The 205,541-nt window shown below is 38.4% G+C and overlaps 5 protein-coding genes and 1 long non-coding RNA gene across 10 annotated transcripts; 2 read left to right on the top strand and 4 right to left on the bottom strand.

The window, feature by feature from the left end:
* Positions 1-24,408: 24,408 nt before the first annotated feature.
* On the top strand, positions 24,409-54,159 carry LOC134796917 (protein argonaute-2-like). The gene is made up of 23 exons (XM_063769117.1): positions 24,409-24,528; positions 26,146-26,174; positions 26,812-27,448; positions 27,589-28,063; positions 28,672-28,848; positions 29,499-29,587; positions 30,028-30,127; positions 30,840-30,960; positions 31,701-31,840; positions 34,888-35,057; positions 35,620-35,713; positions 36,428-36,532; positions 37,451-37,578; positions 38,360-38,477; positions 39,444-39,611; positions 42,314-42,421; positions 43,106-43,225; positions 45,262-45,351; positions 45,436-45,564; positions 45,738-45,847; positions 52,431-52,524; positions 52,836-53,038; positions 53,451-54,159. Exons 2-23 carry the CDS (start codon positions 26,165-26,167, stop codon positions 53,545-53,547), a joined length of 3,483 nt encoding a protein of 1,160 aa, XP_063625187.1. The 5' UTR covers positions 24,409-24,528; positions 26,146-26,164; the 3' UTR covers positions 53,548-54,159.
* A 17,519-nt stretch (positions 54,160-71,678) lies between these two features.
* LOC134797884 (uncharacterized) lies at positions 71,679-122,979 on the top strand. Of its 2 annotated transcripts, XM_063770243.1 has the most exons (5): positions 71,679-71,795; positions 71,987-72,120; positions 96,376-96,532; positions 104,853-104,954; positions 122,752-122,975. In XM_063770243.1, the coding sequence occupies exons 2-5, from the start codon at positions 72,100-72,102 to the stop codon at positions 122,799-122,801; spliced, it is 330 nt and encodes a 109-aa protein (XP_063626313.1). In that variant the 5' UTR covers positions 71,679-71,795; positions 71,987-72,099; the 3' UTR covers positions 122,802-122,975. The 2 variants fall into 2 exon arrangements, with proteins under 2 accessions (XP_063626313.1, XP_063626306.1); XM_063770236.1 differs by lacking the exon at positions 71,679-71,795 and having other exon boundaries at positions 71,810-72,120; positions 122,752-122,979.
* Positions 122,980-135,286: 12,307 nt separating this feature from the next.
* On the bottom strand, positions 135,287-185,501 carry LOC134790076 (uncharacterized transmembrane protein DDB_G0289901-like). The gene is made up of 5 exons (XM_063760877.1): positions 185,457-185,501; positions 185,097-185,388; positions 177,201-177,584; positions 136,423-137,976; positions 135,287-135,306 (listed from the first exon to the last, which is right to left on the bottom strand). The coding sequence occupies exons 1-5, from the start codon at positions 185,499-185,501 to the stop codon at positions 135,287-135,289; spliced, it is 2,295 nt and encodes a 764-aa protein (XP_063616947.1).
* On the bottom strand, positions 162,636-163,298 carry LOC134798231 (death-associated inhibitor of apoptosis 1-like). The gene has a single exon (XM_063770607.1). The coding sequence runs from the start codon at positions 163,296-163,298 to the stop codon at positions 162,921-162,923; it is 378 nt and encodes a 125-aa protein (XP_063626677.1). The 3' UTR covers positions 162,636-162,920.
* Positions 185,502-185,534: 33 nt separating the features above from the next.
* LOC134798018 (uncharacterized) lies at positions 185,535-185,916 on the bottom strand. The gene is made up of 3 exons (XR_010145146.1): positions 185,877-185,916; positions 185,712-185,831; positions 185,535-185,666 (listed from the first exon to the last, which is right to left on the bottom strand). It is a non-coding gene; the product is annotated as an uncharacterized LOC134798018 (long non-coding RNA).
* Positions 185,917-190,185: 4,269 nt separating this feature from the next.
* Positions 190,186-192,784, bottom strand: LOC134800899 (putative odorant receptor 85d). Of its 4 annotated transcripts, none has more exons than XM_063773508.1 (5): positions 191,977-192,784; positions 191,634-191,730; positions 191,459-191,551; positions 190,727-190,882; positions 190,186-190,379 (listed from the first exon to the last, which is right to left on the bottom strand). In XM_063773508.1, the coding sequence occupies exons 1-5, from the start codon at positions 192,768-192,770 to the stop codon at positions 190,314-190,316; spliced, it is 1,206 nt and encodes a 401-aa protein (XP_063629578.1). In that variant the 5' UTR covers positions 192,771-192,784; the 3' UTR covers positions 190,186-190,313. The 4 variants fall into 4 exon arrangements, with proteins under 4 accessions (XP_063629578.1, XP_063629660.1, XP_063629732.1 ...); XM_063773590.1 differs by having other exon boundaries at positions 191,498-191,551; XM_063773465.1 differs by having other exon boundaries at positions 190,189-190,379; positions 191,447-191,551.
* Between the last annotated feature and the right edge of the window lie 12,757 nt (positions 192,785-205,541).

Raw genomic sequence — 205,541 nt, 5'->3', positions numbered from 1 at the left:
ATTTGCATCCGCCTTTTTCTGCTGACAAGATCTGCTTGACCAACTTTATATTGAAAGTGGAGGGCGCTGTCACTTTTTTGCCATTCTAAATTGAACCTTATTACCGAGCCAAAAAGGTGCTACCGTATCAGACTAGAGAAAACGGTCCACTTGCGATAACAAAAGTGGAGCCCTGTGTCTCACTCGCACATGTTGCCAATGCTAATAAAAAGATACCACTGTCGTAGTATTTTTATCAATATACACTGAAATTAAATACCTTTTTAATTTTATACTATTTTAGTGCTATATTCCGATTACAATTCTGATATCTTTCAAGTCATTTGTAAATATACTTGGTCAAGCAAATCTTGTCAGTAGAACAAGGCGCGAAATTAAAATTTTCTATGGGACGATAACCCTTCGCGCCTACATTTTTCAAATTTGTCGCCTTTTTCTACTGACAAGATTTGCTTGACCATCTATAATTCATGAAGTTATAACATGGAGTGAACTGTCACTTTTTTGCCATACTAAATTTAACCTTATCACCGAGCCAGAAAGACGTTCTTACCAGACTAGAGAAAACGGTCCACTTGAGATAGCAAAGGTGGGTCGCGGTGTCTCACTCGCACATGTTGCCAATGTTAAAAATATACCATTGTGGTAGTATTTATATCAATATACTACTAAAGTTAAATACCTTCTTATATAATTTAAGTGCTTTATTTAGAGTAAGGTTCTGATATATTTTAAGAAATTTGTAAATAATTATGATGTCAATATTATTAACTGATTTAACCAAGCATGTGCACAACAAAAAAAACATTAATTTTGATATGGTAGACATTGTAGTAACTTTGAATATTAATTGGTATCCCTAACGTGTGATGACATGTTATCAAAACACGTGAATGAAAAATTTCTTAAAAATGGTGAATAAATGTTGCGTTAAAGGTTGTAGGAGTGAAAGAATTTGTAATAGTGGAATATTGTTTCACAAAGCCACAATTATTACATTTTGCGATAAAAATACAAGTCAACATTGTCAAACTCATTAGGGTGACCATGATGTCGGCACGATGAGAATCAGTGTTACACAATTTTTATTACGTACTTAAAAGTAAGTTTAAATGAATAGGTATGTATTTATTTCGGCATGTTTAAATTGGTGAAATGAGAGCCAATACAAATAAATAATTGCCAAAATTGAAATCCATAGTCCTTAAACACTACAGACACATTTATACATTGTTATAATAATAAAAAAAACACATTGATAATAAAAGAAAAATAGAACTTTATGGTAATTTACTGACTTTTGGGACGATACCAGAAACGTTACTGGGAATTTACCGTCTTTGGAAAATTTACTGGGAAATGCACATCACTCGTTTCTTTACATTTCACGACTCTTCTCTTTTCGCACAGATGGCCTACCACCGTGAACACCGAGGTTCGCAAATTGCGGGCATCTTTCTCTTTTACTCCTATAAAGGAATAATTACAGAGACAGAGAAAGATGCTCGTCAAACGATGCAAACTTCGGTGTCTATGCTCCAGTGACAAGCGTCCTAGTTAAGAACTATAGCAATCGGGCGTAGCGGTCCCACGCGACCCTGTGGCAGTGGCGGATTTGCCCTAAGGCCGAGTAGACCCGGGCCTAGGGCGGCCAGATATTTTAAGCGGCAGTCTATATGATGGGTGCGGAGAAAGGGGCGGCTAGTGCTTGCTATGAAGGGCCTGGGACCTAACGCGGCAAAGACTGTAAAAAGCTCTCAGGACAGTAGGGTTGTCCTGAGAGCCTACCCCGAGCCGCTTTCGACGTGTTGCCTCTTTGTAGCACTTTCGTACGTAAGTGTGACAGAGGGGCGACACGTCGAACGCGGTTCGCGGTAGACCCTCTGGTTCTGTCAGCATATCTGTCTCTCTATCTCTCTCACTCATACCTGTATTCTTGACAGACGTTACGGCGGACCACCTTCCTGAGGATCGACCATGTTCGTGGTCCAGCATCTACGCCTATTAATAACTGTTTTTAGAACAACTAAATTAAAAGTACCTAAGGTTGTGTGAAGCGTTATACAGAAGAGAAAAAAAAACGATATCCATCCCTTTTTAGGCCATAATACTAGTACAGCGAAAATACAGTATGATTCTTTATAACTGATATAACTATGCATGAATAAGAAAAGATCCTGGCCAAACTATATATTAAATGTTATCCTAATATCCCACATACATATGACTTATGGTCACCCTAATTAGAAAGAGATGCAACGGCCCACCTTGACTTCTCATGTGGACACACTTTTTGGCTAATGTACACTATCCGGTTTACTCTCTAGGTCCGTGCTATAATTATGATGTCAATATTACTTTTTCTACTCATCGCTCTTAAAACGTAGTGATTATATTCTCTTTGGCTTCGTTGCCAAAACACGGTACTCGACTGAAAAACTCTCTATTATATCACGATTGTATAAAATCTCTTTCTCGCTCTTACTTATCGGTGCGTCGCACAATGACCTTGGTGCGGTGCGATAGTGTGTTACGGCCTTAATAGTCACCCTAATGAGTTTGACAGTGTTATCGTAATAATTTATTGTCTGTGAAAACTTGTCAAAAAACAGTTTAAGGCAGAGTATGTATAAAGTTAGTCTATGAATTTACTGGAGTCGGTAGTACTGCACTCTGGCGGCAGAACATTGCAGTAATATTCCCTATTACCATGGTATAATAATATACTCCGCCTGGTACTCCATTCCGAGATTCGCGTATGACCTAACTGACACGCGCCTACGTCATCATGCTGTTTACAGGTTCTCAAACTTTGAAATGTGGGAGAATTTTAACCAACGGTGAAAATTATTTTAACGGCATTAATTTTAAGTTATTCATGTAGAAACATAGTAAAATAAAACAAATCGAATGTATTAAATTAAACTTTATTTATCTATACAAGACAAACGTTTGAAAAACTAATTCACAGTTAATCAATAAACGGTGTTCGACACTTTAAGCAATTTTCGTTTTAATTTCTTAGGGGGGCTGCTTGCGTTAACAAGCAAACATAGAACATAAAATTTTATCATTAATAGTAATTATTGTCGATAATTACGTATACATACCATTTTTACATATTGTTTTCAGTCCACAATAGCGAAGCCATTCATTGGCTACGGATTCATTATTCGGAAACGTATAAAATCTGATTATACTGCCCTTTTTACTCCTACTCTTACAGTTCCGAATAGAACAGCCAACCATTTTCGTAACAAAACATTAATTACCAAGCTTACGACGTGAAAAGTTTGGAAAACTCTGCGACTGCTGACACTGAGCGAGAAGGAAATAACAATTAACACGCGTTCGACAAGGATGACGGTCAGGGCATGAAGTTATCTAGATCCGAATTGTCAAATGTCCTCAGCGCTATCCTGTGTTGCCAGTAGTATAAACAGAATTACCCGAAAGTCTGAAATTTCTTTCGTGAATCGGAAGATATTGCTAACGAGTAATTAAAAATGACGTGTTATTGTAAAATTTAAGCTAAAATACATATAAATGAAAATTATAAAATTATAAAGAAATATTTTAACTTATTAACCATAGGTATAATGTACCCATGTAACATGTTATGTTGAAATAAAGTAGCAATGTTATTGTGACGTAATCGCGTGTCACTCTGGGAATGGAAGACCATGTTTTATTAGACCATGCCTATTACTAGATTCCAAAAATATATAATATAAAGCCCCCTCCAGACTATGCGCGTGAATCGCGGGCGAAGCCGCGAACGCGAGTGTGGAGTCGAAATCTGTCAGCGAAATCGACTCGGGCTTAACCTGTAAAATTGTAACACAGTACTTTTATAAAACGCAAATTGTAAAAAACGGAGCAAGTGTTGCCAGTAAACGCCTGTAAACTTGTAACTTGTAACTTTATAAAACTGGGCCCTGCATCTCGTCCGATCATCTAGCCCATTAATAAAATTCATCTCTATATTATTGTACGTCTATGGCAAATGCCATGCAGAGTTAGCTTGGTCCGACTCTAGTTTGATCATTTACGTTCATTTCATTTATAGACGGTCAAGCTAATCTTGGCAGTAAAAAAAGGCGCGAAATTCAAATTTTCTATGAGACGATATCCCTTCGCGGCCTTTTTCTACTTGCCGCCTTTTTCTACTGACAAGATCTGCTTGACCAAGTATACTTCCATTTTTTTCAAATAGTTTAGCCAGTAATTACCTAAAAGCGCAGCAATGTCTGCAACCTTCAAAAGCAACGTTTCCAGCATGTCAGCTTCGATCCGTTGTCTCATTAATCTCATTATAACTATCTCACTCAGTTTCAGTTGGGTCGATATATCGCATACATTTTTGGTGAGGCCATGGTGAGGCCATTAGGGTGGTATAGTATAAATTATCTCAGATGAATTTTTCGGGTTCGGGTGCCAATCCGTTAAACAAAAGCCTTTGTTTCTTTTAAGAGCGCTCTACAGCACGTGCTAAAGCAACCATTTCGTTTAAAAAGCAACTATCGTGATAGTATTAAGGTTCAAATTCATGGGACAGTTCGTTCAGAGAACAATCAGGGTGGTCTTGTTTTTGGAGATAACAAAACGTGTTATCTCCGTAATGGGCTGTTTTATGAATTTGAACCATATAAATACAATGGTAAGTTTGCTTTTTAAACGGGCTTGTTCCCATTACTTATGTCGGGGCTATTAGCAGTAAGTAGTGTAACCACTCCATAAAGGAAACAATACCTTTTGTTTAACAAATTAGGGTCCAAGCCCGAAAAAATCACCTGAGATAATTCATACTATAGACAATTTCTTTGTCCAATATGCATTGCATCTCTCTCCCATTAAGCAAAATGTGAGATGCAAATACACATTAGACATAGACATTAGACAGACGGAAGTGTCAATAGGGTAATATACTGTATTTAAAATAAATTATTTTACACCATGCATGAAATAAAGCACTAGATAGAAGTTATTTTTAAACACAAGTTCTATTTAATAAATAGGATTGAAATATAAAACGTAAGTGAGTTGACCGTGACGTCACGATGTAATGTTTCATATAAATTCCATAATAGCAAATCGTTTTGACAGTTCTAAAAAAAAACCGGGCAAGTGCGAGTCGGACTCGCGCACGAAGGGTTCCGTACCATAATGCAAAAAAAAAAACGAAAAAAAAGCAAAAAAAAACGGTCACCCATCCAAGTACTGACCACTCCCGACGTTGCTTAACTTTGGTCAAAAATCACGTTTGTTGTATGGGAGCCCCATTTAAATCTTTATTTTATTCTGTTTTTAGTATTTGTTGTTATAGCGGCAACAGAAATACATCATCTGTGAAAATTTCAACTGTCTAGCTATCACAGTTCGTGAGATACAGCCTGGTGACAGACGGACGGACGGACGGACGGACGGACGGACGGACGGACGGACGGACGGACAGCGAAGTCTTAGTAATAGGGTCCCGTTTTACCCTTTGGGTACGGAACCCTAAAAAGTAACTGATTTGACTCGTAGGAAAATACCCTATTCAATTGAATTGAACTCAATTCATGGTATAATAATATACTCCGCCTGGTACTCTATTCCGAGATTCACGTATGACCTAACTGACACGGGCCTACGTCATCATGCTGTTTACAGGTTCTCAAACTTTAAAATGTGGGAGAATTTTAACCAACGGTGAAAATTACTTTAACGGCATTCATTTTAAGTTATTCATGTAGAAACATAGTAAAATAAAACAAATCTAATGTATTAAATTAAACTTTATTTATCTATACAAGACAAACGTTTGAAAAACTAATTCATAGTTACACATTAATTACCAAGCTTACGACGTGAAAAGTTTGGAAAACACTGCGACTGCTGACACTGAGCGAGAAGGAAATAACAATTAACACGCGTTCGACAAGGATGACGGTCAGGGCATGAAGTTATCTAGATCCGAATTGTCAAATGTGACAGCGCTATCCTGTGTTGCCAGTAATGTAAACAGAATTACCCGAACGTCTGAAATTTCTTTTGTGAATCGGAAGATATTGCTAACGAATAATTAAAAATGACGTGTTATTGTAAAATTTAAGATAAAATACATATAAATGAAAATTATAAAATTATAAAGAAATATTTTAACTTATTAACCATAGGTGTAATGTACCCATGTAACATGTTATGTTGAAATAAAGTGGCAATGTTATTGTGACGTAGGCCCGTGTCACTCTGGGAATAGAAGACCATGTTTTATTAGACCATGAACTCAACTATACATATATTATTATTAGTGTCCGACCGAAGGTTCGGTTTCGGTTTCGGTTTCGGCCAGTTTCGGCCAAAAAATCATGTTTCGGCTGTAGTTTCGGTTTCGGCCAAAAAACGGCCGAACCTTTCGGCCGGGCCGAAACTTACGAAATGGTACTTCGGACAAAGACCAAAAGTTGGGGAATAAGTAGGACAACAATATTAATACATATCTACATATACTGATTCATGTATAGGTACAGAAATTAATTGGTTTATTATAAAACACAATTCCACTAATGAGAGCGCCACTGGACGGTCGACGCAGTCTTAAGAGGCTGTCAATACTTATAACGCGCACACTGTCTAATTGTATCGGAGTGAATGAGATAGCACTGTCGCACGTAGCCGTTGGCCGAGTATCAGCTCGGCCCGAGTCGAACGATGTCTTTTTCGCTCTTATTCACTCACTTATTCAGTCATTTTCCTATCTACCTCTAATGGCAAATTTTAAGCGAGGCTAAAGGCTACGCTCAACTAGGGCCGCAAAGTTGATTTTCTCAATAGTTAATATTTTGCGAAGCTGAACAGCTGACTATTGATTAAAACGAAGAAAAAACCCTTAAAGTACAGTTTTTCATACGAATGCTCGACCTTAGCCTCACTTTTTACCTCAATTTACCATTGGTTTGTGTTCCACATGTCCTCTACTTCAGCTTAGCATTTGGCCTCGCTGCGCCATGCTCGGCCTGCGGTCTCGCTTTTTAATACAATGGACATTGGTTGGAGTCTGTGTTTAACTACTTATCCTGAAGCCTGAAGCACGGCTTTGACTTCGCATGAAAGTTCGCCTCACTGGGGCACTTCGGACTTTTAGGCCCAGGTGTAGATCGGTACCCGGCCTTGCGATATTGTTAACAAAAAATTTCGCGCTCGCTGCGCTCGCGTTTTTGGTTGCTTTTTTGGTTGACCCTCTATCTACATGTTAACTTGACTGGTGAATGAATAGAGTTAGACCAAGAAGATTCTGCAATGATTTTGATAGCATACGCAGTGCTACTAGTGCAAATGTTATTTATACGTCATCATTTCATAGAAGTTTTGACGTTTAAAGTAACACTTGCACTGCATGTCTTATCAAAATCGTTGCAGAATTATCTTGGTCTAACTCTAGTAATTTTCTTAAAAAACTGCTTAACCCTTCAAGTGGCAACGTCACTTTTCACTCGTTGGAAATTAAACTTTATATTAATTAGTCAAATTTTAAATTTAATTAAAGTAATCGACCACGAGCCGGCGTCCTGCCACTTGAAGGGTTAAGTAACATCAATTTCAAGGACATTGGGTGTTGACAGCCCCATAATATGTGTGTAAAAGCGGTTTTTAGATTTTTTCAACGATTTTAACAAGTCTACAAAAGTTTCGGTTTCGGTTTCGGTTTCGGCCGAAACTAGAGCCAAAGCCGAACATTCGGTTTCGGTTTCGGTTTCGGCAAAAAAACATGTTTCGGTCGGACACTAATTATTATACTCTTTGATTGTGGTTGTGGATTGGACAGAAGAAGTAGATTGGTGTGGTATTACCCATGGTCTAATAAAACATGGTCTTCCATTCCCAGAGTGACACGGGCCTACGTCACAATAACATTGCCACTTTATTTCAACATAACATGTTACATGGGTACATTATACCTATGGTTAATAAGTTAAAATATTTCTTTATAATTTTATAATTTTCATCTTTATATATAAAACCGAGCGGCTCTGACGGTAAAACAAAATGAAATTATACTTAAACGAAAGAGCGTAAAAAAACAACAGTTTTGAATCGACAACATATATCCGCAAAATTCGTATTGTCGCGTATTTTGCATTTAAAAGTGAAAAAATTTCGACAAACAATCACGGACGTAGAGAGTAAACTGGATAGTGTACACTGGCCAAAAAGTGTGTCCACATGAGAGGTCAAACCTGAGCCCTCCATCTCTTTCTAATTAGGGTGACCATAAGTCATATGAATGTGGGATATTAGCATAAGATGGAATGTATAGTTTGGCCAGGATCTTTACTCATTCGTGCATAATCAGAGAGAATCATACTGTATTTACCCTATGCTAGTATAATTGCCCCAGAAAAGAGATGGATATAGTTTTTTTCTCTTCTGTAAAACGCTTCACACAACCTTACCTAATTTAGTCGTTATAAAAGCTGTTACAGATGGGATGGGCGTATTGGATCGCGATCAATGCGATCATGGTTTATTGTGAGGAAGGTGGTCCGCCGTACGTCCATCGTACGTATTGGGTGAAAACCAGCGTAGTGTCTTACAGACACTGCTTATGCTGAGCGGCATCCTATTTGGTGTATGTTTACTGTATTGTTAACTTTATGGTGTACTTACCGTAATGTAGGTATGTTTTTGTACGCCAAATAAATATTTTCTATTTCTATCAAAGACAGCTATAAGAGAGAGCGAGACAAATATCCAGGGTCGGGTAAAACGTTGTAGTTGTACTTGGTAATTCGCAAATCGTATCGATTAAAAACGCTGCCTTCGGTCGTGTTTTAATTTATCACCACTCGTTGCGAATTTAATTCCTACTTTCAACACTTGCAACGCAAATAAATTTATATTATTACTATGCCCACTGGTTATCGATACTAGTCATTTTGTGAAGCCCTAGCGTAGCGTAACAATTTATGTATTTTCACGAAAATATCTTGATTATTGACTAAAATGATAAAATATTAGCACACGACGAAATAAAAACATACATTTAACTGTGTAAACCGGCATCCTACTCTATTTATGCTCTTCATAATTCATAATTTAACAAAATACCTATCACTATCAATATCATACTCATGGTGTGTTCATATACGTGATGACTTCCCTTTTGCATACTTTAGCTATTCTTTAAGCGTAAGCGTCATCGTAGATCTGTAATTGAAACAACATTTTCAAATTTGCCGCTTTTGTATACTGACGGAAATGTCGGCCCAACCTATATAGAATCGATTACATATATATAAATAGTTAGAATTAACGTTCCAGTAATTAAATACTATGTATAAAAATATGAGTCTGTAATGTCCAATTTAAGGACTTCGGATTTAATTTTTGGCAATTATGTAGCTCTCATTACGTGAACCGAATAATTAAACATGCCGAAATAAGTATATCTTTATTTATTTATTAGTATACTATTTAGGTAAAGTTATTTTTACATTAAGTAGGAAATAACAATTTTGTAAGACCGATCCAAATCGTACCGACATCATGGTGACCCTAATCGTCATCAAGTTGGGGATACCAATTAATATTCAAAGTTACTACAATTTCTACCATATTCAATTTACTGTTTTTTTTGTTGCGCACATGCTTGGCTTAATCAGTTAATAATATTAACATCATAATAATTAACAAATTACTTAAAAGATATCAGAACTGTAATTAGAATATAGCACTAAAATAGTATAAGAAGGTAATGAATTTCAGTAGTATATTGATATAATTTCTATCACAATGGTATCTTTTTAACATTGGCAACATGTGCGAGTGAGACACAGGGCCCAGGTTTTTCTATCTCATGTGGACCGTTTTCTCTAGTCTGGTACGAACAACATTCTGTCTCGGTGATAAGGTTCAAATTAGTATGGCAAAAAAACTGACAACTCGCTCCAGTTTAAACAATATAACTTCATGCAAACAATACTAAGCCCCCATTCACACGACAGCTTTTTCAACGCGCGTTAAAAAAGCGTTTGAATGACACAAATGGATACGTGTGTATTTATTCACACGACAGCGGTGGCGCTTTTTATCAAGCGTTGTTGGATTTTCGACTTTAAGCCTTGGACGTTAAGTCGAAATTAGAGTGCGGACAGATTCAAGCGCTTTTTTAACGCGCGTTGAAAAAGCTGTCGTGCGAATGGGGGCTAAAGGCTCAATTTGTTGGTTGACATTTGACAGCTATGCGTTGCGTTTAGAAACTGCAAACATGCTTACAAGTTAGGTTGGTCGTTTTTTTTTTAATAAAAAGCAAGACGAATATTACTGTTTATTTGATGACTTTCCGGTATGTATAATGGTTATTATTTGCATTAAGTTTCGTTTCATATGGATATGTATACCGGTATAATTATTACATAAATTTGTTTTTAAGCCAGAACGTGCGATAGTCTGTTACGGCTTTTAAGACGATAGCAACACTGCCTAGACGTCAACGACGGCTGTTATTCGAAAATACTTTATCCGGTACTCTAGACGTGATAAAAACCTGTTAAATAGTGTATTGTGTGTGTTAACAATAAAAAATAGTCACCGAACATAGTGCAAAGTGCAAACGCCATCGTAACGTAACGAGATTTGAACTTCAAAGCGTTCCATGGGTGTATTGTGTTTAGTATAAACATCGGTCTCTCAGTTGTATTTTAATATTTCAGAATGATTCCAAATATTCTTACATGTCAAGGCACTACTAGCTACCGAAATGCAAGTGACAGCAACCTTGAAGCAGCTGTGATAAACTAATAAGTGAGCGAGATGAAAATGACGTTGTTCAAAGAAACTTTGAGTTAAGTGCCAGCTGACTGTAACTCACTCTAATTAACTACATTGCCAGTATGAAACAGTGCAAAAAGCTACAGTGTATTGTGGACATATTTAAGAGCGCTCTTACAAGAAAAGTCGAAATAACGCAAAATTGATGATACTAGTCGACGAAATTCAGGACTTTGTGCTCATTATTAGAAACAATGAGTACTTGTTCCAGTAAAAGCGTCTTCTTATCTTTTTAAATATCGTTGTAAATATTAGAAAAAGGACTTATTAAATTAGTAATGATTTTTTTTCTGATGGTCGTTTCCGAAAAACCCCGTGAAGCACTGAATGGCAAGCTCTTATTTGGAAATGTTGAGAAGTTTACTCTGCTAAACCTGGCTATTTTGTATTACTAATACCCTGTACTTTAGGCATATCAAACGATATTTTTCCTACACACCTTTGAGAAAGAGAAAATCAAAGTAAAACGAACTCAATTTTCTCTCCGAAACAAGTGTCAATTCCTACGAAAATCTACTTAATATCGAAGTCATTTTCATACTCAAGCAATCTGCAACGTTTGCTTATACTGTTGGTATACAATAGTGTTTATGAAATTCTACTATAATTTTTTGGCAATTTTTTGAAAACTACTCTATATTACCGATGACGCGCGCTGCGCCAGCTCAGCAGTGTTGCCAGATGGTCATAAAAGTCACATTTTTCGTGACTTTTCGCCTTCTCGTGTGACATGTGTGTGACTTTCGATCATGAGGCAATTTTTGTGACTTATTAAGCTAGTCGAATTTTGTACAAGTTTAGTTCTGCAATTCGTATTATTTAGGAACGCAGTGAACGCACCCAAGTTGACACTTGCACTGTTACTTTGACGTTACATCCACCATCATGTTTATTATAATAGTCGTGGCAAAATGAGACTTGTTACCTTGACATGAAAGTGTTATTTAGTTTGATAGTATACCTAGTAGTTGTTTTTTTAGTGTAATGATTCATTTCTTTTAGTCTGTACCTATGTATACTAATCATTGCACTACATCAGTTATTTTGAGATTTATTATGAGTGCTCAAAAACCATTACTGTGTTATTTTTATCCGGGGGTAAATTATTTACGCATATACTTTTTTATTTTCTTTTGATTACGTTTAATGAATAATAAATGCCGCAAGTTGAGTACAGACGCCATTAAATGAACCGTTGCTTGCACTAGTTGCACTTGCACGGTCTTGCAGTCGCGCGAGCGGTGAACAATGTAAACAGTGTAAACATTCAAAACTTTTCTTTCGCACTGACTGACTGTGACTCATGTGACTAGGTCCGGCGATTTCACGCTTCGCGCTTTTATTAATATGCCTGTGAAGATAACAGTGTTTTTCCCGAATTTGTTTACGATTCGATATATAGGTTAACTTTGATTAATAATTGTTTTTATTAAGATTTCGTATCAACGTAAATGTCTGGAATATATCGTCAACCAAAGGTTCAATTCAATATTTCTTTGTCTGTGACTGCAAAAACAATCTGCGTTTGGCTATTTCATTTTTACTACACCAGTTGGTAAAGGCGTATCCAGACTAGTACATTTTTCGCCAATCTGATTAAATTGTCCGATCGAATCAGGACGTGCGGATGTAAACGCCAATTTGACTCGCCGAATTCAACTGCCGATAATGACCGATAAAATGAGGTGCGGAGTTGCGGACGCAAGAATACCAATTTGTGACGACAGTATTTTCGTTCTGGGGCATTTGTTCAATTTAGAGGGCTCTAATATCACAAATCTAAAATTGGTGATTTAAGTGGTATCCTTTCTTCTTCTTTGTCGGTTCCTCAAGGCTGAGGGTCGTGACCATCAGGAGTGCAGTTCTTCACCACCGCTCTCCAAACCCCCCTGTCTTGGGCCAGCTGTATTGCCCCCTGGATGTTGACGCCCGTAGCGTCGCGTATGGCATCAGACCACCGGGTTGGAGCCCTGTCTCTACTTCTTCTCCGTGGTGGTATCCAGGTCTGATCAAATCGGTCGAATTGATCAGGAAAATAATTGGCGCCAATCTCATCTAGCGTTCACACGTACACAATTTAATCACCAATTTTAGTACCATAAACAAACGCACGTACAGATCCTAGCATTCCATAGATACTAGCTTCGAAGATTAGTATTTTTGTGTCCACACCTCCTGATTCGATCGGGCAATTTAATCAGATTGGCGAAAAATTGACTAATCTGGATACGCCTTAAATTGGAGATTGACGCCAATTTCATTTCTGATCAAATCAGTCGATTTGGTCATCCCGTCTAGATACTGCTTAAAGGCTCTCGTGATTGTTCGATAACTGATAAGAAAGCTGCATTTTATCCACATGTGAGGCAAAGTAATAAAATGCTAATTTTGCTGGAAGAATTGATTATTTTCAGGGAGAAAAAAAAAACAAGAAATAATAAAAGGAACTTACAGGAGTGTATAGACAGAGGTGATCAAATCGACCGATTTGATCAGAAATGAAATTGGTGGCAATTTCCAATTTTATCACCAATTTTAGATTTATGGTGATATTAGAGCCCCCTAAATTGGAAATTTGCTTCAATACTAAAATACTGGCGTCACAAATTGAAATTCTTGCGTCCACACTCCATTTTATCGGTAATATCGGTCATAATCGGCGTTTAATTCGGCGAGCCAAATTGGCGTTTGCGTCCGCACGTCCTGATTCGATCGGGCAATTTGATCAGATTGGCGAAAAATTAGAATTTCGCGCCTTTTTTACTGACAAGATTTGCTTGACCAGCTATACCTACCCATACAATACAATAATATTAAAATGTGACTTAAGCAGCAAAAACGTGACTATTAGGGAAACGAACCGTAACTTAGGACTCCAGAGCCCTGGCAACACTGCAGCTCAGTGCCGCGGCAGAGCTTGTAGAGGCAGGACGTGTGTCGGTCGGCTCCGCACATTTTCAATGGCGACAACGAGATTTTTTATCATTGTGTGCGGCGGGCGTCGTGTAAAACGCTATACTGTGTGCGTGTAAACCGCAACGAGAGACATTGATCCTAGCACTGTTTTTATAGTATTATAATTTATAATGGTACAGTTTAATAAACTACCGGACAGGATTAAAAATATTTGAAACGACCTGACATTCTATATGTATTAATTTTGACTCAATATAGTACTCAGGGTCTGATGATGGAGCCGGAAGGTGGTCACCGGTACCAATCAACCATGCAACTAAACCACTTCGTGTTTGGGCTCGTTTGATTCGGCTCAACGAGATCTTTGACTTAAGATAGTACTCAGGGTCTGATGATGGAGCCGGAAGGTGGTCACCAGTACCAATCAACCATGCAACTAAACCACTTCGTGTTTAGGCTCGTTTTATTCGTCTCAACAAGATCTTTGACACAAGATAGTACTCATGGTCTGATGATGGAGCCGGAAGGTGGTCACCGGTACCAATCAACCATGCAACTAAACCACTTCGTGTTTGGACTCGTTTGATTCGTCTCAACAAGATCTTTGACACAAGATAGTACTCAGGGTCTGAAGATGGAGCCGGAAGGTGGTCACCGGTACCAATCAACCATGCAACTAAACCACTTCGTGTTTAGGCTCGTTTTATTCGTCTCAACAAGATCTTTGACACAAGATAGTACTCAGGGTCTGATGATGGAGCCGGAAGGTGGTCACCGGTACCAATCAACCATGCAACTAAACCACTTCGTGTTTGGGCTCGTTTGATTCGTCTCAACAAGATCTTTGACACAAGATAGTACTTAAGGTCTGATGATGGAGCCGGAATGTGGTCACCGGTACCAATCAACCATGCAACTAAACCACTTCGTGTTTGGGCTCGTTTTATTCGTCTCAACAAGATCTTTGACACAAGATAGTACTCAGGGTCTGATGACGGAGCCGGAAGGTGGTCACCAGTACCAATCAACCATGCAACTAAACCACTTCGTGTTTGGGCTCGTTTGATTCGTCTCAACAAGATCTTTGACACTGAAGATACACAGGGTCTGATGATGGAGCTGGAAGGTGGCCACGGGTACCAGTCTATCGTGTAACTAAACAACTTCGTGTTTGGGCTCGTTTGATTCGTCTCAACAAGATCTTTGACACAAGACAGTACTCAGGGTCTGATGATGGAGCTGGAAGGTGGTCACCATTACCAATCAACCATGCAACTAAACCACTTCGTGTTTAGGCTCGTTTGATTCGTCTCAACAAGATCTTTGACACTAGGTGATACTCAGAGTCTGATGATGGAGCTGGAAGGTGGTCACCGGTACCAATCAACCATGCAACTAAACCACTTCGTGCTTGGGCTCGTTCGATTCGTCACAAGAAGATCTTTGACAAAAGTTAGTACTCAGGGTCTGATGATGGAGCTCGAAGGTGGCGACGGGTACCAGTCGATCACGTAACTGAACCACTTCGTGTTTGGGCTACGTGTTTCGGCTTCGTGTTTGGGCATCGTGTTTGGGCTTCGTGTTTGGTGTATCACCTAGTGTCAAAGATCTTGTTGAGACGAATCAAACGAGCCTAAAAACGAAGTGGTTTAGTTGCATGGTTGATTGGTACCGGTGACCACCTTCCAGCTACATCATCAGACTCTGAGTATCACCTAGTGTCAAAGATCTTGTTGAGACGAATCAAACGAGCCTAAACACGAAGTGGTTTAGTTGCATGGTTGATTGGTAATGGTGACCACCTTCCAGCTCCATCATCAGACCCTGAGTACTGTCTTGTGTCAAAGATCTTGTTGAGACGAATCAAACGAGCCCAAACACGAAGTTGTTTAGTTACACGATAGACTGGTACCCGTGGCCACCTTCCAGCTCCATCATCAGACCCTGTGTATCTTCAGTGTCAAAGATCTTGTTGAGACGAATCAAAAGAGCCCAAACACGAAGTGGTTTAGTTACATGATAGACTGGTACCCGTGGCCACCTTCCAGCTCCATCATCAGACCCTGTGTATCTTCAGTGTCAAAGATCTTGTTGAGACGAATCAAACGAGCCTAATCATGTTACTACATGGTTGATTGGTATCCGTGACCACCTTAATCATTATCATTATCATCAGATCCTCAATACTAGTTCGTTTTTAAACCCTCGTTGATACAAACTTTACAACCTATAGGTACCAAATGCTATGACGAAACATGTAAATAAGCGAGTACCTATAATTTCTTTCGAGTAATACTTATACCTTCATAAGTACGAGTATGGGGCTATTCATAAATTACGTCGTTTCAAATGGAAGGAGGGGGGGGGGTCTGGACATCGGATGATGGTAGTATGACGTAGGAGGAAACAGAGTCATCCGAAGCATGATTTTTGGATGATTTGAGGGGTGGGGTGGTCAAAAATCGTCAAAAATAGATGACGTAATTTATGAACAGCCCCTATGTACATTTGCACTGCATTTAGTATTTTAGTACTTACTAAATAACAGTTTTAGGACTTTAAAAGTTAAGCACAGTTAGTGTTGTTATGGTTGATTTCAATATGCTTCGCGAAGGATCAAGAATGTTTAATCCATCATTGTAGTGCGAGTGTGGTAGAAGGGATCGGCATACTGAGCTCGCACGGCCTGCCGCAGCGCGTAAAATACCTAAACTCGCTCAACGCCGAAATGTAATAGCGCTCTTAATAACTGTGCTTTAGACTATGAATCAAATTTGAGGTGTATCGGTGAATTGGAAAGTCAACTGCATAAAGCTAATAAGTTATCTCCGGAGTCAATGTAAGTTGAATATAAGATTAAATATAATAAGATATATAGATAGTATATATGTCGCAGTCAAAAGTGTGAACTGGTCAAAAGAACTTTTAACCGACAAAAACAGGCAAAACTGCTTTTGACTGAGCATGTTGGTCAAAAGTAGTTTTACCTGAAAATCATTGGTTAATAGTAATTGTGTTGTGACTGTTACTATCAGTCAAAAGTACTCGCAGAGATAGGTAGGTTAGGGTAATTTTTTTGCTACGCCCAAAAAACGAAACTGTTCCCAGAGATAGGTAGGTTAGGGTTATTTTTTTTTTTGCTACGCCCTAAAAACGAAACTGCTGCCAGAAATAGGTATGATTTTCAGGTAAAACTACTTTTGACCAACATGCTCAGTCAAAAGCAGTTTTGCCTGTTTTTGTCGGTTAAAAGTTCTTTGGCCAGTTCACACTTTTGACTGCAACAGGTTGGGCTGGACATATGGCAAGGGAAGGTAAAGATAAGTGGGATAGAGAGGAAGCGGAATGGTATCCTAGAGATGGAAAAAGGAGAGAAGGGAGACCAATAATGAGGTGGTCGGATGACATAAAGAAGCATGCGGGACCTAATTGGATAGGGACGGCAAGGGATAGAGAGCTGTGGAGAGAGCTGGGGGAGGCCTATGCCAAGAAGGCAGACTGAAATAATTATTAAAAAGCAATGACATAAAAATTATTTAATAAAGTTACTAAGGAAAAAATATTAAAACTAATTGATATAAATGAAATGTGAATTTATTTAAATGTAATATGTGCTGAAATTTAATTTTTTGGTCAATAAAGGCTATTCTATTCTATTCTATTCTAATTTGACAGGTGACAACAAAAAAAATATTAATTCCTGCTAAAATTTCAGAGTTATAGTGAAGCGTAGTACATAGTACCAAAACAAGGTTGATTTTTAGGGTTCTGTAGCCAAAGGGTAAAAACGGGACCCCTATTACGAGGACTCCAATATGTTATTAGATCAAAACAAATTATTTTCAGAAAATATTTAATTTAGGCTTAGGGATGGCGAGGCTCCATAAGCCTTCAGTAAGTAGTGCATAAGTATACTTGGAAAAATTCGACCTATGCCGCCGTGGGTGGCCCGGTGGCAGAATGGCACAGGCACCTGCTGCAATAGCAGAGGACGCTGCTTTGATTCCAGCCTAGGGCACTGGAGGCCTTGGTCACTTTTTAGGGTTGCGTACTGAAACGTGCTATTTTGAAAGGTAAATAAGATTGCAAAGCTCCGGCTTGTTCAATAAAGCATAGCACGTTAGCACAGAAAATAAAATTAACTTAATTAGTAAAAATGTGGTGTCAAAAATTGCTTGCTGGAGGAACCTATTTTGGGAGATAAGAAGCGAACAAATTTATATTTAAGGAACTTTATTTATTACTAAAATCTTGCCTATGCAATGTTAGTGGCTTAACCTAAACTTATGACCTCTGTGTGAACCTCTAACTTGATTTGACGACACCTAATGGTAGAACTTAGCTCAGTGGACGGCGGGGCCGCTTAATAGGTCCAGAATAAAGCTTCACACAGAATTCTACTTATTTAAGAACTAAATTATCGTAACTCTAAATTCGATGTACCAGGATTTTCAAAAGTCTTTATGCTACTTTAATGGATGCTCATAGTTTTAAATTCACTCTACACTTTACAGCTGGTGCTGATGCCCTACAAAATTAAAACATGGAAAGGACCGACCTCAGGATGAAAACCTTCCTCAGACGCTGCGGGGTGTCAGGCTGGTTTCCCCGAGAAGGCTAGAAGCTGAGCGGAGATGTAGAGCTCAGGGGCCGCGCACGTGGTACCAAGACGACGTGGCACCAAGACGACGTGGCAGTGGCAGATGGGATGCTTAATTCCTCGATCCAGGAGGTCTCCCAAACAATATTCATAAATTGACTTCCAAGCTTTTGAAATGATGAAATAAATTTAATTTAAATTTAATTTAAATTCCCGGCTCCTGTAAACCGAGAAAAGGTTATATTAGCCGATGCCCTTTATGGCCGCTAGAGAAGAAACGAAACAATTGAAAATTTAGCTCACCGCACTGAAAGCTGCTAAGACTTCTGGCGGAGCGCTCCCTTCCCTCGAGCAGGAGTCACTCTGCAAAGAACCAAAACCCGGTTAAGAACAAACCCACAACGTTTCGCGCCATTGTGGAGTTGATCACCACGAAATTTAATTAGTACTCACTCAGTGGAGCTTCCGAAGGACTCAAGCCGTTTCCATCTTTCAGACCACCATGTCGAAAGTGTGGTCTTCCCATGAATTGTGCTCTTGCGAGCGAGTGTCCCCAGAGGGGTTCCCAAATCAAATGTGCAAATCATTCTCGAATGAACTCCTCCAATATGGAGGTCCCTGAGGGCCTAACAAAAGTAGGGTGGCAGTCCCTTGAAGACACAAATCCTTCGAAAATTCTATCTCAATTGTTTAGACAATTTCACTCCTGAGCCTAAGAAATATATTTTTATCATTAAATCTGATATTGTTTCATTCCAGAGCCACTCTGTAAGTCTGTAATTTCTATGTTTTGTTTTATATCAAAATTATTTTTTACCTGAAAAGCATACCTAAATCATACAAAGTTTTCCTGGAGTGACAATATAAATATCTCAAGTTTTAATTACTTTTACTCGTATGACAACCCCGGCAACAGATAAGCATCTAGAGATGCATCTGAATGCAACAGATTATGCAAATAAGTGCAATTAATATAGTTTGTTTCGGACACTGTTAAAAACGTTGAAATAAGAAAAAGTATTTTTCTTTTGATTATGAATCATCTCAATAATACTTAATATAAATTTAGAAAAATGTACTACGTTACAGTACCCATAGGGTAAAAACGGGACCCTATTAAATATTAAGACTGCTGTCCGTCTGTCTGTCACCAGGCTGTATCTCAAGATCTCATGAACCGTGATAACTAGATTAACTAGACAGTTTCAATTTTCACAAATGATGTATTTCTGTTGCCGCTATAACAACAAATACTAAAAACAAATTAAAGAAATATTTAAGCGGGGCCAATGCAATGCTAGGCTGGATATGGCTGATGAAATGAGTAAATTTTTATTAATATGTTTTAATATGACATGTTGGTGGCAAACAAGCATACAAGGCTGTTAATGCCGATGGTAAGTGGGAGTTTAGACTAGACCTCTGCTTCTCCAAGGGACTCACATTGCTGACCGAGTAAATTTTTATTAATATGTTTTAATATGACATGTTGGTGGCAAACAAGCATACAAGGCTGTTAATGCCGATGGTAAGTGGGAGTTTAGACTAGACCTGTGCTTCTCCAAGGGACTCACATTGCTGACCGAGTAAATTTTTATTAATATGTTTTAACATGGCATGTTGGTGGCAAACAAGCATACAACTCATACAAGGCTGTTAATGCCGATGGTAAGTGGGAGTTTAGACTAGACCTCTGATTTTCCAAGGGACTCACATTGTTGACCGAGTAAATTTTTATTAATATGTTTTAATATGACATGTTGGTGGCAAACAAGAATACAAGGCTGTTAATGCCGATTGTAAGTGGGAGTTTAGATTAGACCTCTGCTTCTCCAAGGGACTCACATTGTTGACCGAGTAAATTTTTATTAATATGTTTTAATATGACATGTTGGTGGCAAACAAGAATACAAGGCTGTTAATGCCGATGGTAAGTGGGGGTTTAGACTAGACCTCTGCTTCTCCAAGGGACTCACATTGCTGACCGGTTACAAATCTATTACACTCATACTAGGGTTCCGTACCTGAAGGGTAACTAAAAAACGGGAACCTATTAGCGATTCCGACTCGCACTTGGCCGGTTTTTCTTAGTAGGTATATGACATTTATTTCAGTTTTACTTCATTGTCCGTCTGTCTGTCTGTCTGTCTGTCTGTCTGTCTGTCTGTCTGTCACCAGGCTGTATCTCATGAACCGTGATAGGCCTAGGCAGTTGAAATTTTCACAGATGATGTATTTCTGTTACCGCTATAACAACAAATACTAAAAAGTATGGAACCCTTCGTGCGCGAGCACTTGCCCGGTTTGACATTTCAGGCTCCGTCACACAGGCGCGTTTCGCGTGCGGCGCGTGAGCGGGGCGCGCCGCTTTTTCATATAAAACGCTCAGGCCCGGCTCTGAAATCGCGCCGGTGTGACGGAACCTTTATTTCAGTTTACTCCACTGTCCCTCTGTCACCAGGCTGTATCTCATGAACCGTGATAGCTAGACAGTTGAAATTTTCACACATGATGTATTTCTGTTGCCGCTATAACAACAAATATTAAAAAGTGTTCCGTTCTTGATGGGTGAGTCCGACTCGCACTTATTCAGTTTTTTTTTTGTAAACGAATTTAATATTAACGGATAGGCATTAATATTAAAGAATGAAATAGTAGTGATAATTTCCATGCTTTCACTTTAGTGCCATGAAGGGTAGGTACAAAAGGGTTCCCTCTTTTGAGATTGGAAAGTGGACTAGGTTATAAATGCGGCCTTCACAGAACCGATCTGCGACCAGAAAAGTGGGTCAGGTTAGAACTGTGATCCTTATAGAACCAAACTGCAACCAGAAGTAAGTTAGGTTAGAACTGCGACCCTTACAGAACCGAACTGCTACCAGAAAAGCGGATTAGGTTTTTTTAATTACATATTTGTTTTTAGATATATCGGAATAGTAAATTTTTCGAGTTATGATTGTATGTTACGGATTTAAAGTTTTCTGAGATGAGATAGCAGGTTTGTAACCGCCTTGATGAAGGTATGAAGTCTAAAAGTAAATAATTACTTAATTCAAAATGAGTATTACCTATTACTATTATTTATTTTACCCGAGCGAAGCCGGGTTTTCATCTAGTTTATATGTATTTTAGCTTAAATTTTACAATAACACGTCATTTTTAATTACTCGTTAGCAATATCTTCCGATTCACGAAAGAAATTTCAGACTTTTGGGTAATTCTGTTTATACTACTGGCAACACAGGATAGCACTGGGCACATTTGCAAATTCGGATCTAGATAACTTCATGCCCTGACCGTCATCCTTGTCGAACGCGTGTTAATTGTTATTTCCTTCTCGCTCAGTGTCAGCAGTCGCAGTGTTTTCCAAACTTTTCACGTCGTAAGCTTGGTAATTAATGTGTAACTGTGAATTAGTTTTTTAAACGTTTGTCTTGTATAGATAAATAAAGTTTAATTTAATACATTAGATTTGTTTTATTTTACTATGTTTCTACATGAATAACTTAAAATTAATGCCGTTAAAATAATTTTCACCGTTGGTTAAAATTCTCCCACATTTCAAAGTTTGAGAACCTGTAAACAGCATGATGACGTAGGCGCGGGTCAGTTAGGTCATACGCGAATCTCGGAATGGAGTACCAGGCGGAGTATATTAATATACCATGGTATTACCACTGAAATATGGTATTACCATGGAGTTATAAGAAGGAGTGAACTGTCACTTTTTTTGCCATACTAAATTGAACCTTATCACAGAGCCAGAAAGACGTTCGTACCAGTACAGAGAAAACGGTCCACTTGAGATAGCAAAGGTGGGCCGCGCTGTCTCACTCGCACATGTTGCCAATGTTAAAAATATACCATTGTGGTAGTATTTATATCAATATACTACTAAAATTAAATACCTTCTTATATTATTTAAGTGCTATATTCAGAGTACGGTTCTGATATCTTTTAGGAAATTTGTAAATAATTATGATGTCAATATTATTAACTGATTTAACCAAGCATGTGCACAACAATAAAAAACACTAATTTTGATATGGTAGACATTGTAGTAGTAAGTTTGAATATTAATTGGTATCCCTAACCTGATGACATATTTACAAAACACGTGAATGCAAAATTTCTTAAAAATGGTGAAGAAATGTTGCGTTAAAGGTTGTGGGAGTGAAATAATTTCTAATTGTGTAATATCGTTTCACAAGGAAGCCACAATTATTACATTTTACGATAAAAATACAAGTTAAACATTGTCAAACTCATTAGGGTGACCATGATGTCGGCACGATGTGAACCAGTTTTACCATTTCCTTTATGGTTTTACACAATTCTTATTACGTACTTAAACGTAAGTTGTCATAAATAGGTATGTATTTATTTCGGCATGTTTAAATTGGTGAAATGAGAGCCAATACAGAATAAATAATTGCAAAAATTGAAATCCAAAGTCCTTAAACATTACAGACACATTTATAAATTGTTATAATAATAAAAAAACACATAGATAATAAAAGAAAAATAGAAGTTTATCGTAATTTACTGACTTTTGGGACGATACCAGAAACGTTACTGGGAATTTAGCCCTCAGAAGCACGAGCGCTTTTTCAACGCGCGTTAAAAAAGCGCGTTAGAATGAAACAAATGGAAACATGTGTATTTGTTCACACGATGGTGGTGGCGCTTTTTATCAAGCCTTGTTTTTTTTTTCGACTTTAAGCGTTGGTCGTTAAATCGAATTTAGCGTGTGAACGGATTCAACCCGTTTTGTAACGCGCGTTGAAAAAGCGCTCGTGCTTATGAGGGCTAAATTCCCAGTAACGTTTCTGGTATCGTCCCAAAAGTCAGTAAATTACGATAAACTTCTATTTTTCTTTTATTATCTATGTGTTTTTTTTATTATTATAACAATTTATAAATGTGTCTGTAATGTTTAAGGACTTTGGATTTCAATTGCGAATGAGGGCTTACCCTCTTTGGAAAATTTACTGGGAACGGCACATCACTAGTTTCTTTACATTTCACGACTCTTCTCTTTTCGCACAGATGGCCTACCACCGTGAACACCGAAGTTCGCAAATTACGGGCATCTTTCTCTTTTACTCCTATAAGGAGTAATTACAGTGACAGAGAAAGATGATCGCAATTTGCGAACTTCGGTGTTTATGGTTTTCGGTGACGCCGAAATAATTTTTAGCTTGTAAGATTTTTACTATTGTACGTATGTTAGTTTGTAAGGTATGTATCTATGGGCCTTAGTCGCCTGATAATAAATGATATTTATTTTTTTAATTTAATTTATGCTCCAGTGATAAGCGTCCTAGTTAAAAATTATAACAAAAGGGCGTAGCGGATCCACGCGACCCTGAGGCAGTGGCGGATTTGCTCTAAGGCCGAGTAGGCCCGGGCCTAGGGTGGCAGTCTATATGATGGGTGCTGAGAAAGGGGCGTCTAGTGCTTGCTACAGGGCCTGGGGCCTAGGACGGCAGATACTGTAAATCCCCCACTGCCCTGAGGGCCTACCCCAAACCACTTTCGACATTTTGTCTCTCTGTCGCACTTGTAAATTCGTACGTAAGTGTGACAGAGAGGCAACACGTCGAACTTGGTTCGCGGTAGACCCTCTGATTCTGTCACCATATCTGTCTCTCTATCTCTCTCACTCATACCCGTGTTCTTGACAGACGTTACGGCGGACCACATTCCTGACGATCCACCATGTTCGTGGTCCAGTGCGCCTATTAGCAACAGCTTTTAGAACAACTAAATTAAGTGCCTAAGGTTGTGTGAAGCGTTTTACAGAAGAGAAAAAAACTATATCCATCCCTTTTCAGGCCATAATACTAGTACAGCGAAACTACAGTATGATTCTCTATAACTATGCACGAATAAGAAAAGATCCTGGCCAAACCATATATTCAATGTTATCCTAATATCCCACATACATATGACTTATGGTCACCCTAATTAGAAAGAGATGCAACGGCCCACCTTGACTTCTCATGTGGACACACTTTTTGGCTAATGTACTCTGTCCGGTTTACTCTCTAGGTCCGTGGGTATTACTGGTATTGGTCATTGTTGAAACGATAATATTGTAATCGTCGCATAACTCATTAAAATCGTCATATTTTGATATTGTTTTGAAATTTGTCTCTTGCATATCTGTACACAGTGTAATAAATAACACCAAGGTATGTATGTATGAACAACTGAGGATAAAACGCAGAAATAATAGAAATTACAAAACTATTGCGTCAGTATCAAGTCAGTATTTAACAAGTATCGGCCAGAGAAAACTTTCGTTCTGTTATATTATGGTAAAGTTATGGCATACATTTATTTCTTATTTGTAGGTACGGCCATGTACGGCTTAAATAATCCACATGAGCTTGAGCTATAATTATTAGCTCTATCTCACTTTTTACTTTCATTTCATTTGATTTCAAGAGTATGTGAATTGTCAAGTTATTTTTTACAAAATGTCTGCTGCAAATTATCTCCGTGGTATTTTATTCTACTATGATGCTATTTATTATGTAAATAATCCACACAATGGCTGGTCATCAAATATTTCTCATTGTTTGTAAACATTGCATCATTTGCATCTAATTTGGCAATATAGAACTCCTTAGCTCAATTATAAAAATATACAAAGCAAGTAAGAATGGATATTTTTATCATTAGCTACAAGTCTTATTACATCTATCACCAAAAATATTTAATATTTTACACGTTTTAATTATATATTGATAATGGTACCCTGATATTATTTGGAATAGAAAACTGCTGTTAGGGTAGCATCCGTTTCCAGACTTTTCTACAAAAAGTGTCCGAAGACCAAATAGATTTAATGAGCCCTTAGTAAGGACATGATATTCACCAAGGTGCTAGCTTATACTATTCTTATCCCGTTTATTGGAATAATTGCTGTTCTATTGAAAATACTGTAATATTTTCCAGCAAGGTTTATTAATTTCTCGTAAGTGCATCTTGTAGTGATGCAATCCTATGTTTATACAGTTGCATGTTATGAGTATGACCATAAAAACAGGCATTTCATTGGAACCAATTCTGTTATCAATGTTGCAGTTTATTGTGTGCAGTGAAAATTTTTTAATCTTTAACTGTTTCTATGCCACTCTTTTTAAGGTAAATTCAATTAATCAGTATTTTTTGGTAAAATTATTATTCATTTATTTTACTTGGCCAAAGTTAAGCCCGCGCGGCGAAATTAGGGGTCCTTACAGTAGATATTTTTTTGATATACATTTTCCAACACTTATCAATGATTTGCAATATTGATAATGCGGTTTGATTGGAACTCTATGTAGTACCAGGGGTGCGAAACTCCTGACTTCGGTCAAACTCGGCTCCGTTCGGCTCAGCATTGCTCCAAGCAATTATTAGGGTTGGCACCACTTGACTTCCTTTTGCGTGCACGACCACAGATAAGATAATCACTTGATTTTTGACAACTCTAAATAGCAGAAAGGGATAGTGCCATATATTAGAATAGAATAGAATTGATTTATTCGTAAGCACAAACAATCGGTACAATACATTACATTATATAAAAGAAAACATAAAATAAGATTAAAGTGCCACGAAATGGTCCCATCTCAGCATGTTGCTGGTTATTAGAAAGGGACAGCATGATTCGACCCTGAACCGCTGTCAAACTTCGTTTTTGTGGGAAGTTTCCTTTCTGTACGGTAGTACATACTATTAATTATTCTGTGGTAGTACTTAATGCTTGGAATAGTTTTATGTAAGAATATAATCATACTATTACCTCTTCTCATTTTCAGAAATAAGGCCTAAGAAAAAATGGGTAAAGGTAAGTACAAACAATCAATTTAAGTTATTTCAGCTTAAAATAAAAGTGCTTGTCAGTCTTGGTGGTTATAATGAAGATTCCAGCGAAATCATATAGCTTTATTTATTTTTAAGATTTCGTACCTCAAAAGGAAAAAAACGGTACTCTTATAGGATCACTTTGTTGTCTGTGCGTTCACCCGTCCATCCATCTGTGTCTCTGTCAAGACCCTTTGTCTCGGGAACGCATGGAGGTATTGAGATGAAATTAAAACCATATACTCAGATCTTACAGTCCCTTGAAGCTGTAAAAAATGAAACTTCCAAGTTAACGTAAAAAATATACGGTTGTTTGTGCTGCAAAAATGGTGCACTTATCACACTACACTTATACACTTTCAACTTTCAAGGGAATCAAAATTTATAGGGTACTTCCCGTTGACCTAGAACTATGAAATTTGATAAGTAAGTAATATATTGTCTTATACTACAAGTATGGGAAAAAATCTGAAAACTACCTGTAAAGTAATAAAATTAAAAATAAGTTAAGGTATGGATCCTTGGTGGGCGAATCCTCCTATTGTTACAACGAAAATGTATACGGATATTAATATTTGAGTCTTTTTTCTATGTTTTTTGTGAGTTTTTTATTTTTATAGGGAAGAAGAAGGGAGGCAAAGGGAAGGATGAAGAGCCAGAGGTGCCCTCTATGAGTTCTTTGTCTCTTAGTGATGCACCTTCTACATCACAGTCTGGGGCTCAGGCAGAAGAGGAGGCTTCTGGTTTGACGTCTGCTGCTGCCAAGAGAAAGGCAAAGAAGGCTGCTAAAGCAGCACCCCTGGAGGGGTCAAAACCTCGCTCTGTGCCTGTGACATCTATATCAGAGCCAGAGCCCGAGGCGCCTAAGCCAGCACCAGAGCCAGTCAAACCAGTTGAGGAAGACAAGGCGAAGAGTGAGGAGAAGGAAGAGGAAGGTGGACTGGGATTGGGCATGGAAGGCAAGACCAAGAAAAAACCTAGAAAGAAGAAGCCGTCATTAGCCTCACAGGAGGCTGCTGTACCAGCAGGTGAAATTGCTGCTGGTACACCGGCGCCAGCTGGGCAAGTTGCAGCTGTAGCACCTGCATTGCCAAAACAAGCTGCTGCGTTTGGTCCTGCAGCAGTAGGGCAAGCTCCTGCATTCAGGGCTGCACCACAAGGGCAAGCTGTTGCATTTGGACCTGCACCACCTGCTGCTGGTGCACTTAGTCAGCCATGGCCCCCAGCACAGGCACAGGCTCAAGCGCCATGGGCTGGGTGAGAATTTAATTTTTGACAATATTACTCTATTTCAAATTCTCTTTGGTTTTGCTTAGGTTGTTTGGAGATTGTTTAGAAGTCCCCATACCTGGTTGCTGTTTGTAGTGATTGTAGTGAAGTATGTTAAATGTTTATAGGCGCGGTGGAGGCCGCGGGATGCCCTCTGGTCCACCAGGAGGCTTACCACAAGCAGGCCCGCCGGCTGGCAGGCCTGGCGCGCCGGGCGCCCCACCGGGCTACGCTCGCCAACCAGGGCCTCCGGGGCCTCCAGGGCTGGCGCAGCCTGGGCCACCGGGATATGTGCAACAACCGGTCCCACCAGGATATGTACAACAACCACCAGGCCTACCAGGCTTTAAACAGCCTTTGCCACCAGGTTTTGGTCAGGCCAGACCGCCACCGCAGCAGCAGGTACCGCCTCAGCAACCGCAGTCGGCGCGCCAGACCACGCCCCCTGCGGCGCCTGGCCCACAAGGAGATAGGCCCGGATCGGCCTCTAAAACCGTGTGCCGATACAAAATACCTTTGAAGATCGAAGGAAACTCCGTTCCCTGTAGGCCTATTAAGGTTTTGACTAATTACTTGGAAATGAAGATAGCGCCGCTTAAAATAGTAAGTTTCGGTAATATGTTAAGAACAAGCTTTTTTGTAAAACACTGATTTAAACTTTCACGATTATTAAACATTATCAAACTGCACTCAAAAATTTTAAAACTTGAATACGCGATTAAGTCCCGAGTGCAGTTTGATAAAGCTTTTTTGTATTTTCTCACGTGTATAATAAGGGTGGTATCACACCTGTCCAATGTGTATTTGCATCTCACTTTTTGCTTAGTGATAGAGTGAGACGCGATGCACATTAGACCAAAAGAGTGGATAGGTGGAATACCAATACTATCCTAATGAAAACTTAAGGTAATTTTGCATAAACTAATTTTCCTACTAGTTAAATTTCTTTTTTCGAATTGTCATATTGAGTTAACCACTATGGAATTTATATGAAAACTGCAAAGTGAGGTTGTGGTCAAGTCACCTACTTTTTAGTTTTATCTAATTTACTACTTAGAAATTGTGTAAATAAAAAAATAACTGCTGTCCACGTTTTTCTAATAATTATCTGGTGCTTTATTTCGTGATTTTCGTGCATGGTGTGAAACAATTTATATTACATACAGGCAATATCCCTATTGTTTTTGTTGACATTTTATTTTATATTTCAGCATCGCTACGACGTTACGTACAAACCGGACAAGCCCAAGAAAATGATTTCTCCCGTATTTGTAGCGATAAAGAAAAAACATTTCCCCAGGGAACTGATTGCATTTGATCAGATGAAAAATTGCTACTGTCTGAAGCCCCTGCCGAAGGTGTCCGACACAGACCGTTATGCGATAAACGTGAGTGAAACTAAACATTATGAGTTATTTTAAAAACAAGTGCTTCATTGATTAATACAAACAACAATTCCGTTCAACATTCAACAATATCATCATCATCTTCCTCGCGTTGTCCCGGCTTTTGCCTCGGCTCAAGCGAGCCTGGGGTCCGCTAGGCAACTAATCCTCAGAGTTGGCGTAGGCACTAGTTTTTACGAAAGCGACTGCCATGTGACCTTCCAACCCAGAGGGTAAACTACCTTACCTTATTGGGATTAGTCCGGTTTCCTCACCATGTTTTCCTTCACCGAAAAGCGGCTCGTAAATATCAAATGATATTTCGTACAATAAGTTCCGAAAAACTCATTGGTACGAGCCGGGGTTTCTAACCCGCGACCTCCGAAATGAAAGTCGCCCGCTCCTACCGCTAAGCCACCAGCGCATTCCGCAACGTTCAACAATATATTGTAGGTATTATTTTCAAGTCAACTCTATCTATTGAAAAAATGTGGCCTGTAACCCATTTGTTTTAAGGTACCAAGATGCAAAAAGATGTGTAAGTATTTGAACTTGTTAGACTTGGTGTATATTGAATATGATGAAACTAATCATTTAAGCTAAGCTTAGCTGGATCCAATTTTAGTCAATGTAACACGACATGATGCTTTCAGGAAGAATATATCGATGGAAACGGAAAGAAGATTCCTGTTGAAGTTTCTTTCAAATTTACTGGAATTGTGGATCTCAGTACTATAATTACGTAAGTCTTCGTCAAATAAGTATCCACTTCAAATTCTTAATCATTTCACTGTTTTTGGCTTCCAACAAGACTTACGTGTCCAGTTTTTAAAAATTCTTTTGACTTTAACAACCATTAGATTATTGCAATAGCTTGATTTGATCTTAAATAGGTGCGTCGACAGATTATCTTAATGCCTAATTAGTTAACCTCCTAAGGCCCTAGGTCCTACCTATAGTACCTACTTAATCATTTCGATGAAATTTAAACCATATTAAAATAGGAATAGAGTTGCAATCGTTTTGTTTCGTTCAATTTTCAAACAAAACAAAATCAACTTTATTCCCTGCGTTATACGTTCAAATTTCAGAGGCAAATTTTGGATTTTTGTTTGTATGGATATATATTTGTATTTAAAATGTGTTGTGAATATGTAAAAACAGTTATACTTTTTCTATCAGGTACATGAAGAGCGGGGGCAGCTCACTGAACCCGCCCACTGAAGCCATTCAGTGCATCGACGTAATCTTACGACAGGGCACATTGGAGTCTTACATAAAGGTAATTGTGAAATTAACATTGTAATTTTCAATTGTGGTTGTAATGTAAAGTAGTCGCTTCTTGCCCAAAATTGGCAGCACTGAAGAGTGAGTACTGACCTTTGTCTGTTTGTTCATTTGTTCATCTGTCTGTGTAAGTTGAGGATCCTGACCACAATTTTTGTCACACTGCATTTTTTTCAGAACTATTTATTTTCTCTATACTATACTTCGTTATTTTTAGCATTAGAAAAATAGTAAATAATCTACGTGTCTTTTTATTGAAAAACGCTTTAAAAAAATTAGTAACTATTACTTATGAAAGCAAAATAATGTCGTATACATAATTTATAATTGTTACATATTGCATTGCTGTCACTTCTTTTTCAAAAATGAGTTTCAATAAAAAGACATGTCTAGATCGCTTACCTTCATTCTAATGCTAAAAAAAAACGAAGTACAACATACGAGTATAGAACGGGCCGAGGTTTAACCTACGAATTTATTAGTCCATGCATATACGAAAGGTTAAAATGAATGTATTCTACACAAATGAGAAATACTTTGTTTTACTTAGAGGATCTGGTAGGCCCAGACGGAGATGGCGGGACGACCTGCCGGAGATTGCTCAAAACCGAGACGAATGGAAATCGAGGGGGGGGGGGGACTTTGCCCAGCAGTGGGACACCATATAGGCTTATATAATAATAATAATTACTTAGTGTTATGTTTAGGCGGGCCGGCAGTTTTTCAAGCGACCGGCGCGTCCGATCGACCTCGGGGACGGCCTGGAGATGTGGACGGGAATGTTCCAGTCTGCGATCTTCACAACGCGCCCCTTCATCAATGTCGATGGTGTGTTGTATTATAACATTTATAACCCATTTCTTCTACCATTTGTTACACTTCTGATTATACCTGAACATTTTTAAGATTGGACTACTCTGTTAAATAAGGGGCACTGTCACAAATCAAGTTCTTATGGATTTAACAGTATTGCTTTCTTCGCCGCTTATGGTGCTTTCACCAGAGACTAGTAAATAACCAGGACGGACCAACTCCATGCAACACCGCCTTCCTCGCGTGCCTTTTTACTATTATTTCATTTTAGCTTATTTATTTATGTACCTATTACATGTAAACTTCAAATTCGACTTTCCTGGCCGCTGTTATATGCACAATTAAATATTATAGTTCAGTTGAGAGCCCGTACATGAAAAGTACCCAATTACAGTTTACATTTTATTAAACATTTTTTGATTAACATATTTTCGGAAATAATCGGTCTGAAAGAAGAAAAAACGTTTTCCGCTAACTCCTTAACCATGGGTCTAAAAAATATGAAAAAAATATCGTGAAAGTAAAGCTTAGTAAAATGTTGCAATGAAATATATAGCGAACATGATCGGTTAAGCGTTACTTGCACCATTTCACTAACCCGGGTTAACTGGTTTAACCTGGAGCTACCATGGTTACCAGTACAATTTGACACTGGGTTAACAGTTTAACGGCTTAACCCCGTGTTAGTGGGATGGTGCAAGTGGCCCTAAGCCGTTTTTGAGTTATCGGAGTTAAATCCCTATTTTTGTTGACAGTGGCTCACAAAGGCTTCCCTCGAGCGCAGCCCCTCGTGCAGGCTCTGACCAACGACTTCAAGCTGAGCACTAACGAAAAAGTGGAAAACCAGCGAAGCAGAGGCGTGGACTCCTTCCAGGCCTTTGTTAAAGGACTCAAGGTTAAAATTCAAGGATTTTAAAGCTACTCCATCTTGTATATGCATATACATAGTAATAGGTATTAGTTTATCTTGTAGTAGTTTGTATTTTATTATTATGTTTACGTATTTTGACATCACGATTAAATTTGTCCTTGTAAGTTATGAATTTTTCCTGCATCAATGATAACTGGCAAAAAACTATCAGCAAGCGTAATGCGGGTCGAATTTTTCTATAATATAATTGGATGGCTTTCACCAAAACCATGCAACCCTTTGAACGCCACGGCTATTTTATATAGCACACCTTAGTGCACCTTATTGGAATGCATGAAGATCGATATTAATCGGTAACCGTGCGCGACTGTGGTCTTTGACGGTCAAAGTATTAATAGTATAAAATTTCTTCTCCATACACAAGAAAGCAGCTAAAGATCTGCATGCCTTGATCCAGTATTGTTACCCGTACTCTGTAGGTATGTATCATCATCATCATCATTCTAGCCTTCAGTCGCCCACTGCTGAGCATAGGCCTCTCTTCGTGTACGCCACTTATCCCGGTCCTGGGCTAGTCTTATCCAAAAGTGCCCCGCGATTTTCCGAATGTCATCCACCCAACGAGCTAGCGGACGCCAGGCGCTTCTTTCATCCGAAAGCGGCCACCAATCCGTCAACATTTTGGTCCACCTGCCATCACTCTGCCTAGCAACATGTCCCGCCCAACTCCATTTAAGCTTGGAGATGACGTCACCCACGTCTCGTACCTTGGTGCGGCGTCGGATTTCGACATTCCTCACTCGGTCTTGCAGTTTAATGCCGAGCATGGTGCGCTCCATGGCTCTTTGTGCTACTCGTATTTTATGCACAGCCCCCTTAGTGAGCGTCCATGTCTCGGCACCGTATGTCATGGTGGGCAGGACACATTGATTAAAGAGGCGAGTTTTCAGGCATTGTGGAAAGTTATCAGATTTGAGGATGTCCGCAAGTTTGTTGAATGCCGCCCAACCCAACTGGATTCTTCTGGAGATCTCCTTTTCCTGTTGTTTTTTGTCGAAAGATAGAATATGTCCAAGATACACGTATTGCTCGACCACCTCCAGCTCTTCGGCTCCCACCGTTATGGTGAGATTCGAAAAGCCAGTGATGTTCGTCATAACTTTGGTCTTGGACATATTCATCTTAAGACCTACCTTTATAGAAGCATGGTATAGTCCTTGAATCATGCTTTGGAGATCATCCAGGGACTCGGCAAACAAAACAATATCGTCGGCGAATCTCAAGTGCGACAAAAAGACACCATGGATATTAATACCGGTCTTGTGCCATGCAAGCGTTTTTATGACGTCTTCTAGTACCGCCGTAAAAAGCTTGGGTGAAATGGTGTCTCCTTGTCGCACGCCCCTTTTAATGGAAATCGGGTCACTTGTCTTATGAAGACGAACTTGCATGGTTGCCGAGCCGTACAGCTCCCGAAGCAAATCAACATAGCGCGCATCTATTGAACAGCGATGAAGAGCGTCAAACACGGCCCAATGCTCGACACTGTCAAAGGCCTTCTCATAATCGACGAAGGCCATGCACAAGGGCCGGTTGTATTCGTGACATTTCTCCATCAGCTGTTTTACCGCGTGAAGGTGATCAACCGTAGAAAATCCGCTTCGGAAGCCGGCCTGCTCGGGAGGCTGGCATTCGTCAAGGTTACGAGTGATGCGGTTGCAAAGGACTTTGGAAAAAAGCTTGTAAGTATGTGAAAGGAGGCTTATAGGGCGATAGTTAGCGAGTTTTGAAATGTCTCCTTTTTTGTGTATGACTGTGACGATGGCAGTTTTCCAAGACTCTGGAGTTCGAGTATCCTGTATGACCTGGTTAAAGAGTTTTGCGAGAATATTAAGGGCAGGCTCGCCACCAGCACGTAGTAGATCGGCTGTTATGCCATCTTCACCAGGAGATTTGTCAGCTTTCATATGGTATAAAGCATTTCTAACTTCGCTAACTATTATTGGTGGTATGTTATTGTCTTCTATGTACGGTACGGGTGGTGCTCTTACATCGGTTGTGGTTGACGTTGGCTTTCCGGCATGCGAGGAATATAGGTTTCTGTAGAAATTTTCAACTATGTTAACAATTTTGTCCCGATCTGTGACTAAATTGTTATCATCGTCTTTAAGTTTCACTATTTCCTTTGTACCTGTTTTTAACTTTCTTCTAAAAACTTTTGGACCTCTGTATTGTTCTATTGTATTTACTATGATTTTAGTGTTGTATTTCCTTAAGTCTTTTCTAATTGATTTACTTATTATTCTATTTAATCTTTCTATTTCTCTCTGATCTGCTATTGTGATATGTTTCAGTCGCTTTCTTTCTTCCAGTAGTGCCAGCGTCTCGGGTGATAACTTATCTTCCTTCTTTTTTCGTTTGCCGAGGTGCTTTTTCGCCGTATCTGTCATGGTCTTAATCAGCAAATTATTAATGTGGTCAACATCGAGGTTCTCCTCTTCCAGACCGTCGAATTGATTTTGGAGGTCTACGCGGAATTCTTCCTGAAGTAGAGCAATGTCTTCCTTATAATATCTGATGGAAGTGGAAATCATTCTTGCTCGCTCTTTTTTCAGGTTAAACCTCAATGTTGCCCGCACTAGTCTGTGGTCACTGCCGGTCCTGAAGTTTTTAAGAACGGTTACATCCGTGACTAGATCTTTGCGGGAACTTATAATGTAGTCAACTTCGTTCTTTATCTTGCCGCCAGGGCTAGCCCAGGTCCACTTTCTTGATGCACGCTTTTGAAAGAATGTGTTCATTGCGTATAGATGTTTTTGTTCAAGAAAGTTGACCAGAGTTTGTCCCCGGTTGTTGCGAGTCCCCAGTCCAAACTTGCCGTAGGTATGTATAGTTTATCAAAAGACTGTCTCATTTCAATCATAGACAGAGAGAATCATACTATCTTTGTCTTACACTAGTACTACCCAAAAGAAAAGGATGCGTACAGTTTTCCTGGTTCTTACTGACTGACAAATTGGTTTGACCAGTTGGTCAAACCAAGATATAGTTATATCATGCAATTGATGTAGGTGGTCGCGTACATCGGTGGGGACACGTCGGCCGGCGGGCAGAAGCGCGAGTTCATCGCCAACGGGCTGACGGACTCGCCCAGCAGGCTGTCCTTCCCCATGGACATCGGCGGCGGCAAGACCAAGAACGTCACCGTCGCCGAGTACTTCGCCAAGGAGAAGGGATACAGGTCACTCGGTCAATGCATAAAGCCTGACCAGGAATATATGATCACGCGCCATGTTGCCGAATTTCACTGGAACTAATTTTTTCATACTATACTGAATTGTCACCTTGTACACGAGAATAACAGCGCCCTCTTGACAATGATCATATATTACTGGTCAGGCTTTACCTTCTTTGGGAGGCAGCATATACTTACACAACGAACATAACATTTTATAGGAAATAAATTAAAAGTATTTGTTATTATTTATTTTAAACGTTATTGCACAATATAACAAATAAAATACAATCAATTTGTAGTTTTATATTAAAAAAAAACTACTTGTTTTTAGACGAAATGGCGGAAAATTTGGAAGAAGCCAAATAATTAAATTGATGGTTGTAGTATGTTTTTTATAGGTGCTAATGTTGCTATGCACCGTACACATCGTACGTAAGTACCGCGCGTATTATGGTATTTGTGCTTAAAGTACGGTTTAGACGGATTGGAGTAATTGTACAATGTTAAATGTGTGCTATAGAACCCGTTTGATATTTAAGATTAACCTTTATGCTTATCCCTTCAGGTTGCGCTATCCCAATTTAAACTGCGTGTGGGTTGGCCCAAGGGATAAAAACATAAACTACCCCATGGAGCTCTTGGAAGTTGCGTATGGACAGGTAAGAAATCAGTTTATTTTTAGGAATAAAATTTTGGGTGACATGCGAAATAGCATCAGATATCCTAGAGATGATCCCGTAGATGTCAACTATAGGCATGAGTAAAACACTTACGTTCCTAAATGTTTGAACGCTACACTCTCGAAGCGCTTCTGATGTTTATTACTTGTCATTCCAGTGCAATCTCCTACCAGAGGTCAGCTATCGTGAGCTTGTACAGTCAGCAGCAGAAGTTGCTAAGCGGGCGAGGTGTTCATAATGATCTTGACCCGACGTTATTGTTAAGAGAATAAGAGCGTGTCAAGGTCATTTTGAACACCTCGCCCGCTTAGCAACTTCTGCTGCTGACTGTACTGTGTTTATGTATATCGTTCATTCAGCCTACAATTATGTTTTTCTGCCATGGATCTGGCCTGTGTTTGGCTTAATTTGAAATATATAAAATAGTGAGAGTTATCAAAATTAGATATTTTAATTACCTTACTGTTTTTACATGTGTAGAATAATCCGTTCAATTTCAAGACCATTGTGACCAGATCATTGCAAAGTTGACATAAAAATATACCCCCTTATTCATACAACTTTACGGGCCTGATTTAGTTAAATTATGTTTTATCCCTTTCTTACAAGTACATAAGTCAAAATGAAAGATAAAGACAAACGATTATAAGTAAGTTGTCAGACAGGTGTGTGATATTAAACGTGTTGGTACAGGCCCGCAACAGGCAGCTGAACGAGATTCAGCTGTCGACGATGGTGCGGCAGGCCGCCACGCCCCCTGACGAGCGCAAGCGCAAGATCGAGGAGGTCATCAAAGATGTGAGTATTTCATTTTTATATGGACAAGAAGGACCGTTGATACTAGTGTAACCAATGTAATACTACTAAAAAAATACTATTAGGCTTAGCATAAGAGCGGCGCGATAGTATTTCGTGCGAGAGATAGACTACCCGACCCTTTCTCATTAATACAGTTAGTAAAAGAGGAGTAGTCTATACGGGCGTGATATTGTGGCGGCGCTCTCGTGCTATGTCTAAGGTTATGTTATAATATAATCCTACTATAGGCCGACCGCTTAACTCAGGACTAGGACCGAGGACTGAGTTAAACGGTCGGCCTATAATGATAGTATTGATGTGAAACTTGGGGTGTTTAATTCTCTCTGTTGGGTGATTGGATTTTTTTTGCTCAATCACGATTTTTTTTCTTAAACTGCTTAAGGGATTGGAATGAATACGACCTGACAAGAGACAATTACTATTGCTGATTTCTTATAAATTATTGCAGTTGTTGGGCATTGTCGCGGAAAAATACTGTCTATGACGAGTGACTTCGTTTTCACTGAACTCGTACATTACTACTTTGTTGCGCCATCTGCGTTAAGTCTTGCGCGTTTATCCTTATTAAAATAATATCGAATAAAAAAACCAGCCAAGTGCGAGTCGGACTCACGCACGAACGGCTCCGTACCGTTTACGCAAAAAACGAAATCAAAATCACCTTTATTGTATGGGAGCCCCACTTAAATATTAAATATTCTGTTTTTAGTATTTGTCGTTATAGCAGCAACAGAAATACATCTGCTGTGAAAATTTCAACTGCCTAGCTATCACGGTTTGTGAGATACAGCCTGGTGACAGACGGACATATGGACTCGGACAGACGGACAGCGGAGGCTTAGTAATAGGGTCCCGTTTTTACCCTATGTACCTATATGTAAAGTTTTTATTTTCCAGATGGACTATTCGCGCAACAGGGATTTCAAACAGTTTGGTTTGGAGATTTCCGATAAGTTTTTCCCCGTTGACGCGAAAGTCCTGGCTCCGCCGAGGCTGGAGACCGGCAGTGGCAGCGTCGAGCCTAGGTGCTTATGCTTATTTATTACTACAACTTTAGTAAAGTGTAGGCCTTCGTTGGTTTGTTAAGGCAAAAGGCTGGATTTTAATTTTAATTTAATTAAAAAACAGATTATTTGCGAAATCATTGCAAAATATGTTGTTTAACACATTCAGGGCCGAAAACCCGACTATCGGGTATTTTATGATTTCGTTCCCAGGCCGGACGACCCGATCGGGATCGTGGTACTACAGCTTTATATGACGAAATTGTTGTGGCCTGGCGCGGATGTCTTGTTTGCCTGGTTGGCAATGAATGTGTTAATTAACAATACAACAAATCCAGAAAAAAAAAACAACTGGTCTTACGACGGAATGGGTCACGACGACAATATAACGTTAATTGACATATGGGGATTTCAATCCGACTAAAATAATTAAATAAATATACGTCTTTTAAAAAACTGATTTTACTCAATATACATGGTGTGTCTGACCATGGGGCTTTAAATCCAGGGCTTGATTTTACTCGCTAAACTAAGCTACTTTTACTATGGGACCAACCCTCAAATCGGGGAAATTTTTTTGGCTTTTCCATAGAAAACGTCGACATCTGATCAGCCAAAATGTATGAAAAAGTAAAAAAAAAATCGGGATTTCGGGGTTGGTGCCATAGTAAAAGTAGCTCAGTTTAGCGAGTAGAATCGAGCCCTGGATTTAAAGCCCCATGGTCAGACACACACAGTATATTGTGTTGTATTTATATATGCGTCGTTTGAATACCAATTTTCACTGAATGTTGTTTTCTAGGAATGGTTCGTGGCAAGCAAACAGGCTGCTGAAGCCTGAGGCTCTGCAAAACTGGGGCTTCATAATGATCGAGCCTGACCAAAGGTCCCAGTTAGACCCCGCCAATATCATCTCCTTGGTATGTAATTATAAGTTCTTATATTCTTTGGTTGAAAGTTTTTGAGTAGTCAATTTGAACCGGAAGGTTATTAATAATAATAGAGGTAAAACTAAGAAAAAATCGTAGAGTCAGACCAAGCCGACCAAGCTAAGTTGGCAGCGATTTTAATAGCTCAGACGGTGTAAGTGTTATTTTAAACGTCTAACTTCTATGAAATTATGACGTTTACTTAACACTTGCACGACCTTTTCTTAAACCTCTTTTACAAATCTATAACATAAATGCGATAAAAATCACATGATTTTCTATATTCACCGGGACATTGATTGTAGTTGAGTAACGATTTACCCCTCAATTAGTTCATTCATATGTTATCCCTTTCTTACAAAAAAATACATAAGTCAAAATGACAGCTTAACGATTGATCGTTGTGGCGTAGCGCGTTTAAGATTTAGCGACAAATTCCTATAAGAATAAAGACCGGTTGCACCAACCACAGTTAACGGACTGACTAACGTCAGACGTTAAAAACGGTCAAAATTCATGAAAAACCTTAATTTGGCAATAACTCGAAAACCGTGCCACTTTTACTGGTGTCATGTTAAGTTGGTTTGGGTCTTCTTGGCCTGGTCTACCTCCAGTGTCACTGTGACGTGTCACTTATGGGACACCCTGAATAGAACTTGCTAACTATGTAAACACACCGCCATATTGAAACTGTCACTGAATGATGATATCAGTATGGCGGTTTGTTTACATAGTTAGCAAGTTCCATAGAATGACACTTTAGCTTTTCGGTGAAGGAAAACATCGTGAGGAAACCTGCATACATCCGCGAAGAAATTAAAAGGTGTATGTGTAGTCCAAAACCCGTATTGTGCCAGCGTGGGGACTATAGCCCAATCCCTCTCGCGCATGAGAGGAGGCCTGTGCCCAGCAGTGGGACGTATATGGTTGTTATTATTATATTACGTTATATTTCAGATGATGAATTGCGGGCGTCAGATGGGCATGACCGTGTCGGAACCGTCGGTCAAGTGCTTCAATCTGAGAATGCAAGAGCTACGCAATACGTTATTGAAGTGCTTGGAAGAGCAAGTCAAGTTCCTGTTCATAATTGTGCCCACCAGGGGACGCGACTACTACCATAGGGTATGAGGATTATGCTAAATACTTGACTCCTTGACTATCATAAAACATAATCTTTGGTATTAACCTTTTGAACGCCAAACGGCGCATCCATTTGCTGTGCCACTGACGCCACTGGGGTAAAATTTAGTTTTGTGCATAAATAATGCCAACCTAAAAGTGGGGTGTTTTTCAGTAGATTTTCATCAAAAAACGATCGGTCGGTCTTTGGCGTCGTTGTCACGATTTTGCGTTGACGTCAATTGCCGTCTGTGGCGTTCAAAAGGTTTAATAAACAGAATTTAACCTAATTAATTGGAAGATTCCACAGGTTTGTAAAGGATATTCATTATAATTTGTGGTAGTAAAGGGGTGCTTTATTTTTTGTTTTGTAGTAACTTTTATTTCTGCCCCAATGTTGAAAAAAATTAGTTTCTCCGTGTCTAGTCTCTGTTAGGCGTTTGCCTGTAATTAATTATTGTAAAAAAATCTTTTCTGGCGTATGATTGAAATGAAAATTTAAATAAAAAAGTTTGATGTTAATGCTATGTGGAAACAAAAAATGTGTAACACAGACCAACCCCTATAGACCGAGCTTATAGGACGACTCGCGGTCACCGCCCGTATGGTGTATAGGTCAAATATAAGATTGTTCGCGCGCCGCTCCGATCAGTTGCGCCCAAGGTTACGACCTGTTAGCAGTGTGCACGAGTCTAAGAAAATAAATCGTAAACTATTGAATTCATTGGGAAATCATGGGATATTGCAGCGTAAAATGGTGTGGCAAGTCATCTAAGACATCTACTTACTAAACAGATGGAATAACATCCCACAGGAAAATCAAATTCATTATTTCATTGAATAATGTTTCTTGTCCGCGGGGTTCATTTTATACTGGTCAGTAAGCAGAGGCGAAGTATGTCCGTCCCTTTTCGTCAACTTGAAAATGCAATGCGCTATCCCTTTCCCTTTCGACTAGTGATGTGACGATGATGCTTTTTCCATTGTACCATTATGTACCATATGTATTATTGTACCATTTTAGACATAATATGTAGGTAATATGTTGTGTAAGTTTTTTAGAATCCTCTAGGCCAGCGGAGCAGTTAGGCCGCATGTCACGAGATGGACCTGATGATGAACTTCAAAGAAGTGCGAGGGAACTCGGTGTTGGTTTATGATAGACATATGTTGTATGGGTTTTTTAGAATCCTCTAGGTGAGCAGTTAGGTCTCATGTCACGAGATGGACCTGATGATGAACTCCAAAGGAGTGCGAGGGAACTCGGTGTTGGTTTGTGATAGACATATGTTGTATGGGTTTTTTAGAATCCTCTAGGTGAGCAGTTAGGTCTCATGTCACGAGATGGACCTGATGATGAACTCCAAAGAAGTGCGAGGGAACTCGGTGTTGGTTTGTGATAGACATATGTTGTATGGGTTTTTTAGAATCCTCTAGGTGAGCAGTTAGGTCTCATGTCACGAGATGGACCTGATGATGAACTCCAAAGAAGTGCGAGGGAACTCGGTGTTGGTTTGTGATAGACATATGTTGTATGGGTTTTTTAGAATCCTCTAGGTGAGCAGTTAGGTCTCATGTCACGAGATGGACCTGATGATGAACTTCAAAGAAGTACGAGGGAACTCGGTGTTGGTTTGTGATAGACATATGTTGTATGGGTTTTTTAGAATCCTCTAGGTGAGCAGTTAGGTGACACCATGCATGCATGAGATGGACCTGATGATGAACTTCAAAGAAGTGCGAGAGAACTCGGAGTTGATTTGTAATAGGCATATGTTATGGGTCCATTTGAATATGTTTTCAATACAACCTTCTATGACCTTAATAAAACGGACAAAAGAAAATAATTGTATGAGATTTTGGCGACACTTTTTTCTCGTATCGAAAGAGATTGCGATTCTGAGTGGAAATAATATAAAAATTCTAAACTTTAAAATTCATGTTCTGGGTACTTTAAACAGAAATGCCCTAATATGTTAAGTAAAAATTTCAGGTACATTATTAAATTACTTAATGAAATATTAAATTAATCAATATAATTATTAAGTAAGTTTACTCTAAGTATACTAAATTGGTAACAATTTTACCACAATAAATTTCGGTATCACTGGTAGCAGTACCCACTGCCTGTAATGAACATGTCCCATCCCTACGCTTACACGTGTCAGCGCGCCATGTTTGAAACGACCAATCGCAACGCCGTGAGCACCCCTCCCGCACCTCACAGTTTGGTGATTTGCGTCGGGAACAAAATGGCCAATATTAGGTTTCTAGAGGCGGTGTTCTGTGATGTGTAATAATAATAACGTTTTTGCTGTGGCATCAGCGGCTCAAACACATTGATATTCGTAAAGTTAATAAAATAAAAACCATTGATAGTACAAATGCATAAAGGCAACCTACAGTTTGTAGCTCCTCACGCTATTCGGATACACCTGCTATTGGGGCCCAAAAGGTTATTTACAGTACATATGGTCCTATTTTCCCGCACTAGTGCGTAAAATAGCACTTTTCGTGCGTATGTCAAAAGTTTAAAGGGCCATATGTACTGTAAAACGTTGTACGATACACGTGCGAATAGGTAATTCGCAACACGTGTCGATTTAAAACTCCCTTCGGCCGTGTTTTAATTTATCGCCACTCGTTTCGAATTTCCACTTTCCCGCACTTGTATCGTAAATAACTATTTGCTATGTACTCCATAGGTGAAGCAAATGGCGGAGCGCGACGTTGGGATCCTGACCCAGTGCATAAAGGAACAGACGGCATCCAAACGCATGAATCCGCAGACCGCGCGCAATATCCTGCTAAAGGTAAGCTTTCTACTGAAAGCTTAAACTCGAAACTTGGCTATGTGTACGAATGTTACGCCCGTTCGGCGGCTAGATGCCTCATTAGTTGACATTATGCCAGTTAAGTGCGTCAGTCACAGTTACATTCACCAAATAAAAATGATTCCTAAAGTTTATGTCAAGGTCACGCTGTCATCGCTTATTGTTCCCCTGTTTCCCACAATATAATAATATCCGGAGGGTTTCCGCGATGGAGATTTTCACTAGATGGCAGCACCGCGACGAGAGGTCTTTTTGACACCTGTTGTCAAAATCCACCAATACAAAAAAACCTGGTTAAACATGATTGGTGGATTATGACAGCTAGACCTCTCGCCACGGTGCTGTCATCTAGTGGAAAACTCGATCGCGGAAACCCTCAATGAGACAGAAACGTTATTTGTGTATTTTGCAGCTGTTATAAACTGATCGGATTGCTTATCCTGAATTAAACTAGAATGAACCTATCCATGCTATGTAATATTTTTTTCCGGTTCATACTTCAGATAATAATACCTATATACAAAAATATTTTGTTGAATGAGATAACATTCGGTTATTTACGGAGGTTATTGTTGAAATCAAGGTTTTTACACAGATCACTTTGCCACATATTTTGTTAATAAGTTATACAAGTTGATTAATAATATATGCCTGTACGTTTAGGTTAATTCCAAGTTGATGGGTATAAACCAAGCCCTGGACAACAGAAGCCTGCCCAACTGCCTCAAAGACGGCAGGGTGATGGTGGTGGGCGCTGACGTTACACATCCATCTCCGGATCAGGTTTGTAGACTTCATTACTAGGGCGTCAACTTAGGTAACCCGGTAAAATAAGCTCTATATCCATGTCATAAGAGCGATAAAAAATATTTACGATACATATGTGACGTCCCACGGTCAAAGGTACCTTATGGCGGGTATGGAGTTATGCATACCCCAGTAATCTACAATAAATAACCTATCGATAACACAAAAGATCAACCTTCTAGGTTGCGTAGTTACAGAGATATGATTTTTTGAAAATAATGTTGTGAAATGAGCAACTTTACGATAGAGAAGTTTTAAGTTTAGCCGCCTAAAAAACTATGTTCCTGAAGTAAGTTACATAGTTGACTACAAATAATAATGCCTTATATATCTGAGATTAAAAAAATATTGCGACTTGTTCTGTAATGCAAATAGAAACTTTTGATATCGACTGATTTATGTGTATACTAACCAATCTCTTGAAAATAAAGTTTTATTTCATTTTCACGATTGATTGCAATGAGCTCTCAAGATTTAAATTTTATCTATTAGAAAACGACACTGACAGACAGTTTAAGCAAAAAACAATACCGATTTAGAGGTGAAAATGTATTTTCTGACTTTTTCATATAAAATCACAAAATTGAATATTTTTACTTTTAATGTGACACACAATCAATTTTTCTGAGCACATATGAAAGAGATTCTGTCATTCAAATGAAATAAATCCTAAAACCCCAACTAAATACTATATTTAACCCCTTATGCCACTTTAAACTTACATAACAATAACAGTATTTACTCCATACATTTACGAAAAGGTACCTTATGGAAATAAATCTAATAATACATCACTACAAAATATCAATCATATTATAGTTTATCTTTTATGAATACAAAATATTAATTTACATTAAACTGCCCCCAATTTAATTAGTTCTTTGTCATAATAATCTTAAAAAAGACCAATAATTTGTATGTAATGAAAAGGTACCTTGTGGTCAAGTTACATGATGAGGCATGATGATGATGGAACAGTTAGGATAAACTAATAATATTTTGGGGTTAAGATGGTATAAGTCGTCTATTTCTTATCAATAATATATTTCGGTTGCTATTGAAGATAAGCGGCATTGAGGTTCAATGACCTCAGATATTCCATAAGGTAATGCGTCGGGTATTGGCATTTTTCAGCAAACCAATGGCTGATTTACTGCATGCGACCAAACCAAATGAAGATTATTCTAGTTAAGAAAGACTTGACGAGAGTAACTTTGGTATAATAGCAGTCTACTTGGATTTGTGATGTCGGTCTATGTACGGTTATAATATTTGCGAGGCGCCCCAACCAGAACTGAAATTATCAAATTAGTTTTGCAGAATGCTAATACAGTTCTCTACCAAACTTCTTTTCCCGTATTGACTAGTTTTTTTGGGAATTTTCAATCTTTTTTCCATAAGGTACCTTTTCTACTAAACTCTGAGACGACATTACTAGGCTTATAACTAACTTATAACAAAAATAAAAACAGGTAAACAAACGTTACGCATTAAGGTTTCAGATCACACAATAAAAAAAAATTGAGCATTTTTTCACCTCTTTACAAAACATTTAATATCTCCGAAACTAGAAACCCTCATAAGGTACCTTTTCCCGTGGAACGTCACATATGGTGCTACTTTACCGCCCTAGGGCGGGATTAAGGACATAACGTGCCTAAGTCAAAATTAATTAAAGGGCCATAGTACTTTAAAACGTACAATACACGTGCGAAAAGGTAATTCGCAACTCGCGTCGACTTCCTTCGGCCGTGTTTCAATTTATCGCCACTCGTTGCGAATTTCCTACTTTTCGTACTTGTATCGTAATGTACTATTGTCAGGGGCCCAGTAACGCAAAAAGTGCGTGAACTGTAAAACGTACCACTTTGGCGTTTGTCAATAATTACGGTACGGGGGTGTCACCAGACTGGGTTACTAGCCATAATTAGAACAAGGCACTACCCACCACCTCAACTCAAAATTTCGTCTTAGCTTATGAAAAGTACTTATAATGTTTTCTTAATTCTCAGACTTCGGTGCCAAGCATTGCTGCGGTTACAGCGTCCATCGATCCAAAGTGTTTCATGTATAATATCGGATTGAGTATTCAAACTCCTAAGGTAATTTCATTATATTTTATAACTTTTAAAGTATAGTTAATAATTTGAATGTTTTACCATACCCCACATATTTTTCTTTTATAGAAAGAAATGATCATCGAGTTCGAGGATATGATGGTCGAACATCTGACTATTTACAAGCAACGCAACGGATTCTTGCCGACAAAAATATATGTATTCCGTGACGGCGTGTCCGAGGGACAATTCGCTCAGGTAAACTTAGAAACTTAAAACACTTGCAAAACTTTCTAGTTGGGACATACATATAATCCAATACTTTCCTCAGACTGTGGAACAGGCCCTTAAACTAATTAAAAATAGCAATAAAACATACTTGAATTGTTTGTTGTCGCAGAATGTTGAAACATGACTTTGTTGTGGTTCAGGTGATGAACAGCGAGCTGCTAGCTGTACACAAGGCGTACCAGCGAATGGCCGGCCCCACGGCCAAGCCCGAGGTGTTGTTCCTGCTGGTGCAGAAGCGGCATCACACCAGGTCAGAAATGGAAGTTTCGTTATCTAGCTGCCTAGCTATATTAGAGCGAGAGAGCGTTTAATTTTTAATTGAGCATAACACGAATCAATAGACACTATACATACCATGGTCAACCATAAAATATCTTACCAACCGCGCACCGCGCACCAAGTTACGCGATGGCGTATTGTTGAAACAAACAATGTTTGATATTGGCCTCGAATCGACATTTGAAACTGACGGTAATGGCCTAATGGCAGACTGTTTGGTTTTGGCATTAGGCTGTCTCTAATTCACAAACATATGCTTTTGTTTTATCATATGAATCACACATACCTATTATAATCCAGTGAAATTGTAGAATTTTGTAACGTGGCTCTTCTGCGTCAAATCCGGTAGTTCTGATTTTTTGCAGACTTATGATGTTGGCCCAATTAATAATCCAAGTTTGTGACCTTGAGTGCCGAACGCAACTTTGTCAAAAATCGAAAAACCTGCGAAAATTTCGGTTTTTATTTAGTTTTGGGCGATTCTAACCCTAAAGGACTAGTTTTTAGGGTTCCGTACCCAAAGGGTAAAACGGGACCCTATTACTAAGACTTCGCTGTCCGTCCGTCCGTCCGTCCGTCCGTCTGTCACCAGGCTGTATCTCACGAACCGTGATAGCTAGACAGTTGAAATTTTCACAGATGATGTATTTCTGTTGCCGCTATAACAACAAATACTAAAAACAGAATAAAATAAAGATTTAAATGGTGCTCCCATACAACAAACGTGATTTTTGACCAAAGTTAAGCAATGTCGGGAGTGGTCAGTACTTGGATGGGTGACCGTTTTTTTTGCTTTTTTTTTTGTTTTTTTTTTTTATATGGTACGGAACCCTTCGTGCGCGAGTCCGACTCGCACTTGCCCGATTTTTGATAATACCTTTGAAATTGAGCTCGTAAGCTGAGCTAAGTGAGTGCAGTGAGTATGCACTTTTGACTCAGGCGATGCCGCTTGGCACGATTGTTCCTAAGGTCAAACAAAGCTGATTTGGCCCAGTAGCTACGAGATCGTACCGTGCATACCCCCTAAAAAGGGAGGGGAAAGGTCGGATCCCCAGGTCCAATCTTTGCTATATTTCTTCCTACTCTTAGGAGCTAGGGCCCGTTATATATCATTTTCTTATAACCTACCGCGCCAAATCAGCTTTGTTTGACCTTAGGAACAATCGTGCCAAGCGGCATCGCCTGAGTCAAAAGTGCATACTCACTGCACTCACTTATCTTACGAGCTCAATAAAAAAAAAAAAATAGAATCGCCCAAAACTAAACAAAAACCGAAAATTTCGCAGGTTTTTCGATTTTTGACAAAGTTGCGTTCGGCGCTCGAGGTCACCAACTTGGATTATTCATTGGACCAACATCATAAATAAGTCTGCAAAAAAGCAGAACTACCGGATTTGACGCAAACGCTAAATGTATAATTTTACTGTTATTAGGTAGGAGCATTCAACGGGCTGTCCCGTACAAACTCATTTTTAACCGACTTCAATTTCATAGAAGGAGGAGGTTCTGTATTCGGTTGTGGCTGTTTTTTTTTTTTATGTACACCGATTACTCCGAGACCCGTGGGTCGATTTGAGTAAATATTTTTTTGTTCGAAAGAAGGTACTTCCAAGGTGGTCCCACGTTGATCTGGTGCTGTTCTGATGATGGGATCCATGAGGAATTGAGGGAACTCCTCAATTTTTCAAAGCACATGCATGGTGATTTGGGTGTTTTCTTAAGCAACTCGAGCATTTTCTCTCGAAAAGCACCAATTTGATGAAGTGGACCTGATGATGATGATGATCTTGACGATTTCTTAAAATGTAGGACGTTCAGCGATTACTCCGAGACCCGTGGTCCGATTTGAGCAATTCTTTTTTTGTTCGAAAGAAGGTACTTCCAAGGTGGTCCCACATCAATCTGGTGCTGTTCTGATGATGGGATCCATGAAGAATTGTGGGAACTCCTCAATTGTTAAAGGCACATGTATGGTAATTTGGGTATTGTCTTAAGCAAATCAAGCATTTCCTCTTGAAAATCACTAATTTGATAGAGTGGACCTGATGATGATGATTGTTGATGTCAATAATGATGATTTTATAAATGTAGATTACTCCGAAACCCGTGGTCCGATTTGAGTAATTCTTTTTAGGGTTCCGTACCCAAAGGGTAAAACGGGACCCTATTACTAAGACTTCGCTGTCCGTCCGTCCGTCCGTCCGTCCGTCCGTCCGTCCGTCCGTCCGTCCGTCTTTGTATTTTGTATTTGTATTTTATTTATTTGCGTTAAGTACATGTACATGCAAATACAGTTTTATAGGTACAAAGTAGGTATATACAATTATTTACAATATTTACATTAATTATTATCCATTACAATTTCAATTATGTTTATAATTTAATTGGCACAAAATTAGAAAAACATTGAAAATACATTAAAATTAAAATCGATATAAAATAAATTTAAAGTTACACATACACACATAAAACTTACAAATTACAGTCCAAACTATATAATAATTACAACTATTACAGTCATAATATCTTAAATCTAGCTAAAAATATAAATGTATAAAATAATGTCGGATGTTGTATAAATGTCAAGTTATGATGTAAAAATAAATAAAAAAGTCTAGGAAGTTACAAATACAGTTCCTAAAATAATTTTAATCAAGTGCGTTGGCAAAATATTCGTCAATTGTGTAGAATGGTCTATTTATGAAATAATCTCTTACATTTATGTCAAATGTTCTTAGGTCACTACATTGTTTTATGTCGGTACTTAATTTATTAAAAATTTTAATTCCGATATTGTTAAGGCTGTTATTAAAATGCATAAAGTTAGATTTAATTTGAACAATTTTTGATTTGTTTCTGAGATTAAAATGATGGGTTTCTTCAGCCTTTCTATAATTATTTTGATTGACATACATATAAACGCATATTCGATATAAATACAATGCCGTAATTGTAAATATTTTGTGGTCTATAAACATATTGCGATGAGTGACTGGTATGTGTTTAGATCCCACAATAATTCGTAGTGCCTTTTTTTGCAAGAGTAGTATAGAGTTTATGTTCGTTCCGTTACCCCATACTTCTATACAATATCTGATAATACTCTCGAAGTAGGAAAAGTATACAGTTTTAAGTATAGTTACATCAGCTACTTTCGAAAGTGATTTTAAGGAGTAACATGCACTAGCCAGCCTTTTGCATATGGAGTCTATCTGGTTGTTCCATCTCAGATAAGGACCGAGTTCTACCCCTAAAAATTTAATACATTCGGCCTTCTGTATTGGTACATCACAGTCGAAGTCGGTACTTTTAGGGCTACGTCGAAATATAGTGTAATAACTTTTCTCATGATTGATTCTAAGGCCATTGACAGTAAACCAATTTTCGATTTCTTCCCAGCATTTTTTGATCATTACTTTGAACTCATGGGTAGTGGTCGCATTCAAAATGACACTGGTATCATCAGCGTATAGATAAGGTGTTCCATAGGTAAGAGATTGGGGTAAATCGTTTATGAAAATTAGAAATAATAATGGACCTAGTACAGAGCCCTGAGGCACCCCGTATTTTACTACAGCTTCTTCAGAACGAGCTACGCTATCAGAATCTACATACGATATTTCCACATATTGAGTGCGGTTAGTTAAATATGACTCAAAGAGATTCAGAGCAGAGCCACGAACTCCGTAATATTCTAGTTTGTCGAGAAGTATCCTGTGATCGACACAGTCGAATGCTTTTGTCAGATCACAGAATACTCCGCCACACTTATAGCCTTTATTTAGATTAAACATTACTTCCGTTACTAAATTGATTACAGCATTTGAAGTATTTTTTCCTTTCCTAAAACCATATTGCTGTGTAGTTAACATGTTGTGTTTTGTCAAGTGTCTTTCTAATCTCTCAGCTAAGCATTTCTCTAGTATTTTTGAGACGACACATAACAGGGATATTGGTCTATAATTATTTAGTTCAGAGCGACTTCCTTTTTTGTGTATGGTTATTACTTTAGCTTTTTTTAACAGGTCAGGAAAAATACCTTTTTCTATACAACTATTAAATATTATGGATAATGGGGAACACAATAAGTGAATATTATCTTTTAAGAATCTAGTATTTAAATTATCTGGTCCAGTAGAGTTACTATTTTTAAGATTTTTTACTGTTCGGATGATTTCCGACTCTGTTATCGGGCTCAAAAATATTGAACTACTGTTAGTTACTTTTAGCTTGTGCATAGCTTTTATATGTTCCTTATTTTTTGTCTTGCACGATGACATCCCTACATTTAAAAAGTAATTGTTAAACGCATTTGCTATTGCTCTTTTATCGCTAGTAATGCCGTTATCTAGTCTTAGAGTTATTTTAGATTGAGCCTTTACACATTTGCCTGTAGTTTCCTTAACTAGATTCCATACAGTTTTGGCCTTATTTTTTGCGTTACTGATTGTACGATACATGTTCATTTTCTTGGCATGGGTAAGGACGGTTTTGAATGTATTTTTATATTGTTTATAGTACTTCAGGAAGGATTCATCAGCATTGTGGCGCGCTATACTATGCAGCTTACGTTTTGTTTGACTAGATTTTCTTATGCCTTTGGTTATCCACTTATTAGGTTTTTTTCGCGATTGTACCTTTTTTAAAGGAAAATATTTTTCGATCAGTGGGAATAGTATGTCACCAGGCTGTATCTCACGAACCGTGATAGCTAGACGGTTGAAATTTTCACAGATGATGTATTTCTGTTGCCGCTATAACAACAAATATTAAAAACAGAATAAAATAAAGATTTAAATGGGGCTCCCATACAACAAACGTGATTTTTGACCAAAGTTAAGCAACGTCGGGAGTGGTCAGTATTTGGATGGGTGACCGTTTTTTTTTTTTGCTTTTTTTTTGGTTTTTTTTTTGCATTATGGTACGGAACCCTTCGTGCGCGAGTCCGACTCGCACTTGCCCGGTTTTTTATTTCGTTTGAACGAAGTTACCTCTAAGGTGTTCCCATAACATTGTTGGTTCTAATCTGATGACGGAATTCATAAGGAAATGAGGGAGCTCCTCAATTATTAAAGTCACGAGTATGGCGACATCGTTGTTTTCTATAGTAACTTAAGCATTTCCCCCCGAAAATCACCAATTTGATGAAGTACAACTGTAGCCCTACCAAGAGTTTGACACTACTACATATTCGCTAACGTCTTCGTAACTTACTTTCTATACATCTCGTTCGCACTAATAGGATGCCAGCACGACGCATAGAAAGTAAGTTACGCACACGCTAGCGAATATGTCAGTGTAAGACTTATGGTAAGGCTACTGAGGAGTCGGGAAATGGCGGTTGAAAGGTTGGTGGTTCAGGGTCGAGGGGTTCCGTGATCAGGGGTTGATGTGCTGTGAGGTTGAGTGATCGGGGGGTTGAGGGATTGGGGGGTTGAGGGATTGGGTCAGTGGCGGGGCGGAGGATGGATTTTGTGTTTGTGTAGTGACAGGAATAATTTCGAATTTAGTGATACGCATTATTATGCTTTTCATTCATGCGTCACACGTCACTCATAAGCTTTTAACAATGCCTTAAAACCAAAAATTGAAAAATAAAAACTTTTACAAAAAAAAGAAAACCGACTTCAAAAAGGATGAAATAAAATATTATCCGTTTTTAAGTATATGCGTTACCAACTGATATGTTTGAAGTCGGTGCCAAGACAAATAGTAACAATACCGGTCAAAAATAATCAGGTTTATGTCTATAATTCACATTACAACTTTACTTATATTATAATGGTGAAAGTAATTCTGTCTGTCTCTTTGTCACCTTTCCGGCTAAACAACTGCCATGTAAACTGGTGAAATTTGCCATGCAGGTAAAAAGTTAAAGCCCTGTAGATGGTCCTTGGATTGTTTTATATTTTGAAATCAAGTTTTCTGGATAAGAGGCGGGAAATAACTCAGTCCCAATCCCACACCAGAGTACTATGGACAGTTCGAAAATTTGTAAAAATTGCTCTTTAAAAAACATATCGGCAATCGCATTGGTTTTATACTAGTACCGACAGACATGGTACGGACTGCGCCAAGGTGGCTTGACGGTGTGTTCTTAGATATCTACAGAAAGTATGATCATTGCTGTCGTGTGGTGTAAGGTAGGTAATCCAACGTACATATAGCCACATTCTTATCGAGTCACCCTAAAATCATGGTATGCTTCAAATTTAGCTTGGCACCGACTTCAAACATATCAGTTGGTAACGCATGTACTTAAAAACGGATAATATTTTATGTCATCCTTTTTGAAGTCTGTTTTCTTTTTTTTGTAAAAGTTTTTGTTTCCTGTGTTGCGACTTTTTTTTCGGAATTTAAAGCAGGCAATTATTTTTCTGTGCATATTTTTGTCTATTTGTCATAGAAAAGGATACTATACCTGCAAATCTTCAGAAAATCGCGTTCGTAAGGGACAAACGGTAGACAATTTCATGGAATGCTCCATTAGTAATCATACATATTTACGCAGCTACTTAAATTGTTCCTGGGTTTCATAAAGATATATTTTTCAGATTGTTTACTGGTGAAAATAATCCGAAAAATGTGGAGCCTGGAACCGTGGTGGACAAACACATTGTCCACGCCACTGAACTGGACTTTTACTTGGTAAGTTATTTATTACTTCAAGGACATACTAATACTGTTTCAATATTTTGCACTACCAAACGGTATCGCGATATTTTTTTATCTATATATACAGTAGGCACATACAAAAATTTTTAATATCCGCGCTTTTATATATTATTTACTAACTCGGATACGAGAGTGATCGTAAATTGAATTGTATTTAAGACAGAACAATTTTTTAAATTTCTAACCTAAAATTTCTTATTAATCTCTTGAATCAATGTCAACTTTTTCCATTTAAAAGAAGATCAATGCCAATCAATGCCATAACTATTCGTGTCTTGCTTGAGGTATCGCACCAAGCCATCAAGGGCACCGCACGTCCCACGCGCTACCACGCCGTGTGCAACGACGGCAACTTGAAGCACGACGAGGTGGAGCAGCTCACGTACTACCTGTGCCATCTCTACTCGCGCTGCATGCGCTCCGTGTCCTACCCCACGCCCACGTACTACGCGCACCTCGCCTGCCTGCGAGCTCGCTCGCTCACCTAGTGAGTACTCACAACTCTCACACCCTATCAGTATTTTTGACTTCGGAAAACGCGTAATTAAAGGATCTGCGTTTGTTTTGTTCCCTTCCTACACAGTAAGTAAATACCGCGAATACTCGGAAACGCGCTTGCGACACTTCTAATCATTGCAACTAGTACGCTTGTTGCATTCACACGTCTATTGTAAAGGCTGATTACTACCACCAAATAGTGGTTGTAAAGAAAAGGGTATACAGCTCACAGAGGCACTAGTATATCACTAGTCGCTCTGTGAGCTGTATACCTCACGAGCATATGCGAGCATATACGAGCGATCAAACTCTAGGAAAAAATAGTGCCCCTTGTTTGATACCGATGCCAGAGCGCATGAATGTGGTAAACACGTTATTAATTGGTTTGTATTTAATTACAGCGACGAGAGGTTCGACAACGCCCGCCTGGAGCGCGAGCCGCGCCGGCTCCGGGTCCTCGACAAAATGCTCTCATACAGTCGCATGTTCTTTGTTTAGAGTCTAAACAAAGAACATGCGACTGTAGGACTTAAGTTCGACCTTATTCGGTCTAAACTTTAGACCGAATATTAAGGTCGAACTTGTCAACACTGCGGCGCATGGTACGCACCAATTTGAGTCACGTTAGAATTCACCAACATTTATCATATGTGGATTGGAGAGGAGAGAAGAAGAACGTGTGCTATGTAGCCGTGCGCCGCAGTGGATATCCGCCTTTACAGGGAAAACTGAATATATAATAAAATTAAACTGGTTTGCCGAAATGTAATCAATATTTTTAAGTGTCTTTTAAACAGCCTAAAATGCATACAATATACAGTAATATTTTCATATTATACTACAGAGTAATTAACCCTTGCGTTTTGGCATCTAATATAGAAATCTCGTCATTTTACGATTATTTTATGACAATGAATATATTTTATCAAGTAAATTTTGTTTATTATAATTGAGTGGAACACATTCTGGCATTACTTTACTCGTATCATTTTTAACTGTTTCTAAAAGTAAAAGAAAAAAATTGTGAAATTATAATGTCATTGAATTAATTAGGTCGAAAAACAATTGTGTTTTAAGCTAAAATTGCATATTAAATTATATTATGAAATATGACAGTTTTTTTATTTATTATTTTATTGTCTATTATACTATATCAAGGATCGTAGTGGAAGCGACAATCATTGATCGAAATTTAAATGAATAAAAATTAGAATGGTTTACTGAGTGGGACCCACTTCAGGCCGAGGGGCAGGCAAACCGAAAAGAAAATGATCAGTTGAACCACGTCACTTGGTACTTTTGGTTCACATCCGTTATTCCTATTCATTTTCCAAGTTTTTTTTTAGTTTCATCTGTCCCGTTGTCTGTGTGTTTGACTAATCAAAGATCCACTTCCCGGTTTCCGATAAAGCTGAAAATTTGACAATACAATATTATGGTACCATCGAGCTGATGTTTTTAGAATTGTCTCGATCGATAAGTATTAGTTGCCTATATTAAGAAAAGTACAGTCGGCGATAAGAGCGTGTACTAATAATTTAATTTATACCAAAAACTTATTTTAATATCGATTAGCATTAGCGATTATCGATTGTTACCTTTACTATGCTTCCTTCTCTAACGCCATTTATGCTTAGGTAGGCACTTATTTACCTACATACGAACTTTGATAGCTGCCCGGATCTCATTCATTAAAGGCTTGTAAATCTGGAAAACCGAAAACCTCCACACAATTATGTAGGTAAGTACTGCTTGTCCAACTTGCCTAGCGCCATTGAAATTATATTGAAATGATGACCATTTAGGATTCCAAAATGGCGGCCATGCAGTATGTCATAAAAGTCGTCATGGATGTCGTTTTATAGGTTTTAGGGGGCGCAGATTTGGAAAATGATAACCATTTTGGAATCCAAAATGGCGGCCATGCACTATTTTTATTTTTATTTATTTTATTTAGAAATTTAATTCAGGCAACAAGGCCCATATTACAAATACCTTACAGACTAACATACATATGTATTTTATAAACTTAAAACTAAACACTATTTAGTCGACAAAACGGCGTGGCTCCGTTGCATCGGCTGCTCTTGTGTCGGATTCTGCAGTTTGCCCCGGAACCTCCGAAACACGACACCTTTCGGCCAGAAGTCGACGCACTCGATGGTTCCCTGCAGCGGTCGCGGCACGCGCACCACAAAAGAGTTGAAGTGCACGTAGTGGCGCGATCGAAGCTGGAATACCCTCAGCGTGTAGCCGGTCTTCTGGTGTACATACTCCACCACTTCAGCAGCCGTGGCGGTGTAATGCAGGCGCGATACGTACAGCGCCTTACTCGGTGTAGCAATCCGCAAGCCAGAATTAGCTGGTTCGGCGGTACCACACTGAGTCTTACGAGGCGCCGTGCGCGCCTTCTTCTTTCTTGATCCTTCTTCCTTCTTCCTCGCGTTATCCCGGCATTTTGCCACGGCTCATGGGAGCCTGGGGTCCGCTTAACAACTAATCCCAAGAATTGACGAAGGCACTAGTTTTTACGAAAGCGACTGCCATCTGACCTTTCAACCCAGAGGGGAAACTAAGCCTTATTGGGATTAGTCCGGTTTCCTCACGATGTTTTCCTTCACCGAAAAGCAACTGGTAAATATCAATGATATTTCGTACATAAGTTCCGAAAAACTCATTGGTACGAGCCGGGGTTTGAACCCGCGACCTCCGGATTGAAAGTCGCACGCTTTTACCGCTAGGCCACCAGCGCTTCTTCTTTCTTGATACCACTGTGAAATCCTCCTCATCCACACTGGTAACAGGGAGCTTCTCCTTGGGAGCCGCTCGATCTTCAGTACCCTTTACAGGTACACTAACCCGGTTCGGTGCGACTTTCGGACCGGCGACGACATCCGCGTAAACACGATGACGTGATTTGGAGGAGGCGGGGGGAGGGCGCGCGCGCGGGAGGATCGCGGGCGGCAACACAGCTGATGCGACACATTTTACAGTGTCAGCAACTCGCAAACTGACCGACTCGGCGCTCGTGGCTTGCCGGTCATCGCACTTGAAATTCGACGCCGTCGACCGAGTAAGGGCACTGTTTCGCAAACTGATGACTTCGTTGCGTAACTCGGTTATAGTGACCTGGGCTGCATCAAACTTCGAAATGACATCTGCTAGACTTGTTTTTAGGGCCACGATTTCCTTCAACAAGCACCTAACGTCGACATGATCCGGAATATAGGACGGCAGGCTGGAGGCACCCGTCGTCGTAAACTCTGGAATCCGATCTTCATTCTCCCTTAGAACGTTTATGATGTTCTCGAGGGTCTTCTTCCCGGTTTCATCTCCTCTCCGGTGAGGTACATACGTGCCGGCGATCCCGAGGGACTCGTGCAGCACCTTCTTTGCTGCACAGATATCTTCGACGGAAAAACTCGACGAACAGATTTGGACAGCAGACACCGTGTCCATCACTCCTTCCAGCAGCAGCTTCTGTTGCAGAAAGGCGAGGAGCTCGTTCACGATCGGTGCACTCTGTCCGGAGGCACTCATCGCGTCACTTCGCTAGCTGCGGCCGAGCCGCGCTAATTTCGCAATTAATTAAATTAATTGATCATCAATGCGTCTATGTCGCTGCGCGCATTGGACACGACTGACATCTATGTCATAAAAGTCATCATGGATGTCGTTTTATAGGTTTTAGGGGGCGCAGATTTCGAAAATGATAACCATTTTGGAATCCAAAATGGCGGCCATGCAGTATGTCATAAAAGTCGTCATGGATGTCGTTTTATAGGTTTTAGGGGGCGCAGATTTCGAAAATAATGACCATTTTGGAATCCAAAATGGCGGCCATGTACTATGTCATAAAAGTCGTCATGGATGTCGTTTTATAGGTTTTGGGGGGCGCAGATTTAGAAAATGATGACCATTTTGGAATCCAAAATGGCGGCCATGCACTATGTCATAAAAGTCGTCATGGATGTCGTTTTATAGGTTTTAGGGGGGCGCAGATTTCGAAAATGATGACTATTTTGGAATCCAAGCTGGCGGCCAAGCACTATGTCATAAAAGTCGTCATGGATGTCGTTTTATAGGTTTTAGGGGGCGCAGATTTCGAAAATGATGACCATTTAGGATTCCAAGATGGCGGCCATGCAGTATGTCATAAAAGTCAACATGGATGTCGTTTTATAGGGTCATCATTTTTGAAATCTGCGCACCTGTTTTAAATAAGATATAGATGCATCCTAGTAAGTCAACAACATCTATATCTACTATCGAAATACTACTTTTGATAGTAGTAGTACGAAATGTAATCTGAAAGGAATCAAGTAATGCATTCCTGTAATGAGGAATCGACATTGATTCCAATTACTAGTAATTGACCGAAGCGAAGCGAAGGTCTACGTTTTGACTCGGGCATTTTGCTTTCGTATGTCCGGATGTTCTCCTCTACAGGTCGCAATTCTTAACCGATTCTCGTGAAATTTTGTGACCGAATTTTATGACTAAATAAAAATTTTTTGTCAATCCGGTTTTTGGAAATTTTTAAAAATGGCGGAGTCGTGATACCTGGCGCCTAAACAAATAGTCGTATCGATATCATAAGACTTTTTTCTTTTTGAAACATGTTTACAGAGTTAATAGCAAAAAATGCAGAAAAAAATTATCGCTGGTTTAGGCGGTATTTAGATATTTAATTTTAACTAATTTTAATTTGAGAAGGAGTAGCTAAATTTCGTCAACCCATCTAAGAACTATTTGGCTCAGTTTGTAAACGTTCGCTTTTTCTGTTTGCACAGAGGGTCTGGGTTCGATCCCCAGTAATTGTATGCTGGGATATTATAACTTTTTGTATTTTTTTACACATAAATTTCGTATTGTTTTTCTTTAATTTACTATACACCGTGTTTTTATTGAATTCCGTTAACTTCGGGGTATAGTTAAGTACGTTTATAAGAACTGAATGGCATAGTTAATTTTCAAAAAAAAAAAAATTTTTTGTTTTCTTTTTTGTTTTTTTTTTTGTTTAAAAAGTAATTAAATGTAGCATATAGCGTTGTTGTAACACGGGCATTACATTTAACTCAACCAAACAATTGAAATCTGTGACATATCAATGTCATTTCGTACATCAATCGACCGAGATTGTACTTAAGTTTAGTAGCAAATGTATGAACTCATTCTAAACACTAATCAATATGTAAGCCGGCCCTAAGGCAAGTGTACACGCTTGTAGAGGCCTTATAGTAAAAAAATAAATTATGGATTATCTCCGAAATGGACTTAATTAGAACATCGGTGTCTTTGAGAAAGTTACTTGATTTAAGCTCAGGAATGCACCCTTGAAATTAACGGAAATCAAAAAAAAACACGGTGTATTTAAAGCTCTTAGCACCATGTTATTTCAAGCTCTGCTCGCGAGGTCTACAGCTCACAGAGCCACTAGTTCTAATATTCGAGAAATTGATTCCTGATTCCTCAAATGGAATTGTACTTAGTAATTCGGTATTGTTAGATTACAAAGTAATCTGGGAATCGGTAATCAGATTAAAAAGTAATTTCAAGTAATCGTGGAATCAGGAATCAATTACGAAATGCCCATCTCGGATTAAGTAGCACTGCATTCAATAGGGGATATTACTGCAATGTTCTGCCGCCAGAGTGCAGCACTACCGACTCAGTAAATTCATAGACTAACTTATACATACTGTGCCTTAAACTGTTTTTTGACAAGTTTTCACAGACAATAAAATACGACATTGATGCTTCAAGGCGGTTTGTTAACAAGGGCCTACCGGTAAACGCGAAAATCGACATTTAGTTATGCACTCTTTATCGCTCGAATACGCAAGAGTGATAGAGAGATTAGATAACGAAATTTCAGTTTTCTTGTTTCGCGGTAGGCCATGTGATTGACGTGTGTCAATGTGGTTTGTTTACTGTATGTGCCACAAAGGTGCCACCTACACAGAGCTTTGCCTAATATTCCCTATTGATCTTTTTGGCGAACCGCGAGTTCTCAGTTCGGGGCGAACTACGTACTAGTATTATGTAAATCTAGAGGAAGAGCCTGAGAAAAATCGTAAGATGGTACTTAGTCATATTGCCTCCAGTAAAAACCTGCAATTTTAACGCACGATCGAGCTAGAAAATTATAAGCTTCCTAACACATTTAAGATTCCCCTTGACCGTACACTAAGCAGACTAATTAGGTGCTAATTTTCTCCAACAATATCTTGGATCACGAATAGCTTTGCATGTGTCGTGCCGGCAATCAGACGTCGCTTGCATGCAAACCGAGCAACCAAACCACCCATTGATTGAGTATTTATGAACAATTAGCCATTATTACCTTATATTACGTCCGTTTGACCTGGTTAGTTCGTAAGGTCTTACAGTGCATCGATGGAGATCTGATTTATTAATTATTATATGAATAGAAGAATGTCGGCCATTGTCAGCAACAGGGAATGGAATTTTGAAAACTAGTGACACTAGTACGGCATAAACCGAATAATATCCATCATTATTATATTTATAGTATGTATTGTATAAATATGTAGTAGTTTATATATATTTTATTTATTTATGTAGTTTATATGTATAGTTTGCTTTTTTTATATTCACTGAATAGGTATATTTCTCTCTCTGCACCAATTGTAGATGTCTGTTTGGCCCTATGGTTGACTGGTAGAGAATGCCATTTGGCATTAAGTCCGCCATTTGTACATTTTTGTATATACTTTGAGCAATAAAGTTTAAATAAATAAATAAATAAACAGGTAGGTATGTAGGACAATACCCCGCGAAGTAATTTCTTATTTTCTGATATTAGGGCTTACTTACTTATTGTTATTTTCTAAATCTGTCACCATGTTACCTTTTAAAATATGATAAAAAGTTGTTAAGATTCAAGATAATGTACCTAATAAAAAAATATAACCATAGGTAAGTCCCTCTTGGCTATTTCGTGGTAAAAATAAATGATTCATATTCATATCACATAAACCGAAATGATTTCGTTATAATATAAGGTTCTTTAAAATTTCTGGGTACGAAACACTGAAAATAAGCAATATGATACTTTATCACCCTTTTTTAATTTATTTGAAATCTCCTGCTGCAACTACGAAGCTTGTCCTGCGAAAACAACTTTCTGAGATGCCATTGAACGTGTTCGCGGTCACGTAAGCATTTTGCTCGAATACGATTATCACAATTAAATAGTTACCTATTTTAAAAAGGAATTAACAATAAATCCATAAAGTTATGGCATATCATCTTATTGATGTTACAGGCCAATGATGATGGCATATTATAGGCACTACAAGCGTATTTCAAAATTAGCCCGGTTCCATTCGGTCGCGGTTAATTGCGCGACTGCCTTTGCAACTGCGAACAAGAGCTAGGCAATTTTGGGATTACAATAGGTATTTACAATTTGTCAAAATGATTAGGCTCAAGTGACTTTCAACCAGAAACGTCACTTTTGACACTAACATCTAATCCATAACTATTTAATCAAGATCTAAAATCAGAATAGGTACGTCTGTAGGTACCTATGTGAAGTTTTTAACTTGACCCATCCGAAGGCATGGCGTTGTTGGCTCGGCTCAAACTAATGTTGTAGGTAGGCCGATTATCTTCCGTTACATTTCCATAAAATTTGATGGGTTTGAAGGGCTATCTTTCTGGAAGGCAGGCAGTACGAAATCATAACTTCGTTCCAAAAAATGAATGTTAATTTCCGCTTACGAAAATTACATAGACGTTTTCGTAACTCAGAGGAAGAATTTTTGGGATATAAGGTGAAAATTGCGATTATATTGTACATAATACGAAATTCGACGAAACAAATAAAAAAATAAAGCGTTTCTTTTATTTTTTGCCATTTTTATATATTATGACATTTTTGCCACTTTTGTGTTATTTCTACTTAGAATCACGAGCTCTTTCGATCCTGATGGGATAAAAAAATGTCCCAAAGTTTTTTTCCTATTGTGTTACCCATCCATTTCCCCATATACTTTGTATGGCGCTAACAAAAAGGAAAGTTTGAAAAATGTATGGAAATTTAAATGAAATGAAATTAAAATCTTATAAGGATGAAAAGGGCTCGCGATCCTGACTAGAAATAACACAAAAGTGGCAAAAAAGGTCACAATAATAAAAATGGCAAAAAATAAAAGAATCGCTCAATATTGAAAAATATACCTACACGTGGAATCTATAAAATGACTACTCAACGCAAAAAAAAAATCAGGAATAATAAATGAAATAGCTTGACGTACATGTAAGAGTAGGTATTATAGGTAGGTGTCTTGTTGGAAAATTATCTTTAAAGAAGTGAGTGATTACGCGGAACAGTAGTTCAGTATCAATTAACTAAATCCTTACAGAGTTCCGCCGTTAGTCACGACGCGTAGAAACATACAGTTTAATATCTAAGCTGCACCCATTGAAAATGCAAGCAAAACGCAATCTTAAAACAATTAGTATATAGTTTAATTTGGAGATTTAAAACCTTTCGAACTTAAAGTGCGAAACGTTCATATGTATGTACCTACATCAATCAATAATTAAAACGATTACCATATGCATTAGCTTATCACATGACTGCGATCTATCTTTTTATAAGTAGGTATATCATGTGTGGATGTATAATTCGTTGACCTTTATGGGTTGCTGCCTATATTATTGAATCACTCAGATTTTGGTGTCAGGCTAATCGTCTAATAATTCGTGAGTGCCATACATTGATCTCTAATAGAGAAAATAGGTACCAACTTAGTAGTTTCGACACTAGAGATTCTCTAGTATCGAAACTACTAAGTTGGTACGTATTTTTAGGGTTCCGAACCTCAAAAGAAAAAAACTGGAACCCTTATAGGATCGCTCCTGCGTCTGTCTGTCTGTCCGACCATACCCCCTTTATTTCCGAAACTACTGGGCCTAAAATTTTGAAAAAAAATTCACAAAATAGTTCTTTACCTATATGGCGGCCGTACAAATTTGAAATGTGCGCTGACTCCGTCCGTTCAGTGGGAATCTTAGATATCATGACATTTGAGTGATTGATCATTTATTTACCTACTCGTAATACAAAACTTCTACTCGCTCTATTTTCTTTGCTAAAACTATGTACCGTAAACACGGGTTACTTGGACCCAATGGAGGGTAACTGTGACCCACATGAAAACCTCATTTAAAAGGGTCTCTAATAAAAAACATAAAAACGCCAAAGGTTAGCTAAAACCAACCTCTTCGCATATTTCCATAATTATAGTGCAATAATATGACCTGGACCGAGTAAATCCCCCCAGAGCTAAAGTAACCCGACTTTACGGTTTGTTGTAAATGTGGTTGAAAAGAAGAAAGAATTATGTTCATATAAAAGTTAAGATACTTGTATGTTAGGTGCCTTGTTATATTTGTTTATTATTCGTTTAATTTTTTAATTACAATCTTCTTCGCACCTAGCAAAATCGATACGTTGAGCTCATTAACCGCAGAAGGAGGTCAACGGGTCCCAACGCTGACCGCCACGGAAGTGACAGCAAGGTTCCTTCCTTCCTTCCGGTGCCACAATTGTCTCAAAATGTACGCCACTTTACTTTTACTTATCATAATTAACTTTTGGGCAATTAGGTTCGTGACAAGGTGCTCTATATTCGTTTACGCCGAGGTCGGTTGATAACCCGACTTGACTTAATCGATAAAAATTAATGTGGGAATGTAATTATTCACGGATTTTTCTACCATAATATTTTAAGAAGTACCTAAGTACCACATTCAATTCAATTAAATACAATACTTGATTTACTAATTATATATTTTTTAAAATTTATTATGCAAATTAGTACAAATAGGTAACTCGCTCCCTAATCACGGCAAAAATATAGCACAGATTGGACCTGGGGAGCCGACCCTTTCCCTCCCTCTTTTTGGGGGTTAGTCACGACACGATATCGCGGCTATCGGGCTAAATTAGTTTTGTTTGACCTAAGAAACAATCGTGCCAACTGCCCCTGCACTTATTTATCCCAGTATGGTTTTATTTATAGTTGTAGCTATATGTCGATAACGTGAATACTAACTCATTAGGTAGGTATTTTAATTAAATGTCAATAGTATGAATAATTATGAAGGTAAGGCGATTTAATTAATCTTAAAAGGAGGTGTAGTGCTCTCAAAACCTGTTTTCGTTATTTTCTTAAAAAGCAAATAAAAACGTAACTTATTCACTGTATAATCCTAACTTCCTAGACTAGATGATAGCATTTTATCAGCAAAAGCCTTGCTTACTATCTGCTTCCGTAATTAGGATACGTTAGCAGAGTAATACGTGTGCGTGAATGAATGTTTTATTTATGTACTTACCTATGTTTATCTTTCCGGCTTCCGATCAAACATTATTGCCATTATACAATTAGATGACGTACCTATAAAGCGCGATACCCAGTACTTTTTAATTTAGCTAGACTTAGACCGTGAAAAGTCTGCAGCGATTTTGATAGCCCACGCAGTGCAAGTGTCATTTTAAACGTCAAAGTTCTATGAAATGATGACGTATAAATAACACTTACACTGCGCGGGCTATCAAATCCGCTGCAGACTTTTCTTGGTGCGACTATACCAAGTATACCAACCTATTCATTTCATTCGTACAAGAAGAGAGGGAAGCCTGGGAAGAGGAATGCGCCGCAATGTCTCGATGACATCACCAAGATAACAATCAAATTACATATTAGGCATTACCCAGGCATTACCTATGACATACCTACTCGTACATAAATAACCTGCCAATACAGTCTGAAAAACAATGTACATAACTCTTAAATGATGCTCGTGAGTGATTACCAGATATCGCAAATTTTATAGCATTTTCGGTCCAGCGGAGTGGTGTTAACAGATTTGGTATAAACAATTTCAACCCTAATGATTAATTAGCATTAATTACGTTAATATTAACCTTAATTTACCATTTCAGCTGGAATTATCTCTACCAATTCCGTTAACACCACTCCGTTGCACCAAAAATGCTATAAAATTTACGATGTCTGGTGATTACCTATCAAATGTTTCGGAGCCGCAAAATAACAGGTAAGTGTTTGCGATTAAACACTTGTAAAGGCAAAACCCATAGTTTAATTGTCATTGTCTCTTTAAACAATGAAACCCACGAACGAAGTTCATGCCTCATCGATGAACTCATTGAACTTGGCCCAAATACTCAAATTATGAAGTGATTTAGTAAATATCTTGAGTTTTTGTGCGTCTCGGTTGAGCGCGAGGCAAGGTGAAGGCTGCGTGGGTTAGTTTACCGTCTGACATAACTGGCGACAGATTATTTTTAACTGCTCTTTCTAGGAGTTACCTACTTGTTAAGTAGAATGTTTGGTACGTATTTAAGTAATTGTGTATTTAAACAACAAGTAATTGTTTTATTTTTTCTTGCAACTTAGATCACGTGTTGTCCATGCAACAACAAGGAACAAAGGCCGTGCCAGGATAAGCTAAGTGACTTTGCCCCCACCAAGTTTGGGCTTATAATTTTTATTTGTGGTGTGGCTCTACATTAGTAATTAAAATACAAAATGTTTGCCCCCTAAACTACTAGTAACTAGTTTTTAGTAAAAAAATACGAAATATGATTTTCGTCTATATATATTTTTCTAGCCAATCGATTTCAGCGTGCGACACATATATTGTACATGTACTTACTAAATATGATTATTTGACATAAATTACCTACATATTCAGTATGTCATTGAAAAAAATGCTGACTAAACTTTTAAATTTTTTTTGTAGTACTTCCACGTTAAAGACGGGTCCAATTGCATTTTGTTTTTTTTTTGTAATGTTAATTCTAGTTTGTGTAGTAGCAATATGTTTGTATGTTAAAGACGCAGTTCTAGTTAGCGTGGGTGTTCTACACAACTATCGAGAAGGTCGGCATTTTCTTAGTGGTTTTCCGATGCGTCACCTCAGTAGAAACGGCGCGAAGGAACTGTACAAAGCGAAGAGAAGACTTGATAACAGCCCGGTTCATTGATTGATATAATTCAAAATTCAGGTCAATGTTGCATTGTCTCAAGTTCAAGATCAGCAACAAATTCAAACTTTTCTGGGATTTTTTGTTATTGATACTACTGTCCTTGTCTGACTCTGCGAGCTTCCGGTAAAATGTTCTTTACAGCGGTTATAAGGAATCATTTTCAGTATCTTTGTCTATTTTTCTATTTTTTTAAGTAGGATTTTTTTACCTAACTAGAGCAAATGTGTGTTATGGTACTTCTAAGAAAAGGTGTCTAAAACTGTAATTTAAATAGGTACAAATAGAAGAAGAATATCTAGTGTGCAAATTCAGCAACAATATCCACACAATAAGTCTCGCGTTCGCCTGTACATTTATACATTCATTAAACCAATCCAAAACACATACACCTTATTCATAAAACTATACAATTAGTGATTTATGTATTATCCCTTTCTTATAAATAAGTACATACCCAAGTCAAAATGGCAAATTAAGACGAAATATAAATAGCTACTTGTGGCGTATCTATGAATGACGCTATTAGTCTTTATGCATAAAACAACCTTAACATTGAAGTTGTTTGTAATAAAATCCCAATAACAAATATTTAAATTGTTAATATATCTATCGAACCACTAAATGGTAATAAAAAATGTATAAATATTCGGAAGCGATCTCGCTGTTAATGGGAAAAGCGATGTCTAATCAGATGTAGGTATAATTGTAGGTTACATCACAGTTAATTAATCTATATTCGTGGTCACTAATATATTTTGGTTGTTTTATGTTATTTCTGAGATTACTTAAGTACATTAATGTTAAGAGTTACGATTCTGTCCACCACGCAAAACATCAGGCATACCAGGCGTTACATAATCAATCACTTTGAATTTGGAATTAATTGCGCGAGAATACGGTAAACTATTGATACGTTTCAATAGTTACAGTGTGACTGTGTGTAGATAAAAAGAGTATGTAACTGTACATAATTAGGCATTAAATACTCGTATGATCCTGTTATGACTTATGAATCATATGAGCAGTCACATAAACTACTATTACTATTAAGTGGATGTATCGTGTAACAATAATATTAAATAGAACATGATTAATTTAGAATACCGTGTAAGTATTCAATAATCCGGTAAAGCTCGGTTTTCCTAGGATAGCGGTGCCGTCATATAGCGGCCGTCTCCATACTAAATAATACGGCTAAATATGGATGTCGTAGTATTTGTATGGAGACGGCCGCTATATGACGGCACCGCTATCCTAGGAAACTAGAGCATAAGTTCGTTACAAAATATGACAGGTTGAACGCGCCGGTCGCGTGATCCTATTACGTTCCAAAACGTACTATTAAATAACTATAATTACCTACTATATGATCAGAGCGTGTTAAGGATTTTCTTAAATTATTAGTTAAGGAGAAAACTGCGGCCAAGGTCGGTCAGGTAAACTTAATACATATCGTGTAATATATGAAAGACTCTTCGGCCGCTAAGTATCGGTAGTTCGACCGATGGTAGTTCAGAATCAATAGCATCAATTCTGTTCTTAAAATCTTTGACATACCTACAACCTACTGTGTGTGTGTGTCGTAATGATTGCTGACAACAGTAATAGACACAAGAGCAATCAGTTAATTTTACAAGTACCTAAGTATGTATCGAACATTTAGAATTTATTATTTCCTCCACATTCAAAGGTCTACCGTTTCGGTCTACATGCAACCACGTTTTGACCACGTGTATATGACACCTGCTGCAGTCACGACATTGTGCTATCCCAGCCGGGGGCAATGACCTTCACCACCCACGTCTGTTGCTGCGACTGACCAACCTGATTGCGGAAGTACCTATAGGTACATAACGGTTGCAGTTTTATATCACAGAACAGCTTAAGCTCTGGTTTCCTAGGATAGCGGTGCCGTCATATAGCGGCCGTCTCCATATACAAACTATTATGGGTGGATTTCATCGCAAAAAATTTCACCATACAAAAAAATATTTTTTTGTAATGTTTAATTTAACACGATTCTAGCTGGGTAAAGTAATAGGGGGCTGTATATTGAGGATATTTATGGAATTTATACAATCATTTGTGGCTTATATTTGAAGTTATCGCTTTCGGAAAATAAAAACGCAAGATGATACAGATACAGATTTTTTATTGGTAAAAAGGTACATTTTACAAGTCATTCGGTTCTTATAATTAAAAATATTATTAACAATAATAAATTAATCATGCAAATGTTATTAACAATAATAAATACAAATCAATGATCGTTACGCATAGACTCTATGAATTCGTCAATTGAGTAGTAAGCTCTTTCAATGAGTAACAATTTTAGCTTTTTGTTAAATATGGTGATGACAATCATGGTATGGTAATGACTCTTTTATAGACAGTAATGACACTGCATGTACGGTAATGACGATTTGGGAACTAATTTATATATGTATTAAAAACGTATTAAAAAAACAAAAACTTTTTTTAATTGTAAGGCTTTAGAACTTTAATAAACAATACAAGTAACATGTTTTTGAACATAAGACTAGCTACATAAATTATTTTTAGAAAATTATAAAAAATACAATTTATTCATATAAATAAATATATAATAAGTATTTTTATTGTATAATTTTAAATAATTTATTTTCCGAAATAGGCAGTTTATGTATTCATTTATTTTTTTGGGTTTTTTCAATGTTAAATCATATTAACAATATTGTACTCTTATATCAGTTTAAACCCGCATCTTCTTTTATCTACTGCATAACTTGGTATTTATATCATATTATAAAATTGCTGGCTTACCAGTGAGCTTAATTTTTATGATATATTACTTTTTTTGATAATTTGATTCATTGCATAAGTTTGTATTTTTGTTGTTTTATAAATTAACTTTAAAAATAGCTATAATGATTTAAATCCATATATATGTTGTTTAATAGCTAAACATTAATATATAATCAGTGTTTTATAAGTTGCAAGACCCCTACTTGTAATGCATGTCATAAATTACAAAATGTTAGGTATTGGGCCCGGTGACTACCCAATGGTATAATTATTAATTGCTGTAATTATATACATCAATTAATATAATATTATCAAAAAACATAAGGCCATCACGATAGTGAGCCAGTACCGTAGCCTATGGTCGCTTAAAACTTAATATATGTTGCTTGTTTAAATACTTTGTTTTAACACGACTAACATGCAATTACAGACTCTAAGTTGCACGATTTACATTATTAGATAATAAAAAATAAACATTTGTATGTTCTAGGTTCTAAGTGACCTAAATTTTGCCTACTTCAGTCAAAATGTTATTTAAAAACTAACCATCCTCTAGTGTGAAAGAAATAGTCATATCTTCTTCTACATTTATTCTACATTTATAAGGTAGACATTATATAGTGTTAGAAGACATAGAGAACGTTTTTCAAACATACAGCTTAATTTCATAATGAATTATAGCAAAATAACTAGAAAAGTTTCTGAGAATCGTCATCACCATACACATGAAATCATCACCGGTCGTCATTTTTTCCCGGTGATGATGGGTATGGTGTTGACGATTTGAGAGTTTCTTGTTTTTATTTCTAGAATACGAATAATAGTAGTTAATGTCTATGCTACACAATAAACTTCATGTAGTTTGCCATTCATTTCAATAATTATTTCTAATATATCATTTGTAACTTTTTTAAACCAAAGCATAACGGTGATGATGCTCTGTTGTGACAAACTACGTTTTACAAATTTGTTCGTAATATTTCTCACGATTCAATGATGTGACTTTATAGTGAAATCATTTTTGGCATTCTATATTAAAGTGAAAAATAGGGCAAGGACCTTTAGCGGTATTTCGTTGTTCATACACGGAGATAAGCTCACATTGACATTACTATGACGGTGTTGACGAATAGTCGTGACAAAACTTTAAATATTTTTAAATGTACTTTCTCGGTGAAGGAATTATTGCATATTTTTTCATGTGTTAAACAACAACATGGAAAAGATGGTAAAAGAAAAATCGCAATCGTACGATAGGTATGCTATAATTTTCACTGCAAACAAAAAGGTTCAGATTTTTCCGGTAGACGGTGATGACATTAGACACATAAAACATTTTATATAAAAAAAACTATTAAGTTATTGGAGATGGTAATTGAAGGAACATGAAGATAATAGTTCTTAAAAATATATAAAAAAGTTGCAACTCGCACAACCTACTAGTTTTTTTTATAAAGACCGAACCATAAGTTTTCGCAGGATTTTGAAATCCACCCTTATGACATCCATATTTTGAAGTATTATTTTGTATGGAGTTTTATTTGGTAGCTTTAAGGTCAGCTGGGGTAAGAGGAACACTGAGAAAAGATAATACTTACTTAAAAAACATTTTCATATACATAATGTTTCTCCTATAACCTAATCGTTTCACCGTATCTCTATAACCTGATCTTGTAACCTTATTTTAATGTCAAATCGCCTGAAAGGAAAGCCACCTAAGTTAGCTGAAAAATATCCATTGGTGATAGTATTGCCTTCAATAACAACTGGATTACTCAATCTCACTTTTTTGAAAAGGTGACTAATATAACTTGAACTTTTAGAATTATAATGGATAATACTACGAACAATGTCATTCCGCTTTCTTTTAATGCCATAAGTTTTTGAAACTGTATGAATTCAAAATGCAAAATGTATTGCATAAGTACATGCACTAAAAGTTTATATGATGTTGTACATAAATAAGTACAACATGTTGTATGTTTTTTTTCTACTTTTATGTATAGATAATATCATGAATTTGCGGTCTAAGGGGCTTTGAAAGAACTTGGTTACCAGATAGATCTTACTTCTTGGAAATGGGATATGCTATGTCGCGCGACTTGCTTACTTGACAACTTAAAGTACCTACTTACAAGGAAGGCACAGGCTAAAAAAAAATCCGTGTCCGTTATTTTAGACTACTCTATAACATATATCAAAATAAATCAAATCGGAGTTGGACAGTTGGGTACCCTCCCTTGTTAGTCATGCCAAGCCGCACAAAAGCTCGCAACATATAGAAGACTTTTTTTACCAAGATAAGACACGATAGGAAAAATATGATCAATCTTACCGTTTGCACAATAAACGGTAAGATAGACATCGACTGTAATATTCTAAAATAGAGTCCAGGGGGCCGATCTTTGAATTTCGAGCACTCGATTTCGTCAGACGGAAAACGGCGAAATGCTAATTTTTGAAATACGAGCGATAGAAATTGGGAATCGAGTGGTATTGACCACTCGTATTCAATTCTATTAGTAGAATTTAAATACCTAGTAGTGGAGATATTATTGAACAAAATACACGAAATCGAGCGATCGAAATTCAAAAATCGGCCCCCTGAGCGTATAGTAAGGGATTCAAGTGTTAACGCCCAAGGTGGAAATATGTAATTTTGCTACCAAGTGACACATACTGCTTTTCACATCACCTATATAAGAGGAAATTATTTCTAAAAATATTATTTATAATCTTTATACACTGTATAAAATGTGACATGTAATTTATATTATCAATATATATTATGATTATGATTATTATTTAACCTAAAAATATTGTAGACCAAAAAGTAAAAAAATAGTGTCCTAGAACAGAAAAGTGCCACTTAGTATGAATAAATAAAATAAAATAAGTTTTCTCAAAAAAGCCAAATGGATTACTGCAGTGCAGTTTAAAATTGAATTTAAACACTGAAAGGTCACGTAAGACTTAACTTCTCCAGTAGTGAGCCCTGGGCTATAACCGCGAAAATCGAAGTTCGCAAATTGCGGGCATCTTTCTCTGTCACTCTTATTACGCTTTCATTGGAGTAAAAGAGAAGAGATCCCCGCAATTTGAGAATTTTGGTTTTCGCGGTAGCCCCTCAGCTTCCCACGGTGTAATTACTTTAATGTACATCGATTTCGCGGCAGTCCCATTAATATGGGCCGGCCTAGGTATTAAATCGTGTAACTGTAACGTTTACTTTACACAGCTGGATGGATGTGACTGTATAGGTTTATGGGAAAATTTATTTGTTTATTATTATTTAAACTTTACTGCACAGTAAAAATATACAGTGACAAAAGGCGGACTTAACGCCAGTCAACCTTTAGGCCCCACAGAGAAGCATACCTAGTTGGTGAGGGGTTTGTAAACACTAAAACTTGATTTACAGATTCAAGAAGATGATACAATGGTTGGAGGCTGCTGGAAAGTGATATAATACTTAATCTCAATGTTTTAGGGTCAAATAATAAACGAAAAGACTTAGAAACGGTTTCACTTCGCAATATATGATTTATTTCTTTCACAAAAAATATTAAATAATAGCTAGAATTAAGTCACCAGTTACATAACAGATGTAAATGCGCACACAAATGGTATTAGTTAATGTAAAATGTAATTCTTATACTTACGCCATGTCAGAATAAACTTGACTAATAAGCGTTTGAAATTTTCTATCCATACTTCGTAAGGGGTTTGTAAGGGTGCTTAGAATGTCCTCAATCGTGGGCGGGCGGACGCCGCCAGGCTGGGCGGGCGCGGTCCTAGCGGGCGCGCGGCACTTCCCGTACGACGAGGCCGCGCTTAACCTATATAACGAGTTGTCGCCGCTGAAGCGCTTACTGCCGACCAGCGCCCTCCGCCAACCGTACGCAAAACAGTACGTACTTAAAATAAACTTTTGTAACGTTAATTAAAATTCTGACCCAGCACTGCCAAGGTCGCGTGCGTGCACTGAAAAGTTACGACACCGCGTGATTCGCTTCTGTGCGCATAGATACGTGATCTATTAAGAAAATTGTTGTATGTTTGTGCGGCATTGGTACCTTCTACCACCACCGACCGTTGCAGGCCGCCGCGTACGTCAGTCGCCGACGGTCCAGCTCAGTGCGCCCGCGTTGCCGCCACCGCCTCCCCACGCCTGCTCACGCGCTGATCTTTGTGACAGTGTCCCCATCGACAACATGACCAATTACATCAGAATCGTAAGTTTACATCATTATTTAAATTGACTAATTTGAATCATAAAAACACAAATCACATTTAGAACATGTGAAATGTTTTGCAAATTGTGCAGAATGACCGAAATTTCCTAAAAATAGTAGGTATTTAGATTACTTACAACGCGATCCTCATAAACAACGTTTTCGACAGCATTTGTGCAATATGTCGCATTACATATTCAGGCGGTTGCAGATGCTATATTCCGTTTAATATTACGAGACTCCAGTAAATTGATCCAATAAAAATAATAGTTTATAATTTCGGTTAATGCAGTGTAATTACATTGTAATAGCGTACGTGTGAAATCCCTCATATTATGTTGAACGAGTGTGGGAATAGCAGTGATGAATTTTAAATTCTCAAGGATCTGGATTGCCCGATGATACTGCGATATCATTTTAATACGCGTATGGAAATCTCGAAAGTAGGTACCTTGCGAAATACGCGAGCTTACGTTACGCAAAGTTAAGATTAATATTTTGTCTTGTACTGAGCAACAAAAGTAATTGATTGTCAACGCGTCAAAATAAAACATTAACCAGATTGCGATAAGGATAGTAAGAGTAAGCGATCTTTATTGCTCACCCACAGTAGCTACCAGTTTACAGGGCAAGTTACGATATCTTCTCTGGGCTGTCGGCGTGCATTATCGATAAATCTCACTAGATAACATCTTCTCTACTAATATAAAAAGACAATCATATGGAATTTAAGCTATAATAATATAGCTAATAGATACCTGGAGTGGATGCATAAAGGATGGCTCACGTTAGACCGGGCCGTGGCCGGACCGGAGCTTCCGGTGCTTCGTTTTCTATGGAAATCACGAGATCACCGATCAGCCGTCATAGAAAATGACATGTCGGACCTCGGCCCGGGCACGGCCCGGTCTAGAGTGAGTCATCCTTTCCTTACAATGCTCCTTTGTAGATACAGTTTTTGCAAAGAAAATTCCGTATAAGTACCTAATTAAGTAGCGCATATCGGACGATCTAACTACAATGCATCGCTTACAAAATAGGACCTAAACTGGTTATATGGAACAAATTTCTTAATTCGCTTGTCGTGTAAAATGCCACCTTATCGCTGCATTAAATTCCCCATAAACGTACTGTTGAAGCAATTACATGACCCAAGTCAATTGTTTAGCAAATCTTAATGCGGACGTGACTAGCGAAGTCAGAGATACTCATGCGCTTAACATATACCTTAATAGATCTATTTTTAAATTGGAACTTATATAATTATATGCCACAATAACAAAATAAACAGATAACTTTGTATGTTATTATAAGTTCAAATGTGTATATATGCCTACCTATATCAATGAGTAATTCGATTTGTCTTCGGACCCTTAGAATAACTGGGATAAAGTCTTTACCACTCAATAATCAAGTGCATCCAAAAAAACTTTATTTTCATTCGGCCAATAAGCGTGTAACTACACGCTTAACTATCTAAAATCATCTGATAAAATTTTATCACATTTAACCGGTATTTGCAAGTATTTCACTTTATCAGGTAAACAGACATTAACTTTCATCTTCAACTTGGTTGTAAGCTGCAATCTGTTGAAATCACAAACTTAATGTCTGCAATTTTATTGATTCGGTTGTGTAGATTAGGACGCGGCTACATTCAAGGATTAAGCAAGAACGTCTACTATTTATAAATAGGTAGTTAATGTTTCTAGTTCTATTCATCATTTTATATTCAGGCATTTTGTTTAACCAATTAAGACCGCGTTATCACCATCCACAAACATAATAAATTTAATCGGGGCTTAGATCAAGATCATACGTACCTATATCAAAATAAGTACATAAGTTATGTTGCTATACCAATAGTAGTTCAATAGTTTACTGGAAAAAATATGGCATTAGTATTTATAAACGCGATGATGTTATGAATTGAAACCGTTAAACGACCTATTTGCGGATAATTTGTAACATGATTAATAGCCTCAGTAACAGAATTTAATGGTTCAAAATAACAGTTCGCGATTTCCAATAACCAATGTGTTAGAGTTTGTTACAGCGTCACTGGATGTTATATGACTAACACATGCTTCCTTGTTGAGCAAGCTACGTTCATCTCACAATTAATTAAACTTGACTCGATTAGTACCTCGACCGTGTAACGAGACGTGTGAATTACTATTTTTAGTGAGGTTGCAATTGCATTTCATTGTTTGTTATTTCTTTTATGTCCATATTAGCAGTATTTGCTTTTGTTTTTTTATAGTACCTAATAATGGAGAATTTTCTTCCACATAACTAGAATATTTTTTTACATTGCAATAAACTATATGTATTTTGATATAATATATGTACCTACTTAGTTAATTCAAGGCCAAAATGTTTATTGCTCTTATTATAATTATTACAATTAATAGGTAATATGGATTTATTTATTTTAGGGCATTGCAAAGCCATGTCAGTAAAATTAATTTAATAAAAATCGATACAATGAACTTTGAAACAAAAACGTCATTAAACTTATAAATAAAAAATATTATTCTAAACCGGTATAAGTGAGTGAGATAGGTAACAAATAAATAAAAATCAACCAAAGTGAGAACCTTCATTCTTTTCAATTGTGGAGTTATTCAAATAGGAGAAGATGCGTTGTATTGTATTGAATTGACATACGAGTAAGATGGGCGGGTATGACCTCTAAGGGTATGACTGCTATGAGTGACAGCCGTATTCGAACAATGCGATACGTCAAATACTAGATATTGAAACGATATGGATTGGATATGTCAGTGTCAAACAAGTGTCAAAAGTGACGTTTTTGTTTGAAGAAACGTCAATTTTGACACTTGTTTGACACTGACATATCCAATCCATATCGTTTCAATATCTAGTATTTGACGTATCTCATTGTTCGAATACGGCTGTAGGCTTTAACAAAATATTTGATTTATTACGGCCAAGGGCGTAACGTTATCAAACAATCACGAAGGCATTTCTCACGTTAATTGCAAACAGTTTTGTGTTGTTTCGCACATTACCGAGATGATCAGCCGTCGGGCTCGTGACCGCGATACGCAAAAAGCGACCTTCGGGACCGCACGCTGTACGGTGAATGACCCATTTTGTAATGATAATCTTTGCTAATTTTTTCCCGAATTTTTTACTTAGTTCCGGGCTTTTAATGAGCGAGCAGTTAGTTTATTAACAATATGTGGCAAAAAGCAATAAGTTTTTTAAAGATTTAGTTAATTGGATTTAAAAGTTTCCACAGAATACTTCACCTTATTGCAAGATTTTATATGTACATATTATTAATAGTTGTCGTGATTTTAGTTTAACTTTTTTCTGACCAATCACCAAAGATACCAAAGTAAGTAAGCAAAGTACCTATTTAAAGAGTTTACTATTGTGTTGTAGAACTTTGTCCTTAGTAGCTAACACTATTATAGCCTAGACTGTAGCGCATGTTCTCTATATAGGTTTCGTAGAGTCTGAAAATGCCAATCAAAAATTAGTGTAATTGGAATTTAATTTAAAAACGTAGTATTTACCATGTATATTAAATTAAAAAATTGTGTTATCCAGTGAGCCGCAATTTCATGAATAGAAAAGAGCGTATTTCGGTAAAAAATGTCCGAAGTGATACTGTGAGTGTTGTGTCGCATAAACGTGATCGAGTTCCAAGTGAGAACGCGGACGGTGACACAGCGGCATCACAAGGAAACCCAAAAGAGGATGGGTCGACCACAATTAAAGTCTCGGCACGTCAGTTAGGTACTCCGTTCGTGAAGATGACATGTGCAACTGTACCGAAATGGATATTTCGGTACAGTTGCACATGTCAGCTCCTGATGGAGCTCACATAAACATATGTATAAACATGTACATGGTAAATTACCTCGTATTCCATAGTAAGTATTTATAATTTAAAGTGTTCTTAGAGCCGATATAGTTTCGCCATTACCGGTTGTCTCTCTGTCTGTCGGCTTTTAGGACGGTCGCAATTTCTTCTCGGTTCAGCTAATTAATACCTCTTTCTTTACGTAGGTATGAATTTCCGAATTTAGTTTAAAAATTCACAGATTTCGTGCCTCACACGACTATCGAGCACATTGGAAATGAATCTACGGAATTCGAAAAAATATTGTCGCTGAGCGACGAGAAAGTCTGGATAAGGAAAACGTTATAAAACAAAACTACAACGTTGAATGATAATTATTTTATTCTTAGACTAACACAAGTATCCTGGACATAACGCATGTGAACAAACAAATTGCAAAATTTCCACACGCGTATCCAAGTTTGAATAATTGTCGCCGTGGCGCATAAGTATAGGTACATATTTCATTTTTCGATTAATAAGCAGGATATATTAATGTTCAAAGTACAAGAAATTATTACACGGCAAATCCGTAGTCAACTCGAGAAGTGGTGATCGGCAGCGGCGCCAGCGGCCCATTTGCTGTAAGATATGAAATTTTCTTGACAGCAGTTTGACGCGACGAGAGATGACCATAACAGCGTTTGTCTATGTTGCACCAAACCTGAGTTCCAATAGGTAGGTACTACCAGGGTTCAGCATCAGCTATCTTGGGTAATGCTCATCATGACGAATCGGGTGTCCAAAACAGCGTGTGCCTATGTTGCACCAAACCTGAGTTCCGCTAGGTACAGTCACCAGCAATAATATGTTACACAACGAAGGCCGCAAAAATATCTGACACGATCTTATTCGCAGTACAATAAGAGCGCGTCACATATTTTTGCGGCGTTCATTGTGTAACATATTATTGCTGGTGACTGTACAACCAGGGTTCAGCAGTTTCTTTTTTATGTTTCTCTGTATACTCTCCCTCTCCCTCTCCCTCTCCCTCTCCCTCTCCCTCTCCCTCTCCCTCTCCCTCTCCCTCTCCCTCTCCCTCTCCCTCTCCCTCTCCCTCTCCCTCTCCCTCTCCCTCTCCCTCTCCCTCTCCCTCTCCCTCTCCCTCTCCCTCTCCCTCTCCCTCTCCCTCTCCCTCTCCCTCTCCCTCTCCCTCTCCCTCTCCCTCTCCCTCTCCCTCTCCCTCTCCCTCTCCCTCTCCCTCTCCCTCTCCCTCTCCCTCTCCCTCTCCCTCTCCCTCTCCCTCTCCCTCTCCCTCTCCCTCTCCCTCTCCCTCTCCCTCTCCCTCTCCCTCTCCCTCTCCCTCTCCCTCTCCCTCTCCCTCTCCCTCTCCCTCTCCCTCTCCCTCTCCCTCTCCCTCTCCCTCTCCCTCTCCCTCTCCCTCTCCCTCTCCCTCTCCCTCTCCCTCTCCCTCTCCCTCTCCCTCTCCCTCTCCCTCTCCCTCTCCCTCTCCCTCTCCCTCTCCCTCTCCCTCTCCCTCTCCCTCTCCCTCTCCCTCTCCCTCTCCCTCTCCCTCTCCCTCTCCCTCTCCCTCTCCCTCTCCCTCTCCCTCTCCCTCTCCCTCTCCCTCTCCCTCTCCCTCTCCCTCTCCCTCTCCCTCTCCCTCTCCCTCTCCCTCTCCCTCTCCCTCTCCCTCTCCCTCTCCCTCTCCCTCTCCCTCTCCCTCTCCCTCTCCCTCTCCCTCTCCCTCTCCCTCTCCCTCTCCCTCTCCCTCTCCCTCTCCCTCTCCCTCTCCCTCTCCCTCTCCCTCTATCTCTATTTCTATTTCCACCACCACAAGAATGCATAGATTGTCGAATAGTGCGTTATCTACGCCCGTCTCAAACAGGATAGATAGAGTTAGACTAAGAAAAATCTGCAGCGATTTTGAAAGCCCACGCAGTGCAAGTGTTATTCTGCCGTCATAATCCCGATAATTCACAACAAACACCGATAACGAACTCTGCGAAACATGAAGTCATATTTGTCCTGTGAAAAATGTCTTTCTGACTTTTTGACTATTTTTAAGGTTAGGCTACAGGGCAAACCCTTAACCCGATCGTCTTTGTTTTAGGCTCAAATTGTAGCTGACTAAATTATCCAGAGCCGTTTTTCTCAAATTTTTGATATCATTCTTCGTTTCCAAATTATCGAGCACCAAAATCAAAAATTCGGAAAAAATTGAATTTTATTTTCACTATTTCGACTATAACTTTTTTTGTTTTTGACTTTCTCGAATAATTATTTTTGCACCTTACAGCTCTCGTGATTATGCGTCTTTTGAGCCTATTTTTTAATATCATATCTTCACAACTTTCCGAGATATAAGGGGATCGCACTTTTTCGTGAAATCGGACCGTATACTGGAGCGAACGAAAAGACATTTCCAATGTCAAAAGTGTATTTATTTGTGTTTGCGACTAGGTATTAACATAGGTGAGCATTGTCCAACGTGCATAAAGAATATACTTTTAAATAATATGGTTTTAGCGAAAGCCCTATAGTTTAAGTATGCTAGGTTTGTACTTAAATATTTCAAATTTACAACGTCTAGTTAAAACAATAGGCCGTTTTCTTAATAGTAACCAACTAGCAAGAGTTTAACACTGAAATATCGTCATGTAGCAATTTCGTACCTACCTTAAACGTCTTAGAACCAAAATGTTCTATGTGCTGTCCAAAGTTACCTACGTCCTTACAATCTATATTATTTTGAGCTAAATAATAGGACCCTACGAGTATAATGGTGCGGCTGTAGACAGACAGTTGCGTAAGCCAGTCTAAGTGCTCAAATATTTCGCATTACGCGGCGAAAAGCGACCATCAAAAAGCTTACTATACATAACACCGACACAATACGTGATGATGTATGTATGTAAAATATATATATGTTAAATATGTAATTTTTTTTTGCAACAATAAAAAAGGCTTAGACCAAAGGGCGAGGAGCACTGTTGAGTCGTTCATAAGTCGAAAATTTAAAGGGCCTTATGTACTGTAAAACGTTGTACCTACGATACACGTGCGAATAGGTAATCCGCAACTCGTGTCGATTTAAAATTTCGGTCGTATTTTAATTTATCACCACTCGTTGCGAATTTCCTACTTTCCGCACAATGTATTGCAATAGTTATTTACGATACAAGTGCGGATAAATTAAAACGCGACCGGGGAGTGTTTTAAATCGACACGAGTTGCGAATTACCTATTCGCACGTGTATTGTATAACGTTTTACAGTACATATGGCCCTTTAAACTTTTGACATACGCACGAAAACTAACTTTAAACTTTTACGCACTAGTGCGGGAAAATAGGACCATATGTACAGTAAATAACTATTACGTCACCCTAGGCCCGTAAGTGGGATTTTCTTCCCACGGGACGGGAAGAAATCTTACTTCCTGGCCAAGGCAAGACGTAAAACTTTATACAAACCACGGGCGGTAATTCGTAAAGCCCCAGATCGCATATTTATGGCCCTCACCTTCGGTTCAGGCCACAAACACCTGCGATCTGTAGCATTTACGAATTTACCTCCCTAGGTATGTAATGTACTATTGTGTGACGTCGTGTAACAGATGTAGGAGTCAGACTTGTAAACCTAATCTTAGTTTTCTATGTGTGTTTTCTGTCGGCCAAGGATTATTTGAGCTGCAATGTGTGAAGAACTCTTTAAAGATTAGTAAATAGTAACCAGGTTCACAGAACTTTGCCGGCGACATCAATGGCGACCTCACAGCTACGCCGACATAATTGTGAATAGAAGCATTGTGACATATCCTCACTTCCTCTTTTTAACAAGCAGTATACGAGTCAAGGCGAATCTAAATGTGCACTTGTTATATCGCTTTAATGTCGATTCAGACCTTGTCATTGTGCATTTACATAATTGCTGGCCTTGTGTCTGATATCACATTTTCTATATAAAATCACGTAATATCGAGATTACGATGAAGCGCACGAAATAATTGTAGAGTCATTGCTACTGTGGCCGGCTCTTTTACATTACCGACACTCAATAGTAATGAAAAAGGGGCACTTAAGTATTATAGAAATTCATAAAGTGATCTATTGGTGTTAAGATAAAAATCACTTGAATTTTTTCCAAAAGGTCTAAAAGAAAATTGACGTACACACTTTAAGTAATAGCATTTCATTAATTATAATTTCCGTTCACTACAGTATCTTAGTAACACAGAGGACAGATGACTTTGTACTTGAGATTACTTTGTGACAGAGTTTCGTAAAATGGATAGGTAAATAATATAATGCAGTTATACCTTTCTGTCGTTGCTTACAGCCTTGTATAAACGCTTAAATTTACGCGCAAACTTTAATTATTATTTAAGTATTCAATTAAGAAACCAATGTTAAAATAAATTATATAATAATAGTTTATTAGTAGTTACTCATTTAAGGGCCTATAAATTGTACGGCCAAGTGCACTGTGTTTTTATTAGTAAATACGTGTACTCTTCGATTTACGATCGATTAGATAACTCCGGTCTACCAATAAATTAAATATATCCAGTAGGGTGCGAACTTTTAATCATTTGTACTTTTGAATAGCTTTACCTGGGGGACTATACATACTATTGTTTATTTCTGGATCTTTATTTGTTATCTGGGTTTGGATCTGTTAATTTATTTGATAAAATGAGTGACAGAATGAACGTGGCAGTATTGCGGCGATGAACGTCACTCATTTTATCAAGGTAATTGACAGATATAGCGGCGGCAACGACGACGCCGCCACAGTAATGCAGCTGCAGTTGACATCAGAGAGCCTACCGTGAACCACGTTCGACGTGTAGCCTCCCTACTGATATGCCTAAGGAAACTTTCCAAAATTGCGAAATGTTTCGGAAATTTAACGTAGGAAAAATTCGGGATGTATGAGAATTGTATGAGAATTGAAACTTTCTAATTTTAAATTTAAATTTCCCATATTTCCTAGTAAAAGTTTCATGAAATTTTATGGAAACTTTCCGCAACTTGCACATCTGTAAGCCTCCTTGTCACACTTACGTACGAATTTACAAGTGCGACAGAGAGGCAACACGTCGAACGTGGTTCGCGGTAGGCCCTCAGAAGGTCACCTTTACTTTTCGATTGGCGTTGTCGATAAACAATTGTCATTTTGGCTACTACGACGAGTAGCTAGATCAGTGCCCCAAACGCGTTAGTTCCGCGTAGCATTATTCCCGATCGCATTTTTCCCCACTCGCGTTAGTTCCGCGTAGCATTATTCCCGATCGCATTTTTCCCCACTCGCGTTAGTTCCGCGTAGCATTATTTCCGGTCGCATTTTTCCCCACTAGAGTTTGTTTTTCAAAAAACATTTAGTTCATAACTTAGCTAGACGGAGCCCTGCTTCGCGGGGCTCCTATTTCTGAGAGGTTTGCCCTTCAGGCATCTGAAGCTACCTAACGAACCTAACCTACCTAACCTATTAATTTAGTGTGACGTCCATGAAAACATTACACTTTGGGGAAAAAGTGTAGCTAGGTTAGGTTCGTTAGGTAGCTTCAGATGCCCATGCCCGAAGGGCAAACCGCCCAGAAATAGGAGTCCCGCGAAGCGGAGCTCCGTCTAGCTAAGTTGTGAACTAAATGTTTTTTGAAAAACAAACTCTAGTGGGGAAAAATGCGACCGGAAATAATGCTACGCGGAACTAACGCGAGTGGGGAAAAATGCGATCGGGAATAATGCTACGCGGAACTAACGCGAGTGGGAAAAAATGCGATCGGGAATAATGCTACGCCGAACTAACGCGTTTGGGGCACTGATCTAGCTACTCCGTACGACCCCTGACAAAAAATACTTGAAATTCATAATTTTCGTTTAAAGCTTGAATAGATTATACCTATTACATAACAGATAACCGGGCGGACGGGTGACATAAAAAGGCATTGCGTCTGCACCTCCACCATGAATGGGCGCTGTCTAGGACGACGCTTACGCATATTCGCAGGGTTACCAAACAAGTCTTGATATAAGCAAAGACATATGTAACTTCGTATAAGACGAATAAAGTCTAAGGAAAAAACGTGCCTCAGAATTCAAGTAAAAGTCATTCTCGAATAGATGGCGCACACACCTTTAGCCTATCCTCGGCTAGATGGCGTGACGACACCGTTTCATATTTAACAATTTTAACACATAGATATCAGTGAATGAACATGGATCCAAATGATATAAAAATAACAAAATCATTTTATCCATATATATACATTTTTTGATAAGTTTGTACGTTTTCATTTTGAGTTTTAGTCGTGTGTCGATAGATGGCAGTAAATTTACAGTGACTACAAAATTTACAATGACAGGACCCCTCTATACTATCTATTCTTTTTGATATAAGGGAACTTTTTGGTGCTTCAATAATTTATATATAAGTAAAGTGATTGTTATTTGAATTATAAATATGTTTTAAATTAATAAGTACAATTTTTGTTAGCCTCAATCATGCCTCAATAGGCGCACTTAACTTATCTATTTATTTTCGAGGAACTGGAATCCTTCAAATGTGAATATCGAAGTCTATGTCAACATTAATTAACAGTATTGTTCATTGAAATAAATTTATAGAAGAGTATCGTATAGCCCTATACTAGCTGCCAGTCGGAGGCGAGGCTGCGCACACTCACACTCACACATCACTTGCGCCGGCGACGCGTGCCGCGTGCCGGACCGGTCCGCTTCCGCCTTCCGACTGCTGTTACGAGACAATTTATCGTCTCATGTGTGCCTTACGGGCTTAACGGCGGCATGTGGAGGCTGTGACGCTCTGTTCCTTATGTCGTCGACATATCAAAATAATCATGTGATATGTGAGGTCACGTCCGTCATTCTATTAACAGTAGGTAGGTATTAACCTATAGCTTGTATAAGTATATACGTATGAAGTAGGATGGATTGATTATAATTGAATAATTCCTTTTCCACCTACGTACGTACCACATACGTTTATTGGTTTCGAAATTTACTTAATTATTATTAATTATAAAGATTAGACTAAAGCTTTTTAATATTTTACCAAAATAAATAGTGAGTAAGGTATATAGTTATAAACAAAACATTCAGACCTATTTATGTGAAATGTAACGAGGTCTGTGCGATTCAACCTCGTTTTAAACGTTGGAATTTTCAATCACACGATAGTAGTCCAAACAAAATTTATAATTACCGTGCCTTGTTGTGTGCATGCTGCCAATCCAATATGACATGTTATGACAATATAATGAATTAATGACATATTCAATATGACATTAATTCATTATGCTATTATTTTAGTTAGGTTAGCTTTAGTTGTCATAATTACAAGGATCTTTTCGACTCTATCTACTAAAATTCTTTCCTGTTTCAGTTGCAATTCTTGTATAAAGCTAGACCAAGAAAAGGCTGCAACGATTTTGATCGCCCGCGCAGTGCAAGTGTTATTTTACATCAAACGTCTATGAAATTATGACGTATAAATAATAAATAACACCTGCACTGCGTGGGCTATCAAAACCGCTGCAGATTTTTCTTGGTCTAACTTTAGGTACGTTTCTGTCTAGAATTTAATATTAAAGATGCTTAATTATTTCAATTTTACTTCAAAGTTTTAGATTTAATGGTCCAGCAAATGTATTTATTAGTAGAGAAGCTTTTAAATTGCCTATTTAAAGCGCGTAATTAAATTATACAGCCGTGAAGGTTAATCAAGCCAATTATGGGACTTCGGTTAAAATAATATTAAACATAAATTCGAATCCGGGTACACGAAATCCGCTACCTACAAGTTATAAGTATTGCCCGGAGCTGGCAGAATGCGGAACACTTCATGACGAAATGGCTTTTCCATTTACAAAATAACAACAAACCACAATATGTCTCGGGTTACGATTTATTTATATTATAAGTGGGCGCTTAACTGCATAATTATAACCAGTTTCGATTTTAAGTTGATGTATTTTATTGAAGACTACTATAAATACTAAAACAATATTGTTCACATGTCTTGGTAAATTGTAGGGGATATAATAGGGAACTCTACCTCTTCACCAAATTTTATCGAAATCTGACAAAAAAAAGAACGACAACAAGATAAAAATCGGCCCGTTTATATTGTTTTGCGAAGCAATAATATAAATATTTAGGATCATTAATTTCAATAAAACGTCAGCTCTCTACTTATTACGATACACAAATCTATCATTTTGTCATTGAGCACAATTATAACATAACAATGGTTGCATTGGCGTATGTTCGACCTTCTATCACTTTCTGCACCTACTTTAGAGCAATTTTATAATGGTCTATACTATAACGAGATCGAAACTAGGTACTTCATAATCGTATAACAGTTCAAATGATTCTAAATATGTAGGAGTGGCCTAATGCAGACGTTAGTTGCATGGCAAAGGAACTGGGCGCAACCTACCACGAAAGCTGCTTTGTCTCCAAGGGAGAATGGAAGTGTTTCAAATAACAGTTCCTACAATATCGTTAACCTTTATTTATATGCAAATAAAACATTTAGCGCCTGATGTAAGAGATTATAATTCTGTACTTATTTGTGAGAATTTATATCGCGGAGACCGTGTGACATTTGGTTTTATACTGAGTTACTCGTAGTAGAAAATTGATATTACTGTTTAGTTTTATTATAACTAACTAGGTCAGAATAAACATACCTATAAGTCGCGTTTTAAACGTTTCGCAAATATTTTCATGTAAAATATGTTAAAGATAAAACTTGTAAAATTTGGTGATTTTTTTACAAATTGAAAACGCGTAGGTAATTAATTTTAATACCTAATTGTTTTCGAAGTTCTTGTCATGTCATATGTCGCTGTCACCGCCTTGTTGATTGAATAAACGAAGGCATTATCCTATTTTTTGGTATTCACTTACCCAATATCATACTCACCATCAGCTTACCGAACTTCACTTTTGAGCCTAGATCCCGCCTTAAAGCTACGTGGTCTTGTCACTTGATTAGGGCGTCTTATTCTGTTCCGAGCGATCCATCTTTACATTTGCCAACACACTGTTTTTACCTTTTTAACACTCAATATAGAAATAAAGAAGATCGTCGGGCTTCATTGCCCGTGGGAGCGGGACAATGTACTTACTAGCCTTAGCCTTCAGTATGTAGGTGACAATCCCACTTAGCGTATTTAGTTGGTAGGTATGTCACTTCTTACCGCATACTACTATTTTACATAGCTATTATGCAATAATGTCAATGGTGTTTACCTATTTAAAACGCTAAACATAAAATAAATATTTTTTTGATTTTGCATTTGAATGACGGTTAAGTTTTTCAATCATTCTGTAACTATTTTGATCTCATTACCAATAAGAATCTTTTATGAATGGAAAATGTGCGTGTGTAATCAGCAAAGTAGACTGATTTAGAAACCTATCAAATTTAAACAGGTATATTTTGAGAAATACCTATATAGTAATTCTTCAGTTAACAACCTTTGCAAAGCTAATGTATGTTGTACCTAGTCGAATACCAGGTCAGTAAACACATTCCGTCAATGCTGAGGTGCTCAATTATTTACATAATATCTGACATTAGCGCGGAAGGTCTTTAACAACTCTACCTTGGTAATAGTTAAACAAGATGTCTGTGTAATTTAAATTCGTAAGAAGTTACGTTCTTTTAGTCCGACAAGGCACTGCATTCGCGTGTCGATCACTTGACCTACAGCATCATGTAATTTTGTCATTGATACACATTGACACGGAGGTTAATCCATTTTCAATATATTACTTATTAAATGTTCATAATCACGGAATGCATGTTTGTAAAGTATAATTTCTGATCATTTTTACTCTTTCGTGTGCAAGGGAAACTTAAATACAATATTTTAACAGAAGTAGGTATATATGTTATAATGATTTTAATAACAGCACATTTTAGTGGAAGTTGTCTATCATTTACATTGCACTGGTATAATACCAATGCAATGAAGTATCTAAGTCTTATTTTTTTTAACTTTATTATTAGGTGTACTTATTTACTACGTGAGTTCGATTAATAAATAAATATCCTGCAATACCTGCAATATCTGCATGCATGTCTGATGAATATGTACGAATAATTAATAAACACGCCGCGTTTCTCCTTCATATATGTATTACTTAATAATTACCTACCGACTCTTATTATACTTTAAGTAGGTCACATACTTCAAATAGTTTATGTAGAGGTAGAGCATTTTCACATTGAAATCTTGATAATGTAGCTAAAACTCTCATCAATCAATCACGCGATTTGGTAAGCCATGACACTGCGTCATTATGGTAACGCCCAGCTTAGCAACTTGAGGAAATCGATCATGAATCATTAAAAAAGATTCGTTACACAATTTGATGATACCTATCGCTCATTGTTTTATAAAGAGTATTCACATTGTTAGTCTTTGAACTGAACTTACGAATCTGCAGAATAATTAATTGTTTTATAGTTAATTACGAGTATTAAAGTAAAACATAAGTGATTTCTAATTTCGAGTTCCCGCTTGCCTGATGCTAAAATTGCCTTAATAATCTTTTTTTATTTCAGCATATACTTGACTTTAGTTCCCCTATTACATTCCTACTGGTTGAAGTAACGATAATTATGTATCTAAAGTTATACTTATACTTCGCCTCTAATAGGTTTTTTTTATATATTTAGAGTTAGACCAAGACAAGTCTGCAACGATTTGATACCACATGCAGTGCAAGTGTAATTTTAAATGTCAAAATTCTATGAAATTATGTCGTTTACCTAAATAACACTTGCACCGCGTGAGCTATCAAAATCGTTGCAGACTTATCTTGGTCAAATTCTACCTATTATTTGGTGCACGGCAACATAAAATCAGAGTTACCTACTCGTATTATTAAGGTCGGAATTGTGTTATGCTCATTTAAAGCATTTTTTTCAAAACTAAATTAGGGATTGTCATCAACACAGTCACCATCATCAGTAAGTAATTTAGGTACTCATGCAGTGTCTAAAAATGTCTGAACTTTCAGTCTACCACCTTATTAAGAGAGTCATATTTATTATCTTGTCCACTCCGATATATCTGCTGTGCGAATATAGACAGTGTTCTTATTTATTCTATAGGATACATAAATTTGTTAAATGTATTCAGGCCTTCTGATGTCTCGGCTGCCAATAGTAATATTTTATGTCGCAATCCAGGACAAGCATTGGGCGCTTACACGTGATACGTAGAGATCCTTTCATTGGTGGCTGTCGTAACGTCTGAGGCATTTGTTAGGTAAATGTCGTAATTATTCGACTGTCTTGTTAACGTAAGATGCTGTGGAATCGTTTCCGTAACGAACAATCTACAAAGTAACTTTCCGTTAGTTTACCTCAGTATACATACATTTTATATGTATATTTAAAATCATATCTAGGTATGGCGAGGACTGCCTACATTTTATAATTGGCTTAACTTATAGGTATATGGTATTGGATCGATGGGTCTTCAGGGATGTTACTATAAACGACCGCAGCTGAGAATTTGGAACAACATCAGCATGCTGGCTGGTGTTATGTTGAATCGCCTGTTTTAATTGCGAATTTCAACGTCTGCCACCCTCGAATACGATATATCCCTACAGTTTGCGTTCAAAAGTATCTGCCATAGTCTAATCGTCCTATCTACATATAGAGATTATATCTCTCCTCGTCAAGCAATTGTAGATTTATGAATACATACATATTATGCATTTATTTTTAGTACATGGTACGAAATGGTACACAAATCAAATTCTTTCACTGTACCTACATAAATAATGAGTATTGATTGACTAAGATAAATTTGATAAATGCTAGGGGTGTAATTATAATATACCTGGTCTAAACATTTGAAAGAAAGAAAGAAAGAAAATACATTTATTTATGACAAACAAACACAGATGACAAATATACAATGTATAACATTTAGAGCAAAATGCCATAAAAGGGTCACAACTCAGCATGTAGCTGGCAAAGCCAGTGCTGTTCTTCCGTTGTGACCCAGGCGTACGCCGTTCGACGACGAGGCGGCTATGCTTTAATTAACTAAACTAATTAAAAACTAGAACTATAACTATACCTAAAACATAAAATTGAAACTAAACTATTTATACACTGCAACATTGCGGCAATTGCCGTATCTAGAACAGCCCTGACAGCCAAGTGACAGCCATTTCTAAGAGCCTCATGCTCAATTCACTATACACAGTTAGAGATGGGTAGGGGTGAGTAAATACTGAGTATTTACTCGGTATTTACTCAAAGCACCCGATAAATACCCGTATTTACTCATTTAGGTGGGTAAAAACGATTGCTTATAAAATATTCAAAAAGTGAGATTTAAGAACAAAATTATCTTTTATTGAAGAGTGCTAACGTGTATTAACAATATCTATAAAATAAAAAGCATATAGGACGCTTAATTTAGGAAAAAACAGTAATTATTAGTGAGAGGCAAATTGTTATAATGCATAGGTAACAATTTTGTTTTAAATAAGAAGGTATTTACTTTAAAAATATGGTACTTCAATTCTATCGATGTTCTAGATAACTGCATGTCGCGCAAAAGTGCGTATTTACGCGGCACTTACGACCTTTTATTAAGGGTTTTTTAAAGAAAACTCAAAAATGGCTCAACCGATGATGTTCAAAATATTGTTTTTTTGTACTCTATTATAGGGCTAATCTCCCGATATGTTTTCATATTTTTTCTGAACTTTGGTTCTAAAGTTATAGAGAGATAATCATTATTTTGGCCTTTCGAAACGGGTTTTTTCCAAAAATATTCAATTTATCCAAAACTGTTCTTAGAAACATTCCAGTTATTTTTAAAGACCAATTTAATGATATGCAACACGTTGGTGGCTTCTGAATTTTTTTTTCGTGACAATTAGTTACATGTATGGAGTGCCCCTCTTAAAAATACATTTCTTACAATTTTGAGTACTTAATCCAGTAGCGGCTTCCATAATACACCTATATTTCAAATTTATATGCCCCTTCCAGCACTCTAAATAGTTTATACCCACCAATTTGGATATAAACGAGTAAATACGGGTATATTGAGTAAATACTGAGTATTTACTCGGTATTTACCCGTGAGTATTTACTCACTACCCATCTCTATACACAGTTCACTACAGCCGGTAGAGTTAACTGCCCTTGACTTTGGTTATAGCCACAACCTCCAAACAATATAGGTAGGTAAGTACTTAATAAAGGTATATTATTATTTCTTTTTGCTAATTTAATGTCTTTATATCAGCCCCATATGTATATGGTCCAAATTAATTTGAAGGTTGCGGTATGACGTTTGTTAAATCTCTGCTCTAGTTAGTTGGAGTGCTGATGAATTGGTCAAACTAATTTGCGAATTTAATTACATGTGATTATACAGAAACATGTCGAGAGTGATGCAATAATGTATGAGGCTTATTGTTTAGTTAATGTACTACATATAATATTATTATCTTGATAGTGGACCTACTTAAAAACTGTTATGTAAATTTATATGTAAGAAATATTATATTGTTATTTGTTAATCATATATTTAGACCGTTGGTTAGAGAGAAGTACCTATGATACAGCTGCATCTGAGAATTATACTGATTTAGGTACAACAAATTATGAACAAAAAACTTCATGAATATATGGGAGTTGTTTGCAATCAAGTTTTCTTTGTGTAGGTACCATCCGAAAAAAGCAGCATACTTATTACTAATATTAGGCGTCTCTAATGGCACACTCAGATCGAATCTCAAATCCTTTTTGTTTTATGTCATTAGCGCTATTCAAATGACTATAATGTAGGCCCAAGATGTTAACTAATACAATGTCCAGCGAGTTGTGTCACTCTGTCGCAACGTTAGTTCACACTTGATTTGGTTTCAGTGCACGCGCGCGCGTGATTCGCAGCTTGTTGTTTCCATGTACTTTGCATTCTGAGACGCGATACCAATCTTATCTTTGTCCCCGTATCGCACTATAGTAAAATATATTCAAATTTGGATGGCATACCCATATCCCAAAAGGCATCTGAATTAACTAGGTTCTGTTTTAAGATCTCGAGTTGGGGAGGGCGGTTGTAGCACTACATAATATAAGTAGGTACAAGATAAAGTTCGAAGATGTATATATTAATTCGAAACAATTATTTTCGATCTATTATAACAATCAGATCATTACGTATATGCCAGCTATCAGATTATCAAAATTTCGGTTTATACGTTTTCAGAGTCAATAAGTCCTGTAGGACTTTTCAGAGTTAAGTACTAGATTAGGTACAAGGTTGTACAACTTTTGTTATTCTCTTCATACGCATTGGGTTTGTGCTAATGTTACTGAGTTATTTAACATCGATACAATCTAAATGTGATTACGATCGAGCTTTGATCGATGCAAGAATATAGTTTATATTGTTTTAAATATGTATGAGATGTGTTGCGTTAGCGGAAAGCGGTAGCCAGGAGTAATGTCTAAGAAGTTCTTAGTAAGAACTCTAAGAGATGTAGCGCTCTGGCTAGAACCAAATGGAATTTCACAACTAGTTTTAACATTCCTTGCTTAATGTCTTTTGTGCTTCGAGATGTAGGCATCAAACGATACTGGACACGTAATGTAAATTGAATGCAAGTTTGCTTTTAAGTCCGACCTATCGTAACGGGTATGCAGTCCAGTCTGCGTAACTACTATTGATGGCACAGTGGTATTACTGATAGCAGTGGTGCGATCACTTTAATTAACGTCAGTTAGCCAATTACGGACCCGTAATAAAATTATATAAATGACGTCCAAACAATTATGCAATCAGTGAAAAGGAAACTATCGGATATACCTATACAATACCATGTACAGGGAGCTGCGAAATTGCATGGAAAAATTATGAATGAATTCATTGATAAGGTCGCCATGCACTTTTACGGCTGATGGTACCTAACTTGCTTACTGTTTATTTAAGAAAATATCTTAGGTACCGATAAGTAAATAACTAATAAATAATAGGGTACCATTTTACACCGATCGACCTAGCCCCACACAGTAAGCTCAATAAGGCTTGTGTTGTGTTTTTAGGGTTCCGTAACTCAAAAGGAAAAAAACGGAACCCTTATAGGATCACTCGTGCGTCTGTCTGTCCGTCTGTCACAGCCTATTTTCTCCAAAACTACTGGACCAATTAAATTGAAATTTGGTACACATATGGAAGTCTGTGACCCAAAGACGGACATGTAATAAAAACAAATAAATTTTAAGCATAGGGGGCTATTTTAGGGGGAATATGAGAAAATTAAAAAACAAAGTTTTGCAAACCATATCGTGTTACATATTAAATGAAAGGGCTTATTTTGAGAATCTCAAATATATTTTTTTATAGTTTTATATGAAATAGTTTAGAAGTTATTTAAGAAAATAGGCAAAAAATGACCCCCCCCCCCCTCCTTGACTCCGATACTACGGGGTCTAAAATTTTGAAAAAAATACACATAATAGTTCTTTACCTCTAGATGACAGGAAAACCTATTAGAAATCTAGAGTCAAGCGTGAGTCGGACTTAAGAAAAAAAAGGTTGGGCTGTTTTAGGGACACAGCCGTAATGGTTTACGTGAAACTCGGTGTGGACAAGCTTCTGCGAAGGCCGAAGGCAATTATAGTTCAGTTGTCTGAATGCGAAGGTCGTAGGCCCTGAAGGCCCGGAGCCTCCGACATGTGCATGCTTCCTTGAAAGGAGATTTTCGATTTTGTTCTATCTTTTGTTAAGCGATTGGGCCCGATACCTATAGATTACTGGAAAAACGTATAAGAAGTCTGCCACTAAGCGTGAGCCGGACTTGAGAATAAGAATTGTGGATATGCTCTATCAGGGCCACAAGTGCCACAACCGCAATTGTTTATGTGAAACGTGGCGCGGACAGCTAGTGCGAAGGTCGATGGCCAAGCTCTGCGTTGGGCCGAAGGCCTGAAGCATCCGAGAGAGGTGCGCCTCCACGCAAGGTCGAAGGATGAGCTTTAGGAGGTTAGTGCTCAAACAGAACAAATAATTGGTTTAAGTACGAGTAGCTAAATGAGAAGGCTGAAGTGCCGTATATCAGAGGGTCTACCGCTAACAACGAAGTTGGCAAATTGCGGGGATTTCTCTTTTACTCCAATGAAACCGTAATTAGAGTGACAGAGAGAAATGCCAGCAATTTGCGAACTTCGATTTCCGCGGTTATAGCCCTGTTATCTTGAAATAACAGAGATACGCCCATACGCCTAACAAATAAAAAAAAAATTAGGCACTATGCATAATAATTAAACTGAATAAAAAAAAAATTGGGTAACTAACTATCCTAAGATAGCCAGCCGTGTGTGGAAAAATTGAATGAACAATTGAACAGTTGAATGTACTTAAGAACTTCGCTTTGCTCGCTCGTTCGAAAAAGTACGGAACCCTTAGGACGCGAGTTCGACTCGCACTTGACCGGTTTTTTATCTATATGTATAATAAACGTGTATTCTTAATAACATATGTATAATAAACGTGTATTCTTAATAACATGACGTTTTTCTGTTAATGTACTTTTGACCTTACAACGCATTCAATATACAGAATAGGAATACACCTTGTAGAAACCTAAAGCATCCTACTGGTCTCAAATGTCCACTGTGCATGTAGTTGTTGTTACAGTTCGGTTTTATCGCCCCCGCAGTTTCATCAATACCTTGCTAAACTTCCTAGACGGTTTAAACTAGAGATGCCCCGAATAGTGGCTTTGGCCGAATACCGAATATTCGGCCCCTCTCTCGGCCGAAGCGCCGAATATTCGGCATAGGATGCGAACATTTTGAGTCACGTTAATTATGAAAATTGTTCGCCAACAAATCACAACGTTTGCTAAGATTTAACTTTTATTGCTCAGAACTAGGGAATGTAGTTAGAGTCAATCTAATCAGACCAATGATAAAAATAAAACTATTTGTAATCAACAAATGCTCAAAAACAGGGCCTTCATATTGAACAACTTTCCAAGAAAACATGTTAAAAATAAATATAGTGGTTTGCGGTTTTATAATTGTGTAATTTTTATTTTTAGGTAGGTGCAACAGATATTCGGTATTCAGCCGAATAGTAGGCAACATTCGGCCGAAATCCGAATATTGGGCAAAGTGGCCGAATATTTGTGGCATCTCTAGTTTAAACTTGACGCTGCACTTACCTTACTAGCCGTTTGTCGTGTTGCATATTTAAAGGGTTTCTTAATGTTTCTGGCGCAAATTAAACACGAACCATAAATACAGAGAAACAGTAATTATGAAATCATTTTCCAACACTATCAGATCACAGGCGTTGGCTAATAACCCCTACCCTGTTATAAATATAGTGTATTAAAGTTAATAGAATTTACGAAGTTATAAATTAACGTATTCATTTTTGGGTACGGCTGGTCACAAGTAATAATAATGTCACGGCACATTTTTTTGGTCTTGTAAATTAATTTCATATTTTTTACAGTAGGTAAATTAAATATGAGCCTTTTTATCACACTTGCTCACGCAGGTTTAGTGAGAGCATATAAAATCCTGAATGTGGTAATTTTTTAAAATTATGTCACTAAGTTAGATGAACCTAGAATATACATTTTATATGTAGGTACCTATAATTCTAGACATTTCGTCTGGGTATTGTAAAATTATCTACAAGTACAAGAGAACTATTCTTAATGGGTCAAAGAGTAAACAACCATTTTTCTTGATTTTAAGTAATTTACAATTCCACGCATTGCTCATAACTTTATTATTTATCAGTTGGCAGGATATTTATAAGTGTGAAAATGAAAACTGCAATCAGATTTGCATAACTAAATCAATTGCGTATGCACAGACGGGCGGGTCGGTCCTTGTACTTATACTTACCTGCCGAGCCTTTATGTAGGGCTTATTACGAAACTTCTAGGACAAATTGCTAGTCACGTGAACTTACCATTATCGTTTTGTAAACGCTTTAATTGAAAGCTAGTCTATTACACAAAAATTTAAAAATATTTGTTAGTTGTTACAAGTTATTTTGTGTTTATCTCAATATAAATAGTATGTATTTTTTTAAATAATACCGTCGTAGATTAAGTTACGAATTTACATAGATATTTACTGATACCTACGGTTAGAAATTATTCAACCTTTTTAATTAAATAATTTACCTCATCTCAATTGTGAGTGCCAGTTGCAATTTATCAATATTAAATTATCAGTAAAATCAATAAGTATGGTTCTATTTCTGAACTGTCGGATGACGAGCAAGGGTCACCGAACAAAGGCAACGATTTCAAATAATTTACAATACCTATGTATACAGAGAGTTCCATTCATTGTTCCTTATAAAGTTAATCGCCCGTGTGCAATGTGCATTCATTGCACACACGTGCTCGTATCAGTCGAACTAGGGTTCATACATATGCCGTGCAGACCTCAGCCGAGGTCAGCTCAAGTTCAGACACTTGTTTTGGTTCAAACCAGTCCGACATGTGAACAGGTTTGTTACGTAACGTTTCCGCGGTTTCACTCGTGTGTGAAACTTATTGGCGGGATGTGTGGCTACCGTGACTGCTGAAAAAGTGAAAGGATATGGGAACAACTGCGTTCCCTTCAGAGTTTCAATAGGGAAAAAGATGGACAAGAGGCAACATAGCATTGTTAACAAAAAGTATACACGTTGGTAATATTTTTTGTCCACAAACCCGATTCGCTAAAACAATTGCACGAGTTGTCCCAAAAAAATTAAGTAACTATAATATGTATGAAAAAACCGAAGATAACGAGCGATGAAGATAATTTTTATAACTTTAATTAATTACGCAAATAGGTATGTTGTAAGACCTCCCTGTGCGCTGAGAGATAATTAATCAGCTGCATGTTCATTATTCTAAGACGACTTTGTTTATTTTAGTTGCCTAACAAGAGATTTATATTGGTCAAGAAAAGGCATGCCCACATCCATACTGGATTCCTCGCCCGAATCAACAGATCAGCAAACACTGGATCGCAACTGGATCAGTGTCTCGACTACTGCTTTAAGATAAGCATTGTACAATAAATGTATCCATTGTAAAATATTGTTATTAAAGCAAAATTAAGTACTCGTAGGCCGCTGACCGAAAATGGAAAATCTCACTCTCAACAATTCTATTACAAAACGAATCGCGTTCGCTATTGCTTGTATGAATATTAATATACTAAAGGTTTTGTTGCCTTATCGGCCATTACCGCTGTATTTGAAAGTATGTAGGTATGTGGAGTAAGGCCGCGGAAGACCACCAGCCGTAATTACTATACCAATCGATTCAGACATTACAATTGAAATAAACGATTGTCGAATAATCGTAACGTTACGCTATAAAGCAATGACAGGCATTAGTCCTATGCATGGGTACACGAGTAAGTTATTAAGGTCGTTCATCGGTGCCGTAATAACTTAGAATTCAGATGCACCCATAGATAATTTGGCGGATTTGATACGCATGTAATTATAACGAGGCGTTCAGTTAACTCCTAGTTAACTGCACGCTTCATTTGTTAACGGCCTGAACTTTTAATTTGATTACGCTCTTTTACCACCTCAACCTTCATAACCAGGTTATCTAAAATCGTCCTCGTGTTAACCAGATTTAGTTATTACTAGCTGGGTAGTAAAATATAACATATCCTTTATTAACGGTAGTGACTTTGTGAGTCGGTATACATAGTAGATACCTAAATCGAGCGCTTTATTTAGTTATGAGAAATTATTAAATTAAGTAAGTAGGTACCTAAGGTGAATAAGGTGATTTACGAGTAGGTATTGTAGGTGGCAACTATTTGAATAGAGACAAGAATAGGAAAATTTACGTTTAAGACCATGCTCATGCATATACGAATAATGTATGTTGCCGAATCGAGAGCAGGAGGCTAATTCACAATTCAGTTTGCATTTATTTAATGATTTGATTTGATTTAAGTATAGTGTGTCGCGCACTCAAATACGAGTCAGTGTACATATATGAACTAACGCTAATTAAGGTCAAATTGTTATACATCTCTCGCTCTCTCTCTTCCGAGCTATATATCCCACATGGTGATGGGGTCAACTTTTCGTGTCTTTGCTTCCACTTCGCCCTATCCTCGACGTCGTTCTCGGACACTTTGCACTCAATCATATCTTTTAGCACTACGTCCTTCCATCTTGTTTTCGGTTTGCCTCTGCCTCTTTTACCGGGGATGGAAATTTCCCGGTGCTAAATTTCCGACGTAGTCTGGTGGTCTCCTTCTTACGTGGCCATACCATAATATTTTATACATAATATTGTTATACATAATATTTTAAATTCAACATTTAGCATAACTAATGTTAATATGTGGTTTTCCCAGGCGTTAGTGGTGTGCGCGTGCGTCGCACTCACGGCGGCCCAGTACAACCTGGACTACGGCCTGGACTACAGCGATAGCTTCGCTCCCACCAACTTCGGCGGACCCCTCCTGAACACGTTGTCGGCCGCCGGGGCCAGAGACCCTAGAGCTAACACCGGTAAGTTAGGATACGTTGCAAAACATAGCAATGTATTCTAGGGCCAAGAAAATTGATACTGAGATTATCCATTTTATTAGATTAAATTATACATGAGCCGAAAGGTGAGCTTTGTTATCAAGCCTATTTAAAATTGCATTTTATTAACTAATTTTATTTGTGTAGTACTTAAATTAGGATTGGAAACCAAATAGAAGCAAAATCAAGGGCTAGTAGTAAAGTATAGTATAAAACGGAGTGATTATTTAGTATTGTAGTTTTAGTGTGATATTTCAAAGTTAAATCTCATTTATGTAGGTGATTCATACTTGTTTGAGCTATTTAAAATGACTTACAAATTCAAATTCATGAGTTTTATTGATATGTTTGTTAAAAACTTACAACTGGAATACAATAAAAAAAAAATACCAATAAAAATACCAATGTATTTTCGCGCCGAGGCAATATTGGCCGCGCCCAAATCTAGTCACCGATCAGTTACAAATGTCAAAATGTATCTATGGAAATCCATATCTAACGAATGTCAACTAGTGACAAGTTTGACCAAGTAGTTACAATCAGAATTTAATATAATCAACACACAATTTTATGTATATACATTATTTATTTTGCACTAAGGCTTTAGAGCAAAATAAATAATAAAATATAAGTAAATATGATACAGAATCGGATTGCAGTGGGCTTAGGTGGTTTCAATGCAAACCAACCAAGTACTTACCTACTTTAATCGTAATCGCGATGACTACAATTACATTAGAGTCAGTCGAAGCTAACTGCTTCGTTTTGGCAAGCGACAGCATTTGGAAGTAATAAACATCAAATTACAATGAAATTATGACGTTTACAGTGGTATTAATACACTTGATTACAAAATCGGTGCGGAGTTAGGTTAGAACTAGTAAAGTTTCTACACAATTTTATTTAGCTTCACTACGTGTATTTGTATAAATCTATATGGGCTTCAATATTGTATTAAATATTAACCACTTGTATCTGATTTAGTTGAGTACTACAATAATTTCCATGATAATGCAATAATTATGCTAATATGGCGCTAATCTAATGATGCAGTCGGAAGGAAGGCACTTCTTGGTGGGAAAACACAAACAAATCGAGGATAGATTTATTAAAAAGTATAAAAAGGTATTGAACAGTACTTGATATACTTACATGCAAATGAGAAGCAATATGTACAATCAGAAAAAGAGTGTCACAAAAAATACAGTAACCTGTTAACTTCGCATATCCGTAGGTAAGTGGTTACACTCGTGACTTTACTTCCTTAATGACGTTTCTTAATAGGAATAAAACCAAAATGTGAGCCACTTCGATGGCCGCTTGACCTGTACGTAGATAACAATTTTACTACTACTTTTATTACTGTGGTTGACGCAATTTTACTATTTACCAGTTACTAATTTAATCGTTAGGTATTATATAATATGATTAACTAGTGATAAAACATATCATTTTCTAACTAACCAGTTCCAAAGCTATATTGTACTAAGAGCTGCCCGAAATTAATACAATTGAGAAGCTAAGATGGTAGTTAAGCTAAAATAAACATTTAAGCTTAGACAAAGTTACTTGGTCAAGTTGCACAATGTTAAAGGGCTTAGTACTGAGGAGAGTTACTGTGGCTTAGTGGTGACATTTCCATATCATCACGGGTTGTCTTAAGCGGCTGTTGACTTGAAGCAATCATTCAAGCACGAGACGCAATGATGCAAGTGCCCTCGCGTCATAAATATGTTAATAATCGGAACATTATTGTAATTGTTGAATATACAAATTTAAGAAGATTCCCATGTATTAATGTAATGTACACATGGGATTTGCACCTATATAGATGACTAAACTTATATTGTGACGAGTCTAGTCTGGAAACTGTTCCGATTCCCTGTCGTCTGTGAGGTTAATGATCCATTTCAATATAGTACTAAACTTTTATAGAACTACTCTGTTAGTAGTATGTAAGTACTCTATCTGGATTCCAGATAAAGTACTTACATACTATTACTACCATTCCAGATTCTGGGATGGTAGTAATAGTTAAGTAATTTGATAAAAATACTTAAGTCTTTCATCAACTAGGTTATTTACAGCTAACGACGAAATCGGTGGTAATTAATAGTAAGCTAGCTAAGTAATCCTTTTCTCTTACTTTAACGGTTCAGCCACATAAAACTAGACACAGCACACCATATTAGTTTGCCAATATTTAATTAGATAATAGCTTAATTTTATACGACAGTTGCGTTGGTGTTGTAAGTAGAGTGTTTTAATCAAGACATAGAGCACTGCATCGCCCCTGGCTGTTATGAAAACAATTGCACTTCGATGGTTATCATACTGGAGGTTACTAAATATAATTTACCTTAGTCCAAGTTGATTGCCATTTTACACTGGCCAAATTACTATATTTAAACTCCGATTAAGGCAATTCCATAGCTGAGTAACTGAAGTTTAATCGTCAACTTATAATTATATTGTCAAGTGTGAGACTGAGAAAATAATCATTATTTCTTGCAACTAATATAAAAGTAGTCGGTACTTTATTGACAAACTTCTTAGATAATTGCAACAAAATCTAGCTAGTATTGCTGTTCGACATTATAGTGTTAGCATTCTCATAGCAAATGTTTTATTATTATTATTTGACGAAGAAGACCGGGAAGACCTCCTGAAAAAAGAGGGAGATGAAGCGCAGTATCTGATCCCTATGACATTGACAACCCAGGAGTGAGCGTACTGGCCTGGCGATGGCGCCGCCGTACAAGGAGGCCCGACCAGATAGAAATCGGACTAAGGGAAGGAGGAAGAAGATTTTACTGAGCAATCCGATGCGTTCCATGCAAAACTTGAAACAGTTAACAGCAAAGACTTCGGCTCAAAATACATAAAGTGTGTTAAAATTCATATTATATAGGTACCTATATAGTTACATTATACTTTATCCTCGTAAGTCCCCGCGTAAATTCGAGTTATGAACTCTTATAGAAATAAAAGAAAGTTCCAAATTCAAAAGCGCAAAAATTGGCTTGGGTCTTACAAGGCTAGGAGGTATAGTTGTAAACTCGTGCGTAATATAACGAAAGTATAATACGAGTAGTTAAAGTTTCAATGTCAATGTCTATCCGTTATCCATGGAGCATTAATAGCACTATTGACAGTCACGAACATTACACGAGGTTCTCTTTTTACCAAATTACTTTGTCAGGTAAACTCACTCATGTTTCGCAATTCAAATGTATTAAAGAATTTAATAAATGAAATGTTACACAATTAGCATACCCATAGTAAAGTGGTTCTTCGAATACACACCTGATAGGGTCCCTCCTATCGTATTGTCGCATATATCGCAATTAGGCTATAAGTATAAGATAATAAAAGTATCTTATGACCAGCTATTAGGAGTAAGCCTGATTGCAACCTATTTTTTTTGTATTTACTATCTCTCCATGTAATAAATATTTATTACAAAAAGTCGTGATCGTGTCCAAATTTCGCTTGTTAAGTATCAAACACACAATGACTATCGGCGCTTGAAAGTAGCCTTTAATCGCAGCTCGGCTAATGCAAGTGAACAATTACGAATATAGTGTAACGATGTTGGTCTAATTTATAAGAACAGTCACAACTCGTCAGCAACTATAGTTGGGTGTCATTACGTATTTTACGCCGTGACGGTCTGATTTGCAGGCGTCGATGTGAACTAGAATTATTGTTAGAAAAACATACATGACGTAGCAATAGTTATTTATTTAACTGTTCGTGCCAATATTGATACCCGAGCAAGCGAAAGATTCGGAAACTGAACCATGAGCATAGCAAGTGTTTCGAAAAGTAAAATCTCAAGCGAAATGCAATCTAAAAAAAACTCAAAATTTGAATTTCATTTAGTTTGCCACTCTTGTGGATAAAATGCAAATTTCTCACCAGTTTTTGAAGAATAAAGACTGCCTTGGTGAAAAAGTACCTACTTACAAGCTGGTCACAAAAGACAACTAGGTTTTTGTAAGAGCGGGATTATTTCTGCATCCATTAATATGTGGTCAATATAATGGCCTAATGTTACACTTGCCATTAATCCTTGGATCAAGTTTCGTAAGTATAATTTGGATACCTATGTATTTATGTCGGTGCGACAAAGCAGTGGGAGGAAGTCATGCGCATTATACTTGGAGTTAATGACAGTTAACTAGCAGGCCCGTGTGTACAATAACCCATAAAACATTATTGGGAAATATTTTTATTGCCCGCCCAAGGGACTGAAGGGCAGACCCTTTTACTATAAAAAATAATAGCTTTAGTAGGTAGGTAATTGTTAAAGATCAAGGCCAGACTTTTATGTTGTATGTTTTACAAGAAGGCAAAGTCGAGCAAGCGTTCGATTCTAAAATTGAACCACGAGCGTAGCGAGTGGTTTGAAAAATTTAATCTTGTTGAGTGATGCGAGTTTCTAGGCACGAGGGTTAAACGAATTTTGCTACTGAGTAAAACACAAAATTTTTCACCACACCAGCGCAAGGAAAATACTACTAGTAAAACGTTTGGTTTAACCAAATCAAATCCATATTTATTCATTAATAAATATTTATCATGCACATTCATAATTTAAAAGGAAACAACTCAAAATTTGCGTAAAATTACTTTGCCACACATGTGGATAAAATGCAACTTTGTCATCAGTTTTTGAACAATCAAGCCTTTACGAGCTGGGGCCCGTTTCTCAAAAGGTTGTAACTTGTAGGTAATACAAGCGGATGTCACTTTTTGACAGCTTTTGTTAGAAAGGGATTTCCACTTGTATTACAAGTTACAAACTTTTGAGAAACGGGCCCCTGGTGTGGTGAAAAAGCTATTAATTAGATCAGCCATTCTCTAAGTGTGTTCCGCGGAACCCTAGGGTTCCGCGACACCCCTGCAGGGGTTCCGCAAGAATTTAGAACACTATGCTTTAGTCGCCTCGAAAAATTTTACTATGCAAAAAACACACTTCTAAAAACTATTGTTTTATTGTAGGGTTCCATCAAGTATTTCGCTTTCCAAAAGGGTTCCGTCAAAAAAAAAGATTGAGAACCGCTGAATTAGATAAACCAATACACGGTTATAACAAGATGTAATATAACCTTAACTAGATCGTCTATTGAGTAATATTAGAAATCTTCTAACAGGAGATACCTACTTACTTAGGTACTTCATTAAATTAACGATAAGCGTGATCAATATTCAATGAGTAAGTATTGAATGAAGCTGTGGTGCAGATATGTTTACATAGGGAAGGTTGGCTTGCGTAACAATGTAAATTGGTTTTGTGTCATCATTTACCTTTAGACCGATCCTGATTATTCATGAATAAATTAAATTGAACTAAGTGTCTTAAAATATGTTATATTTAGTTATAGATTCACTAGATATGAAATAGTAAAGATATGTGACGTTCCACGGCAAAAGGTACCTTATGGCGGCTGGCGCTTACGCTGTTATTAACGCCGCTGCAGTATTCCGCCGGGGCAATGGTACCTTTTGACGTGGAACGTCACATATCTTTACTATTTCATATCTAGTGAATCTCTTCTTTTCCCGAATCGCGCCGTATAACATGTAATAGTGACTAAATAGTCCAACCCTTTTTAAATTTCAATATATTTCCTTGATATTACCACCCAAATAGCAATCTTCCAAAGCACATGTGTCACATTTTCTGCTCAAGTAGCTGTGTAGCTGCAACAGCATGTCACTCGCCACACTCGCCCGGTTAGAAGGGTCCGATTGACGGGCCGCGCTCGGCGAAGCGCAAAACGCGCACAAGTGTGCAGTGCTCCCTAAGTAAATTCAATCTCAATTCATTACGAATACTGAATGTAAATATTAAATATTATATTTTAATTTTGTAGTCGCCGCTGCTTGCTGAGACTTTGTTTTTGTTATGTTTGAGGCAAGTTTGCAATAGATAGAGTGTGCTCCTATTTTGCCTAATTGCAAAATATCATAGCTGCACATGTCCCAATTCAATCTAATCTAATTGTCCAATTCTGATTTTTTATGTAGTATGATATTCTGTTCAAGTAACGTTAAACTCAATGAATCATTTTACCTCCCATAGGGGTATATATTTGACTGGATATCAAAAGTGTGCAACTAATTCTAGGACAGATAGAATAGAACTATTTTTTTTGTTACTAAATGAATAATATAGTCAATAACATAATAACTTTACAAATACTTTTAATGCAATTTAAAAACTGCAGCTTATGACCGCGTAATACTAGCACAATAGACAGGATTTGATTAGCCTCAGATATATGATAAGGACTAATTTCTGAAGACGGTATCAGACCACGACTCGTAGTTGATTTAATTGTTCTTGTGGAAGTGGTAATGCGTGTGCGTTCCAGCCGCGCTCTGTTTACGACCGGCCAATGTCAGGTTTGGCAATAGTCATTCAAGGATGGTGCTTCCTTAAACATGTTTATTGACTATTTTACGTCATGATTAGCTTCTATGCTTGATTTTTGTCATACAATTAATACAAAACAGGTATATTACACCCATTTGTGCAGTTGGTGGAGGAGAATTTTAATTTCGAGTTGAATTTGTTATCACTTACTGCATCACCTGCTTAGCGTGAGGCCGTATATCCTTAGACTGAGTGAGGAATGCCACACTGCAACCGTTCCGCTTGACAACTAATTCCAAGAATTGGCGTATGCACTAGTCTTTACGAAAACGACTGCTATTTGACCTTCCAACGCCGAGGGGAAATCAAACCTTATTGGGATTAAGTATTCCGGTATCAAATGATATTTTGTAACATAAGTTCCGAAAAACTCATAGGTACGAGCCGGGGTTTGAACCGCCGACCTCTAAGTACCCACAGTTATAAGTATTAACCCCATGAAGCGTTAGAAGCACAACGCTTGTTGCGATGTCGCTCAACTATTGGCCCAATTCGAACAATGCTTCTAAAAAGGTCCCTGTACACAATGGGCCAGCGCCGGCCACTCCAAGGGACGCATTTATGCGTTAGAGGGAGCAAGTGATATTGCAATCTCATTCTACCGCATGGCTGCGTCCCTTGGAGTGGCCGGCGCTGGCCCATTGTGTACAGGGGACTTTAGAGATCACTGCGGTACGATACTGGCAGTGTCGGTCTGGCGGTGTCAGTGTCAAAGGTGACGTTTTTGATCTCTTAGAAGCATATTGCTCCAATACGGCCGTAAGTTTTCATATCGGTATTAAGGCTGGATTCCACCAGTGTGCGGCACTGTGCGGCACAAGCATTTTTGTACTTAATATGCTTGTGCCGCACAGTGCCACACACTGGTGGAATCCCGCCTTTAGATTGAAATCGCACAAAGAGGTAGGTACGTTATACAGACTTTAGAATTATAAATACCTAGCAGAAATTCGTAATTTCAAGCTTCTTACCGAATTTACCGATCCATTATAATGTAACTGTAATTATTCTCTTAAGATAATTAAAACCTAGTTTCAAGTACTTACGACATACCTAATCATTCATTGGGGATTTAAAACTTATAAAACATTCAGTTTCAATCCAATGCCAATTATCGTTCGGACTCCTTATATTTTTCAGTTAATACGTAATTAAGGTGTAACATTTATGACAAATTCCATTCTATTAATCAATATAATGTTTTGTTATTCCACTGATTAACATAAATTAAGACATAGAGTATTTATGGACGTCACGACTTAAAATGCAAAGTCTTTTTTGCATTGGCAATATTCAATATTTAACTTCGTAATCGTAAATATTTTTGACGATTCAACCCAAATTTTGTTTATGTAATAAAGAAAGTGTTCTCTGCATTTTACATCAGTTCTGTGTAATTAAGTCATAAAAGAGGATATTTACTTGATATGAGAATTGCTCAATATATTTTGCTAACATATTATGTAAATATCTGAACCGTGATCAAACTTACACGTCTCGATGTCATTCGTTTACGAAAATAAATTAAAAATGCGGGTTCTTCGCATGGCAATTGTTTAACGTTTCAAGTACTGTTGATATTGTTGTTGTTAATAATTTTATCAATAGGTATATAAATCCAACATAATGCATCTGAGAAATTGATATTGATATAGCATGTAATAGCCGGAATAGGTAGTCTTAGAAACAAAATTTTACAAGATAAACCAGTCTGCAACAAAGTTTTGTTATCCAGTGTAAATTACAAAACGAGACCATAATTTAACCAACTCAGTGTCTGATTCTTGATACGAGTCTATAATTTCCTTCCTTCTTTATCATGATTTATATATTTATTTTTTGTTTAATCAATTTCAGGACCAGTAGTGTTCCCCCCCTCGCCGCCCGGTGACCCGTCCCAGACCAGCGGCGTGGTGGTCGGCGCCTCTGGCTACGGCTTTGTGCCCCCGGGCTCGCAAGGTAAAATCTACCCCTCCGGCCGATGATTCACTAGTCAACGTAGTTAGTACTAATAAACATGGGAACAGTAATTAATACTACTTTACAACAATACTACTACTCCTGGCTATTTAAACCAATGCCAGCATATTTACTTTCTGAAGACTTTAGACCGAACGTTCTCCAAACAGACCGTCGGCAATTTGCACAAATATCACAGCATAGCGTAGTCTCCCAATCATTATTTATTGTTCTCATGTAATGCCACATCGCACTCGGATTTCCCTGAACTTACCTCAGAATTGAGCAGCTTTAAAATGGTGGTATAAATAAGTTTTTATTCTTGCGCAGTCGCTGATATTAAGTGATATGTGAGAGACCTTTTATACAGTTCCATCTCTTTTATTACAAATTCTAGATTTATAAGCTCAATTGACTGTTTGAACTACTGTATAATACTAATAATTGTTAGGTATGCTTTTAATGTTTGTCTTTTCTAGTTACCATAAAAACTAAATTGGCTGTAGAACTCCCTTAAGTTGAATTTTCACCATTTTAAAGATTGCTTGGATTTTATTGTGATAGTGTGCGGGGTTAGTTTAGCAAATAGTAAATTATTTTATAATTGTAGACGTAGTTGTATAAATGCATGGGTATTTTGTGCATGTATCCCAGACATCCCAGTATCCTAGTTTGGCGGTTTACCTTATATCTTGTTCCTTATTTTTTGTTTGCATTATGTACATAACTGTCTGAAATGTGTACCTAATAATAATTTTGTATTGGAAATGTTTTGTTTTTTGTTATTGAGTTTTCGTTATGAGTGGACATGTAAAATACCTTTAGAGAATGTGTACCTTGTATTTATTAAGTATTGGAATAATAAACAATAATTATTGCTAACTGTTTTATTATGGATTCCTTTAGAATTAAGTTGCACTTATAAATATGCATGATTGCACTGCACGAAGGGTTGGTATTCGTAGAGATTATCAATAGTAAATAACAGGTGAATAAACGGTAAAATATAAATCACCTATTAAATAACAGTCTAAACTTTTTTTAAATGATTATTTTATTTTGTTAGTATTTGTGTTTTGGCAGAGATAAAATAATTCCCTTGGTACTGTACCTACTGAGCAAGTGATTTAAAATAAAATAGTCCATTGTAGCTAGAAAATCTAAATAAAAAATAAATACAAATTGACCTGGTCATACATAATCGAATAAAGTTGTACTTAAATATGTTTTAAATGACCAATATAGAACTAAGGCCGCTTGTATACGTCCGGTTTTTCCGGACAATTGTCCAGGTTAGGCGACGATGATGTCTGTGGCTTCTTCCGGTAGCCACACACAAAACTGAACGTAAGGTACATGACCCATGTAAGGCCCAGTGCCTAACAATGACCACTTTTTTAAATATTAAGTAGATCTTTATTCACAAAAACGGTTACAGTTAATATGAAACTTTGTTTTCTATGCGAAAGCTACTAATAAAACTTCAATGATTTAATGATGTTTTTCTTAAAATTCGTAGTTATATTTTTGTACTTAAAAATAAATAAGGTGGAACATGGGTCAGCTACCTTAGTCGCTAAACACGATCTGTTGTCCGGCGAAAACACCGGACGTCTACTACAAGCGGCCTAAGAGTTGGGTAAATTCAACGAAATTGGTTTAAAATATAGGTACAGTAGGTACTAGAGATGCAAAGGATAGTTAGTTGGCCGGATACCGGATGTTCGGCCTGACTATCAGCCGAATATTCGCTAAAAAAATAAAAATTAATCCGGCGAAGAGCATGTCGGGCCATGGCCAATGCTCAGTGTAGGGTTCCGTAGTTAGCCGTCTGTCACAAAAAACCCGATTTCAATAAAATAATTCATATATAACGTAATTTATCTTTAGTTAAATTTTCATTGATTAATGCCCAATCTTTCCACTATTTACCTGTATGTCTGCTCTTGCATTGTTATAAAATATAAAAATATAGTGGCAGATATAACTACCTACATTTGATTAAAACATTTATAACACATAAATATTATCAAACTGCACAACGGGACTTAATCGCGTATTTAAGTTTTAAGATTTACCTCCGACGAGGACGGCGTTGTCCCCGTGGTCTCGGAGAAGACTGGCTCAAGTTGACATCAACATCTTCTAGCCGCGCGAGTTTTTCGAACTACCCGCACTTGGTCTTGTTTATCAGTTTGAACGTTTTGCGCACTAGGGATGTCACTCTGTCGACACACAACACTAACGATATTCGATTTATCGACTGTCGATATAATAATGATGATTTGATAATGTTTAATAATCGTGAAAGTTTAAATCAGTGTTTTAACACATAAATATTTTATTAAGATGATTATTTGTCCAATAAACAATAGTGGTAAGAACGTAACTTAAGCCACAAACCATAGTTGGGCAGCGGGGCAGCAAAGGTAATGCCGAACTCGTTCCGGCTACACGCTTAACCTTCACCGTGCCGGATCATTACTTTTCCTCTTTAACTTTATTTATATTTATCAGTATCTTTTGTCAGCGGCTCGGTTAATCACGACTTTAGTTAGTAAGCGAGTGTTGCTCAAGCGGAAGCGAGGTAAAGAATTCAATTGATAAAATCAAGTCAGCTGTTAGGCGGAGGTTCAAGGGTAAACGATGTAGTTTAAATATTTAATCTTAGGACGTGCACGACCGCAATAGTGGTAACATACAATTTTATTTAGGTACTTACAGTACCGTATTTAAGTTAGCCCTATCACTCGCATATTTGAGACAGTATATATAATCATTAAATATATGGATTTTTAGAAATTGGTGGGGGTTGGTAAGCAGTAAAAAAAATCTTAAAGTAGATTGTGGATTTGGTCATTTAGGTCCAAGTTAGAGCCACTCCACACTAACATCTCCCGAGCGTCAGCGTCTAGTCAATTCTACGGCTGCTGTTCGACGCGACGTCCATAACGCAAATTTTCCATAACGCTGACTAGATGCGACGCTCAAAGACGCTAGTGTGGGGTGGCCCTTAATGCTATTATGATTGTGCTATTAAGTACTTCTCTGACAATGATTTGTACGCATTTTCTTAATCTGACAGTTCGAAACCAGATTTTCACATTGTAACCGTCAGATTAACAAAAATCGTACAAATAATTGTTAGATTAAGTAATAACACAGATACTTATAGCATTAACCTGGATCAAAATGACTATTATCCATTATCTACTTAACGATGTTTTTAACCCCTCACCAACCAACCCACCAACATAGACAGCTAAAAAGGGAATAGATCTCCACGAGTAGCAAGATATCACTCATAAAACTTAATCTGACACGCTCTTCAAGTAACTTGAGAAACTAGAGGAAACAGACTACCTTACAGACAGTTTTTAACCATTTTTACCCGAGGCAATTTTTTGGTCTGAGCGAAGCGAAGACCAAAATAGTAGACGAGGGTAAAAATTGACATTTATGCCGTTGTTGTACACTCTGCTTTTCACTTCAATTGCGAGGAAAATAATTATATTTTTCACGGCAATTTAAACCACGAAATTGTCGTAAAGCGAAAGAACATAATACATAACCAATTCCCGCCAACTAACTTTTTAATTTTTTTTTAAATTTTCAACATGTGATCAGAGTTTCAGACGCTTGGTTTTCTGCCAAGTCAATTTCGGAGCATTTTTGAACGATAATCGACTCCTATTTTATATGATTTACTAAATTTAATGACAGAAAATACGGATTTCTAATAAATTGTAGCAAAAATAAAATAATATAACAAGTTTTGTCATCTACACAATTTTATTGCTCAGTAAAATTGTGCAATATGTTTTACTGTTTGGCTGTTGAGACCGATTATCTTAGTCTTAGAAGAAAATTTTACTTTTAGGCTCTAGAGCATAAAATGCGATTTTATGTCGTCTACGCACGACATAAAGGTGCACTTTTTGAGCATGAGAAGTGAAAAACTCATTAATTACCACCACAAGTGAACCATATTAGTAATAAAAGAAGGTCGATTTTTCTTTAATATTTTTTTAGTAATTAGTGACTTTTGCTTGTCACCTGACGATATTAGAAAAGTAGTATCTCAAACATAACTTTTAAACTTTGTTTAACCTCGAAAGTCCCCGCGTACTTGTACAAGAACAAATTAAATTCGAGTTTTGAACTCATATAGAAATAAAAGAAAGTTCCAAATTCAAAAACATAAATATTGACTTGGGTCTTACTAGGTTGAATGGTCAGTGAATTCATAATAGGTTTAAATAGATCCCTAATATCACTTAGAGTTAGGTCAAGAAAAGTCTGCAACGATTTTGATAGCATACGCAGTTAACGCAGTGCAAGTGTTATTTATACGTCCTAATTTCATAAAAGTTTGACGTTTATAATAAGATAATAACACTTGCACTACGTGTGCTATCAAAATCGTTGCAGACTTTTCTTGGTCTAACTCTAGACATTTGAGCGAGTTGTTACAAAACGTTTTAATATAGAACAGTCAATTTAATAGCAATTACCAGTGGAGACACGTATCAAATAAGATTTAAATCAGTTCGCTTTTTGTGAACTAACCTTGGTAAATACAAGTTTGCTGAAAGTTGTTACTGATATGAATTAAAAAAAACTACCTACAGACAGTGACCTTTTTTTTATACGGACTATCAAGTTTTACGTGTAAATAAAACCTGTTCAATTGTAATGAAAATAATAAATAACGAAATTATATGTACGTATTTATAGTCTTCCTGCTTGATTTTTTAATAAAGGGTCATTCCGGTCGGGCTACCGGGTGATATGTGACGTTCCACGGGTAAAGGTACCTTACGGTGGTTGGCTCTTACGTAGCGAAGTACCGCATTAGTATTGGAGCCCTGCCGCCATAAGGTACCTTTACCCGTGGAACGTCACATATATTGTGCGTCTTAACATAGAACAAATAAAACTAGTAGGAGGGTTGTCTGTGAGCTCTAATAATGATATTTATTCGGTTTTCAGGTAGAATCGGACGTAATCGTTAATAGAAAATGACAGAGTTGTTTTGATTTAGTTGCGAGTCCAACACAGTAAAGAGATAAGTCGTCTTTAAGATAAGAATTATATAGAGCAGATAATATCACATATTATTAATTTTATATTTTTCGGTAGGGTAGTTTATTTTCATGGGGACGACGTTTTAAAAATAATATTTATATAAATTCTCAATCATGGTAAAATAGGTAAACATGTACCTAAATAAATATTACAAACGATTACTATAAATTAATTATTATAAATGACTCTAATGTTGAATAAGCTCAAACTATAGTGTATAGAATTGACAAAAATACGTCAACAATTTTATTTACCACCGCATATGTTTAATTAAATGATTGTAGATTTAATTTGAATGACATTTTGTAAAAGACTGAAAGTAAAAAAAATATTCCTAAAATCTTTGGCAACGTATTATTATTTTTTGGCCAGCCTGTAGTACACTATTAACACTTTACTAATTACACTATCAACTTTTCTAATTTTATGGTATTGTAATATAAATTTAAATATGCGACGGGTAATATCAGTGCTTTTCTGACAGAAGCATAAAGCACTAAGGCTTAAAGATGTGACATTCTCTGTTTAAATTATCTCTAGGGATTTAATTATGACTTTACAAATCATCAATCAAATATTAAACTTTTACGTTAGCGTTAATTTTACATTGTTGGTTATTTTTTAATTGACTTTGTACGATAAGTTAAAGAGTTGTGTGAGTTATAATATGTTATTAAGTAAGCAGAATAGTAGTATTTACTGCGATATTTGATTGATCCGGACGCCCTATTAAGAAAAGTTCTTAAAACTCGGAAATAATCAACGCAGTCTGGTTTCGTCAGGTTGGCTATGGTTACGCATAAACAATGCACAAAGCGCTCGCTGTCGATAGCGACATACTTACATGCTTTAATGTGTGTAATTTTATAATTTACTATACGATATTGCACCGTAAGTGGACCCAAATTGAAGTTCATCACTGTACATTTTCTGATTTCCAATCCAAACTGGTGTTTTAGAATACCTTAATTGCCTTACAGAAGTTATGTTACGTCTTACTTTGTTATGTAAATTTTCCCCGGCAGTTCTGACTGACTGACCTATGAGGTATAATAACATACAAGTATTAAAAAAACCGGGCAAGTGCGAGTCGGACTCGCGCACGAAGGGTTCCGTACCATAATGAAACAAAAACGGGAAAAAATGCAAAAATAAAAACAGTCACCCATCCAAGTACTGACCACGCCCGACGTTGCTTAACTTTGGTCAAAAATCACGTTTGTTGTATGGGAGCCCCATTTAAATCTTTATTTTATTCTGTTTTTAGTATTTGTTGTTATAGCGGCAACAGAAATACATCATCTGTGAAAATTTCAACTGTCTAGCTATCACGGTTCGTGAGATACAGCCTGGTGACAGACAGACGGACGGACGGACGGACGGACAGCGAAGTCTTAGTAATAGGGTCCCGTTTTACCTTTTGGGTACGGAACCCTAAAAACCGGGCAAGTGCGAGTCGGACTCGCGCACGAAGGGTTCCGTACCATAATGCAAAACACGGCAAAAAAAAAAACGGTCACCCATCCAAGTACTGACCCCGCCCGACGTTGCTTAACTTCGGTCAAAAATCACGTTTGTTGTATGGGAGCCCCACTTAAATCTTTATTTTATTCTGTTTTTAGTATTTGTTGTTATAGCGGCAACAGAAATACATCATCTGTGAAAATTTCAACTGTCTAGCTATCACGGTCCGTGAGATACAGCCTGGTGACAGACGGACGGACGGACGGACAGACGGACGGACGGACAGCGGAGTCTTAGTAATAAGGTCCCGTTTTACTTTTTGGGTACGGAACCCTAAAAACCTAAGGTTGTAGGAATGTAGGCATTTTCAGTTAGGTTAGGTTTTATTTCAACATATTTTTGAAATTTAATATTTGTGTGCATATCTAAGCAATTACTGCATGAACCCAAAATATGCAGGGTGAACCGTTACCCCTATTATAAGGGCACGGGTAAAACAAAGAATAAGTTTAGCGATGAATTAATATAACAAATACACACACGTCTCGACGCCCTACGTTTAAAAATGAGCAAACACATAAATATGCATTAGTTAAATATCATAACAGCAGCGGTCCAGCTAGGAAAGGTCGGGATGCTTCAATTAATTTAATAAGTACGAACTCTTTTATTAAATCAAAATGGCGGCCCCGAGCTTGGCGTGATATGTCAATTTCATAATTAAAGTGCGTTTGACCGTGAGCTAGGGCCAGCGGGATTAGAAAAGCGCAATTTGAATGTGTGGGTGGACCAAAAATACAAATAAAGTCATCGAGAGTTTTCAACAAACCCAATTACAAAGGGTTGAAATTTTGGTTGAAATACATTCGCGCAAAAGGTTAGTGATTTTAGGTATATCGGGTTCGTATCGTTAAGCATATATTCGTAAATGAGAGGAATAATAAAAAAACCGGACAAGTGCGAGTCGGACTCGCCCACTGAGGGTTCCGTACTTTTTAGTATTTGTTGTTATAGCGGCAACAGAAATACATCATCTGTGAAAATTTCAACTGCCTAGCTATCACGGTTCATGAGATACAGCCTGGTGACAGACGGACGGACGGACGGACAGCGGACTCTTAGTAATAGGGTCCCGTTTTTACCCTTTGGGTACGGAACCCTAAAAAATTAACTCAAGAAACTGTTAACTTCTATTCTAAAAGTTGTCACATTTGAGAAGCAAGGAGGATTTAAATCTGTGAACTCTGTACTTACAAGTCACCTTGTAGTAAAATTAATCAGTATTTTTTTTTAAATTCTACTATAACTATTTATAGTTCTACTATACTTCAACACTAATACCTATGACACTAATGTACGAAGTAAGTGGCGTGACGCATTCATGTCATTCATATATCATATGGTAGAAAAGTAAACAAACAATTCAACCAAGACGCAGAAAAACAAATATGTTCCGGAAACTTGAGAAGTTTCTAACTCTGCTAGTTTCAGAAGCTTTTTGCCCAGACAGCAAGTTTGAGTATGTACTTTTTTATCAGATCGATACCAACACTTTGTTTATCTGTATTGGCAATATAAGAAACAATATGAATAAAAGAGTAATTGAATTATCTAATACAGTATGTATATCTGCGAAAACCATTTATTAAAACTGGTCGATGGGAAATTGGAGTACTGCTGCTTTTTAGTAGCTTCCGATTGTTTTGTGGGATTTACTTATTTAAGTAACGTCTTTTGTAACTGTTATTTGCACTGTTAATATGTATGTAATTAGGGGCAACTGATCAACATTTACTGTGGTATTGTAACGCGTTTGCGTTTTGTGTATTGTTTATTTGTAACGAGACAATTCAAACCTCAACATGAAGTTTAACGTCTTGGTTGACGACGTTTGTCTTCCAAGTGCGATTTAGATGCTGTCATTCATATTATTATTATTTAAAATAATATAAAACATGTTATACTATTTATTTTAGATCTGCCGTAAAAAGTGTCCGAATTTAAATAAAACAGGTATCATTCTCATTTTTCTGACCTAATCTGTTGGAGTTGGAGGCTGGCCCAGAAAAAAGAAGAGTGGCGATTACTCCACCGACAAGAGCATAGCTCTTAAATTCTGATGATGAATCTGTTGGAGTAAGAACGCAACCTCAAAGATAGGTTTTATTTTTTTGTTCTTACTGACATGTGTTGTCACGTCACCTTCTTGATTTCCTTCAATATATAAAATACGTTTGTGTTATTTGTTCCCGTTTTATTTAACTCTTAGTTATCTTACAAATAACCATCATGGTAGCAGAGCGTGGTTTGTAAGCAGTAAAAGAGTCCGTGAATAAAACGCCGTAGTTAATGCTTCATATTTCTCGAACGCCGACGGGCGAGTTTGAACGGCGAATTATATTGTTACGTCAGATGTTCATCGAACTATTGTTACCACGTAAATATGTCGAATTCAGGCAATAATAATACACATATTGATAAACTTGTCGGGAGAGAAAATTACGCAAGTTGGAAATTTGCTGTGCAAGCTTACTTCGAGCTTGAAGAATTGTGGACATGTGTTACTGGTACCAATACCGACAGTAAAAAGGAGATAAAGGCGAAGTCGAAGCTTATCTTGCTGTTAGACCCGATCAACTATGTACATGTGCAGAATGCCACTACATGTAAAGAAGCCTGGGAGAATTTAGGCAAGGCGTTTGATGATAGCGGGTTATACAGAAGAGTAGCCTTGTTGAGAGACCTTATTACTACCACGCTGGACTCGTGCAGAAATGTCGATGACTACGTAAACAAAATAATGTCAACCGCCCACAAACTAAGAAATATTAAGTTCAGTGTTGATGACGAATGGCTCAGAACGCTGATGTTGGCAGGCTTACCTGAAACTTATAAGCCAATGATTATGGGATTGAAGAGTTCGGGTATCAAGATCAGCGCAGATTCCATCAAGTCTAAACTCCTGCAGGAAGTTCAATGCCCTGAGAGCTCAGCGTTCTTCACGAGGAGTAAGGCCGCTCATGGAAGTCAAGCAAGTCCAGCGAAGGCAAATAGTGGCCCACGATGTTTTAACTGCAACAAGCACGGGCATTTCGCGAAGAATTGTCGTGTTCCGAAAAAGAAGCAGTTTGAAAAACCGGAAGAAAGTAAAAGTTTTTTTGCAGCATTTTCAGCATCTTCTCAGACCAAATTCCCCGATTTTTGGTATGTGGATTCCGGTGCCTCCATGCACATGACCAACAAACTCGATTGGATGTATGACGTCACAAATCCACCGACACCTAACGTGATAGAAGCCAGTAAGACACCGCTTCCAGTTGAAAGTATGGGAAAGGTAAACTTAATGTTGAATGGTAATGAAGATAGCAAAATTCAGGTAAGAAAAGTTCTTTATATTCCTAAAATTGGTTCAAACCTCTTATCTGTCAGTGCTATGGTGAAAAATGGCTGCACAGTAAACTTCACTAATGACGGCTGTTATATTTACGACAGCGACGGCAACCTTTTGTGTACAGGAACACATGAAAACAATTTGTTCATTTTGAATACACACCGAGAAGTTGTCTCCAACCTAGCTTGTTCTGCTAACTTAAATGATGTTGTCCTGTGGCACAGACGCATGGGACATCTGAACTTTACAGATGTTAGCAAGCTGCCGGAGTGCGCTGAGGGAGTTGAACCGATTCTTGAGAAAAGTAAGAGTCCTGTTACCTGTACTACCTGTCTCACGGGAAAGCAGGCCCGACTGCCCTTCAATAGTGTAGGCACGAGAGCTACAGACGCACTCCAGCTTATCCACACCGACTTATGTGGACCGATGGAGCAAGAATCTCTTGGAGGTATGAAATACTTTATTACCTTTGTAGACGATTTTACTAGAAAAGTAGTGTATCTCTTGAAAAACAAGTTGAATGTGCTTGAAGTTTTTAAAGATTATAAGAGCAGAGTAGAAAATGAACTAGAGGGGAAAATAAAGGCAATTCGTTCAGACAATGGTAAATAGTACTGCTACAAAGACTTTGAAGGCTTCATGCGCAAACATGGAATTGAACATCAAACGAGCACTCCGTATTCACCTCAGTCGAATGGTCTCGCGGAGCGAATGAACAGGACCCTGGTAGAACGAGCTAAGTGCATGTTATTTGATGCTAACCTGCCAAAGCCCTTCTGGGGTGAAGCGCTGGCCACAGCGGCTTATGTCATCAACAGGTCGCCCACAAAGGCAATTGATGGAATAACACCGATGGAGAAGTAGTCTGGTAAGAAGCCCGATCTGTCGAATTTGAGAATTTTTGGCTCCGAAGTAATGGTACAGATACCTAAAGACAAACGCCAAAAATGGGACGCAAAGTCCAGAAAACAGATATTTGTCGGCTACTGTGAGTCTACCAAGGCATACCGAATACTCGATCCTGAAACGAATTAGATCACGAAGAGTAGGGAATTTTTAGAAAATGTAAGAAAATGTGATAACAACATTTACATACCTTGTACAACCGACAGTAGCGCGGCAGCAGAACAGCCACCTGAAGAACCCTGCAAAGATGAAGCAGAAAGCAACGTGGAACCGTCTTCAGGTGACGACTATTTTTCAGGCGACAATGATGACTCATCCTACATACCAGAGGACTCGATTGAGCTTGATACACCAACACGTAATTATGACTTACGTCCGCGAAAAGCAGTCCAGTATGCAGAGAAGGATGAAGTTGATACAAGTTACTTTTGTCCAATACCTGATTTGAATGACCCTCTGACTGTTGACCAAGCTCTCTCATCTCTTCAGGCAGACCAATGGAAGAAGGCCATGCAAAAAGAATACGATTCTCTGATTAAGAATCAAACGTGGTCTCTGGTGGATTTGCCTCCGGGTAAAAAGGTTTTGCCCTGTACGTGGGTGTTTAAAACGAAAACAAATGAGAAAGGAGAGGTGACTCGATATAAAGCGAGATTGGTTATCAAGGGATATACTCAGAAAAAGGGCACTGACTATGACGAAGTATATGCTCCAGTGGTAAGGTACACATCAGTCCGTTACTTGATTGCACTAGCTGCGAAGTATGACTTAGATATTTCACAAATGGATGCAATCAGTGCATTTCTTCAGGGTGATATTGATACTGAGATCTATATGTCACAACCCGAACACTACAAAGAAACCGGCAAAGTGTGTCGCTTGCATAAATCGATATATGGACTGAAGCAGGCTAGCAGGCAATGGAATCTGAAACTGAACGATGCCTTACTGAAAATTGGACTGACAAGATCGAAGATCGATCCGTGCGTTTACTACTTAGTAAAGGGAACAACTATGATATTTATGGCAGTGTGGGTCGATGATTTCTTAATCTTCACTAACGATAAGAAGACTACTGCTGAAATCAAAGACAAATTGAACAAGGAGCTCTGCATGAAAGACCTTGGTGAAGTGCGGCAATGCATTGGCATAAATATAACCAGAAATCGTGAGACAGGTGTGATCATGCTGGACCAAGAAAAATACATCAAGCTCATGTTGGAACGTTTCGGGTTGTCCGATTGCAAACCGGTGCGCACTCCGATAGAAGTGAATGCTAAGTTTGAAAACATGCCTGAAAACAGTAAGGATACCTTTCCATACAGAGAAGCGATTGGATGTCTGCTTTACTTGGCATATGTCACACGACCTGATATTACTCACGCAGTGAATAAGTTGAGTCAGTACTGTAATAGTCCGGGATATCAACACTGGCTTGTAGTTAAAAGGATTATGAGATACCTTCAAGGAACGAAAAGTTTTAAGCTGTGTTATGTGAAAGATGACTCAAAGGGAATAATCGGATATTGTGATGCCGACTGGGCCAATGATCCACTGGATAGGAGATCGTGCACGGGTTATGTATTTCTGTTCCAGAACGGTTGCATTTCTTGGAATTCTTGTAAGCAACAGACCGTAGCACTCTCAACGGCAGAGTCCGAATACATGGCGATGGCTGCAGCGACTCAGGAAGCTCTGTGGCTGCAGCAACTGCAGGCTGAACTAGGCCAAGCTGAAAATAGTGCGCTACCTATCCATTGTGACAATCAAAGTGCTATAAAATTGGCCACCACAGATTGTTATAAGGCGAAAACCAAACATATGCATTTTCTGAGAGAAAACGTTGTGAAGGCTAAAGTGAAGTTCTTGTTTGTGAACAGTGGTAATATGGTGGCCGATAATTTAACATAAGGGACTACTTTTGAGAAACATGCTTATTGTGTTTGTAAAATGGGTATGCGTTCTGTAGGGAGTGTTGGAGACTAAGAACGCAACCTCAAAGATAGGTTTTATTTTTCTGTTCTTACTGACATGTGTTGTCACGTCACCTTCTTGATTTCCTTTAATATATAAAATACGTTTGTGTTATTTGTTCCCGTTTTATTTAACTCTCAGTTATCTTAAAAATAACCATCATAATCATTAACGGGATACTTACTTATATGGTTTTAGTTATTAATGTTATTATTCATACTGTATACTTGAAAAAGCAAATAATAATTCTAATTGTATTCCCGTATAATATCCAGTACCTATCCAGCCTTTAGATGAAGTTTAAAATATCTTGTTTAAGAAATATTTTTAGGCCTATTTTAGGATGCATCGTCAGAGACTACATATGAAATATCTTTTCTTGTTTTCTAATATTGCCGTTTTCTAAGAAGTTTTAAGTCTATCACAAAAAAAAACTATTCTTACCCGATACAACCCCTATACTTTACAAAGCTAATAGGCAAGTGATTAGTGCTATCTACAATCAAAACGGACTTTATGAGCTTATCATTTAATTGCCTCTGCTAAAAATAGGTAGGTACTTATTTTAGTTTAATTAGTATCCACATTGTTTGTGATGGATACACCTTCGTATGTTATCGAGGCTGGTGTCGTGACGTCGTGGGGCGGAAGCGGCGTCGCGTCGCGTCGGCGCCGCGCCGGAACCCGCTGAAGGGTTGCCCCGTCACAAATCAAGTTATGAGCAACGCCACAAAAGGAAACTTTGTGCATTTCCGAACCGGCGGGCGTGAAATCCGTACAAGTGCCATTATCGACCGTAACCTCCATTGTATAAGGGTGGCAACAGTGTGTGTGTAATTTTTGAGTGCCCTCTTCAACTGATGTAACCATACTATAGCAATTAACTAGAAATTTTTATTGTTGGTGTGCTAACCGAATAGTGCAACTATATTAAATAAACGTAAAAATAAAATAAAATAAAATAAAAATCATTTATTTCAGACCTTGGTCCATACACTTACATCGAAAAACTAACTACAAACTAATTAAATTTAACTTATATTGGGTGAAGACTTTTTATTAATTAAGAGCCTTTTATTAATAATAATTATTGTAAAAAACGATTTTTTAAATATATTTATTTACTTACTGCCCGCGACTTCATGTGCGTAGATATACTACTTCCATATCTCACTTCCATAGTAAATTCTACCCCCATTCTAAATGTGTTTATCGTTTTAACCATGAAAAGGTAACAAACAGAGTTACATTCGCATTTGTCATATTACATAGTTAAGGATTTAGTACAAGATAACTGCAGCGGCGAAGTGCTGTAAGCCAACCGTCGCTCAAAGCAGTTACATTATAAGTAACCAGTATTTTTGACGTTGCATTATAAATAAAAAGAAAAACAACTCCAAGTATTAATACCGTCTCACATATGCATAATTTTAACTTGTATATTTTCGATTACCGGTACGGCTACCACCAGTTTTGACATTGACATAACGCTCACGTTTAAGTAACTTACTTTCTATGCATCTCGCTCGTACTCGCATATGCGAGCAATAGTGGAAGCGAGATGTACAGAAAGTAAATTACGTAGACGTGAGCGTTATGTCAATGTTAAAACTGATGGTAGAGGCTCGGGAGTCGTTTTTTGAACAGCCCGGAGAGATAAGTTAGAGTTTTATAAAAGTTATGATATTGTAGGTACTAAAATCTAATTATCAAACTACACAACGGGACTTAATCGCGTATTTAAGTTTTAAGATTTACCTCCGACGTTTCGAGAACGGCGTTGTCCCCGTGGTCTCGGAGACGACTGGCTCAAGTTGACATCATGGTATAATAATATACTCCGCCTGGTACTCTATTCCGAGATTCGCGTATGACCTAACTGACACGGGCCTACGTCATCATGCTGTTTACAGGTTCTCAAACTTTAAAATGTGGGAGAATTTTAACCAACGGTGAAAATTATTTTAACGGCATTAATTTTAAGTTATTCATGTAGAAACATAGTAAAATACAACAAATCTAATGTATTAAATTAAACTTTATTTATCTATACAAGACAAACGTTTGAAAAACTAATTCACAGTTACACATTAATTACCAAGCTCACGACGTGAAAAGTTTGGAAAACACTGCAACTGCTGACACTGAGCGAGAAGGGAATAACAATTAACACGCGTTCGACAAGGATGACGGTCAGGGCATGAAGTTATCTAGATCCGAATTGTCAAATGTGACAGCGCTATCCTGTGTTGCCAGTAATGTAAACAGAATTACCCGAACGTCTGAAATTTCTTCCGTGAATCGGAAGATATTGCTAACGAATAATTAAAAATGACGTGTTATTGTAAAATTTAAGATAAAATACATATAAATGAAAATTATAAAATTATAAAGAAATATTTTAACTTATTAACCATAGGTATAATGTACCCATGTAACATGTTATGTTGAAATAAAGTGGCAATGTTATTGTGCCGTAGGCCCGTTTCACTCTGGGAATAGAAGACCATGTTTTATTAGACTATGGTTGACATCAACATCTTCTAGCCGCGCGAGTTTTTCGAACTACCCGCACTTGGTCTTGTTTATCAGTTTGAACGTTTTGCGCACTAGGGATGTTACTCTGTCGACACACAACACTAACGATATTCGATTTATCGACTGTCGATATTCGTTTCCGCTTACATTTACTAATGACTGGATTCCATGTGGATGAGATCTCCCCCCCGTCCCGTCCCGTTGTGTAGTTTGATAATGTTCAATAATCGTGAAAGTTTAAATCAGTGTAAAATCTAATTGTCAAAGCTTGGTTCACAATCAACGCCAATCCACTCTAGAGCAATGAAAGCGGTTCACTTTATATGCTCTATCTTATTCTTACACTTTGTCCTAAGGCTTGCCTATACTTTTTCACTATTTAAAAAAAATATCTTATGCATGTATAAGTAAATTCGTTTCTTATATGACATATTAAAAATAATCTTGCTTAACACACAAGGTCTTCTATTCAACAATATTTTATGTCTTATTATTAATATGATTCCTATATTACATTGAACTATATGCTTTTTAGTTACGTAGGTACCTACCTAATTAAATTAGTTAGATATAATCATACAATTATACAGTGTAAGTCTAATACGGGCGAATCTCTTAACGGTGGTTAGTATATGACAAAGTAAAGGTAATTAGATAACATTTACTTAAAGTTGCAACAATAATTTTGTCCATACAAAATAATTCAGCCCGCAATGTAATGCAAACACACTCACGTTAAGCGCTCGTTGACAGTTACATTCAAAAACTCCTATTGCGTATGTAATGTCATTAACTGTCATGAGTGGGTAAATAATAAATAAGTATGATGTTTTTCATCTGACGAAATGACTACCTAGTTTAAAATCAAATTACATCAAAAAATCTTATTAAAGCAATCATTTATTTTAATAACGACCCATTGAAATTACAACTGAAATGTACTGAAGTTGCTGAAATACTTCTAAAGAAAACTAACTAAAAAAGAAAACTAAAAAACACAATTTACAACAATACAAATTCTGAGAAACCTGAGTTTAGTTTTGCCGGTTTCGCCGCAAATACCTATTCTCGATGTGCCTTGCTTGTATTTCAGAACAGGTTTCGCAACGACGTTTGATTGACTCCATAAAATAACAACTCGTATTAAATAGTCTTCCTGCATCCCTTTCAGGATTAAGTGCAAAATGGCGAAGGATTCGGTCTTGCAATGGAACTGGAAGCTCATCGTGGATAGCTGCTCCCTCCACCCTTCCAGTTACGGGCAATCCTTCGCGAGCTCGCTGTATCGCGTTTACAATTACTCGAGCGTTTCTTGGTACAACCCGATGAGGGAATCGCTCTCTGTACACAGCTAGCGCTCGATGACCATTTTGTAGTGTTTCACCGTAAATTAAAAATGTCCATTAATTCAGGAGCAGTAAAAGTTGTTAAACGAGGCATTTTTATAACATACGATTACTTTTGAATCGAAAGACTGACATTGTCAAATCAGAGTTGAAATAAAATAAGAAACTTGCAATTCCACCAAAGAGTTTGCCACGTTTTCACACAATGTACCAAGTTTTGTGGTGTTTAGACGGTTTAGTTAATTCTCGAAATAATTTTGGTAATAACTGTACAACTATTAGGCGAGCCGTATGCTTATTTTCCGCCATCCTGGTATAAAAAATCAGGCAAATTAAATACGAAATGAATACACAATAATCACTTATGAGATACTGATATTAAATTAATTTTCAAAAAAGGTGTGCTATCAAAGGTGCTTGTCTATTGCTCAGATTAGAAATAATCACGTCAAGTGCTGTTATCGTGACTGATTAAAATGAAGTCAGTTTCTTGTTGATAAACATGATAAATAAATAAGATTTAATATCTTTTAACACGCCTAGTAGAACTTTAATCTACCAAAATAACTACAAAACATTAAACGCAGTGTAATGCTAAACATGTATTGTGAATGTTCCTCCAGATAGGTAAGTTTGTAAATGCTATTGTTGTATTGCTAATGAACATTTGACATTTCGGTACCGCAACCATGTTTACAGTACATTGCTGCTGAGAAATTTTTAAAAAATTAATTATGGGCTCGTAATGAACTGCAACTTAAAAAAACCTTTTACTTCATGATTACACTAATTAATACTATGTCCGATTTAATTTATCGCCCGTATTAGACTTACACACTGTATTTCCGTATTTATCCTATTGACGATTTGTTTAACACTATCACCGTTATGCCGACTTTACACATGCTCATGCGTGTAGTACCTACAGAAGACATGATAAAAATAATTCTCTCAAATTTGAAAGAAGTCTGAAAAATCATAATATTACACAACTTTAAGTTGAATTTTCCCAGAAACGAATACGCTATTGGCGTATGGAATGAGAAGTACAGAATTCACAATATTTACATTTATACGTTATTTTTTGCAGGTCCCGCAAATCCGAGATATTTCTACCCAGGATTTTTCCTAAGAAGATAGGAAAATCGCCTAGCAAAAAAAGACCATATAATACGAATTTGTACAAATGTTATTTAAGAAATGAAATTATACATTTGTAATATATATATGCCTCATTCCACATTTATATGTTTATGTGTAATGTATAGGTATAACTTAGAACTACGCATTGTAATTTAAACAATTATGTACCTATGAAACTGTGATAAGAAATAGCAATCTAAATTCATCATTTTAATTATAGTAGGAGATCCCACATATATGGTCGACCTTCACCAATCTGTCTGACGGATGAAACTATGAAAATATGAAAGAAAATATGTTCCAGAACATAAATAAATAGGGTTGCCTAAATAAATATGGTCAAGGCTATTTTTAATAAATTTATGAAAAAAAATTTTTATTCGGCAAATTTCACCGATTTGTCTGACGAACGAAATAAGTTTCAATGGAAAGTATACAACTTGTACAACATAAATCAACTAGGTTGCCTATCTTTTTCCGGTCACTATTATGTGGTTGCCGTGTTTAAAGAGGTTGTAGAAGGTAGAGAGGCAATAGAGAGTACTCTCTCCAGGCGGGTGTTAAGCCTGGGGACCGAAGTCCATTGAGAGTTGGTCGGAAGTTATATATATAGAAACTGACATTATAACTCCGTAAGCGCGATGTAGGTCTCACATACTAATTGCGTTCTAGACGTAGTATCTTCTTAGCAGTTTGTGCGTTCTAGCTCCCTAACGCCATCTGTTAGATTATTATGGCACGGCGTTGACAGTGACAGCTAGAGGAGACGCTACATCAGCCCCCCTTTGAGCGGAGGGGTCAGCGACGACGTATGCAATGTGTTTAAAGACTCCTATTTATTTTGAAAGGCCTATCTAACGACACCCCACACTATAAGGTTGAAACGATAAAAAAATTGACACACACATTTTGTTTCTTTCAAAGCGATTCTTTCCGAAAATATACACTTTTTCGTGACAATCCTATGGTGTGGGATGTTGTTGGAAAGGCCTTTCAAAATAAATAGGAGTCTTTAAACAACATTTCTTGATAAAGTGAATCATTTCGAAAATAATCGTTTACAAAGAAAAAAAAAAAAGGTTTTTCCTTCTAACTTTTGAACCATCTGTCAAAAAAATATGAAAAAAATCATAAAAATTGTGCTTAAAAAACTCAATCAAATAAAATTAAAATAAACTTGATCAGTTAAGCCGTTTATGAGTTATCGCTAAAAGTCTTCCCTTCTTTAATTTAATTTTAATTAAAAGCCTGGCAACCCTTATTTGTGACCGGATTTTCGCAGGCAACCCTATACCATTGTATTTGCAATAAAATTACCATCATTTTGATGTATAATTCAAGCGTCAGACAGATGAGTGCAATTATCGATATAAAATCACCTCTTTAAACACGGCAACCACATAATAGTGACCGGAAAAAGATAGGCAACCTAGTTGATTTATATTGTACAAGTTGTATACTTTCCATTGAAACTTATTTCGTTCGTCAGACAAATCGGTGAAATTTGCCGAAAAAAATTTTTTTTCATAAATTTATTAAAAATAGCCTTGATCATATTTATTTAGGCAACCCTATTTATTTATGTTCTGGAACATATTTTCTTTCATATTTTCATAGTTTCATCCATCAGACAGATTGGTGAAGGTCGACCATATGTGGGATCTCCTACTATTAATTTTAATGGAGAGTTATTACTTTAGCTAATTAAGAATATTTGATGAATCTAAGGCAATAATTTATATAATGATTAAATGTCAGGAAAACTTTATACAGTGTGTAAATAAATATAGGGGTAATGAATACAAATTTGTTTTTAATTTTCCACGCTTCTTAATATTGCAAGTTGCTAGGTAAAGTGGCAAATTGTTTATTCGATCAAAAAACTAAGGCCAATAAAATATAAATACTTAACCTGGTCGGAAAATTGTTATTTGAGTAACAAGAAACCAGTGTTCGATATTTCGTCGAGTGCTTATTTGGACTCCAAAGTACAAGCGAAATAGGCTATAATTTAGAATCCTGAGCGTAGCAAAGGAATCATAGGCTTTAAAAAAAATTGATCTTGTTTTGCACTTACATAATATGTAATTTTTCACCGCAACACTGAATACATCCTATGGGATTACCACCACCTGAAAGATATTAAATCCTTCTTCATCACTCATGTTCTTTAAGTTATTCTAACAATTAAGTTTAGTTAGCACAATAAACACACAAATATTAGAAAACTAAAGAGATTTCAACGAAATAATATGGAAATTACAATTTTAGCTACGAACTACTACCTTTAATTTACGTTACGTAATATAATTTTTTAACTTAAAACCTGTAGTTAAGTACGTTACTTAAGCTAAATAGGGTTCCGTACCTCAAAAGGAAAAAACGGAACCCTTATAGGATCACTCGTGCGTCTGTCTGTCTGTCCGACCATTCCCCCCCTTTATCTCTGAAACTACTGAGTCTAAAATTTTGAAAAAAATACACAAAATAGTACTTTACCTGTAGATGACAGGAAAACCTATTAGAAATATGCAGTCAAGCGTGAGTCGGACTTATGTACGGAACCCTTGGAACGCGAGTCCGACTCGCACTTGACTGGTTTTTTTTTTAGTTTGTCTCGAGAAAAAGTAACAAGGTCACATATGAAACAAAATTAGATTTGCGTTCACAGATGCGACGGTAGCCTCTTTCATCGTGTCACATGATCCATTTCACCTTCTGAACGAAATCCTTGAAGATAAGTTACTTTTTACGTCAAAATATATGGACGTGTCGTGTCTTTGATTTGCAGATTACCTTCGTGGCGAAAAAAATCAGATTTTTTAGTTCTCGTCATGTGACGTAATTTAATTTTTATTTGGTTAGTATTTACAGAAGTAAGAACTGTGTTTATAAGTAGAACTGTGTTTAGAAGTAAGTATGTATATAAGTATATTTATTCTAAGGCAATCACAGTGTGAATGCGTACTCCAAGGATTTAGTGGCCGAGGAAGCGGGGAATATACCCCATGCCCATGTGATGGTCGCAGATTTTTTTCCATACCGTACCTACCTCAGATCTCGTGTGCGTAATGTTACGTACATACAAGTAGGTACAATTAGTACACAATACTATGTACCTGCATTTTACATAATGTACCTACACCTAGTTGACGAAATATATTTACACCGATTCGACATAATATGTACAAGTTGTTCGTCTAGTAAAGTAAAATTATTAAACTATATTTTATCAACCATACAAATATAGTAAATATGTACATCGAAGTGAGAAATTGAGTAGGTACCTATACTTAAAAATATCATAATAAAAACTTTCAGTCCATATTATGCTCACCCTTGTTATAATATATTTTCAAATTAGATTTGTTTTCGGGTGCAGCCCATCTCCATCTCTTTGTATCTGTGTAGAGTGTGTTGTGTGTTTATATGGAGCACGCCATCGCCATCTGCTTTGTATTCGCAATACGCTTATCTTCCCAAATTTGTCACCGGCTCTATCCTCTCGGCTTGGATGCACAATTTTCACGGTACCTTTTGATATTCAAATCACGGTCTGTATTTGGCCAAAATTGGTGTTTTATCTATAATTTCATAGGTATGCACTTTCGTGAGCTTCAAACAAAGAACCTTGTGTGGCATTATGACCAGAACTCAAAAAAAAAAGTATTAACTAGTTAAGATTTTTTTAAACACTTAATACTTATTTTATAAGCAGAATCATAGACAAGATTTTTTTTTAATGTTTGTTGCTCGATATCTCCGGCCTTTCTGGACCGATTTTGAAAATTACTTTTTTAATTATAAGTATATACATACAGACTGGTCCCGTTTTTGTCAAAACGCAGTTCTGATGGTGGGATCCATGAGGAATCGAGGGAATTCCTCAAATGTTAAAGGCATAGGTACATATAGTGATTTTAATATTTTCATCAACAAATCAAGCATTTAGATTTTAAAAAGTAACATTCGATGAAGCGGAACTGCTGATGATGATCAGAATGGAACTCTTCAACGACGCATAGTTCACGTTTAGCGATTTGTCCTCTACGTTACGTTTGTTAAGTAAGTTAAGTTTTTAAGACATATTTTTGTCAAGCTCGAGTTCTGATGATAGGATCCATGAGGAATCGACGGAACTCCTCAAATCTTAAAGGCATGTGTATAGAGATTTATGTATTTTCATCAGAAAATGAAACATTTACTTTAAAAACTGTCGCTTTTGATGAAGTGGAACTGCTGATGATGATCAGAACGGAATTCTTCAACGACTTTCGACTTGGACTGGGACACGGACACGGACCCGGACCCGGTTAGTTAGAACAGCGACCCTTCCAGAAACGAATGCTATCAGAGAAGTGGGTTAGGTTAGAACTGCGACCCTTACAGAAACAAAATGCTACTAGAGAAGTGAGTTAGGTTAGGTTAGAACTGCGACCCTTACAGAAACGAAATGCTACTAGAAAACGGTGACAAAATGGATTAATTATACTATATCTGGTGATCAATTAAATACCAGCCAATAATTTGTATGGCATTTCAAACTGTATTAAGAAGTCAGTTTTTTTCTATTAAACATTTTATTTATTTATATGTCGGAGTGAACCATGATTTATCGATTTGTAACCTAAGAAACGTCAGGTAGTTGCCTGGGTGTAATCAGAGATGGCGTAAACAGGAGATCGTGAGTAGAAAAATAGGATATGAAAAACCGTTGTTAGATCGGCAGGATGGGACACCTTCTAAACTCAACAGCTGCCACAGCTGGACTGTAGAAGTTGTCTCATTACCGAGTGAGTAATGATGGTTGATTATATGTTGTGAGTGCCTACACTCTAGCTGTGGCAACTGTTGAGTTTAGAAGGTATCTCATTACCGTGTGAGTAATGATGGTTGGTTATATGTTGAGAGTGTATGTATTGTAGAAGGAGTCCCTACGAATGTTATGCAGGTTGTAGATGATGACTAAAGGAGGTGTGTTAAGTGTGTTATATTGGTGTTTAAATACAATTTGCTTTATTGTAATGGTGAACCTTGCTAATTTTTATTTCCTATTTGTGGTCAGAATGGGCCGAGCGTGTAAGAGGTACTTTGTTTTTGATTGCTATTGCAGAGCAGTCACCCGAGGACGTGTGACAAGCAGGATGGCCGTGTCGGAGTGAACCATGATTTATCGATTTGTAACCTAAAAAATGTCAGGTAGTTGCCTGGGTGAAATCAGAGATGGCGTTGCGGAGCTGTCACCTGGCCAGTGACAGGTGGTTGGTTGTTATACAGGATGATTCATGAGACGTGAGTAGGACTAATCCTGCACACTCAGTAACTGATAATTGATCGATCACCGTCGTATTTCGGAGAAACAACAACACTTTTTCCTATTTTTTTACTTTTTGGTGAGGGAAAATTTAATTCTCAACAATCATGGTCGCCCTACAGGACCTAATTAATAAACATAAAACCTCTTTAACCGTAATGACATTTTGAGTACGAAGAAAATAAACTGTCAAACTTGAGTGAGATACGAGTTTTCAAAAGTAACCAGACCGAGATGACAGTAATGACATTCAATTTGACACAGAATATCGGTAGTTTAGTATTCTAATTTTACGGTGACCATGCATGTCGTAAAAAAATTAATAACTTTTTTTTTCAACACGACTAGAAAATTAACGTTAACCTCACTAATACCAAAAAGAATAGATAGTATAGAGGGGTACTGTCATTGTAAATTTTGTAGTCACTGTAAATTTACTGCCATCTATCAACACACGACTAAAACTCAAAATGAAAACGTATAAAGTTATCAAAAAATGTATATATATGGATAAATGATTTTATTATTTTTATATCATTTCGATCCATGTTCATTCACTGATATATATGTGTTAAAATTGATAAATATGAAACGGTGTCGTCACGCCATCTAGCCGAGGATAGGCTAAAGGTGTGTGCGGCATCTATTCGAGAATGACTTTTACTTGAATTCCGAGGCACGTTTTTTCCTTAGACTTTATTCGTCTTATACGAAGTTACATATGTCTTTGCTAATACTGATACAAAACAGTTGCTTATAATTAACGATATGCGCAGTGTTAGTCCTGCTCACGTCTCCTGAATCACCCTGTATAAAGAGGGCGGAATGACCGGCCTAGTGGTCATCATGGTATAATAATATACTCCGCCTGGTACTCTATTCCGAGATTCGCGTAAGGTAAGTACCCCTATTAACGAGGGGGTTAAGCAACTTTTACAAAGAGAGCCAAAAATGAAGCATAAGCTGGCTCTGTATGAACAAAGACATATTTTTTTATGATAGTTTGTATATCGAAATTTATATTTCATTCGTTTTTGGACTTGTTTTGGCCAATTATATAGAAAAAAATAATTATTAAAACCAAAACGTCGAAATCGCCTATTACCGTGGTAATTGATAATTGTTACCCAAATACCGCGGATAAGAGTTCCTTTTTACGAGGGTAAATAAACCCATCGCATTTTGAGTTCCTTATTTATATACCTAAGTACTTATATTTATTTGACAATAGTAGTTAAATAAATAGTAGGCATTGGTATTATATTTAATCTGATTTCCGATCAAAAGATTCAATTTATTTATTTTTTTGTCTTTCTTTAACGAAACAAGAGTATTTTTAGTAAAACATAATTATGAATATTAATTCCTTTGAGCCTACACCTACTAACTACAGTTAGATAATAGATATGTGGTCGTATCAAAAATACATGCTGTATACGAGTATCTACATAAAATAAATAAATATAGACCGACAAGAAATTGTAGAAATTAAAAAGTCGGTCTATATAAGAGGACATCTAACACAGATCAATATAGCCTCAAACTATGCAAAGCTTGTACTATGGATAGATTGGATAGTATGGATACTAGGTGACGATATACATACTTATATAGATAAATACGTACTAATATACATAGAAAACACCCATGACTTAGGAACAAATATCTGTGTTCATCACACAAATAAATGGCCATACAAAATATATGTGAACTCAAATATGAAAATAAATTAATATTGTATGTTGGTGTATTATATGTTCTAATAATTAAAATAATACAATAGGTTTTATAATAATTATATTAAGTATTAACCTATTTATTTCCTACCAAAGTTGTAGGTGGATCGGTATTAGGTTCCCATACATCTTATTACCGAGTGACGTGTTTTGTAACCATCGCTAAACGGTTTATTTCACATTATTGTAAAACTCATTTACGAGTAATAAAAATAAATAGAGATCGTGTATATTTTGAACACAATAAAAATGGAAGATTCTAAATATTACAAAACATAGTATAAAACAGACTTGACAGCCATGCTTTTGTTTTTATATCAATATTTAAACAAGATTCTCATATAATGGTTTCTAAGAAAACCTCCAGTTAAGTGCTTAAAACTGTAGCCAAAATTAAGAGTTCTTGAATAGATTTCATACCACGTTAATAGCTCTTTAGCTTTATAGATGGTTAAATATTTCAATAACATCAAGAGTTAAGGAAATGTGTATTTACATATGAATATACAACCCTTCGAACTTAAAATACCGTTTCCGCTATTACCGAGGTATACCTCGAAATTAGGAACCTCACCAAAAAATGGAACCCAACACCGAGGTTTAGAAATTCCTATTTTTTACTATTGGCAAGCAAATATTGACAAATTGAGTATGTGGGAACCATAAATATCATAATTAAGAATTGTTATAAAGTCTTAGTCTTTCTATAATATTCACCATTACTATGAAAATCACTACATAAAATACGCGTTTGCTTACTTGAGGTGTTGCGCGTTAGTATGGAGCATTCAAATCCTGCGCCCCCGATGAGTTAGTTTACGATTTTCGAATGGTTCACTTTGTGTTTCTTTACTAGTGCTATACTTATTCGACAGTCAATAGAGAAGGCTTTATTTGTGTGTACTTCAATTTAAAAAAAGTCAATAGGCTTTCTTATAAAACGCCTTTTTGTACTTACCGCGGTAATCAGTGCCGATTTTAATGGGCTCGTTAATAGGGGTACTTACCTTATGACCTAACTGACACGGGCCTACGTCATCATGCTGTTTACAGGTTCTCAAACTTTAAAATGTGGGAGAATTTTAACCAACGGTGAAAATTATTTTAACGGCATTCATTTTAAGTTATTCATGTAGAAACATAGTAAAATACAACAAATCTAATGTATTAAATTAAACTTTATTTATCTATACAAGACAAACGTTTGAAAAACTAATTCACAGTTACACATTAATTACCAAGCTTACGACGTGAAAAGTTTGGAAAACACTGCGACTGCTGACACTGAGCGAGAAGGAAATAACAATTAACACGCGTTCGACAAGGATGACCACCATGGTCTAATAAAACATGGTCTTCTATTCCCAGAGTGACACGGGCCTACGTCATAATAACATTGCCACTTTATTTCAACATAACATGTTACATGGGTACATTATACCTATGGTTAATAAGTTAAAATATTTCTTTATAATATTATAATTTTCATTAATATGTATTTTATCTTAAATTTTACAATAAAACGTCATTTTTAATTATTCGTTAGCAATATCTTCCGATTCACGACAGAAATTTCAGACGTTCGGGTAATTCTGTTTACACTACTGACAACACAGGATAGCGCTGTCACATTTGACAATTCGGATCTAGATAACTTCATGCCCTGACCGTCATCCTTGTCGAACGCGTGTTAATTGTTATTTCCTTCTCGCTCAGTGTCAGCAGTCGCAGTGTTTTCCAAACTTTTCACGCCGTAAGCTTGGTAATTAATGTGTAACTGTGAATTAGTTTTTCAAACGTTTGTCTTGTATAGATAAATAAAGTTTAATTTAATACATTAGATTTGTTGTATTTTACTATGTTTCTACATGAATAACTTAAAATTAATGCCGTTAAAATAATTTTCACCGTTGGTTAAAATTCTCCCACATTTTAAAGTTTGAGAACCTGTAAACAGCATGATGACGTAGGCCCGTGTCAGTTAGGTCATACGCGAATCTCGGAATAGAGTACCAGGCGGAGTATATTATTATACCATGATGGTGGTCATTATGATTGAGGCGATCGAGCAGAGCGGTGGTGACGTGACGTCATCTCTGGGATCGCCACGTTTCTTTATAACTGATTTTAGTAATCCATTTAAATCGAAGTGATCTTAAGTTATTTTGATGTGTAATCGATACTGTTAATTAAAACCAACTATCGGCTATCTCGACGTGTTATTATTTTATCGCCCACTTGTGAATCTACCCTCAAATAGGGATTTTCATGAAAATACAAGTGCAACGGTAGAAGATGATCCTGCCGATCTAACAAAGGTTTTTCGTATCCCATTCTACACTCGTCGTTATATATTAAGATTTTATTAAAACAAAATAACGAAACTGTTTAGGTACTATTCTACACATGCAAGTGAATTTAATTATATTAGTTAAAAGGAAAAAATATACATAAATGTCACATATAAAGAAAAAACACATATTAAAATATAAAAAATAATTATAAAATTGTTTGATAAAAGACAGGAAAAATTATTCTAAACATCAGAAATATTTTTTTTACATGTTTTCGTTTTGCTCAATAAAGTTATTATTTTAATCACTTTTGGATGAATCGTGTCCATCACTTTTTGTTGTACTGGCGTTGATACGTTGTTGTGCTTCATCTTCAGTTGAAGTATTTTGGTGACTGAAAGTGAAAGAAAACACTTATTTAGTATAAATCTAATAGATGTACAAAAGTTATTTAGTAGGTGGCCATACCTAACTACTGTTTGTCAGTACCTATAAAGATTAATTAATTACTTAAATTCCGACGGTTTATCATTTTGGCGAGCACTGAAGACCGATTCGCTGTTGCAAATTGTTGTCGATTTGATATCATTCTTACAACGTCTTTTTCTAACTTTACTATGTTAATAAATAAGGGACGGGTAGTCTATGTCGCCGCGAGATACTGTCGCGCCAATCATGTGCTAGGCCTACTGGTGCGGTGAGTTAGCTTAGACGGACTCTATTTAATTAATATTAATATTTTTAATAATATTATATATATTATAGGACATTTTTTACACAGATCGACCTAGTCCCACAGTAAGCTCATTAGGGTAAATAGAACAACATTATCGACAAAGCAGTAAAGAGGAAGTCAAAATCATGCTGCCTTAGGGTAATTTAGCGCACTAGATACTAGTAATATAGGAAAAGTTAATTGCTGAGTACACAATCGACTGAACCATTACTCCTTGGCATAATTTTCTATGAAATAATATGCTGGTACTTATATATAACTATATAAGTACCTATGTAACTATATAAGTAACTATGTAAGTAAGTGGTTGGTATTTCAAGTAGGTACCTAAGTATCTAAGGCTGAATTTGTAGTTGTTATACCTTTGGCTTCTGAAGTGAAACACATAATTGACATTTTGACATCTATCCTATTTATTATGTAACAGTATGCATACCTATGTCCGCAATATAGGATCTGTAGCTTTATTTTCCGAATTGATAAATAAATTAGTAACATTTGTTATATAAGTACTCTCGAGTTCAGCCTGGAAGAATCTTATTAAATTTTCTTATATTATTCAATGCAAGTTGGCTTTTAGCGAGATAAATGCTACAAATTGTTGAGAACAGTTTTCTATGCGGAACATTGTAAAAATGGAAATTATAAACAGTATTCTTTTAGGAAAAACTTACTTAGATTTTTTGTTGGTGCATAATCCTAATGACTATTACTACTCCAAATGTTTGGTGTGGTTTTGTGTTGCGTGGTTCTAGCAAAAATTACCTCAGGACTGGCGAACGAATATTCAACGATACTTTACGGGAAAAAAATACTAATCCTTTACCAGGCTGACAATTCAAAAATTACAATCTAATGTCAGTCTTGGCTTGTGTTGTGGGTACTAGACGACGATATATAAAATACACATATATATTAATACTTATATACATAGAAAACATCCATAACTCAGGAACAAATATTTGTGCTGTACACACAAATAAATGCCCTTACCAGGATTCGAACCCGGGACCTCCTGCTTCGTAGGCAGGGTCACTACCGACTAGGCTAGGAGGCCGTTATAACCTAGTATTAGGTAGGTACATTTTAATCCTTGCACACTTGTATCACAATGTATGTACTATTAAGGTGCATGCAGGAAATACTTACCCCCTTATTCATAAAACTTTACGTGCCTGATTTAGTTAAATTATGTTTTATCCCTTTCTTACAAATACATAAGTCAAAATGACAGATAAGGACAAACGATTATTAGCTAATGGAGGTTTGTAGCGCGTTTATAAATAAGGGTTATATCATAAGTTAATTTATAAAGTCTCGAATGTTCTTGGCATATTTACCATTTTACGTATGCAATTGCAGCCCTTTCTAGCAGTGACTGGTGTGACATAGTGCTTATAAACTGGATAGCCTGTAAATTAAAAAAAAAATACTTTCGACGCGTCTGGGTAAAGAGTTTGTTACATCTTTCTGAATTTAGTAACTGACAAGTGACACGCTGCAGTACGTGTGACACGACAAGAGATTATATCCTATCGTTTCTTACGTATTGCGGCGTCTCTCTTGTCAGTTACCAAATTTAGGAAGGTGTAACAAGCTTTTCATAACTACCTCAAATTTCAAATCGATGTTGTACCTAAGTAGTTCTTGAGATATTTAGCAATGTGACAAAAAGACGGACGCCACACTATAAGCTCCCAGTGGCACGACAGCTTTTTCAACGCGCGTTAAAAAAGCGCTTGAATCTGTCCGCACTCTAAATTCGATTTAACGACCAAGGCTTAAAGTCGAAAATCCAACAACGCTTGATAAAAAACGCCACCGCTGTCGTGTGAATAGATACATGGTTATCCATTTGTGTCATTCAAACGCTTTTTTAACGCGCGTTGAAAAAGCTGCCGTGCGAATGGGGCCTAAGGGTTCCTTTTTACTTTTTTTGATGCAGACCTCTAAAAAGATGAATATTGGCCATCAAATACATGTTTTAGTTTTAGTTATTTTACGGTTAGAGTCAGGATTCTTATTATTATTCTTATCTTATTCTCCAAGAAAAATAAATATACTTATAAATTTATTTTTAAATACTCATGTAAATACCTAAAGTGAACTAAACAATAGGTTAATTTCTAAACACAATAATAATAAATAATCATTATAATTTATTATTATTGTGTTCTAGCTAGAGATATTACAATTTTATGACGGAAAATACATAAATTAATTTTATTAGAAAGTTACAGAAAACCAACATCGCTTCATTAAACCACTATAATGTAATTCGTATTATTATTACCATTGTAAGCCACGACAGGATAAGCAGCATTATAATTCACCGGCATACCTATAAAAATACGTTGGTAAAGTAACCAATTAGGGGAGACCAAGGAGAGTTGACACGAATTTTACTTTTTCGGACATAACTCTGTTAATACAACATTACATTAGAACATTACAACATTAGAAGGTAGATGTACGAAGTCTGTATCATCTATATAGCAAATATAGCAAATATGAAATTTGCTATATTTGCTACCCATTTACCACCCAAAACACAAACACCATAATGTACTTGAGGACTACAATATACTTATGTTTAAGTACATTATTTGTATGGTAAAACGCCTCAAGGGCCTATTTTAGATTTAAGCTAGTTATTAATTTAGTTAAGTAGTAGCACTGTATAATATATCTTTTATGTAATTAAATGCCTTATTTTACATACATAATGTATTAATGTAGACCGATCGCAGCGCCGGGCCGTGCTCGCCGACGTCACCATCCCCCATGATGAGAATCTCGTGAAGGCCGAGAAGGACAAGTCCAGCAAGTACCTAGACTTAGCTCATGAGATTACCGCCATGTGGGATGTTGACTCGACTATCATTGTTCCGATAGTCGTGTCAGCGAACGGTCTCATAGCAAAGAGTCTCGACCAACACCTAGAGAGACTCTCGCTGGGTGGTTGGATCAAGGGTGAGATGCAGAAGGCGGTAATTTTGGACACGGCGCGTATAGTACGTCGGTTCCTCACTCTGCGGCCCTGACCACCGGCAGCTTGGGCCAAGCCCCGCTGCCGGCGGCACCCTAGGTTAGGTTTTTTATAATGTGTTTATATGTATTTTTTATTGTTTTGTAAGTGTTTTTATATTTTACTTTTATATTCATATTATAACAAACCTAACTTAAGACGAAAAATAAATAAAGAGAATAAATAAACATTATAGTAAAATGAACTTTCGTTAAATATTTGGTTATAGGTATGTCAAATCCTGACAGTCTGTCATATTTGGTAATCTGTCTCTAATTTCTCTTATTCCAAATTCAATGTACAGGCGCCATCATATATATCGGAGTAGCCAAGGCGCTCACAAATATCAGAACACGCCTCTATAGTCAAGGCGTGTGCATATATTTTTGAGCACCTCGACCGCTCCGATATATCTGATGGCGACTGTATGTGTTTAAAATAAACACAAGATAAAAAAAATGCAATAACCAAAGATAAGCTAATATGTATGACAAGCTGAACGAAACGTACCAAATGATGCACCAGATCTTTTTCCGATTGCGGTAGAGCTTGAACTGGCAGCGGCTGCACTGCCTCCCGATCCTTCTCCTTTGCCACCTCCATTTGAACTAGCGGCCGCACTGGCAGTGGCTACACTGTCATCTGATCCTTTTCCATTATCGTCTCCGCTTGCACTAGAGGTCACAGTGGTAACGGTGGTAACGGCTGCGCTGCCCTCTGACCCTTTTCCCTTATCGTCTCCGCCTGAACTAGAGGCCGCACTGCCAGCGGCTGCACTTCCACCTGAGCCCTTGTCGTCTCCACCTGAACTAGAGGCCGCACTAGCTACAGCAACAGCACTATCATCGGATCCTTTACCCTTATCATCTCCGCTAGAAGTACTCGTCGAGGCCACAGTGGTAACGGTGGTAGCGGCTGCGCTGCCACCTGACCCTATTCCCTTATCGTCTCCGCCTGAACTAGAGGCCGCACTGGCAGCGGCTGCACTTCCACCTGAGCCCTTGTCGTCTCCACCTGAACTAGAGGCCGCACTAGCTACAGCAACAGCACTATCATCGGATCCTTTACCCTTATCGTCTCCGCTAGAAGTACTAGTCGAGGCCACAGTGGTAACGGTGGTAACGGCTGCGCTGCCATCTGACCCTTTTCCCTTATCGTCTCCGCCTGAACTAGAGGCCGCACTGGCAGCGGCTGCACTTCCACCTGAGCCCTTGTCGTCTCCACCTGAACTAGAGGCCGCACTAGCTACAGCAACAGCACTATCATCGGATCCTTTACTCTTATCGTCTTCGCTAGAAGTACTAGTCGAGGCTACAGTGGTAACGGTGGTAACGGCTGCGCTGCCATCTGACCCTTTTCCCTTATCATCTCCGCCTGAACTAGAGGCGGCACTGGCAGCGGCTGCACTTCCACCTGAGCCCTTGTCGTCTCCACCTGAACTAGAGGTCGCACTAGCTACAGCAACAGCACTATCATCGGATCCTGTACCCTTATCGTCTCCGCTAGAAGTACTAGTCGAGGCCACAGTGGTAACGGTGGTAACGGCTGCGCTGCCATCTGATTCTTTTCCCTTATCGTCTCCGCCTGAACTAGAGGCCGCACTCGCAGCGGCTGCACTTCCACCTGAACCCTTGTCGTCTCCACCTGAACTAGAGGCCGCACTAGCTACAGCAACAGCACTATCATCGGATCCTTTACCCTTATCGTCTCCGCTAGAAGTACTAGTCGAGGCTACAGTGGTAACGGTGGTAACGGCTGCGCTGCCATCTGACCCTTTTCCCTTATCGTCTCCGCTTGAACTAGAGGCCGCACTGGCAGCGGCTGCACTTCCACCTGAACCCTTGTCGTCTCCACCTGAACTAGAGGCCGCACTAGCTACAGCAACAGCACTATCCACGGATCCTGTACCCTTATCGTCTCCGCTAGAACTACTAGTCGAGGCCACAGTGGTAACGGTGGTAACGGGTGCGCTGCCACCTGACCCTTTTCCCTTATCGTCTCCGCCTGAACTAGAGGCCGCACTGGCAGCGGCGGCACTTCCACCTGAGCCCTTGTCGTCTCCACCTGAACTAGAGGCCGCACTAGCTACAGCAACAGCACTATCATCGGATCCTTTACCCTTATCATCTCCGCTAGAAGTACTCGTCGAGGCCATAGTGGTAACGGTGGTAGCGGCTGCGCTGCCACCTGACCCTATTCCCTTATCGTCTCCGCCTGAACTAGAGGCCGCACTGGCAGCGGCTGCACTTCCACCTGAGCCCTTGTCGTCTCCACCTGAACTAGAGGCCGCACTAGCTACAGCAACAGCACTATCATCGGATCCTTTACCCTTATCGTCTCCGCTAGAAGTACTAGTCGAGGCCACAGTGGTAACGGTGGTAACGGCTGCGCTGCCATCTGACCCTTTTCCCTTATCGTCTCCGCCTGAACTAGAGGCCGCACTGGCAGCGGCTGCACTTCCACCTGAGCCCTTGTCGTCTCCACCTGAACTAGAGGCCGCACTAGCTACAGCAACAGCACTATCATCGGATCCTGTACCCTTATCGTCTCCGCTAGAACTACTAGTAGAGGTCACAGTGGTAACGGTGGTAACGGCTGCGCTGCCATCTGACCCTTTTCCCTTATCGTCTCCACCTGAGCTCGATGCGGCACTAGCAGCGGCAACACTATCTCCTGATCCCTTCCCCTTATCGTCACCACTAGAACTTGAAGAGGCCGCAGCGGCACTCTCAGACGAGCCTGACTCTGAGCTCGACGAGCTGCTCGCTGCGGATGTGGTAGTCACCCCTTTTGAACTTCCAGGTGACATCATTTGTTCAATGTCTTTTTTTAATAGATCTAGATTTGATTCCAGTTTATCTATATTGGATAGTGTCGGCTCGACTGAAAAAAAAGTGAAATAATTGGTATTAAAACGGTCACTTTTTATGTAGAATTGACAAATAATAATCACCTTATAATAATATATACCTAATATATATAATAATAGCAGCAGTATAAAAAAAAACTGTGAGTCAGACGAAGCTCACCCCTTTGCATCCGTACCGACAAACAACAGATTGTGTAAGTGCCAACATTAACGTCACATTTTCTTATTTGCAAAGTGTGATCAGAGTTAACTCTAAGTTATTTTTTACCACGCCAGCTGGTAAAGGCTCTCTTGATTGTTCAAAACTAATAAGAAAATTGCATTTTATCCACATGTGGGGCAAAGTAATCAAATGCAAATTTCGAGTTGTTTTCTTATGTTGGCTGGTAGAATTGACTTTTAGATGCTGATTTAGAATGATAAATATTTACTAACATTAATTTTAAATTGATTTGCTTTGATTTTGTTTCATATTTTACAGTTAGTATTTTCCTTGTGTTGGTATGGTGAAGAAATTTTTGTTTCACTCGTAGGCCAAGCAATAAGAAGGTATAGAGGGAAATGATGGACACAATTTTTGACTCCGTAACTTTGTTTGGACTTAATAGTTAGGAAGTGAACATATCAAAAGTCCCCGGCAGTAGCCCCTATGCCGGTGAGTGGGGGGTTAGAAGGTCAAATTTTTCGGTTTATTACTTATATCTTGGAAACTTTGAGTCTGAGCGACATGATTACTTAAACAAACCGAAAGCTGATAAAATTTGCTACAAGTTTAATTGTAACAAGTTTTTCGATATCTTGAAAAGTTTTCGGGATACCCTCTCTTGAAAGTTTATTTAGGGCCCTCAATTTTATCTTGATATCTACATCAGTGAAGCTGCTAGGCCGTGTTTGGCATCGTTTTCGTATTAATCAGGAGTGCTGAATTCATTTATGGTATCACATTGATCTCTAAGTCCCTTACCCGTGATCTGCGCCAATTCAATACAAGTCGTATTGAAGAGGCCATCGAGCGGAATAAGGGCTCTAAAGTTTTCGCACGAGATCTGTCTATTGGGCAAAGCCAGCTCGCCAAATTAAAAACTGGGGATGGTAGAATCGTTTCATCCAGACCCGAGCTCCTGGGTGAGATCTCTATCTCTCACTAGGCCGTACTACAGCTAGAGAGCTTTTATGGACAGCTATACACATCTACTAAAAGTCCCGAAGTTGGTCTGGCGGAAGACCCTAGAGCTAGATTGACCCGACATTATACCGAAGACATCCTGGACATCAGCCTGTACGAGATTAGAATGGCTCTCAAACAGCTCAAAAACAATAAGGCACCCGGTGAAGACGGAATCACAGCCGAACTTCTGAAGGCGGGTGGTAAACCCGTCCTTATGGCCCTTCAGAAGTTGTTCGACTCCATCTTACTCGAAGGGAGAACGCCTAAGGCATGGAACAGAGGTGTGGTGGTGTTGTTCTTCAAAATGGGTGACAATGCCCTACTCAAGAACTACCGACCCATCTCACTTCTGAGCCATGTCTATAAGCTGTTTTCAAGAGTCATTACGAACCGTCTCGCACGCAGGCTAGATGACTTCCAGCCTCCTGAACAAGCCGGTTTCCGAAGAGGCTTTAGTACCGTAGACCACATCCATACGCTCCGTCAGGTAATACAGAAGACTGAGGAGTATAACCTGCCTCTCTGCTTAGCGTTTGTGGACTAAGAGAAAGCCTTCGATTCGATCGAAACCTGGGCCGTACTACAATCTCTCCAGAGGTGCCAAGTGGATTACCGCTATATCGAAGTGCTGAAGTGTTTGTACGAGAACGGCACTATGCCAGTCCGACTTCAGGACCAGAACTCGAAACCTATTCCGTTGCAGCGAGGAGTCAGGCAAGGCGATGTTATTTCTCCTAAACTGTTTACCGCTGCATTGGAGGATGTTTTCAAGACTCTGGACTGGAGAAGGCTTGGCATCAACATAAACGGCGAGTACATCACTCGCCTTCGGTTTACGGACGATATAGTAATCTTGGCTGAGACTACGGAGGATTTGAGTATGATGCTCGATGACCTCAGTAAAGCTTCCGAGCGAGTTGGTCTGAGGATGAACATGGACAAGACAAAGATCATGTCAAATGCCCGTGTAGAACCAACTCCTGTTACAATCGGAGACTTTACACTTGAAGTTGTAGACGATTATATACATCGGACAGACTGTCCAGTTAGGTAAGTCCAACTTCGAGAAAGAGGTTAATCGATGAATACGACTCGGTTGGGCAGCGTTTGGGAAGCTACGGCACATCTTTTTGTCCAATATTCCGCAGTGTCTCAAGACGAAAGTCTTCGACCAGTGTGTGTTGCCAGTGATGACATATATGGAACTGAAACGTGGCCGCTTACTGTGTGCCTCACCCAAAGGGCAATGGAGAGGGCTATGCTTGGAGTCTCTCTGCGTGATCGCATCAGAAATGAGGCCATCCGAAGCAGGACGAAAGTAGCCGATGTAGCCCTCCGAATCGCTAAACTTAAGTGCCAGTGGGCGGGGCACATTGCCCGTAGAACCGATGGCCGTTGGAACGGAAAGGTTCTCAAGTGGCGACCACGTACCTACCGGAAGGCGCAGCGTGGGTAGACCCCCCACAAGGTGGACTGACGACCTGGTTAAGGTCGCACCCAACTAGCAAAATCACGCTAACAACAGTCTCTAGACTACAATTTTGTCGCTCTTATATTGATTTTATATCATCGTATAAGCCAGGATTTGGGCACAAAGCATAAGCGTATTTATTTTAATATCGTTCTAATATCAGTCTAATTGAATGCTGTTTGCATTCACAGTAATCTTTTTCAAAACTATATTAAGCTGCTTTAGGCTAATATCGCTTTTACGTAAGTATCTTATAAGCCTACATAGGCTTATATTGGTCGAACGTAAGTATCTTGTAAGCCTACACAGGCTTATATTGGTCGAACGTTAGAATCTTGTAAGCCTAAATAAGCTTATTTTGATTTTAAACATTCTATTTGTGAAGTATAAATATACGGGTGAAATTAACTGCAACAAGACAAAAACATATTAGTGTAAGTGTTTATCAAACTTTTTATGAATTATGTTTAAATATAATAACGTGCTGTTTATCATCGTGTGTTTAAGTTTCACGGTAAGTATTCACATGGGAAAATATTATTTACTGAAAAGTAGACCCTGTTTTACACTTCAAACTTCATGCGCCTACTCAAATATGGTATTAGAATATTTTTATAATTATTTTATTTCTTTATTTTGTATTGATAGTCAGCCATTGATGTAGGTGTATTTTTCAAGCGCACTATTAGAGTATTTTAAGCATTCTGAATACAAATGATGTGGCCATGTTGAATAAATTAGGCCAAGCGCGCACCACGACTTTTTGTCGCGCGATAATGTGTTTATATGGCAGTGCGCGCATATGCGACAAAAAAATCGCAGCGATTTTAAAATTGTGATTTGTCACATTTTTCCGCGACTGCTCGCGACGCGATTGTCTCAAAGTGAATTGCGGCATACGGAGTTGTATGGCCCCGCGCGCACTGCGATAATAAAATCGCACCCGGACCTCAGTCGGCACATGGTATAATAATATACTCCGCCTGGTACTCCATTCCGAGATTCGCGTATGACCTAACTGACACGCGCCTACGTCATCATGCTGTTTACAGGTTCTCAAACTTTGAAATGTGGGAGAATTTTAACCAACGGTGAAAATTATTTTAACGGCATTAATTTTAAGTTATTCATGTAGATTGTAGAAACATAGTAAAATAAAACAAATCTAATGTATTAAATTAAACTTTATTTATCTATACAAGACAATCTATAAAAAACTAATTCACAGTTACACATTAATTACCAAGCTTACGACGTGAAAAGTTTGGAAAACACTGCGACTGCTGACACTGAGCGAGAAGGAAATAACAATTAACACGCGTTCGACAAGGATGACGGTCAGGGCATGAAGTTATCTAGATCCGAATTGTCAAATGTGCACAGCGCTATCCTGTGTTACCAGTAGTATAAACAGAATTACCCGAAAGTCTGAAATTTCTTTCGTGAATCGGAAGATATTGCTAACGAGTAATTAAAAATGACGTGTTATTGTAAAATTTAAGCTAAAATACATATAAATGAAAATTATAAAATTATAAAGAAATATTTTAACTTATTAACCATAGGTATAATGTACCCATGTAACATGTTATGTTGAAATAAAGTGGCAATGTTATTGTGACGTAGGCCCGTGTCACTCTGGGAATGGAAGACCATGTTTTATTAGACCATGAGTCGGCATATCGCTCTCCAAGCGTCAACATGTCGGAACCTGCTGCTGAAGACGCTAGATGTTGACCATTTAATTATGGAAATAGAAGGAGATCACCTTTGTGGTATAAATACTCAAAGTCATACAGCGATCACATATTAAAGACAACGTTTCATGACAAACGACTGGTACGAAATCCATGTTGAGAATGAACAACCCGCGACTTTTTCATCGCAGTGCGCGCAGTGAATTTTCTGCGATATATTACAGCGCGATTCTAAAATCGTGTCGCAAAAACTAAAATCGTGGTGCGCGCTTAGGCTTACGGTTCCTTGCTTTACTTTTACTAACAATAGTGTTCCCAAAAACGATTTAAGATCAAACCATCTTATATTGATCTTCTCTTTTGTGATATAAGTGTCTTGATCTTATATCACTCCAATATCTTACTAAAGTGTTGCTGTTGATCTTATTATAGCTTTAAATAAGATCAGAAAAGTACGTACTTACAGTGTTCTTATGCTATGTTGATATTAGTCTTACATTCTTACAGTAGCATTTAGAAATCTAATATAAAATCAAATTAACTAAGAGAATGGGGATATAAGACCAGGTACTCTCAAGTTCAATGAGACTTCGTAAATGTTGTTGTAAGAGCAAGAGGCTTATAATAGTATTATGCTATGTTGATATTAGTCTTACATTCTTATAATAGCATTTAGAAAGTCTAATATAACATCAAATGAACTTAGAGAATGTGGATATAAGACCAGGTACTCTCAAGTTCAATGAGACTTAGTAAATGTTATTGTAAGAGCGAGAGGCTCATAATACTATTATGCCATGTTGATACTAGTCTTACATTCTTATAATAGCATTTAGAAAGTATAATATAAGATCAAATGAACTTAGAGCATGTGGATATAAGCCAGGTACTCTCAAGTTCAATGAGACTAGTAAATGTTATTGTAAGAGCGAGAGACTCATAATAGTATTATGCCATGTTGATTAGGGTGTCCCGAATATTTTTTTTTTAGTTTTCAGTAACGCAAGACTTCTCAAAAGTTGCGTAATTAAATGTAGATTACAAAAATATATTTAAAAATAGTATACAAGTACGGCATTAGGGTTCTACAGACGTTCGAAGTTTTGCAAAACATGATTTTTTAATTCTATACGAAATGTTTAATCTTTAGCTAATTATTCAAAAACAATTAACCTTTTTTTTATTTAGTTGTATAACAAACGTGATATTATGATTTGCGTGAAACGAAACTTTACCATTGCATTCACATTTGTTACATTTCAACTTAAAACTACCCTCAAATTTTAACTTTTGCCTAGAACGTTTATGACCTGACTCGCGAGTATTTTCTTTGTGTCTAAGTTATTATTTATGTTATAAAAGTACAGTTCATTAGTCCAGTGTTCATTAGTTATGATTTATAAGTATGAGTTCGAAACGTAGTGACACTACTTGTGCTATATTGGGATCGTTCAAAGAACTTGATGCGCGACAGCTACCAACCATAAAGGACGTCATTAGATTTATTTTGTTTGTCAAAAATAAACTGAAATCGAAATGTAATGGAAAAGATCCATCAAATTCAGATGTGTATGCGATTGTTTCTGAAGAGATCCACTATATTTGGACCAAAGCTTCCATTCCAATTGTCACGAAGGAACGAGTTATTCAATTACTGAAACACTATTTCGTAAAATACCAAAATTTGAAAAGATATCCCAAAATGAAACAAAATGATAGTTTTAAAAGCAAGATAAAGTTTTTTTTGGACTCATCTGAGAAGCTTTTCGATGTTGCTGCTTGTAAATGCACTTCATTTGAATCTTGTTCGTGTTCGAAACCTAAGAAGGTTCCAATCAACGAAAGAAACTTTTTATTAGATCAAAGAATTAATAGGAAGATGGTAATAGGCGCTATTGATGTAAAATATACGGCTATACTAAAAAAACGACAACGGAGACAAATGGAACAATCAATAAGAGTCGCAAAGAAGTCGTGTTCTATTAAAGAAACGGCTTCTGTCTTAGCAAATTGTGATGAAGATTCGGAGCGTGAAACTTCTCCTGAACCTTTGATAACGGAGGCCCCGTCGACAAACACTCCGGCAAAGACTCCATCAACTTCAGTTTACCGGAAAAATGCAATGCCGCTACCAACAGTTGCTAAGGTCTGTGATAGATACGGATTATCGACTCGATCTGCTGCTGCAGTTGCTTCTGCAGTTTTAGCTGACTTTGGCTTGATTGATTCTGAGGATTCAACTTTGGTTATTGATAAGAACAAGATTCACAGAGCTGTATCAAAGGCCCGTGCAGATGCTTCAAAAAATATTGGACGTATTTCTATAAAAAGCATTTACTTTGATGGACGAAAAGACAAAACTTTGATAAATGAGAAAACAGGGAATCGTTACCATCGCAAAGAAGTTTTAGAAGAACATATCTCAATTTTAGCGGAACCTGGATCGATATATTTGGGACACACAACGCCATCTCGTAGCACAGCAAAGGGAATTCTTACTTCGATCACAACTTTATTAGAGGATCAAGGTTATAATTTAGATGACGTGATTTGCGTTGGATGTGACGGAACTGCAACTAATACTGGTTGGAAGGGTGGTGTGATTCAATATTTAGAGGAATATTTGAAGAGACCATTGCAATGGTGTGTTTGTTTGCTTCATGCCAATGAGTTGCCTCTGCGACATTTATTCTTGATGTTAGATGGTCGCACTTCGGGGCCTAGAGAATATTCCGGACCAATTGGAAAACAATTAGCTGATTGCGAAAACAAAACCGTAGTGCCTTTTTCTGCGGTGGCTGGTAATTTGTCCGATTTGCCAATAAGTGTGGTCGATGAATTAAGTACCGATCAAAAATATCTTTATGAGATTTGTCAAGCTGTATCAACTGGTTCTTGTACTTCTGAACTGGCAAACCGCAAACCGGGGAAAATGGCGCACTCGAGATGGCTAACTTTGGCTAATCGAATACTCAGACTTTATATAAGTACTCTTGATCCATCAGAAGAACTGAAATTACTTGTCAACTTCTTGGTTAAAGTATACGCTCCTATTTGGTTTCTGATAAAGAAAAATCCGTCTTTTAAAGATGGATCCAAACATATCTTTCAAATGATTATTTATTCTCGATTTTTACCCGAAAATCTGAGATCTGTTGTGGATTCTGTTATCGAGAGGAATTCATTTTTCGCCCATCCAGAAAACTTACTACTTACTATGTTGTTTGATGATAGAGATCACATTCGGGACCTTGCATTGCAAAGAATAATAAATGCCAGAGAAGCTGAAAATGTCACAAAACGCAGGGTATTTAGACCACCTAAAATAAACTTTTCTGCTACTGATTACACCGATATTGTCATATGGCGAGAGTGTAATGTTTCAGCACCACCAGTTCTTCGACATGTCTCTAACGAGGATCTTAAGATCATGACAAAAGATAAGAGTTTTGGAATAGTTGACTTTCCTTGTCACACACAATCTGTAGAAAGATGTATTAAAGTGGTAACAGAGGCCTCACAAAGTGTAACAGACCCTACTTCTAGGGATGGCTTAATAAGAAACAAGTTGCTGTCTCGAGCAGAAATGCCACATTTTGGACACAAAAATAAGTTTAAATTCTAAGGGTTTGTCATTGATTATAATAGCAATTTTGTTTATTTAACTTTTTTTTGTTACTTTTGACAATTAAATGATCTTTGAGCATTCTTTTATATTATTTTTGGCTTACGGTATATTTCTGTGGAATCGCAAAATTTACAAAGTTTCAAAGGCTGGTAGAGCCCTCAAGATAACACGAAATTCTAGTTTTTTTTAATTTTTCGTGATGTGTGTAAATTTACGCAACTTTTGACACCTCTTGCATTAATATACGACAAAAAAATTTTTTTTTCATACATTGACGGGACACCCTAATGTTGATATTAGTCTTACATTCTTATAATAGCATTTAGAAAGTCTAATATAAGATCAAGTGAACTTAGAGAATGTGGATATAAGACCACTACTCTCAAGTTCAATGAGACTTAGTAAATGTTATTGTAAGAGCGAGAGGCTTATAATGGGATTAAAAAATGCTCTTATATACATATATAAGACTAGGTAATAAGACGAAACTTACTAAAGTGCGTATTAGCTTGTCTAAGACTAATATAAGAGCGATGATAAGTTCAAAACAAAAATAAGAGCGCTATAAGCTCACTACTCTTATAAAGTGCGCAATCTGAGACTTTTTTGCTAGTTGGGCAGGAGTCCGCTGGATGCGGGTGACGCAAGACCGGTCATTGTGTCACTCTTTGGGGGAGGCCTATGTCCAGCAGTGGACGTCCTCTGGCTGATATGATGATGATGATGATGATGATCACATTGACACCATTCCGAAGAAAAATCATGTAAACTTTAAACAAATACCTTTTTTTTTAAACTCCTTTTCACGCTTAAACAGCTGAACCGATTTAATTGAAATTTGGTATATCTACAGATATTTTGTGACCAGAGACAGGACATAAGATAGTTTTTATCTCAATAATCATCCTTTAAAGTTGTGAGATGGGGTGCGGGGGGAATTCAACTTCTTCGCCGAAACTGAATTCTTGAGGTTAATACTGCTTAAGGTAAGGTTTGAAGTCATGTTTGGTATCGTTGTCAACTAAATCAAAGATGTACACCATACTAAATTTTATCTAAATCGGTTCAGCGGTTATTGATTCCCCATACAAACTCAAAAGATGATTTTGGTTATAAAAAGTCCTGTCCTGGGACTGAAACTATATGTATAGTCTATACAAATTTTTAACGAAATCGGTTCAGCGGTTTAAGCGTAAAAAAAAAATTGTTTTTACTTCGGAATTGTGTCAATGTGATACCATATATGAATTCAGCACCTGATTTATACGAAAACGATACCAAACACAGCCTAGCAGCTTCACTGATCTAAAGATAAAATTGAGAGCCCCAAATAAACTTTCAAGAGAGGATATCCCGAAAACTATTTAATATATCAAAAACTTGTCAAAATTAAACTTGTAGCAAATTTAATCATAGGCCAGTAATTTTAAGCCATATAGGGGGTCAACCTCGGAATGACAGATAATAAGCTGGAAACTCGTATACACCTTCGTTATGACGTATTAAAGGTTCTCTTAATAGTCAAAGATTTCTATAGCTCCAATGCTGTTTACATATATATAAGTAAGAGTTGTAGATCATAAAATTTGAGACCAGTTAGGTATCAAACATTTTTTCATGGGATCAGCCGTTTTCAAGATAACGTCCTTAAGACTGCCTCAACCTTCAAGTGGCGCCTTCATTGGAGGAATTGTGTTTTCTAATAAACCAATTAGTTATGTAGGTATAAATCAGTATATTACTATTGTTGTATAATTTATTCCCCAATTTTTGGTCTTTGTCACATAGTTTTATTTTGCATATTTTTCGCTTTATCAACTAAACGGCAAATGATGGCTACATTTTTTCGATTAGGTTTATTCATGTATGTAATAGTAATAAAATAAACAAATAAACAAAATAAAATAGCCAGTGACATAACAGATTAATATCACTAGCAAACAATGTCAAATAAAAATATATAAGAGAAAAATAAATATATATCAGGTCAGAGTAATTGAGGTAAAACTTATTTAGCGGTGATACCATGGGTACATTTTTTCCGCGCGCGCGTAATACTTATCCCTATCTTCATAGCGCAATATCCCTCGCGACATAACTTTTGTTACAGTTTAATTCTGATTGGACTGTGAAAGGAAATACTGAGCATTAAAGTGACATTAGGATCCAGACTGCACTAGAATTACAGTAGCAATGCTGCACAACAACGCTAGACCAGTAACGCTGGTGCAGCCTGAATCCGAATGTGTCTTTATCTAACATTTTATACTTAATTAGTTATAGTCATGTAACAGAAGGGTAAAACTTAAATCATTGTTGCAGACTTATCTTGGTCTCACTGTAACACTTAACAGCGACATCAACCCCAAATTGTAAATTTTCTTTCAAAAAATGACAGCTATATCGCCTCTCTCTTGTTTCTGGTATGCTACAGCGTATAGGTACAATAAAAATCGCTGCATCAGCGTGTGAATAGAAAATAACGCAAAAAAAAAGTGTAAAAAAGTGTTAAATACTTACAACGTGCTGATTTAGCTAGTAAAGGCGCCACCAGGAAGGTCAGTATAACCAACATTTTCACTTGGAGCGCCATCTTCCGTTATTATTAGCCTCCTCAATGGGCGAATGAGGAATATTGGTGGATGTGACTTATTTAAGGAAGCAAAATCCATAACATTTTATTATAACATTAAATGAATCGTGAGATATTCTATAGGTAGCTGTATATAATTTTGCTCGTGCACCAATAAATTCGTTATCAACACGATTTGAAGAAATTATTATTTGACGACGCGAGCACGAAGTGTCTCCGTTTCACCTGTGGAAAAAGGGCTTTTGTATATCCTCCTTTTCCTAAGATAATCGCCTTTAAGACCTGTGCACACCGTGTGCGTGTGCGTGACTGCGTGCGTAGACGTGCAGGTGCATGTGCGCGATGTGATATACAGATCCTTATGAGAGATGACACACCGGTTGCGTGACGTGTGCGTACGCGGCTAAAACATTTTAACGCACGCGCACGTGGGTGCACGTGCACTCTGGCCTTTATCATTTTGAACGCCAAACGGCGCATCCATTTGCCGTGCCGGTAAAAGGAGATCGTCGATTTTCTTAGGGTGTTTGGGCCCACTCGCAAATTGAACGTATACATGTAATATATATAGGACATAAATCGTTATAATTGCTAGATCATGATGATAAAAACCTTCGAGCAACACCGGCTTCCGACACATCGGAAGGGAGGGGCCCAAGCGATATCTCACCGTACAAATCTTTCTGCCATTTTTCGCGGGGGGAAAGGTGCACACAGTCGCACTTCTCACACACTTACATACAAAATCCAATCTGTAATGACGACACAAATACATAGAAAATGACACACGTCAAAGACAAATCTTGCAAACCTCGATCTCTTTTTGTGTGCGGACGAGTGACAAGTGTCACAACACGCACACTAACACATTTTCGTTGAAGTATGTTATTGTATTCTGAGAGATGAGAAGTCGGATTTGTCGCTCGACCGATCCGCAATTTGTACTGAGCGAGCAAAATCGATAAATCCAACAATTACATGAGACTAAAATATAATAATTGTGTTTGAATGTAATTAAACGTATGATATGTAAAAAAAATATTACATGTGAAATGTAACACTTTCTTTTTGTAAATTTGATGTCCCCGACCTCTTTTTATAACAAAAAACCGAGCAAACAGGCATTTTTGTGCAGCAGTGTTCACGCGCGCGTCTGGACTCGGTCTAGTGAAAAATCCAAGTGCAACTAGTTTTATTACCCGCGCTAGATTAGATTGACGCGCTAATCTTGTACCTCGGCAGAGGGGAAATAGTGCGAATGCCGCCTCCCTTCCGTGTTGCTCGAAGATAAAAACAGAATCACGAAATATAACGGGAATTTTGAGAAAGTCTGCAATAAAAACTTGAACATGACAAGAATTACTTTTATATACAAAAGCGTATACTACTCACACTATTCTGTAAAAGTGTTATGACTTTTTAAAAGAAAATAGACAAAGTCTGACATGTAAATGAAACTGAAATCGTATCCGCGTTCAATAAAAAGTTATATTTTGATCTTATTCGGAAGTTCATTGTTACTTCTACGGAGAGTGAACAGATTCATTTTAAATCTTCTTTCAATGAAGTAAGGTTTATTTAAGGTTGGCGTTACTTGAAAATATTTGACAGATTAATAAAAATGGTTGCGTTTAGTTTAATAAAACTAGAATGATATAGTCGTATTCTGAACTCGTTTAAATCTTTAAACTATGGAACTAAATAAAAAGACACATTACTATATTTCTTAACTACTTATTTTAGGCATTTTTACAGTCGATTTAGAATTTAATAGTATGTATATATTAAATAAATAATGAATGACACTACTGATATTTTGAATAGTATCGAAACGCACTTATGTCAACTATGACTTATGGCTAACCACCTTATAGTTTAAAATGAGATTTTATAACTCCTTAGTGAAAAAACCTCACGGTTTGTGTGAATTTGAGCGTTATGTCAATGCTAATAAAGATGTTACCGACGGCAAGGCTTTTGTTGTTAATATATAATACATTGATTTACGGAAATGTATAATATAATGTCATTTAATTATATATTTCTAATTCCCGTTTCATTTTTACCCAATACTATATCTTTTTCAGTAATAAAATGCGTATATAATTACTGTAATAGTCTGAACCATATACGTGATGGTTTACTCTGGGCCCAAAATCGACGATCTCCTTTAGTTTTGCGAATAAATAATGCCAACCTAAAAGTGGGGTGTTTTTCAATAGATTTTCATCAAAAAACGATTAAACCAGTGTTGGCCGAAAGTTAATGCGAATTGAAAATGTTGGCCATTAACCATTATAAATTGAACCTTACACCGTAACGGACTATTACAGTTTACGATTCAATTTATAATGGTTAATGGCCAGCATTTTCAATTTGAATTAACTTTCGGCCCACACTGGATTAAACTCAAATGCCGTGTTTGGCGTCGTTGTCACGATTTTGCGTTGACGTCAATTGCCGTCTGTGGCGTTCAAAAGGTTAAAGGTCGCATTTCTCCGTCGATTCTCGTAAAAATTTGTTAGCAGTTTTGAATTTTGATAATTTGATGATTTTTTTGTAGATTCACCTGTAATGTGGGGCGTTCGAGTAGTAATGAATACTATGAATATCTGCTGAATACTGAACATCTTTATTGAGTAAATTGGTGCTTATATACTAGTGGCCTACGTGAGTGGCATTTAGGTGACCTTTATTAAAATGTAATTAGAATTATTGTTTATTTTATTAAATATATTTTCTATTTATTAAATGTCACCTTAAATGTCACATGACGTGTTGACCTTAATACTCAATACGTCATGTGCCTACTCACCGTACACCTTCCCCGTTTTTTTTTTGAGACAAAAATAGGTTACAATATATTTTTGTCGTAATTACAATATAAACAATAACTTAATCTTAGACATTAATTTCTAACTATTCCAATATATGTTAATCTTATAATCTAAAACAAAACGTATATGTATATAATAGCTATTTAAAAAAAATACAAACAAAAACACTAAAACTACCTTAAAAAAAAAACATGCAAGGATATCTTAAATATTAAATTGGATATAATTTTAATTAGGTATGTTAAATAAAATAATTTAATGGATTATTTTAAAAAGTTGATTAAAGATAAATTATGGTTTAAACAATTAAAGGTTTACAATGTTGAAAATATTTCAAAAAAAAAAAAAAACTGTGGTTAACATGTTACACATTAATAGGTACTTAAAATTATCTATTCTATATTCTAAATGTTATTACAATACTTGGTTTTCACTTCCTGTTACGTATTTCTACTTTGTTATTAAATTACAATAAACACCTTGGTGTCATTTGTTATTTTGCTTACTCTGCTATTAACTATCCTAAAGGTTACATGACTATATTTATCTTATAGCTAAAAGTGCGGTATTGACATTTAGTATGTGCCTTACTTAATTATTCCTATGTAACATTAGATACAATGCTGTAAACAATGCGTCGGTTGCTTTCTTATAGTCTAATAAGGAAGATGGGAATCCTTTTTTGGATTCTGTTGGCTTGGTATGTTTAAAGGTGATCGGTTTTAAATTGCATTTGTAAAATAAGAAATGTGGATTGCTAGATTATCAGATCAGTTCTGTCGCTTGCTTCGCGGATTTGTGTCGGTCGATCAGGGAACTTGCAATTACGTTTGAATTTGACTTGTGTGTTTGTGTGTGTGTGTTTCTCGTGTCTGGTGTGCCGAAGAGGTGAGTTTTAATAGTAATAGTGCTTTGTTCTGTTTTGGTGTACAATGTTTTCTTTTCCTGATACTAATATTTTTAAATTTTGACCTTGGTCTTGAAATACTGTGTAGGATTCCGTGTATACTGGGTCCATGTTATCTCTATCTTCCTTTTTTTTTATTAATATTAAGTCTCCTACGTTATAGTTACATGAATTATTATTTATTTTTTTACTTTATATATTTTTTTAATATTTTTGTTTTTCAAGTTGTTTTGTCTTAATTAAATTATGTCTAGCGTCCTCCTGGGACTTTTGCAATATATACTTAAGTTCTAGAGAATAAGAGTTAAAATTATAATTTTGGTCTAATTGTTATATATAATTACGGTTTAGTGTAAACTGATATTTTTAGATGCCGAAAAGTATGATTATTTGAAAATTTGTTATATAATTTTGATACTATGTCATTGGCAATGTAATGGTTGCATTAATATGTGTGTGTTGTTTTATTTTTGTGCTGTATGACTGGGTTTTTCTTTTTACAATATGTTCTTACTTAATGCTAATATTTGTAACCTGATTTTGAATAACAGTATATGGCTCTTTTATACATTGGGTAATAATAACTATGTGGTTAAAAGGATTTTTCTACATAGATGACGAAAAACTCGTATAGTAGTATAATATACCTGATACTTTAAATTAAGTGGTATTCTTTAGAGTGAAATAAGTTTTGTATTATTTTATTTATTTTATATATGTTTTTTATTATCTTTATTCAATTAGGGTCTTAGGTTAGGATTTTACAATGTGAGTATAAAAGTAAAATATAAAAACACTTACAAAACATAACACAAATATATAAACACATTATAAAAAACCTAACCTAGGGTGCCGCCGGCAGCGGGGCTTGGCCCAAGCTGCCGGTGGTCAGGGCCGCAGAGTGAGGAACCGACGTACTATACGCGCCGTGTCCAAAATTACCGCCTTCTGCATCTGACCCTTGATCCAACCACCCAGCGAGAGTCTCTCTAGGTGTTGGTCGAGACTCTTCGCTATGAGACCGTTCGCTGACACAACTATCGGAACAATGATCGTCGAGTCAACATCCCACATGGCGGTAATCTCGTGAGCTAAGTCTAGGTACTTGCTGGACTTGTCCTTCTCGGCCTTCACGAGATTCTCATCATGGGGGATGGTGACGTCGGCGAGCACGGCCCGGCGCTGCGATCGGTCTATCAGCACGATGTCAGGCTTATTGGCGACAATAGTCCTGTCAGTGATGATAGATCGATCCCAATAGAGCGTGGCACGACCATTCTCGAGAACAGGCGCAGGTAAGTACTTGTAGTACGGTACTTCGCGGTCCACAAGGCCGTATAGAAGAGCAAGTTGTTGGTGAATAATCCTGGCTACGAGATTATGTCTGTGCAAGTACTCACCGTTAGCAAGATGAGAACAACCGGAAATTATATGCCTGAGTGACTCTCCGGGACGGCGGCATGCCCGACAGATGTCGACCGTACCGTCCTTCAGGATATATTTCCGATAGTTGTTCGTCATCATCACTTCGTCCGCAATTGCACAGGCAAAACCCTCGGTTTCTCCGAAGAGGTCCCCGAATCGTAACCAATTCACCGACGCGAGCAGGTCCACATTGGGTCCCGTGAGGGCCTTGTAGAACCGCCCGTGTAGCACCTTACTCTCCCATGCCGCCTTGCGATCCGCAGTACTTAGTACCACAGGTTTGCGCCAGTTCACGTTTGCCAAGGAGAGCGGCGTGAGGTTCCTGTCTACTGCCACCACATCACGATGCATCCCACACTCGTTGTTAAGGAAATAATTCCTGAGATTGTACACCTCGCGGTTGTGGAAATCCTTGGCGTTTAGAAAGCCTCGACCTCCACACTTCCGTGGGATGTACAATCTCATAACTGACGAGCGTGGGTGTAGCATGCGATGTGTGGTGAGCAGTGATCGGACCCTCCGATCCAGGGCGTCCAGCTCGGTCTGAGTCCACCTTAGTATGCCAAAGGAGTATGTGAGGAGGGGCATTACCCAGGCGTTGAAGGCGCGCACTTTGTTGCCTCCTGACAAAAGACTGTTAAGGACTTTTGTGAGCCGACTGAAAAAGCGCTCCTTCACTGACCGTCTAATACCCTCGTCCTCAATACCCAACGACTGTGACATACCAAGGTATTTATAGGTTTCTGATTCAGAGATAGATCTGAAAGACATTGTCTCAGAAAGTTGTAAATTTGTTGAATTTACAACCCTCCCCCGCTGTACATGCATAACCGCACATTTATCGACACCAAACTCCATGTTGATGGCACTACTGAAGTCTTCGGTGGTTTTCAGTAGCTCCAACAAGCCTTGGGTATTTGGTGCAAATAATTTGAGGTCATCCATGTACAGAAGGTGAGAAATAACTTCACCCTCTCTCCGAAGCCGGCAACCTAGTCCCAAATCCTTCAGCAGGGTGCTGAGGGGATTCAGAGCTAGGCAGAACCATAGCGGACTCAGACTGTCGCCCTGAAAGATTTTTTATTTATTATTATTACATTGACCTATTTGTAGGTAAGGCAAGTAGGTTGTTAGGTATCTTTGCTAATTCTCTTCGACATGTACATTAACTCACTAATTTATTATTACATTTTGGACACAATACAACGTGTATTGTATTTACATTTTATATATAAAGTATTTTATGTGATTTAACTGTGTTTTTTTTTATTTAACTTATTTTTAATTAAGTATGTATTTTTATTTAATTGATTTGTTTATTGTTATCACTGTAATTGTAGGTATTTATTTAATGTTGGTATTACGTTTTTTTTTTTTTTAATATAATTAATGTTCTTTGTTTTAATTCAGTTTTATTCATAAATATATTTAGTACATAATTTATTATATTATTTATTTATTTTCTACTCTGTTTTGATTGATAGTTGTTTTTTATTTATTTTTTAGTGTAATGCTATATTTGATTTTTATATGTATATATTTTTTTTACAGGCTGTTTTTTTTAACACATGTTTATATTAATAAACATATTATGTGTCCAAGGACCTTCATGCAAGCTAACTCGACCGTATCATGATGTCTCAAGGATTTAGTGCTTGTAAAAAAAAATGCTATTCTAATGTGTTATAGTGTCTATTATTTTCTCTGGGGTTTTCATTTGTTTTTATTTATTTATTTTCAGAATTCTTGCTCGTGATTTGTGGAAAATTTGTTTATTATTGTAAGAATTGATCGCCAATGAGCCATTTTGTAAAGTCTGCATTGTGACCTAATAATGTAAGATGACTTTGTGATACCAGTCACCTGTCTTTTAAAAAGTACACAGCGCCTTTTAATAGCGCTCTCGGTCGGCCGACCTTTTTTTTACATACAACATATTTATTAAGGATACAAAAATTTATTATTTATTATAGCGCGCTAATACATATTACGCGTAATATGTATTGCCAGACAGTTGTTTTAACACATCGGAACAACAAAAAACCTTTCCGTGTGCCCAAGAACCGCTGCAATTGAGAGCTCGCTCGAATTGTTTAGGTTTCAAGGGTTATTGCCTGGTTGTATCCTGGTGTACCTTGCTTACATTATTTATTTTCACGAGCTACCCCGTTTTGAAAGGAAATCATCATTTTGAAAACTTAAAGCATATAAGAGTCACAATAACTTTTAGTTGATCAGGCTAATTGTTGGTTGCAACACTTATCTGTTTTAGCTCTTTCAATGTGATGTTTATATTTTTCCTTTCCTTTTATTTTGTTTATTTGTCTTTCATTATATTTATTTGATACCTACTTGATTTTCATATTATATGTTGTAAATAATTTTTAGTTTAAAACTCTAATAATGCGTCAAATGTATGAACTGTTAATGTTTTTTTTTTTTTCTTCAATTTATGTACTTGAAAATTTGAGATGACATGGCATGTGTTGCATGTACATCCGTATTTGGTGACGTGTGACGAGAACGCGTGACGCGGCCTTCACAAGTCTGGTGCATTCCATTAATCGTATGTTTAAGTAGATTAGCAGTTAGTGTTGATATGTATTACTTTGTATGTTTTGTTGGCAATTTCTTGGATGTGAGTATTGATGTTCTAATTTAATTTTTGTATTATTCATTATATTTGGATATTATAAGGATATGAGAGTGGTGAGCTGATGGCATTTTCTTATTTTTATGCAATAATTAATTAGTATAGTAGTAGATTCGTGGCTTGAATATTATTGATATATAAATGTAAGTTAATGTAAGTTTGTTATTTATTTACTTTAGATTAAAAAAAAACAAAATATTTACTCAGATTGGCTATACATTTTGATTGACGATTGCCATGACATGTCATAATAATAAGTTATACTGTAAATTAAAAAAAAAAAAATTTCAAATTTTTAAATTGAATAGATAATAATAATAATTAAAAAGAAATAGTCAGAATAGATAGAAATAGATGGAATAGAATTTGCATTAAAGGTACTAAAGTATGTATGTATGTAAGTTGAAATAATTTGACCTAAAATAATAATGATATTCTGTGTAAAAATAATCTGTTGACTTGTAAAATACTTCTATTTTACCAATAAAAGTTTGATAGAATGATTGTAATAGTAAAATGATTAGATTGTTTTTTTTTTTGAAAAACACGAAATTAGTTTGTAACTGGATATGAAGGCATTTGCGAACATATATTAAATATGTTACCTATTGAAAACGAAATGGTGTAAAAGCTAAATTTTTGAACGTTAAATTGGATAATAATTTGAAAAGACCATAAGCGATGTTGTTTAATGTGTGGAATAGGTAGTAGATTCTAGTGTTTGTCAGTTACTCAAAGTTAATGTTAGGTTAGTTTGTTAGTGGTTTTGTCTTTATGTTGGGAAATGGGTTTTGTTTGGAAATGTTAGGTTAGTTTGTTAGTATTAGTGTTAGCGGTGGGTAGTAGTGGGTTAGTGGGTTTTTGAAATGTTAGGTTAGTTTGTTATAGTCCGGTGGCCGGCTGCATGAAACAAACCTCATCAAAAAATAGAATATACCTACCCTGTAGAGGTACCTGACATTTAGTAGCTTCCAACGCACTTGGTCGGCCTAGGCTTAACCTGGCAGATTTTGTACAAATGGCAAAAACGTTGGACAAAAATTCATCAAAAAAAACCTCATCGAAAAATAGAATGAAACCTGTATGGTACGATACCTGACCTTGAGGACAGTAAAAAAAAATTGGTCGGCCTCACCTTAGCCTGGCAGTTTTTGCAGTCCGACCAGATTTATTGGGTCACGTGAGAGCTACAATTTACCTCATCGAAAAATAGAATGAAACAAACGGATTATAATAGCTAAAATAAGCCTGTTGACGTATGTCTTGGTCGGCCTCACCTTAACCTGGCAGTTTTTGCAGTCCGACCAAATTTATAAAAAAATCATCAAAAAATTTTTATCGAAAAATCGTATGAAACTGGTATGGTACGATGGCTGCCTTTGAGGACAGTAAAAAAAAAGTGGTCGGCCAAATCCTGTGTTGGCAGGTTCCTGTGTCCGACCAATTTTGTGGTACCACGTGAGAGCTACAATTTTACCTCATCGAAAAATAGAATGAAACAAACGGATTATAATAGCTAAAATAAGCCTGTTGACGTATGTCTTGGTCGGCCTCACCTTAACCTGGCAGTTTTTGCAGTCCGACCAAATTTATAAAAAAATCATCAAAAATTTTTTATAGAAAAATCGTATGAAACTTGTATGGTACGATAGCTGCCTTTGAGGACAGTAAAAAAAAGTGGTCGGCCAAATCCTGTGTTGGCAGGTTCCTGTGTCCGTCCAATTTTGTGGTACCACGTGAGAGCTACAATTTACCTCATCGAAAAATAGAATGAAACAAACGGATTATAATACCTAAAATAAACCTGTTGACGTATGGCTTGGTCGGCCTCACCGTAGCCTGGCAGTTTTTGCAGTCCGACCAAATTTGTGGTACCACGTGACAGCTACAATATACCTCATCGAAAATAGGATGAAAAAAAAACGGATTATAATAGCTAAAATAAACCTGTTGACGTATGGCTTGTTACGGACGGCTTTCATAAATTCAATGTGGCAGTGTGCGGCAGAATCCACTTGCATCAAATTTGATGCAACACATTGTGGCTGGACATTAAGAGATGAAATGTATAAGATCAAATGGTTTGAAGGACACATAACGCCTTTGCGAGTCCAAGAAATAACAATAGATAAGTCGGAGTCTGGGGAAAGTTCGTCAGACTTCGACTCCGAAGATGATTATGATTAACAGTAATTATTAACAATAAAAGGGTTATTCCCACTAGTTACCACCAAGTTCTTATCAGTGGTAACTACTGGGAATTATTTTCCAACCTTTTACCACTGGTAACTACTGGGGAAAAAAATTCCTAGTAGTTACCACCAACTCGGTTTGGTGGTACCTACTGGGAATTTTTATTCCCAGTAAAAGGTGGGAATTTATTTTCTACAAATCGAGCTTCGAAGGAGAAATGCTACAGTTGATGGAAAAAAGGCTGATTTGATGCAAAGATAATCACTTAATATATGTGAGGTTATCTTGTGTATTTTACCGTTTATTAAAATTTTGGAAGGCTCACGTGCAGTTTTTCCTCTTATATTACAAGTGTTCGATTGAAAACTAAGCTTTGGTGTATACCTGGATCACCTGCATGTACAAGAAGGTGTTTCATATACGCCCGCCCATCAGATAGGTACACAAAGTCATGATGCGTATGGAATACAGCATGTGTGGCCAAGCCATTATGCCCTAAATTATGTACTACTTCGTTAAAACTTAGCTTACCTGTGTATTTACTCTTTCCAAAATATTTATCTTCCTTAAAATGCAGCCTACACAAACGGTCTTTGTCATTTGCCTAAGTTTTTGGTACTCAAAGCTTTTTCTCACCGATTTATGCATATCGGGTCCTTGGGATAAAAGGGAGATCCTATAGGTATATTTCCACAATTTGTCGCACACTATTGCAGTATTGTGGAGAAAAAAAAACATACAACCGAATTGATAACCTCCTTCTTTGGGATTTGGAAGTCGGTTAAAAAAGGAGAATGTTTACAATTTATTGGAAACAATGTATGTGATTTGACAGTGACAGCAACTCCACTATGGAGGCGCCACCTGGCGTGATAAAATGTCAGTTATGCCTCCTCATTCTATCTGTAGTGGAAAAGTAGGATATACGATTCAAAACTTGTCAAAAATCGATGAAAACCTTTTTATTTTTGACATCTGTGAGACATCATCTCAACGTAAGTGTTACTCTGAAACCACGTCAGTAGTTAGAAAACGTTATTTAGATATTAGATAGATTTATGAATAAAATTTGAACTGAATGTTTTCTTTTTTTTAAAGCCCTCTAAGACCTCCATGGACTCATTTACTTATGACTTTTTTCAGTTAGCATTATTAAGTTAAGTTCAAGCTGCGAAGAAACCATATTTTCAATATAGAAATTATTATTCTTTACAAATGTGGTCGGACTGCAAAAACTGCCTGGCTAAGGTGAGGCCGACCAAGACATACGTCAACAGGCTTATTTTAGCTATTATAATCCGTTTGTTTCATTCAATTTTTCGATGAGGTAAATTGTAACTCTCACGTGGTACCACAAAATTGGTCGGACACAGGAACCTGCCAACACAGGATTTGGCCGACCACTTTTTTTTTACTGTCCTCAAAGGCAGCTATTGTACCATACAAGTTTCATACGATTTTGCGATAAAAAATTTTTGATGATTTTTGTATAAATTTGGTCGGACTGCAAAAACTGCCAGGTTAAGGTGAGGCCGACCAAGACATACGTCAACAGGCTTATTTTAGCTATTAGAATCCGTTTGTTTCATTCTATTTTTCGATGAGGTAAATTGTAGCTCTCACGTGGTACCACAAAATTGGTCGGACACAGGAACCTGCCAACACAGGATTTGGCCAACCACTTTTTTTTACTGTCCTCAAAGGCAGCTATCGTACCATACAAGTTTCATACGATTTTACGATAAAAAAATGTTGATGTTTTTTTTATAAATTTGGTCGGACTGCAAAAACTGTCAGGTTAAGGTGAGGCCGACCAAGACATACGTCAACAGGCTTATTTTAGCTATTATAATCCGTTAGTTTCATTCTATTTTTCGATGAGGTAAAATTGTAGCTCTCACGTGGTACCACAAAATTGGCCGGACACAGGAACCTGCCAACACAGGATTTGGCCGACCACTTTTTTTTTACTGTCCTCAAAGGCAGCCATCGTACCATACCAGTTTCATACGATTTTTCGATAAAAAAATTTTGATGATTTTTTTATAAATTTGGTCGGACTGCAAAAACTGCCAGGTTAAGGTGAGGCCGACCAAGACATACGTCAACAGGCTTATTTTAGCTATTATAATCCGTTTGTTTCATTCTATTTTTCGATGAGGTAAATTGTAGCTCTCACGTGACCCAATAAATCTGGTCGGACTGCAAAAACTGCCAGGCTAAGGTGAGGCCGACCACTTTTTTTTTACTGTCCTCAAGGTCAGGTATACTACCATACAAGTTTCATTCTATTTTTCGATGAGGTTTTTTTTGATGAATTTTTGTCCAACGTTTTTGCCATTTGTACAAAATCTGCCAGGTTAAGCCTAGGCCGACCAAGTGCATTGGAACCTACTAAATGTCAGGTACCTCTACAGGGTAGGTATATTCTATTTTTTGATGAGGTTTGTTTCATGCAGCCGGCCACCGGACTATTAGTGTTAGTGTTAGCGGTGGGTAGTAGTGGGTTAGTGGGTTTTTGAAATGTTAGGTTAGTTTGTTAGTTTTAGTGTTAGCGGTGGGTAGTAGTGGGTTAGTGGGTTTTTGAAATGTTAGGTTAGTTTGTTAGTATTAGTGTTAGCGGTGGGTAGTAGTGGATTAGTGGGTTTTTGAAATGTTAGGTTAGTTTGTTAGTGTTAGTGTTGGGTAGTAGTGAGTTGTTTTGTTTTAAACGAAGCTAAATAATGATATTATGATGTTAATGTTAGTGTTATTGTTAGTTATGGGTGGTGGTGGTTTAGTGGTTAGTGGTTTGTTTTGTTTTAAACGAAGCTAAATAATGTTATTATGTCGTCAATGTTAGTGTTAGTGTTGAAGTGCTTTTTTTTCTTCTTTTTTTTTTCTTTTATATTGTGGTCTTAAAGATATATAATATAAGTTAATTGCAAAAATGGAACTAATGGAATGCACCCCCGTGTTAGTTATTTAATGTTGCTGATTGTATAATTTTTTTTTTGAGTTAACTTTTTGAGGTAAATTGTTTGTTTAAATTTTGTTTATTTGTTTTAATTAACGAATGATGCACTGGTTGAAATTATTGATGGATATTAGAAAATGTTTTTTGTTTTATTACTTGTTTCATTTTAATTAGTTGTTGATATTTAATTTTATCTATATGTACGTTTTATTACTTGTTTTATTTTAATAAGTTGTTGATATTTAATTGGAGGTTATATATGTACGTATAGATGTACATATATAACCTTTTTTTTTTGTACTGAAAATTTTTATTTTTATGTTTGCTTTAAAATTAATTACTTGTGGTTAACTGGTGAATATATATTTTTTTAACATATATTCATGTTTTGTTTTTCGTCATCAAGTAGTAATCGTAAATTAATTATAATTAATAGATTAATAGATAGTAGAATTTGGAATATCGCTCGCAGACGTGTCTGCATGTTTATAGAATTGATTATACATTATTAAGATTATAAATTTGATTAATAGATTATACTTAATGATAATTTTAACTGTATCTTTAATAGGGAGAGAGAAAAAAAAATCTTAACTAGTTGGTGTGGTTGCTTACTTGTTCGTCTTCATATCGGGTACCGTTTTGGGGACGACGCACGCCTTCGATTTGACCTTCTGGACGTAATCTCGGCCCTTGACGAGCTGGACGTACGCGCACTGGTCGAACCAACGCGCGTGTTCCTCCCACGGGACGTCGTCCTCCTCCCAGTCCTTGAGTCCACCGTCGCAGTAGAAGCACTTGGTCTTGTCGCTCTGGCCCGTATAGTAGAAGCCGGCCTCGGCGAGCTCCTCGGGCTTCTGCTTCATGCTCTTGGGCCAGTCTTTGAAGGTGCGGAGGCGGGCGGCCTTGGTGTTGTAGTGCGGGTGCGGGAGCACGCTGGCGCCGGCGGGCGGCGCGCGCATGCCGCACTCGTCCTGGCCTGTAGTCATCTGGTGGTTGCTGATGGGCACAGGCGGTGTTGGTATAGTAGCGGCGGGACTGGTGCTAGGCTAGCTGGCTGGCTGGCTGGGCGGCGCAACTTAGACGATTCCGAAGGTGGTGATACCAGAACTGCTGAGCAGTTCCACTGGCAGGGTCGCCATGTAATGTGGGGCGTTCGAGTAGTAATGAATACTATGAATATCTGCTGAATACTGAACATCTTTATTGAGTAAATTGGTGCTTATATACTAGTGGCCTACGTGAGTGGCATTTAGGTGACCTTTATTAAAATGTAATTAGAATTATTGTTTATTTTATTAAATATTTTTTCTATTTATTAAATGTCACCTTAAATGTCACATGACGTGTTGACCTTAATACTCAATACGTCATGTGCCTACTCACCGTACACACCTTTTTCAGAATGGGCCGAGCCTTTAAGGTTCGAGAGGACTACATCTCACAGAGCCTATAGTATGTAGTTAAGTATTAGTATGTATTATAAATGCGTACCTAACTCTCTTTCTTTCTGTCTGTTACCTCCACACGCTTAGACAACTAATCCGATTTCGATGAAATTTGGTATGGTTTAGTCCCGGCAAAGGACATAGGATAGTTATTATCACGAAAATCATCATTCTACGCAGACGAGATCACTAGCAGAAGCTAAATAGTTTTCAATTAAGATTATAACTCCCTCGTCGAATGATGGCCCTTACGACGGTTCATTTTGTTATGGAGTAGCTGTCACTTAAAATGTTCGCAGTAATTTTTGGAAGTTTAGCACGTTTATTTATTTATGAAATGTGGCATTTAAGTAATAAGAAAATAATATTCAAGAAAAAAATACACAGATTTCGTGCCTCACAAGACTATCGAGCACATTGGAAATGAATCTACGGAATTCGAAAAAATATTGTCGCTGAGCGACGAGAAAGTCTGGATAAGGGAAAAGTTACAAAATAAAACTACAACGTTGAATGATAATTATTTTATTCTTAGATTAACGTAAGTATCCTGGACATAACGCATGTGAACAAACAAATTGCAAAATTTGCACACGCGTATCGAAGTTTGAATAATTGTCGCCGTGGCGCATAAGTATAGGTACATATTTCATTTTTCGATTAATAAGCAGGATATATTAATGTTCAAAGTACAAGAAAATTATTACACGGCAAATCCGTAGTCAACTCGAGAAGTGGTAGCCACATCGCTGTTATTGTCACTCGAGTCTTGATCGGCAGCGGCCCATTTGCTGCAAGATATGAAATTTTCTTGACAGCAGTTTGACGCGACGAGAGATGACCATAACAGCGTTTGTCTATGTTGCACCAAACCTGAGTTCCAATAGGTACTACCAGGGTTCAGCATCAGCTATCTTGGGTAATGCTCTACCATGTGATCATCATGACGAATCGGATGTCCAAAACAGCGCGTGCCTATGTTGCACCAAACCTGAGTTCCGCTAGGTACAACCAGGGTTCAGCATCAGCTCTATCTAGGGTACTACTCTCCTAAGTGCTCATCAAGACGAGTCGGATGACCAAAACAGCGTGTGCCTATGTTGCAACAAACCTGAGTTCCTTTAGGTACAGCCAGGGTTCAGCATCAGCTCTATCTTGGGTACTACTCTCCTAAGTGCTCATCGAGACGAGTCCGATGACCAAAACAGCGTGTGCTTATGTTGCATTAAACCCGAGCTCCACTAGGTACTGCCAGGGTTCAGCATCAGCTATCTGCTAGCAGCCGCCAGCAACATGCTGAGGTGAGACCATTTCGTGGCACTTTCTCCTTTTTATGTTTCTCTGTATAAGTTTTTATTTTGTATTTGTGCTCACGAATAAAATTATTTCTATTTCTACTTCTACCTCTACCTCTACCTCTACCTCTACCTCTACCTCTAGTTCTACCTCTACCTCTACCTCTACCTCTACCTCTACCTCTACCTCTACCTCTACCTCTACCTCTACCTCTACCTCTACCTCTACCTCTACCTCTACCTCTACCTCTACTACCTCTACCTCTACCTCTACCTCTACCTCTACCTCTACCTCTACCTCTACCTCTACCTCTACCTCTACCTCTACCTCTACCTCTACCTCTACCTCTACCTCTACCTCTACCTCTACCTCTACCTCTACCTCTACCTCTACCTCTACCTCTACCTCTACCTCTACCTCTACCTCTACCTCTACCTCTACCTCTACCTCTACCTCTACCTCTACCTCTACCTCTACCTCTACCTCTACCTCTACCTCTACCTCTACCTCTACCTCTACCTCTACCTCTACCTCTACCTCTACCTCTACCTCTACCTCTACCTCTACCTCTACCTCTACCTCTACCTCTACCTCTACCTCTACCTCTACCTCTACCTCTACCTCTACCTCTACCTCTACCTCTACCTCTACCTCTACCTCTACCTCTACCTCTACCTCTACCTCTACCTCTACCTCTACCTCTACCTCTACCTCTACCTCTACCTCTACCTCTACCTCTACCTCTACCTCTACCTCTACCTCTACCTCTACCTCTACCTCTACCTCTACCTCTACCTCTACCTCTACCTCTACCTCTACCTCTACCTCTACCTCTACCTCTACCTCTACCTCTACCTCTACCTCTACCTCTACCTCTACCTCTACCTCTACCTCTACCTCTACCTCTACCTCTACCTCTACCTCTACCTCTACCTCTACCTCTACCTCTACCTCTACCTCTACCTCTACCTCTACCTCTACCTCTACCTCTACCTCTACCTCTACCTCTACCTCTACCTCTACCTCTACCTCTACCTCTACCTCTACCTCTACCTCTACCTCTACCTCTACCTCTACCTCTACCTCTACCTCTACCTCTACCTCTACCTCTACCTCTACCTCTACCTCTACCTCTACCTCTACCTCTACCTCTACCTCTACCTCTACCTCTACCTCTACCTCTACCTCTACCTCTACCTCTACCTCTACCTCTACCTCTACCTCTACCTCTACCTCTACCTCTACCTCTACCTCTACCTCTACCTCTACCTCTACCTCTACCTCTACCTCTACCTCTACCTCTACCTCTACCTCTACCTCTACCTCTACCTCTACCTCTACCTCTACCTCTACCTCTACCTCTACCTCTACCTCTACCTCTACCTCTACCTCTACCTCTACCTCTACCTCTACCTCTACCTCTACCTCTACCTCTACCTCTACCTCTACCTCTACCTCTACCTCTACCTCTACCTCTACCTCTACCTCTACCTCTACCTCTACCTCTACCTCTACCTCTACCTCTACCTCTACCTCTACCTCTACCTCTACCTCTACCTCTACCTCTACCTCTACCTCTACCTCTACCTCTACCTCTACCTCTACCTCTACTATACACATTCCTATTAACTGAACGCGCTGCGAATATATAACTAATGAATTATCTACTTCTCTAACAGATGGCGTTACTAGTAAAAAAATAAATAAATATTGGACATACAAATTGACTAAGCCCCAAAGTAATCTCAAGGAGGCTTGTGTTGTGGGTACTCAGACAACGATACCTAAGTATGTGGTGTTTTCAATTTCAATAATGTCGATGGCGCTTACACCATTAACAACGATGAATACAAAAGTGGGTTAAAATTTTGGATTCAGACCCACCTCGCTTCGTTTGGTTTGACTCCCAATTTAGCAATTAAGTTTCTGTGAATACCTACTAGAACAATCAATCTTGCTGTATACCTATTCACTGCGGAGGTCAATTTTGGTTTTGTGACGCTGATGAACTGATCAATCATGTTGTGTTAGCAAACTTAAATCAGGGTATTTTCAGTTCGAGAAACAGTTTTGGCGCCATTAATTTATTACGTAAGACGATTTTGGGGTGGAGGGGGGTCGAACATATCTTATTTTTTCTTACATGGGGAGGGAGGGGGTTTTCATAGTTCTTACGTAAGATCACAAAGATGCGACTTTTTATTTAATTTCTATGAAATTATGACGTTTAAAATACATAATAATAATACTTCCACACTATGCTATCAAACACGGTGCAGAGTTAGCTTAAACGAGCTCAAGTACCTTTGTACAGGTACATATATCACATTCAAAAAAATTTTTTTTGAAAAATAAGTACTAATACAAACCAAACGTGTAGGTACTCAATTTTTCCTTTAGATTCTTACGTAATATATGGTAATATAGGGGAATGGGAGAAGGAATTTCTTACATAGTGGAGGGAGGGGGTCAAAAACTGGCAAAAATTGTCTTACGTAATTAATGAATGGCGCCTTTAGTGTTACTATTGCTTGGAACTGCTAAAATTATAAATAGAGATAAGCATATTAATACAAACTTCAGTGACTTAGGGCCGACACACGACTGCAACTTGTATGGGAACTACACGCCGACTGCACGCCAATTGCAACGACGGCGTGCAGTTCAACAAAATGACCCAGAACCCTGGCAGTTCCTAGTGGAACTCAGGTTTGGTGCAACTAAGGCACATTATGTTTTGGTCATCCGACTCATCTTGATGAGCACTTAGGAGAGTTAGTTCCCAAGATAGAGGTGATGCTGAACCCTGGCAGCAACATAGACACACGCTGTTGGTCATCCGACTTGTTTTGATGAGCAATTGGGAGAGCAGTACCCAGGATAAAGCGGATGCTGAACCCTGGCAGTACATAGTGGAACTCAGGTGGTGTGTAGCATAGGCTCACGCTGTTTTGGTCATCCGACTCGTCTTGATGAGCACTTAGGTGTAGTACCCAAGATAAAGCTGATGCTGAACCCTGGCAGTACCTAGTGGAACTCAGGTTTGGTGCAACTAGGGCATGCAGTACCGGTTCCGGTACCAAGAATTTCATTTCCCGGTTCTGGGCATGGCTGGAACCGGGATTCCCGGTTCTTCCCGGTTCTCAAGGCATATTAAGATTATACTTAAGAAATTGTTTGTGTTAGTGTACAATCTTTATGAATGACTTATTTTCATATAAATTATTACATGCGTATTGATAAATTACTTATTTTATCAAAAAATCTAGCGTTCCAACCTATTTTACGAAACCAACCTGCACACGGCCCTCTACAGTTTGAGACTTTGCCTATGCTCGCTCACATTTTTGTAAATCTTCCGCTACGCCCCTTTGGAAATTCCCAACACCTAATCACTACTACAAGTCAATATTATTGCACGCGCTTTCATCGCAAAACCTTGGCTATAGGCTAGAGCCACCAGCCCTGCGAATCGCTGGTTTACCTCCGCCTGATGGGCATGGCATTACGAGTTACACGGGAGGCCCCGTAGTCGATGCACTCAGCACTATGACCCGACCACGGATATTTTTCATATAAAACCAACTTCCTAGAAAGAAAGATGAATATTCGAATATAAGTACCTAATATCCTACTTACTCGAGCCAAAACGTAATATCGATTGGAATACCTACTTTACCAGGTTAATTTGTCGGGTTATTTGGGTCCCCCGTTTCATAGCAACATTATTAAATGTGATTTAATGTCCCGAGCTAAAGTACTAGTATTAAAATGGGAATAAATACGCATATTGATGAGAACCGGGAAGTACCGGTACCGGGTCTTCAGTACCGGTTCTTTCGACACAATGAAATTCCCGGGAATTCCCGGGAATTTGAGAACCGGGAATTCCCGGGAGCATGCCCTAGGTGCAACATAGGCACACGCTGTTTTGGTCGTCTGACACGTCTTAACGAGCACTTAGAAGAGCAGGACCCAAGATAGAGCTAATGCTGAACCTTGGCTGTACCTAGTGGAACTGTGTGTGTGTGTTTATGTGCGGAGCAGTGTGATTACCGCCAGTAGGTGTCCAGACGGGATAGATTTTCGCTGAATTGTGTGGTGTGGACGCAAAAATAAATTCAAGGACATTGGCTCGCTGACCCAACATTATGTAGGAAAGCCAGTTGGCATCCTTACAAAAAGTACTGGGCGACCGTGTAGGATCTAATAAGCGCTTATGAAATTGTATATTACGTGTGGATGATATTGGCAATTTGATTTTGTCGTCTGGAGACGTTTTTAATGGACAAAGTAAAAGCTGTAACAAACAGGCGTACTTGACAGCAACCGGGGTCCGGTTAGTATTTGTCTTTCTTGCTCTCACTTATAATTGCGTTCTTAAAGGCCGTAACACACTATCGCACCGTACCGCGACCTTGGTGCGGTGCGATAGTGTGTTACGGCCTTAACTGACTTATTACATACCCACCCACTCGATCGAACATGAAATAAACCTCGGATTGGATCAAAGTCGCGGTCCGGTACATACGTTTAGGTACAAAAACTCCGCGAGCCCTTACAAAGCTCTGCTTTTTGCTAGTTATACTTACAACATACCTACTCCCACACTATGAAAAGACTTAATGTAATTATGCCTCCGAATGAAATAAATACACTGTAATGTTCATCTAACAAGCACCCTACCCGCGTAGGTAGCCTTCCCCGCGTACGCCGTTCATGCAAAGTTTTATTTTGTCAAATAGTAAAAAACCGTTGTTGAAAATGACCCAAATTATGAATGTTGGCTCGATGTGGCATTATAATAATGTAGACGTAAACTTAATAACATGATTTTTTTTTGTGGCAGATACAAATGATGTTTATAAGAAAAAAAAATATTAAAAATAAAAGCGGTGGATGAATTTGACACACATTTGTTTGAATAACATATAATAACTAGACGGGCCCGCAGCTCCGCTCGCGTAAATGAAATAAAGAGTTTGTCAACCCTGCCAGGGTTCATAACGGTGATAGGGATTTCTTATTTGTACCCGTTATTTGGATAACTTAATACGCAAAATATCTGAAAAAAATTATGTGATTTGATAAAAGGCAAAATTATACTTTTTCATCTACGTAGTTATTTATTTAAAACTCGTTTCAACATAAAATTATTATTTATTTTTATAAGCCTAATTGCAAAAACGTTCATTAGATTAATTTCCGCCTTAAGACGAATATGGACGACCACCGCCCATAAATCGCCTTTTGGTACAAACGTACGTACTCCCCATTTCCCTTTCTGAATACTAACATTACTTACTACGGTTATGTGAATCCTGGCCTCCGAGAAAAGACAAAACAAAACACACCATGTTTCTCGGTCTTGCGATAGCTCTCGCCAGTCCCCATGGCCGAGGATAAGCAGATCTCGAGCAACTACGTCGTTCCAGCGGTAGGTACCTATGACGTCCAATTGGGCGTCTCCCATTTCGTTGTCCCAAGTACGCTCTCGTCAGGGCACGATCCTCTCCCATTCTCTCTAAATGTCCGAGCCAATGTAAGCTTAGCCACTTTTGTCTCTCAGTATTCCGCCAGTATATCGGAACACATCCTTATTTCTATAGCAACAGAGTTATATTACGATATTTGGCCGACTGCTGACTGTACGTTTGCTTATTTTCACCGGGTCGTTTCGCTCAAAAATATCTGAACATGCACTTAAATTTTATCTACCTACATTATAACTTGCTATCAACTTTAGTATTTTTGGCCCATCTCGGCAGCCCGGTCCCCGGACGAATTTATTTGCCGAAGCTGTGAAAGTAAATCTGAATAACATAACTCAAAAAGAAATTTAAAACAACAAAATACAAATTACTATTGATATTGATAAGTCATTATCAGTCATTATATGGCATGTCACTCGTATGGGCATAAACTAAGGTAAAAGGTTGAGGTTGACAGCACTTTTAATTTACTTCGAGTAAAAAAGGCCGAAATCACTGCATACCAACATAACAAACATAATTTTGGTTATTTGAAGTTCGAAACGAAACCAACCGAGAGTTTCCGAAAATAGCCGATAGTCGTAAAATTAAGAATGTTATGAAAATTTCTTTTGCTTATTGTAAATTAAATACGCATCGAAAGCGATAGTTTTTATGCTCTAGTTATATTCTCATACTTAGATAATAGATTAGAACAGTTTTTTCTTATCATACGTGCGTCGTATTTGAGAAACGTGTCAAAATTTGTAAGGCGCCATCTCGCTTCTCCCCTCGTTTTTTATCCCGTTCTGGTTTTTCAATTTTATATATATGATATTCTGTAAAGTACAACACTTCACTTACCGACTATAATTTTATTTTAGGCATTTTAGGTTCACTATTAGGTATTTATTAAATGTCATTATACCCGTGGATGAAAATAACACAGAATGCGTGTGTACGTCGGAAACCACTTTACTTTTACAGAGAAACAAAGAATTTCATCTAGAATATTTTTTTTACTGAATGCTGTTTAAAAAAAGGAATACCTACCTAAATTTCTACCTAGGATGACACAAATTATTATTTTTAGGTGTAGTAAATTGTCTGGAAACTATATGTAAAAAATTAGCAACTTTAATATTCTTATGACTTCAAAAGTTATTGCTGAGCAGCAGGTGCCACATACTGATACATTGCTACCAACTTGACAAACGATTGAATGCTTACGGTTTTTATGTAAAAAAAATAAATTTGTACTAAGTTTATAAACATAATAAAAAATACTTGTTTTGGTACACTGAGAGAAAAATCACCACCAGGAATTAATAAACAGTTCTGTACTGGGGGAAAAAATGAAGTTTTAGTAGTAATCATGGAAGTTTCACTATTTCTGTAAAATTTATTTATTTCTACAAACAGCTCAGTAATACTAAATCTAATTTCAGCAAACAGACTTTAGTAAATGGAGCATTAAACAAAGTTCAGTATTTGTTACAATCCATTTTTATTACTACTAAAATTCTCCGATTTTTACTAGTAAAGTTTGTGATTTTTGGAAAAAAGCATCTGTGATTTCAAGTTATGATTTTAGTAAATGTCTCACTTACATAGTTTTGTAATATCTAAAAAACGAGTTCGCGGGAATAACATTACCCCATTTAAAATAACAATTCAGTTGTTACTATAGCGACATTACAAAGTTGTTGTACCAATCACTAAACGAGTTTTGTAATACCAACACAGCGAAACGAATGTTAGTGATTTTAGTAAAATTTACTACTTGCTACGTTCATTTGGTTAGAGTTAGTATTGTGTCGGATGTCGGGCGGGCGTGTCTCGTGTCTTCTTTGTTTAAAACATACTTAAGTTAAATAATAAATTTAGGATATATTGTGGGCCATGGACATATTAACCCGCGACCTACTGTGTAATTGGGGTCTACAGGAATATATTGTTCTGCAACTTCGAGCTAGCTGTTGTTATTCTAGTGATAATTACATCAAAGGTAAATCTAAACTGTTTGCAATTCCAACCTCCCTAGCACAGGTGCGCCGCGAGAGCATGTTCCGCGCGTAATAACTACTAGTCTCTTTCTGACTGTATGAATAAGAAAGGAATGGGTAGAATATCTCGACAGGCTTTTATAGTGCCTCTTTAGTACAGAGATATACTACCAAATGCTTTTTTATTCATACAGACAGAAATAGAGACGGGTAGCTACCACGCGCGCGACATGCTCTCGCGGCGCCCGTTTGCTAGGGGCGGAGGAATTGCAAACAGTTTACTTTTGCCTGTGACGTCATTATCTCTAGAATAACAACAGCTAGCTTGGAATCGCAGTACAGTTTAGTAAAACCTATGACGTCATCGTCTCCGATATTGCTTAAGCACGCTTAGAATTACAAAACGGTTAGTTTTCACCCATGACGTCATCACCTCCGATATTGCTAAAGCACCTCTCGGAATAACAAAACCAAATTTCTGAAATTACTCTAGCATACTTCAAATTACAAATATAGAAGTTGTATTTCCTACTAAATGGAAATTGCAAAAGTCAATTTGTTCCTATTAGTTGACTCTCCTTGTCCCCGGATTAAGTTTTATTTTTGTAATTCTAAGTGTGTTTTTGTTAGTTTTTTCTCTCAGTGTATCATCACTATTATTGGAAGGTGGACTTTTAAGGCCCGTAACACACTACCGCAGAGCACCGCGACCTTGGTGCGTCGCACCCATAAGTGAGAGCGAGAAACAGATATATCTTTCTCGCTCTCACTTATGGGTGCGGCGCACCGTGACCCTGGTGCGGTGCGGTAGTGTGTAATGGCTTTAAAAAAACATAACCATACATTACTCGCTTGTTTTTACGTTTCCCGCCTTTGCCAGTAATCGTACATTATTGTCGAGGCTCGGAAGTAGCTACTTGCAGGCTGAGGATTCGTTTTAAACGGACGACCTTGGGAGTCCGTTTAACTTCCGAAGCCAGCAAGTAGACTTCCAGCCGAGTCATATATAGTGCTTTTCTCAAAAATGGTGCAAGAAATATAAATATAATAGGAATATTTTATAGAAGCAACGTTCTTACGTATATATTTACACAGAAAAAAGTAGAAACAATTGAAAAAGTTAGCTTTTCCGCCTTTTTAATTTTTAAATTTTAAAATAGAAGTGTATTTTTCTGCCGAAAATACACCAAGCTATTTGAGGCAGCTAAATAGTCGCGGTACCAACATTATAATAATTATTACAATTCATCTGTTTGGCTGTTTGATGGGCCTGTGCCGTCATTTGATATGGCCATTTAAACTTTAAAAAAGTTTGGAACTCGACAAATAATGGAATTTGTATGCAACATTGCAGTCCCAAAATCGAGACTGCAATGTTTTTAACTTTTTAATATTTGACTGACCATAAACTCCGCACTTCGCGACCTATTTTTTATACGGCAAAGTCGACTTTGCCGTCCATTTATAAGAAAAATACTATTGTGTGTTCAGGTTAAAATAAAAACAACAATTTCTTCAATTATAAAATATACACATATTTAGGTAAAAAACAAATAATCTTTTTTTTTTACATTTTGTAATTGCTTGGTATAGCGGCGGTTAAAAGTACATAATAATATAACTTTATAAGTTTTTTCAATCATAATCCATTATTATTGGCATCGTTCATATCGATAAGTTTTAAGCTGCAGCAGCAGCGGCGGCACTTTCACCTTAGCTCTTATCATCTCCTTCCTTATCATCTCCACCTGAACTAGAGGCTGCAGCCGCAGCGGCGGCACTTCCACCTGAGCCCTTGTCATCTCCGCCCTTATCATCCTTTTCCTTATCATCTCCACTTAAACTAGAGGCTACAGCAGCAGCGGCTGCACTTCCACCTGAGCCCTTGTCATCTCCGCCCTTATCATCTCTACCTGTACTAGAGGCTACAGCAACAGCGGCGGAACTTCCACCTGAGCCCTTCTCATCTCCGCCCTTATCTTCCTTTTCCTTATAATCTCCACTTGAACTAGAAGCTACAGCAGTAGCGGCTGCACTACCACCTGAACCCTTGTCATCTCCGCCCTTATCATCTCCTTCCTTATTATCTCCACCTGAACTAGAGGCTACAGCAGCAGCGGCGGCAATTCCACCTGAGCCCTTGTCATCTCCGCCCTTGTCATCTCCACCCTTATCTCCACCTGAACTAGAGGCTACAGCAGCAGCGGCGGCACTTCCACCTGAGCCCTTGTCATCTCCGCCCTTATCATCTCCGCCCTTATCATCTCCGCCCTTATCATCTCCACCTGAACTAGATGCTGCAGCAGCAGCGGCGGCACTTCCACCTGAGCCCTTGTCATCTCCGCCCTTATCATCTCCACCTGAACTAGAGGCTACAGCAGCAGCGGAGGCACTTCCACCTGAGCCCTTGTCATCTCCGCCCTTATCATCTCCGCCCTTATCATCTCCACCTGAACTAGATGCTGCAGCAGCAGCGGCGGCACTTCCACCTGAGCCCTTGTCATCTCCGCCCTTATCATCTCCGCCCTTATCATCTCCACCTGAACTAGAGGCTACAGCAGCAGCGGCGGCACTTCCACCTGAGCCCTTGTCATCTCCGCCCTTATCATCTCCACCTGAACTAGATGCTGAAGCCGCGGCGGCGGCACTTCCACCTGAGCCCTTGTTATCTCCGCCCTTGTCATCTGCGCCCTTATCATCTCCACCTGAACTAGATGCTGCAGCCGCGGCGGCTGCACTTCCACCTGAGCCCTTGTCATCTCCACCCTTATCATCTCCTTCCTTATCATCTCCACCTGAACTAGAGGCTACAGCAACAGCGGCGGCACTTCCACCTGAGCCCTTGTCATCTCCGCCCTTATCATCTCCACCTGAACTAGAGGCTACAGCAGCAGCGGCGGCACTTCCACCTGAGCCCTTGTCATCTCCGCCCTTATCATCTCCGCCCTTATCATCTCCGCCCTTATCGTCTCCACCTGAACTAGATACTGCAGCCGCAGCGGCGGCACTTACACCTGAGTCCTTGTCATCTCCGCCCTTATAATCTCCATCTGAACTAGATGCTGCAGCCGCAGCGGCGGCAATTCCACCTGAGCCCTTGTCATCTCCGCCCTTATCATCTCCACCTGAACTAGAGGCTACAGCAGCAGCGGCGGTACTTCCACCTGAGCCCTTGTCATCTACGCCCTTATTATCTCCACCTGAACTAGAGGCTACACCAGCAGCGGCGGCACTTCCACCTGAGCCCTTGTCATCTCCGCCCTTATCATCTCCACCTGAAGTAGATACTGCGGCCGCAGCGGCGGCACTTCCACCTGAGCCCTTATCATCTCCGCCCTTATCACCTCCTTGCTTATTATCTCCGCCTGAACTAGAAGCTACAGCAACAGCGGCGGCACTTCCACCTGAGCCCTTGTCATCTCCGCCCTTATCATCTCCTTCCTTATCATCTCCACCTGAACTAGAGGCTACAGCAACAGCGGCGGCACTTCCACCTGAGCCCTTGTCATCTCCGCCCTTATTTTCCTTTTCCTTATCATCTCCACCTGAACTAGAAGCTACAGCAGCAGCGGCTGCACTTCCACCTGAGCCCTTGTCATCTCCGCCCTTATCATCTCCCTCCTTATCATCTCCACCTGAACTAGAAGCTACAGCCGCAGCGGTGGCACTTCCACCTGAGCCCTTGTCATATCCGCCCTTATCATCTCCACCTGAACTAGAGGCTACGGCAGCAGCGGCTGCACTTCCACCTGAGCCCTTGTCATCTCCGCCCTTATTATCTCCGCCTGAACTAGAGGCTACAGCAGCAGCGGCGGCACTTCCATCTGAGCCCTTGTCATCTACGCCCTTATCATCTCCGCCCTTATCGTCTCCACCTGAACTAGATACTGCAGCCGCAGCGGCGGCACTTCCACCTGAGCCCTTGTCATCTCGGCCCTTATCATCTCCACCTGAACTAGATGCTGCAGCAGCAGCGGTGGCACTTCCACCTGAGCCCTTGTCATCTCCGCCCTTATCATCTCCGCCCTTATCATCTCCACCTGAACTAGATGCTGAAGCCACGGCGGCGGCACTTCCATCTGAGCCCTTGTCATCTCTGCCCCTATCACCTGCATCTGAACTAGATGCTACAGCCGCGGCGGCGGCACTTCCACCTGAGCCCTTGTCATCTCTGCCCCTATCACCTCCATCTGAACTAGATGCTGCAGCCGCGGCGGCGGCACTTCCACCTGAGCCCTTGTCATCTCCGCCCTTATCATCTCCACCTGAACTAGATGCTGAAGCCGCGGCGGCGCCACTTCCACCTGAGCCCTTGTCATCTCCGCCCTTATCATCTCCACCTGAACTAGATGCTGCAGCCACGGCGGCGGCACTTCCACCTGAGCCCTTGTCATCTCCGCTCTTATCATCTCCGCCCTTATCATCTCCACCTGAACTAGAGGCTACAGCAGCAGCGGCGGCACTTCTACCTGAGCCCTTGTCATATCCGCCCTTGTCATCACCGCCCTTATTATCTCCGCCTGAACTAGAGGCTACAGCAGCAGTGGCGGCACTTCCACCTGAGCCCTTGTCATCTCCGCCCTTATTATCTCCGCTTGAAGTAGAGGCTACAGCAGCAGTGGCGGCACTTCCACCTGAGACCTTGTCATCTCCGCCCTTATCGTCTCCACCTGAACTAGATACTGCAGCCGCAGCGGCGGCACTTCCACTTGAGTCCTTGTCATCTCCGCCCTTATCATCTCCGCCCTTATCATCTCCACCTGAACTAGATGCTGCAGCCGCAGCGGCGGCACTTCCACCTGAGCCCTTGTCATCTCCGCCCTTATCATCTCCGCTCTTATCATCTCCACCTGAACTAGAGGCTACAGCAGCAGCGGCGGTACTTCCACCTGAGCCCTTGTCATTTCCACCCTTGTCATCTACGCCCTTATTATCTCCGCCTGAACTAGAGGCTACAGCAGCAACGGCGGCACTACCACCTGAGCCCTTGTCATCTCCGCCCTTATCGTCTCCACCTGAACTAGATACTGCAGCCGCAGCGGCGGCACTTCCACCTGAGTCCTTGTCATCTCCGCCCTTATCATTTCCATCTGAACTAGATGCTGCAGCCGCAGCGGCGGCACTTCCACCTGAGCCCTTGTCATCTCCGCCCTTATCATCTCCACCTGAACTAGAGGCTACCGCAGCAGCGGCGGCACTTCCACCTGAGCCCTTGTCATCTCCGCCCTTATCATCTCCATCTGAACTAGATGCTGCAGCCGCAGCGGCGGCACTTCCACCTGAGCCCTTGTCATCTCCGCCCTTATCATCTCCACCTGAACTAGATTCTGCAGCCGCAGCGGCGGCACTTCCACCTGAGCCCTTGTCATCTCCGACCTTATCATCTCCGCCCTTATCATCTCCACCTGAACTAGAGGCTACAGCAGCAGCGGCGGCACTTCCACCTGAGCCCTTGTCATCTCCGCCGTTATCATCTCCGCCCTTATCATTTCCACCTGAACTAGATGCTGCAGCAGCAGCGGCGGCACTTCCACCTGAGCCCTTGTCATTTCCGCCCTTATCATCTCCACCTGAAGTAGATACTGCAGCCGCGGCGGCGGCACTTCCACCTGAGCCCTTATCATCTCCGCCCTTATCATCTCCATCTGAACTAGATGCTGCAGCCGCGGCGGCGGCACTTCCACCTGAGCCCTTGTCATCTCCGCCCTTATCATCTCCACCTGAACTAGATGCTGCAGCCGCGGCGGCGGCACTTCCACCTGAGCCCTTGTCATCTCCGCCCTTATCATCTCCACCTGAACTAGATGCTGAAGCCGCGGCGGCGGCACTTCCCCCTGAGCCCTTGTTATCTCCGCCCTTGTCATCTGCGCCCTTATCATCTCCACCTGAACTAGATGCTGCAGCCGCGGTGGCTGCACTTCCACCTGAGCCCTTGTCATCTCCACCCTTATCATCTCCTTCCTTATCATCTCCACCTGAACTAGAGGCTACAGCAACAGCGGCGTCACTTCCATCTGAGCCCTTGTCATCTCCGCCCTTGTCATCTCCGCCCTTATCATCTCCACCTGAACTAGATGCTGCAGCCGCGGCGGCTGCACTTCCACCTGTGCCCTTGTCATCTCCGCCCTTATCATCTCCACCTAAACTAGATGCTGAAGCCGCGGCGGCGGCACTTCCACCTGAGCCCTTGTTATCTCCGCCCTTGTCACCTGTGCCCTTATCATCTCCACCTGAACTAGATGCTGCAGCCGCGGCGGCTGCACTTCCACCTGAGCCCTTGTTATCTCCGCCCTTGTGATCTGCGCCCTTATCATCTCCACCTGAACTAGATGCTGCAGCCGCGGCGGCTGCACTTCCACCTGAGCCCTTGTCATCTCCACCCTTATCATCTCCTTCCCTATCATCTCCACCTGAACTAGAGGCTACAGCAACAGCGGCGGCACTTCCACCTGAGCCCTTGTCATATCCGCCCTTGTCATCTCCGCCCTTATCATCTCCACCTGAACTAGATGCTGCAGCCGCGGCGGCTGCACTTCCACCTGAGCCCTTGTCATCTCCGCCCTTATCATCTCCACCTGAACTAGATGCTGAAGCCGCGGCGGCGGCACTTCCACCTGAGCCCTTGTTATCTCCGCCCTTGTCATCTGCGCCCTTATCATCTCCACCTGAACTAGATGCTGCAGCTGCGGCGGCTGCACTTCCACCTGAGCCCTTGTCATCTCCACCCTTATCATCTTCCTTATCATCTCCACCTGAACTAGAGGCTACAGCAACAGCGGCGGCACTTCCACCTGAGCCTTTGTCATCTCCGCCCTTATCATCTCCACCTGAACTAGATGCTGCAGCCGCGGCGGCTGCACTTCCACCTGAGCCCTTGTCATCTCCGCCCTTATCATCTCCACCAGAACTAGATGCTGCAGCCGCGGCGGTGGCACTTCCACCTGAGCCCTTGTTATCTCCGCCCTTGTCATCTGCGACCTTATCATCTCCACCTGAACTAAATGCTGCAGCCGCGGCGGCTGCACTTCCACCTGAGCCCTTGTCATCTCCACCCTTATCATCTCCTTCCTTATCATCTCCACCTGAACTAGAGGCAACAGCAGCAGCGGCGGCACTTCCGCCTGCGCCCTTGTCATCTCCGCCCTTATTATCTCCGCCTGAACTAGAGGCTACAGCAGCAGCGGCGGCACTTCCACCTGAGCCCTTGTCATCTCCGCCCTTATCACCTCCTTGCTTATTATCTCCGCCTGAACTAGAAGCTACAGCAACAGCGGCGGCACTTCCACCTGAGCCCTTGTCATCTCCGCCCTTATCATCTCCTTCCTTATCATCTCCACCTGAACTAGAGGCTACAGCAACAGCGGCGTCACTTCCACCTGAGCCCTTGTCATCTCCGCCCTTATCATCTCCACCTGAACTAGATGCTGCAGCCGCGGCGGCGGTACTTCCACCTGAGCCCTTGTTATCTCCGCCCTTGTCATCTGCGCCCTTATCATCTCCACCTGAACTAGATACTGCAGCCGCGGCGGCTGCACTTCCACCTGAGCCCTTGTCATTTTCGCCCTTGTCATCTCCGCCCTTATCATCTCCACCTGAACTAGATGCTGCAGCCGCGGCGGCTGCACTTCCACTTGAGCCCTTGTCATCTCCGCCCTTATCATCTCCACCTGAACTAGATGCTGAAGTCGCGGCGGCTGCACTTCCACCTGTGCCCTTGTTATCTCCGCCCTTGTCATCTGCGCCCTTATCATCTCCACCTGAATTAGATGCTGCAGCCGCGGCGGCTGCACTTCCACCTGAGCCCTTGTCATCTCCACCCTTATCATCTCCTTCCTTATCATCTCCACCTGAACTAGAGGCTACAGCAACAGCGGTGGCACTTCCACCTGAGCCCTTGTCATCTCCACCTGAACTAGATACTGCAGCCGCGGCGGCTGCACTTCCACCTGAGCCCTTGTCATTTCCGCCCTTGTCATCTCCGCCCTTATCATCTCCACCTGAACTAGATGCTGCAGCCGCGGCGGCTGCACTTCCACCTGAGCCCTTGTCATCTCCGCCCTTATCATCTCCACCTGAACTAGATGCTGCAGCCGCGGCGGCTGCACTTCCACCTGAGCCCTTGTTATCTCCGCCCTTGTCATCTGCGCCCTTATCATCTCCACCTGAATTAGATGCTGCAGCCGCGGCGGCTGCACTTCCACCTGAGCCCTTGTCATCTCCACCCTTATCATCTCCTTCCTTATCATCTCCACCTGAACTAGAGGCTACAGCAACAGCGGCGGCACTTCCACCTGAGCCCTTATCATCTCCACCTGAACTAGATACTGCAGCCGCGGCGGCTGCACTTCCACCTGAGCCCTTGTCATTTCCGCCCTTGTCATCTCCGCCCTTATCATCTCCACCTGAACTAGATGCTGCAGCCGCGGCGGCTGCACTTCCACCTGAGCCCTTGTCATCTCCGCCTTTATCATCTCCACCTGAACTAGATGCTGAAGCCGCGGCGGCGGCACTTCCACCTGAGCCCTTGTTATCTCCGCCCTTGTCATCTGCGCCCTTATCATCTCCACCTGAACTAGATGCTGCAGCCGCGGTGGCTGCACTTCCACCTGAGCCCTTGTCATCTCCACCCTTATCATCTCCTTCCTTATCATCTCCACCTGAACTAGAGGCTACAGCAACAGCGGCGGCACTTCCACCTGAGCCCTTGTCATCTCCGCCCTTATCACCTCCTTGCTTATTATCTCCGCCTGAACTAGAAGCTACAGCAACAGCGGCGGCACTTCCACCTGAGCCCTTGTCATCTCCGCCCTTATCATCTCCACCTGAACTAGATGCAGAAGCCGCGGCGGCGGCACTTCCACCTGAGCCCTTGTTATCTTCGCCCTTGTCATCTGCGCCCTTATCATCTCCACCTGAACTAGATGCTGCAGCCGCGGCGGTTGCACTTCCACCTGAGCCCTTGTCATCTCCACCCTTATCATCTCCTTCCTTATCATCTCCACCTGAACTAGAGGCTACAGCAAGAGCGGCGGCACTTCCACCTGAGCCCTTGTCATCTCCGCCCTTGTCATCTCCGCCCTTATCATCTCCGCCCTTATCATCTCCACCTGAACTAGATGCTGCAGCCGCGGCGGCTGCACTTCCACCTGAGCCCTTGTCATCGCCGCCCTTATCATCTCCACCTGAACTAGATGCTGCAGCCGCGGCGGCTGCACTTCCACCTGAGCCTTTGTCATCTCCGCCCTTATCATCTCCACCTGAACTAGATGCTGCAGCCGCGGCGGCTGCACTTCCACCTGAGCCCTTGTTATCTCCGCCCTTGTCATCTGCGCCCTTATCATCTCCACCTGAATTAGATGCTGCAGCCGCGGCGGCTGCACTTCCACCTGAGCCCTTGTCATCTCCACCCTTATCATCTCCTTCCTTATCATCTCCACCTGAACTAGAGGCTACAGCAACAGCGGCGGCACTTCCACCTGAGCCCTTGTCATCTCCGCCCTTGTCATCTCCGCCCTTATCATCTCCACCTGAACTAGATGCTGCAGCCGCGGCGGCTGCACTTCCACCTGAGCCCTTGTCATCTCCGCCCTTATCATCTCCACCTGAACTAGATGCTGAAGCCGCGGCGGCGGCACTTCCACCTGAGCCCTTGTTATCTCCGCCCTTGTCATCTGCGCCCTTATCATCTCCACCTGAACTAGATGCTGCAGCCGCGGCGGCTGCACTTCCACCTGAGCCCTTGTCATCTCCACCCTTATCATCTCCTTCCTTATCATCTCCACCTGAACTAGATGCTGAAGCCGCGGCGGCGGCACTTCCACCTGAGCCCTTGTTATCTCCGCCCTTGTCATCTCCGCCCTTATCATCTCCACCTGAACTAGATGCTGCAGCCGCGGCGGCTGCACTTCCACCTGAGCCCTTGTCATCTCCGCCCTTATCATCTCCACCTGAACTAGATGCTGAAGCCGCGGCGGCGGCACTTCCACCTGAGCCCTTGTTATCTCCGCCCTTGTCATCTGCGCCCTTATCATCTCCACCTGAACTAGATGCTGCAGCCGCGGTGGCTGCACTTCCACCTGAGCCCTTGTCATCTCCACCCTTATCATCTCCTTCCTTATCATCTCCACCTGAACTAGAGGCTACAGCAACAGCGGCGGCACTTCCACCTGAGCCCTTGTCATCTCCGCCCTTGTCATCTCCGTCCTTATCATCTCCACCTGAACTAGATGCTGCAGCCGCGGCGGCTGCACTTCCACCTGAGCCCTTGTCATCTCCGCCCTTATCATCTCCACCTGAACTAGATGCTGAAGCCGCGGCGGCGGCACTTCCACCTGAGCCCTTGTTATCTTCGCCCTTGTCATCTGCGCCCTTATCATCTCCACCTGAACTAGATGCTGCAGCCGCGGCGGTTGCACTTCCACCTGAGCCCTTGTCATCTCCACCCTTATCATCTCCTTCCTTATCATCTCCACCTGAACTAGAGGCTACAGCAACAGCGGCGGCACTTCCACCTGAGCCCTTGTCATCTCCGCCCTTGTCATCTCCGCCCTTATCATCTCCGCCCTTATCATCTCCACCTGAACTAGATGCTGCAGCCGCGGCGGCTGCACTTCCACCTGAGCCCTTGTCATCGCCGCCCTTATCATCTCCACCTGAACTAGATGCTGCAGCCGCGGCGGCTGCACTTCCACCTGAGCCTTTGTCATCTCCGCCCTTATCGTCTCCACCTGAACTAGATGCTGCAGCCGCGGCGGCTGCACTTCCACCTGAGCCCTTGTTATCTCCGCCCTTGTCATCTGCGCCCTTATCATCTCCACCTGAATTAGATGCTGCAGCCGCGGCGGCTGCACTTCCACCTGAGCCCTTGTCATCTCCACCCTTATCATCTCCTTCCTTATCATCTCCACCTGAACTAGAGGCTACAGCAACAGCGGCGGCACTTCCACCTGAGCCCTTGTCATCTCCGCCCTTGTCATCTCCGCCCTTATCATCTCCACCTGAACTAGATGCTGCAGCCGCGGCGGCGGCACTTCCACCTGAGCCCTTGTCATCTCCGCCCTTATCATCTCCACCTGAACTAGATGCTGAAGCCGCGGCGGCGGCACTTCCACCTGAGCCCTTGTTATCTCCGCCCTTGTCATCTGCGCCCTTATCATCTCCACCTGAACTAGATGCTGCAGCCGCGGCGGCTGCACTTCCACCTGAGCCCTTGTCATCTCCACCCTTATCATCTCCTTCCTTATCATCTCCACCTGAACTAGAGGCTACAGCAACAGCGGCGGCACTTCCACCTGAGCCCTTGTCATCTCCGCCCTTGTCATCTCCGCCCTTATTCTCTCCGCCCTTATCATCTCCACCTGAACTAGATGCTGCAGCCGCGGCGGCTGCACTTCCACCTGAGCCCTTGTCATCGCCGCCCTTATCATCTCCACCTGAACTAGATGCTGCAGCCGCGGCGGCTGCACTTCCACCTGAGCCTTTGTCATCTCCGCCCTTATCATCTCCACCTGAACTAGATGCTGCAGCCGCGGCGGCTGCACTTCCACCTGAGCCCTTGTTATCTCCGCCCTTGTCATCTGCGCCCTTATCATCTCCACCTGAATTAGATGCTGCAGCCGCGGCGGCTGCACTTCCACCTGAGCCCTTGTCATCTCCACCCTTATCATCTCCTTCCTTATCATCTCCACCTGAACTAGAGGCTACAGCAACAGCGGCGGCACTTCCACCTGAGCCCTTGTCATCTCCGCCCTTGTCATCTCCGCCCTTATCATCTCCACCTAAACTAGATGCTGCAGCCGCGGCGGCTGCACTTCCACCTGAGCCCTTGTCATCTCCGCCCTTATCATCTCCACCTGAACTAGATGCTGAAGCCGCGGCGGCGGCACTTCCACCTGAGCCCTTGTTATCTCCGCCCTTGTCATCTGCGCCCTTATCATCTCCACCTGAACTAGATGCTGCAGCCGCGGCGGCTGCACTTCCACCTGAGCCCTTGTCATCTCCACCCTTATCATCTCCTTCCTTATCATCTCCACCTGAACTAGAGGCTACAGCAACAGCGGCGGCACTTCCACCTGAGCCCTTGTCATCTCCGCCCTTGTCATCTCCGCCCTTATCATCTCCACCTGAACTAGATGCTGCAGCCGCGGCGGCTGCACTTCCACCTGAGCCCTTGTCATCGCCGCCCTTATCATCTCCACCTGAACTAGATGCTGCAGCCGCGGCGGCTGCACTTCCACCTGAGCCTTTGTCATCTCCGCCCTTATCATCTCCACCTGAACTAGATGCTGCAGCCGCGGCGGCTGCACTTCCACCTGAGCCCTTGTTATCTCCGCCCTTGTCATCTGCGCCCTTATCATCTCCACCTGAACTAGAGGCAACAGCAGCAGCGGCGGCATTTCCGCCTGCGCCCTTGTCATCTCCGCCCTTATTATCTCCGCCTGAACTAGAGGCTACAGCAGCAGCGGCGGCACTTCCACCTGAGCCCTTGTCATCTCCGCCCTTATCACCTCCTTGCTTATTATCTCCGCCTGAACTAGAAGCTACAGCAGCAGCGGCGGCACTTTCACCTGAGCCCGTGTCATCTCCGCCCTTATCATCTCCTTCCTTATCAGCTCCACCTGAACTAGAGGCTACAGCAGCAGCGGCGACACTTCCACCTGAGCCCTTGTCATCTCCGCCCTTATCATCTCCTTCCTTATCATCTCCTTCCTTATCATCTCCACCTGAACTAGAGGCAACAGCAGCAGCGGCGGCACTTCCGCCTGCGCCCTTGTCATTTCCGCCCTTATTATCTCCGCCTGAACTAGAGGCTACAGCAGCAGCGGCGGCACTTCCACCTGAGCCCTTGTCATCTCCGCCCTTATCACCTCCTTGCTTATTATCTCCCCCTGAACTAGAAGCTACAGCAACAGCGGCGGCACTTCCACCTGAGCCCTTGTCATCTCCGCCCTTATCATCTCCTTCCTTATCATCTCCACCTGAACTAGAGGCTACAGCAACAGCGGCGTCACTTCCACCTGAGCCCTTGTCATCTCCGCCCTTGTCATCTCCGCCCTTATCATCTCCACCTGAACTAGATGCTGCAGCCGCAGCGGCGGCACTTCCACCTGAGCCCTTGTCATCTTCGCCCTTATTATCTCCGCCTGAACTAGAAGTTATAGCAGCAGCGGCGGAACTTCCACCTGAGCTCTTGTCATCGCCGCCCTTATCATCTCCTTTCTTATCATCTCCACCTGAACTAGATGCTGCAGCCGCAGCGGCGGCATTTCCACCTGAGCCCTTGTCATCTTCGCCCTTATTATCTTCGCCTGAACTAGAAGCTACAGCAGCAGCGGCTGCACTTCCACCTGAGCTCTTGTCATCTCCGCCCTTGTCGTCACCGCCCTTATCACCTCTGCCTGTCGGAATACATATTAGTGTCATTTATCTGCCTATCGGAATCATATTCAACCACATATGTAACCATGCACCAGTAATGGAATAAATAGAAAAATTGGACATACGAAATTCGTATTACGAATCCCTCTCTGCAACGCAATACTGTCGTCGGTAGGAAGAAGGACGTAATAGTAGTGGAGCCTAAGACGGGATTTTTGTAGTTATTCGAGCGTGTCAAATTAACTTATGAGATAACAAATAATTGTCAGGTTAAGTTAATACTTAATGCACAATTCACAATTATAGCATTTAAAGCATCAACATGGACGAAACTAATCAAATCCACCATCTAATTAACGATTTTTCTAATTGCCTCACAATCGCCCAAAACAAACCTACCCAAATAGACGGCAAAGAGTAGTAAAGGTAGATATCCACGACTTCCACGAGTAGCAAGATATCACTCATAAGTTATGAGATCACTCTTTAAGTAGATGGTGGATTTGATTAGTTTGGTCCATGTTGATGCTTTAAATGCTATAATTGTGAATTGTGCAGTAATTATTAACTTAACCTGACAATTATTTGTTATCATTTTCTTAACCTGACTGTTACCCTCCCCCTAAACCCTATTTTCATATTGTGACGTTATATTTTTTAAGCGATATGCTCTACAATTCTTATGGTATCGCTATACTGTATGGTATGGTAGTTATGGTCATGAATAATTTAAGAAACAATATCTGACCTTCGAAATTCGGTGCAATATGTTTATGGGTGGGAGATGACAGGGATGGTAGAGTGGGAGGTGCTGTGGGCTAGAGGAAGATCGCCAATGAGTTGGACCGACCAAATCAAAGCCAGTGTGTATGACCAAACCAGGGTCACAGTAAGCGAATGTTCACGGAAAGCACCACTACGGGAGGAATGGCGACGTGTCGTTAAACAAGTCGCTCAAAAGTCTACATAATGGCCACGACCACTCTGTCAAGAGTGTAACGAAGAAGAAGAACAAGAAGAAGATATGGTTTATCGTTTATGGGTGGCAAAGGGATCACGCGACTATGAAAAAAAAATGATTTTGTCAGGTGCGCACTTCCTCCTACTAACGGCAGAATACATGTTTAAACTAGGTATAATATGTCATGTCATAACGTATAATTTTTGAAATGCCAACCGTGGTATGACAAGGTGTTCAACAACATTATAATTATACAGTCAGCATAACAACAACGAAGTGGCATTATGGTCCCACTGGAAAAAGACACGAAGAACGACGAAGGAAAAGATGGGTGGACGATGTAAAAACAGCTGGCAAAAACTGGATGACCACATTTCAAGACAGACAAACATGGATTAAAATGGAGGAGGCTTTTTCAAATAGATAGTGACGGCCAAAGTAGCCAAATATAAAGTAACACGTCTTTGTTTTTTGGGGTTCCGTAGTCAACTAAGACCCCTCTAGTTTCGCCAAATCCGTCTCTCTGTCCGTCCGCGGCTTTGCTCCGTGATCGTTAGTGCTAGAAAGCTGCAATTTGGCATGGACACATAATTTGTAAGGTAGTTTCACTACCTCCCCTACAAAACTTTTTTTTCTATTATTTTTTCGCTTTAATCCTATGTGGAGTGTCGTTGGATAGGTCTTTCAACATAAACAGGGGTCTACTATAACCATTTTTTTTAAAGAAAATACTTATTTTCGGAAATGTTCGCTCCAAATCAAGAAAAACAATTGTCTTATGATGAATCAAGGGTCGAAAATTTATGAAACAAAATTGCAAGTAAAGCTTCGTAAATTCTTTCGATGAATACAAACATGATCGGTTGAGCCGTTTTTGAGTTTTTGCAAAAAAAAAATCCCTTCTTAGTATAAGTGTTGCAAAGGTACTCCCTTTTGCTTGTTATACACAGGTAGGGTACCGCCTAATAGCCCCCGTTCAAGGCAGCCTATAGTGACAAGCGAGTAACTACGGTACCCTACACTGAGCATGACCCGACATGCTCTTAACCGGTTTTTTATAGAAATTAGGATGCTGTCTGATATATTTGGCCACATGGGCCTCCACTATCTATTTGATATTGATGATGCTGACTGCACCTAAAGATTACATCAGATAGCTTGAACTTCTTTAATGAATTGATTTGCAGAGTTTGCTGCATTGCTGTTGTGATTAAAACTTTAAAATGCGTTAGTGTAATTTATCAAAAAGATGGCATCGCTCATTTCCCGCAGCTTACATCATCCCGCAACGCTGCGTAGCAATGCTTTCTCAATCGGAATCTGATCGGAATGTAACCTTATGGTAGCTAACGTCGATGAAAGGTTTGTCTAGATTGTAATTTGCTGCATAAATTCACTACATATTGAATTAAAAGTTATATGCTCTCGTTGAAAGTTCTAAAATGATAAATGATAAAAATAAAAACTAGGTATATTTAGGCTAATATTCACATCTCACATTCTCACATAATAGGTAGACGATGTGTAAAAATGACATATGTATTTATAAAAGTTTCAATGCAAGCTCATGGGCCCTAGCCAAGGTGAAAATCGTTGATAGAAAACGCCAATGCGCCAAACGCTGATGTATCTTGCACGCATGAGTCAGTGAGCATCAAATCTGTTGCTCCGCTTACAGGTTGACTTACGCTAGACCGGGCCGTGCCCGGACCGAGGCGTCCGACATGTCATTTTCTATGACGGCTGATCGGTGATCACGTGGTGCTTTCCATAGAAAACGAAGCTCCGGAAGCTCCGGCCCGGCCACGGCCCAGTCTAACATGAGTCATCCTTACCGCGGAGGCGTCAATGTGTTCATTATAAATGAAAAAAAAAGTTAATACTTACTATATCCTGGTTTACCCAGTACAAACGGAACTAGTAAGGTTATTATAAGCAAGTTTTTTACGTTGAATGCCATCTTTCTTTCCTTTTTATATCCTCTTTAACAGCGAAAGATGTGGTTGATGTGTCGCCAGCCCACGTATTTATAAAAAAAAAAACAATAATAAGTTTATTGTAACATTAAATTATTCGTGAGACAGTCTTAATACATATAACTTTAGTCGTGATCCACTAAAATCACTAAATAATTCGATTTTAGCACGATTTGAGAAAATAATGAGTTTTTTCGTGTAACTGAGAAAATTGATAAGATAAGCCAAAATAAACTGATAAGACTTTTCTCAAACATGCAATTAAATAATTTCGATATCTATGTTCTTTGTAGCACGCTTCGAAATATTTATTCCGTTTAAGGCGCGAGAACTTGAGAGGTCTTTATACTGGAATGTTATACAAAACTAGTGGTGAACAACGCCAATGATTTTGAAAGCGATATTACCAAACAGCTGATTTTTCTGGCACTGGTGGTTAACATTTTTACAATAGGTAGAGGAGGTAGGGGACCATTGGGCAGTGGGGACGTTCGGGCACCACCTCGTAACTCGAGACGTGTTGTTGATACTTAATTTTATATCGATAATAACGACCAAGGCCCAGATATCTCAACCGCAAGTGCCACAAACGCATAATTGTTTTTCAAAAACGATACCGCGTATTTGCTGCACTAGGCGGTTTAGGTGTCGTCTGCATGCACTGCAGCTTGCTGTGACTGGCTTTCTGGCAGGATACTGTATATAGGGCCTGGTGCTGTATATGTATATGCCTTTTACCATCCGCCGTGGATAGTCCTACTGGCTGTAGGTATGCTGGTATAGTGGTGGTTAAATGCCTAAGGGCCACTTGCAACATCCCACTAACCCGGGGTTAAGCGGTTAAACCGTTAACCCAGTGTCAAACTGTAGGTACTGGTAACTCCAGGTGTAACCGGTTAACCCCGGATTAGTGGACAGGTGCTATCAAAATCGTTGCAGATTATTTTGGTCTAACTCTACCTACGTTTGTATAAAAACTCGCGGCCGTCCACGTTCGTCTTAAGAAGCCAGTTTCCTAGGTATAAGTATTGAAATTTTGATTTTATTGACGCAATAAAGACAAGATGGCATCGAGCCCGGTGCCAAATGTAGCTGCAGCCCGCACAGAGCGTAGGCTCGAACCGGGATACAGCGAGAGCGAGCATCAAATTGAAATTCAAATACATTTTCATGGACGTAATAACGTTAGGAAACTAATATTACTCAAATAAATATGTATCGTATAACTTCACTACGAAATATTTATTTGTAAGAAGATGAAAAGGGGGTTGAAAGTTATAAAATACTTCTATTCGGACGAACGAATGTCAGATTATAGTTAGGTACATATTGGTAAAATAAAAATGCATTTTCAAATAAAACACATAAACATACTGCTACTTGATGACTTTTGTTTATTTTATGTCTGCACACTGCACAGTGCATGCTACAATGCTTACTTCGGTGAGGTTTGAAAAACAAACGCAGATTTAATTAGCTTTAAGATCATACATAGTGCGAAGAAGATTGAAGAATTGATATGATGTGCTGCAAATCTGTAACAAAAATCGGGTAAAATTCCATTATATTTATGTATTTAATTAGATATGATTTATTAAATGCATAAATAAATACAGAGAAACCCTTATTTACCAAATATTTTTACAAATTGACATAACAGATAGAACTTAACATAAATCAATCTTAAAATCTACTTAATAATCTACATATATCCTAAAATAAATGACCTAACTTAAAATCTAAACACATTACTAAAATCATTTATGTATTTTGCAATATGGAGTACCTACCTAATATTTTATGCACTAATTAATAAAATTATGAAAAACGGATAATGAAATCCTTAAACCGTAATATTTTTATACATGACTATAAAACTTACAGTGGTGAACGTATCAAGATTCATGGCGATATATCCCTTAGCGGTAAGTTGAAAGGGTTTCTGCATGCGCTTGATGAGCATGAGGACCAACTGTCTCGTTTGCCTGTCACCGTAGGTCCACTTGGAATCGTAGAGAGCCTGGGCTAGTTGCTCGCTCTAAAACAAACACCAACGAATTGAATACGTAAGTCATTGACGTATATCTCAGGATGGGCCTAAAAATGGTACTAGTTCAGCGGTGTCACTAAGGAATTCGAGCCAATCGTGCAGTCTAACACAACTAGTTGCGACCAATCGCGCGCGTGATGCGAACTCATCAACCAATCGCGTTGTAGCGGTGTCACACCGCTGTACTGGCCCATGCATGGCCCATTCTTATTGCCCGTAAGGCCAGGTAAGTAAGTAAACAAACGCCAGAATAAAAATAATCTGAAGGTGTTCCAAATAAGCGGAATAGGATTCTGGGTGTAAGTAAGGCCTTTTGTAAGTTTTGTATAATGGACTGTTAGTCGCATGCATCGACCAATATTCAAGGGTTTATTGTCAAATAAACGTTTAATGAAATGAAACATGTGTGTGAGCACTTCACATTTATTTTTCTAAATAAGCCCAAAGACTTATACGTTTCAATTATTAAAATATATATGATATCCTATTAATAGTTGTAACTATTATAACTATTTATTATTATAACCACTAAAAGTTGTACATGTTACTTACGTGATCACTTACGCATTGCCCTATGATACATTGATTGAGCATTGAAATTACCAATGAAATAAGGAAGAAAAAACAGCGCAAAGTACTGTAAAGTTCGTTGGTAACCTGAAAAATAAAGTCTTATCATTGTTCGTCACCTAAAAGCTAAAGAAAAAGGTAACGTTGTTAATTAGGTGACATTTCTCACCGTAAACGTAAAAGCAGTAAGACAAATAAACACGGATCCAAAAGTGTAATTAACAAGCATTATATCACCAAAAACAATGTCTAGCCGAGATGAAATGCTGAAAATATAAAAATAATTATGTCAAGATGAAGCTAAAATCAAATGACGGCCGGATTCGAACTTTAAGATACGTCTATTAATAGATCTGGAAACGATATGTCAGTGTCAAATGTGACGTTTCTTCTAACAAAAAAGTCACTTTTGTCACTGACACATCTAATCCATATCGTTTCTAGATCTATTAATTGACGTATGTTAAAGTTCGAATCGGGCAGTGAGTCAAATTGTTTAAAAAGTTTCTTACTTTGCAATGAAATTATGTTTTATTATAATTCCTCTTAGTTTTTGTCTAATTTTGTAATGAATAGCCGTAGCGTTCTGTGATCTTTTCAGTTGCTTTATATCTTCAGCTCCTATGAGCTCCTTCAGGTGAGTACCAAGAAGTTTTAATTCTAAGCAGATGTAAGCTATGTACGATACATTTATGAGGTCTGAAAATGTGTAAATACAAACAACAAGCCCCGTAATAAAGCTTTCCCATGCGTAAGCAGCGTAATACCACTTTACTTTGTCAAAAGGGTACCAGGCTTCGAAAGGATAACGGTGCTCGAGTTCCTTTCCAAGGACCATGTTATCGTAATACATAATTAGAATCGGGAACGATGTAACGATCAAAATCAACGGCACGACATAGTAAACAAACCAAATTGTAATGAAATTTATAATTTTTTGATATCTTTTCAAAATTTTTACATTTTCCGGACATTTTTCGGAGATGATGTCCCACATATCTGTACGGAAATGAACAAATATTAAATTGTATAATTCCTTGTTACTATTTATTTTTATATATTTAGTAACGGACATCGCGCAAACTCCAATATTTGGAGCGATATTGACAATATCAAGAAAACTGTTCAATTTGGAAACACACAAAAAAACGAACTGTTGAAAAGACGCAAAAATGATTAGGAAACAAATTAAACGATAACAAAGAAGCTTAGTTTTTGATCTACCCAAGAAGGGATACAAAAATATCTTCGAAGTGATATCACTTAAATAGTCCATTAAGGCAAGAAATTCCTCTTTTGCAGACATCGTTGGGATCCGAAGAGGCAATGAATGGTAAAATGAGTAGGCTTATTCTTGGTAGTACCTACTCAGAAATTAAATTCAAGGCTTATTACAGTGTGCGATTCCAAAAATTGCGACAGTAGTGTATAAAACAATAGGTACTGAAAAAATATTTCTTATCGTATGCTGTAAAGAATCCTGTGTCTCTATTACGGTCACTTGTAAATAGTAGGATTAAGTAAATGATCAAAGACTAGCCGTGATACGTCAAGCAGGAAGCAAATTACCTACTTATTAACGACGTATTACTTATAAGACGGTTTACACTGTTGAATTGTATGAAAAGAAAATTACCAAAATGTTTATTAATACCTACATATATCTCTTAAATACATTCCTTTCTGCTAATTAATTACTGGGTGAGTTGCTGACCAACGAGGTCGTAGGGTTCAGATGCAGACGCTATTTAACTCACACGACGCAGTTGCTAAAGAAATCTAGTTAGTGGTATAAATGGTATTTAAATATTGAAATCACATACAAATATCTTGCCCAAGAGGACAGGTTTTCCTCCAAGACAAAAGTTTGACTGCTATAAATTCATTCAAAATATAATAGATATTTTTTTCAAAACCAAAATATTTCTTTGCTTATCCGCGAAAAGATAACGTGCTAGTCAATCAGTGCTATCCCGTTATACTTACTTGCGTATTTTTTTACATGCAATTAATGTTCCCACCCTCCCACCGCAAAAATATAGATTTTTTTTTAAACTCATTTATTTACAAACAAGATATATACAGTGGTATTACTAAAATAAATATAGATAATTATACTTCACAACAGATATGCTTTAACAACATGCCCTAATATGATATGAACATAAAATTCCAACTTCAGAATTTATCGAAACTTCTCAAGCAAATTTCATGTATTTTTTCATAATTATTATGATATATATTATGTAACTAACGAAAAAAATACTAAAGGTAACGAATGATAACAGGGTAAGTGATACCTGCCTATTATTTCAGATCTGAGTTATCTTCCATAAAAACAGCCTAAAGCCAGTGGATAAACCAACTTTGTTAATCAATGTCCTATGGCCTATACTTAAGCGTGATTTAAGTCACTTATTTGTTTCATTGAACTGGCTCTTATTCCGCCCCTGTAGGCTTTACTCCAGACAAGCAGATTAGCTGTAATTTAATATGGACAGAAATGGGTCAAGAAGTACTCAAACGTTACGATCGCTTAATAATTTGACGTATTGTTCACCGCTGAGTCGGAGGCGTTCCACAATGCCGTTCGCGTTGGGAGTCCTTTGATGCATGACTAATATGGGATTAATCCGAGGAGAGTATGTCATCCACTTCATGCTAATGCACGTAGGCTTTTGTGGGGCTTTGCGATTCCCTTTACTTATTTGCTGTGGGTGAACGAAATATTGGCACTCAAATTCAACCTGGGCTTGTTTGAAGATTACTCAAGTCAACGCATTAATTTAATTGTAAATTATTTGATTCAGCATTATTTATTAATGTTACTTGTACCTTGTTTAATGTAATACTCACTATATCATGATGTAGTTGTGTCAACCTAACTAAATAGGTACCTACTTATTAAAAATGTTACCCTGTATTGTAATGTTTAAAATCTTTTTTACTGGTAAGAAGATCTTGATTTATGCTACAATATGGAATTGACATGCGCTCGTCAAACAAATCTATCCATTTTCTTATCTCGTAAAAAATATTACGGTATTAGAATAGTAGGTTGGTACAGTCGACGTCAAAGATATGTTTACCCTTTTGCACCTTACTCCTTTGTAATAAGGCGAAAAATGTAAACATATTATTGACGTCGACTGTACACCGGTTCATTGAAATTGCGAAGCAAATCACATTTATCTTCAAATTGTGATCATTTGCGGAATGCGTTTGGAATCCATATAAATGCGTCCTTACGTGCTCAATTGTTGTGAAATCACGACCAAATGGGATAGGACCTCTCACCTATACTCCACTCCCAATTTTAACAAGAAACTTAGAAAGATGCATTGATCTGAAAGGGGTCTACGTAAATTGGAAGTATCATGCAGGGCCGTGTTCGGGCCCTTTATGTGTATTCTTATCCACACGCAATAGAATACGTTTGCGTATTAAAACTAAACTATATAGAGTGGTCACGAGTGGTTTTCATACCAAAATTAAATATAAATTCACACATCCAGTCTGTCTGGGTTTTCTGAATTATTGTCTTTTTGACGTCAAAAACGTGCACGTGAATTAATGTTTAGTGTCCATTCGGACTATTTTTACTACATATATTCATATGTAGTTAAAATAGTCGTAATGATTGAAAATTTAAAGAAAACCCGGCCAATATAATCTCATTGATGGTGTGAAAAAATGCACATTTGAAAATCATGATTCTGACAGTAGAATTCATGCTAAAATTATTGACTTGACTCGGGTACTATTTTGCAGAAAGTCTTGATATACTTGGCATGAATGTAAAACTCAAGCACGTTGTATCAGCTCTCTATTGGTAAGAAAGTTCCCTGCGAAATGAAGACGTCAGAAAGAATAATAGGACGGGGCGAAGGTTATGAGGTAGATGTGTACCTCTCGATCGGCACAATGGGGGCTGAGGCGAGAGCTCTTTCCAACACAGGGCTGACACAAATAAACATTTAAGCGAAAGCTAAAATACTGTGAAGATACAAATGTATATATGTATTGAAATACCGCCTTGTATGTTTATTGATATAAACTTATCTACTTAATTACAATAATTACATACCTATTGTTGTTATATCACAACGTAACCAATTAACTACCTAGGTACTCTTGGAAAAATAATGTCATAAGAAATTAAAATTAAAAAAAGTAGGTAGAGGAAAACCCAGACGCACTTACTTGGATCAAGTCAAAGAAAAAGTAGGGGTTATGTCGTACCAAACAGTCCAAAAGCTGGCGCAAAATAGACAAAGCTGGAAGGAGGAGTATCGAAAAATGGTTAAATATTTTTTTAATGGCATTTGAAATGATTTAGACGAAAATAACTCACACATTACTTTTAAATACTTATTACATTACTTGAACTTAAATATATACAGATTTTTTAAAGAACAAAACGTCAGAGTCGCTCAGCCCTACTCTACAAGTCCACACGTCAATTTCCCATGAATGGCGCCCCCGCGGAATCTTTATAAATAGTTGGGCAAAGACGGTGTTTAATTTGATGGAAATCCTTGCAAATCCACGCGTGCCAGGAACTCAACGGATTGTGATCCTATTGCTGACGGTAAATTTAATTAAGTTCATTATGCTGGTTCACATAGGCCATTGATTTACAAAGGATTATTATAACTTTTGTACGACTTCTATGCTTTGAGTGATGTGTACCTATAGGTTTGCTTATCCTATTTTCCTAATAAATACTTAATTTTTTTCCACAAATAGGTAGGTTATCTTTGCATAATTGTATGCCTCGTATCTATATTTAATAACCAGTAACATAACAACATTTTCAATGAAATAAGTGGAGCATCATTAATATTTCAGGGCAATATACCTGCACACTTGCACGTTTAGTTCCAGGCAGGACACGAAACAGTTCCATTAAGTATTTTAATAGCCAATAAAATAGTCCAAATTTATTGCGTCTATTACATGTGGGGAATCAACCGCGACCATCCCGACCTCATGAGTAATGGCAACCTTTAAACTTTAATAAAGTCCTATCTACGTGATAGCGCTCGAATAGCGCAAGTTCAGATTCAGAATTAGAAATAATAAACTGATAAATGTTATTTTTTTTGTTTCTGTAAAAATATGCCACTTTAAGTAAAAGTGACTTTGCTGAATAAGAGGCATAACGCGGTAATTAAATATGTAGGTACATCCCCGTTAATGTTAGTTTATTGTTCTATATCTGGATACGCAATTAAATAAATATTGTACCTATTTAAAGTGGAGTTATGTAGTATTCGATCGTCGGTACCAACTAAATGATTATTATCAGTGATCGGACAAATCATCGCAAAACCATCAAAAATCATTTATATCTCAAAATAGGACAAGATTTATTAAACTAATATTATGTACACAGTATCTTTATAAAATTTCCAGATTATACTCAAAAACTGCAGTTCAAAATTGTAAAAAAAAAATTATCATGTTCCATACAATATTTATTTTTGCGATAAATTGTCCGAACTCTGATTATTATCTACGTAAGAAAAAATGAGCACTCACTTTCTGTGCTAAGGTTACGGCGTAGCGCTACAATCTCGATTGTGTAGCGGCCCGATTCGAACTAAAGATACGACAATTAACAGATCTAGAAACGATATGGATTTGATATGTCATTGTCAAATGTGACGTTTCTTCAAACAAAAACGTCACTTCTGACACTGACACATCTAATCCATATCGTTTCTAGATCGATTAAATGACGTATCTTAAAGTTCGAATCGCGCAGTAGGAAAATAAGTTAATTTCATTAATTATCTTTGCACACCATGGGTGCTGTCATGCTTGTATTTACCCGGAGCAGCATACGCAATTAAATTAATTTTTATTTGGTAACAAAAAAAAACAAAAGTGAAATCCAATTAACTACTCATAACATCTAAGTTAACCGATAAAGCACAGGAATAAGAGGCATGGATTTATTTTGTACTGAATTAAATACTGTTAAATCCCGTTTGGTGTGATTCGGAGTCATGCTGGTATGAGCACGACATATTGCTCACATTAAGCTAATGGATGACCGCCGACGAACAGGGACGCATGACTGCCATAATAAATTTGCAGTATGAAATAGATATCTCCGTGTGTAATGGATAATTAGATCAAGGTGTAGCGATACCTACACGTAAATTGAGAACAAGCATAAATAATAATATTTGTAACTATCTTTGTTCACTAAACACGTTCAAATTAATGCAAAAAATGAGAAATCCGCAATTATTTTGTAACATTTTTGTAAAGATATTCGAGTTTAGAAAGTTTAACATATTTAAATGAAAGGTGGAAAAAATCACTGTCTCAGAGACTTATAAAAAAAATCATGCATGTTGCTAATATCCTGTTTTAGTATTTGGAATAAAACTTGATTGTTTCCTTATAAAAGATAAACTGAAAGAATAATTGATGCAACTATTGGCTAAGTAAAAACAAGAGAAAATTATAGTTATTATATTTTGCATACTTATACACTAACTAATCCTGCCTTACTCTCCCCATATTCCATATTATATTCACAAATAGAAGCTAAAAATAAACTTATATGTATAATGATTATAATGAACCCAATAAGTTCGGTATGTGTTCAGCTGAAATCGCCGGCACCGTCATAAATAACCTCTCGACCGCAGGGGATGCTCCATAAAATAAGTATTCGGAGAATGCGGTCAAAAACGCAACATAATAATTAATTGGTCAACTATCTTCGTATGATGCGGTCAACGGTGAAATTTGGCGAGCGCTTATTTGATACCTCCCCTACATACGAAAGTCGAATAGCCTTCTGAGTCCCCCTCTTGTCATTATTGCAGTTTTGAATTTGGAACCTTCTTCCATAATCCTTTATAAAGGCCTCAGGGACTCAGGAGGATAGAGTTCGACCAAGATAAGTCTGCAACGTTTTTGATAGCACACGCAGTGCAAGTGTTATTTATACGTCACAATTTCATAGAAGTTATAATTTTAAAATAACACTTACACTGCGCGTGCTATCAAAGCCATTGCAGACTTATCTTGGTCTTACTCTATTTTGTTATGTCTACTCGGCGAGAAGGGACGGAAACGGTAACTCTATATTCAGTGAATTAATTAATTTATTGATTTTAATTTAATTGAATAATTTAAATTGAGATAAACAGTCAAATAATAGGAGACAATCATAGACTCTCAGCGCGATTCCGGAAAAGAATTAGAGATTCACTAGATATGAAATAGTAAAGATATGTATCGTTTCACGGAAAACGGTACCATTGCCCCGGCTGAATATTGGAGCGGCGTTAATAATAGCGTAAGCGCCAGCCGCCATAAGGTACCTTTTGCCGTGGAACGTCACATATCTTTACACATACGTTTCATATCTAGCGAATCTCTAATTCATTTCCCGAATCGCCGTCTGTAAGAAATTTGTTTTTCAGTAGGTACTTAACTCGTATTTTATAACAATACTATGAACTTCCTAAACAAGTAAGGCAATAATTTAAAGATATTTCAATAGAAGATGCGGAAAACCAATCTACAGATGTTCAGATGACATTTATGTAAAAAGATAGATAAACATGGAACATGTTAGAGGAAGCCTATTTGTCTGCTCGGCACGATGATGCTGAAAAAAATTAGGTACCTATACTTAAAGTATTAAGCATTACCTACTAAACTGTTCCTTAAGTAACTAGTCTATTCGTTTTTTGAAGTGACAACTTCTTTAGCGGCGCTGAGCACTTTTTGCGATGGGGAAAAAATGTTAAACTCGCGAGAGCGTAAGACGTAAGACGAGACGTCACGTGTGACGGATACTGTTACAAAGTCATTGAGTTTTTCTTTTTTGATTTAAATGCCATCTAGTGAGTGTCCCTCAAATTGGTACTAATATAACTCTAGTACTCACAGTGATGTGCTTAGGGGTTTCAAGTAATGCGACGAAATAACGCCAGATGGCGTTAACCTCAATTATACATAGTGCTGCAGACATTTTGTCATTGAGTTTTCACTACAGCCGGCACTCCCGGAGTGCAACCCGTTGTTTTTTTACAAGCTTTTATTTAGTTTCACCTGACCGTTGTCTGTCTGTCTGTCGGTCTGTAATCAAATCTTGCAAGTTAAATTTGATCCACTTCCCGGTTTCCAATTGAGCTGAAATTTTGCATGCATGTATAAATCGGATGACAATGCAATATTATGGTACCATCGAGCTGATCTGATGATGGAGACAGGAGGTGGCCATAGGAACTCTGTGATGAAATAACGCAACCTAATTGTGTTAGGGGTTTTTAGAATTGTCTCGATGAGTATTAGTTGTCAGTCGTAAGAAAAGTACAGTCAGCGATAAAACCTTGTACCAAAAATGATTTTTTTGCCAATAACTTATTTATGTGAGTGTTCTTTTTGGCAACAACGTGTTATTTATGCTACTTATTGCTTGTTATATACTGCTTGGGTTTAATGAGTTATTATTCTTACTTATTTTAAAACTTTACTCGTGCTGTGCTGTGCCGTGTGCTTTAAACTTTGGTCGTGAGTTATAAATTTCTAGAATAGATAGTTGTTAAAAGTTTACAACAACACGACTTGGAATGTTATCATATAATAACGCTTTATGTAATAAATATCTTGGCGTTTGATAAAACGGCTTAATCAACTCCATCAAACAAACTATTTCAATTTTCAATCATAAACTACTCACATAATTAAATTATTCCCGAAATATTTGGTTGCATACCTGTAACAATGCGCACCCTAATCAGCTCGGACAGTACAATAAACGTGTGGCTATCCTACAGACAGGACCAAATTCAATAAACTGGACAGCTGGGGTGTCCACGTCAGCCCGTCAAATGGAAACTTTTGAATCGCCGCTGGTCGAGGGGCCTCCTTTTGTCCGCGAAATTGCCTCATTTCGCGGTCGTAATAAGGGACGGTAACTATAAGAACGATACGTAATTGAGTCTTTGTAGTTGTTTGATGTCGTCTGCATATTGACGTTTGATATAGTTCTGCTTTGTTTACTCCGAAAATAGGTTTTGTTTCACGTGATGGCCTCTGGTTTGTTTGAACCCCAAAATGATGTCACAATGCCATTATTCCTATCCCTTTTACACATGATACTTTTTGTCTCACGGTTGTCTAACTTTGTCTCTTAGGGTCCTATACCCGAAAAATTACAAACGGAAACAGAACCCTAAGGGCGATTGTGCACTACAATGAATTTTACTGTCCGGCAGTCTGAGTTTTCATGGTCCGATATGGCATGAAAAAAACGGATGATTGGCTTGTGCACTTATCCGTCTTTTTACTCGCAGGTGCGGCGCAGTGGCATGAAAAAAACGGATGATTGGCTTGTGCACTTGTCCGTCTTTTTACTCGCAGGTGCGGCGCAGTGGCATGAAACACACACCCCCCCTAGTCCGCCCCCGCCAGCCAAGTCATGAATAATACTAATTCCAGAGGCAGTGTACAAGCATAAACACGAAAAAAACTGTCCGGAATGGGGAAAAGTAAAATGCCGGACGGTAAAATTACGTCTAGTGCACAAGCTACTATATACATTTAATGGCGTGCCATATCGGACCGTAAAAACTCGGACTGCCGGAGGGGAAAATTCATTGTAGTGCACAATCGCCCTAAGTCTTCCTTCTCTATTCAGGCAGCTCGCCTTTGGAATAGTCTCCCTGTCAAAATTAAACAGTGCCCGAACAGGTTTGCTTTCAAAAAATCCTTAAGTGAGCACTTTGCTGGCAGTACTGGAAAATCTTAGTGTTTCTGCTTTGTAAGTTCATCTGAATTCATATGTATGTGTATGTATATGTATGTATATGTATTTGTAACTATATTATATATATATTTGTATATATTTATATGTGTTTATGTCTTTGTGTTCGTACAGGTACGTAATTGTATCATCAAAGTATACCACATATTTTTGCACCGCCTACAACTTATCTGCTTTGCCTAAAGGTTGACTGGTAGAGAATGCCTTATGGCATTAAGTTCGCCTTTTGTACAGTGTGTTTTCTTATGTGCAATAAAGATTAAATAAATAAATAAGTCTCTGCTGTCCGTCGTCGGTCTGTACGTGCGTCTATCTGTAAGCGAGCTGTAATCTCATGAATCGTAATAGGTAGACTGCTGTCATTTTCTCACGGTGTTTAAATACGTCTTACGGCTATAAAAACAAATAATAAAAAATATTGTTTTTAAGATCTGGCGGTCATTTGATTCTATCTCATGGTTCATAATATGTAGGTGGTTATAGGCTTTGGTTATAGGTAATTAAATAACACAGAACGTATACGTCTATTGCCGATGCCGCTATGACAACAAATTGAAAAAAATAATTATTAAGGGACCTACAAAATTAAAAAATAATGGCTGTTTGTTGTATCTCTATAACGGCTGAAATGACATTCCTTTTGTGGCCCTTTAAAGGTTTTAGTAATACATATGAAAAAAAAAACTCATATTTCCGTGTTCTTATAACCCGGCAACCTTCAAATCAAGAGTGAACAGGCACCTTCTGGGCGAGCTCGCTCCATCGTAGGCCACGTCTACGCTTCGGCTGGTCTGTGGCCATGAGTAAGCCCATTCATAAAAAATAAAATAAAAAAAAACTGCACTAAAATAAATAATTTTAATTTATGAATGGTAAAGGCCATAGTCGGTTTTCCATAGTAAGTTGGCCTTTAAATCAATTTGATTCGGGTTTTTTTTTGTGAGTACCTCTTATGGTGAAGGATATTTTTGCTGAGTATCAACATCCTACTAGTGACAGTTTTTGACTTATGATTTTATTAATTTTTTTCTTTAATGTATTGTTTTTCGGGATGTATTCAAGCGATTTGCTTAATTTTATTAAATAGTGTCCTTTATTTAGGTATGCACCGATACTCAAAAAACGAATACCAGTTGTCATATAAAAAAAATAGAAAAATGAAGTAAAAAAAAATAAAACATTTTTTTAATGTCGTTGTGAAGTAGCGACACCTCTAATTTTTTTTTCTAATTGTAGGCCAGACATTGGCCTACTACTTGCCTAAATATCAAAATTTTCCAAACGGTACTTCCTGTCAAAAATTAGGAATGTGTGTGGTCAAGTCTTGTACTCAATCGGTGTTTTTCAATGTAGTATGTTACAAACTCTTCGATTATGTTTGCGTTTTCTTATCAGGTTGTCGTATTTAAGAGTAAAATGCCAATGACAACTTAATGTTTATATACTACATTGAAAAACATCGATTGAGTGCAAGACTTGACCACACATATTGCAAATTTTTGACAGGAAGTACCGTTTGGAAAATTTGATATTTAGGCAAGTAAAAGGCCAATGTCTGGCCTACAACTAGAAAAAAAATTAGAGGTGTCGCTACTTCACAACGACATAAAAAAAATGTTTTATTTTTTTTTACTTCATTTTTCTTTTTTTTTATATGACAACTGGTATTCGTTTTTTGAGTATCGGTGCATACCTAAATAAAGAACACATTTTAAAAATTTAAGCAAATCGCTTGAATACATCCCGAAAAACAATACATTAAAGAAAAAAAATAATAAAATCATAAGTCAAAAACTGTCACTAGTAGGATGTTGATACTCAGCAAAAATATCCTTCACCATAAGAGGTACTCATAAGAAAAACCCGACTCGAATTGATTTAAGGGCCAACTTACTATGGAAAACCGACTATGGCCTTTGTAGCAATCATTATATAAAAATAATGTATGCCTATTTATATATATTATTTTATTAACTCTAGTTCGTCTTAGTGCCAAAAATAATGGTTTTATTTTTACAATAACTTATTTTTCACAACAATAGTATAATGTCCTCCCCTAAACGGATGCGTCCTTCAATTGTTGTGGGCAGCTTCATGCAAATCAGAAATGATTGGAATATTTATAGGCATCGAATACCTAATTAGACAGTCGGCGTCCTTTGGGAAATCGCGTCGAGTCGATTGACGTCGTGACTCTGCATCCATTAACTGGAGAGCAATTGTTGTGATATTTGCTAAGATATTGTAGCCAGGCACTAGTGAATAGTGGGATGTGGTCTGAGTGAGTGTGCAGATTGATTGACAAACTACCTATTTGGAATTTCTCACATCGAATGTTGGTCCCTATGACAGTTCATTTTTATATGAAGTAGCCGTCACGTAAAATGTTTGTAGACAGTTTTCGGGGGTGTGCACTCCTTTATTTAGGAATGTAACATTTGAGAAATAAAAATACGTCAAAAACATATTTTCACCACACCAGCTCGGTAAGGCTTACTTTGCACTTAAAACTGATAGCAAAGTTTCATTTTATTCACATGTGAGGCAAAGTAATCAAATGCAAATTTTGAGTTGTTTTCTTATGTTTGCTGGTAGAATTGACTTTTAAATGATGATTTTGGATGATAAATATTTAATAACATTCATTTAGACTTGATTTTGTTTGATATTTTACATTTAATATTTGCTTCGGGCTGGTGTGGTGAAAAATTTTGTGTTTCACTCGAGGGCAAATTTTGTTCAACCCTCGTTGCTTTAAAACCCTTTCATTTTTCGTACGCTCGTGGTTCACTTTTGGAATCTTTCGCTTGCTCGGGTATCAATATTAGCACGAGCGGTTAAACAACAACTTTGCCCCCTTGTAAAACAAATAACTATTCTTTCATTATTATTTTTAATTAAATCCACCCAAAAGAGACTTGAAGGAATTGTCAATTTATCATTCGACGCGAGAGGCTATATCTAGGTACCTACTTATAAAATGATTGTTACTGTCACTTATAAATGTATGTCGTATATAAATCTTGCGCCACAGAGAGTAAGTTTACCCTGCAGTTAGTGTCTTAGTTAGTAAATAAGTAGGTATATAAATATTTTTTTATAATTTTATAATATTTTTAACTATGTACATGTATATCACTTTTTACGTACTTAATCCACATATCATACTAAATCGGAAAAATGTACTCATCTTTCGCTAACAAGTCACCTATTAGATACTTTTCTCTCTTTCTTGGTGTGAAAAATTATTAGTAAGTATTAAACAGTAAAATAAGCTATGTGTATTATATAACAGCGTTCAGTCCACTTTAAATACAAATTCATGCATCAATGAAAAGCCAGGCCCTTAAACTTTCATTGAAATATTCTAAAAACTTAATGCAAGCATTATACTCGTAATAACCCCAGTGCTGATTTTACACAACCTGCAACATGATACCCATTACCTCTTCAAATGAAATGAGCATGCTCATCCAAGCAAAAGAGCGAGTGTATTTATTAGCGTAACTATGCGAAATTAGTTTTAATTGGGCGCTGTTACAGGAGGCTAATTAGACAGCCCCTATTGACTTGACCAGCGGCCAAACTGACCGGGACACACCGTCGCCTAGCATGAAATTGTCTAGACTTACCTATATTACGAATATGGACAATATATACATAGGTATACACACCCAAAAAAAGTGTGTGTGTGTGTGTAAGATCTGACGCACGACTTAAAGGGTTTACATGCAGCCGTTGCTAGGGGACGCGCAAGCTAAATAATAAATACTTATTAATTATATAAGAAAATCGATTCTTAATGAGCAAACTCCAATAAACTCCAAAAAATGTAATACATTTCTGTCACTACCCACAGATAAGTGTAGGGGACAAAGTATGAATATTGTGTTCATTTGTTAAAAACTTGCAAGCTACTTTTTTGCTAACCGTTTAGCGCTACAAATTTCACTTTGTTGTCCAGCAACAGGACACTGACATTGCATAATTTTCTGCAGTACTACTTTTCTGCGATTTTTACATACACGATATCCAAAAAATAAAATGTTCGTGATTGTTGTGTGTCGTGGGGCAACAAATTGCAAAATGGACACTCGCAAGGTGGGGTAAGTGGACCTTGCCCGGGCGGAGCTGATATAATCCGGTAGGATCCATTGTTAATGATCGAGGGCCAGCTTTGGACATTTCATATAATAAACTGACGCACATGATCGAATATAGGTAGATATAATGTAGGTATTATATCTAATATTTTAAGCTACAAAGAGAACAGGT

The sequence above is a fragment of the Cydia splendana genome, chromosome 1 (genome assembly GCF_910591565.1).
Source record: "Cydia splendana chromosome 1, ilCydSple1.2, whole genome shotgun sequence".
NCBI classification, from domain to species: Eukaryota; Metazoa; Arthropoda; class Insecta; order Lepidoptera; family Tortricidae; genus Cydia; species Cydia splendana.
The sequence above is the reverse complement of the archived record's forward strand: the minus strand, read 5'-3'. Positions and strand labels throughout refer to the sequence as shown.

Coding starts and splice junctions, on each gene's coding strand:
- LOC134796917 (XM_063769117.1), top strand. Junction 27,449..27,588: donor GCTCAAGCGCCATGGGCTGG/GTGAGAATTTAA, acceptor AAATGTTTATAG/GCGCGGTGGAGGCCGCGGGA. Junction 45,848..52,430: donor CAGAAGCGGCATCACACCAG/GTCAGAAATGGA, acceptor TATATTTTTCAG/ATTGTTTACTGGTGAAAATA.
- LOC134797884 (XM_063770236.1), top strand. CDS start 71,941: ATGTTTGTGCGGCATTGGTACCTTCTACCACCACCGACCGTTGCAGGC. Junction 72,121..96,375: donor TGACCAATTACATCAGAATC/GTAAGTTTACAT, acceptor TGGTTTTCCCAG/GCGTTAGTGGTGTGCGCGTG. Junction 96,533..104,852: donor AGACCCTAGAGCTAACACCG/GTAAGTTAGGAT, acceptor AATCAATTTCAG/GACCAGTAGTGTTCCCCCCC.
- LOC134798231 (XM_063770607.1), bottom strand. CDS start 163,298: ATGACTACAGGCCAGGACGAGTGCGGCATGCGCGCGCCGCCCGCCGGC.
- LOC134790076 (XM_063760877.1), bottom strand. CDS start 185,501: ATGATAAGGAAGGAGATGATAAGGGCGGAGATGACAAGGGCTCAG. Junction 185,389..185,456: donor CGGAGATGACAAGGGCTCAG/GTGGAAGTGCCG, acceptor GGAGGTGATAAG/GGCGGAGATGACAAGGGCTC. Junction 135,307..136,422: donor AAGATCTGGTGCATCATTTG/GTACGTTTCGTT, acceptor TTGTATTAACAG/AGTTATGTCCGAAAAAGTAA.
- LOC134800899 (XM_063773465.1), bottom strand. CDS start 192,770: ATGTCTGCAAAAGAGGAATTTCTTGCCTTAATGGACTATTTAAGTGAT. Junction 191,552..191,633: donor TTACTGCTTTTACGTTTACG/GTGAGAAATGTC, acceptor TTTATTTTTCAG/GTTACCAACGAACTTTACAG. Junction 190,380..190,726: donor ATCTTGATACGTTCACCACT/GTAAGTTTTATA, acceptor TTTTTGTTACAG/ATTTGCAGCACATCATATCA.